General features: G+C 41.3%; 2 protein-coding genes across 3 annotated transcripts in view; one reads left to right on the top strand and one right to left on the bottom strand.

Annotated features, from left to right (window-relative positions):
- Positions 1–15,755: 15,755 nt before the first annotated feature.
- LOC124620108 (hemicentin-1-like) lies at positions 15,756–141,121 on the top strand. The gene is made up of 6 exons (XM_047146777.1): positions 15,756–15,927; positions 29,427–29,551; positions 53,515–53,676; positions 85,427–85,561; positions 137,937–138,156; positions 141,096–141,121. The coding sequence occupies exons 1-6, from the start codon at positions 15,756–15,758 to the stop codon at positions 141,119–141,121; spliced, it is 840 nt and encodes a 279-aa protein (XP_047002733.1).
- Positions 141,122–222,430: 81,309 nt separating this feature from the next.
- The window catches only part of LOC124619554 (mitogen-activated protein kinase 15-like), a 192,257-nt gene continuing 126,329 nt past the window's right edge, over positions 222,431–288,358 (bottom strand). For both annotated transcript variants that reach the window (XM_047146032.1, XM_047146033.1), the window contains 5 exons: positions 274,810–275,002; positions 271,000–271,140; positions 268,144–268,325; positions 236,680–236,786; positions 222,431–223,506 (listed from right to left, as the gene is read on the bottom strand). In XM_047146032.1, the coding sequence (XP_047001988.1) occupies positions 223,378–223,506; positions 236,680–236,786; positions 268,144–268,325; positions 271,000–271,140; positions 274,810–275,002 (752 nt within the window). In that variant the 3' untranslated portion in view covers positions 222,431–223,377. The remainder of the gene's footprint in view (positions 223,507–236,679; positions 236,787–268,143; positions 268,326–270,999; positions 271,141–274,809; positions 275,003–288,358) is intronic.

Below are 288,358 nucleotides of genomic sequence, written 5' to 3' on the forward strand. Positions count from 1 at the left end.
GGTTGCAGAACACCACAACTGTTTTCGTAAATTACACTGTAGGAAATGCTGCAACCAGCCACAAGTTTTCTTGAAACGATTTTGTTATACCATTAGTAGTTTCGGGCCTGAGCCTGACTTCTTGCAAGTTTTACGTTTGTGAGTAGCGGCTCTTATAATTTGACACAATAGAAACTGTTAATTGACAGAGAGAAATTTTTTCATTGGCCATTACCAGCATCTTCCAAACATAAATTATTAAATGTATAACTATAAAAATTATTTGCACTATGTAGGAATATCTTTGAAGTAACTCCAGAAGTGTAACATATCCATACACACGTTCCTTGGCACGTGATATCGTCAGTTGATGTGCCTGCCATCCTGTTCTTAGTTCAGTTCATGAGTCAGTAAGGACTGTAAGAGAAAACCAAACCTCTCGGATATAATAAGTGAAGGAGGGCTTTTCAGGAAGTTAGTACAATGTATAGAGCATACAGAAGTGTAACAATATAATCACAAAAACTTTGTTAAATATTTTGATGCAGTTGTAAAATGAAAAATCTTTGTAAACTATGTATCACGAAGTTTGTTATATTTTAGGACACAAATGAAAACTTGCGAGAATTCGAGGATACCATGTGATGGTGGTTTCAGGCCTGAAACTAGTATTTCTATAATAAATTCATTTCACGAAAACTTGTGCCTGGCTGCAGTGTTTCCTACAGTGTAATTAAATAACTTTCTTGAAATTGACTGGTCTGCTCAGACTCCCGACTTGAACCCAATGGTACTGCTTTGGGATAACTAAGAATGTAGATCTCTCCAGAAAGCAGCCTCAAACAACACTACCTTCTCTGGGTTCGGTCGGCCTTTGAGGGAGGATGGTCTGCCATTCCTCCCCAGACATTCGGACACCTCATGCGAAGTGTTTCCAGCAGAGTTAGTGGCCTTCATAAAGGCAAAGGGTGGACACACCCAATATTAATTTCCACTAATAGGTGCCCAGATACTTTTGTTGAGATAGTGTGGTGTTGCTAGTTCCCCATTGGACGCCTCAGATGGCGGATAGAGGAACGCTCCCTGGGCATAGTGGGTACCGAGGAAATAATATACCAGCGTGGACCAAAAGGTAGCATGCCCAGGAGTGGAGAAGGCAATGCCTCCACAATGGGCATCCAGACATTATACCCTGGTCCTCGAGTTGGGCAGAGGGTAATATCCTCACTCAGACAAAAAATCCACTAAGGTAGCAAAAGTCATGGGGCAGCAGGATGTATATGTACAGATGGCGACAGTAAAGCGTACACAAGATAAAAAAGGGCAGTACATTGGCAGAGTTGTGGTTTGTACTCGGGTGATTCATGTGACAAGGTTATGGCTGCACGACAGGAATTAATAGACTCTCATTGTAGAGTAACAGTTGGAGCTAGATGCATGGGACATTTAATTTCGGAAATCGTTAGGAAATTCAATATTCCGAGTTCCAGAGTGTCAGGAGTGAGCAGATAATACCAAATTTCAGACATTACACCCACCACGGACAACTCAATGGCTGACGACCTTCATTTAACGACCGAGAGCAGCGGCGTTTTCATAGAGTTGTCGGTGCTGACAGACAAGCAACACTGCCTGAAATAATCGTGGGATGTACGACGAACGTATCCGTTAGGACAGTGCGGCGAAATTTAGCGCTAATGGGCTAAGACAGTAGACTGCCGTCACGAGTGCCTTTGCTAACAGAACGACATCGCCTACAGCGCCTCTACTGGGGTTGTGATAGTGTCGTTTGGGCCATAGACGACTGGAAAAACGTAATCTGGTCAGATGAGTCTCATTTTCATTTGGTAAGAGCTGATGATAGGGTTCGAGTGTGGCGTAGACGCCAAGAAAGTGGATCCAAGTTATCAACAAGACACGGTGCAAGCTGGTGGTGGCTCCATAATGATGTAGGCCATGTTTACATGGAATGACTAGGTTCTCTGGCCGAACTGAACTAATCATTGACTAGAAGTGGTTATGTTCGGTCACTTGGAGACCATGTGCAGCCATTCATGGACTTCATTTTTATGGATGGCAATGCGCCACGTCGGTGGGCCACAGTTGTTCGCGATTGTTTTGAAAAACATTCTAAACATTTCAAGCAAATGATTTGGCATCCAGATTTCCCGACATGAATCCAATCGGATATTTTTGGGACATAATCGAGAGGTAAGTTCGTGCAGAAAATCCTGCATCAGCAACACTTTCGCCACTATGGACGGCTGTAGAGGCAGCGCGTCTCAGTATTTCCGCAAGGGACTTCCATCGTCTTGCTGAGTCCATGCTACGTAGAGTTGCTGCAATACGCCGAGCAAGACACATTATCAGGAGGTATCCCTTGACTTTTTTCACCTCAGTGTACATTGGTCATGATTCTCTACAAAAGCCTCGAAATCAAGACTATCTCGGCGGACACGGCGACTGATAGTTTGCTTCTGTTTTGGAACTTTGAATGTCAGGAGCCTACAAAGATCAGGAAGTGCGCTGAATATGAGAGACAAGGTAGACAAATACAAGCCAAAAATTGTAGATGTGCAGGAGGCTTGGTGGAAGCGTAAAGGATTTACCGAGATAAGCAATGGGTATATCCAGTATAGAGGCTGTAGCGAGAGTAAAGACAGACCAGTTCTTCTGTAAAGACAGAACCTACAATCGCTTCCTGCAATAGTGACGTATCGATATTACTGCTCACACTCCCGAGGGTGAAGAGGAATTCATGACGCAGTAATTTTATACTGAATTGGTTTATGTGTATAACTAACTGCCAAACTACAATGTTAAAATAATATTGGTTTATTTGAACGCCGAACTGTGTCAAGAAGACATCTATAAACCGATGTTGTTGCTGCAAGTCTGCATGAAGAGAGCAATAAAAATGACGTCCTATTTAATTTCGCTGTTTACAACATCTGAATCATGAGTACATGGTTTCAATATAAAAACGCACATAAAGGGCCATGGGTGGCACCGGGCGGGCAAACCGTAGATAGCCCGTGTATGTATCCAGAAGAGGTATGAAAACAGTATAAAAGATACACGAACTATAGAGGATCAGACTGTGACACTGAGCACTTCCTGGCGATAAATTAGATGAATATTAAATTTAGGTGTGTAGAATAGCTAAAACAACTACATAGTGTGATATAAATAAATTAAAAGAGACGGAAACCTAAGTAAATGTGAGGAAAATGTGTAATACTAAGACATCAACTAAGACTGGTCTCAAATTAAGGAAATATTGAACAGGGTAGTATCCTAAAGTCTAAGCAAACTAAACAGGTCTGATAAGATGCTGTTCACTAAAGTATGTCAGCAAAACTGAAGATAGGTCACCTAGGAAGAGGTGGTTAGAGATTATGGTGGATCAGGAGGTAAAAGACAGGTATATGAGAATAAGGAAGGAAACTGCAAAAATACTGAGGCAAGAGAAATAGAAATATGACTATTACAAGACGCTAGTACAAGAAGCCGAAGAGGACGGTGTCCATGATAGGATAAGACAAATATACCAAAAAGGAAAGAACAAAGAATCATTTACTAAAGACACACAGGGGAAGATCGCGAAAAATGACAATGAAGTGGAATGGCAATGGTCAGAGTACTTCGCAATATTACTAAACTGTGATGACTACATTGAGTTTTCCATATGAGGTACCAGATTCCGCATACAGCAAAGTAGAGACCCCCAATAAAGAAGAAATACGACAAACGATCACAAACTTGAAGAATAATAGGGCTTTCACTTAAGATCAAATTTCAGGATAGCTAATAAGGACTGGTGGATCGGCACTGGTCAAAATAATTACAGAACTCTTATAGAATTTTTGGGAATCTGAAAGATCGCCAGGCGACTGGAAAGTGACCATAATATCCCTTGTAATAAAATAGAATGGCAATGATAATTATATAGAGATTCCACTCCTTCATGTAAGCCACATAATTTTATCTCAGTGTCTGCTCAGGTGAATGATCCCAATTGCAGAAGGAATTATAAGCGACCATCAGTGGGATTTCATAAGCAGTAAATCAACTACAGATCAGCTTTTTACACTCAGACAGGCAACCGAAAAAGGTGGGGAACATAACGTTGACTTCAAAAACGCTTATAACAGCACACATAGGGGCATAGCCATAAACATCTCGGTAGAATTTCAGTTTCCCTAAAAGTTAATGCGTCTTGTACTGATTAGATTAGAGGAAACATATTGCAGAGTAAAGAATAGTGTAGTAATGTCAGAGAATTCTGAAGTCAGAGCTGGTCTTACTTGTTAGACAGGGAGGCATTATCTCCAATACATTTTAATTTAATTATCAAAAACATAGACAGAGAACACCCAAAATTAAAGGAAGCTGGAAAAAGACTGCGTAATGACATAATAAATCGGCTTGTATAGGCAGAGAATGTTGTCCTAATACGTGGTAGGAGAGAGGGCTTGCAGTGAGTAATAAGTTCTTACAGAAATATTGCAAGGAAATCCGAGCTACAAATTAAAGAGGAGAAAACTGAGTATATGGTCGTAAACAAGGCACCTAATGATGGCACCCCAATGACAGCTGATGAAGTCACTTTTAAAAGAATATACATATTTAAAGATTTGGAAGCATTTATAGCGAACAGAACACAATGAAAATTAAGGCAAGGGTTGCAGCGCAAATGGAGCATTTTTTGGGTTACAGGGCGTGCTGTTATGTAGAGTAGTTTAGAAATGTTTTAAAATCAGATTATACCATAGTGTAATTCTCTCGATAGTATGTGGTCTTGAAACATTTACATTAAGGGAAACAGGTGAACAAAAACTGCTAGTCTTCGAGAAAAAGTATTAAGGGAAAATTTGGCCCTAAGGCGTACACACAACCACAGAAATGGAATACAATAAGAAACCAGGAACTAACAGACCTATACTCTCAAGCTAATATTGACCGAAGGATGAAGGAAGGAAGTCTGGTGCGCGCAGGGCGCCTAATGAAGATGGAAAAGGAAAAACTACCGCCAGGAGCATTGTCAGGATACGTAGAAGGGGCCGAGGAAGGTCACGGGCAAGATGGAAGGATGATGTCAACAGGGACACAAAAGCAACGGGTCTGAGAAAAGGAGAAAGGACCACGAATGCCAGCAACAGGAATGATTGGTGAAGGATTGTAGAGAACGCATTTGGTCTCAGAGGCCAAAGCGACAATTAAGCATAAGTAAAAGAAGTGTATGAGTGAGGTCGGATAATAATGTAGAATGCAGCAGTCACGCTGAAATGAAAGCGCAACTAACAAGCGTCAGGGATGGAGAGCTACACAAACGAAACTTGGTACTGATGACCGAAATGACACCAAACGATTAAAAAATCACATCATTAGCCTGTTTGTTGATAGCAGAGCTTCAGGGAGACTTCTGATTTTCCCGCTGTTGCTACAGTAGTTTTGTTCAGCAATAGTATCGTATAGCCATGATTCACCATCCCTCAACATCTGCCAAAAATTCCCTTTGAACGTCTTGAAGTGCCTCAACGGTCCCACATAGCGTTCTATTGCGTGTCGCTTCCCTAAAGTTCTGTTAAACAGAGTTATCTATTTTCTCGTGAACCTAGTGTTTGCTCTAATATTATGATTTGTTGGAAAGTTCAAATTTATCGTTTAAGTATGTCGCACGTGTTTACAAATGCTGAGTATGCCAGTATGGTACTTGTGTACACGTTTTGTAATGGAGGCTTTTCTGTTGTTTGTAGATAATATGGTAGAGGATTTGCTAAACGCCGAGTACCAGATTCGAGAGAGTTTACTACTATATTGACCAAACTGCGTGAGGATAGTGCAGAGCAAGCACTGGTATGTCACCTGAAGTGCAAATGAACGGAGTGTAGATGAAACGGAAGACATTATTCAGTTGATAAAAAGCACTCCCTCAACAACTAAACACAGAATTTCTACACACATCGGTGTTTCACTTACAAGCAGTCGTCAGGTGATACTTCATGTAAACCTAACATTTGTCGGAAAATGTATCGGCATAAATGATGACATGTTTTGGCCACCAGTGTTCCTAGAACTAAGCTTTTCATTTTTATGCTTGTGAGGATGACTGAGCCCGGAAGTCCAAAATACAAGTACACACAAGATACTAACTGCTCGAACTGCGAATAGTGCTGCTTCCATCAAAGGACGCCCAGACGATCTCAGAAGAGTTGCACGTGGCGTTCAGTTCGAAAGTCCATTGAGGTCTGAGCGGAATTGATAAAAATCAGCATTGAACTCAATCGTTTACCTCTGCTTATCTCCTTTTGTGAGATCTGTATGTGTTACGTGCTAACAGCTGTGTCTGAGTAAACAGTAAAAATTGTACGAGCATTATTTGAGATCTTTTATTCAAATTAATCTGTATAGCAGCCCCAAAAATATTTATAATTTGGCCTGGAACAATCTGTATATCATAACATGCACAAAAAATGCTTTAATCGTCACAATACAAGTAGATTGCAAACCCACTGAGCGAGAGCAAAGGGAAGAGAATAGCTTCAATTCAATAAGTTGAATATTTTTCACATTTTACCAGAGAATAATAAACTCAGTAACCCAGCGTAGCGCTAAAATATATTTTATATGAACGGTTGTGAGTGCAATGAGAGTACACAAAGTGAAGCAAGTAAGACAGATCACCCCAAACACATCTCGAACGAATAAAAGTGTCGAGGTGTACAGCAGACGATGTGGTGAATTTTCTTACGTACAGTACACATTTAATTTTTAACGTTTGTAGCAACCAAATTATGATACCCACAAATTAATAAAAGTATGTACGAGGGCAGTTCAATAAGTAATGCAACACATTTTTTTTCTCTGCCAATTTTGGTTGAAAAAACCGGAAATTTCTTGTGGAATATTCCCGCTTCGTCTCGTATAGTTTCATTGACTTCCGACAGGTGGCAGCGCTGTACGGAGCTGTTAAAATGGCGTCTGTAACGGATGTGCATTGCAAACAATGGGCAGTGATCGAGTTTCTTTTGGCGGAAAACCAGGGCATCTCAGATATTCATAGGCGCTTGCAGAATGTCTACGGTGATCTGGCAGTGGACAAAAGCATGGTGAGTCGTTGGGCAAAGCGTGTGTCATCATCGCCGCAAGGTCAAGCAAGACTGTCTGATCTCCCGTGTGCGGGCCAGCCGTGCACAACTGTGACTCCTGCAATGGCGGAGCGTGCGAACACACTCGTTCGAGATGATCGACGGATCACCATCAAACAACTCAGTGCTCAACTTGACATCTCTGTTGGTAGTGCTGTCACAATTGTTCACCAGTTGGGATATTCAAAGGTTTGTTCCCGCTGGGTCCCTCGTTGTCTAACCGAACACCTTAAAGAGCAAAGGAGAACCATCTGTGCGGAATTGCTTGCACGTCATGTGGCTGAGGGTGACAATTTCTTGTCAAAGATTGTTACAGGCGATGAAACATGGGTTCATCACTTCGAACCTGAAACAAAACGGCAATCAATGGAGTGGCGCCACACCCACTCTCCTACCAAGAAAAAGTTTAAAGCCATACCCTCAGCCGGTAAAGTCATGGTTACAGTCTACTGGGACGCTGAAGGGGTTATTCTGTTCGATGTCCTTCCCCATGGTCAAACGATCAACTCTGAAGTGTATTGTTCTACTCTTCAGAAATCGACGAAACGAGTTCAGCGTGTTCGTAGGCACAAAAATCTGAACGAACTTCTCCTTCTTCATGACAACGCAAGACCTCACACAAGTCTTCGCACCCGAGAGGAGCTCACAAAACTTCAGTGGACTGTTCTTCCTCATGCACCCTACAGCCCCGATCTCGCACCGTCGGATTTCCATATGTTTGGCCCAATGAAGGACGCAATCCGTGGGAGGCACTACGCGGATGATGAAGAAGTTATTGATGCAGTACGACGTTGGCTCCGACATCGACCAGTGGAATGGTACCGTGCAGGCATACAGGCCCTCATTTCAAGGTGGCGTAAGGCCGTAGCATTGAATGGAGATTACATTGAAAAATAGTGTTGTGTAGCTAAAAGATTGGGGAATAACCTGGTGTATTTCAGTGCTGAATAAAACAATCCCTGTTTCAGAAAAAAAATGTGTTGCATTACTTATTGAACTGCCCTCGTACTTCCCTGTGTGGCAATGGAAAAAGCCCTCGAAGACGTCAAAAACATAAAGTGTGGAACTTGATCATATATGCGCTAAATACGTAGATAAACGTCCCCATAAACCCTTGTCTTCGGAAGACGATATTTCACAAATGTCTGGCCCTCTATACTGTGGCGTCCCGTTTATTTAATTACTTAATTTTCTCAAATAAATTCGGGGCTCAGACGGACCGTGTTTGGTAACCTACATAAAGCAAAACATACGCCGGCAAGGCAGTTCAATAACCTATTTGTATATAATCTGTCTGCTTTCATCCTGACTCGTATCTCTTAACTGTTTTATAAATTGACTTTAAAACACTGCTACAGTCCGCTCTATTTAACCAACGAAAGACAGAAGAGTCGGCAGGACAAAAGCAGGACTGATGACAATGATTAACTTCTTCATCTTGGGTTGCCACCAACTAACTCGAATATACACTTCAGAATCGGCGAAGAAATCTCCGCGGAGAGATTCAGCTGCCTCTACCGATGACGTTTCATGCAATCCGCAATACGTCTGTGTTAGGAACGGTATCCAGACAGGCGACAGTCACATAATGGATATAAGTTCCATCTCAGAGCTTTGGGGGACTGTTAGCAAACGCAGTCATTGGTAAAAACACAAGTGAGGACTGCCCATCAAGGCCCCTCGCGCTGGAGGTTCGAGTCCTCCCTCGGGCATGGTTGTGTCTGTTGTTTTAGCATAAGTTAGATTAAGTTAGTTTAAGAAGTGTGTAAGTCTAGGGAACGATGACCTCAGCAGTTTGGTCCCTTAGGAATTCACACACATTTGAACATTGAACTGACCATCAGCTACAAAATATTTTTGTACCAAGATATACCTTGCTTCTCCCATACTTATCCAAGTGTCTCCCATCTTTCTTTGTGTTATTATTGTCTAATTAGCGGCGTAGTCATACAATCTTTGGATGTCTCTGTAGATTTATCCCGTTTATAGTATTTAGTCTATCATAAATAATTCATAAACGTTGCCTTATACAGTATGTTTTTCCATTGGAAACAACGAAATTAACGGGGGATATCAAAATGAGAAGTGCAGAAGTAGCAACTTTCCCGTATATAATCCAATGAAAATATTAATATACAGGGTGATTCACCTGCCCCTACCGACGTCATTTTATGCAACCCCTCCTGACAAAACAATGTTGTTGGGCAGTTCACTCTGGAGATGTGAAACACATTGTCAAAATGTCGCAGAATAACTGGTAAAGTATACGAAGGCATCATAGAGTTGTACAAATTTCGCCTGTAGACCCACTTAAGCACATTAACGCAGCGAGTCGTGTATTAAGTCTTTACACTGTTATATACCAGAATGTTTACGAAAGATTAAATACTATAAAATATGTAAACAGAGACATCCAAAGTATACGAGAGCGCAGTCGGAACTCGACTGCCGGTTTGTGTGTGTGTGTGTGTGTGTGTGTGTGTGTGTGTGTGGTAGGCTATGGTACAGCACTGTTGGATAGCAGTCTTACTGAGCTTACTGAGCAAGCCCCGGGTCCCTCTGCTGCGGCAGCAGCGTTCGCAAATTTTAGGAGCACCGCTTAGCGGCTGTCGCCGAGGTCAGTGCGTTCTGGCGAGCTTTCAAGCTCATCAGGCTGGTATACTAGAATGACCAATACTCACTTCTATTTTTTATAGTATGATTTCGTTTGTTAACAGTTGCTCAAATCTCTAAGAGTGAACCTATATCGATTACATGGTTGATGGCTATCTGGATACCATTCCTGATTCAAAGATATCGCCGAGTTGCACAGAACAACATCGGTAGGGGCAGCTGAGTCAACCTGTATATATAAAAGTAAATGACCAGACTGATGCACTGACTCATCATAGCCGAGTCCAAACTGCTAAGACAAAAAACTCGAGGATGGTGATGAGCTTATACTGTAGGCATCATTCAGAACAAACCTTTTAGAAATTCTACGTCTAAGGGAGTGAAATAGAGGATGGATTTCTTTTTTTTTTTTAATATGTCGCTATTAAGGCAGATTTTTCCCTTGGAACTGCAAAATCTGGTATTTCGTTTCTCAATCAGATATTAAAAAAATACTTGTTCAGCATTTTTGTAAATTCAACGTCTAAGTGGGTGAAATAGAGGACGAAAATTTTTATGAAATATTTCGTTACGTTAAAACGTTTTTGAAGCTAAATGTATGAAAATTGGTATTTGGCTTCTCGGTTATAAATAAAGAAACATCTGTCCAGAATGAAATTTTCACTCTGCAGCGGAGTGTGCGCTGATATGAAACTTCCTGGCTGAATAAAAGTGTGTGCCGGACCGAGACTCGAATTCGGGAATATTGCCTTTCGGGGAAAAGTGCTCTACCATCTGAGCTACCTTAGGACGAGTCAGGCCGCGTCCTCCCAGCTTTACTTCTGCAGTACCTCGTCTCCTACCTGCCAAACTTCACAGAAGCTCTCCTAGCTAACCTTGCAAAGCTGGCTCTACTGGAAGAAAGGATATTGCGGAGACATTGGTAGAGCACTTGCCCGCGAAAGGTCCCGAGGTCAAGTCTCCGTCCGGCACACAGTTTTAATCTGCCAGACAGTTTCAAAGAAATATGTGTTTGGGGTTGAAATTTTCTTCGGAAATATCACCACAAAAACTCTACGCGGTTCAAATGGCTCTGAGCACTATGGGACTCAACTGCTGAGGTCATTAGTCCCCTAGAACTTAGAACTAGTTAAACCTAACTAACCTAAGGACATCACAAACATCCATGCCCGAGGCAGGATTCGAACCTGCGACCGTAGCGGTCTTGCGGTTCCAGACTGCAGCGCCTTTAACCGCACGGCCACTTCGGCCGGCAAACTCTACGCGGGTTTAACAAATTCCTCCCACTCCAGCTACCAAAATCGGTTTTCTGTGAGAAGTACATTCAGAAAATATCGTGCTTCTAAGCCCCTAATTAGCGTGAAAAGTTTCGAAGGTGTTGCATTTCGCCGGCAGTTGTGGCCGTGCGGTTCTAGGCGCTTCAGTCCGCGACTGCTACGGTCGCAGGTTCGAATCCTACCTCGCGCATGGATGTGTGTGATGTCCTGAGGTTAGTTAGGTTTAAGTAGTTCTACGTTCTAGGGGACTGATGACCTCAGATGTTAAGTCCCATAGTGCTCAGAGCCATTTGAACTGTTTGTTGCATTTTGTACTAGATCGAAGAAAGTTATTTAACGGTCACCACAACAAATCATCTTTGTCACAATTGCAAAGAAAAATAAACTGATCGTAAATACATTAATTGTTTTGTAGTCCTAAGATATATTTATTTTTTTGTTGTAATTAATTGTTGTCATTACTAATGACAAATAGATACCACGGTTACATGCGATTGCAAGTAAGGAATATCCGTTTGAGGTGAAGGAATACATTACCGGGTGTAAGACTGGCGCAAATAGCTATAGAACCACTAAATCGATTTATCTCTTTGTTTTTTTAAACTAGCTGTAGTGAAATTAAACCAAACCAATTGAAACACTTTAATTATGCAATGACTAGCATCCATATAAAAGGTCACTCACTCTTTTATTAAATTTTAGTTTTCTGTCTGGCAGCTTAGTTTGCGCAGACTGGAAACACTGCTATTTGCACTGTATTTACATTTACACATGAGTAATGGGCGAACAACATACAAATTCAGGTAATGAAAAACAAAAAATCCGTGCTGACTACACAGTCTACACAACCGAAGTGGCGGGCGCTATGCTAGTTGTGTATAAAACTTCAAAAACAACAGTAATTAAAGTTCTTTCCTCGAGTGAAACATATTCAAATTGGTCAAAAAAAATCACTTTCTGTTTAAAATAATTTGTAGAGACTTCCTTTTCGCAGGTCGTAAAACTATAAATAAATACATCGGAATACTAGTAAAGCTGAGATAATATTTAACTACATGTAAATGAAATATGCAATTTCCGCCCAACGTTAATTTTTAATGACACCGACGTAAATCCGATTGTAATTCAACGTAACAGTAATAACAGAATAGCTGTCATACATCAAAGAACAATGATAACATAATTATGTATTCGCTGTTAGAAACAATAGATCTCAAGTAGTGCAACGAACGGAATTCCAGAGAACAATACACGAGTGCTACTCCGAGGAGAGAGGGCTATTGACACATCTGCAACTGGTTGCCAGGCACTCGGTACAGCTCGGTCTTCGGAGGCGTCACGTATTCTCCCGTTAATCACCAATTGTACTAAAAAGAAACAGAAGAAAGTTATTAAAATGCGTAGTAAATATATTTGGTCGGGTGCTGCGGAAGAAGTATCACCAATGAGTTTGTGACACTGCAGTGGTCTACCAAATGTAAGAACACAGGTATGGCTCGTGTGTCTTCCTATACGCTTGAAGACAATCAGCCTGTACTCTGCTGTTGCAGCCATCAGACAACTGGCCCGCAAAGCTACCCAGACTTTCACTATTAGTATGAGATCCAAAAAGTGGATGACGGGTCCGTATACGGGTAATGTTGCCAAACTGTTAGAACAGTGGTTCGGTTGGATACTGAAACTGTTTTGGAAACTTGTGGTAAGATCTTATGGGACCAAACTGCTCGGGTCATCAGTCCGTAAGCTTACACACTACTTAAACTAACTTAAACTTACGCTAAGGACAACACACACACCCATGCCCGAGGGAGGACTCGAACCTCCAACGGGGGTAGCCGCGCGAACCGTGACAAGGCGCCTCAGATCGCACGCCTACACCGCTTGTGGTAAGATCTCTGAGACTACGGTTGAACTTTAAGGTTACTCTTGTGATGCAACAAGGGGCGTTCAATAGGTAATGCAACACATTTTTTTCTCGGCTAGTTTCAGTTAAAAAATGCATAATTCGATGTGGGACGTCGTGTATGGTAATACTTCTGCTTCAGCTCCTACAGTTTCATGAAGTTTCGATAGATGGCGGCGACATACACAGCCTTCAAAATGGCGTCTCTAACGGATATGCTTTCCAACTACAGAACTGTCATCCAATTTCTCTTAGCGTGAAAGCAGAGCATCGCAGAAATTCGTAGACGCTTGCAGAATGTCTACGGAGACCTGGCTGTGAACAAAAGCATGGTAAGTCGTTGCGCGAGAGTCCTTTCATCATTGCAACAAGGTCGTGCAAACCTTTTAACACTATTCCCTAATAACTGAACCTTTAGTTCTGTCACGGGAAAAGCTACGTATAACACTAACGTGCCGTAACATGCTAATGTTGCCCTCTGAGAGAATTTCAAAGTTCGACCTGCGTGTAGCTAATGGAAAAGGGTATCGGACTATAATTTCGAATTTTATGAAGTTGACTGTAAAACCAAACGGGCCTTAATCTTGGGAGATAACAGAAGTGGCAAAATTATAAGTGAATGAAAAAATAAGAATGAATGGTCGCCAGCCTAATTAGGCGCATTGATTTGGAAATATATATTTGATAAAATTGGATATTAGTTATTGAACTTACTTTTGATGAGGTTTCCCTTTTAATAGCAAACAGGAAACAAACTGACACAGTGTACTCTGTGCTGTGTGTAGCAGCAGTTACCAATAACGCACACACCAGTCAATTATGGGGAGCAAAATTGCACCTAGCTCGTACTAGTGACAACCATAATCATTAGCGTTACTTAATCAAAATACTGAAACATCGCTGCATGAAGTGCATAACTAATTATGGACATGAGGGGCTTCTCTTTTGACTGACATGAAGAACAAAGATAAAGATTAATAACATCTTCAATACACTTTTTAAGCTCCTCTGCATATGGCAGTTTTCCTTAGCAACAGTAATAGTTCATTTTTTTTCTTAATAGGAGAACAATATGACGGGGACCCATAAACTGGTATAGTTTCACTAGCCAAGGTTGTTTGATTATTGCAAAAGTGAAAACTATGTCTAAAAGTAGCTATCTCTAAAGTAAAAACTATCTCAAAAATTACTTTGCAAGGTAATAAAATGCAACACTGGGTTTAATTAACTTCAAAAGGAACCATTCATGATGGGTACCAAAACTACACTATCTTTGAAAATGTGCATAACTTTTCATCTAATAGTATTACCGCAAATCGGTTCATTAAAGATTTATATGTACTTGTACTTTAACCACCTGTGAAGCAGGTATTCTTGGCAATAATACTGTATTTACACAATCTTGCACTGTAATCCTACAAAACTATATTTTATAATAAACTAAGGATACTTTAGCAATAGCCTATCCAACTTTACTTTATGGTTTTAGCTTTTAAATAATTAAGGTTTTCACTCTCCTGTTGATTGATCTTTAAATTTTTGTACTTAAACTTCCTACTTTTACCATCGCACTTGGAGTAGTCCATAAACAAAGCAATCAAATTTTATTCTTACTTTTACTTTTGCTACTCCTTTTACTTCAAACAAGAAATCACTTTCAAACACGTGAATGCCAGAATTGTTCATTTAAATCAGGATACTTGGGTTTAGTAGCACTTAGTTGAGGAACCTGCGTAGGTTCGTGGTTAGGTTTGAAGTTACAGTTTCGAACACGAATTGACGTTTTATGTGATTATTATTGAAACAACACACAAAATAACTGGTGCATGCCAATACACATTACGTAACTGAATGTATGAAGTCTATGAAGCAGTGGCGAAGATTAGTGGCAGGCGAAATGGCGTCTAACTGTACCCACGGCTCTTGATGTGCGAATGCTCTATAAATTCTCTTCTTGGCGTCGGATTTTCAACATATTAGAGCCATTCCATTATTCCGTGAATACCCAATAATAGTCAGATCCACTGCCGAGGTAAATCCCTTCTAATACAGCTTCCAATGCCTGTCTTAGCACCGTCGAGGTGTACCGTGCTAGGGCTAGTCACACACTACGTGCCGTTCACACAAAGGAGCCGCTCAGCTCGACCGCCAACCCAACCTTTTACATCGCGCCACGCCACTTCCGTTGCGGAAGGACTTCCCTAAAGCGTTTACATGTTAAAAATACACGTGTCCTAAGCATGAACCAGCTTTAAACAAACATACTTCTTTCATAAATGTCTTCATATTATAACAACTTAAAATTACAACATATTCTTTTGCTTTTTTCGTGTATACGTTACAAAACTCCAATTTTCTTGCCATAGAGTAAGTAGTTCAAACAACACAGAATACACACTTCATAAATTGCAGATGCACAATTACTCAAAATAATCTTACTCTTGATCGATATAAGTGTTACAAGCTAGCCAAGACTGCCAGGTCGCGGAGTCACTGTTTGCACAGGCAGTTGCATCACAAGCCACTAGCCGACCACCGCTCTGCTCTGCCAGCATTGTAGGGCGACAATAAACCGAAGGCAGTGGATGCCTCAGCCTCGCTGCCGCTTCCCGTGTTGAGCCACAGCATAGAGCCCTAATAAAGCAATTTGGAATTTCCGGCTGTTTCATTGGTGCTGCACGGCATCGCCCTGTACCTCAAATCCACCAGCTATTACTGTGTGTAGCTCTGATGTTCTGTCATTGCTGCTGTATTTCTTGAAATCAAAAATTGTAGATACTACGGTTTTTGGTGACAAGGTTGCTTCATTTCTGCTTGTAGCCTGTCAGCACAATGGAGTTGTGGTTGGTTCAGTTGTTACAACAGCAACAGCATCTAGACTTGCTTTGTCAGTTGGTTACAGTTTCACAGGATGCCATGGTTCTTCTGCAACTACCCTTGACTCATCCATCTGCACCCCTAGCTTTTCCACCGTTCGAAGAGGCGGAGGAGGACTGGAACACATGTGAGCAGCATTTGCAGAAGTAGTTCGCATCGTTTCAGATAGAGGACCCGACTTTCCAAAAATCGTTCATCCTGTTGGTCAAAACCAAAACGTTTCATTTGCTTTGGAAACTTGCATTATGAGCGGACGCAGCAGTGTTGTGAGATGCTCAATCGTTATTATCTTAAGTAAACCCTCGTAGTGGCTTCCAGTATGGAGTTTCATCAGCAGCGAAAGAAATCAGGTCAGTCCTATCAAACGTGACAGCTGACCTTCGATGTCTAGTCAGAAGTTCAGATTTATTTGTGCTCATTGCTGACTTTCTGATAAGCATCGTTGTTATCCATTCTGCTTCAGACCAAGAGGTGTGTCCGGAGACGTTGCATTTAGAAGACCCAACAGTCGCGGACGTCCTGGCTACTGCTCAGGCATTCGAAGTGTTGCACACTGCAACTGAACAGTTTGACAATATAATGGAAATAAATCTGCAATGCGTTTTGTTCCACAACAAAGGCATCGTTCACTCATACTCTCATCGTTCTTATCTTGTTTGCACCGTTTCCCGTCGAACTGTAGCTCTTGCCGACGTAGTTTCCCCTCATGTCGTGATAGCTTCTGAGGAAACAACCATAGTTGCTGTCCACACCAGTGACAGCTGTTTGTCGTAGCTACCAGCACTGCCGACCCTCAGACGCAGATGTGGACTTTCTGGAGATCCATAGCGTCAAGCTGGCGCACGGCCAGGAACTCAGTGTTCCCAGCAAGACCTACATCACGCTGCAAATTCAGTGATAATCGTATTGTTTCCTGGTCGATACTGGCTCCTGCGTGTCCCTTGTGAATCTTGAAACATAGCATCACTTAGGTCGCTCATCTCTTTCCTGCACCAGTCGGCATTTGGTAGGTTAAGATTCCAAAATAACGCCGAAACCGCCGCCGCTACAAAATACCGTGAATGACCTGATTAGTAAACAATGCAGTATTTACAAAAGAAATTTACTAAAAGCAAGCGGTTTAGTAGAATCACCTGAATCATTTCTAGCAATATATGTAATTTTGAAATTAATAAAAAGTTTGCCACAGCTTCCAGGAGAGGGCAAGTCCCCCCAATCGCCTCTCCTGACGGACGCTTATGAAAGGAAGTAAGATTACGCAGGATAGGCGTAGCAAGCAAAGTATCAGTACACTGGCACATCTTCCTTCAACAAAAGAACTCTACTGGTATCAAGTGTTGGTTCATGTGGTGGTGAGTCAGAAGTGTATGGCTGGTGCACAGAAGTGCGTGGAAAGGAAACGTGATTCATCACAAATCCGGAAAGCAGGATGGAAGCATTTTAAATTCGGTTTTATCGAAAAATCATAAGTTTTGTGGACATATGGACTACTAAATGAAGAAGTGCCCATTGTAAACAGAATAGGCGATAAAGTAAAACCAGGAAAGAACCCCATCCATGACGGCACTGGTTAGAGTGATATGTGTTATAGCATCATGGAGTGGCTGACTTGGCACTATATGGTACAGCAGAGATGAAAAACAGTAGGTTCAGACGCAGACTAGAAAATACAGAACAGACTACGCAGGTTACTGACAGTAGTAGTTAGCTACAGATAAGAATATTGGCACAGTATATCGAGCACACTGTACAAGCGGTGGAGTGACTAATAGTTAAAAAAAAATGGAAGTTTCGAAACCTGCTCCAGAATGGTGCCATTTGCTTTCTGAAGGAGGAGAAAATGAAAACGGCTCTCTTGCTGCGGAGAAACGCGTTATCCGATACTCAACGAGCGGAAGTGTCTGTTTCAGTGACACCGAGTCTCCACGGGCCCAATTAAGTCACCCATTAATATTCACCGTTAATTCTCAGTATCCTTTTTCCGCACTTATCACACAGTGAAACTGTTTTGGGAATCAAGTATTCCCTAAACTGAAAGAAGAATGTGGTTCATAGAACTTGCGTGTAACATGTTAACGTTTATCTCGCGACCCCCGTCTCTATCCCAATTAGATACTACTAGCTACCACGTTGGCTATGTGGTTTATGTATAAGTGCACGTATCTGGAAGGCACATCGGAAATGAGTCTGTGTAGAGTACAAGGCGTGAGTCTGTGACTCCGAAACAACTTACTACACTAATGTGTTTCCACCATGCGCTTCTGTGCTCGGATCTCCCTCACGATTTTGTGGTACCCACTGTTGATTGAACACTGTCACGTTCTCTTATGAAGGGGAGTTTTCCCGCGCTTGTGCTGGAAAAGTTATAGGAAGAACCAAGAAACAACAGCGCAAGACATAAAAACTACTTGCTGAGTATCCAGCATTGCTTGGGTATTTATTTATTCCCATCTTCTATTAGTTCATCTGCTCCTTTCCCTTTCTCTGTCCATCTGCTCCTTCCCACTTTGTCAATCCCTCCCCCAAGTAAATTTACCCCTCCCCTTTTCTCTGTCCATCCCCCACACCCACATCTATGTCCATCACCTCCTCCCATCTCCCTCCCACCTCTGCCTGTCATCTCCTCCTCTTCTTCACTCTTCACGTTGACACCCTCACACGAATAGAGAATTTGTAGTCCTTTCCCCCACAATATTTCTTTCCAGGTAGTAAGTAGAACGTGTAACAAATTTGGTTGAAATCGATCCAAGGGTTTAGGTGGAGTTATTTACCTGTGGCATTGCTCGCTTATGCACATCTCACAATTATTTCAAATATATGTAACATGAAATTAAAATCTTCTGGATTCTTAGGCCACGTCACATTTCTTCTAAACGATCGACGTTTCGACCCTTCTGTTCGGATCTCCTTCAGGATCTTGTAGTATCCACTGTTGACTGAACACTGTCAAAGAAGTGTCCAGCTTGTGCTGGAAAAGTGAGATTATTGGGAAACATTTTTGTGGCTACTATTGGTATGCCATCGTCATTGAATAATAAGTGAGGTATTCCCACGCCATTTCCGTAGAAGGGGTTATTGACCAAATCTCTTGTGGTTGCTATTGGGGAACCATCATGAGCCGTTAGAAACGCAGTAGTGCTAGAGAAGAGTTATTGATTAAAATTGCTCCTGCTGATATTGGTGAGTCATCATTGGCTAGAAGCGAAATTCGCAGAGAAAGATAAGGGTAATATTTCTCCAAAATATTATTGTCCGTAGAGGTGGCTTCCAGGGCGTTGTTTGTATTGCTCACCCGCCGCGGCCGCGTATTCAGTTCTTTGATAGCTAGAAGCCACGATGCAGGAAACATAGCAGTCTTCTCTACCGAAGTTACCCGCATTCTTCAAAATTTCAATCACTTCTCGGACTTTTCTTCTATAAATTTTGGCTTCCTTAGCCAGCACATGTACGTTATTGAAATCAGTCTCAACACCACAGTTCTCCTGATTTTTCACTACCCGATTTCACACTTTTTTTTAGCCGCCAGTACCGGATACCAAGGACCAGTTACAACGGTTATGCACCAGCGTTCCCCAGAAAAGATACAATGGACTTCATGTCACCCTTCCCATCCGAATCAGTGCAGGCCACAGGTGGAACAACGTTATACTAATAAGTGGACTCATACTCGATTTTATAATCGCTGAAATAACATCACGTGTCCTCTCAACCCCTTGTAACACAACAGCCTATTGTAAAAGGAAGAGACACTTTATTCAATCACAAACACGCGACCAGGGACGCACAGACGGCGGCAAAGATCTGATCATATTCATGTTGACAACTGAAATCAGCTTCACAGGAGCACGTGGAGGGTCAGTTTCACACTATGCTCCACAGATGGGGTTGTCTCTGGACTTCCACAAGCCGTTACGGTGACCGGGGAAACCCTTCCGTTGGGCACCACAAAGGCGGTTCGTTTCTCATGGCCGCTTTTCGGGTCCAGTGCAGAATTAAAGCTCAGTTCAAAATTAATAAACATTGGACCATGTGTCTGGCAGAAGAACCAGTGGGCTGATTTTAAGAGGAGAAGATGGACGATTTCGAATGTGAAGACGCGCCTTCAATATCCGCATTAGTTTATAAGTTATTGTAAGCTAAAGTTTATAAGCAATTCTTGAACCATGAAAGAGAAAATCTCGGCAACGCATTATGCGATTGCAACAAAAGAGGTATCTACGGATATATTTCGTAGAACTGTATCGGTCTGTGATAGCATCTTTATGATAGCATCTTTACTGAAATTATTCACATATTTAAATGAGAGGCCGAAAAGTGGATTTCGCACAATTAAAAGAGCTTTTCTCACTAAATAAACAGAAATATAAAAGTAGCGGCAGTACTGTAACTTTAGCTATAAAGGAAATTCTTTGACGTATAATTTAAATTGTCTGTTAATATTTAGACTTGTGAATCCGAAAACGGAGGAAAACCAAAGAAACTATTGTTCACAAATAAACTATGGCGATAAAAGAAAGCCGATAACAGCCCAATATTTCTCGGAAAATTGCCGTGTAATTTAATACATCATAAGTGTATTAAAGGTTAAAGTTAAAAATTTCAGCAATTTTAGTGATACCTGATCGAGGTTTCCTGGGTGAACAGCGGCAATCTGGAGGGGAGCCTACGCTCGGGCTCCGTTGGAGGCGGTCAGGCTGTGTAAGGAGAAAGTTTTATCTGACGAGCGGTGAAATAGCCACTAGTTCGCGTGTGTGAATTATTCAGAGTTCCTACTTCCAGAAACAGATATTTTTCGGCATCTCATGAACTGGTTACTTTTCGGGTGGCGTGTGGTACAAGCCGCACTTATAAGCCTTCAGTGTGTAGCCGTTGTGGAATTTATAGTTCGATATACTATGGAACTTAAACGGCTTACTAAATATTATTCGCGCAATTAATAGTAATTTATTCAACGGCTTCCAAGATCTTAAGAAACTCGGTCATGCTCTGAAATTAATTTATTGTCAACTGTGATTTTCGATGTTTCTGTATTCTTATTGGAAATGAACTCGAATTTGTGAAACTTTGAAAAATACGTGAGTGTGTACGTGATTTTTGCATAGTAAATCCTCCATAAATTTGCGAGTATATTAAATACTTCCGTGAAAGCCACGCGCGGTACCCGGGCGGTCGAGGGCACCTTGTCACGGTTCGCGCGGCTCCCCCCGTTAGAGGTTCGGTCCTCCCTCGGGCATTGGTCCACAAATTTCCAAATTTACTTCTGTGGAACATTGGGTACATTGTGAGTTGGAGCCCCATAGACGAAACGTAGCCAAATTTGTAAGTCAAACTATATTTATGTGAGCCGAGTGAAGTGTTTGTGTTGTGTAATGTGAGGGTAAATCTTTTCGTCCAGTAACACGTTGGGGCTCAGAGCTGATAAAGAACTCGTTAACAGTTTAGAACATTGACTTTCGGCGAGCTGAGAGAGGGATTGTATTTTGTTTCGTAATCCACAACACATGCTCATTCCCATACAACCCAAAATGTCGCACACTGAAGTATCCTTTCGTTTTCGCCTCGTCTTTGGGTGCTTTGCTTTTTTGTCATGCGGTGTATATAGACACACAGGGTGTTTTAAAGGAAGCGTCATGTTCCTACAGGAAGGGCGCTGATCAAAACTAGAAGCGTAGTATCTATAATAATATGTCGGAAACCAATACCTGTTATGATACGGGCAAATTGTCCTCCCTTCCGTCTTGTTACGTAGAAGTAGACACTGTAAGCAGTGCTGTATGTTGTTACCATGCATCCTAACATATCCTTCAGCCATTCTACGCAGTGAATCGCTCACTCTTTCAAATGCACCTGGCTCTATTGTGATTGCGTCCCATTCGTTGGAGCCGGCCGAAGTGGCCGTGCGGTTAAAGGCGCTGCAGTCTGGAACCGCATGACCGCTACGGTCGCAGGTTCGAATCCTGCCTCGGGCATGGATGTTTGTGATGTCCTTAGGTTAGTTAGGTTTAACTAGTTCTAAGTTCTAGGGGACTAATGACCTCAGCAGTTGAGTCCCATAGTGCTCAGCGCCATTTGAACCCATTCGTTGGTTACACGCTCCTGTACCGTCTGCACGTTGTCGGTAGGCTGGGCGTTCCCTTTAAATGTCCTCATAGCTACAAACCCAACGGCTTCAGATCCAGTGAACGATGAGGCCGTACTACCGGACCTCCTCGACCAATCCATGGCACATGGACCCGTAAAAAATGGAGTGGTACTCAGTTGTGCATAAACTACAATCGTTGTTTACAAATCTTTAACATCATGCAGCGCGTCAGCAACAATCGTTGTCTTTCTGTAAAAGTGACTCAACAGTAGCGTTGATAATTCGTTGCGGAGATATCAGTGATACACAGCACCTCGTTAATATCAATTTCGTTCATTGCATTAGATGCTTTGGGGAAGCCTGCAACTGTGTCACTCGTGGTTTAAATAATGAAAACTGCACCAGTTACTTATTATTTGCTGCTTAGCACAACGCGTTTCGAGAATTTATTCTCATTTTCAAGTGCATTTGTGCATTTCTTTACATGAATATGTTTGGTGAAGTTTGCAAGTGAGCTTTTCTTCCCCTCTTGCGTCTTTACGTAGTTAGACTGCAATCGGAAAATGAATTTTTGAGTTTTTTTTATTCAGAATATAACACACACGTAAATCGTCAACTGTTTGTTTACAAAATATGCTGCAAAGGTATTATGACACTGTGGTTCAAAAAATGGTTCAAATGGCTCTGAGCACTATGGGACTTAACTTCTGAGGTCATCAGTCCCCGAGAACTTAGAACTACTTAGAACTACTTAAACCTAACTAACCTAAGGACATCACACACAGCCATGCCCGAGGCAGGATTCGAACCTGCGACCGTAGCGGTCGCACGGTTCCAGACTGTAGCGCCTAGAACCGCTCGGCCAGCGCGGCCGGCAACACTGTGGCTTCACCAAGAGTTTGTACACAGAGTTGTTGCAATGTTTTGGATGATATATGTTGTAAATAATAATATGTATTTTTTCACCTTGATTACTAAATTATCGATTACATTTTTTTTCTTTTCCCTTTTTTTTCTAATGAGGAAATGTATATTTTTATGAAAATTGTCGCATTATGTGTATTTATGAGGCACGTACATTTTATCATTAGAACAAAAAATGCAATCAACAAGTTAGTAGTCAGTAGTGGTAAAAAATATATTTTATTATTTACATCCTCATACATATAATGTAATCCAAAATCCTGTAACAACTCTTACTGTGTACAAACTCTTTGTGAGGCCATAGTGTCGTAATATCTTTGCCGCGTGTTTTGGAAACAGTGTAAGTGATGATTTGCGTGTGTGTGATATTCTGCATAATGGAGGAGGCACAATACCTGTAGGTAAACAAACATAAATACCATTTCTAACATTAGCATTTTTAAAAAAATCAAAAATTCATTTTGTCCGATTTTCCGATAGCAATCTAACTTAGTATGCAAGATGGGCAGAAAATCACACTTCCATCCAAACATCACCAAACATTCTCTTGTAAACAAGTGCACAAATTCACTTTAAAGTGAGAGTAAATTCTCGAAACGCGTCGTGCTAAGCAGCAAAAGATAAGTAGCTGGTGCAGTTTTCATTGTTGAAACCATGTTAATTGTTTGGTAAAGTGTATGGCCCTATGAATCTGTCACAATTCCTAGCCCATACATTGATCCTTAAGCCTCACCTCCACGATTTCTCGAGGATGTGCATCTGCTCACTTATGTATGTTGTGGTAACTTACTATGCCGTCTCTCGTGAATCATGCGTATAGCATAAAATACTACACATTACTCGTCACTAGTAAAAGTATCATATCTCAACCGGTATTGGTTTCCGATCACATAATAGTAGTAATGGGAATAGCAGTATTGGTAGTAACAGCAGCAATAGTTTTATCCATACACAGGTCTTTTTTCACTAAGATATTGAACATGTCTTGGTATTACATTTTAAGAACAACAACAAAACCTTCTGGGTTGTTAGGCCGCATTATGTTCATTCTATACGATCGACATTTCGACCTGTCTACTTCTTCGTGGATGTCCACGGTCGACTGAACACTGTCGAAGATCAGTGTCACGTTATCTTATAAAAAGTCAGCAGAATTACATAAACACTAATTCATATATACAGGCATTTACATACAGGTCTATTTCGACAAGGATGGGAGAGTCGGCCGTGGTCTTATAGTAGGATTCCATCCAGACATTTTCTTGAAATTACTATCTGCATTTAATCTGACAAGGTCATTTTTTCTCTGCAAACTGAAATTCGCTGCATTTGTTCTCTTAGTGCCCAATGCCACTTAATTACATATTGACCGATTGTTAACTTCTCTGAGGGTTTATTCGTAAAGAGTTCTCTTGTTTTCGCACTGAAAATAATATTACTGTTATCAGCAAAAAGAGCTTTTCACCCGTCATTAACACTGTTGTAAAAGTCATTGATGTGTATAAGGAAAGGTATTGGTGAAAACTGGTTTCTCAGGATGGGGCAGGATAAGGTTACGGTTGTGGACAGGGCCATAATCAGTTACTCTCGCCGGCCTCCGTGGCCGAGCGGTTCTAGGCGCTTCAGTCTGTAACCGCGCGACCGCTACGGTTGCAGGTTTGAATCCTGCCTCAGGCGTGGATGTGTTTGATGTCATTAGGTTAGTTAGGTTTAAGTAGTTCTAAGCTCTAGGGGACTGTTGACCTCAGATGTTAAGTCCCATAGTGCTCGGAGCGATAAAAAAAATATAGTTACTCTCGGTTGCACAACAAATACGTAAACTTTATTTAAGGAAATTAAAATTTGAAAATAATCTCTTAAAAAAAAGCACAGTTGACTGTATGACGGCTGAAGGCCTTATCGCAGGAAAAAAAATTCCACATTTTTAGGGCCGAAGGCCACCAACAATAACCTCAAATAACAAACGGCTGAAGGCCTGAATTAGAAGTGAGAAGAACAATTCCAAATAGCACCTTTAAAATAAATACCTTGCTTTCAAAACAAGTTTGCTTTAAAAAAGACTTATTGTAACACGGCTGAAGGCCTTATCACGAAAGACGTGAAATTATTGCTTGGCTGAAGGCCACAGCAACAATAATTAGAAAATTACAAATATCTTTGAAACGAACATCACAATCTAAGGAATCAGGACAAGCTGTTCTCAGCAAGTGGTCCAACGGTCGGCCTGGGAAGGTAACTCAAACATAAGGTAAGGTTAGACAGGCAGCCAAGATTTGTACTCACATAACAGGATGGCAACTCAAACTAGGGGCAGCTTAAGCGCCGACCTACCGACTAACCAATCGGCCTAACATCCGATCACCGGTACAACGATGGAATATACTCAGGCAAGGGCGGACAGACAGACAGCACTACATCTTCAGAAAACACCCAAGGCCGAATGAAACACTAGAACCAAGGTAGCCCTCCCAAAAAATATGCAAAGTACAATACAAGAGGCTATCGAACTACACGCCATGTCGGACAGCGTCAATACGACGAGGAAAGGTACACTGCTGGAAAAGTACGCTAACCTCTGTGGCAGGTAACTGGCGCGTTAGCGGCCACAAGGCAGAAAATACCGCTGGTTGCACTTCACTAATAAGAATAATACTAAAATCAATGATGAATAACAAATAGAGAAAGACGGCTGCAATATTTCACCGCCTCGATACACTTCACTCGTTGCCACCAGGCTCAGCGGCCCTGGGAGCAACAACCTGCCGACCAAAGGCGAGATCTCAGAATAGGCGGGGTTGCATTAGCAGTTAACTCTTCACTCAACTTAATCGTCCAGAGTTCGGTGTGCAACGAAGTCGTCGCTCCCGCAGCTACCCCTCCTCGATCCGGCAGCGGCAGCGCGCCGCCAGCGGGCCCGGCTTGCCCTCGCGCTGCACGGACCTGCTCGCTGCTTCGCCCCGACTGAACTGATGTCCGTTCGCAACTCCTCACCAAATCCAGTACGCAGACAGCATTAAAATAACTGCTCATTCAAAGCCACAAGATACACACGGATCCGGGAAAACAATTCTACTGACAACTCACAATACTGAAACCAGTCACTGTGAAACAACACGGACGAATTATAAGTCGGCACAACCACAGAGAAACCAGAAGCCGTCGGAAGACCAAATGCACGTCGTCGCTACGACTACCGACCAAACGGCCAACCAACGGTCATCCCCACTCATGTCAGGCAGGAGAAAGATCACAGTATAAATCGTCGACTGACAACTTATTGCCATGAGGGCACTTCGACGGACACACACACACACACACACACACACACACACACACACACACACACACGTGAAAGTTGCGAATATCACGGTCCATTCAGCTAAAACTCGCTGAATCCGGTCCTTGTAGTGGTCGTACACTCTCGTGACCACATTCTTCCGTCGGACAGTGCATGTGTGTCGCCAGCGGTCGAGCGAGTACTGGCTGTCCGGTCCTCACTGCTGCTCCGTCCCAACTCAGCTCACTCGACACACGACGACTCGGAAATACTAGAGGTCGCTCCAAAGATGGTACCACAGTACGCGCTATCGATAAGCGCTGCTGCTGCCACTCACGGACAGACAAGGCGACCAAACGTAGTGGCGCCAGTGAACGCACTAAGAAAACGAGACGCCACTATCGCTATAACAAGATGCCAAGCTATGAACGGCATCAACGCGAGCCGCACACGGCTCAATTGGTCCAAATATACTATCCTGAGAAACTCCTACATTAATGTATTTTGCTTCTGATAAGTGCTTTACTAAAAGTTTAGATTTATTTGAGATACATGTCATCTCTGCTGTTTGTATCTTGTCTGCTAAGTATGAGCGGTATCAGCCATTAGCTGTGCCTTCTATGCCAAGAACATCTTGCTTATTTAGAATAATCTTATACCCAGCAGTACCGAAGGCTTCAAAAGGTCTAAAAATATGTCTGCGACACAATCTTTGTCAAGAGCATCAAGTGCCACTTTTGAGAATTCTAATATGGCAGATGCTTTACCTCAGCTGCTTTAGAAACCAAAATGCTACTCATTTAAAAGGTTGTATTTATTCAAGTAATTCGATAATTTGTCTATTATAATTGAGTCTATTATTTCTGAAAATGGTGAAAACAAGGAAATAGGCCAGTAGTTTTCTCTGTCGTTTGCTTTACCTTCCTTTAGCAGAAGTACGGAACTTCCCTGATGTGAATGATTTATTTATAATGTTTGTTAAGGAAGATTGTATACTCTGTGTGCATTGTTTCAGCACACATGGGTACTTCATCTAAGCATAATGACTTCTTGTTTTTTAGGTATTGGACAGCTTTGCTGGCTTCACCGTCTGTGGTTGGTAGTAACGTCATTGTGCTCAGTGCATAACAGAAATTTTGACCGATACTACCTCCTATAGGAATATATATTCAAATAGTGTCCGTCTTATATCTAGCGCTAGCGCTAGTGATGTATATCTACTGTTGGTCACAATCACACAAGAAAGCTAAAGCCTCTACAACTCGCTTGCTGAAAACCGCCTGAAGAATTACATGTCTGCTTTGAGGGGCATGGCTGAGTTTTTGAAGGTGTTATATGTACTATATCTGGAGTGAATCATCCTCCGTGATCAATAAATTTTCTCTTCTGTTATGGAAAACTGAAAGAGTTGGTAAATGCGTTTCCCTTGCACGGGCGTGATGGGCTCAGTGGTTTTGGCTTTTGTGAGCAAGTGCGTGACTTAGAAAGCGTGCAACATATCCTCGTGTGGAACGCCGACTGATACCTGGTTTTGTGAGCTCTAAAACAGCCCCACGAAATAATATTAAAATTAGGCCAGTCAGGCTCCAGAGCAGATTGTAAGCACATCAAACGGTTAATTCTTGTCCACATCCATAGTCGGCCCAGACCAAAACTCATGTAGCCTGATTAAGGGAAGAGTGGCCCATTGTATCCAGACTGTGGAGTAGTCCTATCCCCTGCAAACCCGACGCCGGTGGTAGCGCCCAGAATAGTGACCAGCACTAGATGTGAGGCGCGCCCAGGAAGTGGTATATCACTAACAAGAGAAACTCCCGATCGCACCTACCTCAGATTTACTTGTAAGGTGGCCCAGTAGATAGCCCGTGAAAAACTGAGCACAGTTCAAGCATACAGACAGGAAAAAAGTGGACTGAACTGTCAAAACAAAGGAAAATAGAAACAGAAAAGCTAACAAGTGTAACAATGGGCGCGTCTGCATAGCGGTAGCGCTGTGGTGAGGTAGTTATGGCGATGGACCGTCAAGCAGACGACCTGTGTTCGAATCCCCCTTCTGCCATTAATTTAATATAATTTTTTTCACCGCATTATGAACTGTCCATCCAGTCACTGAAATGTTTGTACTTTTTCTGTAGTCTTGACAGTTGTCATACTATACATTGTTCATAGAACATGCGTTATGTGGAAAGAATACGTTACCGTTGCAAGTAAACGTGATGAATAGTGCGAGCAGGCGAGATACAGCAAACAAATCAAGAAAATGGTTCAAATGGCTCTGAGCTCTGTGGGGCTTAACATCTGAGGCCATCAGTCCCCTAGACTTAGAACTACTTGAACCTAACTAACCTAAGGACATCACGCACATCCATGCCCGAGGCAGGATTCGAATCTGCGACCGTAGCAGCAGCGCGGTTCCGGACTGAATCGCCTAGAACCGCTCGGCCACAGCGGTCGGCAACAAATTCAAACATTAAAAACATATGTTTTGATAGAGCACAGAAAAACTTTGTGACTTTTGAATTGTTGCGTTCGTATGTTGCAGCTTATGTGACAGACTACTATGTTTTCATCATTTCCTTGGGATTGATCGTATTCACATTCATTCGAACACCTCAATCGGGGATGGAGGCATATCTCACTCACTTACCAGGAGCACAAATTAGACGTTTCGGTAAAAGATTGCTTTCATACGACATACGCTTTGTCACTAATGCCATGTATGACACACCAGACATGTTTTCCAGTGGAGGATTCGGCTGGACGTATCGCCTTGTCATGAAACATTTGGGTCCCCATTCGAAAGACATCCTTTCGGCTACTAATAGAGTAGCTGTGCAGAATCAACTTTAATTGCAATCAGCTTTCTTACACCCCTCTGTTGCAAACGGACGTTACACCATGACACACAGAAATTTGAATACAGTGAACAGCGAAAAAAAAGAAGAACAACAACAACAACAATTTGGCACAAGTGGGGTTTGAACACGACTTGTCTGCAAGGTACTCCAACACCGTGACCACTCACTTAATCACCACGCCCTTGCTATTTCCAGCTGTCCTACACTGCACTTCTTGTCCTTTGACCGTTGACTGTTTCTATTTTGCTTTGTTTATAGTCCAGTACACCTTCTTTCTGTTTTCATACTTTAACTGTGTCAGTTTTTGACGGGCTGTCCACTGGGTGCTCTTACCACTAAATCTGATGGGATTGTGATGGATGGGGTGTTTCCCTGGTAAGACTGGCACTTTAATTTTCGTTTTTCTTATTTTTATGTAATAGTATTATTGCTATAAATTCGAGAGCATGAGCTGAACTCGCTGTTGGACGTCACTGTTCGCACAGACAGCGTGGAGAGCGGCTGGGGCCTGGAGCCATCGTTCGACGTGAGCGCCATGACGGAGGTCCGCGTCCCGCTGGGGGGCACAGCGCTGCTGCCCTGCAGGGTGCGACACCTGGCTGGCCGCCCGGTGAGTACTCGAGAGCGCCCGCCGAGCTAACGACCACCTCGCCAGAGGGCTAGCTATGTGTGTGTGTACCAAACTTGGTACATGTAAGTTTCACTAGCTAGGAAACAATATCGTTGGTGTAAGACATTCCAGAGCTGGATTTCAGTAAAGCATTTGGCACTATGCCCATTGCAGACTGTTCACTAATGGACAAGAATACGAAATACACTCCTGGAAATTGAAATAAGAACACCGTGAATTCATTGTCCCAGGAAGGGGAAACTTTATTGACACATTCCTGGGGTCAGATACATCACATGATCACACTGACAGAACCACAGGCACATAGACACAGGCAACAGAGCATGCACAATGTCGGCACTAGTACAGTGTATATCCACCTTTCGCAGCAATGCAGGCTGCTATTCTCCCATGAAGACGATCGTAGAGATGCTGGATGTAGTCCTGTGGAACGGCTTGCCATGCCATTTCCACCTGGCGCCTCAGTTGGACCAGCGTTCGTGCTGGACGTGCAGACCGCGTGAGACGACGCTTCATCCAGTCCCAAACATGCTCAATGGGGGACAGATCCGGAGATCTTGCTGGCCAGGGTAGTTGACTTACACCTTCTAGAGCACGTTGGGTGGCACGGGATACATGCGGACGTGCATTGTCCTGTTGGAACAGCAAGTTCCCTTGCCGGTCTAGGAATGGTAGAACGATGGGTTCGATGACGGTTTGGATGTACCGTGCACTATTCAGTGTCCCCTCGACGATCACCAGTGGTGTACGGCCAGTGTAGGAGATCGCTCCCCACACCATGATGCCGGGTGTTGGCCCTGTGTGCCTCGGTCGTATGCAGTCCTGATTGTGGCGCTCACCTGCACGGCGCCAAACACGAATACGACCATCATTGGCACCAAGGGAGAAGCGACTCTCATCGCTGAAGACGACACGTCTCCATTCGTCCCTCCATTCACGCCTGTCGCGACACCACTGGAGGCAGGCTGCACGATGTTGGGGCGTGAGCGGAAGACGGCCTAACGGTGTGCGGGACCGTAGCCCAGCTTCATGGAGACGGTTGCGAATGGTCCTCGCCGATACCCCAGGAGCAACAGTGTCCCTAATTTGCTGGGAAGTGGCGGTGCGGTCCCCTACGGCACTGCGTAGGATCCTACGGTCTTGGCGTGCATCCGTGCGTCGCTGCGGTCCGGTCCCAGGTCGACGGGCACGTGCACCTTCCGCCGACCACTGGCGACAACATCGATGTACTGTGGAGACCTCACGCCCCACGTGTTGAGCAATTCGGCGGTACGTCCACCCGGCCTCCCGCATGCCCACTATACGCCCTCGCTCAAAGTCCGTCAACTGCACATACGGTTCACGTCCACGCTGTCGCGGCATGCTACCAGTGTTAAAGACTGCGATGGAGCTCCGTATGCCACGGCAACCTGGCTGACACTGACGGCGGCGGTGCACAAATGCTGCGCAGCTAGCGCCATTCGACGGCCAACACCGCGGTTCCTGGTGTGTCCGCTGTGCCGTGCGTGTGATCATTGCTTGTACAGCCCTCTCGCAGTGTCCGGAGCAAGTATGGTGGGTCTGACACATCGGTGTCAATGTGTTCTTTTTTCCATTTCCAGGAGTGTATTAAGAACAATAAGGGACCCAAGACTGAACCCTGTGGGACACCATTCTTGATACCTCCCCAGTTAGAGGACTCTGCTGGTTTTTGTAGACTATCTGTACTGTTAATTTCAACTTACTGCATTCTTCCATTTAAGTATGAATTAAACCACTTGTGCACTGTCCCACTCATACCACAATGCTTAAGCTTATCTGGAACCATTTCATGATTCACACAATCAAAAGCCTTTGAGAGATCACAAAATATCCCAATGGGTGATGTTCGGTTATTCATTGCATTGAAAATTTGATCTGTAAAAGCATATATAGCACTTTCTGCTGAAAAGCCTTTCTGAAAACCAAATTGACATTTTGTTACTACTTCATTTTTACAAATATGTGATGCTACTCTTGAATACATTACTTTTTCAAGAATTTTGGATAAAGCTGTCAGAAGTGAGATTGGCCGGTAATTGTTAGCATCAGATCTGTCCCCTTTTTTAAGTTATCGTTTAACAATAGCATATTGCTGTCTATCTGGAAAAATTCCCTGTTTCAGTTAGCTACTACATATGTGACTGAGAATCCTACTTATTTGTTGGGAGCAAGCTTCTGGTACTGTGTTGGAAATGCCATCAATTCCATGTGAGCTTTTACTTTTGAGTGAATTTTCCTAATTTCACTAGGAGAAGTGGGTTGAATTTCAATTTTATCAAATTGCATAGGTACTGCCTCTTCTGTATACTGCCTTGCATTTTCTAAGGAATAGCTACAACCTATTTTCTCTACAGCACTAAAAAATTATTATTAAAAATGTTTTCTACTTCTGACTTCTTGTTAACAAAGTTTTCATTGTGTTTGATAGAAATATAGTCTTCCTGTGCTCTCAATTGCCCTGTTTCCCTTTGCTCAATATTCCAAATTGTTTTAATTTTATTATCAGAAGTGCCAATCTCAGATGTAATGCACATACTTCTGGACTTTTTAATAACTTTTCTTAATAGAGTGAAGTAGTTTTTATGATATATCATTGTTTCAGGATCATTACTCCTCCTATCTATAAGATACATTTCTCTTTCTGTTTACAAGATATTTTTATCCCTTTAGTAAGCCATTGCTTTTTACATGGTTTCTTACAATTATATTTCACTGTTTTGTTAGGGAAACTTTTCAGATATACTCACAAAGGTATCATGAAATAGGTTAAATTTTAAATTAGTATCAAGTTCCCTGTACACCTCATCCCAGTCTAACTGTTGCAAGCTTTCCCTAAAATATTGAAGTGTTAAATCGTTAATGGAACGCACTATTTCGGAGGACTGTTCTGCATTACTGTATCCAGCTATATCATATACTGTAACTACCCGTGCATGATGATCAGACATGCCATTCTTAACAGGAATAGTTTTTATTTGATTAAATTTATCTTGGTCTATGAAAATGTTATCTATCAGTGTGCTGCTTTCCTGTACCACTCGAGTAGGAAAATCAATAACTGATGTCAAATTGAAAGAACCAGGTGATACTTCAAGGTCAAGCTTTCTATCTGACTCTTTCAGAAAATCTATGTTGAAATCCCCACAAACAATAATTTGCTTTCCTTTGTCTGACAGATGGCACAACAAAGATCCAAGTTTTTCAAAAATAGTTGAAAGTTTCCCAGTGGGGACCTACACATGGCTACAGTTATAAGCCTTTATTTAGTTTAAGCTCACATGCACATGCTTCTGTGTGTTGCTCTGCACAAAATTTTTTAGTTTCCAAATTTTTCACACTATGACTGATTTTAACATATATGGCAACTCCTCCTCTCTCCATAGTGTCTCTACTTACATGTGTTGGAAGCTTATATCCACCTACATTTACCATTTCCACACCTGTGACTATATGATGATCAGACAGGCATAGTACATCTACTCCATCCTCAGTTTCTAAATCTTCTATGCGAACAAGAAGCTCATCTACTTTGTTTTTTAATCTCCTGATATTCTGGGGCAATATGTTAACATTGTTTTTACTGTGCTTTTATGTGAATCTTGTGACATATTAACATTATTTTTCACTGCACTGTTATGAGAATCTTGTGGTATTTTCACATCTCTAGTACCTGCCTGTCTGAACATTTCATTAAGCTCAATTTCAATCAATGTAGGATGGTTGGATACTGATCTTAGCCTAAAAAAGTACTCCCATGGTACCCCCCACCTTAAAGATTTTGCTATTGTCCCAGCCAGTTTACCCTTCCCTTTCCTATTGAGACGCAGGTCATGTCTTGTGAAGTCCCACCTACCAATACCATCAACAGGAACCAAACCTATGCTTGACAAAGTAGCTGCCCAAAGCAGCTGATCTAGCTCCATATTGACCCTCCTGACAGAGCTGTTCAATTGGGGCCGGTCATACTGCATGAAAGCAAGAACCAAGCCAACATTTGTATGGTTCGTTGCAGATGCTATTTTTACCAGGTCACACTCAATATTCTAGCCCTGTTAAAGTTCTTTAGTTTTGGGAACACGAAAACTCTGAAGAATTTGATGGCTGTGACATTATTACCGTATTACTGTGTGAGCAAATGAATTACCATGATGCAATGATTGTGTTGTCGCAACAAAGGACAATTTTCTTTTGATTGCTTCAGATAAACTGGGCTGAATTTGTAAATTAGGTACCTCAGCACTCGAAGAACGCAGTGAGCATAACCTTCAGATCTGACCACACTTTTCGACCATTTATCGGTCTTGGCGATCCAAAACGCGTCCACTGAGACACGTGAGCCTTAATTTCAGTGTTATATCCTTAAACCCATGTTTTATCACCTGTTATAGAAATTTTCACAAACTCCGCATCGTTGGTAACTTCATCTAGCGACTCAGAGCAAATTATATTCAACAGTTTTGGAAAGACTTTTGCCGTCACATTTTTCATTCCCAAACATATGAAAAAATTTAATGACATGAACTAGCCGATACGCCAACATCATCAGTGATTTCACTGACTGTTATTCAGCGATCGGTCATAACCATATTCTTCAATTTTCTGCGATTTCATCAGTTGATGATGTGCTGGGATGTCCAGGGCTCTTCTCACGTACGTCTACACAGCCTCCTTCGAAACAAGCATATCATTCGTAAACCTGTCTTTTACTCATAGCTGACTCATTAAAAGCAATATTTAACAATCATTCCGTTCTTACAGCAAAATACAATACAAGGCGCGATCAAAAAGTTTCCTTTCCAAGGCCGTACAGTCCAGAATCGGTATGCCAATCGGGCAGAGTAGTGATGACGGAGCCGGCCGCTGTGATCGAGCGGTTCTAGGCGCTTCAGTCTGGAACTGCGCGACCGCTATGGTCGCAGGTTCGGATCCTGCCTCGGACATGGGTGTGTGTGATGTCCTTAGGTAAGTTAGGTTTAAGTAGTTTTAAGTTCTAGGGCCCCCCATGAACCATGGCCCTTGTCGTTGGTGGGGAGGCTTGCGTGCCTCTGCGATACAGATGGCCGTACAGTAGGTGCAACCACAACGGAGGGGTATCTGTTGAGAGGCCAGACAAACATGTGGTTCCTGAAGAGGGGCAGCAGCCTTTTCAGTAGTTGCAGGGGCAACAGTCTGGATGATTGACTGATCTGGCCTTGTAACATTAACCAAAACGGCCTTGCTGTGATGGTACTGCGAACGGCTGAAAGCAAGGGGAAACTACAGCCGTAATTTTTCCCGAGGACATGCAGCTTTACTGCATGATTAAATTATGATGGCGTCCTCTTGGGTAAAATATTCCGGAGGTAAAATAGTCCCCCATTCGGATCTCTGGGCGGGGACTACTCAAGAGGACGTTGTTATCAGGAGAAAGATAACTGGCGCTCTACGGATCGGAGCATGGAATGTCGGATCCCTTAATCGGGCAGGTAGGTTAGAAAATTTAAAAAGGGAAATGGATAAGTTAAAGTTAGATATAGTGGGAATTAGTGAAGTTCGGTGGCAGGAGGAACAAGAGTTTTGGTCAGGTGATTACAGGGTTATAAATACAAAATCAAATAGGGGTAATGCAGGAGTAGGTTTAATAATGAATAAAAAAATAGGAGTGCGGGTTAGCTACTACAAACAGCATAGTGAACGCATTATTGTGGCCAAGATAGACACAAAGCCCATGCCTACTACAGTAGTACAAGTTTATATGCCAACTAGCTCTGCAGATGATGAAGAAATAGATGAAATCTATGACGAGATAAAAGAAATTATTCAGGTGGTGAAGGGAGACGAAAATTTAATAGTCATGGGTGACTGGAATTCGTCAGTAGGAAAAGGGAGAGAAGGAAACATAGTAGGTGAATACGGATTGGGGGGAAGAAATGAAAGAGGAAGCCGCCTTGTAGAATTTTGCACAGAGCATAACTTAATCATAGCTAACACTTGGTTCAAGAATCATAAAAGAAGGTTGTATACCTGGAAGAATCCTGGCGATACTAAAAGGTATCAGATAGATTATATAATGGTAAGACAGAGATTTAGGAACCAGGTTTTAAACTGTAAGACATTTCCAGGGGCAGATGTGGATTCTGACCACAATCTATTGGGTATGAACTGCAGATCGAAACTGAAGAAACTGCAAAAAGGTGGGAATCTAAGGAGATGGGACCTGGATAAACTGAAATAACCAGAGGTTGTACAGAGTTTCAGGGAGAGCATAAGGGAACAATTGACAGGAATGGGGGAAAGAAATACAGTAGAAGAAGAATGGGTAGCTTTGAGGGATGAAGTAGTAAAGACAACAGAGGATCAAATAGGTAAAAAGACGAGGGCTAGTAGAAATCCTTGGGTAACAGAAGAAATATTGAATTTAATTGATGAAAGGAGAAAATATAAAAATGCAGTAAATGAAGCAGGCAAAAAGGAATACAAACGTCTCAAAAATGAGATCGACAGGAAGTGCAAAATGGCTAAGCAGGGGTGGCTGGAGGACAAATGTAAGGATGTAGAGGCTTGTCTCACTAGGGGCAAGATAGATACTGCCTACAGGAAAATTAAAGACACCTTTGGAGAGAAGAGAACCACTTGTATGAATATCAAGAGCTCAGATGGCAACCCAGTTCTAAGCAAAGAAGGGAAGGCAGAAAGGTGGAAGGAGTATATAGAGGGTTTATATAAGGGCGATGTACTTGAGGACAATATTATGGAAATGGAAGAGGATGTAGATGAAGATGAAATGGGAGATATGATACTGTGTGAAGAGTTTGACAGAGCACTGAAAGACCTGAGTCGAAACAAGGCCCCGGGAGTAGACAACATCCCATTAGAGCTACTGATGGCCTTGGGAGAGCCAGTCATGACAAAACTCTACCATCTGGTGAGCAAGATGTATGAGACAGGCGAAATACCCTCAGACTTCAAGAAGAATATAATAATTCCAATCCCAAAGAAAGCAGGTGTTGACAGATGTGAAAATTACCGAACTATCAGTTTAATAAGTCACAGCTGCAAAATACTAACGCGAATTCTTTACAGACAAATGGAAAAACTGGTAGAAGCGGACCTCGGGGAAGATCAGTTTGGATTCCGTAGAAATGTTGGAACACATGAGGCAATACTAACCTTACGACTTATCTTGGAAGAAAAATTAAGAAAAGGCAAACCTACGTTTCTAGCATTTGTAGACTTAGAGAAAGCTTTTGACAATGTTGACTGGAATACTCTCTTTCAAATTCTGAAGGTGGCAGGTATAAAATATAGGGAGCGAAAGGCTATTTACAATTTGTACAGAAATCAGATGGCAGTTATAAGAGTCGAGGGGCATGAAAGGGAAGCAGTGGTTGGGAAGGGAGTGAGACAGGGTTGTAGCCTCTCCACGATGTTATTCAATCTGTATATTGAGCAAGCAGTAAAGGAAACAAAAGAAAAATTCGGAGTAGGTATTAAAATTCATGGAGAAGAAGTAAAAACTTTGAGGTTCGCCGATGACATTGTAATTCTGTCAGAGACAGCAAAGGACTTGGAAGAGCAGTTGAACGGAATAGACAGTGTCTTGAAAGGAGGATATAAGATGAACATCAACAAAAGCAAAACGAGGATAATGGAATGTAGTCAAATTAAATCGGGTGATGCTGAGGGAATTAGATTAGGAAATGAGACACTTAAAGTAGTAAAGGAGTTTTGCTATTTAGGGAGTAAAATAACTGATGATGGTCGAAGTAGAGAGGATATAAAATGTAGACCGGCAATGGCAAGGAAAGCGTTTCTGAAGAAGAGAAATTTGTTAACATCGAGTATAGATTTAAGTGTCAGGAAGTCGTTTCTGAAAGTATTTGTATGGAGTGTAGCCATGTATGGAAGTGAAACATGGACGACAACTAGTTTGGACAAGAAGAGAATAGAAGCTTTCGAAATGTGGTGCTACAGAAGAATGCTGAAGATAAGGTGGGTAGATCACTTAACTAATGAGGAGGTATTGAATAGGATTGGGGAGAAGAGAAGTTTGTGGCACAACTTGACTAGAAGAAGGGATCGGTTGGTAGGATAAGTTCTGAGGCATCAAGGGATCACAAATTTAGCATTGGAGGACAGCATGGAGGGTAAAAATCGTAGAGGGAGACCAAGAGATGAATACACTAAGCAGATTCAGAAGGATGTAGGTTGCAGTAGGTACTGGGAGATGAAGAAGCTTGCACAGGATAGAGTAGCATGGAGAGCTGCATCAAACCAGTCTCAGGACTGAAGACCACAACAACAACAACAAGTTCTAGGGGACTGATGACCGCAGATGTTAGAGCCCATAGTGGTCAGAAACATTTGAACCAGTGACGACGGACCAGGTTGAAGATAACCGTTTGATAAAACACTGTGTCCTGCTGCGCAAAGAAATTCGTTATTGCTTGCTGCATATCCTCTTCCGACAGGTATCGTCGACCCTTCAAGGCCCTTTTTAAGGGACCGAAGGCGTGGTAATCGCTTGAGGAGAAATCAGGACAAAGCAGAAACTCGAGTGTCTCCCACTTGAGTTGGCGTAACCTCTGCTTTACGACATTTGCGATATGGTGACATTTGTTGTTATGAAGCAGCAGCTCCTATTGTCACACCAGCTTTCGTTATCTGCAACATTACACTCAAGCAACGTATTGCCTTCAACACTGATAACGCATCAGGTGCTTCAGGCAAATAGCCACGAATGAGGTTGGCCTCCCAGATTGACCGCCGTCTTGTGTCGACTCGCGACCAGCACGTCACTTGGCGCATCGTTCCACGATGATAGTTTTCGACAGACATGCTGCCCCATAAGAAATGTTCATTCTCCGATGAATGTCTGCCAATGTTCGTCATTCGTCAGAGAAGAAAAGAATAACAGCACGTTGGTCCTACCTGCCGATACTTATTTACCAGGATGGGAGTCGTGCAACACTGCATATACGTCGCAGCAACGCCCTCAAACGGAAGCTTTTTGATCGTTATTCTACGAATTCTCTGGTCCATTTTTATACAAAGTAAATAATTGTCTTTACTGTAAAAATATATGTAATATTTTTGAGATCTGATAGCAGATTAGATATCGGATATGGCTAATACTACACAGATACTTTTCGGTGCACGGGAGAAAATGGTGACGAGATTAGGATAAAATATGAACTGGCAAATGCTAGGTGACACTACTAAAACAGGGGTTGTGTAAATTTTCTTTCCATTAGTTTCCAGTATTTGAGCATTAATGAAAAATGAGAGTGTATATTATAATCTGGGTACCGGAAAGCTTACTGAACAAGATAAAACTTGATCATTTAGTGACTGCGTACAACGGTGTTCATAATAAGTAACTAGACAATGGCAGAAATAGAAGATAAATATTTAAGAAAAAGTAAAAAAATCTCTTCCGCACACTGCGAATGATTTAGTAGGAGACATGATTAGCCCTAGACGTCCTACCTGTTTAGCAGCGACGTGGAGCGCTCTTTTTGAGGTTGCTCAAAAACTACAGGCCGCCGATCCCATTCCGAAGAAGAAACTTCTGTGAGAAAGTGATTAGACGTCCATAGGTAATCAATTGCCTATATTCGCTGAAATATCGTTTATTGGGTCGTCCGTGAAGAGACAGTTAAAGCTAGAAGAACTGTCTGTAGCGAAAACTGACACGTGTTATTAACAAACAAAGAGTAGTAAGGTGAGTTTAGCCGGCCGGTGTAGCCAAGCGGTTCTAGGCGCTTAAGTCTGGAACCGCGCGACCGCTACGGTCGCAGGTTCGAATCCTGCCTCGGGCATGGTTGTGCGTGAAGTCCTTAGGCTAATTAGGTTTAAGTAGTTCTAAGTTCTAGGGGACTGGACCTCAGACGCTAAGTCCCATAGCGCTCAGAGCCATTTGAACCATTTTTGAAAGTGAGTTTATATATCACCATATGACGATCAGCAAGACAGTTGCTGGATGGATGATTTTTAGGAAAATTCAGAAGGTGGATACATTTAAATACATCGTAGAAGTGGTAGAAACATATCTGACGGAATAGGGAAGCTGTGGGAATACGAATAAACTAGATTAATTTAGCATACGAACTCACTACGAATACCTAAAATTAGAAGACTCATTCGATCAATGCGAAATTAAAACGTTACCTGACTGAAATTCTCCCTTAAGCAGCGGAAAGGTTAGAATTCTTGGAACAAGGGATTCTTAGGAGGATACTTTGACCTGGAAGAACAGGAGATCGTCAATAAAGAACAGGAACGAACCAAGAATCGTATGCAACGATAGAGTATTTCGGGCATAATCACGAAACGGGCTATGCTACACTGGTTTGAAAAGCTTGATAGTGAACTCACGTTGATGTCTTGACCACCAAATTCGTCTGATATGAATATGATGGAACACATCTGGGCCGTTTATAAGGCACCGCCTTCACACCGCATCCTCAAACCACCGGCACGTAATTTATGTAAATTGCGAGACCTGTATGTAGACAATACGAAAGGCCACGGTGGTATGGTAATGCAGGAATTACCTGTGATTAATTTCTGCACCGAAATGACTCCTGACGCAGAAACAGCCTTACGATACACCACTGTAATCTGTGCACAAGACACTATCTAAACCGGTATTAATAACGTCTGTCCCTAGTAGTGTACTCTAATAAAGTCCGGAACCGGGGCAAATATAAAGGATGGGGCCCCTCCACGTCCACACAGACGTGGTGACCAAACCAAAAGTTCTACTGTCACCTCCGTATAAGCCGGCCGAGCGGTTCTAGGCGCTTCAGTCTGGAACTGCGCGACCGCTACGGTCGCAGGTTCGAATCCTGCCTCGTGCTCAGAGCCATTTGAACCTCCGTATAACATGTTAGGTTTTGAGTCAGGAGTCACAGGATGCGGGCTGTGATGTTATCCATGCGTTTGGGTAAGATTACTCATTTACTTGGTCCATCAGGAGATAGAAAGTGGACGAAAGCGATCGAAGGGTAGCGGTTGTAAGGGCAGATAAAAAAAATGCCAAGGCAAGCGTCAAGGGAAAACAACCTCTGTGACAGTGGAACGGGTAGTAAGGGCAGTAGCGGCTTGCTAGCTGCTACAGTGCATGAAAGGTGTGGTTATGTTAGTGCGAGGTATCGTGCATCGTTACCTCTGTCGTTGCGGAAGCTCGTTGTAGGGCTTGCTGCAGTTGCTGCGTCCCTGTAACAGTTCAAGTTCGTCATGCATTAGAGGGCAATCGGTCATAGATCAGCTCACAGTGTAGGGGGTGTGTGTGGCTGGTTTGCGTGCTGTGTACAATACGGTTGCCCTGCGGTTGCCTGTTTTTCGACAGGTCGAGCATATGGGGTTACCAGTAGTAGCTGTGTTGCAGGGGCTCGCCAGTACTGTCGTGTTAGCATGCTATGGACCATAGATGTAGTGTACTCCGGAACCCAACCAAAGACTTGTCGAATCCATGCCGTGCAGGCTCGTTGCAGTATTGCGTTCCAAAAGGGGACCAACATGCTGTTGAGTAGGAGGTCTACATGTTTTGGGTCATCTGTGTACATACTCCCCAAGCCACTACACATTCCATCATTGAGCCTAATTCGTATATCACTATCAATTTTCTTTTTATTCCATTCTTTTATTGAGCGAAGGAAATATGACTGTCTAAATGCCTCTGTAAGCGCCCTGGTCTCTCATCTATGTCTCACGATGCCTACGCAAGATTTACATTTGTGACAGCATGGTGGTCGCAAGATCACCTTACAGCACAGGTTCTGTAAGGTTTCGTGCCAACCATGTCGTCTTTCAAGGATTCCCACTTACGTTCCCATAGTATTTGTGTTACAGTCCGAATTTTCACCTTGCACCGTCGTGTGAACTGATTAGAAACATCCTGGAACCTTAAAACTGTGTGCAGGAACAGGACTAGAACTTCGGACCTTTGCCTTTCGGAGGCAAGCGCTCTACCGACTGAGACCGAGACTCGAAGCTGAGACTTTTTTTTCGTGTTAGTGCTGTACCGACTGAGCTTATTTGGTAGAGTACTTGATCGCTAAAGTCAGATGACCCAGGTTCGAACCCCAGTCCGGTACACAGTTTTAATCTGTCAGGAAGTTACAGTTTTGTTACATTTTCGTGTGGGCTATATGGACGTGTTACGATCCTACAAGCACGTCTTTCATCATGTCTCTGTATCTTACATTCGGCTTCCCTAATACTGATTCTAGGCGATCGTTCTATTTCAAATTGCTTCTTTGTTCTGTATTGCCCCGATGTGATGTACTAAAGATGGTCACCACCCACCAGTAGTGTGATCAGACTCTCGCCATATACAGAACCTCACCGATGGAACAAGCGTTCTTAGGCCTAAAAGAAATTTCTTTGATTTAGTCCTGGTCTTCATAACTTTCAACGAGAAGTGCTGTCAGGATAAGAAGGAACGGGAGTTGTCGTGGTGGATCTAAAATCAGCATACTATATGAGATGCAGGAATGACCTACTGTACCAACAAATAGAAAAAAACTCATACAACCAGATTTATAAACAGATGAAAAACATTTTACCTCTAAGAAAAATTAGATTAACGCTTAACAGCATGACTAGCAGATGCATAGCGCTCAACAATGGACTCCCGCAGCGTTCTGTAGTGGCACTCTTATTATTTAACTTGTACACTGCGGATGTTCCAGATAGGACGTCCCGTAATTTTATACAGACAGGAGATATGGCAGTAACTTATCAAACTAAATCTTTCGAAAATATGGGTGGAAATATGCACATGTACAGAAGGCGCGTACAAGGTATAAAGGGGCAGCGCATTGGCACAGCTGGCTTTTGTACACGGATGATTCAGGTGAAAACGTTTCCGACGTGATTATGGCCGCACGATGGGAATTATCAGACTTTGAACGCGGAATGATAGTTGGTGCTGGACGCTTGGGACATGCTATTTTGGAAATCGTTAGGCAGTTCAGTATTCCAAGATCCATAGTGTGAAGAGTTTGCGTAGAACACCAAATTTGAGGCATTACTTGGCACCATGGACAACGCAGCGGCGTTTGCGTAGAGTTGTCATTGCTAACAGACAAGCAACACTGCGTGTAATGAACGCAGAAATCAATGTAGGACGTACGACGAAGGTATCCATTAGTACAGTTCAGCAATATTTCGTGTTAATGGACCTATGGCAGCAGGCGACCGACGTGAGTGGATTTGCTAATAACACGACATCGCCTGCAGAGCATCTCGGGATGGTTAGTTGGTTAGTTTGGAGAGAAAGGGACACAACTACAGGGTCATCAGTTCCTCTTTCCCATTAAACAGGTCGCGCAGTAAAACCAGTCCCCAGAAGAGTCTGGTAAGTAAAAACGGCGGAAAACGAACTGGAAAACACACTGAAAGAGAAAATGAAAGTAGCAATGCAAAAGGAGTGAACGTGCACAAAAAGGGGAAAAAAGCGGCAGATGAACGGAGCTCGATAGTCGCAAGAAGAAAAAAGTATGAGCCAGCCGCTCTGCAACACATTAAAATCACACACCAAAACACAAGGCTAGAGGAATACTAAGGCGAGCAAACAACAAAGAAAGGGTGAGGAAGAGCTAAAATAGAGGGAGGGTGAGGGCCTGGGAGAGAAGGCCAGAGGCCAACTCTTAGATTGTCTGATAAAAACTACCCTCACGAATAAAACGTAAAACTGTATCAGCTGTTGAGGCATTCTCTCCCAGCAGCGTTGGCAGTGCGGCGAGAAAGTCCGACACAGAGCGGCAAAAATTGTGCAGTCCAACAAGATGTGGACGACAGTCAAGTGGGAACCACAACGACACTTAGGTGGGTCCTCACGACGGAGGAGGTGACCATAAGTTAGCCAAGTATTGCCAATGCAGAGCCAACAAAGGACAACGAAGTCCCTGCGAGTGGTTTGCGTGGCTGACTGCCAAACGTTCATTGTGTCTTTGATAACACGTAGTTTATTTTGTGTACTGAGAATGTGCCATTCAGTGTCTCAGATCCCGAAGACAAACCGGCGTAAGAACAATCAGAGATCAGTCTCTAGCGGGCCGATCTCCAGAGGTGGTTTACCGGTAGCCTGATCGGCCAACCTGTCACCAAGTTCATTTCCTGGAATCCCAACATGTCCTGGCGTCCAAATGAAGGACACTGAATGTCCACTGTTTCTGAGGGCATAGAGAGACTATTAGATAGTCATTACCAAACGATGGCGAGGGAAACACCGATCGAGAGCTTGTAGGTAGCTTAAGGAGTCACTACAGATGATGGACTCACCTGCACAGGAGCGGATATGCTCAAGAGCGCAGGAGATGGCTACCAATTCTGCAGTGAAACCACTGGTGACATCCAGCAAGGAGCACTGTACAGTTCGTCCAGCATAAGGGTAAGCAAAGCCAATGTGGCCATTGACCATCAAGCCATCAGTGTAGATTATTTCTTGGGAACACTGCAGCCATCCAGCAAGGAACACTGTTCAGTGCGTCCAGCGTAAGCGTAAGTGAAGCCAACGTGACCGTCGACCATCAAGCCATCGGTGTAGACTATTTCTGAGATTGGGAACGTGCCGAGAATAAAGAAAAATTGCCAGCAGAGGGCCTCAGGTGGAACTAACTATTTTGGGCCATGTGATAGGTCCAGACCAAGCTGTGGCCGAAGCATGGACCATGAAGCAATCGTAAAATGCGTTTTAGACAGGTACGTGCCGAGTAAAACTGTGAGGGACGGGAAAAACCCACCGTGGTACAACAACAAAGTTAGGAAACTACTGCGAAAGCAAAGAGAGCTCCACTCCAAGTTTAAACGCAGCCAAAACCTCTCAGACAAACTGAAGCTAAACGATGTCAAAGTTAGCGTAAGGAGGGCTATGCGTGAAGCGTTCATTGAATTCGAAAGTAAAATTCTATGTACCGACTTGACAGAAAATCCTAGGAAGTTCTGGTCCTACGTTAAATCAGTAAGTGGCTCGAAACAGCATATCCAGACACTACGGGATGATGATGGCATTGAAACAGAGGATGACACGCGTAAAGCTGAAATACTAAACACCTTTTTCCAAAGCTGTTTCACAGAGGAAGACCGCACTGCAGTTCCTTCTCTAAATCCTCGCACAAACGAAAAAATGGCTGACATCGAAATAAGTGTCCAAGGAATAGAAAAGCAACTGGAATCACTCAATAGAGGAAAATCCACTGGACCTGACGGGATACCAATTCGATTCTACACAGAGTACGCGAAAGAACTTGCCCCCCTTCTAACAGCCGTGTACCGCAAGTCTCTAGAGGAACGGAGGGTTCCAAATGATTGGAAAAGAGCACAGATAGTCCCAGTCTTCAAGAAGGGTCGTCGAGCAGATGCGCAAAACTATAGACCTATATCTCTTACGTCGATCTCTTGTAGAATTTTAGAACATGTTTTTTGCTCGCGTATCATGTCATTTCTGGAAACCCAGAATCTACTATGTAGGAATCAACATGGATTCCGGAAACAGCGATCGTGTGAGACCCAACTCGCCTTATTTGTTCATGAGACCCAGAAAATATTAGATACAGGCTCCCAGGTAGATGCTATTTTTCTTGACTTCCGGAAGGCGTTCGATACAGTTCCGCACTGTCGCCTGATAAACAAAGTAAGAGCCTACGGAATATCAGACCAGCTGTGTGGCTGGATTGAAGAGTTTTTAGCAAACAGAACACAGCATGTTGTTATCAATGGAGAGACGTCTACAGACGTTAAAGTAACCTCTGGCGTGCCACAGGGGAGTGTTATGGGACCATTGCTTTTCACAATATATATAAATGACTTAGTAGATAGTGTCGGAAGTTCCATGCGGCTTTTCGCGGATGATGCTGTAGTATACAGAGAAGTTGCTGCATTAGAAAATTGTAGCGAAATACAGGAAGATCTGCAGCGGATAGGCACTTGGTGCAGGGAGTGGCAACTGACCCTTAACATAGACAAATGTAATGTATTGCGAATACATAGAAAGAAGGATCCTTTATTGTATGATTATATGATAGCGAAACAAACACTGGTAGCAGTTACTTCTGTAAAATATCTGGGAGTATGCGTACGGAACGATTTGAAGTGGAATGATCATATAAAACTAATTGTTGGTAAGGCGGGTACCAGGTTGAGATTCATTGGGAGAGTGCTTAGAAAATGTAGTCCATCAACAAAGGAGGTGGCTTACAAAACACTCGTTCGACCTATACTTGAGTATTGCTCATCAGTGTGGGATCCGTACCAGGTCGGGTTGACGGAGGAGATAGAGAAGATCCAAAGAAGAGCGGCGCGTTTCGTCACTGGGTTATTTGGTTACCGTGATAGCGTTACGGAGATGTTTAATAAACTCAAGTGGCAGACTCTGCAAGAGAGGCGTTCTGCATCGCGGTGTAGCTTGCTCGCCAGGTTTCGAGAGGGTGCGTTTCTGGATGAGGTATCGAATATATTGCTTCCCCCTACTTATACTTCCCGAGGAGATCACGAATGTAAAATTAGAGAGATTAGAGCGCGCACGGAGGCTTTCAGACAGTCGTTCTTCCCGCGAACCATACGCGACTGGAACAGGAAAGGGAGGTAATGACAGTGGCACGTAAAGTGCCCTCCGCCACACACCGTTGGGTGGCTTGCGGAGTATCAATGTAGATGTAGATGTAGAAGGTGTATGTGAGTGGACCTGCAGGAAAGATAGTAGAGGGAAAGTGCCTAGTGCAATAAGAAGTGACCGGACATGGTCTCAAATTGGAATACCCAATCTGGGCTGCCATTGTGAGAGATGGATCGCTGTGTTAGGGAAAAGGAGATGGTAATTGGGATGGTGAGGTGAACTAAGAATGTGCGCAGCATAATTTGCAAGCAGCTGTTGTCGCCTGATTCTCAATGGAGGAATGCCACTGTTCACTGGGCACATTTGGAAAGCTCCTGTCACAAGCCAGCTACAACGCTGAGGACGATACTAAACCATACACCAGGCTCCCATAATCAATGTGGGACTGCACAAGGGCTTTTTACAGCTGTAACAGTGTAGGGGGATCAACAACCATGTCAGTGTGGCTCAGGCATCGAATGATATTAAGATGCCACCAGCACTTTTCCTTAAGTTGACGAAGATGAGGAAGTCAAGTGGGCATTGAAGATAAGTTCCAAAAAGCAGTAAATCTCTACTACAGTAAGTAGTTAGTCATTGAGGTAAGGTTTCAGATGTGTGTGGACAGTGTGACAACGACAGAAGTGCATGACACAAGTCTTGGCAGCTGAGAATTGAAAGCCATGAGTGAGGGCCCAGGACTGCACCTGTGGTATGGCTCCTTGCAGTCGATGTTCAGCCACACCAATAGAAGAGGAACAGAAGGAAATACAAAAATCCTCACCATATAAGAAGGAAGAGACTAAGGACCCCACTGCTGCTGTGAGACCATTAATAGCAATTAAAAATAGTGGTACATTCAGTACAGAGCCCTGCAGAACCCCATTCTTCTGGCTGTGGGATGAACTGTGTGAAGCACCAACTCAAACTCTGAAAGTGCAGAGTGACAAAAAGTTGCATATAAAAATCGGGAGCAGGCCACAGAGACCCCACTCACGCAGAGTAGCGGGAACCTGGTGTCAACAAATGGTATCGTAGGCTATTGTCAGGTCCAAGATGATGCAATATGATGTTGATGCCGGGAAAAGGCTGTTCGGATGGCAGTACTGGAGCGCCCTTGGCGAAAACCACCCTGGGATGAAGCCAGAACACTCTGAGACTCAAGGAGCCAACATAGCCGCCGATTCGTCATATGTTCGAGCAGCTTGCACAGAACGTTGGTGAGACAGATGATACGATAGCTATCCACATCTAGCGGATTCTTACCAGGATTTAGCACTGGAGCGATGATACTTTGCCACCATTTCGATGGGAATTAGCCATCTCTCCACATGCAGTTGAATTCAGCAAGGAGGAGGCGCTAGTAATCCGCTGACATATGTATAATCATCAGGGAATGGAGGCAGTCTGGTCCAGGGACGTGTCAGGAAATCGACAAGGACACTGAGAAATTCTCACTCACTGAAGGGAGCATTATACGGCACAGGGTGGCCCATCCACTGTTTTAGAAGACAAAAGGCAGCGTAGTAATTCTCAGATGCAGAGGTACAAGAATAATGCTCAGCAAGACACTCTGCATTACGTCGGGATCGACAGACATAGCTGCAGGTATACTGTACCTGCAGGGTCTTGATACCTGTAAAGGCATCTGAACTTGGTGCAAACCTTGGAAGGAGAGGTTTGCGTTCCAGTGATCGAGACATATCATTCCTAACATTCATACTTCAATTGTTTAATGAAATGGCGGACCTGGGCTCAGAGCTGTTTCAAGGAAATGATGTGCTCCAGGGACAGGTGGCACTTATGACATTGGAAGGCCCGTCTATGGTCTCTAGTGGTCGCAGCGATTTCCAGCGACCACCAGGGCACTGACTTTCGCTGGGGACAACCTGAGGAACAAGTGATTGCTGATTCACCTGCGGCAACAATGGTAGTAGTGATGGTGTGGGTCACCTCATCGATGCTGCCAAGCAACAGAGATTCAGCAGTGGTGGCGGAGGTGAAAGCATCCTGTCAGTCTTCGTAAGAGGCCATCTGGCCAGGCACCCAGAGGAGTGATGCTGGGTAAGGAACAGGAAAAGCGGAAAGTGGTCACTACCATACAAGTCGTCATGAGCTCTATAGTGGATAGATGGGAAAAGACCAGGACTGCAAACCGAGAGATCAGTGACCGAGTATGTGCCCTGTGCTACACTGAAATGGATGGGGGCACATGCATTTAGGAGGCAAAGGTCTAGTTGAGTTAGTGTATCCTCAACACCTTTACCACAGCAAGTGACCTAGGTTCTACCCTGCAAAGGGCTATAGGCGTTAAAATCACCCAAGAACAGAAAAGGTGGGAGAATTTGGGAAAATAGTGCAGCCAAGACATGGTGCAGCAGTTCACCATCTGAAGGAAGGTAGATGTTGCAGGTGGTAATTTCCTGCATTGTCCTCATCCTGACAGCCACAGCTTTGAAAAGTGTTTGAAGGGATACAGTTTCGGTACAGACAGGGGTAAGGACATAGATACAGACTACAACTAACAGTCACTACAGTTTTTGTAGCACCCCCAATATCATGAAGGGTGGGGTTTCCTGAAAGACAACGCAAAAGCCCGGTGTAACACTTAAAAGTCGTTGTAACTCAGCCAGCTGGGAGAAAAAACCGCCACAGTTCCACTGAAGGATAATGATGTCAGTTGTCTGGGAAGGCATGAAGGGACCAAAGATGCAGGATATGCCTCAGGGTCACCTGCCATCATTGGTTGAGTGCTGGTATCCTGGACCATAGCGTCTGAGGCATTGGCAAGATCTAGATACTCTGGGGAAACTACAATCTCTACCTCGTCCTCCGATGCACAACTATTAGGGAGTGGTGGTGTAGGGGCCATCAGAGGCTCATGGTTCTTAACCGATTTCTTCTTCATCAGTTTGCCTTTTCGTTGCTCTTTAGGGGCTTGCAGGTAGTGCTTCCCTGAAGTAGCGTCAGGGACAGAGAAAAAGTGTGAAGCCCTTTGACCAGCAGCAAGTGGCTCCTTCAGCCACTGGCTAGTGCCCACTTTGCAGAGATCTGGGAAGGGAGAGTCCAATGGACCCCATCCATGTGAGAGGAGCCCGACGAGGTATTTGCTTCTCCAGCTTGGTTGTGGGAACCTATGTCCCCAGCGTTTGATAGGGTATTGTTCCCAAAGTAGGTGCTTTGGGACTAATGGAAGAAGAGGTGCCCCAACCACCATAGGTGCAGAAGTATTCGGGTGGCCCTGAGGGCCTACTATATGATGCAGGGACTTGGGGTCTACCATAGCCAGTGAGGGTGATGGCGATGCAGATGCAGCATATGAAGACGTCAAGTGAATTAAGTGCAGCTGTTCATACTTCTGTTTAGCCTCTTGGTAAGTCAGCCAGTACCGTGTAGTTTGGCGAGCAGGGGGAATGATGATCTCTGCTGTTGACAGAGGTGGGAGGAGGGGCACATGGAGTACTTGGATGCAGTTGGCGTCTGCAATCTCTACATGTGGCACTGGAAGTGCACCAGGAAGACATGTGCCTGAACTTCCAGCACTTAAAGCATCGCATAGGGGAAGGGATGTATGGTTTGACACACAATGGTAAACCATCATCTTGACCTTTTCAGGTAACGAATCACCCTCAGAGGCCAAGATTACGGCACCAGTCGTAACCCTATTGTCTTTAGGCCCCCTCTAGATGCACTGGATGAAGTGAATTCCCCATCATTCTAAATTGACATGTAGCTCTTCGTCGAAGTTCGGCAGAAGATCGCGATGGGAAACAATTCCCTGGACCATGGTTCAAATGGCTCTGAGCACTATGGGACGTAACTGCTGAGGTCATGAGTCCCCTAGAACTTAGAACTACTTAAACCTAACGAACCTAAGGACATCACACAAATCCATGCCCGAGGCAGGATTCGAACCTGCGACCATAGTGGTCACGCGGTTCCAGATTGTAGCGCCTAGAATTGCTCGGCAACCCCGACCGGCCCTGGACCATGTTGAGGCTGTTATGATGACTGTTTGAAATGGGAATATCACCGAGCTTGTCTCAGGCGAGTAATGCCCACAACTGGGCTGTGGATGCCATCTGAAGCAGGAGTGACTCATTGTGCATTTTTGGTAGCACTGTCACTTCCCCAAACCTATACTCTAGGTATTTAATAAAATATAGTGGCTTCATATCCAGAAAGGAGTCCCCATCAGTTCTGGTAGACAATAAATAATGAGGCGAATATGGCGCTCTTCTTTCCATACCCTACATTTCTCCCATGGGGTACCTAGAGAGGGGAACAACATGGGGTCATAAGTCGCAGCATTGTACTCTACCTTCCCTTTCTTAGAGGTACTCTACCTTCCCTTTCTTAGAGACTGCTGTAGCCATTTGATTCCCAGCAAAAGATGAATGTGTGTTTCATTGCAGGTTATCTGCCCTGATGCCACTCACTCCAATCAGGGGCCCTCCCTACATGCGCCACCCAGTCATAGCAAAGGCTACCTGCCACAATGATTCTTTCCAGGACTTCTGATGCCGCAAGATGATGGGAAACTACTCCTTGGAATACATGTGGAAGATGCAGCTGAGGCATTAGTAATATGATACCTGTTTAGGCAGGGGACTACAACCAAGAGGGCCCATGACGACCCCTTCACTATGGACAGGCTCCCTGCTGCGTATAGGGTTCAAAGAAATCCAATATTGTCATGGGGGCAAAAGAGGACAGTGGACATCAGAAGAAGATGACGTACCCCAGAAGGCGTCCTCGCCCATATAGCTGAACTGCGGATGAAGCGACAGAGCCATAACAATAAGAGGTGTAGAAGATCTAATCACACTACTGACAAAATGTGCACCACTTGATGCATCCTTCCCTAAATGATCCACAGTTCGGACAAATTTGGGAAGACATAGGTCAAACCCAGAAAGGTGACAATAACTTATTAAGCCAAAAGATTGAGAACTGCTTTTAGTCGCCTCTTACGACAGGCAGGAATAGCATGGGCCTATTCTGGAGAAGAATGGGGGGTGGGGCGTCTCCTCGTCTTGTGACAATATCAGTTTGACCCAAGACGACTGTAAAATCGTGGCCTAGTCAGATGAGTGCCGATTTCAGTTGGTAAGAGCTGATGGTACAGTTCGAGCGTGATGCTGACCCCACGAAACCATGACCCAAGGTGTCAGCAAGGCACTGGCGAGCTGGTGGTGGCCCTGTAATGGTGTAGGCTGTGCTTACGTGGATCATTAACAGGAAATTGTTATGTTAGGCTACTCGGAGACCATTTGCAGCCGTTCATGGACTTCATGGTGCCAAACAACGATGGAGTTTTTACGGAAGAAACTGTTCCATGTCATCGGGCCTCAAAACACACCATTGGTTTGAATTTTACCACCCAGATCGTCCGACATGAATCCCATCGAACATTTAAGGGACATAATCGGGAGGTCAGTTGGTGCACAAAATCCTACACTGGCAATATTTTCTCAATTATGGGCGGCTATAAAGGCAGCAGGGCTCAGGATTTCTACAGGGACTTCCATCGAATTGCTGAGGCCATGCCACATCGAGCTGTTGCAGGACACCATCAAAAAGGGATCCGACACGATAGTAGGAGATGTCCCATGACGTTTCGAAAGTTTCCTTTAATAATTTATTTACGTTTGATTTGTTACTTCACACCGGCTTGGTTGGTTGGTTGGTTGTAACTTTGCTATTGTTTGAGTGACTTTGTGCATTTCCAACTGCGGGAATACAATATGAATTTGGCCCTGTTTTATAATCTTTCTAATAAAATGTTCAAACTGATTAAATCCTGAACTTTACTATTAATCCCTTTAATTAAACAAAGTGGTTCCTATGCTTCAATGATTTGTGTAATAATGCTGTTCATGAAATGGTTCCTGTGCGTTGATAATTTTCGTAGCAAACTGATCCTGAAAGGAAAATATCTTACCTCGTAATGAAATTGCTTAAAAACGCGGTGCTTGCTGCTCTCTCCGCGCCAGTTGCAAGTTTCTAACTACAGTTGCTGAGTGCTTAGTGCAATGCTCCAGACAACAAGTAAAATATTTCATATCAATCATTGAGTGAGCCACACTTTACATAAAACTGAATTGGATCGACGACGTGGACAATGCGCTTAGGTGAAACATTACGTTAACAAACTGTTTCTGAATTATCTCATTTATTATTACCTGTACGAAATTTGTTACAACACTCATTGACATTGACAAAGGGCAACATTGATATCAAATTCTGACTGACACAAACGTTAGACAAATCATTAATAGACATGAAAAATACCTTACAGTGAAAATAACTCAATTTTTAATGAAAAATTTAAGCGTCTTTGATATGGATGAATCATTCAACAATGATACTCGCGACTGCAGAGTCAATAAATAAAAATATTACTCCCATTCCTCTTCAGACTCTTTTCATTCTAAATCACTAATCAGATCCTGCTCCTCTGTTACACAATATTCAAGTACAATTGGTTTTACTTAAACACAGATGCACACTTTACGTCTACATTGCCACGGGTCCCCTGCTCGGTGTCTTTCTCACTACTCCATTCTAACGATTGAACTTCCGCGCTCCTCGCTGCCATGCAGCGGTCACAAAAACATGCTCATCTTTCAATCCACATGTGGCATATAGCAAACCAGTGCTTAACAGTATTGGTTAAAACAGCCTCGGTTGCAATTTTAGTTTTTTATTATTCAACTACGCGTTTCGCCTTATTTAGGCATCTTCAGGTTATCTTAATTTGGTATTTCTTAGAAGGATCATTTAGTAAGTGTAGCCAAAGGCTGCCCTTTGGCTACACTGACTAAAGGATCCTTCTAAGAAATACCAAATTAAGATAACCTGAAGATGCCTAAATAAGGCGAAACGCATAGTTGAAAAATAAAAACTAAAATTTCAACCAAGACTGTTTTTAACCAATACGTGCTCATCTTCTAGTGACACAGCTACTCTGAGCAAAGGCTCTGCGCGAATAATAAGCGATTCAAAATTGTCGCTTAGCGTCTGAGACATCCATAATCAGTACAAATTCCAGAAATGCAAATAACAAACTCCCAATAGACCTGTTTTAGTTTCTCATTGCAGTGTAAGTTTTGCACATCAGCATATTTTTCATAAACGCTTCAAGTTAAATAAACAAAAAATTTGCAATATAGTAGTTTTATGAAGAGGGAGGGGGGGGGGGGGGGGGTCAGGCGCACCTTCGATAGTTCTCCAGGGGCTCAAGGTCACCTCAGTACGATTCTGTTGTGGAGTAGTGCTCATTGTGTACGCGGTGGTGCGTCCTCCTGAGACAAGCTGTGTGTGTTTCACGCTGCAGGTGGCGTGGGTGCGGCGACGCGACTGGCACATCCTGACGTGGGGCGCCGCCAGCTTCACCAGCGACGGCCGCTTCCGCGTGCTCAGCTCGCACTCCGGCCGCGACTGGAGCCTGCGCATCCGGCACGTCCAGCGGCACGACAACGGTACCTACGAGTGTCAGGTGAGCCGAGGACCCTCCCCCACCCACACAGCTCGAGGCGCTCACGAGCAGGGCTGCTGCACGTAGTACGTATTTGTTACTGAGAAGCGAGTATTCCACGAGACTGTAGTTACTGTTTCGTTACTGCCTGAAATGTTTCATTCTCATGTGTTTTCTCCCCCACTCGATCCGTTTCGGCAATCGTTCTCTCCCATTTGTTAATCACAGCCGACTGAGCAACGGAAGCGTTTCAGTACTCGCCTGTCCTCTTTCCCGCAGTTCGTGCCTCTGCGATAGTTCTCGTGTTCCTTCACTTTCTTATTCTCTCAAGCGAGGTGCGTGAGTAGTGGATCACTGCCAGTTCTGGGGCGAGAAGTGCTCCCTTGTGCTGTTCCGACTCGCTCCTGACGTCAACTACGAGCTTTCTACGACGAAATTCTTAAATGGATAAGAACTTTTTATTCCTTATACAGTTGTGAGCATAGTCGCCACACCTTAGGTACACGAACATAGTCTAACCAGGAACAAAACAAACCCACATTAATCTTCATGCATTTAGTTCTTCTTCTTTTATGTCCAGTTTTTCAATATCAAAACCTTTTTTGCTAGGAAGAACTACAACCAGGAATATTTTGGACAGTATGCTGAATTCTGTGAGAGAAAACAATTTGCAATTTCGTGAAACAAGTAAAGTCTCAGTAAATCGATGTTCAAATAGTCCGTTAATCTGTGGTTGGCATTTATTTTTCCATGTACATTTATAATGATAATTTCTTCTGATAAGCCTTTTCAGAGTACGGAAGAATTTAAACAACATTCTTTTCAGAGCACAGAGACACTTACAGAACTGCCTTCTTTAACTTTCAGGCTACAAGCTCAGTTAATATAGGTTAATAATCAATGTTTAAACCAAATATAAAGTGCAGTCAGAGATAATGTGCCCACCAAGAATTGTAAGCATTGGTACACAAATTCCATTTCAGTATTTGTCACAGAGATTAAACTGACTCAATAAACCTATAGCATTCAAACTTAGTTTCGGTAACCCTTATCGAAGTTAAATGTTAACAGTTCAAGTTCTCTCCGCCCATAATTCTCGCAAACTGAATTGGAAACTTTTCGTCGTTGTTCTGCGTATAGCAAATGACTATAAATTGAGTCAGACAGTACCTAACATTCCATTAGAAGTCAAACATGCGATGTAACAGTGATGTGCCAATTAATCATCCAAGTTCATTCCATATTCACTCTCAGGGGTATTGCTGCCACTTCATAAAACATCTTATCATTCATTTACAACTTTCCTACACTTCGTCTGAGCTCTAATAAATTCCATTACAGTTGGATAATAAATCGTCCTTTGGCTGTATGTTCTGATATATTATGTAGCTCCAAACTAAATTATCATTTACGCTTGAGGTATTTCCATACTCCTTCGTACTGTATCTTGAATAACAAGAATCACCATTACACACGTATCTGACAGAATACAAATGTAGATGCTCATAGCTTGATATCAAATACAACAGTGAGTACAAATTCATCATCACATTTATTAGCAAACCATTTCAATAATCACTGTCTTCCACGTCAGCTGCCACCCACTGGCTATTGGTTGAACTCCTGCAGAATCCAATATACCCACTGCTCCATCGCCAGCACAACATTACAACACCATGTATGGACTCAATCGTAGAATGTGAAACAAATAATAACAAAAGTTGGATTTTAAATAAAACAGTTTATTTAATATTTACAATGTAAAATTATGAGATATATTTATACTTGCCTGGCATCACTCATCGGATTATATCAATTGTGTTAACAATTATCATAAACACTATGTCAGCATCACCACTTTCTTATCAGAATCAGACTTTCTTATGGTCAGGGCCATGACATCATCATTTCATTGCCCTGTGAAGGCTACGCCCACCCCGCACGCTCCACCCCCATGCTGTGACATCCCTGCTTATGGAATCTTCACGCTGTCAACCAATCGCATGCTAGATCAGCTTCCCAGCAGCTTTCACATCTTTGTATTGTAGAGAAGCTGTGAACTGGTGAAGCATGTGATTGTGAGTCACGGGAATAATTTAATATGCACGATATTTGTAAAATTCATGACGCTGATGGGACTGCCATCATTTGTTCGCTCTCCATACATACGTTTAGGTCTCATGCGTTCAAATGATGCGACGCTAACATTGAGCAAAGAAGAATTTAGTAAGTCTGTTTCTTGTAACATCTATAAAAGGTTTTCTGCATCATGCCTGTACGAAAAGGGAGTTGCAATGCTTTCATGCTTTCAGTTACCTACATAACTTTGGCTACTTTTCAAGGTCCCAACTATCTATCTAAAAAGATGCATGTACATCAATGTGAATAAGGGGCTTTGTAGGACTTTTGATAAGACAGTTAATGTGTGATCTTATATATATATATATATATATATATATATATATATATATATATATATATATATATATGGTGTCTCATTTATCTTGACCACCCTAAATAACTATTTGTCCAGATGCAAATTACAAAATGCTTCAAGCAAATGTTCTTTAGCCGTCAGGGGGACATCAATCAGCATGATTGCCTTCGTTGTAGCTTTGTTTTTTACAAATATATGAATAGTGGTATGGCTTTTTTAAATGGCATCCTGTATTTTTCATTCGGTAATTCATTTCCTCTCCTAAAGACCTATTCAAGAAAGTATCACAGTGTACCATTCACTGAAGCACAACGTTATTAATTACATAACACAACACTGACTGAGTTCAGGATCACAAACTCTTCCACTTGCTGCAGTTGTCAGAAAACAAATGAAAAATAAGTAAAAACATAACACAAAATGGACTTTGATTCTCTTGTACCATTGCCCAGGAGTAGAGTATTCAAATGTGCTCGAAGTGGTAATCCTGGACACCGAGACATTGGTGCACTCGTTAAATGAAATAATTACTTACTGCTTCTAGTGTTGCCTGCTGAAGAGAATTACAAGCAAGCACGATGCCTTCGTGCATGTCCTCTGGAGTAATTGGAGTTTCGCAATAGACAACGTCTTTAATACATCAACGAAAAAATCCAGAGGATTTAAATCAGGAGACCTGGCAGGCCAAGTAACTGTTCCTCCTCGACCAATCCATCTGGCAGGATACCTTCGGTTCGGAAAACGACGTGCACGCAAGGCATTATGTGCTGGACAACCATCGTGTTGATAGCACATAAGCATTCTGGTTCTTAGTGGCACTTCATCTAGAAGAGGGGGAAGAATTCTTCTGAGGAAGTTGGCATACGCTGTGCCGTTTAGACTACCATTGATGAAATAAGGGCCAATATTTGTATTTGTAGTACTAAGCATCCCACACCAGACGTTAACTCTCCATTGACGCTGATATTCCACCTGTCTAAGCCATCGTGGGTTGTCGCTGGATCAGTAATGCTTGTTCCTTGTATTTACCTATCCTTTGTTTAAGAAGGAACATTCATCGGTAAATAGAACATTGGACAAGAAGTTCGCGTCGGGGGGATTTGCTCCTGTGCCCACTGACAGAGCTGTACACGATTCTGGTAAACATTCCCATGCAATTCGTGATGTAGGTGTACATTGGAAGGATGGAACCGCTGACGTGTAAGAATACGATGTGCACTGATTTTAGGAATACCAATCTCGTGTTCAAGCTGTCGTGTGCTCACATGTGGATTCATAGCAACGAAAGTGAGAACAGTAACTTCGGCAGCATCGTCTGTGCAAGTCCTTCGACGATTACGTTGGCGTAATCGTCGCAGCAAGATGAGAAAACATTCGTCGGGAAATTGGGTTCTTGTCAGGATATCGCTCTCTGTACAGTTTCGCTGCCCGAGTAGCATTTCGCCTACCTTCAACAACAAAAACAACAACAACAACAATACAATCTCTTTGTCACCAAACATGTTTGACTCTGTACTGGATCCAAGATAGCAGAAGTTACCCACGACTTGCAGAGTAGTTCCATTTAATGTCATATTCGGCTGAGTATTAGCACCCTGAACTATAATTACGGTCTTTCTGCTATTTACACTCATCGGAAGTAGGTGGCATACATGACTAAATCTTGATACTAGCTCTTACAGCTCTCCTACAGAGTTCGCAACAACTGCAGCGTCATCAGCGTATAGGAGTTCACTAGCGATTATCTCATAGCGCTTTGTCTTACTCTTCAAAAGACTGACGTTGAAAAGCCTTCCATCTTTCCTAGTATGCAGGTGTACACCAACATTTCAATTCTCAAAAGCCACATGGAGTGGAGCGAGAAGAAAATGCCGAAATGTGTAGGTGTCAACACATAGCCTTCTCTTACGCCAAAGTTCACACTGAACGTTGGAGACGTACTCCCATCGAAGATTACAGATCCATGCACAGTCCCATGAAAAGGTCGTATTAAGGACAACAAAGTTGGTGGGCATCCTATTTTTTCCAGTATGCTGTAGAGTCCCTCCCTACTGACGCTGTCGGAGGCATTGTTGAGATCGATAAAAGCCACATATAATGGCACTCTTTGTTCGCGGCACTTTTCTTATAGTTGCCGCAAGGAGAATACAATGTCATTGTAGATCGACAGCTCGAAATCTGTCTGTGACTCGCCGTAGATCCGAGCACTCAAAAGTTTCCAGTCTTTTCAGGATTATCCTCGTATACACCTTTCCAGCAATGCTCAGGAGAGGTACTCCTCTATACTTCTTACAATCACCTCTGTCACCTTTCCCCTTATAGACTGTTACTGTATTTGCATCTCGCAGCCGGCCGGTGCGGTCGAGCGGTTCTGGGCGTTTCAATCTGGAACCGCGCGACCGCTACGGTCGCAGGTTCGAATCCTGCCTCGGGCATGGATTTGTGTGACGTCCTTAGGTTAGTTAGGTTTAAGTAGTTCTAAGTTCTAGGGGACTGATGACCTCAGATGTTCAGTCCCACAGTGCTAAGAGCCATTTGAACCATTTGCATCTCGCGTGTCTTGAGGTATCAGGCCTTCATTGGGAAGCAGGGTAGGACTCAAAGCGACTGGTCTGCTGAATGTGAAAGTGAGTTGCGCCCAAGTATCGACAAGGAACGTAATGTTCAAATACAGTTTGTGAATAATCCTAAAGAACAACGAACAATATCCGATAACAAGGCCTCAAATCAGATCTGCAACGATTTTCGCGCTATTTGAATGAATTTTGTTATTTCATGGACAGGATCTCAAAAAAAAAAAATTTTTTTTGTCATGCCTTTTCATAGATGGTCAATATGCCCCCCTTGAGATGCACGGCTTATGTTAATGCGGTATTCAAATTGTTCCCACACTGCAGCGAGTATGTCTTGAGTTACAGCTGCTTTATGCGATGTCTCAGTTCACACATTGTTGTTGGTAACGGAGGCACATAAACAGAGTCTTTTATAAACCTCCACAAGAAATAATCACACACAGTAAGGTACGGTGGCCTTGGAGGCCAGTAATGTAAGGCTGAATCATTTGGTCCAGTGCGACCAATCCATCGTTGAGTAATCATTTTATTTCAAAATTCCCGCACTTCCAAATGCCAGTGTGGCGGCGTCCCATCCTTTTGGTAAATGAAGTCGTTCGAGTCAGTCTCCAACTGTGAAAAAAGAAAATTCTCAAGCATATCGAGATATGTGGCTCCTGTAACAGTGTTCTCGGCAAAGAAAAATGGACCATACACCTTTTCCCACGAAACTGCACAAAACATTCAATTTCGGAGAGTCCCTCTCGTGTTGTACAACTTCATGTGGTTGGTCCGTACCCCGTATTCTCTCTTATGAGGGTTCACCCTCCCATTCAAATAGAATGTTGCCTCGTCACCAAACACTAAGCCTGGAAGAAAATTGTCATCCTCCATCTTACCAAGAACGAAATTACAGAACTCCACGCATTGTTGTTTGTCACTTCAGAGATGAGGTTGCAGTAGCTGAATTTTGTATGGTTTCATGTGCACACGTCACGCAACACGCGTCAGACGGACATCAGGGGCATGTTGAGATGTCGTGCTGCACGGCGCGCGGATTTCTGCGTTCTTCTCGTGAAACTATGGCTGATGCGTTCGACGTCTGTCTCTAACACTCAACACTCAGGAACGGCTCGGCGATTTGCCTTTACACAAACAACCAGTTTCTCGGACTTGCTGATGCCACCGCCCAATGCTCTGTGCTGTAAGAGAATCCACACCATGTCTAGTACGAAAGTCACGCTGAACGGTTATTACTGACCCGCACAACGCAAAACGTAGAACACAAAACGCTTTCTGTCGTCCCGAATTTTACTAGAACCGAAGTGGGCGCCCACTGCTGTTATCTAGCGGGAACCATGCAACAGTCAAGAGTTTGCTCTATCCAACAGTACGTTGTTCACGCAACTATATCAGATAACATTATAGTTATGATTTTTTTTTAAATCAGATGTTTATTTTTGATACACTCTATGTTTTATAGGAAACAAAGTTGTTATTTTTTAAAAATTGTAGCTTTTCCTACTTCACTATGGAGTGCGTCAATGCATCTTTCCAAGAGGACACTGTCTTCGCGTCAGCCGCGTGTAAATATTCCACACGTATAATAAGACAGTTCTTTTTTACTTTCTTAAAATATTGTTTGAGTCCTCCACGAAAGGGCAGCCTGGGAGGGAATAAAACCGCTCATCAGCCGAAGGTGTTATATATTTAATACTAATCTCAAAATACACAAAAACAGATCAAAGCAAATTACGTTTTTTAAATACTGTTTGGTGAGAAATTTTTATGATTTTTTAAAACACTTTAAACGATTTTTATATCACATCTAAAATATAATCACTGGTGATAATAAATCTGCTATACTATCATGATGATGCTGTGGGAATTCCATTGTTAAACGCAGCGAATAGAACAGATTTGCGGAAAGACTCTACGAAGGGAAGGGATGACGTACAAGAAGAAGCAATGGGAGGCGACGTGGAACACACAGCGGATCTTGTATTAGAGCGTAATAGCGCTTTGGGTCACTTCTGATCAAATAAGGCCGTACTGATGGATCATACGGACGACCCTATTCAAGTTGGAATGTGGAATCTTTGGTACTAGAAACATACCACCATAATTTCGGAAAAATATCGTACACGTAATCCCGAACTGAGCAACGGCAGGTAAGTGCTAGAACTAACGCAGAATCAGCTTAGCCTCCTATGCTTCCAAGTGACTGACAAAAATAATATAAAGAAGAATGGAAAACAGAATTTAGGATGTGTTAGATGACTATCATTTTGGCTTTCGAAAAGGTAAAGGCACAAGGAAGACAGTTCTGACGTTGCGATTGCTAGTGGAAACAAGACTTAAGAAAAATAAAGACATATTCTTTGGATCTGTCGACCTGGAAAAAGCGTTCGGCAATTTAAATAGTGCAAGGTGTTCGGAATTCTGAGAAAAATTGCGCATGTGCACTGATGCAAACTCCAAGGGTGTGGTACTTCGCCGAGTCACCATGCATATATGCTTTCTCAGGCAAGACGAGACACGTGCAATCTCCAGACATGTTTTGCTGAGTCGATAAAAATGCGTGTGAGCTTTCTCAAGTGGTGACTAGACTATCGTTTCGTAACTGCCACTAAGCGACCCATGTGTGTTTTGTACAGTTAAAGAACTAATACTTACATACAAGGTGTTTCAAAAAGAGTGACCTGATAATTACGAAACATGGGATGTGCCAGCAAGGAATGTGTGTTGTTTAAATGGCGCTGGCCTAGAGTTTCAGAAAATCCACGGAAGTCTACTCGCCGTATAACCACGCAAGTGGCAGTGCCTCATACGACTGTCTGTCGACTGTTAAGGCGTCGTTTCGTCTATAAACCATACAGACTACAATTAGTGCAACTTTACAGGTTGATAACAAAAGCAAACAGGTTGATTTCAGCAATGTTCTGCTAGAGCACATGGAAGAGATACATTTTTACCACTGTTAATTTTCAATGATGATCAACCGACATAGCGCGCGCATAATGGATTCCAGGACCTTCATGACAGTATTGAACACGAAAGAGACACCTGAACTGAACGTTTATAGTGCCCTTCCTCGCGAAAAAGTGGACGGCCCCTTCTTTTTTCAGGAAATCAGAGTGACGTTGCAGACTTGGCTTTGTCCACAATTTCAGGAGGACCCCCACGGCTTCATTTTCCCACAAGATGGAGCCCCACCACACTGGCACAATAACGTACGTCAGTTTCTTAATGACACTCTGACTCAACGCTGGGTAGAGTGCACGGGACCCTGAGAGACTGCCCAGCATTCTTGGCCTCCAAGATTGCCAGACATGCCTTCTGGGATTTTTTCCTGTGGGGATACGTGAGGGAAGTGTGTTATCTCCCCTTTACCTCGTGACATAGAAGAAGTGAAGAACAGAATAACAGCCGCCATAACTTCCATAAAAGCAGATACATTGTGTAAAGTTAATGAATAACTTATCCGTCGTCTACATGTTGTTCGTGCTGTTGCTGATCGACACGTAAAGCATTTGTAATAGAATAGCTAAAACTTTAAAGTTTTGTATTTTGCAATTCATCTCAAGTTTATACTATGTTTTTATCAATAAATTTGGAGTTTTGAGATCAGGTCATTTTTTGAAACGCTTCGTATTTCAGTGAATAATCCAGAGAATTTTACATGTTATTTTGTTTTAGTACAAAGATCTAATGTTAGCTCGTTATCAAAAGTTTAACTTTCGATTGTCTTTGACAGAAGCAAAACCAAACAGCCACAATGTTAAGGATTTTCGAAGTTATACTCGAGTGAAACGAAAATATGTGGTATAAGTGATATGCCACGTTAAAGACCTCTCCAAAACACCTTAATTTTAGTGGTCTTTGTTGTGCTAAAGTGTCAGCAGATGTGACGCTGGTAGATAACCGTGCTATACATCTTGATATTATTTAGAAAGAGTCTGTAAACTTTTTTAGGGAGCCTTGGCACCATACTTCCAATAAGTAAGTGGTGCAGCCTTCCTAGAAAGTTCGTTTCAGTACCACCAGTGGAAGCGTCAAGTTCATCGTAGCCTGTAAGTTACACCAGTAGTGTCAATATCTCTACATGTTGTTAATACATAATACAGAGATGTATAGAAGTGATAACACTATGACACGTAATTTGAGTGTCTACAGAATTCTGACTATCTGACGCTGCCAGGTATGACCGCAGCTTTCGTATTGTTTGGTACGTTATGCTGTACCATTTAGTTTTAATTTTGTCCGAAGAAGGTGTCCCTTGACACCAAAACCTACGTTACAAACTAATTGTGTTCGCGACTGAGGGCTGTGTTTTTCAAAATTTTGTATCATCACCTTCCCTGCTTAACGTATTATATTAGCCACATATATTATCAGAAGAAAGAAAACTGGCGTTTTACGGGTCGGAGTATGGAATGTATAGATTAAAGTTAGATATAGTGGGAATTAGTGAAGTTCGGTGGCAGGAGAAAAAAGCCTTTGGTCAGGCGAATACAGGATTATAAATACAAAATCAAATAGGGGTAATGCAGGAGTAGGTTTAATAATGAATAAAAAAATTGAAGGGCGGGTAAGCTACTACAAACAGCATAGTGAACGCATTATTGTGGCCAAGAGAGACACGAATCCCACGCGTGCTACAGTAGTACAAGTTTATATGCCAACTAGCTCTGTAGATAACGAAGAAATTGATGAAATGTATGGTGAGATAAAAGAAGTTATTCAGGAAGTGAAGGGAGACGAAAATTTAATAGTCATTGGTGACTGGAATTCGATAGTAGGAAAAGGGAGAGAAGGAAACGTAGTTGGTGAATTAAAGAGGAAGCCGCCTGGTAGAATTTTGCACGGAACATAACTTAATCATAGCTGACACTTGGTTCAAGAATCATAACAGAAGGTTGTATACATGGAAGAGACCTAGAGATACTCGAAGATTTCCGATAGATTATATAACAGTAAGACAGAGATTTAGGAACCAGGTTTTAAATTGTAAGACATTTCCAGAGGCAGATGTGGACTCTAACCACAATCTATTGGTCATAAACTGTAGATTAAAACTGAAGAAAATGCAAAAATGCTGGAATTTAGGAGATGGGGCCTGGATAAATTGAAAGAACCAGAGGTTGCAGAGAGTTTCAGGGAGAGCATTGGGGAACGATTGACAAGAATGGGGGAAAGAAATACAGTAGAAGACGAATGGGTAGCTTTGAGGGATGAAGTAGTGAAGGCAGCCGAGGATCAAGTAGGTAAAAAGACGAGAGCTAGTAGAAATCCTTAGGTAACAGAAGAGATATTGAATTTAATTCATGCAAGGAGAAAATATAAAAATGCAGAAAATGAAGCAGGAAAAAAGGAATACAAACGTCTCAAAAATGAGATCGGCGGAAAGTGCAAAATTGCTAAGTAGGGATGGCTAGAGGACAAATGTGAGGATGTAGAGGCGTATATCACTAGGGATAAGATAGATACTGCCTACAGGAAAATTGAAGAGACCTTTGGAGAAAAGAGAACCACTTGCATGAATATCAAGAGCTCAGATGGAAACTCAGTTCTAAGCAAGGAAGGGCAAGCAGAAAGGTGGAAGGAGCAAATAGAGGGTCTATACAAGGGTGATGTTCTTGAGGACAATATTATGCAAATGGAAGAGGAGATAGATGAAGATGAAATTGGAGATATGATACTGCGTGAAGAGTTTGACTGGGCACTGAAAGACCTAAGTCGAAACAAGCCCCCGGGAGTAGACAACATTCCATTAGAACTACTGATAGCCTTGGGAGAACCAGCCCTGACAAAACTCTAACATCTGGTGAGCAAGAAGTATGAGACAGGCGAAATACCCTCAGACTTCAAGAAGAATATAATAATTCCAATCCCAAAGAAAGCAGGTGTTGACAGATGTGAAAATTGCCGAACAATCAATTTAATAAGCCACAGCTGCAAAATACTAACACGAATTCTTTACAGACCAATGGAAAAACTAGTAGAAGCCGACCTTGGGGAACATCAGTTGTGATTCCGTAGAAATATTGGAGCACGTGAGGCAATACTGACCCTACGACTTATCTTAGAAGCTAGATTAAGGAAAGGCAAACTACGTTTCTAGCATTTGTAGACTTAGAGAAAGCTTTTGACAATGTTGACTGGAGTACTCTCTTTCAAATTCTGAAGGTGGCAGGGGTAAAATACAGGGAGCGAAAGGCTATTTACAATTTGTACAGAAACCATATAGCAGTTATAAGAGTCGAGGGACATGAAAGGGAAGCAGTGGTTGGGAAGGGAATAAGACAGGGTTGTAGCCTCTCCCCGATGTTGTTCAATCTGTATATTGAGCAAACAGTAAAGGAAACAAAAGAAAAATTCGGAGTAGGTGTTAAAATTCATGGAGAAGAAATAAAAACTTTGAGGTTCGCCGATGACATTGTAATTCTGTCAGAGACAGCAAAGGACTTGGAAGAGCAGTTGAATGGAATGGACAGTGTCTTGAAAGGAGGATATAAGATGAACATCAACAAAAGCAAAACAAGGATAGTGGAATGTAGTCTAATTAAGTCGGGTGATGCTGAGGGAATTAGATTAGGAAAGGAGGCACTTAAAGTAGTAAAGGAGTTTTGCTATTTGGGGAGCAAAATAACTGATGATGGTCGAAGTAGAGAGGATATAAAATGCAGACTGGCAATGGCAAGGAAAGCGTTTCTGAAGAAGAGAAATTTGTAAATATCGAGTATAGATTTAGGTGTCAGGAAGTTGTTTCTGAAAGTATTTGTATGGAGTGTAGCCATGTATGGAAGTAAAACGTGGACGATAAATAGTTTAGACAAGAAGAGAATAGAAGCTTTCGAAATGTGGTGCTACAGAAGAATGCTGAAGATTAGATGGGTAGAGCACATAACTAATGAGGAGGTACTGAATAGAATTGGGGAGAAGAGAAATTTGTATCACAACTTAACTAGAAGAAGGGATCGGTTAGTAGGACATATTCTGAGGCATCAAGGGATCGCCAATTTAGTATTGGAGGACAGCGTGGAGAGTAAAAATCGTAGAGGGAGACCAAGAGATGAATACACTAAACACATTCAGAAGGATTTAGGTTGCAGTTGGCTCTGGGAGATGAAGAAGCTTGCACAGGATAGAGTAGCATGGAGAGCTGCATCAAACCAGTCTCTGGACTGAAGACCACAACAACAACATGTTCAGTTCTGTTGTAAAACAATAATTCAGACAATTTAGACACGGAAATATTTTATGTGGAGGTCCATTGTGCCTTGCACCAAACTGGGTATAAAGACTGATGGTAGGCACATTTCTTTACCCAACTTGTGTTTTGTACAGTTGTAGAACAATAATACAGAAAATTAAGATGTGGAAATTTAATTTGAAGGTCCATTGTTCCTTGCACTTTTCTCATTGCCAAGTGCAGTTTAAGCTGCAAGTTAGATCAGTAGTGCCAATAGCTTTACGTATCTGGCAAATAATACAGGCAATTTAGATGTGAAAATATGTAAGTTAAGGGCCCATTATGCTTTGCACCACGCGGGATACAAATATCGATCTTTACTCGTTGCAAAGGGGGAGGGATTGGCTGTGTCACAATAATGGTTGTTAAAATTGTAGGCTGCAATTAGCTGTTTCACTTTAATGGCTGGTAAAATGCTGGCAATTGCAGCGGAAGATTCCCAGCATAAGAAGTCAGCCGACGGGATTGTCAAATGTGGTGGAGGAGTGAAGAGTTTTCAGGGCAACCTCTTGCTTTTGGGATGCAGCGGGAATGGAAAACACTGTATTAAGGACACCCAGCGTGTATCCAGAGGACATGTGGCCTGTAACTGAAAAAATACCGTGGTTATACCTCCACTGGCAAAAGCTTCTGTGTTAGTGCCCTAATGGGGTCTCTAGGAGGGGACTACAAGGAGGTGGTAACCGTGAGAAAGAGACTGAATAACCAACGAAAGGTTAGCATTCTGTGAGTTGGAGTGTGCAATGTCAGAACTTTTAACTTAGTAGGGAATCCAGAAAATCTGAAAAGTGAAACGCAAAGACTCAGTCTAAATATAGTGGGGGTCAGTGAAGGTTAATGGAATAAAGATAAGGTTTTATGATCAGACGCACATATAGTAATATCAACAACGGCAGAAAACAGTGTGAAGGGAGTAGTTTCCGTTATAAATACGAAGGCACGTCAGTGAGTTACTGCAACTCGTAGGGTTTCTAGCATCAGAACCAAGAGCAAACCAGTATCAACATCGATAATTCAGGTACACATGTCGATGTCTCGAACACAAGATGAGAAGGTAGAGAAAATGTATGACCATACTGAACGGGTAATTCAGTGTGTAAAAGGAGTTGATAATCTAATAATCATGGAGGACTGGAATGTAATAGTAGGGGAAGAAGCGGTATGGGAGAATATGGCCTCGGTAGTAGGAATGAAAAAGGATAAAGATTGAGTTCTGCAATAAATTTCAGCTATAAATAGCGAATACACTGTTCAAAAGTCACAAGAGGAGAAGATATACTTGTACAAAGCCTGGGGATACGACAAGAGTCCTGCTGGGTACATCATGGTCGGACAGAGATTCTGAAATCAGATATTATATGGTAAGTCGTATCCCGGAGCAGATACTGACTTGGATGACAATTTAGTAATGATGAAGAGTAGGCTGAAGTTTCAGACTAGTACGGAAGAACCAATGTGGAAAGAAGTGGAACACTGACGTACTGAGGCATGAAGAGATGCGTTTGTAGTTCTCTGAGGCAATAGCTACAACGATAATGAGTACCGAAGTAGGCACTTCAGTTGAGCAAGAATGGGTGTCTCTAAAAACGATAATCATAGAAGTTGAACAGACAAACAAAGGCACCAGGAAGGTAACTACAAAGAGACATTGTGTAACAGAAGAAATACTTTTAATGATCGAGGATTGGTGGGAGTACAAAACTGCTCAGGAAAACCCAAGATCATAAAAATACATAACTTCGTAATGAAATAAGTAGGAAGTGCAAGGAAGCCAAGGAAAAATGGGAACAGGAAAAATGTGAAGAAATAGAAAAAGGAACAGTCGTTGCAAGGACTGATTCAGCGTTTAGAAAAGTCAAAACAGCTTTCGGTGGAAGTGACATTAAGAGTGCAATGGGAATTCCAAACAAGGAAGAAGGGATGGATAAAATTCCCTCGGATTTTCTGAAATCGCTTGAGGAACCGGCAAGCAAGCGACTATTCAAGTTGGTCTTTAGCGTCTATGAGTCTGGAGACATAACATCAGATTTTCGGAAAAATATAATCCATACAATTCAGAAGATAGCAATGGTAGATAAGTGCGACAACTATCGCAAATCAGTTTAAAGTCTCATGCATCCAAGTTGCTGACAAGAATAATATACAGAAGAAGGGAAAAGAAAAGGAGGATCTATTATATGACGATCAGTTTGGTTTATGAAAGGTTAAGGGCACCAGAGAGGCACCTCTGACGTTGTGATTGATAATAGAAGGAAGACCTAAGAAAAATCAAGACACTTTCATAGGGTTTGTGGACCTGGAAAAAGTTTTCGGTAGTGTAGAATGGTGCAAGATGCACTAAAATTTGAAACGAATAGGAACAAGCTATAGGGAAAAACGTATAATCTACAGTATGTATAAGAATCGAGAGGGAACGATAAGAAAGGGAAACAGAGAATGACGTATAAATAATAAAGTATTCAATGAACTGTGGATGAAGCCCGACCAACAGGCATTACTTGCATTGATCAAAAATGAGAGTGCATTGAGAATGGCTAGTTTCTAGCTGAAATCTAGATCTGCCAATAAAATTTAAAAATGGCGACTGATAGCTGAAATCTATTATTTACAAGTCAATATAACAGTCACTAAGTGCAACAGCTTTCTGAATGGAAGGTAATCTGATAAAGAATGAAGTACTTGGATTAAAAAGTGTGTAAAACAGGGATGCACGCTTTCGTCTCTAATATTCGATCTATGCGGGTACTCAGAAAGAGTCTGAGAAGCTTGTAAAGGTGCCACAGAGGAAGCTGTGCTGAGAAATAATTCTTAAGAAAAAAGTTCGATGCGTTGGCCGTTTCGAGTTATTTAGCATTTAAATTAGCCAATCAGATCGTCGTGCATGCAAATTCAAGCAGTCTGCCAGAGACTGTGCCGCCAAACTTGCTCTTCGTTTGTTTTCGTCAAACCGAACAAACGTAACTTTTTCTCACATAGCTCAAATTCATCACTTCCGAAAAAATCACATTTTAGCTCGTAATGAGCATTTGAACAAATGGTAACTCATAGACCCACAGATGTCTATGTATTGCCGCATTTCAGCGCGTGCAAGTGCTTGAATCAACACGTGCAATGACCTGATTGGCTCAGTTCAGTGATAAATAGTTCGGAAACAGTGCAACATATCGAATTATTTCTCAGCACTACCATCCCTGCAACATCCTCACAAGCTTTTCGTACTGTCTCTGACCACCCTTTATATTTAAATAGTAATGACGGAAATAAAAGAAAGGTTGAAGAGTGAGATTGAAACTCAGGGCGAAAGGATATCAATGGTAAAATTCGGTGGTGGTGAAGATGAAGATGAATTGAGCACAGAATGTGGACTGAGAGTAAACCGAAAAATGACGAAAGTAATGAGGAGTAGCAGAAATGAAATTTAGCCATAATCTTAATATCACAATTGAAAACAAAATAACACAAGGCAGTCGAAGCAAGGGCATAAAAAGGAGATTATCACAGGCAAAGAAAGCATTTATGGCCAATAGAAGTCTGTTGGTATCAAACATCGGCCTTAATCTGAGGAAGGAATTTCTGGAAACATTTTTTTATTGCACAGTATTGAATAGCAATTAATCACAAACTGTGGGAAAACCGTAAGAGACAGGAACCGAAGCGTCTGAGATATGGCACTACAGAACGACATTGAAAATTAAGTGGTCTCAAAAGATAAGGAATGAGGAGGTTGTCCGCAGAATCGGCATAGAAAAGAACTTGTGCAAAATGCTGACAAGAAGAAAGGAAGGATGATAGGATACATTTCGTATCAACAAGAAGTAAATAACATTTGTTGACTCCTAAGATGATGCTAAGACAATTTGAACCAACAACAACCGAAATATTGTATTGAAATTTACGTAAACGATATGAATGAACCATGTGAAACGTAAAATTGATATCTGACACTATCGCATACTAATTCAAGAACTTTTTTCCAATAATGTTATACGACTTTAGCTCCGCATTCGCGTGACAGAACCGATATATTGCAGCAGCCTCGCCTGCTTCTGTATATCGCTTATCGATGGGAACGACCCTTGGGAAGTAATATTCTCCAAGTTCGTAACATCTATGTCAATTTAGCTACGCCACTCGACGAGAGTAATCGAAGACACGCTGTTATTGAATTCCTGACAAAAGCCCTAGCGCTTTGAAGAAGCTATAGAACTCTTACGGCTGTATATGACGGTAGTATTACAGTGTAAGAAATAAGCTGTCAAGTCGGGCGTATGTGGAGTTAGGTCAAGGTCAGGTCTGGAAACTTCACCGTGCATGCAATTCCTAAACAATTTACCGGCTGTTTCAACACAGCAGTTACAAACTCTCAGGAGAGAAAGAGTACAGGTAGACGATGGAAACGTCACAAACGCTTCCCTTGCGTGGTAGTGACACAGGACACAAAACACACGAAAGGAAGCACACTATCAGGTTGAAACAACATGTTTATAGTGGTTAGCACACCTAAAATGCTGGGACGGCTTTGGCTGGAGTACCCTGTGTATGTGTGAGTGTTGGCTGCTCTGTCGGACATGTCTTACAGAACAGACACCAAAATTCAAATGGCTCTGAGCACTATGGGACTTAACATCTATGGTCATCAGTCCCCTAGAACTTAGAACTACTTAAACCTAACTAACCTAAGGACAGCACACAACACCCAGGAACAGACACCAGTCGTGATGAGACGGTTGGTGAACACAGGAGGTACCTAGAGAACAGGGAGAGAAAGGAAGGGATGGGCGAAAATTCGTGACTTCCATCAAAGCATTGTGGCAATGCAATGGCGTAAGTTGACAGTTCGACAAAGTGAACACCATATGTACGTGGGGCGTTTGAAAAGTCCGTGCAAAAATAAAAGCTACTTACGTGTTTTGGGTAAACCTTTTTTATTTTTCGACACAGTCTCCTTTTAGACTTATCAGCTATTAATTGCTGCAATCACCTCCTCGTTTGAATAAAATCTTTGTCCCGACAGCCATTTCTTCAAATTGGGAAACAAATAGTAGTCCGAGGGAGCAAAGTCTGGAGAATAGGGGGGATGTGAAACGAGTTGGAACCCTATTTCCAATAACTGTGCGACCACAACTGCTGAGGTGTGTGATGGTGCATTGTCGTGATGGAAAAGGACTTTTTTTGCGGTCCAATCGCCGGCGTTTTTCTTGCAGCTCGGTTTTCAGACGGGCTAATAACGATGCATAATATGCACCTGTAATAATTTTACCCTTTTCCAGATAGTCGATGAGGATTGCCTCTTGCGAATTCCAAACGACAGTCGCCATGACCTTTCCGGCCGAAGGAATGGTCTTCGCTTTTTTTGGTGCAGATTCTTCCTTGGTAACACATTGTTTAGACTGTTGTTTGGTCTCAGGAGTATAGTTATGCATCCATGTTTCATCCACAGAGACGAAACGACGCTTAAAGTCCTGCGGATTCTTCCTGAATAGCTGCAAACCATCCTTGGAACACTTCACACGATTCCATTTTTGGTCAAGCGCGAGCAATCGCGGAACCTATCTTGCGGGTAGCTTTCTCATGTCAAAATGATTATGAAAAATATTTTGTACCCGGTTATTCGAAATGCCCACAGCACTAGCAATCTCATGCACCTTAATTCTTCTGTCATCCATTACCATTTCATCGATTTCATCAATGATTCCTCGAGTCGTAACATCCACAGGGCGTCCAGAACGTTCACCATCACTTGTATCCATACGGCCACTCCGAAAATCTTGAAACCACTTATAAATTGTTCTAATCGAAGGTGCAGAATCACCGTAATGTTTATCAAGCTCCTCTTTAGTCTCCTGAGGCGTTTTGTCTTTCATAAAGTAATATTTGATCACCACACGAAATTCTTTTTCGTCCATTTTTTGACAATCACTCGACTTTCTTGATTCACATGAATGTCAAACACAAATAAATAGACCAATATGGCTGAAACTTGGTGTGCGTTCTTTCCAAAGATGTTACTAATTAAACATGGCCTCGATACGCACGGGTGATGCCATCTCTCGGACTTTACACGGACTTTTCAAACGCCCCTCATGTGTGTGTGTGTGTGTGTGTGTGTGTGTGTGTGTGTGTGTGTGTACTCTGTATGAGCACAACAGCTCCTTGACGTGTGTTTCAGTACAGGTGCATTAATTTCGTCAGAACTCCTACGGGAAACAATAATTTGCGGGTTAATGGATAGGAACGCTGCAATTCAGCGTGCGGTAAGTTGGAAATCTGAGTCGGTCAGGGATTGTGACCAGATGGCCGTCGCGGCTAAGGTGAGTCCTGGTCCGGCACAAATTTTCAACTTTCGCATTGCATTACCACAATGCCCTGTGTGAATGGAAGTCAAGAATTCCTCCCTTGCCAGCCGGGGTGGCCGAGCGGTTCTAGGCGCTACAGTCTGGAACCGCGCGACGGCTACGGTCGCAGGTTCGAATCCTGCGTCGGGCATGGATGTGTGTGATGTTCTTAGGTTAGTTAGGTTTAAGTAGTTCGAAGTCCTAGGGGACTGATGACCTCAGAAGTTAAGTCCCATAGTGCTCAGAACCATTTGAACCATTTGAATTTATCCCTTCCCTTTCTTTCGATTTGAACCATTTGAATTCATCCCTTCCCTTTCTTTCGACATTCTCTATTTCATATAAAAACTACGCACATCGCAACGTCAGGTCATGCAGCATGTGCGCTGTCTTTGCGGTCGCCCTCCGCGCTCGCTATGAAGCTTTATTTCGCCTGCCGCCAGACGACAGAGTAGGTGGGATATGCCGACAGAGTAGGAGTGGCATTGCACGTACCTTCTTTGCACGCTTGCACAAGACGTTCTCCGAAAGCGTATCCTTCTGCGAGAATACACAACAAAGTGAGCGAACAGTAGCAACGGTAACCAATGAGGAAAGAGACTGTGGAGGGGCTGGTACAGGACAGTGGGTGCCAGCACGCGAGCTATCGCTAGTCATGTCGGGAATTTCCACGGCAGCCTCTGGCCAGCACATGGAGTTACTCGACGAAGATGATTTTCCTCCACGAGTGGCCTTCGCACGGTGGTGTTCACAGATGCGCACAACAGATCCCCGTTTCCCAGCCACTATTTTGTTCACCAGTGAGGCGACCTTCACATAACACCCCTGTGTGCTCGGAGGAGAACCCACACACAACAAGAATCCGTGCAACCCAGAGACGGTTTTCAGTTCTGGGCCGGCATTATCGGGCACCAACTCGAGCCATACTTGTTGCCTCTACGTTTGACAGGTGGAACCTATCTGTCTTTCTTCAGTAAGTATTGCTAGAGCTACTGGACAACGCACACCTACCACTACAATGAATTCTGACATATGGTTTCACCATGAAGGGCCCCCTCACATTACAGCAGTGATGTGCGTCGCCACCTGGATGCATCGTATCGTTAACACTGGATCGGCTGTGGTGGTCCGATGGATTGGCCAATAAGATCGCCAGACCACACTTGGCGCAGGATTAGCCGAACGGTCTTAGGCGCTGCAGTCATGGACTGTGCAGATGGTCCCATCGGAGGTTCGAGTCCTCCCTTGGGCATGGGTGTGTGTGTTTGTACTTAAGATAATTTAGGTTAAGTAGTGTGTAAGCTTAGGGACTGATGACCTTAGCAGTTAAGTCCCATAAGATTTCACACACATTTGAACATTTTGAACCACACTTGCCTTGTCTACTTCCTCTGTGGATAAGTCAAGACACTGGGGTACGAAACACACGTTAAGAGTGCTGAGGAACTCGTTGTACCCATCATGGCAGATGCTGGAGAAGTCTGGGACGTGCCAAGTATCTTCCAGAATATCAGAACTCCCATGCGCAGTCCAGGGTCGTAACCTCGAACACCTTCCTTTACGATGTTTGTTGTCTGTTTTTGTTCTTATTTCTTGTTTTCTGCTGTACTAGGTGCAACAAACAGGTGTTCTCACTCTGTTCGTGTTCTTCCTTTCTCGTACTTTGCCTCGTCACTGCCGCGCCAGGAAAGCGTTCCGACTATGCATTGCCATGTGATTTTCCATCATCTAGATGTGCTCTCTCCTGAAAGTTTGTAACCGCCGTACTGAAGCAACCTGTATTTTTACTAACTCACCACGACAGCCGTTTAAACATACAGAATCTGCATACAGAACACAACATACAGTTAATGCAAACTTTATCAGTATTGTCGTGCTTAGAACTGTGATGTTATACAAACCGTTCAGCCAGTTTTGTAATTTTGCCTAACCTCTTTCCTTTATTTTTAAACTCTGAACTAGACCATGGTATATTTCAGTCAGATAAACGTGTCTCTTTCAAAGTCACTTAATACATTTTTCTGCCTTAGCTACGCACCTTGCCTCAGTCAATTTATTATTTTACTCATGTCTTAAAATTAGCTTGTTATCTACAATTTTTTTTTATACTCATCACACTTAGACTGAGCCTATAGACAGTGTATACTATTGTCTCTATATTGACAGTAATGACGTATGTTTCCAAAATTAATTTTTGAACCATTGCAAAAATGAGAGTCCTTGAGAAACAGCTGAAGCGACTAAAACTAGAAGACATCACGGCTGATTTAATCTGTCAGATTGCATACAGAATCTTCAGCTGAGCTAACCTCTCTCTTAACAATAGTAAACTGTAGATCTGCTGTTGTTGTGGTCTTCAGTGCAGAGATTGGTTTGATGCAGCTCTCCATGCTACTCTATCCTGTGCAAGCTTCTTCATCTCCCAGTACTTAGTGCTACCTACATCCTTCTGAATCTGCTTAGTGTATTCATCTCTTGGTCTTCCTCTTCGATTTTTACCCTCCACGCTGTCCTCCAGTACTAAATTGGTGATCCCTTGATGCCTTAGAACATGTCCTACCAACCGATCCCTCCTTCTAGTCGTGCCACAAACTCCTCTTCTCCCCAATTCTATTCAATAGCTCCTCATTAGTTATGTGATCTACCCATCTAATCTTCAGCATTCTTCTGTAGCACCACATTTCGAAAGCTTCTATTCTCTTCTTGTCCATACTATTTATCGTCCACGTTTTACTTCCATACATGGCTACACTCCATACAAATACTTTCAGAAACGACTTCCTGACGCTTAAATCTATACTCGATGTTAACAAATTTCTCTTCTTCAGAAACGCTTTCCTTGCCATTGCCAGTCTATATTTTATATCCTCTCTACTTCGACCATCATCAGTTATTTTCCTCCCCAAATAGAAAACCTCCTTTACTATTTTAAGTGCCTCATTTCTTAATCTAATTCCCTCAGCATCGCCCGACTAAGAACAATGTTAGCAAGAAGAAAGCACAGGTCACAAACAACCAAAAGAAGAGTAACGGAAGTGAACCACAAAACTACTGTCAATACCATTTATGTCTGTCTGTTGTAGAATGATGATACATATTCTCAACTCACACGTAATGAGATATCTGGAGCAGACCATGCTCCCCGATGTAGTATTTCTTGATTTCCCAAAAGCATTTGACTCAGTATCACGGCAACTCTTACTAACGAAAGTACGGTAATATGAATTACATAACGAAACATAACTAGTTTGAGGATTTTTTGGCAGGAAGGACGCACTGTTGTCTTGGATGGAGAGTCAAGGTCAGATGAAGTAACTTCAGAAATGCTTTAAGGAAGTATTTTTGGGACCACAGATGTTCACGCTGTATGTGAATGACCTGGTAGACGCTGTTAATAATAGCTTCAGACTTCTTGCGGATGATATTGGTGCTCTAAAGAGAGGTATTATTTTGAAAGAAACTGTTCGTATGTTCAGTGAGAACATAATAAGATATCTGAGTAGTGCAATGTTGGCAACTCGCTATGAGTGTTGAGAGATGTAGAACTGTGCTCACTACGCAACTGCAGATTGTCCTATGACGACAATATCGGTGAGTCGCAGCTAGTTTCATCAACTCGTACAAATTCCTGGGTACAACAATATGTAGAGATACTGCAGCGACTCTCGCAAGCATTATTAAATACTTCTAGCTGCCCTACTCTCCTCACGCTCAAGACTAACACGGTTGTTAGTTTTAATGCGTTAATCTCTGTATCCTGTGATGCTGGCGCCCCCAGGAATAATCGGCGCGCAAAGAAGTGGGATAAAAAAAATTAATAAAGTGGCTCTGAGCACTATGGGACTTAACTTCTGAGGTCATTAGTCCCCTAGAACTTAGAACTACTTAAACCTAACTAACCTAAGAACATCACACACATCCATACTCGAGGCAGGATTCGAACCTGCGACCGTAGCGGTCGCACGGTTCCCGACTGCAGCGCCTAGAACCGCTTGGCCACTCCGGCCGGCCGGGATACAAAAGTACTAAGGAATGAAGAGGTACGCTTGATGTTCTCCGAGACTATGGATAATACAGCATGGAACAGCTCAGTAGGTAGTTCAGTTGAAGCGATATGTACATCTCTAAAAAGGGCACTCACAGAAGTTGGAAAGAAAAACTTAGGTATCAAGAAGTAAAAAACCATGTACAACACAAGAAATACTTCAGGGAAATTGAGGAATACAGTAATACAAGTCACTTATGAATAAAACATATAGGAAGTGCAGGGAAGCTAAGACGAAATGGCTGCATGAAAAATGTGAAAAAACTGAAAAAGAAATGACTGTCGGAAGGACTGACTCAGCATACAGGGACGTCAAAACAATCTTCGATGACATAAAAAAAGGGTTACAGGAGTTACACTGTTAAATCCAGAGGAGAGAGCGGATAGGTGGAACGATTACATTAAAGGCCTCTGTGAGAGTGACACTTGTCTGATCACGTGATAGAAGAAAAAACACGATGGAGCAGAGATAGGAGAGGTCGAATAAGGCAGAAGGGGCAGATCACATTCCATCAGAATTCTTGGGAGAAGGGAAAGCAAAACAACTAATCACGTTGGTGTATAGAATGTATGAGACTGATGATATACCACCTGACTTTCGGAAAAACATCCTCCAGACAATTTCGAAGATTGCAAGAGCCGACAAGTGCTAGAATCACCGCACAATCAGCTTAACACTTCATGCATCCAAGTTGCTGACGAGAGTAATATACAGAAGAACGGAAAAGCAAACTAAGGACGTGTTAGATGACCATCAGTTTGGCTTTAGGAAAGGTAAAGGCATCAGAGAGGCAGTTCTGACGTTGCAGTTGATAATGGAAACAAGACTAAAGAAAAATCAGGACACTTTCATACAATTTGTCGGCCTGTAAAAAGCGTTCGACAGTGTCAAATGGTGCAAGACGTTATAAAGTCGGAGAAAAACGGGAGAAAGCTACAGGGAAAGATGGGTAATATACAATATGTACAAGAGCCAAGAGGGAACAATAAGAATCAAGGCCAAGAAGGAAGTGGTTGGATTAAAAAGGGTCTAAGATAGTGATGTAGTCTTTCGCTCCTTCAATCTATGCATCGAAGAAGCAATGGTGGAAATAAAAGAAAGGTTCAAAAGTGGAGTTAAAATTCGAGGTGAAAGGATATCAACGATAAGATTCACTGATGAAATTGCTATCCTCAAAGAAAATGAAGAAGAATTACAGGATCTGCTGAATGGAATGAACAGTCTAATGAGTACAGAATATGGTTTGATAGTACATCGAAAAAAGACGGAAGTAATAAGAAGTAGAAGAAATGAGAACAGCGAGAAATTTAACATCAGGAATGGTGATCGCGAAGTAGATGAATTTAGGAAATTGTGCTACCTAGGAGCAAAAAACCCATGACAGACTGAGCAAAGAGGACATAAAAGGCAGTCTAGCACTGGCAAGAAGGGTATTCCTGACCAAGACAGGTCTACTTGTATTAAACATAGGCGATTATTCCAGGAAGAAATTTCTGATAATGTGCGTTTGGAGCACAGCAATGTATGGTAGTGAAACACGGACTGTGAGAAAAAGGTGGACTGGTATGGTAAGGAATGAGAAGGCTCTCCGGAAAATCGACGACGATAAGCAATATATATGGGAAATATTGATGTGTAGAAGGGACAGGATGACAGGACATCTATTAAGCCACCACGGAATAATTTCCGTGGTGTTACTGGAAGCTGTAGTTGGTAAAAAAATTAAGAGGAAAACTGAGACTGGAATACATCCAGCAAATAATTGAGGTTTTAGGTTGCAAGTGCTACTGTGAGCTAAAGAGGTTGGCAGTGGAGAGGATTTCGTGGCGCACCACATGAAAATAGTTCAAATGGCTCTGAGCACTATGGGACTTAGCTTCTAAGGTCAGCAGTCCCCTAGAACTTAGAACTACTTAAACCTAACTAACCTAAGGACATCACACACATCCATGCCCGAGGTAGGATTCGAACCTGCGACCGTAGCAGCGGCGCGGTTCCAGACTGTAGCGCCTAGAACCGCTCGGCCACCCAGGCCGGCTGGACCACATCAAACTAATCAGAAGACTGATGACTAACAAAAAAAACTATGCACAACGAAGTAGAGTTTCGAACTGACTATATTTATTTTGGTCTTTATCTTGTATATATATCATAGTAAAGTTATGTTTGATTCTTAAGACTTCCTACTTCATTCACTACGTTTGAGTGCAAAACTCTTTTGAGCAGTTTAAAAAAATACCATTCTGTTCTTCAGTCACAAATGTCCGTCTTGATCATATATTCTAAACAATACACAATGACTGGTTTCGGCTTACTGTTATCATAGATACGCTACAAAATGAAAAAAAAACTCTTAAGTAAAGAGAGCAGACGACCCGATGTGGTCGGGAGAGTTCCGATTTTTGGAGTCCAGTCCGCACGTCACTACAACTTCTTAAACAGAAGCAAACATCTGCTGAATCAGATTTACTCATCACAGAAGTATGGGGCCATGAACTGCCATTTGTTGTTACGTGAGCAAGTGTTGTGTCCTGTTTGCTAACTCTGCGCTGATAGAAAGCACCGAAGCTGAAATCGTTATAGGTACAGAAAGCTGGCTTAAGCCAGAGATAAATTCTGCCGAAATTTTTACAAAGGTACAGACGGTGTTTAGAAAGGATAGATTGCATGCAACCGGTGGTGGAGTGTTCGTCGCTGTTAGTAGTAGTTTATCCTGTAGTGAAGTAGAAGTGGATAGTTCCTGTGAATTATTATGGGTGGAGGTTACACTAAACAACCGAACTAGGTTAATAATTGGCTCCTTTTACAGACCTCCCGACTCTGCAGCATTAGTGGCAGAACAACTGAGAGAAAATTTGGAATACATTTCACATAAATTTTCTCAGCATGTTATAGTCTTAGGTGGAGATTTCAATTTACCAGATATAGACTGGGACACTCAGATGTTTAGGACGGGTGGTAGGGACAGAGCATCGAGTGACATTATACTGAGTGCACTATCCGAAAATTACCTCGAGCAATTAAACAGAGAACCGACTCGTGGGACCGAGCGGGGTGGCGCAGTGGTTAGACACTGGACTCGCATTCGGGAGGACGACGGTTCAATCCCGCGTCCGGCCATCCTGATTTAGGTTTTCCGTGATTTCCCTAAATCACTCCAGGCAAATGCCGGGATGGTTCCTCTGAAAGGGCACGGCCGACTTCCTTCCCAATCCTTCCCTAATCCGATGAGACCGATGACCACGCTGTCTGGTCTCCTTCCCCAAACCAACCAACCAACCGACTCGTGGATATAACATCTTGGACCTACTGATAACAAACAGACCCGAACTTTTCGACTCTGTATGTACAGAACAGGGAATCAGTGATCATAAGGCCGTTGCAGCATCCCTGAATATGGAAGTTAATAGGAATATAAAAAAAGGGAGGAAGGTTTATCTGTTTAGCAAGAGTAATAGAAGGCGGATTTCAGACTACCTAACAGATCAAAACGAAAATTTCTGTTCCGACACTGACAATGTTGAGTGTTTATGGAAAAAGTTCAAGGCAATCGTAAAATGCGTTTTAGACAGGTACGTGCCGAGTAAAACTGTGAGGGACGGGAAAAACCCACCGTGGTACAACAACAAAGTTAGGAAACTACTGCGAAAGCAAAGAGAGCTCCACTCCAAGTTTAAACGCAGCCAAAACCTCTCAGACAAACAGAAGCTAAACGATGTCAAAGTTAGCGTAAGGAGGGCTATGCGTGAAGCGTTCATTGAATTCGAAAGTGAAATTCTATGTACCGACTTGACAGAAAATCCTAGGAAGTTCTGGTCTTACGTTAAATCAGTAAGTGGCTCGAAACAGCATATCCAGACACTACGGGATGATGATGGCATTGAAACAGAGGATGACACACGTAAAGCTGAAATACTAAACACCTTTTTCCAAAGCTGTTTCACAGAGGAAGACCGCACTGCAGTTCCTTCTCTAAATCCTCGCACAAACGAAAAAATGGCTGACATCGAAATAAGTGTCCAAGGAATAGAAAAGCAACTGGAATCACTCAATAGAGGAAAGTCTGCTGGACCTGACGGGATACCAATTCGATTCTACACAGAGTACGCGAAAGAACTTGCCCCCCTTGTAACAGCCGTGTACCGCAAGTCTCTAGAGGAACGGAGGGTTCCAAATGATTGGAAAAGAGCACAGATAGTCCCAGTCTTCAAGAAGGGTCGTCGAGCAGATGCGCAAAACTATAGACCTATATCTCTTACGTCGATCTCTTGTAGAATTTTAGAACATGTTTTTTGCTCGCGTATCATGTCATTTCTGGAAACCCAGAATCTACTATGTAGGAATCAACATGGATTCCGGAAACAGCGATCGTGTGAGACCCAACTCGTCTTATTTGTTCATGAGACCCAGAAAATATTAGATACAGGCTCCCAGGTAGATGCTATTTTTCTTGACTTCCGGAAGGCGTTCGATACAGTTCCGCACTGTCGCCTGATAAACAAAGTAAGAGCCTACGGAATATCAGACCAGCTGTGTGGCTGGATTGAAGAGTTTTTAGCAAACAGAACACAGCATGTTGTTATCAATGGAGAGACATCTACAGACGTTAAAGTAACCTCTGGCGTGCCACAGGGGAGTGTTATGGGACCATTGCTTTTCACAATACATATAAATGACTTAGTAGATAGTGTCGGAAGTTCCATGCGGCTTTTCGCGGATGATGCTGTAGTATACAGAGAAGTTGCAGCATTAGAAAATTGTAGCGAAATGCAGGAAGATCTGCAGCGGATAGGCACTTGGTGCAGGGAGTGGCAACTGACCCTTAACATAGACAAATGTAATGTATTGCGAATACATAGAAAGAAGGATCCTTTATTGTATGATTATATGATAGCGGAACAAACACTGGTAGCAGTTACTTCTGTAAAATATCTGGGAGTATGCGTGCGGAACGATTTGAAGTGGAATGATCACATAAAATTAATTGTTGGTAAGGCGGGTACCAGGTTGAGATTCATTGGGAGAGTGCTTAGAAAATGTAGTCCATCAACAAAGGAGGTGGCTTACAAAACACTCGTTCGACGTATACTTGAGTATTGCTCATCAGTGTGGGATCCGTACCAGATCGGTCTGACGGAGGAGATAGAGAAGATCCAAAGAAGAGCGGCGCGTTTCGTCACAGGGTTATTTGGTAACCGTGATAGCGTTACGGAGATGTTTAATAAACTCAAGTGGCAGACTCTGCAAGAGAGGCGCTCTGCATCGCGGTGTAGCTTGCTCGCCAGGTTTCGAGAGGGTGCGTTTCTGGATGAGGTATCGAATATATTGCTTCCCCCTACTTATACCTCTCGAGGAGATCACGAATGTAAAATTAGAGAGATTAGAGCGCGCACGGAGGCCTTCAGACAGTCGTTCTTCCCGCGAACCATACGCGACTGGAACAGGAAAGGGAGGTAATGACAGTGGCACGTAAAGTGCCCTCCACCACACACCGTTGGGTGGCTTGCGGAGTATCAATGTAGATGTAGATGTAGATTATACAGTTATGATGAATGTGCCTATGTTTTAAATTATGTTTGTTGCATTATCATTTGATGCCTACTTTTCATTTCGTTGTAAACTTTAACAAATGTGCAATGATTACAGAGCATTGTTGCACTCCGGGCAGTGAGCAGTTACAAAATTGTCCCAGTTTCGACTCACAAAAATATGGGCACCTAGTGTGATGAAAGTAAGTTAAATTGCCTGAGGGCTTAATACAGAGAAAATTTATGAATATATAAAAAAGATAACATGACTGACAGCCGTATGTACCATTAAAATATTCTGATGTAGATATCAACATCAAACAATTTGTACTCTTAGGCAATAGTAAGTGCTGGTGTCGACATGGGAACGTGCTATACTCACACAAACATAGCTGAAGCGAGTAGAAGGCACTAGTGCTGAGGAACACGTGTGGATAGCATCGTAAATTTAGTAGCTTAAAATAAAATACGCACAATCATTAATTAAGATAATTTCACAAGGGAACATGTCTGTCAAACGACAGCGCGCGACCGTGTACACTCGCTACAGGCAGGCACAGCGGTATCAAGTGTGCACCTCGCTGCTTCCGCAAACACCACCACAGAACAAACACAGTCCGCAGAGGGCCGCGAGGAGCGCCAACTGGGCTGTTCTCTGAGTGCGTTATCGAAATCGAGGTTACTAATTTAATCACATTCTCTTATTAACAATCTTTCATATATTCTCCTGTTCTATTTACTCTGTCATGCTAACAGGTTTTTCCTCTTAAGAGACTCTTATTTACATTTTACACGTTGTATTCGGACTTTAAGTGTGTGTTTTATATCTACATGTTGTGTTTCATTTTAGGACCTGCTGTTAGACACACGTATTGCTGCTTCACGTCGTTTTACATAATGATTATGCATATTCCATTTTGGCCTGTTGATTTTATAACGCTAATCACTCACATACCTCATTAACAGTGCCTTCAGCTGGCTATAGCTATGTTTTTTTATATGTATATTTAATTGTAAGGCACCCCCAGCCCAGCACTTGTTATGCATTTAGTTGGCTCTGGCTCTGAGCACTATGGGACTTAACTTCTGAGGTCATCAGTCCCCTAGAACGTAGAACAACTTAAACCTACCTAACCTAAGGACATCACACACATCCATGCCCGAGGCAGGATTCGAACCTGCGACCGTAGCGGTCGCGCAGTTCCAGACTGTAGCGCCTAGAACCGCTCGCCCAGCCCGACCGGCCTATGCATTTAGTGTGTACAGACTGTTTCACGTTGATATTTGTATTAGAATATTTTTAATGCTGTAAGTGGGATTATCTTCTCTATGTATTCAGGGATTTTCAGTATATTTATCCCTCAGCTAGTTGAACTTATTTTTCTCACATTAGTGATTTTTTCTACTTTGTAACAGATCTGATGATAGTAGTAAGGCGAAATCGAATGTTTTGAATTGTATTGTTCAAATGGCTCTGAGCACTATGGGACTTAACATCGGAGGTCATCAGTCCCCTAGACTTAGAACTACTTAAACATACCTAACCTAATGACATCACACACATCCATGCCCAAGGCAGAATACGAACCTGCGACCGTTGCAGCAGCGCGATTCCATACTGAAGCGTCCAGAAGCGCTCGGCCACAGCGGCCGGCAATTATATAGTAGGAGAGACTTGAACCTGGAGGATAGATTCCTAGGAACACACAAAACGAAAAAACTTAGTAACCTACGACTATAAAACATCAATACCCCAACCAGCAAACTTATACGCATACCTGGGTGTAATACGTTGTACGAATATTAAATGGCCGGAGTGGCCGAGCAGTTCTAGGCGCTTCAGTCAGGACTCGCGCGACCGCTACGGTCGCAGGTTCGAATCCTGCCTCGGGCATGGATGTGTGTGGTGTCCTTAAGTAGTTCTAAGTTCTAGGGGACTGATGACCTCATAAGTTAAGTCCCATAGTGCTCAGATCCATCTGAACCATTTGAATATTAAATGGAATAATCACATAGGCTCAGTCGTGGGTAGAGCAGGTGGTAGGCTTCGGTTTACTGGTAAAACTAGGGAAATGCAATCAATCTACAAAGGAAACTGCCTTACAAATATCGACCTATTCTAGAATATTGTTCAAGTATGACGGACCAGCACCAAATACAATGATAATGAACGTACACAGAGAAGGTCAGCACGAGTGCTCACAGGTCTGTGTCACCATTGGGAGTGTGTCACAGAGGTGCTGAAGACACTGAATTGGCACTCTCGAAGATAGACTTAAACTATCCCGAGAAAGCCTACCTACAAAGTTTCAAGATCAGGCTTTAAATGATAATTCTGGGAATATGCAACCCTCCAACCCCGTCCCCCGCCCCTCTCACGTATCGCTCACACAAGGGTCCAGTGATCTTGAGCAGGTTAAATTAATTACTGCATGCACAGAGGAATTTAAACAATCATTCTTCCCGCGCTCCATACGTGAATGGAACGGGAAAAACCCCTAATAACGAGGACAATGGGACGTACCCTCTGCTATGCACCTCACAGCGGTTTGCAGATTATAGATGTAGTTGTAGATGTTCCCTAATCGGTGTTTCAATCTAGTGACTGATCTTAGAATCACTTGAAGGAATGCGCACTACACACCACCACTAGCAGTTTTCCGGTATTTTCTACTGTTTTTGTTGTTGCCTGACATGAGGTTGTGTTTTGTGCAGCGTTTGGAACCATTACGAGTTAAGTGCTGAATAATATATTAAAGCTATTAGCAGGATATTATTAATTCTTCAGTTCCAGAGTTTTATGGTGAGTAAAATTCTGTATTCTCCTGTTTTTAAAACTTGTCATGTAACATGTCGGCGATTAAGCCATACTTGGTCGGTTGTGCATCATTTTGTACCTACAGATGCAACACGTAATATTTGCAGATGAACTGATTTTTTTAATGATTTAGCAGTTTTCTCTGTCATGAAAACGACAATTTGTGCTAATTGCCAGTAGCTCGTAAGTCAAAATGTTTTTAATTTTTAACCGAGTTTCGACACTACTTCTTCATAATTTAATTTCACTTGGTGGCTATTGGTATGTAGCAGAGTAATAACGTAAGATATAGATTATTAAATGCACTACTGACAAGATCTTCTCGGCGGCAACTCTTTTAAATTTGAGTAGTATATTTGTTCCTAGGTACACGACCATGTTGTACCTTGAAATAATTTTTCAAATTTCGAAAAAACTTAATTTCCTGGAGTAATTTTTGTAATTTTAGAAAAAGACTGAAGGATGCACAAAATGACTGCTATAATTTAAATATGGAATAATAAAGCATTTTACATTTCTGTTACAAGGTTGCCTAGAGGTGTAACTATTAGAAATATTGCAAGGAACAACTCTCTCCCCAATATGTGATCATGATTAAAGTGTCAAACATATGTCTTCAGTTGACTTATTGTTCTGTATGGATCGTTTTGTCGCTACGTGAAGAACATTAGTGACACAACAGCTGATTATTCGATAAACGTAAACAATCGTCCTACACAATAATCACAGGTAAATAAACTGTTCAGCTCCCCTTTTTGCGAATAGACAATATTTGGAATCTAACTATGACCTCTTTACAGGTGCCGACAGGCAGCGGCACAAAGTCTCACTTGTTCAACCTCCACGTGGTGGTACCGAGAGCTGTCATCCTTGGCCGACGCGAGTACCATGTTGGCGAGGGCAGCACCGTCTCGCTGGTCTGCATCATCGATAACGTGAGTACCACTCATATACTTTCCGCACCAAGTCGGAACGTACACTCTTTGACATAAAACTCGACCGGTGGCCGGCCGCTTCAGAGGCTAAGTCCGCGCCGATCGCGACATGGGACAATAAAACTGGCCAACTCACTAATTCTCTAAGTCCGGTTATCTGCACAATCTGGCAACACTGCAGACTGCGGCACTTCCTGGAGGAAAACTTGTCCCATGATAGAGAAACACTAGGCCGATTACGCCTGTGGTCTAGCGGTCAGTCGGCTCTCAGCCGTGGCAGCGTGCGGACGGCCCCGCGCGCCGGCCAGTGCTCCGCTGCAGGCGTTGTTTACATCCGCGTCGTAGCTTTCAGGCTTGCGTCCGTCCACCGTGAACAACATGTCGAGCGCTTACCGCCGTGCGACCCTTAAAGTTTCCTTCCCAGCTGAACATGCGCGACCTCGTGCACATGAAGTTGAAACGTTCATACGTGAAGAAGTTCGTTTAGATCCTAACCACGTTATCGGAATCCATTTTTCGATCACGAGTAGTGTCGTTCATATTAAAATGACAAACACCGAGGTGTGTGAAGATGTTATTCGCCGCCATGCCAATGGACTTAAGTTCAAATACTCTGATGGTCACGTCGGCGCCGTAACACTTGAACTCGCAGAGTACGGTCAACGCACGATTAGGGTGTTTGAACTACCTTTTGAAGTGCCGAAGGACGAAGTTGTCTCTGCGTTACAACCATACGGTAACGTCATCGGCTACGTAGAGGAAAAATGGCAAACCTTCACGACCTACCATGTCCTTAATGGTGTGCGTCAGGTCAAAATTGAACTGAAAAAACATATTCCATCATACCTGACCATTGGCGGGGTGCGAGCCATTGTCATGTACGACGGCCAACCCCGAACATGTGCGGGTTGTGGACAAGAAGGCCACGTCAGATCCGCCTGCATGCGACGCCGCCTGATCCAGACGCCGGTCGGCGAGGAAGCGTCCCCAGCGGTGATGACTCAGATCCCTGTCACATACGCCAAGGTTGCCCAGGAAGGTAGCACGTCTACACAGAGTCTTCCTGCTCCGCTGACGTCGTCTGATCAGGTAGATGCAACCGCTCCTGAGATTCCTTCTGAGGTGCCCCAGACGCCAGATCCTAACCTGCCGAATCATCGCAGCACTGTGACTGAAAATGCTACTGAGATGGACGTTGATCCGGGAGTGGTACCTACTTCTGCTTTCCTTCAGACTGGTCCGGAGTCAGACGAAAGCCACCCGCAATCGGACTCTGAACGACTTGTTCGAAAACAAGGGTCGACACGAAAGAGGAAGAAACGTAGCCGTACACCCCCTGATGAATCCATTCTACCGATTGATACCGGGGATGCAGACCCGAAGATGGACGACAAACCGATCTTTGATGACCGAAAGGCTGATGCGAAAGACCCGCCACAGGCGACCACTGGCAACGAACACCCCTCCTTACTGACGCCGTCGCCCCCACAGGTCGACGTTGAAGAGCGTCTATCCGATGAGACGAAAACTACGTCTCCTCTCCACGTGGATTACGTGCACAGCCGATACCCTACCGCAGCATCAGTCTCCTGGGCGGACGACGTGGAGATCGAAGGGACTGGGGCAGATGCTGCTGATGATGGGGCACCCCCATCGGTTGCGCCCGCGCCCGCAAACTCTCCACAATAGCAGCCTCTTCAGCGGACCGGCAAGATCGACGACCTCTCGCTCCTGAAGAAGAAGTCCCGCCTGTGCCTGTGGGACTCCAACACCAGCATTATCGTGTCGCAACGATTAACCTCGCGACCATTCGTGCGCCCCACAAACTAGCGCTGCTCCGCGATATGATTTATGATGCGGACATAGATATTGCGCTTTTTCAGGAAGTGCATGTCGCCGATTTTTCACCACCACATGGCTTCATGGTGCATCTTTCTCCCGCTTCGGACACCGGTAGTGGTGTTGCCATCATCTTACGCGAAGGTCTTCCTGCCGAAGATGTCCTATACCTCCCCAGCGGCAGAGGTATGGCCCTTACTCTCTTTGGTGTACGCATCATCAATATTTATGCGCCGTCGGGCTCCAGCTACCGTCGTGAACGCAATGCCTTCTTCGCGAATGAAGTCACACCCCTTTTTATGGGACCACACGATGACTGGATCATGGGTGGAGACTTCAACTGCACCCAGCGACCTCAGGACCAATTGCCGCGTCACTCACCATGCGCAGCTCTGGAAACAGTCGTCACGCGGCTACAATTTGTCGATACGTGGAGACATGTTCACGGTGATCTTTTGGGCTTTACGTACCACACTGCGCACTCCTCTAGCCGACTGGATCGCATCTACATCTCGCGATCCCTAATTCAACACACTCGACAGGCTGAAATCTGGCCTGTTGCTTTCTCAGACCATGAGGCTTACTTCTGTGATGTTGTTCTCACAAGACAGGCAGTATGGCACGGACGTGGTTTATGGAAACTGAACACGGCACTTCTTAATTCACCTGACTGTCGACTTCTAATAGAAGACACTTGGATCACATGTAATAGACGCCGACCCACGTATCCGTCTACCATATCCTGGTGGATCCAGTGTGCAAAACCTGCTCTTCGAAAAACTTTAATCCGGTATGGCAAAGATGTTGTCGCCTAGAGGAAGAGCACTATGGACTTTTACTACAGGATCCTACGAGAATGCTCCACGATGCCAGCCTCCCCTGAGCGCCATACAAGGATGAACCAAGCTAAGGCCCAAATCTCCAATCTCATGCGACGGCATTTGGAAGGGGCGATAGTACGATCTCGTACTGCTGATCGCATGCCTCATGAACATCCGTCGATGTACCATATCATCAAAGAACGACAAAATCGACGCCGAAAATTGATTCACGTCCTAACGGATCAAGAAGGGCGTCACTACGTAACCCAACCTGCCATAGGGAATGTGCTTCACGCCCACTACCGGCAGCTCTACGCCGCAGTTCCACATTCCCCAGAGTTGATCGAGGAAGTCTCACAGCTCAACTTCGGTGGTATCCCAGGAGATGCGGCGATTGACTTGATGTCGGAGGTGACTGATGAGGAAGTCCGCGATGCGATCCGGGCAGGAACCATCAATCGCTCGCCGGGCCCCGACGGTCTTCCCCTCGAATTTTATCGCACCTTCCGTGATTTGTTACAGTCCACCTTCACCTCCATCTGTCGGGAACTGATGTCTCCGGAAGTACCTGTGCCGGACGCTTTCATGGAAGGAATTATTATTCCTGTACATAAACCGCACGGTGGCAACAATATCAGTGATTATCGGCCCCTCACCCTCCTTAACAGTGATATGAAAATCTGCACTCGCCTTTTGGCAGCACGACTTAAAAACGTTGCCCGCTATGTTGTGTCGCCAGACCAAGCATCTTTGGGAGGCGACAACAATATTCGCACGGCTTTATAACGCTACAGGGATATGATCGCCGTTACCCAGGCACAACGCCTCTCTGGGGCACTTGCGTCTTTGGACTTCAGTCAAGCTTTTGATAGGGTTGACCATTCGTTCCTTACGGCCGTTCTCCACCATATGGGTTTCCCGGTCGCCGTTATCACGGTAGTGATGCGCCTTCTGCGGGGTGCCTCATCCAGGATTCTGTACAATGGCAGACTCACTCCACCGATAATAATAGGTCGATCCGTACGTCAAGGTTGCCCTCTATCAGCAATTTTGTACGCCTTTTCCTTGGAATCCTTGCTATGTGGACTAAGACAACGTTTGGTAGGGTTGTCCATAGATCGCTACCGATTCTGTTGCACGGCCTATGCTGACGATGTCGTCATCTGTTTACGTAATGCCGACGAAGTTCGAGCTGTTTTGACGTGGGTAGCGACTTATGGTGAGGCGTCGGGTAGCTCTTTAAACGTACGTAAGTCACAAGTTATGTTCATTGGCACGGGACTTCCCGTAGAGTGCGTTACACCTCTCACCACCGTTGATACCATTCGTTGTTTGGGAATAGATTTTTCATCTGATCTCCGGCGTTCAGCCACCATCAACTGCCGACGCCTCTTTTTAATGATCAGAGCGGGTCTTATGGACCATCGCCTTCGATCCCTAGATATTCTCCAACGAGCTCGATATGTCAATACATTTATCGCATCCCGAGTTCCCCATGTAGCGCAAGTTCTACCTTTCCCGCTTACTGTGGCACGTCGCATGTTGGCAGCGATGGCATCTTTCGTCAGCTCTGGGATGTTGTTCAAAATTAGCTATGCGACCCTTACTCTTCCCCGTGAACGAGGTGGGATAGGTCTGTTTCACGTGCCGGATAGAGCTCGCGCCCTATTTGTCAGCTCCCAGATGGCGGTATGGACACGTTGCCCAACGAGCCTCACTGGTCTCCTCCTGTCGGCATACTCGCCGGTCTCACTGTCAGCCCCAGTGATCATCTCGGATGTTCCGGCCCAGTTCCATTATATGCGGTACTTCTTTCTGGAACTCAGTTATCTACGCCTCACCTTACCAAGACAGCTTTTGCTCAAGACAAAGGCAGTATACAATGTCCTCCAATTAGGTCGTCCACCTAACCCGATTGAACAAAAGTTCCCCCAGGTTGACTGGCGTCATGTATGGCGCGCGGTGTTCGCCTGTTACCTTGACACGAATGTTCAATCTGTCTGGTACATAACTGTCAATGGTAAGCAAATCAACCAATTTCGCCTTCATCGTATCCACCTCGCCCAATCACCTCTATGCTCCACGTGTGGAGTGCCAGACAATGATGAACATCGGTTTGTTTGCGGACCGGCGGCGGAGGTTTGGCACTTGGTTCGACGTATTGTGGCTTTTCTAACGCGGGACATTCCGGATCGGATTACTCCCCTTTCATTATTATTTCCGGAACGTGACTATTTTCCTCGGACTAAGACCAATGCAGTGAATTGGATTCGCGGACATGCCATTCACTACTTATTTGGACAAACTGTAGACTCTGCACTCGATTTTTGGACATACCTCAATGACCGTCATTATGTCGTTGTCCGTCACCCAAAATACAGACAATTTTTCTCGAACTTCCTTGGGAGTGCTTTCCACGAGCCGCCTCGCAGCTGGAATGTGTTAAGCCAAGAGAGAAGAAGGTTTCCTGTTTGAACCAATGAACATTTCTGAACAATTGAACGTAACACATCCATTTCGAGAAGACGTGACTCAACATATTACCAGCGGGGCGCAGAAGGCCTCTGATCAATTACACAAAAAAAATAAAAATAAAGATAAAAAATAAATAAATAAATATAAAACAAAAAAAAATTATAATAAAATTCAGAAAAAGGAAGATTATGTTTTGTTTTTCAGGATAGCCCTAACCTTGATTTCCCATATTTCCCCTGGTATATAAGCAGCTCTCTGGGGTAGGTTTAGCCAGGAGCCAACGCCTGAAGTGGCCTAGATTTTTTTTTTTTTTTTTTTTTTTGTTATAGGATGAAAAGTGGCGGTGGCACTTGTTTTTTTTTAGTTCCATTAAAAAAAAAAAAAAAAAAAAAAAAAAGCGGTAGCGTGCGTTGTTTCTGTTCGTAATGTCAGTGGATCGAGACCAGCTGGCATAAAATATTTTTATAGCCTCTTCTGTCTGAATGCTGAAGACGTGAATGTAATGGTAGCGCAGATTCAATCTATTTCGCTTTCTGACACACCGATATCAAAATTTTATCCAGTAACGATTTCGCGCCAGATTTCCTGCAGACTGTCCTCCTCTGGACTCCGTATGCGGCAAAGCTCCGGGATCCATTTGCTGGCTACCGGCAGCGGCCGTGGCAACAGCAGCGGCGCTGCACTCCCCCGTTCTTTATCGAAAGCGCCTGCTCCCGCTCATCGCATTTGATGATTTAAAACGCTTTATTATTAAATGTTGCTCCACAGAAAATTTCTACGATTTCCATTCACACTCAAAAGCAACGGAGACAGACGCCCTGATTAGTAGGCGGGTATTATATTACATTAATCGGCAAGAGCTGAGTATGGCCTGAAATTAATTTTATAGACTGGGACGAAATTAAACCACGTCGCTACATTCGATGAATTTATAAATGCTTCATACCTCATTTCTTTTCCTTTCAAACTCAATTATTTGTGCAACTTTTGGTCAATGTTCGGATGTTTTAGTCAAGCCGAGGTGAGCGTCTGTGGTGTAAAGTGTATTACGGTTCTTGTTTCATTCCTTATGGTAACTCTATGCGATAAACTGTGTGAATACCTTGCAATGCATGCTCTGTAGCAGTGCAGGAACACTGCACATTTGGAGTTCCATGTATGGGTTCATGAAGTATTTAATGTTGATCGGAAGTGATAGTTAAGGTCATCAGATTTAGACCAGAAAAATTTGTCGTTTTGGAGGTTTCAGAGAACAGAAAGGAATTGCTAACACCGGTGTTAGAAAACGTCTACAGTTAAATGCTACTGCAAAAATTTAGAAGAGGGGAACTATATTAATCAACATGTGCACTTCATAAACAACCTTCTGACATGTTAGATCTATATGACGAACGAAACTCAAATTTATATCGTTGACAGTCGCTTTGAATCTTTTCAGGATCTATTTTACAGTGAAGCACCTTGGCATTTGTAAAGCAGACATCCATGATATTAACTTAATTTACTAAGTCGAATCGGACGAAGATTGATGTTTAAAGGCATTCTTCAGATTTCGTACAAACAATTTTTACTAGCCGTTTGCAACTCCATTAATTAAAATGGAAAATAAAAGGTTGTAGTCAGCGGCTTCCACCGACATTGGAAGTGCTATGTCATACAGTACGACCACCGCAACGCACAAGGGAACCCCTTTTTTTTAATTTTGCTTTTTTTCTTTTACTTTTTTTGACGATTACCCCTTTTTTCTCTCTTATTTTAAAGCCCCTTAGGAAAATGGCAATTAAAAAAGAAACTAAGTGCCACCGCCACTTTTCATCCTATAACTAAAAAAAATATCTAGTCCAAATGGCTCTGAGCACTATGGGACTCAACTGCTGTGGTCATAAGTCCCCTATCTAGTCCACTTCAGGCGTTGGCTCCTGACTAAACCTACCCCCAGAGCTGCCTATATACCAGGGGAAATATGGGAATTCAAGGTTAGGGCTATCATTACAAACAAAACAAAATCTTCCTTTTTCTGAATTTTATTTTTATTTTGATTTTTGTTTTGTTTATCTTTGTTGTGTAATTGATCAGACTCCTTCTGCGCCCCGCTGGTAATATGTTGAGTCACGTCTTCTCGAAATTGGTGTGTTCCGTTCAGTAGTTCAGAAATGTTCATTGGTTCAAACTGGAAACCTTTTTCACTCTTGGCTTAACACATTCCAGCTGCGAGGCGGGTCGTGGAAAGCACTCCCAAGGAAGTTCCAGAAAAATTGTCTGTATTTTGGGTGGCGGACAACGACATAATGACGGTCGTTGAGGTATGTCCAAAAATCGAGTACAGTCTACAGTTTGTCCAACTAGGTAGTGAATGGCATGTCCGCGAATCCAATTCACAGCATTGGTCTTTGTCCGAGGAAAATAGTCACGTCCCGGAACTAATAATGAAAGGGGAGTATTCCGATTCAGAATGTCCCGCGTTAGAAAAGCTACAATATGACGAATAACCTCTGAGCTAACGACACGCTGGCGACCACAGACGGACTATAGTCACTGCGATGTTGCCTGAGCCTCAAAACGCAACCTTAAAACACACAAACAGGTGTTACTTATGTGAAGAACGCCGTTCTTGGAGTCCAGAAATTAATTATACTTTCTAAGTGTCTCATCTTACAGTGGATTCTATCGTACGAGTCTTCGATGTGGAAAACGAATGTCAAGTGAATTTAGCGAGGTAACGCCGGCCTACACCCGGAAGTAAATGCACTATCAGAGTGTTGACAAATACTTGCTACGACGCTGCCATTTCTCGGTTCTCTTACGAGGCAGCTCTTCAGCGAAATGCTTGCCGTGATTCTCCGATACGGTCCTTCAGAGTGGAGACGCGCGCGCACGTTTGGTTTTTATGCGGCGTTCTCCCCTGATGGTTTCTGACGTCGCCTTGTGGGCTATGTCTACATTTGCGACATTCAATTATCATTAATCCAGAATGATACAAGTTTCAGCTTCCGGCGTGGAAAAAGGCTGTTGACGCCGACATTATATCATTTCAACGTAGGGAAAGCAAAACGGGTCATTCAATGTTTCTCATTCAACATAAAGCATGTGAGATAATTTTCCGTAACGTTCATAATCATCTACAAATACAAACGAAGTAAAAATACATCTGAAGCTTATTCGAATTGAATATAATGTAAGATACCAAACGCTTTGCACCTCGATGTCGAATTTGTCCACGTGCAATCTTTTGCAGCATACAAAAAGAATGTCACGATTACCACGAGAATGAAGAAATATGTTGGTACGGATGGAAGGAAGGAGAGACGCAGTCAACAAATATTCGATTCCTCATGGCATTCATTTCATTTGAGACGTAAGAAGAGTTAAAGCGGGATATTACTTTCGTTAACACGAAAGATATGCCGCACATATTGATAACGAGGAAGTCTGCGTCTTCATACGTTTCCTCCTTGAAATCTGTATGCTATCTTATATACTAAGTAGCCTGATCATTGTTTCAGTAATGTTACCCTCTTGTTTGACCCCGTAACGATCAACAGATTCCAAATGCATGTCTCTGCATGAAAGTAGCTGTTCGAACCCTTCCTGGGTTGCTTTTTGTGTTTTATTGCTTGGAAATCCTGAAGCAGACCACTGTGCCTTCTCCCCTTGTGGGTTAGGTCTCAAAACTAAACCGCTTTTTATCCAATGGCATAATTTATTCAGACAGCATCAGCACAAGACTGTCAAACAAAGCCTTCCATTTACAGTTGCAACACTCTAACCAGCACTGACCGAAGTGTAATCCACGGTCATGGTCCGAAATTAGCAGCTGTCTGCTACTGTGGCAAAGTCCGTACTACACTTTCGATTCCCCAGCACCATTTTATCTGGTAACACTGTGTAGTTGCAGAGTTGTGCTAGCATGTCTGTCCTCACACTGTCAACTTTATGTATCTCACTTCTCCTGTAGCGTTGATCACAAGGAGCAGAAGTAAATGAGTGTATTCTGCATGACGTAACAATCAGTATTCCCTTCTTTCATAGCCACTCTTCATGTGCATCGATACCAAATAGGAATGTGAAAACTCTTGCTAGTGAGAGAATGACAATAACAATCGTAACAAGAACAATCAAATAATGAATAATGTTTATTCCAACGTAGAACGAGAATGGCTATATCTATATCCATATCTATTGATCTTTGAGTTGGCACAATGCAAATATATTCTTAGCATTTAGTTACTGAATTTAGCTCGGGATGTTTGCAGAGAAAAGGAAAAGTCGGTACTTCTCGCTAGTGTAATGTAATGTGAACCAGCAACTACCCTTTCCTTAGAACACGACTCAAGCAGGTCCCCAAGTAGATACCAAGGCACTGCTGCATTCTGTTCCCTGACATTGCTCTGATGACGGTTAATGCAGATAGTTCCGATTATGAAATACAAAACGTATTGCAGGTTAGTTCCTAGGATAGTAACATTAAATTTGCGTTGTAGACGGCACACGAACGTGACGACTAGCCATATTACTCATCAATATAAAAAGACAATATTATGGGAATTTAGCAGGATTACTCAACATGAATTCTGAAATTGGTTGACTGACCGCACAGGTGCTAAACGTCGTCAAGAGCATACGATGTCCTAATCGCATTAGGAATATGAAGATCGTCTTCGACAGCTCGCAACTTTCACATTGCTATCTCCACCCTACTCCAGACAGACTACATATTGAAAAATACAAGCGAGTTCTCTTGCATCGTAAGCTTATTGTAACTAATCTAAAAATTATTGGACAGGAACATTGTCCTATTCAAAAAAAGCTGTCCAGCAGGTCCTCTAATCGCTCCTTGGTACAGTCGTTTGACTATTGAAAATGGTTCCAACAAGTCACCACTAGAAAACACTGCTCTGTACCGCAATAACTCAAGATGCAAAGTAATACCACGATACTACAAATATCAGGGAACACCTTATCACAGATAAGACTGTCCTTAAGGCTTGTAATCTCACATTTATTACAATAAATGACATACCTGAAATGTTACCACTCTCATTATTACGTCAGATTGGTAATGCACGTAGTAAGTTCGTCGTATTCATGATTTCCTCTTCAAAGTAACATACCGTACTTATTATTTAACACAAAATTACATTAAAAATTTAAGTTATTCACGAGCAGCTAGTTGAGAATATGTATGAACTTCAAATGACACGACGAACCGTCTTGTTCCGCATATGGATTCAAACCCAGCTCATGCAGACTAAGCAAAGATTTCGTTACTGACGGAAACTAACAGTCATTCCTGATTAAGCATACAGAGAGTGATATACCTCGATTTTAGTCAGTATCAGTTAGCAAATATCAACTTTAAATTCCATAACGCAAACATGTTTAACAGACGCGAATTCCTACCCATCATCTATTGTCCCTGTTAACGAACTACGAGAGATGTTAAATATTGCTTCTTCACAAGTAACTTACTTGAAATGCCGTGAGGTAAAGCTTTGTGTTGGACACGGATTCGAACCCAGAACCTAATCGGATTGCTATCGAAGCACAGTCAAATGTGACATATCGGATTTTCGCGGCAGTAGCTAGATGTTTTAACTGAAATGACGAGACGAAACATTAATTTTTTCCTTCCCAGGACTCCTACCCGGCACCTATCGCTGTTATATTCTAGAGAAAACGAACGTTAAATATGGGTTTGTTGCGCCAGCAGTAATATGTGAGCATGTTTGAACTAGAAATAATATGACGAAGAGTTCAGCGCTCACTGGGAATAGAGCCCCACACATATCGTTGTTGACTACACACAAAGAGACGTCAGCTACCGAATTTTTCTCCACCAGCTGCTCAGAATAACATCTTGAACTTACAGTCATCTCGCAAATAGTTCTGTGTCTCACTGGGGGTTAAAAACGTCAGATATCGTTAGTGTTGACAACGAATGAAAATACATTAAAAATCAAAATTCTTATCCACCAGCATATAGGTGTTCTCATGCTAGAGCTTGATAATACATAATTAAATCTTTAGTGCCGGGCCAGGATTCGATCCCATTCACGCGCAATATGTGGAGATGTTGAGGAATCTGCAGTTTTGAACAAACAACAAATTGTAGCCGAGCTGTAGTGTCACGAAGGGATCAAATTCCGCGTTAAGGGCGGTCTGAGTTGCATTCCCAGTTCAGAACCAATCTTATCGACATACAGAAGCTCAGATAAAAGATGGAATAAGTGTCCTGTGACCATACATAGCGTTTGTTTCGTCACTTGAAATAAATAACTAGTATCAGAAAGGTTACTGGTGATAGAGTTTCTACATGTCACCACTCCAGACTTTATTGTGGTTCAACCTACCGTCTACTTGGTAGAGAAGGAAAATCATCTTTAATGTGAATTTTCAGACCACACTGCCATTACATCTTCTTCACTTGGTGTAGCCAGGAGAGAATGGACTCTGTCTCTCCCTATCTAAAATTATTGACAGAAGTGGGAATCCAACCCAGACCATAGGTATAACAACCTACCATCCGTCCAACAGACCACGAAATCCTCTTCTCTCATTTTTCTATCGTAACGCCGTTGCGCCACACTGGATGAGAATTCTGACACACAGGCGTCCTGTAGTAATTTGCACCATGTTCAGTAAATTCATTTACTTGGTTGACCGAATCACCATGAACTAGCTGCCTCGGCTACCCAGTGCATACATTCCACTCTATATTTTGTAATCACCGAAATAAAATCACGTAACTGCCACCTACACAGAACTGCCAACAGTGTAGGATGCAGAAGTTTAAATAGGAAGTGTTCCTTTCCACTTGAGCTATTCTATTGCGCTATCTGTTTGTAGAAAACGTCGTTCAGTAAAAAAAAAAGGAAAAGCTGTAACTGTTTGTCTCTCAGAAGTCAAGACCTGGCCATATGCATAATCTCACAGTGCTGTGGAATCAAAAAGTTCTGGAGGAATGGTTGTCGAGCTCTGGAGCTGTTGTAGCTACGTGTCAGCTAGTAGCGTAGATAAGATGTCGCGAGTTCGAATACATTCAGTGCTACATTTTTTAAAACGCAATTCTGCTGTCTGCTGAAGTTGTCAATCTAATGGAACATACTTCCCTTCACTTCTCAACCCAAAGTAGTCGCATGTGGAAAAAGGGCTAACTACTGTGACATTTTGTTCTGTTCAGGTTTAATAGACAGCAGGCAGCAGATGCATCTCGAAGATGTATAGGGAGAGCGCATCGTGCCATAATATGTCAGAAAAGTATTTTCTACATTAGCTGTCGTGTGGTAGTGAGATTTTATTCTTCTTTAAACTTTGTTCGACAGCTTTAACTCAGAACAAGTTTTCTACATGCATGTAATCAATAAACTGCACGTGCATTGTCATACTGTCATAGATAACATCAGAGAATTCGCATATATCGTTGATGATTAATTTCTCTCTCATGTTTACTATTGTTTTAACAACACTAAAGGGAACCTTACGAAAATTGTGCACTGTATTATAAGAAATGAAATAAAACTAACCACGATAACCTTACGACGAAAGTATGTTTTAATAAAACCGAGTATCTGTACACAAATGTGCCTCTATCGACACGAATTAGTAAAATACTACTCACTTAGATTTTGATTGGGTCTGTGTTTCTACGCAAGAGGTATGCAAATGTGGCATTTCATAAATATAGTTACATATTCCTAGAAACCCAAAATTCGCTTGTCAGCAGCGGAAAGAGGCGTTGCCTGTTGTGCAGCATTGTAAGTTTTTCAACATTGCACTATGAGCCGAAAGTATTTTCTTGCGATTTCCTTATTGATGTTTGATCAGACTCCTTGTAGCTCTTTCACAGAAGGGATAAAAACGTTGCAGTCAGTGAGACTGGAACTGCAAACCATAACAGACGCTTCTCCACAGGTCAGCACGTTACCACAGAGCTGGCGAAGAGGTATGGGTCTGAGCGTCCTCTTACGACGGCAATAGTGCCTAGAACTCGTAAACCGCTATTTAAAGGTCGAGATTAGTTGCGATTTCCACCTGCAACGACTTTCCTGGACTGAAAACCGTAAATTTACAATCTTTTGTTACCCTTCAAGTGATAATAACTCAGATTATTCAATGGAAATGACAGGTAAAATCAAGTGAACTTTGAGGCTTAATTCCGTGCACACCAGGAAGTAACTCTTCGATCACAGAGTTGCCAAACATACGTTCCCTTGTTGCCAAATCTCAGTTACAGTACCAGCAGGAAGAAGACGAACCGATGTGATCCTACAGCGGGCTGGGAAGTGACCATAGCTGGTGTCTCCAAGTCGCGGCTGCTACGGCCTGGAATACGTAATGCGTCTGACTCGCTTACTGTAACTAGGTTTAGGGACTGGAGCGTAGTTACTAATAATACTCAGAACTGACTGCAAACCAAGCATCATAAATCAATAACTCTCATTGTTGTTTTTATACTTCTTTAGTAATTGTACTCAAAACTAAGGAACTCATTCACAGGCGTTTTCGTGCCCTGCCGATAGTCGAGCACAACAAACAAATAAAAATAAAAAAGAATGTTTATATATATATATATATATATATATATATATATATATATATGTGTATGTGTGTGTGTGTGTGTGTGTGTGTGTGTGTGTGTGTGTGAGAGAGAGAGAGAGAGATAGAGATAAAAAAGAATGAGAGTGTAAAAAATTGTTGTAAAGAAATTGAATCATGGTATTTAAAGAAATCTTTCATTGTAATGACACGTTCCACATCATTACGAAATGTCGTATTCATGATCTATGGAACAAGAAGTAATGTAATCTAATCTAATCACATCATATTGATGACTAGCCATAAAGAGTCGTGAATTACCGAAATTTTTGCCAATACCAGTAACCAAATCTAAACTTGAAAATAAAAGACGACAAGTTTTGTAATAAACCGTGACTCCTATCAAGACCCTTTCGTCCCTGTTATCTAACCACGAAAGATGTCTGATATACCTCCATTCTGAAGTAACAAAGTGTGCATGCATTTAAAGATGAAGTGCATGATGTGAAGTTCTGTGACGGAGATACAAACCCAACACGTAATCGGATTGTTAACTAAGAAAAATCAAATGTTACGTATCGGTTTTTCTTACGAGCCGCTAGGTGTCTGAATCTAAAATAAGGATACAAACTTTTGTGCCTGAGAGACAATCGAACTACACACCTACCGTGCATCCACGAACGTAGCTTAAGTATCAGTTTTTTATTCACGAACAGTAAGATGTGTACGTGTTTGACCAGAAATAACGACACCTGTTGCGATTGTTGGCAACACATGAACAGACATTAAAAATGCGCGTTAATTTTCACTAGCAGGTGAGTGTGCACTTGATAGAGCTGGAAATTAAATTATGAATATTTTTGTACTGGATCAGGATTCGGACCCACACATTTACCTTTGGAGGAGACCTAGAGAAGACTGCAGTCTTGGGAAAAGGAACGAAATGATTGAACTATACTGTTCCGAGACATTCAGATCCGCGAAAGAGGAGATACGAATGCGAATCACAGTCCAGCACCAAATTTTTCAACGTCTCTAGTTCAATCAAGTACAAGTAAACCAAGAGCCCTGTCCCTTTAAATGGCTATCGGTTCATCAAATAAAATAAAATTTGCTAATGCAAGTAAGCTTACTGGCGACTGTATTTCTGCTTACAATGACTTCCGCTATGTCATTTCCCAACGTAAACTGGCTCTGCCCGGTTGGTAATGAAGGAACGTGATGCTTAATGCGGATTCTGGATTATAACGTCTTTCTCTTGAGGTTACCAGAGATAAAATAAATCTGTTTGTGCCTCTTAAAAGCAAATGCCTGAACCCACGCATTGCACCTGTGATAGTTCGTTCCACCAGACTATTGTGGCCACATTTCCCAGCCCCTGGAGTGTGCTGTAACGGATGATGTGCTTAGCTTACAAAATTAATCACGGTGGAAAAAATGCGAGTCTATTAAATGGTTAAGTAGAAGCAAGCTTCTGACACAGAGATTATGCTATTCTCATGTCAGCAGGATGTAAAGACTCTTCTAGGCATCATAGGCTGGATGTGAAGCCCTTTTTGATTTTTCACAAATTCAGCAAATTTTCCACCGTGATTAATTTTGTAAGCTAAGCACATCATCCGTTACAGCACACTCCAGGGGCTGGGAAATGTGGCCACAATGGTCTGGTGGAACGAACTATCACAGGTGCAATGCGTGGGTTCAGGCATTTGCTTTTAAGAGGCACAAACAGATTTATTTTATCTCTGGTAACCTCAAGAGAAAGACGTTATAATCCAGAATCCGCATTAAGCATCACGTTCCTTCATTACCAACCGGGCAGAGCCAGTTTACGTTGGGAAATGACATAGCGGAAGTCATTGTAAGCAGAAATACAGTCGCCAGTAAGCTTACTTGCATTAGCAAATTTTATTTTATTTGATGAACCGATAGCCATTTAAAGGGACAGGGCTCTTGGTTTACTTGTACTTGATTGAACTAGAGACGTTGAAAAATTTGGTGCTGGACTGTGATTCGCATTCGTATCTCCTCTTTCGCGGATCTGAATGTCTCGGAACAGTATAGTTCAATCATTTCGTTCCTTTTCCCAAGACTGCAGTCTTCTCTAGGTCTCCTCCAAAGGTAAATGTGTGGGTCCGAATCCTGATCCAGTACAAAAATATTCATAATTTAATTTCCAGCTCTATCAAGTGCACACTCACCTGCTAGTGAAAATTAACGCGCATTTTTAATGTCTGTTCATGTGTTGCCAACAATCGCAACAGGTGTCGTTATTTCTGGTCAAACACGTACACATCTTACTGTTCGTGAATAAAAAACTGATACTTAAGCTACGTTCGTGGATGCACGGTAGGTGTGTAGTTCGATTGTCTCTCAGGCACAAAAGTTTGTATCCTTATTTTAGATTCAGACACCTAGCGGCTCGTAAGAAAAACCGATACGTAACATTTGATTTTTCTTAGTTAACAATCCGATTACGTGTTGGGTTTGTATCTCCGTCACAGAACTTCACATCATGCACTTCATCTTTAAATGCATGCACACTTTGTTACTTCAGAATGGAGGTATATCAGACATCTTTCGTGGTTAGATAACAGGGACGAAAGGGTCTTGATAGGAGTCACGGTTTATTACAAAACTTGTCGTCTTTTATTTTCAAGTTTAGATTTGGTTACTGGTATTGGCAAAAATTTCGGTAATTCACGACTCTTTATGGCTAGTCATCAATATGATGTGATTAGATTAGATTACATTACTTCTTGTTCCATAGATCATGAATACGACATTTCGTAATGATGTGGAACGTGTCATTACAATGAAAGATTTCTTTAAATACCATGATTCAATTTCTTTACAACAATTTTTTACACTCTCATTCTTTTTTATCTCTATCTCTCTCTCTCTCTCTCACACACACACACACACACACACACACACACACACACACATACACATATATATATATATATATATATATATATATATATATATATAAACATTCTTTTTTATTTTTATTTGTTTGTTGTGCTCGACTATCGGCAGGGCACGAAAACGCCTGTGAATGAGTTCCTTAGTTTTGAGTACAATTACTAAAGAAGTATAAAAACAACAATGAGAGTTATTGATTTATGATGCTTGGTTTGCAGTCAGTTCTGAGTATTATTAGTAACTACGCTCCAGTCCCTAAACCTAGTTACAGTAAGCGAGTCAGACGCATTACGTATTCCAGGCCGTAGCAGCCGCGACTTGGAGACACCAGCTATGGTCACTTCCCAGCCCGCTGTAGGATCACATCGGTTCGTCTTCTTCCTGCTGGTACTGTAACTGAGATTTGGCAACAAGGGAACGTATGTTTGGCAACTCTGTGATCGAAGAGTTACTTCCTGGTGTGCACGGAATTAAGCCTCAAAGTTCACTTGATTTTACCTGTCATTTCCATTGAATAATCTGAGTTATTATCACTTGAAGGGTAACAAAAGATTGTAAATTTACGGTTTTCAGTCCAGGAAAGTCGTTGCAGGTGGAAATCGCAACTAATCTCGACCTTTAAATAGCGGTTTACGAGTTCTAGGCACTATTGCCGTCGTAAGAGGACGCTCAGACCCATACCTCTTCGCCAGCTCTGTGGTAACGTGCTGACCTGTGGAGAAGCGTCTGTTATGGTTTGCAGTTCCAGTCTCACTGACTGCAACGTTTTTATCCCTTCTGTGAAAGAGCTACAAGGAGTCTGATCAAACATCAATAAGGAAATCGCAAGAAAATACTTTCGGCTCATAGTGCAATGTTGAAAAACTTACAATGCTGCACAACAGGCAACGCCTCTTTCCGCTGCTGACAAGCGAATTTTGGGTTTCTAGGAATATGTAACTATATTTATGAAATGCCACATTTGCATACCTCTTGCGTAGAAACACAGACCCAATCAAAATCTAAGTGAGTAGTATTTTACTAATTCGTGTCGATAGAGGCACATTTGTGTACAGATACTCGGTTTTATTAAAACATACTTTCGTCGTAAGGTTATCGTGGTTAGTTTTATTTCATTTCTTATAATACAGTGCACAATTTTCGTAAGGTTCCCTTTAGTGTTGTTAAAACAATAGTAAACATGAGAGAGAAATTAATCATCAACGATATATGCGAATTCTCTGATGTTATCTATGACAGTATGACAATGCACGTGCAGTTTATTGATTACATGCATGTAGAAAACTTGTTCTGAGTTAAAGCTGTCGAACAAAGTTTAAAGAAGAATAAAATCTCACTACCACACGACAGCTAATGTAGAAAATACTTTTCTGACATATTATGGCACGATGCGCTCTCCCTATACATCTTCGAGATGCATCTGCTGCCTGCTGTCTATTAAACCTGAACAGAACAAAATGTCACAGTAGTTAGCCCTTTTTCCACATGCGACTACTTTGGGTTGAGAAGTGAAGGGAAGTATGTTCCATTAGATTGACAACTTCAGCAGACAGCAGAATTGCGTTTTAAAAAATGTAGCACTGAATGTATTCGAACTCGCGACATCTTATCTACGCTACTAGCTGACACGTAGCTACAACAGCTCCAGAGCTCGACAACCATTCCTCCAGAACTTTTTGATTCCACAGCACTGTGAGATTATGCATATGGCCAGGTCTTGACTTCTGAGAGACAAACAGTTACAGCTTTTCCTTTTTTTTTTACTGAACGACGTTTTCTACAAACAGATAGCGCAATAGAATAGCTCAAGTGGAAAGGAACACTTCCTATTTAAACTTCTGCATCCTACACTGTTGGCAGTTCTGTGTAGGTGGCAGTTACGTGATTTTATTTCGGTGATTACAAAATATAGAGTGGAATGTATGCACTGGGTAGCCGAGGCAGCTAGTTCATGGTGATTCGGTCAACCAAGTAAATGAATTTACTGAACATGGTGCAAATTACTACAGGACGCCTGTGTGTCAGAATTCTCATCCAGTGTGGCGCAACGGCGTTACGATAGAAAAATGAGAGAAGAGGATTTCGTGGTCTGTTGGACGGATGGTAGGTTGTTATACCTATGGTCTGGGTTGGATTCCCACTTCTGTCAATAATTTTAGATAGGGAGAGACAGAGTCCATTCTCTCCTGGCTACACCAAGTGAAGAAGATGTAATGGCAGTGTGGTCTGAAAATTCACATTAAAGATGATTTTCCTTCTCTACCAAGTAGACGGTAGGTTGAACCACAATAAAGTCTGGAGTGGTGACATGTAGAAACTCTATCACCAGTAACCTTTCTGATACTAGTTATTTATTTCAAGTGACGAAACAAACGCTATGTATGGTCACAGGACACTTATTCCATCTTTTATCTGAGCTTCTGTATGTCGATAAGATTGGTTCTGAACTGGGAATGCAACTCAGACCGCCCTTAACGCGGAATTTGATCCCTTCGTGACACTACAGCTCGGCTACAATTTGTTGTTTGTTCAAAACTGCAGATTCCTCAACATCTCCACATATTGCGCGTGAATGGGATCGAATCCTGGCCCGGCACTAAAGATTTAATTATGTATTATCAAGCTCTAGCATGAGAACACCTATATGCTGGTGGATAAGAATTTTGATTTTTAATGTATTTTCATTCGTTGTCAACACTAACGATATCTGACGTTTTTAACCCCCAGTGAGACACAGAACTATTTGCGAGATGACTGTAAGTTCAAGATGTTATTCTGAGCAGCTGGTGGAGAAAAATTCGGTAGCTGACGTCTCTTTGTGTGTAGTCAACAACGATATGTGTGGGGCTCTATTCCCAGTGAGCGCTGAACTCTTCGTCATATTATTTCTAGTTCAAACATGCTCACATATTACTGCTGGCGCAACAAACCCATATTTAACGTTCGTTTTCTCTAGAATATAACAGCGATAGGTGCCGGGTAGGAGTCCTGGGAAGGAAAAAATTAATGTTTCGTCTCGTCATTTCAGTTAAAACATCTAGCTACTGCCGCGAAAATCCGATATGTCACATTTGACTGTGCTTCGATAGCAATCCGATTAGGTTCTGGGTTCGAATCCGTGTCCAACACAAAGCTTTACCTCACGGCATTTCAAGTAAGTTACTTGTGAAGAAGCAATATTTAACATCTCTCGTAGTTCGTTAACAGGGACAATAGATGATGGGTAGGAATTCGCGTCTGTTAAACATGTTTGCGTTATGGAATTTAAAGTTGATATTTGCTAACTGATACTGACTAAAATCGAGGTATATCACTCTCTGTATGCTTAATCAGGAATGACTGTTAGTTTCCGTCAGTAACGAAATCTTTGCTTAGTCTGCATGAGCTGGGTTTGAATCCATATGCGGAACAAGACGGTTCGTCGTGTCATTTGAAGTTCATACATATTCTCAACTAGCTGCTCGTGAATAACTTAAATTTTTAATGTAATTTTGTGTTAAATAATAAGTACGGTATGTTACTTTGAAGAGGAAATCATGAATACGACGAACTTACTACGTGCATTACCAATCTGACGTAATAATGAGAGTGGTAACATTTCAGGTATGTCATTTATTGTAATAAATGTGAGATTACAAGCCTTAAGGACAGTCTTATCTGTGATAAGGTGTTCCCTGATATTTGTAGTATCGTGGTATTACTTTGCATCTTGAGTTATTGCGGTACAGAGCAGTGTTTTCTAGTGGTGACTTGTTGGAACCATTTTCAATAGTCAAACGACTGTACCAAGGAGCGATTAGAGGACCTGCTGGACAGCTTTTTTTGAATAGGACAATGTTCCTGTCCAATAATTTTTAGATTAGTTACAATAAGCTTACGATGCAAGAGAACTCGCTTGTATTTTTCAATATGTAGTCTGTCTGGAGTAGGGTGGAGATAGCAATGTGAAAGTTGCGAGCTGTCGAAGACGATCTTCATATTCCTAATGCGATTAGGACATCGTATGCTCTTGACGACGTTTAGCACCTGTGCGGTCAGTCAACCAATTTCAGAATTCATGTTGAGTAATCCTGCTAAATTCCCATAATATTGTCTTTTTATATTGATGAGTAATATGGCTAGTCGTCACGTTCGTGTGCCGTCTACAACGCAAATTTAATGTTACTATCCTAGGAACTAACCTGCAATACGTTTTGTAACCCCCTGCGGGTTCGGGGGTTAGAATAGGCCCGCGGTATTCCTGCCTGTCGTAAGAGGCGACTAAAAGGAGTCTCCAACGTTTCGGCCTTATGTGATGGTCCCCTCGGGTTTGACCCCCATCTTTCAAAATTTATCCGAAAGAGCGAGCCAATTGGGGAAGGGCGCCTTACATGGTGCACTGTTTCCGTCGTGCAATTAGACCTTTAGCCGGATTTCTCGTCGTTGCAATGGTTGTCCCGCTCGTTTTCGATCTCTTGGGCGATTACCACGCTGCACTCTGCAGTGTTTCTTTTAACTGCGACGACGACCTTGGCCATTTTTGCACCTAAGATCCAGCACGGTAGCCAGTCCGTTGTGGTGGGGCCGCCATGTACCCTCTTGGTTGTAGCCCCCTGACAACACAGGGATCGCTCTACTGATGCCTGCGCCGTTAACTCCCCACGTATGCCAAGGAGTAGATGCCCATCTCCCTGGGGCATCAGGACTCCCGGCAATGGCCATCCTGCCAGGTGGCTATTGCTGCGGCTGGGTGGCGCCCGTGGGGAGGGCCCTTGGTCGGAGTAGGTGGCATCAGGGCGGATGACCCGCAATGAAGCGTGGTACATCATCTCTCGCTGGCGGCCAGCCGCCAGCAGTCTCTAAGCGTTCTCGGGCTCAATTTAATGCTGAAAAGTACAATCCGAAAACGTTCCCCTCTCTGGCCACGCCGTGGAGGAACGTAAATCTCAGGATGGCAGTAGCACTTATTCGCCCTGATTCTTAGTTTGTACGAGAGCTGATGGGGAGTCTTTTCTCTCAACAAAGCCTCAGTTCTTCGTCGAGCATTTAGAGGACAAGTTTGGGGAGGTGGAGGGCTTGTCAAAAATGCGCTCTGGATCGGTCCTGATCCAAACGGCATCCTCTGCCCAGTCACGACGGTTACTTGCTTGTGACAAGTTGGGGGATGTTGCTGTTACGATCACACCGCATAAGAGTTTAAATATGGTCCAGGGAGTTATTTACCATAAGGACCTTCTTTTGCAGTCTGATGACGAGCTGCGCGCCAACTTAGAGCGCAGAGGTGTACATTTCGTCAGGCGCGTTCATCGGGGTCCGAAGGAAAATCAGATAGCTACCGGTGCCTTCATCTTGGCCTTCGAGGGTGATACGTTACCGGAAAAGGTCAAGGTGATGGTCTACCGATGTGACGTCAGGCCCTATATTCCTCCCCCGATGCGGTGCTTCAAGTGCTGGAAGTTTGGCCATATGTCTTCCCGCTGCACTTCCAGCCTCACATGTCGAGATTGCGGACGCCCGTCTCATCCCGATACTCCATGTGCCCCGCCTCCCATCTGTGTCAACTGCGGGGAGCACCATTCACCTTGCTCGCCAGACTGCAGAATCTTCCAGAAAGAACGCAAAATCATGGAATATAAGACCCTGGACCGACTGACTTATACTGAGGGCCAAGCGGAAATACGACCGATTACATCCCGTGCGAATGACGTCATCCTACGCCGCCGCTACAACACCTGTGCTCGCCCCATCAGTTTCACGACTTCCAGCCAGCTCGATAACCAGTAAGACTCCTCCTGCCCCCTTGCCAGTGGGGGGCTCTACCCACCGGGTTGCTCCTGCGCCACCTACCTCAGGGGCAACACCATCCCCCCCATCAGGGACGTCCGTCCCTGCTTCTAAGCCGGAGAAGTGTCCAACTTCTTCGGCTTCTCACGCTCGCAAGGGGGTCCCTCTGGTCCCTCCCTTCCCAGGTTTCCACCAGTGGGAAGGCTGACGACCGCCAGTGGCGGTAAGTGCCCGCAATCAGCTGGTCGACGGGCTTCACGATCCTCCTCAGTCCCGGAGACTGAATCGGTTGAAGCACTCCCAGCCAGTTAAACCCAAGGAGCAGCGTGAGAAATCAAAGAAGAAGATCTCTAAGTCCAAGGAACTCGCGGTGGCACCCCACCGCCACCTTACAGCTCTGCGTCTGAGGACGAGGTGGAGATCCTGGCGTCCGCTGAGGACCTAGAACTCGCCGGTCCCTCAGACGCCATGGATAACACTAGCACGGGTGCTCAATCGGAGGCAGCAGGTGACCCAGCGGCGTAATCTGCCTTCCCCGTCCCGTCACGCCTTTCTCAGCCATGGACGATACCATCCTCCAGTGGAACTGCAGCGGTTTCTTCCACCATCTCGCTGAGCTCCGCCAACTTATCAGCCTTCACCCTTTCTTCTGCATTGCTCTCCAGGAAACTTGGTTTCCAGCGATGCGAACCCCCGCCCTCCGTGGCTATCGGGGTTATTACAAGAACCGAGCAGCTTATGAAAGGGTGTCTGGTGGCGTCTGCATATATGTCCTTCACACTCTGCACAGCGAGTCTGTCCCTCTCCAGACGCCTTTAGAGGCTGTCGCTGTACGCGTGTGGACGCCACAGGCTGTTACCGTCTGCAGTCTTTACATTCCACCGGATGGTGATGTCTCGCAGCATGTCCTGGCTGCACTGGTCGCCCAATTGCCGCCACCTTTCTTGCTATTGGGCGACTTCAACGCTCATAACCCTCTGTGGGGTGGGTCAGTGGCAACAGGTCGAGGCGCCATCGTTGAGCATTTATTGTCGCAGCTCGATCTCTCGCTGTTAAATGATGGTGCCTTCACACACTTCAGTGTGGCGCATGGCACCTACTCCGCCATTGACCTTTCAATCTGTAGCCATAGCCTCTTACCGTCTGCCCAATGGAGTGTGCATGACGACCTGTGTGGTAGTGACCATTTTCCGATCTTTTTGTCACTACCACAGCGCCACTCTTCTGGGCGCCCTAGCCGATGGGCTATGAATAAGGCTGACTGGGACTTGTTCTCCTCCACTGCCGCTTTTGAGCCTCTCTCTACCGATGACATTGATGCGGTGGTTCAATCGGTCACCACCGGCATCGTTACTGCCGCCGAATCTGCCATTCCCCATTCCTGTGGGTCCCCTCGGCGGAAGGCTGTGCCTTGGTGGTCGCCTGAGATCGCTGAAGCGATTAAAGATCGCCGGCGGGCGCTCCAGCGTCACAAGCGACACCCCTCCCTCGACCACCTTATCGCCTTCAAACGGCTGCGTGCGCGGGCCCGCCTCCTTATCCGCCAAGGCAAGAAGGAGTGCTGGGAGCGGTATGTGTCCACCATTGGCCTCCATGTCACTCCCTCGCAGGTCTGGGCCAAGATTCGACGCGTCTACGGCTATCGGCCACCTGCCAGCGTCCCTGCGCTCTCACTGAATGGAGCAGTTTGTACTGACTCCGACGTCATTGCCAATCGCTTAGCAGAGCATTTTGCTATGAGTTCCGCTTCTGCGAATTACCCCCAGGCCTTCCGCTCCATTAAAGAGCGGCTGGAACGTCGGAGCCTTTCGTTTCGCACCAACCACCCAGAATCCTACAATGCTCCATTTAGTGAGTGGGAATTTCGCAGTGCCCTCGCTGCTTGCCCTGATACCGCTCCTGGGCCAGATGGCATCCACTGTCAGATGCTGAAACACCTTTCAGTGGACTGCCAGCGGCGCCTTCTCGATCTTTACAACCGTCTTTGGGTCGAGGGGGAGTTTCCGTCGCAATGGCGGGAAGGCATTGTCATCCCCGTTTTGAAACCTGGAAAGAACCCTCTGGAGGTGGACAGCTACCGTCCCATTAGCCTCACCAACGTTCTTTGCAAGTTGCTTGAACGGATGGTGAGCCGGCGCTTGCATTGGGTACTGGAGTCTCGGGGCCTTCTGGCTCCATCTCAGGGTGGGTTCCGTAAAGGCCGCTCCGCCGCCGACAATCTGGTGAGCCTGGAGTCGGCCATCCGTACTGCCTTTTCCCGCCGTCAGCACCTGGTCGCTGTCTTTTTCGACATGCGGAAGGCGTACGATACGACGTGGCGTCATCACATTCTTTCTACGCTCCATGGATGGGGTCTTCGGGGTCCTCTGCCGATTTTTATCCGCAATTTTCTGTCGTGTCGTACCTTCCGCGTGCAAGTCGCGGCCTCGTATAGTTCCTCCCACGTCCAGGAGAACGGTGTGCCACAGGGCTCTGTTTTAAGTGTCTGTCTGTTTTTAATAGCCATTAACGGGCTTGCTGCGGCCGTGGGACATTCTGTCTCCGCTTCCCTGTATACTGACGACTTCTGCCTTTATTACAGCTCTACTGGCATTGCAGCTGTTGAACGTCAGCTACAGGGCGCTATCCGTAAGGCGCAGTCTTGGGCTGTAGCGCATGGGTTTCAGTTTTCGGCAGCCAAGACCTGCGTTATGCATTTCTGCCGGCGCCGAACAGTCCATCCTGAGCCGCGGCTTTATCTTGCCGACGAACTCCTTGCTGTGGTGGAGACCACAGGTTTTTGGGGGTGGTTTTCGATGCCCGGTTGACTTGGCTGCCTCATATCCGGCAGCTCAAACAGACGTGTTGGCGGCATCTAAACGCTCTGAGATGCTTGAGCAACACCCGCTGGGGCGCCGACCGCTCTACACTGTTGCGGCTCTACCAGGCGTTAATCCAGTCCCGTCTGGATTATGGGAGCCTGGCTTATGGCTCAGCATCCCCATCTGCGTTACGGGTGCTGGACCCGATTCTCCACAGCGGGATACGCCTTGCCACTGGTGCTTTCCGCACCAGCCCTGTGGACAGCGTACTAGTGGAGGCAGGTGTACCTCCACTGCGGTTCCGACGCCAACGTTTGCTGGCCGCTTATGCTGCCCATGTTCTAAGCTCGCCCGGGCATCCAAACTATCGCCTCCTGTTCCCGCGGTCGGTCGTCCGTATGCCAGAACGTCGGCCCCGGTCTGGTTGTACAATAGCGGTCCGCGTCAAAGAGCTTCTCTCTGGGCTCCAGGGTTTCACTGTTCCACCTCCTTTCCGGGCTACTTTGCATACACCCCCATGGTGTGTTCGTCGCCCTAGCCTTCGGCTCGACTTGGCACAGGGCCCTAAGGACTCAGTCCCTCCAGAGGCCTTCCGCCGCCGCTTTTATTCCATCCTGGCCACGTATCAGGGCTCTGGTGTTGTTTACACTGACGGTTCGATGGTTGCTGGTCGTGTCGGATATGCGCTCACTCTAGGGGACCATTCCGAACAACGTTCCTTGCCGGATGGCTGCAGCGTTTACACTGCTGAACTGGTCGCCATCTTTCGTGCCCTAGAGTATATCCGCCCCTGCTCAGGTGAGTCCTTCGTTATCTATAGCGATTCCCTGAGCGGTTTACGAGCTCTCGACCAGTGTTTCCCTCGTTCACGTCTGGTGATGGCTATCCACGAGTCTCTGCATACTCTCGCCTGTTGCGGCCGCTCTGTGGTCTTTGTGTGGACCCCCGGTCATGTCGGTATCCCGGGTAACGAACATGTTGACCGCCTGGCGAAAGAGGCCACCAGTAAGCCATCTCTGGACGTTGGCCTCCCAGAGACTGATTTGCGGGCAGTCTTCCGCCGCAAAATCTTGGCGCTATGGGACGATGAATGGCGGGAACTGACAATGCGCAATAAACTCCGTGCTGTCAAGGAGACGACGGCTGTGTGGCGGTCATCCCTGCGAGCCACTCGCAGGGACTCAGTAGTTCTTTGCCGGCTCCGCATTGGCCACTCCCGGCTGACACACAGTTATCTACTGCGCCGGGAGGACCCTCCTCTATGTCGCTGTGGGGCAGCTTTGACAGTGGCCCACATTTTGCTGGCCTGCCCCCTTTTAGCTGTGGTCAGGCAGACATTTGCGCTGCCTGCTACGCTCCCTGCCCTTTTAACAGACGACTCCACTATGGCTGACTCAGTTTTACGTTTTATTCGGGCAGGGGGATTTTATCATTTACTCTGAGTGTTTCTGTTTTCTTTTAATGATTTGTGTTGATTCTGGCCTTTGGCCTATGGTTTTACACTGATTTTTTAATGTGTTTCTCAGTGGTTGGCCTTTCCTTTTTTATGTCTATGGTCGGCCAACCACCGTCACACTCTGTGTGGTTTTAGTTTGTTTTGTCTTGTCTTTGCCTCAGTATCTCTTGTTCTGTCTCGTCTGTGATCTCTTCTGTTCCTTGTTTTTATTCTCTGTGGGTGTTCTTTGTCTTTGGAAAAAGGGACCGATGACCATAGCAGTCTGGTCCCTTTAATCCCCCCAAACCAACCAACCAACTACGTTTTGTATTTCATAATCGGAACTATCTGCATTAACCGTCATCAGAGCAATGTCAGGGAACAGAATGCAGCAGTGCCTTGGTATCTACTTGGGGACCTGCTTGAGTCGTGTTCTAAGGAAAGGGTAGTTGCTGGTTCACATTACATTACACTAGCGAGAAGTACCGACTTTTCCTTTTCTCTGCAAACATCCCGAGCTAAATTCAGTAACTAAATGCTAAGAATATATTTGCATTGTGCCAACTCAAAGATCAATAGATATGGATATAGATATAGCCATTCTCGTTCTACGTTGGAATAAACATTATTCATTATTTGATTGTTCTTGTTACGATTGTTATTGTCATTCTCTCACTAGCAAGAGTTTTCACATTCCTATTTGGTATCGATGCACATGAAGAGTGGCTATGAAAGAAGGGAATACTGATTGTTACGTCATGCAGAATACACTCATTTACTTCTGCTCCTTGTGATCAACGCTACAGGAGAAGTGAGATACATAAAGTTGACAGTGTGAGGACAGACATGCTAGCACAACTCTGCAACTACACAGTGTTACCAGATAAAATGGTGCTGCGGAATCGAAAGTGTAGTACGGACTTTGCCACAGTAGCAGACAGCTGCTAATTTCGGACCATGACCGTGGATTACACTTCGGTCAGTGCTGGTTAGAGTGTTGCAACTGTAAATGGAAGGCTTTGTTTGACAGTCTTGTGCTGATGCTGTCTGAATAAATTATGCCATTGGATAAAAAGCGGTTTAGTTTTGAGACCTAACCCACAAGGGGAGAAGGCACAGTGGTCTGCTTCAGGATTTCCAAGCAATAAAACACAAAAAGCAACCCAGGAAGGGTTCGAACAGCTACTTTCATGCAGAGACATGCATTTGGAATCTGTTGATCGTTACGGGGTCAAACAAGAGGGTAACATTACTGAAACAATGATCAGGCTACTTAGTATATAAGAGAGCATACAGATTTCAAGGAGGAAACGTATGAAGACGCAGACTTCCTCGTTATCAATATGTGCGGCATATCTTTCGTGTTAACGAAAGTAATATCCCGCTTTAACTCTTCTTACGTCTCAAATGAAATGAATGCCATGAGGAATCGAATATTTGTTGACTGCGTCTCTCCTTCCTTCCATCCGTACCAACATATTTCTTCATTCTCGTGGTAATCGTGACATTCTTTTTGTATGCTGCAAAAGATTGCACGTGGACAAATTCGACATCGAGGTGCAAAGCGTTTGGTATCTTACATTATATTCAATTCGAATAAGCTTCAGATGTATTTTTACTTCGTTTGTATTTGTAGATGATTATGAACGTTACGGAAAATTATCTCACATGCTTTATGTTGAATGAGAAACATTGAATGACCCGTTTTGCTTTCCCTACGTTGAAATGATATAATGTCGGCGTCAACAGCCTTTTTCCACGCCGGAAGCTGAAACTTGTATCATTCTGGATTAATGATAATTGAATGTCGCAAATGTAGACATAGCCCACAAGGCGACGTCAGAAACCATCAGGGGAGAACGCCGCATAAAAACCAAACGTGCGCGCGCGTCTCCACTCTGAAGGACCGTATCGGAGAATCACGGCAAGCATTTCGCTGAAGAGCTGCCTCGTAAGAGAACCGAGAAATGGCAGCGTCGTAGCAAGTATTTGTCAACACTCTGATAGTGCATTTACTTCCGGGTGTAGGCCGGCGTTACCTCGCTAAATTCACTTGACATTCGTTTTCCACATCGAAGACTCGTACGATAGAATCCACTGTAAGATGAGACACTTAGAAAGTATAATTAATTTCTGGACTCCAAGAACGGCGTTCTTCACATAAGTAACACCTGTTTGTGTGTTTTAAGGTTGCGTTTTGAGGCTCAGGCAACATCGCAGTGACTATAGTCCGTCTGTGGTCGCCAGCGTGTCGTTAGCTCAGAGGTTATTCGTCATATTGTAGCTTTTCTAACGCGGGACATTCTGAATCGGAATACTCCCCTTTCATTATTAGTTCCGGGACGTGACTATTTTCCTCGGACAAAGACCAATGCTGTGAATTGGATTCGCGGACATGCCATTCACTACCTAGTTGGACAAACTGTAGACTGTACTCGATTTTTGGACATACCTCAACGACCGTCATTATGTCGTTGTCCGCCACCCAAAATACAGACAATTTTTCTGGAACTTCCTTGGGAGTGCTTTCCACGACCCGCCTCGCAGCTGGAATGTGTTAAGCCAAGAGTGAAAAAGGTTTCCAGTTTGAACCAATGAACATTTCTGAACTACTGAACGGAACACACCAATTTCGAGAAGACGTGACTCAACATATTACCAGCGGGGCGCAGAAGGAGTCTGATCAATTACACAACAAAGATAAACAAAACAAAAATCAAAATAAAAATAAAATTCAGAAAAAGGAAGATTTTGTTTTGTTTGTAATGATAGCCCTAACCTTGAATTCCCATATTTCCCCTGGTATATAGGCAGCTCTGGGGGTAGGTTTAGTCAGGAGCCAACGCCTGAAGTGGACTAGATATTTTTTTTTAGTTATAGGATGAAAAGTGGCGGTGGCACTTAGTTTCTTTTTTAATTGCCATTTTCCTAAGGGGCTTTAAAATAAGAGAGAAAAAAGGGGTAATCGTCAAAAAAAGTAAAAGAAAAAAAGCAAAATTAAAAAAAAGGGGTTCCCTTGTGCGTTGCGGTGGTCGTACTGTATGACATAGCAGTTCCAATGTCGGTGGAAGCCGCTGACTACAACCTTTTATTTTCCATTTTAATTAATGGAGTTGCAAACGGCTAGTAAAAATTGTTTATACGAAATCTGAAGAATGCCTTTAAACATCAATCTTCGTCCGATTCGACTTAGTAAATTAAGTTAATATCATGGATGTCTGCTTTACAAATGCCAAGGTGCTTCACTGTAAAATAGATCCTGAAAAGATTCAAAGCGACTGTCAACGATATAAATTTGAGTTTTGTTCGTCATATAGGTCTAACATGTCAGAAGGTTGTTTATGAAGTGCACATGTTGATTAATATAGTTCCCCTCTTCTAAATTTTTGCAATAGCATGTAACTGTAGACGTTTTCTAACACCGGTGTTAGCAATTCCTTTCCGTTCTCTGAAACCTCCAAAACGACAAATTTTTCTGGTCTAATTCTGATGACCTTAACTATCACTTCCGATCAACATTAAATACTTCATGAACCCATACATGGAACTCCAAATGTGCAGTGTTCCTGCACTGCTACAGAGCATGCATTGCAAGGTATTCACACAGTTTATCGCATAGAGTTACCATAAGGAATGAAACAAGAACCGTAATACACTTTACACCACAGACGCTCACCTCGGCTTGACTAAAACATCCGAACATTGACCAAAAGTTGCACAAATAATTGAGTTTGAAAGGAAAAGAAACGAGGTATGAAGCATTTATAAATTCATCGAATGTAGCGACGTGGTTTAATTTCGTCCCAGTCTATAAAATTAATTTCAGGCCATACTCAGCTCTTGCCGATTAATGTAATATAATACCCGCCTACTAATCAGGGCGTCTGTCTCCGTTGCTTTTGAGCGTGAATGGAAATCGTAGAAATTTTCTGTGGAGCAACATTTAATAATAAAGCGTTTTAAATCATCAAAAGCGATGAGCGGGAGCAGGCGCTTTCGATAAAGAACGGGGGAGTGCAGCGCCGCTGCTGTTGCCACGGCCGCTGCCGGTAGCCAGCAAATGGATCCCGGAGCTTTGCCGCATACGGAGTCCAGAGGAGGACAGTCTGCAGGAAATCTGCCGCGAAATCGTTACTGGATAAAATTTTGATATCGGTGTGTCAGAAAGCGAAATAGATTGAATCTGCGCTACCATTACATTCACGTCTTCAGCATTCAGACAGAAGAGGCTATAAAAATATTTTATGCCAGCTGGTCTCGATCCACTGACATTACGAACAGAAACAACGCACGCTACCGCTAGACCACAGGCGTAATCGGCCTAGTGTTTCTCTATCATGGGACAAGTTTTCCTCCAGGAAGTGCCGCAGTCTGCAGTGTTGCCAGATTGTGCAGATAACCGGACTTAGAGAATTAGCGAGTTGGCCAGTTTTTTTGTCCCACGTCGCGATCGGCGCGGATTTAGCCTCTGAAGCGGCCGGCCACCGGTCGAGTTTTATGTCAAAGAGTGTACATAATGAAAATTTTTTGTCAAATTAAAACGTATCAGGTCACATGCTGCCTTGGAGAAAAGTTTAAAAAACGACACCGCTGACTTAAAACAGTATCTTCGAGGAATAATGGCCGTGCGGTTAAAGGCGCTGCAGTCTGGAACCGCAAGACTGCTACGGTCGCAGGTTCGAATCCTGCCTCGGGCATGGATGTTTGTGATGTCCTTAGGTTAGTTAGGTTTAACTAGTTCTAAGTTCTAGGGGACTAATGACCTCAGCAGTTGAGTCCCATAGTGCTCAGAGCCATTTTTTGAGGAATAATGCACACTAGCTGAATAAAGTTAAAGTTCACAGTGACGAGTAAAAGCAGACTCTTGCTGCATTATGTATTAGCCACGCAGAAAATAACAACAGTTCATTGTTCCCTTAGGTAGCGGAGAGCGTTGAATCTGGAGGATAGTGTGCCTAGGAACATAAGACTTTTTTTTTGCACTTCGGTCTAGTGACTGACTCGAGAATCATATGAAAGGATGCCCACTAGAGGCCGCATAAGCAGTTGCTACCATATTCTTAAGTTTTTGTTGGTAGGCACGAGGTTGCTTTTTGTGCAGCATTTGTAACTATTTCAAATTTTACGCATTTAAGTGTTGTCAATGCATTAAAGACATTTGGAATATATAGTTAATACTTTAGATACAGAATTTTATGGTGGGTAAAATGCTATATATTTTTCGAACTATTTATATAACGTGTGGTCAGTCAAGGCATACTTCGGCGGCCGTGTGCCACCCTGTACCTTGAACAGGAGAAAGTCTTTAACCATGAAACATGTCATACTTGCAAATGAACTGGATCTCTTTAACGTCATAACAGTTTTATCTGTCTTGAAAATGGAATTGTTAGTTTCCAATAGCTTCTATTTCAAACGTGTTCAACTTATAATTGCTGTTTGATTTGATTACAGTTACTGATTGCTGGCGTGTACCAGAGTAATAATGTAACAGACAGTTCGTTAAATACAGTATTGACAAAGCTTTTCTCGGCTGCAGCATAATAAATCTCAATCAAATATTTGTTCATAGGTACGTGACCATGTTGTATCTTGGAACACTTTTTCACATTTGAAGGAACTTTCTTTCTCTGGAGTAATTTTTGTGGTTTCGAAAAGACCGTAGCACATAAAATGTGAACGCCATAATTTAAAAATAGAATAAGAAGATAAACTTCTATTACAGGTCTGGCTAGAGGCGATAGTCGCGTACCAAGGTACAATATTCGGCCCTGCTTTAGTTGTTGTGAAAACTGCAAACAGATTAGGCAAATGACAATACACAAATGTTGAGAATTTGTTTTAAGACTTCCGACGCATTTTTCGTCTTTTCATGAAAGGCACTTTAGTGAATTTTTTGTGAATGATTATTGTTATTATTATTATCATTAGTTTTTACTTCTAGGTTCGAAGAAAATTTTTTTATATGAAAAAACTTTTCTTACACTTACTACTCTGTCACATCAGAATCTGAGCTTCGTCTCAGCTGTACATACGTTAGAGGGTGCACTTCCACCACTCCTAGAAAAATCGCCACTTAAGCATCGCGGTAATGCACCTTGTAACCCATGATGGAGTGAGAGGAAGTGGAGATTTAGGCGGGATGGATGTGTAAGTGTGAGCCACACTTTACTCATGCAAAAAAATGTTTTCGAGTCTGTGAATAAAATTTAGAACTTTGTTCAACGAGAAAAAAAAAACACTGAAGATGCCTTTGATAAGATGGATGAAATGCGTCTGTAAAGTAAATAAATATTACATTGAAGCGAGAAAAGGTGTTTACAATAATAAAACGAATATTTATGTGCTTGCTGCGGAAAGTGGCCAGACCATCAACAAAAATCGTGACAAATGATTATCATAACAGAACTGTGCATGATCTTTGACTTCAGCCATTCGATATGGTGCGAAGTCTACTTGAAATCACAGCCCCTAAGCTTCGATACGTCAAAGATGGCCCGGACGAACAAAGTGTCCCAGTGGTAAGACAATGGACTCGTATTCTGGGGAGGGGATTCAAATCCCTGTCAGACCCTCTAGATATAAATCGCTCAAGGCAAGTTCCAACATAGTTCGTCCGAAAAGGACAGGGCCAATTTCCTTCCCTATCCTTCCACTCATCCGAGCTTGTACTCGTCTCTAATGATTTTAATCCCTAATCTTCCCTGCTTCTTTCTTTCAGATACAGCTTGGGTATACTGCTAGAGAGTCTTCCTCGTGATAATTACTAGCCCAAAATTTGGAACGTATACCAGTTGAACGACACACTACGTCAGATCTTCTGGGAAGTTTCATGTAGTTAACAAGTTGTATTTTGTTCCGCATCTGTTTCCACCAGAGAAAATGAATATGCCATTGTCCATGTACCCAGAAGACTACACCAAAGTCAACCAGTTCACTTCCTGCATGAGAGATACTTTCACCATCCCGTATGAACCCAACTTCGATAACATCGTAGATCCCTATGGCTATGGAAGTAAAAATATCGATACCCCTCCTCTCGCACCAAACTTCCAATACTTACACAGTACTCCATTAACAGAACTAAGCGCACCAATAACAGCTGAAGACGTAACACAAACACTCGCTATACGAAACACTGTTCCCAATCACAATACAATTACCTCAAGTAATGTCCATCACTGAACTCTTGCCTTTCGTTACAACACCATCTCCTACACGGATTATTATCCAGAGCAGCAGAATATATTCAGAATCTTTCTTCTCTTTTTTCTTTGGCAGCACGATCCTTGATGAGCCTTGACCTCCTCAACAATGTCCCACCTTGCTTTCCTGTTCTCCGCCTTTCTCTTTCATCCTCGGATTTCCATCTTGGCTCTTGGTCGGCCCTTCCTTCTGGCGGAATACGGTCTGCCTTCCACTATACGTTTGGGCATCCTGTCATGTCATCCTCACCATATGTCCTTGCCAGTGTATTCTTAGAGATTTAATAAATTTCACTATCTTTTCCTTGTATAAGCTCTTGTATTTCATGATTGTACTTCAGTAGCCAACCCTCTGTCTCGGACCCATAAATTGTTTGCACGATTTTTCTTATCAGATGCCCTTAGGTTGTTCATATCTGCTTCCGTCATCGTTCACATTTCTGACTCATACGTAACAACTGATCCCACAAGGGAACAGTATACTTATAACCATGTATTTGGTCTTGTTTTCGTTTACTGTAACTCCAATTCTTGCTTCCTCTGCTTCCATTATTTCTTGCATTTCTTTAAGGGTGTTTACATCTCTTGCTATCATGGTAATATCATCTGCATATGCACATATCTTACTGGATATCGTCATTATTGTTTCTCTCTTGTCTATTATTTTTGTATCAGACTATTTATTGCTAAGTTGATCCCGACTGCAGAGAGACCATCATCCCGTTTTACTCCATTTGTAAAGTTAAAGCTCTTGGTCATTTTGTTGTTCGTTTTCCTTTTGTCTTTGTGTCCTTAATTATTAGCTACCCTCCTTAGCTTGTCACAGATGCCCAATTCCTTTAGTGCTTTATACAATGCTGGCCTGTTAGCACTATCAAAAGTTTGTTTAAAATCAACAAACGCTAATAAGAAACAACCGATCATAAGTGCCTCTATTTGGCCAGAAACCACACTGGTATTCTCCAAGGATATTTTCAGTTCACTTTATTCTTTCGCTCAGAACCCTAGAAAGTATATTGTACGACGTTTCCAATAAAGTTAGTCTCTATAGTTTTCACGAGCTAACTTTGCTCCTTTCTTATACATAGGGCACATATAATTCCAGTGTCCAGAATCCTATTCTTCCTAAAGCCTGATAAACCACCCTCACAGACTTCTTCCTACCGACCTAACACCGTCACAGCAGTTTTCAACGAAATTCCTTAAACCATTCCCACCATTCGTCTGCACCTTGCAACACATATACCTGTCCTGAACAATCAGTGTGGCTGTCATCCCAACTATTCCACCTACGACTAAGCTTGATTCTTGTCCGTGTCCATATCACAACTATATACAATGACTAACATTCTCTGCCGGCTGGAGTGGCCAAGCGGTTCTAGGTGCTACAGTCTGGAACCACGCGACCACTGCGGTAGCGGGTTCGAATCCAGCCTCGGGCATGGATGTGTGTGATGTCCTTAGGTTAGTTAGGTTTAAGTAGTTCTAAGTTCTAGAGGTCTGATGACCTCAGCAGTTGAGTCCTATAGTGCTCAGAGCCATTTTGAACTAACATTCTCTCACACCTAGGTAAGGTGCAAGGCGACAACTATCCCTGCGGAAGGCTGGAGCACAGTGCAACATATTGAGGTGCAATGCGGACTGAATCCCGATGCGACGTACTGAGGTACTGAGACTGAGATACTGAGCGATTGAGACAGCTCGATCGGCGGCGGCAGCCTATATGCACGCTGACCAGGGGGTGTTATCGGTGCGTAGCCTGGGGGTGTGTCTTGGTCTTCTCTTTTCATAGGCGCGCCTAGTTCAGCGCCTGCTATACAATGTTTCCAATGCCAACTGGTGTGCTGACGAAGGCACACGCCAGCACATCCCCCCCCCTTCCCTGTAGTGTAATGGAGATGCGAACAACAACAGGGGGGAGTGGGGCGGGACGTGGGGGGGGGGGGGGGGGAGATGCAGGAAGCTGGACATAGAGATGAGCCGGGGAGCCTTACTTGTGGAGGACGGCGTACTCCCAGCCGTACCCCGCCATCTGGCTTGCGAGAGCAGAGTAATCTCCTCGTGAAAACACTGCTCAGTATACACGTCCAGTCCTGAGGGCGTCTCCTGGGGCGATGACGGCGATGGCGATGGCGGGTCCAGGTCCATCAGGTCGGAGAGCGGCGATGGTGGAGGCGAGGGCCCGACGTCCATTGGTTCATCCCAGTGTGCCGTGGCGGCACCAGCGGGCAGCTCTTCATGGGATCTGTGAGGATCCATTCCACATCTGGAATGACTCTACCCAGTATGCACTCTGGGTGCACATTGGTTTTCTTTCCGTTCTTGGGAGCCATGTCCCTAAGGGGCTCCACAACGCGCCTAACGCTGGAGCTCTCAACTATCGATACTCCCACCTTCTGTGATTGTCAGGATCTTGCGGGCTGAGAGGTTCGAAGTCTGGCAAGCTGCCGTCTGGCATGCGAAGCAGTGGCGTGAGATTTTGCCCCTACATTGCGTTAGAATGTCCTCGATCTCGCTCCGGAAGAATAAGATGTCCCGTGGCGACCCATCGAGACGTATCGATCTATCGGAAAATGTGTAGTCGGCTGACCATGGCCCTACCAGACAGGCAGGCCGTTGGTACCCGGAAGTGCCTGCAGTGAAGATCAGGAACAGAGGCACCGGATGGCCCTCTCACCCAGCAGTGACGATGTTGTTAATGCGACAAGCACCGCTAGATGTACTGGTGTTGGAATACCCTTAGTCTCCCCATCAGCGACGTGACTGGCGCCCAATGTCAAGTCCCACGAGTGACAGGGATGATGTCAATGCGGAAACATCAAGCAATGTGTTCACGAGACGTGCTGAAAATATCTAACTCAAGAATGTCAAGTGCTTCGGTACGAACACCGTTTATCCTAATGACCAACTGAATTCAGAGATGGAGAACTGCGGTATTCATGGAGACGACCGGCAGGTAATGACGTGACGTTCTGTTCGTTATGATGGAATATCGCCTGCTTCTTTACAAGTTACAGCAGAGTTACAGAGGATTAAGGCAATGAGTTTCAGTATCTTAAATTGGGCATATTTTTGTGTCACATATCTGATGTTTTTAGTCCAACTCTGTAAACATCGATTTAAATGAGATTTCTATCCATTTTAGTTATGAACCTAGAAACACAAAGTTTTAGCGATGAATGTAGCATGCCGTACATAATTGGTTGTGTTCAGATAGATGTTCTGGTGGCGGAATGTTCATTTAACCTGTTCTTCTCTTCCACTTTACTACACAAAAGTACAGTTCGGATCAGTATAACCCGAAATTAAAATACCGCAAACTTCTATTAACACACATTTTTCGTACAGTTATCGATTTGCTTATATACCAATATGTTGTTGAAACTTTTGTAATAATAATAATAATAATACTTAGAACTTTATTTACGAAAATTTCTCATTTTAATGCTGGGTAAATTTGAAACAGACAATTTTCTGTGAGTCATCCTTCTTAGAAAGTGCTACGTTATTTTTCTTTTCATACTTTCTTGTTGCTTTACTGACTGCAGTTCGAACACAAGTAATCACATAAATATCGATAAAATCAGAAATATAAAACAACCGTTTTCAAAAGAGGCAATCATTTGTCAAAGAACTAACACTTATTTTCTAATTTTTATTACGCAATTTGGACACACGTAGGTGACATGTGTTTTGCAAACATGTTTATTACATTTTCCACACAACATATTGGTTTCATTGCCGTTGTTTTCTGGATCCAGCTTACACCATGCACCTTCACCAGGTTACCTTGTTGTCACCGAATGTATATCACCTGTCCGAAATTCAGGGTCTTGGATGCAGCTGATCACTCTCAGACAATCTTCTGTTCTTCAAAATGCTTCCTTGATGCAATGTGTTCTACTGTCACTGACTACCCAAGTTCCTCCAAGAACATTCTGCAGCCGGCCGTTGTGGCCGAGCGGTTCTAGGCGCTACAGTCTGTAACCACTTTGTTGCTAAGGTCGCAGGTTCAAATACTGCCTCGGGCATGGATGTGTGTGCTGTCCTTAGATTTGTTAGGTTTAAGTAGTTCTAAGTGTAGGGGACTGATGACCTCAGATGTTAAGGCCCATAGCGCTCAGAGCCATTTGAACCATTTGAACATTCTTCCCCTCAGTATTAGACATCTCTACAATTTCATTTTGAAGTACTACAGAAAATACTACTTCAGACGAACTTTTTATGTCACTTATTCTGCTGGTTGTGTACCTGGCATTTTATGGGATACTCTTCTGATATTCAAAGCTAATAAGCTTCCATGTTGTGCTGATAGGTATAACTGGAGTTCTGTACTTCCATTTTTATAAGGCGCAGTCAAATGAAACGAGACAGATGGAAAAAAATAAGTAAAGAATTTATTATTTCAAAAGCAATCTCCATAACTCTTAATAAATTCAACCAGCTATGAGAGAAGACAAGTCATCACTTTCACGGAAAAATGTTTGCCGTTGTCTACAGAACCATGAGTGTACTGAGCAGTGCACCTCTTCGTCTGAAGCAAATCGATGGCCAAGAACGTCTTTCTTCAGGACTCCAAAAATGTGGAAACCACATCTACATCTGCATCTACACACATACACTGCAAGCCACGGAGGATATCCTGTACCTCTACTTGTCATTACCACTCGCAAATAAAGAAAGGGAAAAACGACTGTCTGTATTCCTCCGTATGAGCCCTAATTTCTCCTATTTTATATTTGTGATGCTTAGGTGAAATATGTGTTGGTGGCAGCAGAATTATTCTGCAGGCAGCTTCAAATGCCAGGTCTCTAAATTTCCTCAATAGTGTGCCTCAAAAATAACTTAGCCTTCCCTCCGAGGATTCTCACTTGAGTATCCAAAGCATCTCTGCAACACTTGCGTGTTGTTCGAATGTACTGGTAACAAATCTAGCAGTTCGCCTCTCAACTGCTTCGATATCTTCCAAACCGTCGAGCCGTACTCCACCACTATCTTCACATGCTCGTTCTATTTCATATTGCTTTGCAAAGTTACGCCTAGATATTTAAACGAGGTGACTGCGACAAACAAGACACTGCTAATGCCGTATCCGAACATTATGGGTTTGTTTTTCCCACTCATCGGCATCAACTTACATTTTTCTACTTTTACTGTCGGCTGCCATTCATCAAACCAACTATAATTTATGTCTAAGTCATCTTGTACAATCCTACAGTCACCCATCTTCCCGTACACCGCAGCTTCATCAGCAAACAACTGCAGGCTGCTGTCCGCCAGTTCATTTATGCGTAAAGAAAGTAATAGCGGTCCTATCACACTTCCTGGGGCACTCCTGACGATACCCTTGTCAATGAACACACCCCGTCGAGAATAACATACAGTGTTCTAATACTTAAGAAGTTTTGCCCGCCGGGCTAGTCGTGCGGTCTAACGCGCTGCTTCCCGAGCGGGAAGGCGTGCCGGTCCCCGGCACGAATCCGCCCGGCGGATTAGTGTCGAGGTCTGGTGTGCCGGCCAGTCTGTGGATGGTTTTTAAGGCGATTTCCTATCTGCCTTCGCGAATGCGGGCTGATTCCCCTTATTCCACCTCACTTGCATTATGTCGGCAATTGCTGCGCAAACACTGGCTCCAAGTACACCTACACCATAATTACTCTACCATGCAGACATTTGGGGTTACACTCGTCTGCTGTGAGACGCTCCGGGGAGAGTGGACAGCTGTAGCCTGTTGTGGGCTTGTGAACCAGTGAGGGTTATGGCGGGGACGAAGCCCCTCCATGGTTTCTAGATCCCCGGTTCCATACAATACAATAAGAAGTCTTCAAGCCATTCACGTGTTTGAGAACAAATTCCATATTCTCGTACCTTTATTAACAATCTACAATGAAGCACTCTGTCAAATGCTTTCAGAAAATCTGGCAATATGAAATCAACCTGTTGCTCCTCATCTTTATTCGCAGTATATCTACATCAACATCCATACTCTGCAAATCGCCGTGAGCTGCATGACAGAGAGTACGTCCCACTGATCCAGTTATTAGGGTTTCTTCCCGTTCCATACACGTACAGAGCACGGAAAAAATGATTGTCTGAATGCCTCTGTGCATGCAGTAATTTTTCTTATCTTATCCTCACGATCCCTCTGTGGGCAATAAGTAGGGGTTCGTAATACACACATAAAAAAAGTTTTGTATCACATCGGTTCCGAGAGTTCCGGAACCTGTACAGAAAATTGGAACAGATATCAACATAAACATATTTTACGCCATTTTTATTGCTCATGAAAACCATACATTGTACCACCATACAGAGGTGGTGGTCCAGATTGCTGTACACACTGGTACCTCTAATACCCAGTAACACGTGCTCTTGCACTGATGCATTACTATATTCATCGTGGCATACTATGCACAACTTCTTCAATGTACTGTTGGACCAGATCGTCCCACTCCTCAACAGGGATTGGGCGCAGATCCCTCAGAGTGTTTGGTGGGTCACATGTCCATATACAACCCTTTTCAATCTGTCCCAGGCGTGTTCGGTGGGGTTCTTGTCTGGAGAACACGCTGGTCACTCTAGTCGAGCGATGACATTATCCTGAAGGAAGTCATTCACAAGATGAGCACGATGGGGGCGCGAATTGTCGTCCATGAAGGCGAATGCCTCGCCAATATGCTCCCGATATGGTTGTAATATCGGTCAGAGGATAGCATTCACGTATCGTACAGCCGTTACGGTGCCTGCCTTGACCACAAGCGGCGTGCGTTGGCCCCACATAATGCCACCCCAAAACAGCAGGAAACCTCCACCTTGCTGCGCTCACCAGACAGTGTGTCTAAGGGGTTCATTCTTACCGAGTTACCTACAAACACGTCTCCGACGATTGCTTGGTTGAAGGCATATGCGACACTCATCGGTGAAGAGAACGTGATGCCAGACCTCAGCGGTCCATTCGGTATGTTCTTGGGCCCATCTGTACCGCACTGCATGGTGTCGTGGTTGCAAAGATGGACCTCACCATGAACGTCGGGAATGAAGCTGCGCCTATTGCGCACAGTTTGAATAGTGACACGACGTCCTGTGGCTTCACAAAAAGCATTATTCGACATGGTGGTGTTGCTGTCAGGGTTCCTCCGAGCCACAGTCCGTCGATAGCAGGCATCCACTGCAGTAGTAGCCCTTGGGGGGCCTGAGTGAGGCATGTGATCGACAGTTCCTGTCTCTCTGTATCTCCTCCATGTCCGAACAACATCGCTTTGGTTCTCTCCGAGACGCCTGGACATTCCCTTTGTTGAGAGCCCTTCGTGGCAGAAAATAACAATGCGGACGCGATCGAACCGCGGTATTGACCGTCTAGGCATGGTTGAACTATAGACAACATGAGCCGTGTACCTCCTTCCTGGTGGAATGACTGGAACTGATCGGCTGTCGGACCTCCTCCGTCTAATAGGGGGTGCTCATGCATGGTTGTTCACATCTTTGGGCGGTTTTAGTGACATCTCTGAACAGTGAAAGGGACTGTGTCTGTGATAAAATATCCAGTCATCGTCTATCTTCAGGAATTCTGGGAACCGAGGTGATGCAAAACTTTTTTTGATGTGCGTATGTTCCTAGAGTCTATACTCGGTAGGCTCAAGTCGCTTCCAACTAGTATTGCATGATCTGGGTATTTACATGCTACTAACCGCACACTTTTTTGAATGAATCTAGAACTGTCATAGAGGAATCGGGCGGGCAGTAAAAACATTTTCATCAATTAAGACAGCATTAAAAGAAAGGTCACCTAAAATAATTTCAGATGTTTTCAGTAGTCCGATCAGTGAAATTTACTTCATGTTTCTATAGTCAAACTTTGCTGTTTGAAAAAAATATAAAAAGCGTGGAGAAGAGTAAAGGTTCAACAATTTAAATAAGAAATATATTAATCGACACTCAATGACGCATGAGTAAAATGAGATTGCCCCTTTTATTGGCAGGCAAATCAATATTAATTTGAACAAATTAAAAAATGAGAACCCTAACCATGAAATAATTAGTTTGATTTTGTAATTTGAGGATGTGACAATGGCTTTCAGAACCATAGCACTTGATTATGTAGAGAAACGGGCTATTTCTTTTAATAAATATCAGGTACCTGATTGAATGACGCTATAGCGTCTAATCTGTCTTTCCAATGTCCATTTTATGACTCGCTAAATATCTCAGAGATCTCCACTTCAGTTTTTAGCTAGCTCTCTTTTCTGAGGATAATGTAGGCGCGAGCACTTTCCTAGGGGACAGTAAATTCGGGAACTCGGTTACAAATAAGTCGGTAATTCACTCACCAAATTTGGCCAGTCTCCGACTTCCCTTTCTGCATACCGACTGCGAGTGTTGTAAGAATATCTCAAACGACCGCCTTAGGATGCGAGAAGAGGTCGCAATTTACACCATTGTTCGCAGAGCTGATCAGGGTTCTTTGGTTTGGAGCTGAGAGGAGGGTCTCAACCAAGAGTTTTGTCGACTCTGCGACGCTATTGGCTGCAGATTTCTAGACTTTCTTTATTTTGCGGAATTTGTAGGACTCCCTTAATTCCGAACCCGATAGTGCAGGTCTAGAAATCTGCAGCCAAGACTGCCGCAGAGTCGACGAAGTCTTTGGTTGAGACCCTTCACTCAGCTCCAAACCAAACGATCCTGATCAACTCTGCGAACAATGCTGCACATTGCGACCTCTACTTGCACCCTGTGTGGAAGGCCAGCGGCATTCACCCACTACCTCCGCCAGCCACCGGTATGGTTCAAATGGCTCTGAGCACTATGGGACTTAACATATGAGGTCATCAGCCCCCTAGGACTTAGAATTACTTAAACCTAACTAACCTAATGACATCACACAGATTCATGCCCGAGGCAGGATTCGAATCTACGACCGCAGCGGTCATGCGGTTCCAGACTGTAGCGACTAGAACCGCTCGGCCACCCCGTCCGACCCACCGGTATGAACTGATGAGGGTGGCAAACCCGTGTGACAGGCATTGTTGGTGCCGACGTAAGCCACAACTTGTAGAAGATTGCCCTGCATACTCGACAGTTGCAGGCAATACCGCCTCAACATCTCGGATGAGGCCCCACAGCAGACGTACTGAGTGGTGGACATTTTTCTTTCTTGCCCTGAACGCTGGAGCTCCATAATGCGCCTGACGTTGAAACTCCAGATAACTAGCAAACCCGTGTATACGAGTGCTTCTTGGACCCTTCTGAAGGAGCGGCCAACCGTTCACTCACAGGGTGAATAGGCGAGGCCAGATAGCCAGCCTCTACATTGGCCCTCCGCCTAGAGGGATGCGATTGCATTAGCACCCACCACTCACCTTGCTGTGAGGGCAAATCAGTCGCGTCAGGAACACTAGGAGATGTCTTGACAGCAGAGCCCGCGAGCGAAACAAGTGACACTTGGGCTATCCTATGCAATGCGCCAGATTCTCCGCCACCGCTACACACCAAGGAAGCAGCCTGAAGATGATTGACCGTAGCCAAAAGTACAGTCAGCTGTTTGCGAACTGCGGCCAGCTCCTCCTCCGTCTGCACACAGTACGCACACATCCTACCCATCCTAGCAAGAGTAAGTGAAGGAGTAAACTATAAAGACAGATAGAAACCTAGGTATGTAACTCGCTGCCCTCCTGATGTGTCTGCAATGGACGCTGATACCTTAGTGAGCTACGTAGGTGGCGATTCAGAAGGAATGAAAACTGTGCTACGGACTGCCTGAATTTACACATACAAAACGCGAGATTAAACTTCTTAAACAGAAAAAAACATGAAATTTAAGAAATATGCAACGAGGAAAACGCAGGGAAAGATAAACACGTAACTTGCCGCTCTGGGAGTGTGTATCAGCCGAGAACTTGAGGCTGACTCAGGGGGAGATCGAGACTAGATGGGCATAATGGCTTCCCAGCGAAACTTTTGCAGCGTAGTTGAATCAACCTTGGCAGCGTGACGTGTGTGAACGTTATACTGCAACAGAAAGTATGAGGTTGCCGCAAAAGATTCGCAGGGAATCCCTTTAACATCCTCCATACAGTCCCCCTCTCCCTATATGCTATTTCCATATTTTCGGATTTCTGAAGGAGGACATTCGTGACTAACGAATTGCATTGGAAGAGGTGCACGCCTGGGCGTAGTTATTTATCTGTAGGCGACCGCAAACATTTTTTTCTTCAAGGCAATTACCATTTCGTCTCACAGTTGCATAAATTTATTAACAGTTATGGCAATTACTTTTGGTATAATAAACAGTTTACTTATTTTTTCCGAATGCTTGGTTTCATTTGACTGCCCATTATAGAAACAAACCACTGTTCGCTATTTTGTACAGGCTGTGGACTGACGTCACTGTCATCAGAACACTTCCTTTCAGAGGCATTACTTCCGTGATCTTCAGACTAGGAAACTGTTCCTTCATCTGTTGAGGAATTTACCATCCCTTCCAGCTCAACAATAGTCAATGATCTGATTGGCACAGTGTCGCAGTTCACACTGAGCAGAAACACTACAGATTCAAATAATTGAGAAGTGCTAGACAATTTCTTGGAAAAAAAACAAGAAACAAGTACATTGTTGTAAATATCGAGGTTTTGTTGATTGTTGAGATTAAGCTGCAACGATAAAAAACATTATTACCAAAAGCCATAAAGTATAACAAAAAAACTAAAATATATTTGACGTTAGAGTAATATTTGTGTCTGTTCATAATGACCCGAACGTTGCATATGTAACTCTTACGGTCTTTACCAAACTACTTAAAATACTTTTATAGACGTACTGATTATGCATTTTCAAATATTCACCAACTGTCACACAGTTACCTGGGTGTTTAATTAATTAGGAACGAAATTTATAACCATTTCAGGCCATATGGACACGAACAGAACAGCAAGGTTAAGTGAGTTGTTCAAACGACTGCCCATTTGCCTGAATGCGCAATTTAATGTGCCCTCAAAACGACATGTGGACGAGACGTTAATCAGCTCGTGTCTTCTCTATGCGCTGTTTGCAGTCGTGTTCGGTTAGATTGCTGAATGCACCGCTAACACTACCATACACAACGGAGATTGGAATGCACAGACTAACAAGGTTCGTCAGCCACGGATACTGACATGGAATAAACATGGTGTACACATCCAACGAGTACACTGGAATGTTGCTGGTGATTGGCGAATGTCGACATGTCAACGAAACAGCCACGTAGCTACAGACCCTTCGGTGGTTTAAAAGGGCTAGTAACACTGTTTTAAAATAATTAGTTGGTTTTAAACCGTTTAATAATCGGTTTAAATCGTACAATTGGACGGACTGAGAACGTGTAGCACCATAAGGAAAAATTATTTCTGGAGTTAATATTCGATATTTCAAGCTCAAAATTTAGATCTACTATTATTGTGTAATGTAATTATTTCAAATCCAGAAATGTTATTTAATAGGTTTTTTCCTTTATTCCAGGCAACATTTTTACACTTGTACTAAAAGACGTAATTGCTGCAAACAAAAGAAAATAGCACTTCCTCAGATCTTGAACAGAAAGATCGCTTGATATGTCAAATAAATTCACCAAGATATTGACTTAGTTTACAACGTACAGCTGGATGTTTCATCGAGTCCTCATCTGATGAAAGGAAGGTACTTTTTTTTGGTGGGTGGGGATCTTGTGTATCTGTTCGATACGAATTGTATCTGAGATTCCATTACACTGAGACCAGTTTTCTATTTGCATTGTAGTCAGTTTCTTTCGGAGTCTTGTGTGAATCCAACTAAGATCGCCGGCCGCTGTGGTTCAAATGGCTCTGAGCACTATGGGACTTAACATCTGAGGTCATCAGTCCTCTAGAACTTAGAACAACTTAAACCTAACTAACCTAAGGACATCACACACATCCATGCGCGGCCGGCCGCTGTGACCAAGAGGTACTAGGCGCTCCAGTCTGGAACCGCGCGACTGCTATGGCCGCAGGTTCGAATCCTGCCTCGGGCATGGATGTATGTGATGTCCTTAGGTTAGTTAGGTTTAAGTAGTTCTAAGTTGTAGGGGACTGATGACCTCAGACATTAAGTCCCATAGTGGTCAGAGCCATTTGAACCAACTAAGATCAGGTCACTTGCATTCTGCCACAGCTGACGTTTCTGTTACAGTTGAAAATCTGGATGCTAAAGTACACAAAGGTTGCTTAGCGTGCAGTCCTCGCTCTCATCTCGATAGAGACAGGCGATCATCAGTAGCCCCGAGACAACCTTTCAAAAAGAAAGCAACACTAGCTCGAAATCCCACTAGATTTGCTGCAATAGTTTTCGAATCAAGCTGAAGAAAATTGCAGTGTGCTGGTACACAGTCAGTTGCTTGATTTTCCTTATTTGAAGTAAGAAGTCGTCCTCTTTACACTGGGGATCATGAGGGCTTGTTACTGCGTGTATCATTCTGCAGGTAAACTCTTTCCTACGTTTCACGGCAGGTTTTATAACTGATGAGTCTTTTGCAGAAAACACAACATCAAAAAGTAATTATGTAAGGTAATGACATTTCGGGAATACATTTGTTAGGGAACATATTTAAGTGATTAATATTGCAAGATCACAGATTAATGTAAGCGAGAGATAGGGAACTGATGACCATAGATGTTAAGTCCCATAGTGCTCAGAGCCATTTGAACCATTTTGTAAGCGAGAGATAAGCCACTGCAAATCGGAAATGTTGGTACATTAATAACCGGTGTAACAGCCAAAATGTTGAACGCAAGCATGCAACCGTGCATGCATTGTGTTGTACAGGTACCGGAAGTGGGTTCATCGAATGGAGTTTCATGACTGTTGCATTTGGTCGGTCAATACAGGGACGGTTAATGCTGATTGTGAATGACGCTAGAGTTGTCGTCAGATGATGTCCCCTGTCGTAGATAGGAGACGGTCTGGTGATCGAGCAGGCCAAAGCCACATATCGACTCTCTGTAGAGCATGTTGGGTTACACAGCGGCAAGTGGACAAGTGTTTTGCTTTTGGGAAACACACCCTGGAATGGTGTTCATGAATGGCAGCACAACAGGTCGAATCATCAGACTGACGTACAGATTTGCAGTCTGGGTGCATGGGATAACCGCGAGAGTGCTCCTGCTATCTTACAAATTCGCGCCCCAGATCACAACTCGAGGTGTAGGTCCAGTGTGCCTAACACGCACACAGGTTGGTTGCAGGCTCTCAAGTGGCCTCCTTCTAACCAACTCACGGCCATCACTGGCACCGAGGCAGAACCAGCTTTCATCAAACCTTACATCAGACCTCCATACGCTCTCCAGTGAGCTCCCACTTCAGACCACTGAAGTCGAAGATGGCGATAGTTTGGGGTCAGCGGAATGCATGCTGCAGGGCGCAGGGCTCGGAACAGTCCTTGCAGTAAACTATTTGAAACAGTACATTGTGTCACTGTGGTGCCAACTGCCGCTCAGATTGTTGCTGCAGATATAGTACGATGCGGCAGAGCCGCACGCCAAACACGATGGTCTTTCCTCTCGCTTGCGCCTCGTGGCCGTCAGGTGTCAAGTCTTCTTGCAACCGTATATTCTCATGACCACCGCTGCCAGCAATCATGTACAGCGCCTACATTCCTGCCATGTCTTTCTGCAATATCGCAGAAGGAACATCCAGCTTCCTGTAGCTGTATTACACGACCCCGTTCAAAGAGGAACATCCAGCTTCCTGTAGCCGTATTACACGACCTCGTTCAAACTTAGTGAGGTGTTGATAATGGCGTCTTTATCGCCTAAAAGGCATTCTCGACTAGCATCAGCTCAACATGTCCAGTCTCGAAGGTAACCGTTACAGCTTATTTAAAGTAAACCCGATTTGCATTCTCATAGTAGCTCTACTAGCGCCACTCTTATGCGATTGGCGTGAAATCGGAATAGACATCATCTTTCAAATGTAGAAAAACGCCTGCCTATTTTCGTTTCTGTGTCGCAGCTCCTCCTTGGTGTTGCGATTTTGTTTCTGTCAGTGTATTTTACCCTCCTTCAGCACTGCATATATGTTAGCTGAAGTTAACAATAAAAAGGTCATGTGGTCCGACAAAACATTATTGTCTGCTTCAGCATCGTGCGTAGGTTTTAGTAACCAAAAAGCATCTTTCACTTTCAGCCGTGTCTCCGTGCTCGTGTTGAACTGCACATTGCTAAGAAGTCCGCCTCCGTAGCGCAGCGGTAGCGTTATCGCATACCACGCAAGGGGGCCCTGGTTCGATTCCGGCTTGAGGACTGGGTGTTCTGTGTCCTTCATCATCATTGACACGCAAGTCGTCGAAGTGGCATCAACTTAAAAGACGTGCAATACGGCGGCAGAACTCCGAAAGGGATATTCCGACCAGTAAATGCCATACGATGATTTCATTTCATTGCGGCAAAAAAATGTTTTCTGTATTGTCTTCCAGTTCTTTACCAAGGTATCAAAACGTATTGCAACAGCGTGCTAGATGAAACTTTGAGGTGACAGATGATGTAACGTATTTCTTTTCTCTTAGCCTCCAGTACTGCACTGGAAACACTGCTATACTTCCAAGATTTAAGGGTTTAGCCCAATCAAACGGTATGCATAACTATCTGCTACGTACAATAGTGCAGCTTAATTATTTTGACGTGCACTATTTCTCAGACATTTTTAAGACACTGCCTAACAAAAGAATGAAGCCCTCAGAAGAGGTGGAGAAACCTAAATGATATTTCACGGCTTGGAAGGGTATCTGATGTTATTTTAGTGATAAAAAAATCGAGTCAAATTTGCAAAGAACTTGATAGGTATGAGCCCTCTTATCACTATGAAGTTCCAGCCCCTCCGGTGTAACCGCATGCACTGATTCGGATGGGAAGAGTGTCATAGGCCTTTGTATTCTCTCCTGATGGAAGCTGGACCACAGTTGTTGTAACTCCTCCTTTCTTATCCTGGATATTGGTACTGATCAGAGTTGAAGTGCGAGCTTGCCCCACATACATTTTATCGGGGGCAGTTATGGAGATATTGCTAGCCATTGGAGTACCTCAACATCACACAAACAGTTCATAGAGACATGTGCCATGTGTATGTCACCACATGAGAGGTAACACATGAGGACGCAAGATGTTTGTGTTGTGCCATTACAGATCCCTCAGTCACTACCAGCAATGACCTGAAGTCATACCCGATGGATTCCCGCACCGTGACGTCAGGAGTAATACCATTGTGACACTCCAAAACGTTGCAAAAATGCGACCTCTCCGCAGGTCGCTGCCATATTCACCAACGATGTTCATGCTAGGCAGCGTAGAACTGCAGTTCATCATTGAACAGAACACGACACTACTCATCAGCAGTTCATGCTTCCTGTCATGGCACCACTCCAAATGCAACAGTTCGTGTTGTGGTGTTAACTCCAGCCTACACATGGGATTGTAATTCCCTAGTCTGACTGCTACTAGTCTCTGCAATGACACAGAGTGTTGCAGGGAGTCTATTACTCATTCTCGGGTGGCATATGCAGATGGGAAGGGTCTACAATTGCTTGATGAATAATATGGCTGTCCTCCCTTGTGGTGGTCATGCATGGTTGACAGGAACCTTGACAACGAGTATCCCCGACCTCATATTCCCATGCAGTCAGCATTGGGCTTCTGTCACATCCAAATGCCACACAAATCAGGATGCTGCATAAAGTGATCTGCCAGTTCTAACAACCCTACCATAACAAAGGTCAAAAATTAATTATGATTGTAGTGTTGCTCACGCTGCTAAATATTGCATTTTCGGGCAACAACAAAGTTATATTAAGTGGCAGGTGTCATTAGAGCACAGTTAATTAAGTCATTTCTTGAAATAATGGATAAACTAGGCACTCATCTTTCCGTGTTTCCCACACTGGTCTCGTTGTGAAGTCATGGCTCAATCGTAGAAAATCTAGGTAGTGATGATTCCAAGCTCGGATGCAAAGAGGCCTAGGTGTTATTCTGCGATATTCAAAAGTTTTATAGATGTGTTCCATAAACCATTCTTGAAGATTAAACTTTTTGCACGTTAGGACAATGGTGATGTAAAAAAGTAATCAGCACTCCGAATTTAAGTTACTCTTCTTTTTTATTACTTTTGTTGCAATATCATGTAACTCGTTCCAAAACCGCACTTCACAATATACAACATACTTGAAAATATCTTCCTCGCTGTTAAAGTTCACGTTTCATAAACTGACTACAATTTGCGTCTTTTTAACATGACGACCAAAGCTTGACTCTCTAATAACCGCTTGCACGCCCAAAAATCAGAGTTAGAAGTATGTCAATGATCATAGTGACAAAAGAAAGAATACACATGAGAATAATATCATTGCAATACATACATATCGGTGTATCGAAGTACCTCTACGTTAATTAAACCAAATCTGAATGTTGTCATAGAAATATGTTAACTATTTTACAGAAAAACAGTAGAATATTGCTGGTATCCAGAGGTTGAGGTGAGGTGCCGTAATGGTTAAGTAATTAATGTACCATTACACATTCAAGTGGAGACTCCTTTCACACCGTTTTAGGTGCTGGTAACGCTCTCTCCCACAACAATGCGGTATCTCCATGGCCTTAACCATGATCACTCAGCGTCTGACACTGTTCAGGCCCCTTATAACCCTACTAGGCGTGGTAACGAGAGTAAACATGAACAGCACTAAACGGTTCTGGTGTCTGTTCTACCTGCCACAGTCAACTCTAATCATTTACATATACATCAGTGGTATGTTTGTGTACAAAGTCAATTTGATATCCGATCATGCCTTCACATTTTTGTCAGACAGTATGTGTCTTACATCTACATCTGCATTTATTCTCCGCAAGCCACCCAACGGTGTGTGGCGGAGGGCACTTTACGTGCCACTGTCATTACCTCCCTTTCCTGTTCCAGTCGCGTATGGTTCGCGGGAAGAACGACTGCCGGAAAGCCTCTGTGCGCGCTCGAATCTCTCTAATTTTACGTTCGTGATCTCCTCGGGAGGTATAAGTAGGGGGAAGCAATATATTCGATACCTCATCCAGAAACGCACCCTCTCGAAACCTGGACAGCAAGCTACACCGCGATGCAGAGCGCCTCTCTTGCAGAGTCTGCCACTAGAGTTTGCTAAACATCTCCGTAACGCTATCACGGTTACCAAATAACCCTGTGACGAAACGCGCCGCTCTTCTTTGGATCTTCTCTGTCTCCTCCGTCAAACCGATCTGGTACGGATCCCACACTGATGAGCAATACTCAAGTATAGGTCGAATGAGTGTTTTGTAAGCCACCTCCTTTGTTGACGGACTACATTTTCTAAGGACTCTCCCAATGAATCTCAACCTGGCACCCGCCTTACCAACAATTAATTTTATATGGTCATTCCACTTCAAATCGTTCTGTACACATACTCCCAGATACTTTACAGAGGTAACTGCTACCAGTGTTTGTTCCGCTATCATATAACCATACAATAAAGTATCCTTCTTCCTATGTATTCGCAATACATTACATTTGTCTATGTTAAGGGTCAGTTGCCAACCCCTGCAGTAAGTGCCTATCCGCTGCAGATCTTCACGCATTTCGCTGCAATTTTCTAATGCTGCAACTTCTCTGTATACTACAGCATCATCCGCGAAAAGCTGCATGGAACTTTGGACACTATCTACTAGGTCATTTATATATATTGTGAAAAGCAATGGGCCGCGTGGTATTAGCCAAGCGGTCTAAGGCACTGTAGTCATGGACTGTGCGGCTGGTCCCGGCAGAGGTTCGAGCCCTCCCTCGGGCATGGGTGTGTGTGTTTGTCTTTAGGATAATTTAGGTTAAGTAGTGTGTAAGCTTAGGGACTGATGACCTTAGCAGTTAAGTCCCATAAGATTTCACACACATATGAACATTTTTTTGAAAAGCAGTGGTTGCATAACACTCCCCTGTAGCACGCCAGAGATTACTTTAAAGTCTGTAGACGTCTCTCCATTGAGAACAGCATGCTGTGTTCTGTTTGCTAAAAACTCTTCAATCCAGCCACACAGCTGGTCTGATATTCCGAAGGCTCTTGCTCTAGACTCTAGAATCTGAAGGACGTCGCTTGACCGATACCGGTTATCCATAAATAAATAATTACAGTCTTTTTTGTTGTTTCGAGTGGTTTTTTAAACTCATTGAATAAATGCCACACTGTTAGCAGAAAATTAAAAAGTGTCTTGTGTACATTTCACGCATAGTCAGTCACATTGGTTGATGCCCTTTGCATGCAGTAATACCTGTCTCTGCTCTGCTTCAAAAAATGGTTCAAATGGCTCTGAGCACTATGGGACTTAACTTCTGAGGTCATCAGTCCCCTACAACTTAGAACTACTTAAACATAAATAACCTAAGGACATCACACAGATCTATGCCCGAGGCAGGATTCGAACCTGCGACCGTAGCGGTCGCGCGGTTCCAGACTGTAGTGCCTAGAACCGCTCGGCCACTCCGGCCGGCTGCTCTGCTTCAATCTATTAAGTGAACAGCTGTCGTGCTGCTTGCTTTGCTCAGGGTCCTCTGGTAGCGCAGTTTACCTTCTGGAAGCATAACGATCGCACGGTGGTAGCAGACGACGCCGCATCCAAGGGAATGTCTGTGGCGACGGACGCCGACGGCGCCAGACCGCACTCGCGGCTGCTGATTTCCAGGGCGGACGTCACGCACGCCGGCAGCTACACCTGTGGTGCACCAGGCGCAGATCCAGATACCGTGCACCTCTTCATCTCGCAAGGTAACCGCCGGCGGTCGCGACCTTCACTGCTGTGACAGTAGAGCTGCGCCCTACCAAAACTACGGTTCACTGGTTTTGGTACGACGCATACACTACTGGCCATTAAAATTGCTACACCACGAAGATGACGTGCTACAGACGCGAAATTTAACCGACAGGAAGAAGATGCTGTGATATGCAAATGATAAGCTTCTCAGAGCATTCACACAAGGTTGGTGCTGGTGGCGACACCTACAACGTGCTGACATGAGGAAAGTTTCCAACCGATTTCTCATACACAAACAGCACTTGACCGGCGTTACCTGGTAAAACGTTGTTGTGATACCTCGTGTAAGGGGCAGAAATGCGTACCATCACGTTTCCGACTTTGATAAAGATCGGATTGTAGCCTATCGCGATTGCGGTTTGTCGTATCGCGACAGTGCTGCTCCCGTTGGTCGAGATCCAATGACTGTTATCAGAATATGGAATCGGTGGGTTCAGGAGGGTAATACGAAATGCCGTGCTGGATCCCAACGGCCTCGTATCACCAGCAGTCGAGATGACAGGCATCTTATCCGCATGGCTGTAACGGATCGTGCAATCACGTCTCCATCCCTGAGTCAACAGATGGGGACGTTTGCAAGACATCAACCAGTTCGACGACGTTTGCAGCAGCGTGGACTATCAGCTCGAAGACCATGGCTGCGGTTACCCTTGACGCTGCATCATAGACAGGAGCGCCTGTGATGGTGTACTCAACGACAAACCTGGGTGCACGAATGGCAAAACGTCATTTTTTCGGATTAATCTAGGTTCTGTTTGCAGCATCATGATGGTCGCATCCGTGTTTGGCGACATCGCGGTGAACGCACATTGGAAGCGTGTATTCGTCATCGCCGTACTGGTGTATCACCCGGCGTAATGGTATGGGGTGCCATTGGTTACATGTCTCGGTCACCTCTTGTTCGCATTGACGGCACTTTGAAAAGTGGACATTTCAGATGTGTTACGACCCGCGGCTCTACCTTCATTCGATCCCTGCGAAACCCTACATTTCAGCAGGGTAATGCACGACCGCATGTTGCAGGTCCTGTACGGGCCTTTCTGGATACAGAAAATGTTCGACTGCTGCCCTGGCCAGCACTTTCTCCACATCTCTCACCAATTGAAAACGTCTGGTCAAAGGTGGCCGAGCAACTGGCTCGTCACAATACGCCAGTCACTACTCTTGATGAACTGTGGTATCGTGTTGAAGCTGCATGGACAGCTGTACCTGTACACGCCATCCAAGGTCTGTTTGACTCAATGCCCAGGCGTATTAAGGCCGTTATTACGGCCAGAGGTGGTTGTTCTGGGTACTGATTTCTCAGGAGCTATGCACCCAAATTGCGTGAAAATGTAATCACATGTCAGTTTTAGTATAATATATTTCTCCAATGAATACCCGTTTATCGTCTGCATTTCTTCTTGGTGTAGCAATTTTAATGGTCAGTAGTGAAATGACATAGCAAATGTTACGATTACTGGTAGTACTGGTAGCACTGATACGAAAAGAAATATAAATGAATGTGTAAGACAGGAAATGAGAGCCGACGACTTCTCGTTTTTTTGTTTTTTTTTGTGCTTGTTTTGCACATAATTAGAACCTTACATCACTCAGTGTTAGTCCATTGTGTATCTTATAACGTTACAGAATATAAATTGCATTTTATAAATAATAAAAATTAGTTGATCGCGTAACATCTGGGCCTTTATGTAACCAAAGCAGTTACTTTTCATGCAAATACATTTTACATACACAAACAAAAAAACGTATATAATTATTTTCATTATTTTGTACTCAGTAGAACGTTCTTCATCATGATCCATAGCAAGAGTTTCCTGTTATTATTGATAAATCCGATACCTGTTTATTAATGACAGAACCATGTTTTATATAAGCTCGACGAAGTATTGAAGCAATATTTGATACTTTTTTTTGAGGAATTTGCTTTTTCTAGCGCTGTATGGTAACCCTATATTATTTTTACTTTATTTTCACTACACCATCCCTCTGTTTCACGTTACGAATCAACAATTTTTTGATAAAACCCGAACTAAACATTGACAGTTTCAAATTTGCTGTAAATACTGTTTATTTTCAAGCAGCAGACAAGAGGCTTCATAGATTACTCAGCCCTTTGTATATCCTCATTCAGTTTCTAGACGGTTCACCAATTCTGGTTTCTAGAGGAATCTAGTAAGACACTGACTTCATGTGTAAACAAAGCGATCAATGCCAGCTAAAGCCCAGTAGGTATGCAACACACCTAGCGCACAGGTAACACGGGAACAATATTAAAAGGTCATGGCTCATAGGAAAGCTACTGTAGTTTACGCTTATTTGCGATAGTCTACAGTAGCCTACCGTAGTTTTACAACTGTGTGTGACAGCCGTTACAGCCTTACAGATGGGGTGACACTAATGCCCCAAGCAGTGAGAAAGACGATTCTCTCGAAGCTGTAACCGACACTGGATCATTTTCTTCGGTGTTCAGCTGAGGTGACAGTTTAAATGGTACAGTTTTGAAGTTTTACACAGGTATTTATAATTATTTGCGTGGTTATAACTAAGTGAGCAGAGATTCATATAGTACACAAGCATCAAACAAAATTACTTCCTTAAATGGGTACACATTACAAGTCATATACTAGAGATATTACTTTGGTCCTTTGGAGTAGTAGCGCAATGCACATATCTCACAAGATACGAAGAACTGGAAAGATATAAAATAAAAAAAAACGGTTTTGTGGAACTTCCAATTTTGAATGCTGGAAAGTAAGGCAAAGCTGTCATCATAAATGCCACTGATATCTACAAGTAAATAATTATCATAATAAGTCTTTATAAAATAATGTGATGTGACTGTAGGCCCTATACATCAGCCCAGAAAGTTTCAGCCTCTCATTCCTTTCAGTTCCTGAGAAGGAGCCTAAGTACTGAAAATTTGAAATATGACAAAATACTTGTCCTTTTCGTCATCTTCTTCCATTCTTCTGTAGGTCCTCTTCACCTGTTGGAAATTTTCTCCAGTTCAGATAATGAAACTTCTGCCTTCTTAACCATGTGATAGTCGATTTGCTAGAGGATATGAATTGTAAAATTTCCAGGGCAGGTACTTCAATCCTAACTTTGTTGCCTTCATTAAAGTTGTTGTTCCGCAAAATGATGGAGAAAAATTAGGATATCTCACTCACCACTGCAAGTAGCCAGAGACGAAGGTCAAGTCGGACAGCTCAGCACAGTTTCGCCAAAAACATCTGCAGTTACTGTTAGCGGGGTTCCAAGGTGGTTACCAAGCTCAGAAACTGATGACGAAGTAGTACTGACGTGGCAGAAAGCAGGAGCTGCACCAAGCGAGTGATTGCTAATTCACATGGACTGATGTAGCTACTTGATCAAAACTGATGTGGTAGCAAAGTAAGGATGAACCAATACCTTTTTATTCAAAGGTATTACAGTCTGCCAGCCACCACTATTGAGGTGGGACTTACATAAGTCCACGAATTTGCTTATATACATTCTGCTATTACCTATGGCCTCATCTTCTGGGGTCATAGTAAGAAAAATCTCAAAACCATCTTCACTCTACAAAAACGAGCTGTTAGAATAATTACCAACAGTTCAAGGCTAACCCCTTCAAAGCAATTATTTAAACAGCTGAATATTCTACCCCTACCATGCCTCTATATACAGAAAAGCATAATTAATGTAAAACGAAATATTAACAATTTCCAATCCAACTCGGATCTACATACTTACAACACAAGAAAGTGCAATGACATTCATATAAAAAGAGTTAACAAGGCTTTGGCGCAGAAACAAACAAACATACAAGGAAGCAGATTGTATAACAAACTACCGGTAAAGATAAAAGAAATAAAAAAATTGTCTTCATTTAAAGAAGCAGTAATCATATTTTTAATGACCAACTGCTATTATAGTGTAAAAGAATACCTGGAATAGCTTCATACTAAACAATTATAGTGATGTACTCTGTGCCAATAGTAATTTTTATCTGACTGTTGCTATGATCTAAATAAATAATATGTACAAAAGTGCTAGAATTGTATGTGTTATATCTAAATGTCAACTGTGTATTCCATGTAAAAAGTCTTTCTCATACATCAATGTAAATAATCAAAGTTGTACATGCTATTTCAATGTGGTCTGATGTTATGTAGTCCACTATGCACATCTGTATTTTGTATAGTATTGTTCACCCTATATATATATATATATATATATATATATATATATATATATATATATATATATATATACTATGTATTTTTTGACGAAATCCATGCAATGTAAATTGTCTCTGGATGAATAAACTACTACTACTACTACTACTACTACTACTATATGGCTGAAGCAGTCATGGTCTTTGTACTCTCACACTACTAGCTGTGGGACTTCTACTGCTGCCTAGTCCAATGCTGTGGACTTCTCCATGCAGCAGGCCACATGGGGGACTTATTTCAACTGCTGCTGGCCTTCAGCATGGAGGTTTCAGGTTCCCACCCAGGGATTTGCAACCGCCTATCTGCCATTTTACGTGCAGGCAAACTTCTTGCAGCCTGCTTCTGCAAACTTCAGCAGACCCTGCTAGTTTGAACTGCCCTACTATGGGGTCACAGCATGATTTGGAACACTTCCGCATGCATTGTACAAGGATGTTTGGCTGCTGTGGGACAGAACAGCTAGAGGGGGTGTTTGTCTCACTGGGTCAGCTACCTTGTGGTGTCGCTGGCACTGACGCCATGACTCGCTCACCTGCTGCCTGCCATATCCATTTGTTGCATACTGCATCTCGAGGATGCCAAGGTGCTGGGTTTGCTGATTGGCTAACATCCATGGTGTCATAGTGCAACTCAATTCGACCACGAAATTCGATAGCAGCTGGACGCCATATTGGTTTCGTCCTATATGGTCCAGTAAGATTTATATGACCACAGTGCATGTTTGAAGTCAACATGCAATAACCACTCACCGACGGCAAGTGGCAGCACTACAGAAAGCGTGTTGGGGCCACGTGAAAAATAGTGCAGTTGTGATCGTAATAAGGAAACAGAGCGATCTATTGACATCCAAAAGAGCATAATCATTGGCCTTCAGGCCAAGGGTGTAATCGTTTTCCGAAACAGCTAACTCTGTAAGCTGTTCATGTGCCACAATGGTTAAAGTATACCGTCATGGCACAATGGAGCTATCCAAAATTGGTGCTGAGGCAAGAGTGTGTCTGAACGGTTCTAGGCGCTTCAGTCTGGAACCGCACGACCGCTACGGTCGCATGTTTGAATCCTGTCTCGGGCATGGATGTGTGTGATGTCCTTAGGTTATTTAGGTTTAAGTAGTTCTAAGTTCTAGGGGACTGATGGCCTCAGATGTTAAGTCCCATAGTGCTCAGAGCCAATTGAACCAATTGAGGCAAGAGTGGTGTACCATGGGCTACATATGGTTGTGGAGATGTGTACAGGAGAATGGAAGTACAACTGTTGAGCAACTGATTGCCCAGATTAGCCTCAACGACTTTCCAGCGAATGTAGCTGCATATGGGCATCGACAGCAGGAACCTGGTTCATGCACCTTTGCAGCCTGCTGTTCATTGGCGAAGAAGAGTGAAATTTGCACGCCTTACCACAACTGCATGTCCATTGATTACCGACTGGTGGCCTTTTCAGATGCATTAAGTTTCATGCTCCATCAGACAGATAGCCATTTGCATGTACAGCATGGGTTGTGGAATGTCTGAAAACAAAAACCCTGCAACAATTGTCAGAAGGATGCAGGCTGGAGGCAGGAGTGTTATTATCTGGGGAATGTTTTTGTGGTATTCCCTGGTAAACACAAGGCTGATCCACATTGGGAACCAAGTCCACCCTACATGTAGTTTATTTTTCCACAGCATGAAGGTATCTGCCAACAGGACAATGCAACATATTACACAGTGCAGTGTACATGCATTGTTCAAAGAGCACCAGATGAGTTTTCCCATATACCCCTGGCCACAAAACTCCCTGAATTCCTACCCAATTGAGAATCTGTGATACAATCTTTATATTGGGCTTTGCTCACCATGGATCCTCAACCAAGAAACCTAGCAAAGCTGGCCGTGGCACTTGGCTCCACATCCCTGTCAGTAGCTCCAAGATGCTTGTGGCAAAGCAAGCTGGGATATTTTTACTTCTCCTTAGAATTCATTTTTTCACTGTTAACTAGTTACCATTAACGTATGTGAGTACAATCTGCATTTTCATAAAAGAGAAAGGTTGACCCTTAGTTTTAAAGAATACAACACCAGATCTAATTTTGTGCTTACTTTTGTGGATGCAATTGATTTTCTAATTTATTTCGACTGTTCCTAGTTAATACTATTGTTATAGGGTGAAATCAGGAATTGTTTCGTAACTTAAATTCTATTGTTGACTTACAAACGAATATAAATACTGTACTAATTATAAACATTTGGAAGACAAAATACTAGTAATCTCAAACTATCTATTTGGCTCTATTGGAAATCATGTTAGCAAAGCCAATCCATGATCAATTCCAAAGCAATTAACAGTATTGTCAAAAGTATTGTTTGCATAATGATATATGTTAATTTCATAATTTAAACAAATAATTGTTCTAACTCGTGTAGAAGGAGACGCTTTTAAAAAGAACAAATTTTTCGATGCATTCAGTTAATTTAACGAGTTAAGTTTTAATTGTAATTTCTTTAAATTAAACCTTGAAAAATGTGTAGTTTCAGCACCTATTATTGTGAGGATATATAAGGGCCTGATTTTTGGTCCTGAGGTAGTCAGTCCACAGCTGAGTTTCAGACAAGGAACCTGTGCTGGTTAGAACAACAACAATGCATCAACAAAACAGTGAAATAAGTGTAACACAATTAGGCCATGTGTTAAAACAATGACAGTGTCTGTTCCATAAGTGCCTGATTATTCCGAAGGAACTGTGGACTGTGTGGTTATGTTTTATACTGCTCGTAGATATTTAATAATAAACTATTGAAGCAATATGTGGAGGTTTGCCTGCAAACTATTAATGAGGCTTATGGGAACTTAAAACAATAGTGAACTGGCCATATAACTGTATGTTATTGGGGGCTTGTGAACAATGAAAGTCAAGTACCAGTACTATGAAACATAAATGTGCCCGTGTTGGCTACATAATTTGTAGTAGTCTGTGTTGTACTTCCACACCTCATTTTTCAGCCAGTGTAGCCATGCAGTAAGTCAACACCAAGGACTATCAATGAAGAAATAAAGAAGGCAAACCATCTCAAGCTCACTGATGCTCTTCCTGCATATCACATGTCGACCAGCACTGTAAAAGATGGTTATTCAGGCTTTTGACAGGAGGCCACATTAATGTGACTAGACAGTGTATTTCATTGTACATGATTAGATTATATGTACTTTCCATTCCATTGGGTCTACTGTGATGAGATCCTCCGGTATGTAGAACATGTCAGAAAACCAATAATACAACAAATATGTAGAATGAAAAATAAATATGCTAATGTACCTTTAGCAGGCCACAAGTGAAATGGTCCTCAAGGATGTGGAATATGTCAAAAAATCTTAAACACATATATATTTAAAAAGTAACAAATAACCTGTCACCAAGCATACTAATATACAGTAGATTGAGGTGCATCTGATCTTTCTTAGGCTATTCTACCATGCATCTTCAAATAGAAAAAAATTATGGCTCTCTGTTATACTGATTGCATTACAGCACTGAATTTGTACAGACATTGTTTGAGTTATAAAGAGTGTGTTATGACAGTATGCCACATCAAGGCAATGATGCATTGGTGATTTACCACAAACAAGTATGTTCTGCAATACTCAATGTTGCTTGATGTTATTTAACAGTATTCCCCTTCATTCCATGAGTGCCTTTGATTTTGTAACTTCAATCTGATTGAGATACGAATGATGAAATTTCTGCAAGTGAAAGCCAAGACACAGATATAATCCAGTTTGTATGAAAGTGATGTTTTTGCAGAAATATAGCTTTTGCCCCCAGCAACATATATACATACCCTAACAAGAGTTGTAAAACTATCATACACTAACACAAGTAAGCATGGACTATGGTAGTTCTCCTAGCAGTCTTGGTCAGCTATTATTATAACTGCATAGGTATGTTGCATACCTGTTAGACATTATCTCATTTCATTCCCTTTGCCTGCATGTGCAATCAGTGTCTTCCTGGATTCCTCTGGAAACTGGAAGTGGTGAACCATCTAGAAACTGTGTGAAGATATGTAAAGGGCCATATAGCCTATGGAATATTTTTTCCTGTATAGTTATTCTCCTGTCTGTTACTTAACAATACACTTTATTTACAGCAAAATTGAAACTCAATCTTTAATTCAAGTTTTATTCGAAAATCATAGCTTTGTAACACGAAAAAAGGGATGTTATCGTCAAAATAAAAATAAAAATATAAGTTTTTCTAGATTCTTCTGGAAACCGGAAGTGGTGAACCATCTATAAACTGTGTGAAGATATGTAAAGGGCCATATAGCCTATGGAACATTTTTTCTTGCATAGTTATCCTCCTTAATTTACAGCAAAATTAAAACTCAATGTATAATTCAAGTTTTCTTCAAAAATTGCAGCTTTTTAACGTGAAACAAAGGGATGTTATTGGCAAGTACAGGAATGCAATAAATGAAGCAAAGAAACTGCATAACATAGTAAACATTGAAAAATCTAACAATAAATGCAAGAAGGCCTGGAGTGTAATAAACTCCATTGCACACACTAAACACAAAGAGGAAATTGCCATTACCCCAGAAGAATTTAATAAATATTGCATTCAGTCCATTGAAGAAATTAGTAGTTCAATAATCAAAGCACCTGAAAATGCACTTAGTATTATGGACAGCTGCTTTGAAAAGCTTCCCCCAAGCACCTTCACTTTCACAGAAGTGAGCCCAAATAATATCCTAAAAATAGTGAAAAATTTCAAACCTCCAGTTAGTGTTGATTACTATGATATGTCATGTAATTTGTTGAAAGATGTTATTGATTGTGTGATTTATCCTTTAACCTTTTGTGTTAACAAATGCCTAGTTGAAAGTAAGTTCCCTGACATACTAAAAATTTCTAGAGTTGTGCCCATATACAAAAAAGGGGAAAAGCACTGTCCCGCTAGCTACAGACCTATATCCATGACCCCAGTTTTTTCAAAAATTTTAGAAACGATTATGTATGAGCAAGTTAGTGCCTACTTGGGTAAACTAAATATAATTAGTGATAAACAGTTTGGATTTAGGAAAGGTAAATCCACAACAGATGCAATGGACTCCCTCGTAAAATTAGCCCTAGATGTGTTCGAGGCTAGGGACTATGCCCAGGTTACATTTTGTGACCTGAGCAGAGCCTTTGACTGTGTAGAGCATGACACTGTGCTGAATAAGCTAGTTTACTATGGTTTTGATGACAGCAGTATAAATATGTTCAGGTCTTTTCTAGAGAACGGTCAACAAGTTGTGTGCATTGGTAGGGAGAAATCAAATTTGGTTAATGTTAGGTACGGAGTGCCTCAAGGGTCGGTGCTTGGACCTTTACTGTTTATACTAATGATTAATGACCTGCCCTTATTCATAAAATCTCATACAATATTGTATGCTGATGACACAACTTTTCTGCATAAACGCTCTGATCTAGGTACACTAAAAACACTGACCGAAAATACCCTTGCTCAGTCCTCATTATGGTTCAAAGCTAATGGCTTCTTGCTAAATGAAAACAAAACTCAGACACTTTACTTTAGCCTCAGAGAGATTCCTAACCACCAGGAATTAGAACTGTTAAATTTTTGCCGGCCGAAGTGGCCGTGCGGTTAAAGGCGCTGCAGTCTGGAACCACAAGACCGCTACGGTCGCAGGTTCGAATCCTGCCTCGGGCATGGATGTTTGTGATGTCCTTAGGTTAGTTAGGTTTAACTAGTTCTAAGTTCTAGGGGACTAATGACCTCAGCAGTTGAGTCCCATAGTGCTCAGAGCCATTTGAACCATTTTTTGTTAAATTTTTAGGTGTTACTATTGACAATAAATTGACGTGGGAACCACACATTAAAAATATATTGGCTAGGCTTTCAAGAGTTATTTATCTAATTAGAAATTTAAAAAGACATGTTCCCAATGACTATGTGAGATCAGCATATTTCGCCTTCTTCCAAAGCATCATCTCTTATGGAATTTTACTGTGGGGTAGTAGCTGTCATGTAAATGACATTTTACTTTTACAGAAGAAAGTAATAAGAATAATAATGGATTCTGATAAAACAGAACATTGTAAACCTCTGTTTATTAAATTGCAGTGTCTTACAGTACTAAACATTTTCATCTACAATGTTTTAATGTACATTAGAAACAATGTGTCTAATTTTGTGTTGAGAAGTGATATTCATAGCCATAACACTAGAAACAGAACATCTGTAGATGTACCATATCATAGATTATCAAAATCGCATAACTCTTACCTAGTTGTTGGACTAAGGATGTTTAATAGACTAAGTGCTGACTTTAAAGAACTGCCTGTAAATATCTTTAAAGCTAAATTATACAAGCTACTAGTGAACAATCCGTTTTACTCCATTGATGAATTCTTTGAAGATGAAAATACTGTATTCTAACGTGTACCTATTTTATGTAAACCAATTCACTTCAATATAGTAGTTTATGTAGAAACATATGCTCTTGACTTTGTCTATTGCTGTAATCAGCTGAACGACAATAAAATTATTATTATTATTATTATTATTATTATTATTATTATTATTATTATTATTAAAATTTAAAAAAATACAAGTTTATTGCACAGCACTAGAAAATGTAAGTTTCTTAAAATTTTTAAAAAATGCAAAAAAGTATCAAACAACACTTCAGTAATTAATTGAGCTTACATAACACATGATTCTGTTATTCATAACCAACTTTTGCACTTATAATAACAGTAAGTTCTTGCCTTTTATGATGACGAAGAACATTCTGTGGAATACAGTATAATAACAACAGTTACACAAAGTTTTTATGTTGTGAATAAAATTGTACTTTCATAAAAAAAAGTGATTTGGTTACATAAAATCGCAGAAGATACACACTCAACTAATTTTTGTTATTTATAAAATGCAATATACATTTTGTACGGATATATACTACAAAATGGACTAACACTGATGATGTGCAGTTATAATTATGTGCAAAACAAACAAACAAATAAACAAAGAGAAATTGTCAGAGCCCAATGACTATCTCACACATTCATTTATGAGTCAATGTTGCCGATACTATAAGTAATTCTACCATTTAATATGTAATTTATTTACTATGCCAAAATTAACAAATTGTAGTTTTGTTACAGCACAACTGTAGCCCTAACAATAATGTTTGATTTTTAATTCTTTTTCTATGTAACTTGTGGTGCCTGCTGACTCATCTCTTATGGGGTGCCTAAAGGATGCTGCTTTCTTGAATAGCTAAACAACAATTCAAGCAAATCACATTAATGGTTTTCATTACAATAAAGTAGATTGACAATACTTAACTTTGGATTGCAAGCAAATGGCGACATGCAAATAATCAATGTCCTTCATATACAATGTGCATGTAAGCAATTGACATGAATCACAAGTCATGGGTCATCTAGTCATCTCTTCTAGTCCAGGTCTACTATTATGCATCTTCTACTGTCTAGCCAAGGCTGGCAGGAGCGGCACTTATGTTCTCTTCAGAGAGAGGCTGCTCCTGTCGTGATGCAGTCCTAGTCAGCATTCTATTGGATGATGTTGTCTCACAGCCCTTTTCTGCAGTTACATTCTTGATCTTTGGCTGGTGCTTGTCATTATGCCAGAGCATAACTGAGGAAATATTTATTGCATTTATTGTGTCCCAAGTGTTAGTTAGCTATCAAGAGACATGAATGATTTGATATAAATGTAAACACAGGCAAAACTCACGAATAAAATGATTTACCATAACTGACAATGTATTTGTAATATTTTTCATATTGCTCCATGTTTTCACTTCAGTGCCATCCTTTTGAGCTTAACAAAAATGTACAGAATCTTCTTTTAAGTACCAACTTGACCTTGGATACATCGCTTAGTTTCTGTTGCTGTCTATTGTTGTTATCATGGGCACTTTCCTTGTCATGTAATAATTTATCGTAGAACTACTAAGCAGGTATGTTGAGTGCACTTGGGGCTGTTTTTGTTAACATTCTTCTCAATCAACCATAAAAAAGCGAAAAGTATATATAAAAAATTTGAAAAATTTAAATTAAAAACTCAATGTCATGAAATTCATTATCATTATTTATAAGTTTAGTCATTTCCTTATATCTCAGTTTCAAATGTTTATCTTCAAAAAATTGAAAATCACAACCACTAATTAATTCCAAGTATCTGTTTGGCAAAACAATTTTAAATTTACTATAAAGCTCCATGTAAATTTTTCCATCATATCTAGTTTTCGAATATTCACAGCCAGCAATGCAATATAAATTATTTACTTCTCACTCACTTCAATTTTTAAACAAATTAGAACTGTTTGTGTTATTGAGATTCTTGAGTAGAGCCTCCATTTGCATAGATTAAAAATTTATTAAGGCTAAAAATTATTAATAATCTAAAAAAACAAATGTGGCTAATGTGTGGGATGAGTTTAAATTTGAGCAAAATATTTTTACTGAGAGAAATACTAAAGCAAAAGAGAAACAAGTGAAATGTAATACTTATAAATATTACTTTAAGCCATCTTTAAATACAGGACATTTGGGAAGAATAAAATATAATGCTTATAGAGAAGAAGAGACATATAAGGAAACATACAAAAAATGGAAATGTCGTGTGGCTAGGGCCTCCCGTCGGGTAGACCGTTTGCCTGGTGCAGGTCTTTCAATTTGACGCCACTTCGGCGACCTGCGTGTCGATGGGGATGAAATGATGATGATTAGGACAACACAACACCCAGTCCCTGAGCGGAGAAAAATCTCCGACCCAGCCGGGAATTGAACCCGGGACCTTAGGATTGACAGCCTGTCACGCTGACCACTCAGCCTACGGGGCGGACAGGAAACATACAGATATGTGGGAAGAAGCAGAAAAGTCAAATTCTATCTTTTTCATAATTGTGAAAAAAATCATGAACTATCTATTTCACGATTGTTATTTAGCAATAAATAGCTTACCAAAAATATTTAAAAAGTTATATTAAAGTTTATATATTATGTTTAAAAGTTTCTCACTCAACAATCAAAAAATCTAAATCTACAGATTTAGGGCACAGTGAATAAAATAAAAAGCAACTAATAAAGTTATTCTATTGTTATAATGAAACTTCTAATACAGATTTTATTTTACATTAGAAAATACAGAAAACTTCTTCATTGTTGCAGTTTTCACACTGTATCTTATTTTCTCCATTATTGTGGTTTGTACCACTGTGTAGTACACAGATTTTTCTCTATACCATGGACCATGGACCATGGATCTTGCCGTTGATGGGGAGGCTTGCGTGCCTCAGCGATACAGATAGCCGTACCGTAGGTACAACCACAACGGAGGGGTATCTGTTGAGAGGCCAGACAAACGTATGGTTCCTGAAGAGGGGCAGCAGCCTTTTCAGTAGTTGCAAGGGCAACAGTCTGGATGATTGACTGATCTGGCCTTGTAACACTAACCAAAACGGCCTTGTTGTTGTGGTACTGCGAACGGCTGAAAGCAAGGGGAAACTACAGCTGTCATTTTTCCCGAGGACATGCAGCTTTACTGCATGATTAAATGATGATGGTGTCCTCTTGGGTAAAACATTCCGGAGGTAAAATAGTCCCCCATTCAGATCTCCGGGCGGGGACTACTCAAGAGGATGTCGTTATCAGTCTTCCGAGAAAGAAAACTGGCGTTCTACGGATCAGAGCGTGGAATGTCAGATCCCTTAATCGGGCAGGTAGGTTAGAAATTTAAAAAAGGAAATGGATAGATTAAAGTTAGATATAGTGGGAATTAGTGAAGTTTGGTGGCAGCAGGAACAAGACTTCTGGTCAGGTGACTATAGGGTTATAAACACAAAATCAAGTAGGGGTAATGCAGGAGTAGGTTTAATAATGAATAGGAAAATAGGAAAGGGGGAAAGCTACTACAAACAGCATAGTGAACGCATTATTGTGGCCAAGATAGATACGAAGCCCACACCTACTACAGTCGTACAACTTTATATGCCAACTAGCTCTGCAGATGACGAAGAAATGTATGATGAAATAAAAGAAATTATTCAGATAGTGAAGGGAGATGAAAATTTAATAGTCATGGGTGACTGGAATTCGAGTGTAGGAAAAGGGAGAGAAGGAAACGTAGTAGGTGGATATGGATTGGGGCTACGAAATGAAAGAGGAAGCCGCCTGGTAGAATTTTGCACAGAGCACAACTTAATCGCAGCTAACACTTGGTTTAAGAATCATGAAAGAAGGTTGTATACATGGAAGAGTCCTGGAGATACTAAAAGGTATCAGATAGATTATATAATGGTAAGACAGAGATTTAGGAACCAGGTTTTAAATTGTAAGACATTTACAGAGTAAGATGTGGACACTGACCACAATCTATTGGTTATGACATGTAGATTAAAACTGCAAAAAGGTGGGAATTTAAGGAGATGGGACCTGAATAAACTGACAGAACCAGAGGATGTACAGAGTTTCAGGGAGAGCATAAGGGAACAATTGACAGGAATGGGGGAAAGAAATAAAGTAGAAGAAGAATGGGTAGCTTTGGGGGATGAAGTAGTGAAGGCAGCAGAGGATCAAGTAGGTAAAAAGACGAGGTCTAGTAGAAATCCTTGGGTAACAGAAGAAATATTGAATTTAATTGATGAAAGGAGAAAATATAAAAATTCAATAAATGAAGCAGGCAAAAAGGAATACAAACGTCTCAAAAATGAGATCGACAGGAAGTGCAAAATATCTAAGCAGGGATGGCTAGAGGACAAATGTAAGGATGTAGAGGCTTATCTCACTAGGGGTAAGATAGATACTGCCTACAGGAAAATTAAAGAGACCTTTGGAGACAAGAGAACCACTTGTATGAACATCAAGAGCTCAGATGGAAACCCAGTTCTAAGCAAAGAAGGGAAAGCAGAAAGGTGGAAGGAGTATATAGAGGATCTATACAAGGGCAATGTACTTGAGGACAATATTATGGAAATGAAAGAGGATGTAGCTGAAGATGAAATGAGAGATACGATACTGCGTAGGGTTTGACAGAGCACTGAAAGACCTGAGTCGAAACAAGGCCCCCGGAGTAGACAACATTCCACTGGAACTACTGATGGCCTTGGGAGAGTCAGTCCTGACAAAACTCTACCATGTGGTGAGCAAGATGTATGAAACAGGCGAAATACCCTCAGACTTCAAGAAGAATATAATAATTCCAATCCCAAAGAAAGCGGGTGTTGACAGATGCGAAAATTACCGAACAATCAGTTTAATAAGCCACAGCTGCAAAATACTAACACGAATTCTTTACAGACCAATGGAAAAACTAGTAGAAGCCGACAATGGGGAAGATCAGTTTGGATTTCGTAGAAATACTGGAACACGTGAGGCAATACTGACCTTACGACTTATCATAGAAGAAAGGTTAAGGAAAGGCAAACCTACGTTTCTAGCATTTGTAGACTTAGAGAAAGCTTTTGACAATGTTGACTGGAATACTCTCGTTCAAATTCTAAAGGTGGCAGGGGTAAAATACAGGGAGCGAAAGGCTATTTACAATTTGTGCAGAAACCAGATAGCAGTTATAAGAGTCGAGGGGCATGAAAGGGAAGCAGTGGTTGGGAAGGGAGTAAGACAGGGTTGTAGCCTCTCCCCGATGTTATTCAATCTGTATATTGAGCAAGCAGTAAAGGAAACAAAAGAAAAATTCGGAGTAGGTATTAAAATCCATGGAGAAGAAATAAAAACTTTGAGGTTCGCCGATGACATTGCAATTCTGTCAGAGACAGCAAAGGACTTGGAAGAGCAGTTGAATGAAATGGACAGTGTCTTGAGAGGAGTATTTAAGATGAACATCAACAAAAGCAAAACGAGGATAATGGAATGTGGTAGAATTAAGTCGGGTGATGCTGAGGGAATTAGATTAGGAAATGAGACACTTAAAGTAGTTAAAGAGTTTTGCTATTTGGGGAGCAAAATAACTGATGATGGTCAAAGTAGAGAGGATATAAAATGTAGACTGGCAATGGCAAGGAAAGCGTTTCTGAAGAAGAGAAATTTGTTAACATCGAGTATAGATTTAAGTGTCAGGAAGTCGTTTCTGAAAGTATTTGTATGGAATGTAGCCATGTATGGAAGTGAAACATGGACAATAAATAGCTTGGACAAGAAGAGAATAGAAGCTTTCGAAATGTGGTGCTACAGAAGAATGCTGAAGATTAGATGGGTAGATCACATAACTAATGAGGAAGTATTGAATAGGATTGGGGAGAAGAGAAGTTTGTGGCACAACTTGACCAGAAGAAGGGATCGGTTGGTAGGACATGTTCTGAGACATCAAGGGATCACCAATTTAGTATTGGAGGGCAGTGCAGAGGGTAAAAATCTTAGAGGGAGGCCAAGAGATGAATACACTAAGCAGATTCAGAAGCATGTAGGTTGCAGTGGGTACTGGGAGATGAAGAACCTTGCACAGGATAGAGTAGCATGGAGAGCTGCATCAAACCAGTCTCAGGACTGAAGACCACAACAACAACAACAACATTTTACAACTGTGCTTGTTCTTGTGTTTATATGGTTTCTTACATTACAGAAACATACTGATCCTAATAAAGCTGTCAAACTGTTAATTACATCAAAATCGTTGTGATTTTTATACAGATACATCAGGACCACAGAAAATAGCTAAACTGAGATTTTTAGCACATGCAACACTGATCTGGATATCAAGTAGTTGCTCAATATCATTAACATCAGCTACAATAAATTCTTTATATCCATTATATTCTCCTTACTTTTGCATAACATGTTGGTTAACTCTCTTTGTAATTTCTGTTTATCACCTATTCTAATTTTCTTAATTTTCTGCCTAACATATTATTTGTCTGGTATGTTAATACCACAATTATTACTCTTTGATAGCATGGATTATCATTATTATTAGTTCTTGTGGTACCCCTTTTAGTCTTTTATCATCAGCTAAATTTATTATTTTCTTATGTTTACTGCATATAAGAATTGCTAACATTTGAGTATTAAATGAAGTATCTGCTACTCGGGTGATAATGTGTCTCTGATTTCATCGCACAAAACTTGCACAGATACTTGAGTTTATTTCATGCTTTATGCCCTGTAGAAATTGGATACAATGTTTTAGGATTTGTGGATATCATACACAACTTCTCTCCTTTTCTATGATTAGTTCCCTTTTTAGTTACTTCTAGCATAGAAATAAGTGCTTTAGTTATATAATCTGTTTTCTTACTAATGGTATTATGTTCACTAATATCAGCATTGTTAAAGACAAAGTCAACAGACTAGGCTTGAAATTTTCATTACATTTAGATCTTGCTTCTTTGATTTCAAATAAATCCTTTTTAGATGGTTTATCCTACTTTTCTTGCCCAAAGAGTTTATTACACAGTGGTCGAGCTTGTTCAAAGACTTCATTGTCAAATTTGTAAAAATAAATTGTATTATGTACACGTTGTGGCACCGCGGTTTTAAACAGCAAGAAATATTTTATAGAATTTAATCAAAATACGAAAAAAGATTAAAAAATTATTTTATATTAAATGGAGTTGATTACAGACCTTGTAAACAATAAACTTAAATATAATGATAAACAAGTTTTAATGATTATTGGTAAAGAGAATTACCTTGGTTTGAAGCTAAGGATGTTGCTGAAATTTTAAAGTACCCAAAAACTGATAATGCAGTAACATTAAAAGATAAAGAAAATCAGTAGTGACAATAACAACTAAGAGATAAAGAATGTCTCCAACTAAAAAATTTAATTTCTAATATAGCAGAGATGAAGAAAGAAAGGATTATTCCCATTGTCACAACGAAGCAATTTGCCAATATAAATTGTTCTAAAGTTGGTAGTGTGCTGTCTAAAAGTCATCTTTCAGGAAGGTTATTTGTTTATAATAGTGGAAGACCTAAAGAAGATATAATTGTGAATGTACAGATTATGAACTAGTAAAACACATGATTAATATTTATTTTACTGCACACAGAGTAGATAAAATTAAAGAAATGTGCAGTATTCCCTTCAACAGTCTATCTTTTTGTTGAGAAATTATGTGACCAATCCATTAATGTTGTTGGTAAAATAATGGACAAGAGAAACAATATTTATGATGAAATTTTGACTGATCTTGCTGTAGAATGTGCCTAAAAATATTTTATCTAATATAATTTTATTCAATACATATGTAGTCGATTAAAGACATCACCAACAACAAGTTTAAATACAGTAGTAAGCATGTACAGGGTGTTTCAAAAATGACCGGTATATTTGAAACGGCAATAAAAACTAAACGAGCAGCGATAGAAATACACCGTTTGTTGCAATATGCTTGGGACAACAGTACATTTTCAGGCAGACAAACTTTCGAAATTACAGTAGTTACAATTTTCAACAACAGATGGGGCTGCAAGTGATGTGAAAGATATAGAAGACAACGCAGACTGTGGGTGCGCCATTCTGTACGTCGTCTTTCTGCTGTAAGCGTGTGCTGTTCACAACGTGTAAGTGTCCTGTAGACAACATGGTTTATTCCTTAGAACAGAGGATTTTTCTGGTGTTGGAATTCCACCGCCTAGAACACAGTGTTGTTGCAACAAGACGAAGTTTTCAACGGAGGTTTAATGTAACCAAAGGACCGAAAAGCGATACCATAAAGGATCTGTTTGAAAAATTTCAATGGACTGGGAACGTGACGGATGAACATGCTGGAAAGGTAGGGTGACCACGTACGGCAACCACAGAGGGCAATGCGCAGCTAGTGCAGCAGGTGATCCAACAGCGGCGTCGGGTTTCCATTCGCCGTGTTGCAGCTGTGGTCCAAATGACGCCAACGTCCACATATCGTCTCATGCGCCAGAGTTTACACCTCTATCCATACAAAATTCAAAGGCGACAACCCCTCAGCGCGTCTACCATTGCTGCACGAGAGACATTCGCTAACGATATAGTGCACAGGATTGATGGCGGCGATATGCATGTGGGCAGCATTTGGTTTACTGACGAAGCTTATTTTTACCTGGACGGCTTTGTCAATAAACAGAACTGGCGCATATGGGGAACCGAAAAGCCCCATGTTGCAGTCCCATCGTCCCTGCATCTTCAAAAAGTACTGGTCTGGGCCGCCATTTCTTCCAAAGGAATCATTGGCCCATTTTTCAGATCCGCAACGATTACTGCATCACGCTATCTGGACATTCTTCGTGAATTTGTGGCAGTACAAACTGCCTTAGACGACACTGCGAACACCTCGTGGTTTATGCAAGATGGTGCCCGGCCACATCGCACGGCCGACGTCTTTAATTTCCTGAATGAATATTTCGATGATCGTGTGATCAGAAACATACAGGAGGCGGCGTGGATTGGCCTCCCTATTTGCCAGACATGAACCCCTGTGACTTCTTTCTGTGGGGACACTTGAAAGACCAGGTGTACCGCCAGAATCCAGAAACAATTGAACAGCTGAAGCAGTACATCTCATCTGCATGTGAAGCCATTCCGCCAGACACGTTGTCAAAGGTTTCGGGTAATTTCATTCAGAGACTACGCCATATTATTGCTACGCATGGTGGATATGTGGAAAATATCGAACTATAGAGTTTCCCAGACCGCAGCGCCATCTGTTGTTGAAAATTGTAACTACTGTAATTTCGAAAGTTTGTCTGCCTGAAAATGTACTGTTGTCCCAAGCATATTGCAACAAACGGTGTATTTCTATCGCTGCTCGTTTAGTTTTTATTGCCGTTTCAAATATACCGGTCATTTTTGAAACACCCTGTATATTTGATTATTGGTGAAAATAATAATCCTTGGTTTAAAGCTAAAGATGTAGCTGAAATATTACAATATAAAATTATGAATGAAGCAATCTTATAACATTTTAGAGAAGAACATAGGAAAAATTATAAAGATTTGAAGAGCAGTAAACCGCTAACCTTATATACAGATACCAATTTTATCAATGAACCAGGACTCTATTCATTAATTACTAATCAAAAGCATCAGCCACATTTTTACCTGTATTATCTTTAACTAGAATAGCCAAAATAACAATAACAGTTAATAAGCATCACATCCTTCATTTATCTTTGATATTCCTTTCAAGTTCCCAATATCCATTTGTACTCGATCAGCTTACCATAAAGCATCTATAACAGATGGAATTACACCTTTTCTATTAAAATTTTTTCTCATTGGTTTACGTAATTCATTAATAATTTCTTCATGAATATTCAGACAATCACCTACAAAATTTTTGTAACAGATTTACCCTTCAAACCGCTGTCTACCTTTGTTTGTTGTTACTCTGTGAGGATTGTGTGTTTCAGTAAATTTTCTGCACTTCAAGCAGCATATATGGTTATCTGTTTGTATAGATAAAAATTTTAATAAATGTTAAATTATTTTAACAAATATAACTAATTTTACATCTACTGGTACAGTTGTAACTCTATTTTTTAATCTTACAGTTAGAAAATTTGATTTTTGTACTATTATTTTTTTGATTACTATAATTTACTTCGTGTAGCTTATCATATTCACTTACTGTAACATAAAAATCATCAAATTTCAAACCTTTGATTATATTCTTACCAACAACTATAATACTTTTAAGTCTGAAATCATATTCTAAAGTGTGCATTTTTTGTTAGTTTCCAGGTAGAAAAATAAATTATATTATTTGTCTATCACATGCTATATTTTGTAGTCTATTACACCCATCTGAAACAAATGTAACAATTGTATTCATGCTTTTCATCTGTTCATTGTGATGTGTTATACTGCTGTAATTACCTTGACGCATCTGCATAATTTTTCGTTAAAATTCTTGTAGTGGCATAATTACTGAATTGCGTTAAAATACTTGCACACTCAGTTTTGCAAATAACATTGGCTAATTCATTTTCTAAGTATTTCTTTGTAACTACACCATAATCATATATTGGATCTCTTAAAGATAATGCTCTTCTAACTTTAAAATCAATATAACTTTCAGTTGCCTTAAAATGCTATGAATTTCTGTATGAAACTGTTTAGTTAAACTTTCTATTTTTGAATCTATTTCATTTATTTCCCTCCATTTCATGCTGCCTTTAGACTGCACTTTACTTCCATAAATGTCCAATTACTAGATGAAGAATTTCGTTAAACTTACAATTACCTGACAGTAACTTTAGCACAAATATACACAAATGATTGCATGTTATTTCATTAAAATTTTGTATCCTGTCAGTAGTAGTATAGTTCATTTCTTCCTAACTAGTTAACCTGTTGTTTTGGTATAGTACCAGCAAATGAATCAAACACAGATTATTTATCATTATTCTTATAACAGAGTATCTAGTGAATACCAACATGATCAGATGAACCCAAATTAACTATTCCACATTTAGTATCTTTTGGTTTATTAGGTAATTCATCAGTCACGAATACACCAGAAAAGGTTTAACAAGTTATCTTATATCAAAACTACTTAATGTATTAGGATACAATTCGAGTATTTTTTTGGAAATTTTTTGATCCAGTTCCTTTCTTTTAAATAGCTACATTATGTCTTTTTTGTTCTTCTAAATCTGCATCACCTTTTTTCCTATCCATTACTGCTATTGTAATACTAGCTGCTCCACCTGCTAGTGAACCAATAATATCTAAATATGCTAATTCAGCCAATAATAATAGAAGAAAGTCAGCTTCATATTTTATTGATCCTGAACTATCTTTTTTTGTTATATATTCAATAATCTTTTTTATAACAGGTATACCTAATGTTATGACCTATTACCACCATTTTTTTCCCTGTTTCTTTTTGTGGATCAGTTAAAAATTACTAGCACTATGTAACTGACCATTATTGAGTTTAATTTTAGTTTCTTTTGGTTTAGGTTTGCAACTAGGTAGCAAAGTATGATCAATGCTGGAGTTATTCAGTTATCTAGATAAAATTTTTTATAATGATTCATATTTTTTGAAGATGGAAAAATTAAACTGAGTTATAAGGGAATGAAGAAACTTAAAAATAATGATTACGAATTTCATGATATTAAAAATTTAATTTAATTTCTTTAAATTTTTTTGTGTATATTTTTCAGCTTTTTTTAATTTGTGTGCACTTGAGAAGAATGTTAATGAAATGAACCCCCCCCCCCCCCCTCAAACTGCAGTATACATATCCACTCAGTAGTCATAGAGTTTATGATTTGCATAATCTTACACTTCACAAAGTTTTCCAACAAACAAATAATTTTATTTAATTCAAATTCTAATCACTATATCTTTAAAAGTCATCTACATTCCAGCTTCCAATGGTTCTGGCTCTGATGCAGCAACTGTTTGCAGGACTGGTTTCTTCTTTACTGGGAAACAGTTTGAGTCCTTTTAATGTTTCATTATCACATCTTTGTAACAGTTTTATCATCAAGGACATAGTGGTGGCTTCTTTGGTATGTAACAGAATATAGATATTGTATTCCATACTAGTTTTCTATTTTCTGCATTAACAAACTGGTTTGGATTGAAGTGTAATGAACAAAATTTCATGTTATTGTAGTTTCTCTAAATGTTTATTGGCCACTAGAGAATTATAACTAATTAGACCTTAGGAAACCTAGTGAATATTAGACTAGCTTTTACAGCGTCATTTTGTAAGGGTATAAACTACAAAATGGACTAACACTTATGACATGCAGTTCTAGTTACATGCAAGACAATCATTTAATAGAAACAATGGAAGTTCTGGGCCGCTGGTGGTAGGATTATTGGTGTTGTTCTTAGGAGAGCTCAGCTTATATTCTACAATTGTTTTCCTTGGATGAGTGAGCTTGAAAAACTAATATTATCTCTCTTATCTGTTCTTTAAAAGAACACTACCAGACACAGCAGAAAATAACTTTCAGTGAATGATCCAGTAGTAAGATTAAACACTGTGCAAAGAAATGGAGACTACATTGAAAAGAGAAAAAAAATCTGTTGATTAAGATGATATACATGATTACATAAACTATAAAAATTAGCATCCATAACAATGGAGTACTCAAGTTTTTCAGTACGATACTTATATGAGCTCTTTCAATGCCAGTAAGTTCTCATTATCCATGTGTTGAGAAATGTCGGTGCAACAAGGCACATTAATTTCATAGTTCTGGCAGTGTTAAATCCTATTACACAGATTGTTGTCAATACACTTGAATACATCACTTGTGTAATTCACAGTTCTTTGTGTCCATACAAAGATACTTTCACCAATTAATATTTTTCCTGTTATTTTCATTTCACTGTTCTCTATTAATTAAATTTAAATGTCATTGTATTTATCAGGGGAAATTTTACTTATGTAATTTATGCACATGCCTTACAGGCTGCTGAAAACCTGGGTCAATGAAAAGATTATTCGAGTTTGTGTTTAGAGTCTATGAGACTGGAGACATACCTTTTGAGTTATGGAAGAATATTATCCATAAAATACCAAGAATAGCATGGTTAGATAGATGCTTGAATTGCTGTACAATCAGCTTGGCCATTAGTGCATTCAGTTTGCTGACCAATTAATATACAGAAGAACAGAAAAGAAAGTTGAAGATAAATTCGATGAAGATCAACTTTTGCTTTAGGAAAGGAGAATACCATCACAGAGGCTGGTCTGGCATTGTAGTTAATAATGGGAGCATGATATAACAAAAATCAAGACATTTTCATATGATTTGTTCAACTTAAGAAAAGCGCTGGACAGTGTAATATGCAGCAATATATTCAAAACTACCAGAAAAAAAACTAAGTATGCACTACAGAAAGAGATAGATTGTAGGCATAAGAAACAAGGATTGGAGACCAAGAATGAAGGTTCAAATTAGGAAGGTTATAACACATAGACGTAGTCTTTGACTGCTCAGCCTACACAATAAAGAAGCAATGAAGAAAATAAAAGGAAGATTCAAGACTGGGATTACATTTCATAAAGGAAGGATATCAGCAATGAGATTTGCTTACAATATTGTTAGTATTATGTGCCAGTTTTCTTCAAAAATTGTCCTCTAACCCATTTAATAATTCAATATGCAGTTTTGGCTAGCAAATCAATTCAAATAACTAATGCTGCATGAAGGCTGCATGCAATAATAACAGATATCAATGATTGTGAATCTGATTAGCTCTCTCTCTCTTTACCTTTTGGTACAGTGACAGATTAATGAAATGTGTTACAGCCTGGGGCATTTAACCAACCGCTAGAAGGTGAGAGTCATGAGGAGAGCCGTGCAGATCAAAGAAGTGTTTCTACTGAAAGCCAACTCTTGGCCAGGTACATGTTGAGAAGTGTGCACTGCCAGCTAAAAACAGCAGGGTGACAGGTGAAGATGTCCCAGCTTGTTATAGATGTCCATTCTGCTTGAAGCACAAATAATGTCTTTTTGCAAAGATAAGATCTGAAGGAATTGAGAAAACACAATGTTGCTACTGTGGGACCCAGTTGCTAGACCCGAAGGAAGCCAACTGGAAGTTTTGTTCAAAATTTAGCAAGGAGAGATCTGTGACTCGGCATAGCAGTTACTTAGGTATTAGGGGTGAGAAGTCACACATGTGTATGTGCATGCTTTCTCTATGGCCACAACTAAAAATCTCTCACATAGTAAGACTTTCTGCCATCTACCCCATTCCAAGAGAGAAATGTACTTCATTTGTTAACCATAGTAGAATGTGTAAGAGTAGACAATTTGTTATCATGTTTATTAAATTATCATTCACTGGAACTCACAAGGTCTGTTGCAGTTGGCATGTGAGATTCCAGTGCTAGAAGAATCAGCTAAATTTTGTAGAGAAAAGTAAAAGGACTCTTGCTTTAGGGGCATCATAGTGAACTATTCTCTTTAGAATGTCATAGAGAAGATTCCTCTGCAGGGCATGAGGCAGTACACTTTTCTTCAGGATGTCATAGAGAAGCTTCTCTGCAGTACTTGAGGCAGTACACTTCGTCTTAGATGCCTTCAACTTAGAGCAGAACTCAGATACTGAGACAAAATTTAGGATTCTTAGCCATTACCGCAGCCATCCTCTGCACAAGTGAGTGACTAGAGCTGTAAGCAAGGGCCAAATTTGCCCAAGAGTGTGAAGTCACTTATCTTGCATCAAGGTTATGTTTTGCTGATCTAATTTTCACAGCCAGCTAGTTGCACCCACAATGCACTTAAGCAAGAGTACTGATGTTTGTTTGTCTTCTTTAGATCATTAACTTATTCAGCAATCATTGGTCATATTCACAAACACATTGCATTCTTGATTCAGTCAATGAAACATTTTTGATGTCTTTTAGCAACAAATCAGATTGTTATAGTGACCCTTAGTTTCTTTTCATATCTTTTTGGATCCTGTTATCAATGTGTCTACACAAGATGCTTCCTTGGGTCACCTCTGGTAATTTGATTAGAATGCTGTTTCTGTTGTGCAGCTTTATTTTCTTTTATTTCCCATGACCTTATGGGGAGCTGTCTGTCATTTTAGGTCACAGGGGTAGGTCACTGTAGCATCCCAGGTGTATACTAAATGCTTAACCAACACCTCACACTACTCTCAGGAGAAGTGAAGAACAGCTGTGGGACCTGTTGAAAGAAATGAACAGTCTAATGAGCACACACTACGGATCCAGAGTTAAACTGAAGAAAGGGGAATGTGATGAGGTGTAACAGAAATGAGATAGCTGATAAACTTAATTTCAAAGCTGGAACCATGAAGTAGATGTAGAGAGAAATAAATATCTGAGAATGTTCTGCTACAGAACAGAATTGTATTGAAGTGAATCATGGACTGTGAATAAACCAGAAATGAAGAGCATCAAAGTCTTTAACATTCAGTGTTATGGAAAGATACTGCAAATTAAGTGAAATGACAAGAAATCAGGAAGTTATCCACAGGGATGCAAAGAAAGAAATATGTAGTAAGCACTAACTAGAAGAAAGGATAGGACGATAGGACATGTGCGACACACATGGGAATATCTTACATGGCACTATATAAAACTGTCGACAATTGACTACAGATCACCCTGCTGCTGCTTGTCATAGGCTTCAGATGTCTATGAAAACCATAATACACTTACATGTTCTAATTTTATTATCCCCTTAAGGACAGAGAATAAAGTGAAACAGAAACATCTAAAATCACCACATGTAGCATTGTCACTGTGCAATGTGGAGATCTTAGCACAAGTGTAATATCGACATTTTTATATCTGTTCTCAACAAATCACCATATGGTGTATGGCAGAGTGTAAGAAGTGTATTATTTCTAACCTCACCCTACCTCAATATTTGTTAATTCTGATTTAAGATCAAAGCACGTGTTCTAAAAGAATGGCAGTGGGGTTTGTGATATAAAGTTAGAGCTCTCCAAGAAACGAAAACATGAAGATTTTGAACAATAATGTGATGGTTTACCTACTGTGGTTTTTCCAACTGCAGTGCTACAACTAGCAAAACAGGTAGTTTTGTGGGAAGAAGAGACATAAGAAAAATTCTCACACTGTCCAAGAAGATAAAAGAGATTTTGCATCCATTTAAGGACAGTCTGTCTCCCAGAGTCCCTGGATGTTATAAGATCCCTTGTGAGTGTAGAACCAACTATGTCAGTTAGTCTATCGGTATCATTACTGACAGAAATGCAGAACACTGAAAGCAAATCTAAAGTTGAGGACTTGAGAAATTAGTATTTGCTGAGCCATACTTGCAAAGAAACACAGAATAATGTCTGAAGGAACTGCAATCTCGTCCCATATTTCTGCATACTGGGATTGTGTCATTAAAGAAGCAGTATAAATTAGAATGTGTGAGAATAACTTTAACTAGGAAAACAGTTAAAAACCTTATTGGTGCATGGAAGCAAGTTCTCAATGCTGAGAAGACACAGGGAAATGTACAGAATTGTACATGTTCCTATGATAGTGATGGCATCACCAGTACATATGTTGATGTAATATCTGTCAGCATGACACAATGATGATGTGCACCAGCCAATTACAAGCTATAAATGATCACAACAACAGTAGACACAACAGTTCTTCCCCACAAAGGCATAGGAGGATTTTATCGAAACCTTGAGATTTTAGCCAAATCTGAGGCTGGAAGTAAACTGAGAATGTTTCGATACTTGATTGAAATATGAGAGATAATCAGAAAAGATAATAAGTCTTTAATCAAGCTAAGTGGTAAGTTATCTTCATTGTTCCACAAAACTTTAGACAGTATACCTGAAACATTTCACACTAACTTCCTGATGGAAATGAATGAAAATGTGGGAGCATGCTGGCAGAGGTTTCCCAGTCATCCCTATAAAGCTGGACTGTTGTGCAAAGCAGGACTTGCCCCACAACATGAGGCAATTGAAGGAACAGTGAAAGACAGTGTGAGTCAATCAGAGTGTCAAGTTTCTCAAGAAGACAATCATACATTTATATTGACATACTCTCCTTCCTCTCACCCATGTTGTAGCACTGGATTTTGTGACACACTCTGGCTTGTAAGTAACACATTTTCTCTAGCATAATTGTCAATGTTTGAACATTGCCTTTTGTTCAACCTTAATTCTTCTAATTAATTTTATCTGGTGCACCATCATATCCCATGCATTAGTTTTCTGAAACATTATCTTTAATGCAAAGACCATGATGTCTCCTCTGACAGTTTGCTCAGACAGGAGGCCATGGCAGGTGGATGCCCTGCCAATCAGCAGCTGAGCATGATAAAATGCTCTTGTTGAAGCTCATGAGATATCTGGTCCGTCAGTTTTGAACGAATTGAAAGGGACCAATTCAGTAAACAGGAATGATTGTTTGAAAATAAGGCAACATATATGATTTTTTCACATTATTGTTTTAATTTTATGTGCTAAGTTTTAACAACATTTGAAAACAATTTTAACATTAAAGTTCTTGTAATGCTGATGACTGAAACAGATAAAGTATTTCAGAACTCTGAGCTGATAAGTTTGAGTCAGTGGGTGATAACAGCACATTGTATTTCACAGCAGTGGCCAGACTGTATGCAGCAGGCATGGAATAATCATGGTGACTCTCCTTCTGCTCTCTCTTAAAGTCCCCGCTGCCATCATTTTATTATATTATGTATCCATGCTGAAATTGCTGTCTACTCAAGGCTCCTGGTTCACACCTACAGCTATATGGTCCAGTGACTGACATTACTGGCTCATAATCAGAACAGCCTAGGTGATGAGTTTGCAGTGGACACATTTTTTATGATGTCAGTTGTCTCCATTTTTGTAGTAAGCTTGTGATTTTCTAGAATCTTTTTGATATCTTCTAGTAACGAAAGCAGAAACATTCATCTGGATCAGATTGTTGGTTCCATGGCCGGCGCTGTGAGCAGCTAAATTGCCGCCGCCCCCCCCCCCCCCTCCCCATTTCTCTCTCTCTCTCTCTCTCTCTCTCTCTCTCTCTCTCTCTCCTCTCTCTTCTCTCTCTCTCTCTCTCTCTCTGTTTTACATAGTGTTTGTGGAATTTTATTTAAACAAATCTGTAGGAAGTGTCAGCAATCAATCGCAATTTTTGTTTTTACTTTTCAGATCTACCTAGGTTTTGGCCACTGAGTGGCCAGTCTCAAAGCTTTTCATATGTGGTTACATCTAGTGTGCAAGTAGTATTATCAAACAAAAATGCCGGTCAGAGTTTAATTGTTGTTCATGTAGGTGGAGACAAGGTGGAGACAGGTGTTTCATGGCTCAAAAACCAAAACGTCCGACTATCAGTCAGAAACAAATAGCAAAATTTTCAAAAATACGTTGAAACCCAACTTATACCAGGCTTATTAGCAATGTATTTATCCCTTGTAATTACTCGCAGCATATTTACCCATTCTAGTCATTGTAGGTGTTAGACATGAGGACATGTTTGACTGTAGTAATGTTCAACCATTTTTTTCCATAATGCGGGAAGAATAAAACACTCGGAAAATGCCATTGAATGGCTTAGCAAAATTGCTTCAGGCTTAACATGTAACCGCAGTATCGAATATTGTGCTCGAAATTCCCAATTAGATTTCATCTTCTGCAAAATTAGTTGTGAATAAACGCACAGCGCATAACAGGCTGGCAGCACTCCACTCATAAGAATACTGGTGTGTACACCAGACTACTTCTCCCTCTCTGTTCCTTGGGGGCACTACTGCACGAAAACGGATGATGATAATGATTGATTTTATTTCAAATACCTGAGAAAATGTAAATAAAGTAAAATGTGTTGGTGTTTGAAACATATAAATACCTCTCTCCCTCCCTCCCCCCCCCCCCCCCTCTCTCTCTCTCCTCTCTCTCTCCTCTCTCTCTCTCCTCTCTCTCTCTCTCTCTCTCTCTCTCTCTCTGTGTGTGTGTGTGTGTGTGTGTGTGTGTGTGTGTGTGTGTGTGTGTGTGGGTGTCAAAAACATCAAATGTAATTTATGCGAATTCATATATGCCTTTCCATCATAATAGCTCAGATAGTGAAAATGTAATAACATTGAAAGTAAAAATATTGCAAGAAAAAGTAAAAAAATTATAATACACTTTATATCACCAGTATTTTTTGTCTGACTTTTTTTCTTCCCATTCCCTTTTTAATATTCTTGTATTGTCTGAGATAGGTGGAACTTGACGTAACATTAGCTGACATGCATTGTGTGTCTAATGAGCTGGCTAATTGTGTTTTCAGACACCTCTTCCACTGAGATCTTAGGAGCTATCTCTTTCTCTCACACTAGCATCCAAGGTATTTCTCTCCACAAGTGGCTGCACTGTTGCATAAAACATGTTTGTCAAGTGTTCATGTGCACACATTTCCAATGCAGAAACTTTCCCAGTCACTACAACAGGAAAGATATCACAGACATTCCAACTTATTTCTGTCACTCAACATCATAAGCTGATTTAAATCATATATTTCTTTTTTGTGTGAGCAGTATTGCAATCAGCAAGCAACCTTATGCAAGATTCTAAGCAGTGTGAAATGCCAGTTTCCCATAACTGCCTCACTATCCTCCCATCTTAAAATACAACTTACAGAATCAGCATGAACTTTTATAAGAGATTGTGTGTAGCCAGGAGATTATATTTCATTTAAGGACAAAATGGTGTATTTGTATTTTTCTCTTTCCCTGTATTTAATCTAATAGATTTGTAACATAATTAATGTTAATTCGATGTACAAACAATAAACATTGTATAGATCAAATCAAATTTGTATCACATGCACAGAAAAGTATATACAGGGTGGTCCATTGATAGTGACTGAATATCGAAATAAGCATCAAACGAAAAAACTACAAAGAACGAAACTTGTCTAGCTTGAAGGGGGAAACCAGATGGCGCTGTGGTTGGCCTGCTAGATGGCACTGCCATGGGTCAAATGGATATCAACTGCATTTTTTAAAATAGGAACCCCCATTTTTTATTACATATTCATGTAGTATGTAAAGAAATATTAGTGTTTCAGTTGGACCACTTTTTTCGCTTTGTGATAGATGGCACTGTAATAGTCGCAAATGTATTAGTACATGGTATCTCGTAAAATTCCACCAGTGTGGATCGTATTTGCTTCATGATACATTACCCATGTTAAAATGGACTGTTTACCAATTGTGGAAAAGGTCAATATCGTGTTGATGTATGGCTATTGTGAACAAAATGCCCAATGGGCATGTGTTATGTATGCTGTTCGGTATTCTGGATAACATCATCCAAGTGTCCGGACCATTCGCCAGATAGTTACATTATTTAAGGAAACAGAAAGTGTTCAGCCACATGTGAAACATCAACCACGACCTGCAACAAATGATGATCCCCAAGTAGCTGTTTTAGCTGCTATCACGGCTAATCGCTCATCAGTAGCAAACAAATTGTGTGAGAATCGGTAATCTCAAAAATGTCGGTGTTGAGAATGCTACATCAACATCGATTGCACCCGTACCGTATTTCTGTGCACCAGAAATTGCATGGTGACGACTTTGAATGTCGTGTACAGTTCTGCCACTGGGCAGAAGAGAAATTATGGGATGATGACAGATTTTTTGCACGCATTCTATTTAGTGACAAAGTGTCATTCACCAACAGCGGTAACGTAAACCAGCATAATATGCACTATTGGGCACGGAAAATCCACGATGGCTGCAACAAGTAGAACATCAGCGACCTAGGCAGGTTAATGTATGGTGCAGCATTATGGGAGGAAGGATAAGTGGCACCAATTTTCTCAATGGCAATCTAAATGGTGCAATGTATGCTGGTTTCCTCCGTAATGTTCTACTGATGTTACTACAAGATGTTTCACTGCATGACAGAATGGCAATTTACTTCCCACATGACGGATGTCTGGCACATAGCTCATGTGCAGTTGAAGCAGTATTGAATAGCATATTTCGTGACAGGTGGATTGGTTATCAAAGCACCATACCATGGTCCACACGTTCACCGGATCTGACGTCCCCGGATTTCTTTCTGTGGGGAAAGTTGAAGGATATTTGCTATCGTGATCCACTGACAATGCCTGCCAACATGCATCAGTGCATTGTCAAGGCACGTGCAAACATTATGGAAGGCAAACTACTGGCTGTTGAGAGGAATGTTGTTACATGTATTGCCAAATGCATTGAGGTTGACGGACATCGTTTTGAGCATTTATTGCGTTAATGTGGTATTTACAGGTAATCACGCTGTAACAGCATGCGTGCTCAGAAATGATAAGCTCACAAAGGTACATGTACCACATTGGAACAACCGAAATAAAATGTTCAAACATACCTATGTTCTGTATTTTAATTTAAAAAAAAACCACCTGTTACCAACTGTTCGTCTAAATTTGTGAGCCATATATTTGTGACTATTACAGTGCCATCTACCACAAAGCGAAAAAAGTGATCCAACTAAAACATTCATATTTCTTTACATAATACATGAATATGAAATAAAAAATGGGGGTTCCTATTTAAAAAACACAGTTGATATCCATTTGACCTATGGCAGAGCCATCTAGCAGGCCAACCATAGGGCCGTCTGGTTTCCCTCTTCAAGCTAGACAAGTTTCGTTCTTTGTAGTTTTTTCGTTTGACACTTATTTTGCGAGATATTTGGCCCGGTTATGATCAATGGACCACCTTGTATATGTCTAATAACTAGCGTTAACAAATTGTAGTCATATACATCAATGTTATAGGCCTATAAAATATTAAATTATAATTTTCTTACATTGTCTACATGAAATGGATGTATATTTCTATATGGTTTGAGAGGTTTTTTCCTCTCTTTCAAGTGCATTTTTCATGGCTTATGCACGTTTGATTTCATTTGTACACAATATTACATTGTGATTTTTATTACTCTGTAATGCACATATGATCGTTTATACTATACAGGGTGATTCAAAAAGAATACCACAACTTTAGGAATTTAAAACTCTGCAACGACAAAAGGCAGAGCTAAGCACTATCTGTCAGCAAATTAAGGGAGCTATAAAGTTTCATTTAGTTGTACATTTGTTCGCTTGAGGCGCTGTTGACTAGGCGTCAGCGTCAGTTGATGCTAAGATGGCGACCGCTCAGCAGAAAGCTTTTTGTGTTATTGAGTACAGCAGAAGTGAATCGATGACAGTTGTTCAGCGTGCATTTCAAACGAAGTATGGTGTTAAACCTCCTGATAGGTGGTGTATTAAACGTTGGTATAAACAGTTTACAGAGAATGGGTGTTTGTGCAAAGGGAAAAGTTCTGGACGGCCGAGAACGAGTGATGAAAATGTAGCACGCATCCAGCAAGCATTTGTTCGCAGCCCAGGAAAATCGACTCGCAGAGCTAGCAGAGAGCTGCAAATTCCACAATCAACTGTATGGAGAGTCCTACGAAAAAGGTTAGTTATGAAACCTTATCGTCTGAAATTGGTTCAAGCACTGTCTGCAGCTGATAAGATTAAAAGAATCGATTTCTGTGATTTTATCCTTGCTCAAATGGAAACAGATGAATCTTTCATTTCAAAGGTTGTGTGTAGTGATGAAGCAACTTTCCACACTAACGGGAAAGTCAACCGTCACAATGTCTGTATATGGGGCACTGAGAATTTGCGGGAAACAACTCAGTATGAACGTGACTCACCTAAGGTGAACGTTTTCTGTGCCATTTCAGCCAATAAAGTTTTTGGTCCCTTTTTCTTCGAAGGTGCTACTGTAACTGGACTACAGTATCTGGAGATGTTAGAGAATTGGCTGTTCCCTCAGCTCGAACAAGAAGCACAACAATTCATATTTCAGCAGGATGGAGCGCCACCACATTGGCACTTATCTGTCCGTAACTACCTGAACGTCAACTACCCGAGGCGATGGATCGGCCGCCAGGCAGCCCGTGACAGAGCACTTCATCACTGGCCTCCAAGAAGCCCTGATCTTACCCCCTGCAATTTTTTCTTATGGGGGTATGTTAAGGATATGGTGTTTCGGCCACCTCTCCCAGCCACCATTGATGATTTGAAACGATAAATAACAGCAGCTATCCAAACTTTTACGCCTGATATGCTACAGAGAGTGTGGAACAAGTTGGAGTATCGGGTTGATATTGCTCGTGTGTCTGGAGGGGGCCATATTGAACATCTCTGAACTTGTTTTTGAGTGAAAAAAAACCTTTTTGAATATTCTTTGTAATGATGTATAACAGAAGGTTATATTATGTTTCTTTCATTAAATACACATTTTTAAATTTGTGGTATTCTTTTTGAATCACCCTGCATAATCAGTTTTGTATCAAGAATTTTTCGAGGGTCTTTTTGAAAATCATCTTGCTGGTCATCTTTCTCAAGTCTGAAGAGTTTTCCTAGGGCTTTTGGTCCTGCATAAGATGGCTGTGATTTAAATTTCATGACACTGTGTCTAGCCTCATGGAAGAAGTTCCTTGTGTCGTGGTTGTTTTGTGTCTCATTATTCTGAATATCAGAAACATATTTGAATTTTGTCCAACTTTGGAGTTCATACAGGTATGCTTAATAGTGTTACTATCTTAAGTGCTTTAAATGTTGGCGTTTAGGATTCTCTCCATTCAAGGCTGACTGTCATTTGTATTGCTCTTTTCTGCATTTTGAATACTCTGTTAGTATTTGTTTTGGCAGAGCTTCCCCACAAAACTGTCATAACTTAATGTAGAATGAATCAGTGATAGTATGTTGTTTTCACAATATTTGTGTCATTTATGTAGCTTAGTTTGTGCGGGATGTATAGGTTTGAGCTGAGCAGTGCACATATATGTTCTGTGTTCTTATACCAATATATGATGATTATTCCAAGGAATTTTGTTTATATAACCTATGTGGAGTTATGCGTTCATCAGTGCAAATGTTGATATCTTCATTATGTTGATATTTTAGTCTGAAATCCAAACAAAGTGTTTTAGCAATGCTAGGATGCAAATTTATTTATTTCTGCAAACTTTTGGAAAGCATGATTCACTTCCAAGTTGGCTGTTATTTCCAGATTTTCTGTGTCATTATCCTTGAATAGAAGAGTTATATCATTTGGGTAAGTAACTACATTGCCATAATTAACAGTATTGGAATTGGCAAGTAGAAAACCTTGCATGTTATATGAAAAATTCTAACTGTGTGAGAGGAAGAAATGCTGGTTGATAAGGCCAACTGAAGCAAGAGGAAAATGCTCATACCTGACAGCTAAAGCACGAGAGAGAGCTATTAGTCAGACACTGCAGCAAGGGGCAAGGGTGGATCAATATCTCAGTAATCTTGGATGGAAAACAAGATAAATAAATTGGCACTGCTTGAAGGATTCAGTCTAAAATATACTTCTTTGACAGAAGAATGAAGAAAAATGCTGAGGTAGTCAACTATTAACAGAAACCTCAGGGCATCACTTGGTATTGTGCCTGTTACAAAACCATCCATACAAATCAGGAAAGAACAAAATGTAAAGCTATAGGCAGGGAGGAGCAAACAAACAAAACTCTAGAAAAGATAAATAAAATACATGCAGTCATAACAACAAATCTAAAAGCATTCTGGTCCTACTCATGCAAAGCAAGGGAAAGAATCATTGGGTCTTTCAGCAGTACACAAAATACAAGAAGTGTCACAGCTAGAAAGCAATTTGGCAAGACAGGAGCACACATAATTTGCAAACAAACCTCTGACTGCACCCGTGGATGGCACAATGGGAAAGTAATCAAAGCAAATAGATTGAATGCTTCAAAAACTTGGATTACAAATTGAATAAAAGTATCTTGCAAAACAAAAAGAAGACTGTACTTAATGTCAAGGGAAAACAATGACTACAGAGGGAAACAACATTACAGATTACATTGTAAAATTCTAAACAAAGTAATCAGAAACTCAAAATGTATTTATTTTCATGAAAAAATAAATGCCTCTAATAACAAGATAAAAACTATATGGAACATAGTAAAAAGTGAAACAGGAAAAACTAATCAGGCAGATGAGGAAATTATGTTAAATGTAAATAATGAGTTGATCAGAGATACCTCCAAAATTGCAGACACTTTCAACAACTTTTTCCTTTCTGTAGCAGACAACTTAGGTATGCATAGTTCCTCAGAAGACAGTTTAAAATATTAAAAAAATGCATTTCCACAGAAGTTTGACAAAATTCAACTATATCCTACCTCACCAAAAGAGATTTAGAATATTATTAGCTCTTCTAAAAACAAATGTTCCAGTGGATTTGATGAAATCAGCAATACCATAAATAAATGTTGCTCCTCAGAACTTTGTAACATACTGAGTTACTTATGTAATGAATCCCTCGACAGTGGTACTTTTCCAGATAGGCTTAAATATGCTATTGTCAAACCATTACACAAAAAAGGAGAAAACTTCTGTCCCGTTTCATTATTGGCAATATTTTCAAAAGTGTTTGAAAGGGTTATGTACAATAGACTTTATAAACACTTAGTAGAGAAAAATATTTTCATTCATAATCAGTTTGGATTTTGGAAAGGATTGTCAACTGATCAAGCTGTATTCACTTTTACAGATGATATATTAGAATCAATAAATCAAAAGTTATTACCACTTGGAATATTCTGTGATCTGGCTAAAGCTTTTGATTGTGTTAAGCATGATATCCTTATAAAAAAGTTAAAATATAATGGGATAACAGGAGTAGCAGGCTCAGGTTCTCATCCTATCTTTTTAATAGAAAACAGTGTGTGGCTGTATTTGGCTTACAGCATAACAATAGTCATTCAAAATATGAAACCATCAGACAAGGGGTGCCCTAGGGCTCTATTTTAGGTCCCTTGTTGTCCCTATTATATTTATTTATTTATTTTATCCATCTTTCAGCATTAACATACAATCGATGTCGTCAGATGAATTACAGCTATTTGTACATTATGTTTTACGTAACAAAATATTACATAGCTTATAACTGCCTTTACACCCATATCTATACATAACAGTAAGCCTTAATTTAACAACATTAACATGCAATCGGTGTTGTCAGAAGAATTATAGCTATTTGTACATTATGTTTCATATAACAAAATATTACTTGGTAAAAAAATATAGCAGTGTTGTACCTTATTAGCTTATAGCTGCCTCTACACCCATATCTATACATAAGAGTGAGCCCTAATTTATCAATAAATTAGGTCATCTTTACAACTATTCTGAAATTCTTCTATACTATAGAAAGTATTTTCCTTCGCCTGTGCTTTTGTTTTAGTGTTGAAAATATCCAGTGAAACCAACTGAGTCTGTAAGGGTAAAGTGTTGAATAATTTTATGCCCATGTATTCATAGCTAGAATTGGTTTTCTTAAACCTGGTTGTGGCAAAATCAATCATATTTGTTTGTTGAGTATTGTGTTGATGAACAGATTTCATTATAGTGTAGTGGTAAGTTTTCTTTTATATTTAATAGGCAACAATAAATGTAGAGAGATGGGACTGTGAGAATTTTTAAGTCTTTAAAATAAGGTCTACATGAGGTTTTGTTGTCAATGATTCCATAAAGACCTCTAACTGCTTTTTTCTGCAAAGTGAAAATTTTTTTGGATCCTGGGGAGTCACCCCATAAAAGAATGCCACATTGTAGATGGCAGTGAAAGAAGGCATAGTATGAATGAAGTAGTAAATCTTGTGTTACACATGTGTGTAGCTTGGCTAGTAGATAGATAACTCGTGATAACTTTCGACATACATAATCTGTATCTGTGTCCCACATTAATTTCGTGTCAACGTGTATTCCAAGTAGTTTAACAGATGATAATGCAATGTTAGACTGAAGATTATCTTGTCAGTCTTTTCATGGTTCATAGTTAACTCATTAGCTTTAAACCAGATATTAGATAATTTGAGACATTCTTCACTTTCCTCCTTCAGCTTGTGTATATCCTTTCTGGAATTAGCTAATGTTGTGTCATCAGCATAGAGGATAGATGTGCAGGGTAAGTTACTTGGAAAGTCATTTAGAAATAATATAAATAGTAGAGGGTCAAGCACTGAGCCCTGAGGAACACCTTGTTTTATACTTGGAGCGTATGACTTTTGGCCATCATGCTTTACAATTTGTTTTCTGTTGCTGAGGTATGATTCAATTACTGAGAGTTCCTAGTGTTTGATTCCATAGCAACACTGTTTATCTAATAATAATTTGTGGTAAACTGGGTCAAAAGCCTTCCTCAAGTCAACTTGAATGGCTCAGCAGATAATTCTGAGTCGAATGAGTTTAGTACAAAAGAGATAAGGTTTTCAACTGCTCTGACTGTTGATAAGTTTGACCTAAATCCATACTGAGAATCATTTAATATATTATTATCTGATAGGTGTATTCATATTTGCTTCTGTATGCAATATTATATTATTTTTGAGAGAATAGGCACAAGTAAAATTGGTCTGTAATTATTGATACAGGACTTGTCACCCTTTTTTGTAAAATGGTATGACAACTGTCTTTTTGAGACATTCTGAAAAGTGTCCACTAGAGAGCATCCAGTTTATCAGTCTGCAAAGAGGATATGATATGAGATCTACAATTTTTTTAATTACAAAGTTTGACAGGCCATAAACATCTTCAGTTCCAGAGTATCCTATTTTAGATGTTGTTTTAATTACATCAACAGTGGACAGCATGTATGGAAGATTTCAGAAATGATTTTGAGGAATGTGCTGAAGGCTTCATCAACATTTCTGGAGGAATGTAAAACAGTATTCCAATCTAGACTAAGTTCTTCTCTATACTTGCTAATATTTCTGTCTGTAAATAGTCTCACACACTGAGTTTCTTCCTGGTCTTGCTTTGGTTTTTCAGTAATTAGTTTCACCCATACACCTCTATGGTGCAACAGGTAATCGACATTAAATAAGCCTAGCTCAAAATCACATTTGTATACATTTGTTATTAGATTGTCAAGACAGGAGAAATGCCTTGTGGGATTCTTTCATTAGCACAAAAGAGATTATAGGACCTTAACATATTTACTAAACAAACATTTCTGGCTGTCATTTTCATAATGTCTATGTTTAGATCCCCAAAAACTAATATTTTGTATTTAGTATACTTTTGTATACTGATCAGAAGTTTTTCTAAACATTCTATAAATTGTTCTGCGTTACTATCAGGAGTGTGATATAAAGAAACAGTTATGAGCTGTATACTAGGTATAATCAAAGCAGCTGCTTCAAAAACACCTTTAATGCATAAGTCACTAACTTCAAGAACAGAAAACTTTAAGTCTAGATCATTGCTAACATACATGGATGAGCCCCCACAAGATTCACTGTGTCTGCAGTAATATGTAGCTAATTAGAAACCTGATGGTACATGCAGTTTTATATCTACTTCCTTTAACAAATGTTTGTTTGTATGTAAAATCATTCTTTTCTTAGTTTTTAATGATGTACCAAGCTCATCATCTTTGTTTTTCAGAGACTTGACATTTAAGTGCCGAAGTAAGATATAGTTTCTGTCACAGGAGGGGAGGAGTACAGTATTCTGGGGCAATGGAGAACATTTAAATGTTTTTTTCAGCCCTGGAATTTATGTTAGGTGACAGTTGGACTTCCTTTGGATAATCCATAAAAAATCTTCATTTCTCTTTGGTAATTTTTTGGGTCTGCTTGAAACACGGTTGGAAGTTTGTTTCACTTCACTGTCAACAAGTTTTCTAAGAACATGTTTTCCCAAATCATTTGGTACCACCTTATCATGAGACAAAGATGATACTTTACTTACCATGACTGGTCTATTCTTTTCTGCTACCCCTGAAGATGATGGAGGAGGAGCTGGTTCTGTTTCTGCTGGTGGATAAGTTGGTTTAGCTGTTGCTGGTGGAGGAGTTGTTTCTGCTATTACTGGTAAAGGAGTTGGTTCTGCTACTGCTGGTGTGGGAGATGGTGCTGCTGCAGTAGTGAAGAATGCAGTATCGCTAGGAAGAGGGGTAAACAGGGAGAGGAGGGGAAACAGTGCACTGTTACTGGAGGTGTGAAGGAGAAAACAGAAGTACTGCAGGTGGTGAGAGAGAGAGAAGTGGGGAAGTGAAGCCTGGAAATGTACAGAGGTGTGGGAGAGAAGAGGGGGAAAAACAAAAAAGAGGAGGTGGCAGGTGAGGGCAATGGGCTACAAGTAGGTGCACATGTGCCTGCTAAAATGACCTTGGAGAAAAAATTTAGTTTTAAACACACAGCTTGTGGTGCGTACCGATGGTACGGCATTAAGTACTTGTAAAAACAGGGTAAGACAGTGCTCTCTGACAATAGGTAAAGGACCATAACAATCAGCACAGAGCAACACCAGATTTGTATATAAAAAGCTCTTAACTTTCGTATGAGAAAAGACTGAACCTAGGAAGCACAGTGGCCAAGGTTTAAGAAGGCTTAGTTCAGATCATTAGTACAGTACTTGCATTAAATTGAAATCCCAATAACATAAATGGGCTGATAGAGTGTGCCTCTGTTGTAAGATTTTTAAACTGTCTCAGCACCCTTCCACATTGACTTTCAGCAAACACAAAATTCAGAAGACACTAAACATCCATTTGGGAATTTATCATCTGCATAAAATCCGCAGTGGAAACGCATCAAAGTGGCTAAATTTTGATATGAAGTGATTCAGTGTGTGTAAAAAAAAAAATAGCAACTTTGATTCTTCATGAAATTATGCTAGTTGGGGTGAACAGACAGTAGCAGAGTGCACAAATACACAGCGCATGAAAATTTTACAGTGAGAGGCTGAAAGGAAACAGTCAGTTCAGCAGAAATAAGAATTAAAAATGCACAACTATTTTCAACCCTTATGAGTGTTGCGTTGAAGGAAAAGGACAGAAATAAGTGCATCTAAAGAAGATAAACTTAGCTCACCTACAAAGCAGTGCAACATTAGTTACAAGGAATAAACTGCAAATTCCAGGTATAAGGGTTCATTAAAAAATAAAAAGTTAACAGAATAGACACCACAAAGAGAGGCTGCACATTCTTGACTTGGCAAAAAGATGAAATACTCAACAAAGCAGAATTGTAAGACAGAGTAATGTAGAAAAAATTAGGTAGCAAGTTAAACTTAATGCATTCTTTAAAAAGAAACCCCAAAATGGCCAAAGGAAATCCTTGTAACTTGGACTTAATTATAGCTGACAAGATGAAGAGGGGAAAGAGGAGTGGTAGCACGTCCATGCATGAGTGGCTTATCATAAAGCAACAGCTGTGCCATGTCACATGTGTGCACCATGTGGTGTCTGCTTAAAGCAAGTATTTGCAGATGACAGGCTGCAATGTAAAATGACTCGAAAAGCACATTGTGCCTGAATTGAAAACTCTTGGTGTAGTAAAATAAAATATGTTTAACCTTCCCATTCTGATCTCTGTGGACTGCATCACAAAATATACCATTCAATGTCACTCAGTCATCTTCACATTCTTGGGAAAGTTATCATCATTACTCATATTGCCTTCAGTGTCATTACTTTCTCTCCTGGATATTGTAATAAATCATTACTCAACCACATGTCACTGTCCTCTGAGGGATAACAACAGAGAGTAACCCCAAAATAACTAATTTTACTAGTCATCTGACATAAGACAGTGTACTCTAATACAAAGGGTGGACTTGCAAAGTGTGAGAGAAACGTAGTGGTGTTTTTGTTGTGTGTTACAAAAATGGAATATCAGAATTTAGAGCAACATTATGCCATCAAGTGTCATATTAAACTTGAGGAATCTTTGAGTGTGACCTTTGAAAAGCTGAAACAGCCATATGGGGAACATTCATTATCTATAGCACAAGTTTTTTGCTGGCACAAATCGTTTTTTGGAGGCAAAGAATACATTGAAGATGAACCTCAATTTCAAAAACTGATCCAAATTTTGAGTGGAGTTTTGCACATATGAAGGTTTGTACCAAAATGGTGCTTAAAAATGTCACAAACAAACAGGAGGACAATCAAAGAAACATGTGCATTGATCTTCTTGAGAGGATTGCCAATGACCATGAATGTCAGTTTTGTGATCACATGTGATGAATCTTGGATTTCTGAGGACAATCGTGATCCCATGTGAGGAATGGTACACTAAGACATCTCCTCAACCAAATAAAAGCTTGAATGAGCAGATCAAAGCTCAAAACAATGCTGATTTGCTTTTATAACAATAGGTGTATCATCCATAAGGAATTTGTTCCACATGGATAAACTGTCGCCCCAAGTGTTTTAAAAAGATATACTTGAAAAGCCCACGAAAAGGGTGAATTTAATGAGACCAGATATTGTAGACAAGTGAATGTTGCATCATAACAATGCTTCATGTCACACGGCCACTTCCATCAGGGATTTTTTGACCTCAAATGCATTCCTGTTGTTCCACAGCTGCCCTATTCACTTGACCTGAGTTCTTGTGACATTTTTCCTTGTCCTAAACTTGAAAGATGTCTTAAAAGGACATCATTTTGGAACTCTGGAGAACATTCAACAAATGTAACTGCCTTTTAAAGGCCTACCAGTGAAGCCTTTCAGCACTGCTATGAAAACTGGGAACAACGACTCCGCTGCTGAATAGCTACTGAAGGAAACACATTTGAAGAGAACAATATTGTTCTTTGAAAAAATAAAAACTTTTCGTAGATAAAAACTCAGACTTATTTCTTTTCTTGCACACCTCATAATCTCTTCTCATTACACATCATACATCACATATAAACTGCATCACTTTCACATTCACATTACAAATCAGTATTTACCCCATGCCAGATCACTTCATTGTACAGGGAGCTACTACCATTTACAGATAGAAGATAAAAAGGACAAGGGTAATCAAGATGTACACAATACGCCAATAGGGGCAAAGAGGAAAATAATTAGAACTGTGAGGAAGAGAAAATTTAATTGTTTTGTTTTACAATTGAGTCAGTGAAGTAATATTCTGGTGGTTTTGGTGGCAGCAGATGCTAATCACTTTTATGACTATATAGACATCTGCAAGCCCACAGCTGCCTAATCACTTTAGCAGTCTGATAATTTACGCTGTATGCTGATAGGGAGAAAGAGGAAAGTAATTAGAATTGAGGAGGGAAGAGAGAGTTTAATTGTCTCATTTTACAGTTGAGATGGTGGAGTAATATTCTAGCAGTTTTGGTGGTAGCAGATGCTGTTCACTTTTTATGACTGCACACACCCTTCAGCAATCTGATAAACACAAACACAATTCCAAATCTCTATAGTTTTGTGGCTTTTGTTTCGAAACCTAAATGCAAATGTCATATCTGTGTGTCATCTTGCAATAAAAACACACTCCCATCCAGGTTCAAAGAATATAGTGCACCTTGCAGATGCAGTTTGAAGCCACAGGAGGTACAGCGCCCTTAAGCTGCTCACAGCTGTCAAGCAAGGAATGCGAACCTACTTTCATCATGGGGTACAGAAATGATACTTACAGGAAAGATGACTGAAAGTAGGATGGATCGTGGCACGTAAGCAAAATGGAAGAAAATGTCATGAATGGCTGATAGACTATGTTGGTGCCAACCACATTTTATTAGCTGTAAATCACTGGAGATTAACTGAAAACTCTTGCCTGGTGCCATCTTAGCACATAACATTCAAAACTACACTCCTGGAAATGGAAAAAAGAACACATTGACACCGGTGTGTCAGACCCACCATACTTGCTCCGGACACTGCGAGAGGGCTGTACAAGCAATGATCACACGCATGGCACAGCGGACACACCAGGAACCGCGGTGTTGGCCGTCGAATGGCGCTAGCTGCGCAGCATTTGTGCACCGCCGCCGTCAGTGTCAGCCAGTTTGCTGTGGCATACGGAGCTCCATCGCAGTCTTTAACACTGGTAGCATGCCGCGACAGCGTGGACGTGAACCGTATGTGCAGTTGACGGACTTTGAGCGAGGGCGTATAGTGGGCATGCGGGAGGCCGGGTGGACGTACTGCCGAATTGCTCAACACGTGGGGCGTGAGGTCTCCACAGTACATCGATGTTGTCGCCAGTGGCCGGCGGAAGGTGCACGTGCCCGTCGACCTGGGACCGGACCGCAGCGACGCACGGATGCACGCCAAGACCGTAGGATCCTACGCAGTGCCGTAGGGGACCGCACCGCCACTTCTCAGCAAATTAGGGACACTGTTGCTCCTGGGGTATCGGCGAGGACCATTCGCAACCGTCTCCATGAAGCTGGGCTACGGTCCCGCACACCATTAGGCCGTCTTCCGCTCACGCCCCAACATCGTGCAGCCCGCCTCCAGTGGTGTCGCGACAGGCGTGAATGGAGGGACGAATGGAGATGTGTCGTCTTCAGCGATGAGAGTCGCTTCTGCCTTGGTGCCAATGATGGTCGTATGCGTGTTTGGCGCCGTGCAGGTGAGCGCCACAATCAGGACTGCATACGGCCGAGGCACACAGGGCCAACACCCAGCATCATGGTGTGGGGAGCGATCTCCTACACTGGCCGTACACCACTGGTGATCATCGAGGGGCACTGAATAGTGCACGGTACATCCAAACCGTCATCGAACCCATCGTTCTACCATTCCTAGACCGGCAAGGGAACTTGCTGTTCCAACAGGACAATGCACGTCCGCATGTATCCCGTGCCACCCAACGTGCTCTAGAAGGTGTAAGTCAACTACCCTGCCCAGCAAGATCTCCGGATCTGTCCCCCATTGAGCATGTTTGGGACTGGATGAAGCGTCGTCTCACGCGGTCTGCACGTCCAGCACGAACGCTGGTCCAACTAAGGCGCCAGGTGGAAATGGCATGGCAAGCCGTTCCACAGGACTACATCCAGCATCTCTACGATCGTCTCCATGGGAGAATAGCAGCCTGCATTGCTGCGAAAGGTGGATATACACTGTACTAGTGCCGACATTGTGCATGCTCTGTTGCCTGTGGCTATGTACCTGTGGTTCTGTCAGTGTGATCATGTGATGTATCTGACTCCAGGAATGTGTCAATAAAGTTTCCCCTTCCTGGGACAATGAATTCACGGTGTTCTTATTTCAATTTCCAGGAGTGTATATTCCCAAAAACTTCTCATCACTTAACAACTAAGGATGAAAAGCGGATATCAAAGATCAACTTAAAAGTAATATACTTCAACAACAATTAAGTTTAAAATCAGGATATGAAACCCACTGCAACATACATTTTCAACAGAAATAGGTGTCAAAGTTACACAGACACTAAACACCCAACAAACATACATCTGAAGTACCTATCTAAAAACAATTATGCATTCAATATATTTCACTGTAACTATGCTCACAAAAATTTAAAATTCAAATCATCCTACTTAGTAAAGACACCTCCAAACAAAAGACAATAACTAGCTAACATGCAAAATTTAACTCCACACAATTTACTTCTAAGTATTGAGAGGGGGAGACCCATACAAGCAACAACACTAATGGGGCACAAAACCACAATATAGTACTACAGTATTCAGGAAAAATCTATCTCTAAACATATTTGAGTCTTTCGTGACCTATGCAGTGACATTTCACCAAAATAGTTCTGAACTCATGACATAAAATATTAAAGACAATAAAGTTTCAAAATAATGTCATATGAGACAAAATCTAATCTCTATAAGTGTGCAACAACATACCAACATGATGCCCATTTGGCAGTGGGATTGGCAGCGAGAATGGTTCGCTACACAGCTGCAGAGATAGACACCGCAACATCCAGGACAGGGTAGGACAAACCTTCACAGATGCAATAAGTGTGTGTATGTGTGGGGCGGGGGGGAAGGGGGGGGCGATCTGCCTGACATTGACAGTAGCACTCTCACAGAGGTGGCAGCAGGAGGCTGCCTGGTGGATGGGTGGTGTGGCAACAGGTAAGCTGTGCAGCTAGATGACAGCAACAGCATAGTCTGCTATACAGATATCTCAGCCAGCAGGCTCTGTTTCTACACAGCGTGGCCCTGGTTGCACTCTCAGGCAGGCCAATGGGCAGGCAGCATGTAGACAATGCAGGTGGGAGGTGGGAGGCACCTTCAGGTAGTGGCAGTGGAAGGTGCAGTGCAGACTGCCTCGCAGTGGGCATACGTCTCTCCTGGCTGCAGGTGGTGCAGTGGACTTTGTCTCAAATGCCATTGGAATGTGTTGATGCAGTATTGAATGACAGCCTTCACCTAGCCTCAGCTCACAGCAAAATGATGAGTACTTCCAACCAGCCAAGCAACAATGAGCATTAGTTGAATGTACATGGCCACCCTATTAACAAAAAGGTGGGAACAGATCCCACTTCTGGCACAAAACTTGTACACACTGGAAAGCTGTCAAGACTTGGGAATGGACATTCAAGTTAATATTAAATGAGGAAAGGAAATTGGGTAAAATAAGGAGCACACAATTCAGTTTACGAATACACAGGATGCATGTAGGGAAGGAAGTTCCCAGGTATAGGCCAGGTTAGGAGATTGAACAAAACTAAAGAAATAAAAAATGGAAGAGGTTGTGGATCATATTAAGTTCTGCTGATGGCTGGTTATAGAGTGTAGAGTCAGGAGCTGTATGTCCCAAGACAGATGTTTGCTGTAGCTGAGGTCTGGATCACAAGATAATGACTGGACTGTGTTCCAACATCCAGAACTCTCCAACAACCAGACAGGGGGCCCCCTCCTGCACTCCCTGTTCATTAAACTGATTATATGAATTCACCAGCATATTCAATAGAGGGCTGAAGGCATCTTCTGTAAGTGGCTTTAACTGGACAGAACTGCCTGAGTTCTGAAAAGCAGGCAGCTTAGGTCACGTAGGCATGGCAAAAGTTACACTTGGAGGAAACTTGTAAAGATTTGGTTGCTGCCTTTAAAATAAAAATTTTTTAGACTAAATCCCTAAATATTCATTGGCTGGTTGGCACACTATACAATATTCATGTAAATTCAGCATCAGATGAAGAACATATAATTCATCTGCAATAGCTTTTTGAACAGCTAGAGACATACTACCTTTACATTAATGTGGGAAAATGCATTTTTGGAGAGGAAGAGAAATCATTTTTGTGTTATTGTGTTATACATCAAGGAATTTCACCTTAGAAGAAAAAGTTAAAATAATCAAAGACTCTCCTAATTCTAAAACGATAGCAGATCTATGCAGTCTTTTAGGATTGGTGAATCTTTATACATGCTTGTTACCACATGCTCCAGAAACTGAACAACCTGTGTTTAATTTATGCAAGCATACCAAAAGGGAGAAGGATAGTCCTCCTGTCACATGGACTGACAAAGCAGACAAATTAGTCAAGAAGTTAAAAGGAAAACTAGATAACACAGACTCCTCAACAGATCTTCCCATAATTTTGATATCTGATTCTTCAGACTGTGCAATATGTGCTTTTTTACACCAACAGATAGAAAGGAACAGCTGAGCAAGTTGTGTTTTTATCCAGTTATCTCACTGACACACAATGTAACTACAGTACCTGCAATTGTGAGTTATTGGCAGTATTTCAGCAGACAAACACTTTCATCATCTTTTAGAAGGCAGAGAATTTACAATGTGTAAGTATAGTGCCTATGATTGAGAATAATTGGCAGCATATTTGGCAGTCAAACACTTTCATTATCTTCTGGAAAGCAGAGAATTCACAATATTCACAAACCATAAGCCATTAACATTTGCCTTTAAATGGCACCCAGAATAAGCAAGACCCATGGAAACTGCATCATCTGGAATTTCTGTCAGCTTACCATAGATATTTAATACCTTCTAGGAGGTAAGAATTTTCCTTCTCATACATGTGACAGAGTTGTGGACATCATGTTGCCAGATAGCATTTCATAAATAAAAGCAGTGACCCAGAACTGGCCAAAGCGAAGAATTCAGACTCCTGTCCCTTACCATTTGTAACAATATTGTTACCTGATGGATCACAGCCACTTTGTGATAATTATACAGGTAATCTCAGGCCATACGTTCCTCCAGCCTACTAACAGGTCTTCAACACACTATATAACTTGGCTCAGCCTGGCATCAAAGGCACAGTGAACTTGATTCGACAGTGCTTCATTTGACTTTGAAACAAAATGTAAATAAAGCTATGGGAAAAACCTTGTGTTCACTGTCTATGAGTAAAAATTTCAAAACATACAAGCAGTGCTTACAGAACTTTCAGTGAAGCTGACAGTCACTTTTTGCATATCACTGTTGATCTAACAAGACAATTTCCTATCTAGCAAGGCTTCACCTACCTCTTGCCAATGACTGACAGATTTACACATTGGCAGAAGCAGCTCCACTGAAGGACATGTCTGCAGAAAGTATTTCCAGCATCCTTCTACCATCATGGACTGCATGTTTTGGAGTCCCAAACATCAACACCACCTATAGAGGATGACAGTTTGATCATCACTCACCTCAAAAAAACCTTAGGTATAGACCATACCAAACCAGCAATTACCATCTGACATCAATTGGCAAAACTGAATCATGGAATCATACATCAAGACAGCATTAAGAGCCTGACTTTCAGATGACTGGGTTGACAACTTACAATATTAATGGGACTCTACATTTATGTGATGCTAGAATATAACACCACTGCTGCAGAAATTTCCTATCTACAATGGACCATGTCTGGTAAATTCATACACTGAAAAACATTTTGCTTTTTCACATGCAGTCCACAGATTACAATAGAACCTGTTTAGTTTCTCAGTTTCAAAATTAAGAGGTGTCATGCAGTTGTTCATATTGGTGTTATCTACAGAGAATACAAGTATTCTATTGAATAACTTAATGCTCTCATTTAGCCATGGCTTGTTGTGACTGTCAGGTACTGTATTTAGTATTACATTTGTCACTAACTGGAGAAAGAACTGTGATTGCACCATTTATAATACTAATTTATATTGACCTGGCCTTGATAACATTTGTTGCTGCCACAGATATTACTTGGACTAAAATCGTTAGCCAGCTTCGTTAAGTTATTTATCACTTCAGACAATGCTGCACCTGGTTTTGTGCTATTTGTCACAGTATACATTTCTTCAAGTTCAGGGTTAATCAAGTTATACAAATACCTTCAGTGACTGTCAGATGTTACAAGAATCAAGGTTATCCATTACATTTTTTAATTTCCATGCATACCACAAATGTGAAGAAAATTGTTGTCCGTATAGTATACACACCAGATGTAGGAAAAAAGAGGAGGAGAAGTAGTAGAATTAGGAAGAGGAGCCATTTAACTTGGGACAAGTGAGCCACCTTTGAACTTATTCACCCCTGCTGAGATTTATAAATGGCAAGTGAGCTCTTATGCATTTCCCACTCTGGAGAGATGGGAATAGTTTCATTTACATAGTGCAAGTGGCTCATTTGAATTTTTCACCCAAAAATAATTTTTGATTTCCTAATAGAAAGTGGGTAGCATGTTTTCATTTGCAGCATCAGTGACTACTCAGCCTCATTTGCATAGCCAGAACCAGTGATCAGTGATTATTTTTGATGTTTTATGACTTTTTCTTAGTTTCAGTAATTGCTGTAAAACCTATTCTTTGATCAAGTAATACATTTGAATTTTCTTGTGCTTCATAAGTGATGTATCCAGAATTCCATATCATTAATTTAATTTTACAGTAAACCCATTTGCATTTGCACTTTATTCTTGCTTCAGTTGTCATCATTATCTGTTCTGATGATTTTTTTTTCTGCGGTACCACTCATTAGATAAACTTCAACTTCTTTTTCAGGAAGATGTCTGGATACTTTTTTATCACTTACTTTGGATTTAGATCATAGCTACTATATTCATAATTGTAGAAGCATTTTTGAGTTGTGGATGACTTAAAATAAATGTTGTATTTCATCAATGCGACTGCTGCTATTTGTTACAGCTGACAAACCAGCAGCTGTGCAGCATCAGACTGCTTCAGTGTCACGATGCTGGAGTCAACGGGTGACACTCATGCTACTGAGCACCACTGTCATTGCAACTGGAACCTACAGTTGATGTGCCACAAATCAGCAGTTACAACAGTGATGACTAGGATGACCATCTATGGCTCTTCTCTTTATGGCTGAATCATTCATAACTCTTACTGGTTCACAATTGTATTGAAATTATCAGCAAACAATGCAAACACATGTTTACTGGATTGGAGAAGAAAATCACATTTTCTGTGCCATACAACTTAAGCTAAGATGAAAACACAGACCTATGAAGAGTTTTCAAAGTGGCTGCAATTGTCCTGAACATTACAGGCATGTTGCTGTATATTCTAAGAAAACTCTTCATGGTGTGAGTAATTGTGTAGTGGGTCTCTGTGAAGAAACATGTCGGAAAATTGTCAACTTCTGCAATTTTGTTAATACCCTTCTGAAAATGGGATAAATATGTGTCATCAAAAATGAGCAGTGAGTGGTGTAGGGATGGGTGCTGAGGGAGAATGAGGGGGCCAGATGAAGGGTGCAAAAGGATAAGGAGAGATGTTGAATGAAAGGAGAGGCACACAAGGGACAGGCAAAAGTGCTAAAGAGAGAGGAAGAGGGTGAGACAAATGAAAAGAGATAACGAGGCAAGAGGAGAAGAGTGGCACAAGCAGAAAGGGAGAGGTGTGGAAAAATCAGAGACAAGTACAGAAGAGAGAGGGAGAGGTTCAGAGGATGTAGGAAAGACACAGAGCATGGATGAGAGGTAAACAGACAGGATGGGAGTTGTAGAAGCAGAAGGATAACTGCAGAGGGGCACAAAAGTAGAAAGAAGAAGTACAGAAGAGAGAGGGAGAGGTGCCAAGGAAGTTAAAAGGTGAGACACAAAGGAGAAGGGAAAGTGCAGAGGCAGAAAGAGGTGTACAGACCAGAGAAGTGAAAAAGAGTTGATGATAGATTGAGAGCTATGTATATTTGTTTTTGCCATAAAAGGTGAGCCCCTGTAGATTCCCAAATCCACAACTGCCATGGAAATATTTATGTTTACCTCGACTTTTTTGACTTGCATTGCAGGTCCAAGGTTTCATATGTCTAAAGTGATTTTAAATATTTGAATAACAAACAAAAGCTTTGTGACTATGAAATTGTAATCATGTCATAAGTCTTAACAAAGGAGAAACACTATCTGAATTCCTTAAAGGTTATACAAGCAGTCACAACTGTGACTTCAAAAGGGTCACTCAGTTTTACTCAGTTTTTGTGACTCATTTGTCATAAAGAAAAGTTGAATGTCAAGAATCAACCAATAAATGAAGCACTACTGCAAAATTTTAGTTGCGAGAAATTTATTTCTAATTACATAAGAATGCAGTCAGTTTTTGTGACTCAGTTGCAAGTAAAAGTGGGATGTGAAGAATCAACCAATAAATACTAACTGAAAAATTTTGGTTATGAAAAGTTTATTTCTAATTATTACAAAACATTAAACCACAGAACTTCCTGCAGTGAATGAATATAAATTACTAGCTTGATTAACAATCATGGACACCTCCAATTCAACATGCTAAATATTAATATAACAACAAATAGTTCATTGCTCTAAAACTTTTTATCTTTTCCAACAAACTTTGTAAATTTAATGATAAGATTGCAATTTATAAACTAAAATTTACAACTGGTTTACTTCTCATTTGTGTGTAGGAACATTTCAAAAGGATAGGGTAATGGCGAGAGCTGCTTTAAACCAATTTTTAAACTGAAAACCTCAACAACAACAACAACAATAACATGTTTTTTATGCTAAAAATTAATACAAATTTGAAATTTTAGTGGCAGCTCTTGTTCTAGTTAACACATATCTCAAGTACTATGACAAGCTCTTTAGCTCTTCTCCTTTTCTTTTATCGAAAGCAAAATTGAAAGAAGGGATTTTTGTTGGACATGACATTAAAAAAAATGATGTGTCATTCCAATGTCAAATCAAAAATGACGTTGAGGGAGAGGGAGGCTTGGGAATCATTGAATTTGGGTTTTACTAATTTCTTAGTCAACAAAGAGGAACCATATTATATTTCTGGTGTAGCCAACATGCTGGGAAAGTTCAAGAATTTAGGCTGTTTGATATGCTCCTAGATACACTTTTTGAACACTCATTTCCATTTCTTCCTTGATGACTTGGGAGATGTCAGTGAGGAACAAGTTGAGACCCTTGATCAAAACATCCAAGTGATGGCAAGACAGTACAAGAGAAGCTGAAATACCAGCATGATGAGAGACCAAGGTGATCACTTCACAGGTAATTCATCACAGAAAAAGCTATATTAGATGCTTTAAAGAGAAGAGATTTATTATATTCTGTAGTCTGTATAAGCTAAAATTTCAAGATTAACTGTTAATTTGTTCACTACTGAAAATATTATAAGAGCTGTTTTGGGAGTGAACTTGGTTGATAAAAGATTCTTTTTTTAAAAAAATAGAGGTATTTGTTGGTACCAAACTCCCACCACAGCTGGTTCTATGTCTTCTCAAAATCTGCCAAAATTGTGGAAATTATAGGCATGTAGCTTAAGAATAATAACAAATTAGTCTTACAGTTATGAAAGTCACTGAAAGAATAATGAGTCTTAAGGACTCAAATGTATCTTCATTTGTCTTACAAGAAAAAAGTTGGCTGAAATTCTATTGTATGTACAAAAGTTATTCTCTGTGAAGTGAACAGACATAAAATAAATTTTTTACATTCCCCCTTTGAATGGCTACAACAAAGGTTAATCATCTTGGAGTATCCATTCAAGATGCTATTAATACTGTAGTTTCTCATGACATAGGAAAAAATACAAAGTACTTACATTATGTTAAAGTCATTGGATTATATTTCCTGTTATTCAGAAAATACTCAATAATTATTACGAATCAAAATTCAGTTCTTTGTGGGAATATCCAATACAGTGTCTTTCTGTTTGTCATTCAGTTTGTTAAATAAGCTGGTTACCTTACATTCATTTAGTGATTCATGAATAAAGTTTCTTTCTACAACAAAATATGAAAGAATATATGCACTTGTGCTTGGCAATCTAAACTGTTCATCACACACTTTGTTAGTTACAAACATTTTCACAACTGGTTTGTATTGTTAGCTCTTTCAACTGTTAGAGGCATGCAATGATGGTAACAAGCGGATATCCTTTGCTTGTGGTACACTGAGTAATCTTCTATTTGTGTGGTGAAGTACATCTGGACTGGACAGCTTTTGCAGAGAGTGATAACAATAGGAGAAAGCACTAAAGGAATGGCACAGCAGACACTATTCAGCTGTATTAAGGTCTACCTCAGTAGCCAGTCTCTGGATTAAAGGTCATCGGCCAGAACAGTGCACAGGAACCATGAATATACAATAAAGAAGACACATCAAGTTGCAGATCGGCACAATTAAAACACTCTCACTTAAAGCTTTCAGCCACAGACCTTTGGCAGTAAAAGAGAGGTACATACACACCATTCACACACATACACAAGCAAGCACACCTCACACAGATATGTCTGCCAACTCCAGCATCTCGGGCCATACAGCAACATCATGTGGGATGCAAGCAGCAATCTGGAGGGGGCACAGAAGGGGAAGGGATAATAGTGTATGGATGGCGAGAGACACGAACGCTGTCTGGTGGAATGTCTAGGGACTACACTGCCAAAATGTGCAGCATCAGGAGACTGTGGAGCCGGGAAGTGGGGAAAAAAAGGAGCAAAAAAGGAGAGGAGCAGGGAAAGACAGGTGGATGCATTGGCAGAGGGCTGCAGATAAATAGGGTGGGAGATGAGAATGAGGAGGAGATGACAGGATGGAGGGGGTGAAAACTGTTGAGTGGAGGGTGTGGGGATAGTTTGTTACAACTGTTGGGTGGAGGGTGTGGGGATAGTTTGTTACTGTAGGTTGAGGCCAGGATAATTATGGGAGTGGAGAATGTGTTGTAAGGTCAACTCCCATCTGTGCAGATCAAAAAAGCTGGTGGTGGAAGGAAGGATCCAGATGGCTCATGAAGCGAAGCAGCCACTGAAATCAAGTGTGTTATGTGCAACTGCATGTTGTGCCATAGGGTGGTCTAATTTTCTCTTGGCCACAGTTTCACAGTGCCCGTTTATCTCGGTAGACAGCTGGTTGGTATTCATACCAATATAAAAAGCTGTGCAATGATTGCAGCAGAGCTGGTAAATGACATGGCTGGTTTCACAGTTGGCCTGGCCCCAGATGGGATAGGATAAACCTGTGACAGGACTGGAATAGGAAGTGCTGTGTGGGTGGATTGGGCAGGTTTTGCACCTGGGTCTTCCGCAGAGGTATGATCCTTGTGGCAAGGGGTTGGGATTGGGAGTGGTGTAGGGATGGACTAGTGTATTGTAAAAGGAGGGTGGCCAATGGAACATCACTTTAGGAGGAATGGGAAGTATCTCAGGTAGGACATCCCTAATTTCATGGCACGATGGATGATGAATGGGTCACTCCTTTGTGGCTGTTTCTTGGGGGTGATGGGAGGATTTTGGGGTCTCGGGGGAAATGGCATAAGAGATCTCTTTGCACCTGTCTGTGGGTGGCTGTCATGTGGGTGCCCTTGGCTGTGCCATGGATTTGTTTGTAAGTAGTTGTGGGTTACGATAAAGTTAGGAAGGTGTATGAGGAATGAGGTAGTGGGTCTGGAGTATGAAGGACATTGAGAAAGGTAGCGGTAAGACCATGGCCATGAGGGATATTGGTGTAATGGGAGGAGGCATCAAGAGGACGAGTAGGGATCCAGGAGGTGAAGGGGTGGGTATGGTGGACAATTGGTGAAGGAAGTGGTTAATGTCTTTGATGTGAGAGGCTAGATTGTGGGCAATTGGTTGGAGATGTTGGTCAATAAGGACTGAAATTCTTTCAGTGGGGGCACAATAACCAGCCACAATGGGGTGTCCAGGATTATTAGGTTTGTGGATTTTGGGGAGAGTGGAGAAGGTGAGTGTGTGAGGTGCCATAGGGGTTGAGTAAGGAAATGGATTCAGGGAAGATTTTCTGGGATGGGCCTAAGGCTTTGAGAAAGTATTGGATTTTGTGTTGGGCTTCTGGGACAGAATCACTCTGGCAGAGTTTATACGTGAAGGAGTCAGATAATTGGCGGAGGCCTTCTGCCAGGTAGTCACTGCAGTTCATAACAACAGTGGTACAACCTTTGTCTGAACATAGTATGATTAAGTCAGGATTTGTTTTGAGTTTGAGTATGGCTGCTCTTTCTTCTACTGGAAGGTTGGTGTTCTGAGGAATGGAACTGGGATGGTGAGGCAAGATGGAGGTAAAGAATTCCTGGAAGGTGACCAGTAGGTGGTTAAGTGGGAGGGGGACAAGGATCATGTTTGGATGGTGGTATGAACTGGATGAGGCAGGCTTCAGTGTTGGAATTAGGGTGGTTTGTTTGGAGGGATTGGCAGCAAAGAAGTACTTCCACTGTAGCAACCGGGAAATGGGAATAAGTCTTTGACAAATCCAGCATAGTTAAATTAGGGTGTAGGGCTGACGATGAGGCCTTTGGATAGGACTGAAACTTCTGTGGAGCTGAGGGTCTTGGTGGAAAGGTTAACAACAGTGTTATGGGAATTTTTTGGCTCTGTATTTGGTGGAGAGTTAGTAGGGAGTTTTGGGGGTGTGGCAAGTTGAAAAAGTCAGCTAGGCAGGGTTATCTGCTATGACGGGTGGACAAGGAGGAACACTGTGGGTATGATAGGGGTTGGATGGTGGTGCCCCAAGGTAGCAATAGAAATCAGCAGGTTGGATAATATATGGAGGTGTTCTCTGGAATGCACCTCCAGGTGCTGGAGAGCATGGGTTTCAATATCAGAGATGGAGTAGGGATTCCTGAGTATTTGTACCTTGCAGAAGGTTCAGAAGTGATTCTGGGATGCCTGTGTCATGTAGATGTATTTTTGCAGTACCAGGTTTGTGAGGGCCAGGGACTGGTGGAATCTTAAAAGGTGTAGGTCATTGTGAAAGGAGGGGTGGGATTCAGAGAAAGGAATCTTTACAGTTGGGCTGTTTGGGGGGATCCCATGGTTTAGGCACTATTTAAGAAACAGGATGTGGTACTGGGCTTTCGTCAGAAAAAGGGATACTTTTGTGAGCTGGTGCATAAAGTTGGATCAAGGGCTGATTGTGGTAGGAATGCTGTAAAGGAAATGGGACTGACAGAGAAAAGCTGAAAGTAGATGGTGATAGTTCAAAAAATGGCTAAAATGGCTCTAAGCACTATGGGACTTAACATCTGAGGTCATCAGTCTCCTAGACTTAGAACTACTTAAACCTAACTAACCTAAGGACATCACACACAGCCATGCCCGAGGCAGGATTCAAACCTGCGACCATAGCAGCAGCGTGGTTCTGGACTGAAGTGCCTAGAACCGCTTGGCCACAGTGCCCGGCAACATGACTGTTGTGAGAGGTGCTGGATAAGCGAAAAGCTGTACACAAAATTCGTAAAGACACGCAAAACATGCACAGATATGCAAAAATGCGCACATACATGCAAAAATATGCACAAATGCATAAAAGTACACTAAAATATGCGAAACTGCATGAAGCCACTTATAAATACATTAAAAACATACAGAAACGTGGGTGTAAAGGAACGATGAAATATGGGAGTGTGTGTGTGTTGCAATAAGCGAAGAGTGAAAGAGGGTGGATGGATTAGGTTGAGAATCAAAAGTTCGAGGGCACAAGCAGGTGTAGAAAACAAAACACTAAAGTACATCAGGATGAGGTATGAAATGAGGTCAATAGAAATAAAAGTAATTATAACTATCAGAGGAAATAATCTGGGTATTAGATACTGCATCAACAATCCATGCAGTAATGAAATCTGTGTTGTGCACAGACGATTGTTGATACAATGCGGCTTGGAAGTAGATGCAGTCTTGGAAGATGGTGAATAAATACAGGAAAGAAGAGAAAGAATGGGCACTGAGAAGAGTAATGCTATAGAGAAGAGTAACAAAGGAAAAACATCACAGGGCTGTACGATAGGAGAAAGCCGTTCTTCAAAAACCAAACAATGGAATCTCCAGGTAGGAATATCAACAATGTAGGAAAAGACAGACTGCTACTTACCATAAAGAAGACACGTCAAGTTTGATAATTAAAAGACATTCACATCAAGCTTTCGGCCACAGCCTTTGACACTACACAACCATTCACACATACACACACACACACACACACACACACACACACACACATAAGCAAGCACATATCACTTTTTTTTATGTATCTTTATGCGTATTCTCGCTTATCCAGCTCCTCTCACAACTATCACCATTTCCTTTCACTTTTCCTGTGTCATTCCCGTTTCCCTTACACCATTCCTGACACAATCAACCCTTGATTCATCTTTCTGCATCAATTCAAAAAAGTATCCCTTCCTCTGGCGAAAACACAGTACCCCATCCTGTTTCACAAATGCTGCCTAAACCAAAGAATCCCCCAAACAGCCTAACTGTACGGATTCCGTCCTCTGAATCCTACATCTCCTTTCACAATGACCTACACCTTTTCAGAGCCCACCAATCCCTGGCCCTCACCTGGTACTGCAAAAACACATCTACATGACACAAGCATCACAGAATCACCTCTGATCCTTACAGAAAATACTACTACTCAGCAATCCCTACTCCATCTCTGAAGTTGAATTCCTTTCCCTCCAGCATCTGGAGTAGCATTTTGGACACCTCCATGTTATCCAACCCACTGATTCCTATTGCTATTTGAGGCATCCCTATAATACCCACAGTGTTCCTCTTCACCCACTCCTCTTAGCAGCTAAACCCTGCCTAGCTGACCTTTTCAACATGCCACACTGCCAAAACTCCCTACAAATTCTCCACCAAATCCAGAGCCAAAACATTACCATAACACTGTTGTTAACCTTTCCACCAAGACCCTCAGCTCTACAAAAGTTTCAATCCTATCGAAAGGCCTCACCTTCAGCCCTACACCCTAATTTAACCATGTTGGATTTGTCAAAAACTTATTCTCGTTCTCCCAATGCCTGCAATGAAAGTACTTCTTTGCCGCCAATCCCTCCAAACAAACCACATTCCAAAACTGAAACCTGCCTCTTCCATTTCATACCACCATCCAATCATGATCCTTGTCCCCTTCCCACTTAACCGCCTACTGGTCACCTTCCAGGAATTCCTTACCTCCATCTTGCCTCACCATCCTACCCAAGATCCCTTTGTCAGAACACCAACCTTGCAGTAGAATAAAGAACAGCCATACGCAAACTCAAAACAAATCCTGGATTAATCATGCTATGTGCAGACAAAGGTTGTACCACTGTTGTTATGAACTGCAATGACTACCTGGCAGAAGGCCTCCACCAATTATCTGACTCCTTCACATATAAACACTGCCAGAGTGATCCCATTCCAGAAGCCCAACACAAACTCCAATCCCTTCTCAAAGCCTTAGGTCCTTTCCACAAAATCTTCCCTAAATCCATTTCCCTCCTCAACCCTATGACACCTTGCACAACCACCTTCTATATATTCCCCAAAATCCACAAATCTAAGAATCCTGGACATCCCATTGTGGCTGGTTATTGTGCCCCACCATAAGAATTTCAGACTCATTGACCAACATCTCCAACCAATTGCCCATAATCTAGCCTCTCACATCAAAGACACCAACCAATTCCTTCACTGACTCTCCACCATTCCCACCCCTTTACCTACTGGATCACTACTCATCACTGTTGACACCACCTTCCTATATGCCAAGATCCTTCATAGCCATGGTCTTACCACCACCTTCCCCAATGTCCTTCAGACTCCAAACCCACTACCTCATTCCTCATACACCTTCCTAACTTTATCCTAACCCACAACTACTTCTCATTTGAAGGGGAGGTATATAAACAAATCACTGGCACAGCCATGGGTACCCACATGTCACCTTGCTATTCCAACCTTTTCATGGGCCATCTAGAGACCTTTGTAGCCTCCCAACACACTAAACCTCCAATCTCGTTCAGGTTCATTGATGTTATCTTCATGATTTGGAAACATGGCTAAACATCCTCTCTTTATTCCTTCACAACCTCAACACCTTTTCTCCCATCTGCTTCATGTGGTCCTCCTCAACCCAGCATGCCACCTTCCTAGGTGTTGACCTCCTACTCTCTGATGGCTTCGTCTGCCCCTCCATATACATCAAACACACTAAGCACAAACAGTTCCTGCATTCTGACAACTGTCATCCCTTTCACACCAAAAATTCCCTCTCATATAGCTTGCCCATCTGGGGACAGCTTATCTGCAGTGACTAAAGCTAACCTGTTCAGTAATGCTGATGGTCTCACCAAGGCCTTCACAGACAGCCACTAGTCCCCAGACCTAGTCTGCAAACAGATCTACTGTACCATTTCCCATTGCACCCCCAATCCTCCCACCATCCCCAAGAACCAGTCACAAAGGAGTGTCCTATTCAACAACCAGTACCACCCTGGACTGGAACAACTGAACCACATCCTTCCCCAGATCTTTTGAGTACCTGTCATCATGCCCTGAAATGAGGGACTTCCTGCCTGAGATACTTCCCACCCCTCCTAAAGTGATGTTCCATCGCCCAATCAACCTTTACAACATACTAGTCCATCCCTACGACACCCCCAATCCCAACACCTTGCAACAAGGATCATATCCCTGTGGAAGACCCAGGTGCAAAAGCCTGCCCAACCCACCCACACAGTTCATCCTATTCCAGTACTGTCACAGATTTATCATACCCCATCTGGGGCCAGACAACTGTGGAACCAGTCATGTCATTTATCAGCTCTGCTGCAGTCATTGCCCAGTTTTTTATATTGGTATGACTATCAAACACCTGTCTACCAGGATGAACAGCCACTACTGAACTGTGGCCAAGACCAAAGTAGACCACCCTGTGGCACAAAATACAGCTGCACATAACACACTTGATTTCAATGGCTGCTTCACTTCCTGAGCCATCTGGATCCTTCCCTCCACCACCAGCTTTTTTTAACTGTGCAGATGGGAGTTATCCTTGCAACACATTCTCCACTATCATAATTAGCTAGCCTCAACCTACAGTAACAAACTATCCCCACATCCTACACCCAACAGTTCCACCCCCTCCATCCTATCATCTCCTCCCCATTCTCATCTCCCATGCTGTTTATTTGCAGCCCTTTGTCAATGGTCCCCGCTCCTCTCCTTTTTTGCTCCTTTTTTCCCCACCTTCCTGCCCATGTTAGCAGCATAGCCCCTGCACACTCCACCAGACAGCATTTGTCTCTCTCCCCACTCATACACTACTATCTCTTCCCCTTCTCTGGTCCCTCCAGATTGCTGCTTGCATCCCACATGATGTTGCATTCCAGCCTGAGCTGCTGGAGTCAGTAGTCGTGTGTGCATGAGGTGTGTGTGTGTGTGTGTGTGTGTGTGTGTGTGTGTGTGTGTGTGTGTGTGTTACTGATGAAGGCTGTGGCCGAAAGCTTTATGTTAGTGTCTTTTAATTGTGCCTGTCTGCAGCTTAACATATCTTCTTTACAGTAAGTAGCAATCCAGTTTTTCCTACACTGTTGATATTTCTACCTGGAATTTCCATTGTTTGATTGGAACTATGAATCTCAAGTCCACTCATCAATTTGACATGCTTGAAACAGGCATGCTACACAATTACTACCACATAAGGCATGATCTGAGCAACTTACAGCAAAGAACAGATAACTTTTACACAAACAGAAGTGAAAATACATTTACATGTACATTTATTATATACATGATGGATCCATATTTAAGTGTATGACATTCATAAATTTATTACAATCTGAGCTTGATTTTCTGTTTTCATTTCATTCTGTCCCATGGGTTACAAAGTATCTCATTCATGTTACATTTGAATTTTATTAAGAAATTAGTTTGCACAATTTGAGTGTCCTTGCTACATTTCTTAAACAGTTCAATTCAAAATTTGAATCAATAATGAAAGTGCACTAAGTAAAAGCTCCAACAATCAGATCTGATGTCACAGCTGGGGTAGTTAGCTCACTCCACTTGCCAGAACATAGCTGTCTGAGCGGTGACAGCAGTGCAGAATCCTGTAGAGAGTGTTCGTGACTTGATTGAAATGTTCCACATCACTTTTACATGACACCAGGAGTAAATCACACATTGCTGAGCACATTATGAGGTAAGTGTAGTGCAGCCACAATCCACATTCTCAACACCACAATTCTTCATCCATAATGTCATCTCTGAATATTGTACTACTGGACCCATATTGTAGAATTTCATACAACATGTGTCCATTACACCTCCTTCACTTATCACATTCACTATCATAATAACTCTTTGAAACTGCATTCTAATACAATACAGTTTACCAGTAAACTTTTCATAGTTCATTGTCTAGTATATTCTCCCACATGGGTCCAGAGATTTTGTATTCTAAGATTTCTAGACTAACACATTTACAAATTTATTAGATACATATCTTCCAACAAGATTGTTTTCTTTCCCCTGATTTTTATATTTACAATCATTCATTAAAAGTCTTACAGCAAACCTGGCCAAATCCTACTTTAGAAAAGTGTCATGTTTGCTAAGGACAGGACAACACGGTCTATTCCAGGTTAAACCTCAATCTCTGTATAGACTGGACGTAGGACAAATATGAAAAATGACAGAAATGTAGTGAAAAAAATGCTCAGAGCTGAGCAGAAGTTGTACACTGCCAAGAAATCAAAGAACAGTACTCATTCCAAGTCTGCTTAATCTCTTATCCTAATATGTATAAAGCTTTGACATGTGTGGTGCTGATAATGTTAGGAACATATACCAATAGTTTTAAGTAGTGATCATACATGTAACTATTCTACTCTTACCTCTGCTGTTTATAAGTTTACATACAAATCAGTAAATATTTTCATAAGATTGGCATCTTTATGTCCGGTAAAATGTTTCTCCACTAGTATGAAATTAGCATACTTGGGTTATGTTTGACTAAATAAATAAATGTTGCTTGAGGCCTCTTTTAGCCCTAATATATATATAATATATATATATAATATAATAGTGTCCTCCCTTCTGGGGAAAAATTCCTGTTAATATCATAACTGAACTGTTTACAAACTACCTTCATAGTCATACTCACATACATTTTCACAAGAAAAAGACTTGTTACTTATGAAAATATTTCTTTATATCTTAATGGGAATATAACCCCTTGAAATTGTACTTTTAGGATAAGCTATAAGATAGTTCCCTGGCTGTGGCATTTGTGCAATCCTGTATGGTCCAGTACACAGGGTGTCTCAAACATTTTGGTTCAGACTGAAACAGGTGATAAGTGATTGACAACCGATTATATTGAGACAGGGAACCAATGGTCAGAAATGCATATTTATTGTGTTATGGACATATGCAGTGTACATTGTATAACAACAACATAGCTCATGGTAGTTGATAATAGCAATAACCGCCAGTCTCAATGCATGCGTTACAATGGCGCACGCAGTTCTGCTGCGCTGTCACGAAGATCCCAAATGTCCGTTGTACACTAGAACAGGCAGTATGTGGCAAACAGTGTACACCCCTGATCACCAAACAGACAAACTGTACACAACTTAGTTCATGGTGCATGTGTCATGTTATGACCACATGCTTCACACCAGTGCATTAACCAGTGCCACACGCACACCACTATCCCTGGTGTCAGTTGTCCATTGCTTCAGACAGCTTGTTAAGTGTCCATGGTGAGGTGTGTTACGGTGTACTGTGTGTGATGCATAGTCAAAGGTGGAAGTCATGAGAATTGTCAGACATGCATTTAATGTGCAGTGTGACAGGATGTAGTGAGGTAACACAAATGTACAGAGAATGCCTACCAAACAGATGTTGTCCTAACTGGTAGAAGTTTATCTCCATAGATTCCAACTTACAAGAGACAGGGTTATTCAGACTGCAGAGAACAAGCCAAGGTTCCCACCAAACACATATCTGATCACCAGACTTTGAGCAGATGGCGTTGGAAGACTCATGTGGCTGACCACTCAGCATCTATCAACTTGTCTTTGAAATGCACACTTCAAAGAATACAGTGTGAAAAGTACTGGTGGAACAGGTATTACAACCTTATCGTAAGGAATGTATGCAAGCACTGGAGCCAACAGATTTTGAGCCCCGCATTCGCTTCTGTATGCCAAACTTTGTACAGTCTGTATTGTTCGCAGATGAGGCCTCAATCATCCATGATGATACTTTCAAAATCTATGTCTGGAGTGAGGGCAATCCCCACACTACCCACACTGGTGGCTAGCGGCAACAATTCTCTGATAACGTATAGGGAGGCATTGACCAAGAACAATTAATAAGATCTTACTTGCTACCCCCCCCCCCCCCCCCCATTTGATTGGCCTTCATTACTTGGTGCTCTTACAAGATGTGTTGCCACAGTTCTTGGAGACTGTGTCCCTTATTGTCTGTGAAAGGCTGTGGTTTCAACAGAATGGTGCACTAGTGCATTTTGATGTTAATGTGCACAAGCACTTGAACAACATGTACCCTCATTGCTGGGTTGGAAGGGAAGGTCCTGTACCATTGCTAGTATCATCACCAGATCCTACATGTCTGGACTTATTCCTCTGGGGTTACACCAAGACACTGGTGTATGAAATTCCTGTAAAAGGAAGGAAGATCTGCTTGCTCAGGTCCAACCTATCTGTCTCCTAGCACAACAGATACCAGTGATCTTCAAAAGAATGTGGTAGAACTTCATGCATTGTTGTCATGCATGCTTTGAGGCTGGCAGTTATCACTTTGAACAAACTATGAGCTACATTGGATATGTCTGTAACACAATAAATACATATTTCCAAACATTGGTTCCTTATCTCAATATAATTGGTTGTGGACTCACTATCACCTGTTTCCGTTTGATCCAAAGGTTTGAAACAACTTGTACAGAAGTTGCCACTTGCAATTCCTCTTCTGCAGTAGTAATGATTTGGGGTGTGTTCTAAAAAAAATAGTGTCCCACGTGATAAGTCTGTAATTGACATAATTTCCTGTCATAATGTAACTTATATGAGCATCCTGTTGTGTGATTGCAATTAAGTGTTTCCTTTCCTTTTCTTCCCAGGAACATTCTTCTCTGCATAGTCTGGGCAGTAGATTTATCCATTCACACTTTTCCCTGGATTTTCTAAACAGATCAGCTGTGAACTGTGTGTTATACAAAGGAAAATTGTTTACTATATGTTCAAAGAGTTCCAAATATTCGACCCATTTTGTGTGGTGATTGTGTACATATGTATGAATGAACTATGTATGAATGAACCTATTGAACTGTCTAAAGACACATTCACAAGGAATTCCTTCTGGGTGAAAGAATGAGATTAGTTTCTGTTTAATACAATTCTCTCATGTCTCTCATTCTTGAGGTGTGACAAGTAAAGTTAGATGTGTTGTCAGACGGAAGTGCAGCAGGTTTGACAACTGCACAATGGGACAATTGGAGCTGCTGCTGTTGACTTAATATACTTAGTGAACATGTTGTAAGAGGCAATAACATATTTGACTCCAACGCTAGCTCAGGGGAGAGTGCCAGTAATGTCCACGCAGACTATCGGAAGTGGTTGTGTTGGTATAATAGGATGCAACTTACACCCAAACCTCTAGATGTTAGACATGCAGATCTGTACCAAACATTGTATGATGATAGAGTATCAACCAAAACTCCGATTTGGTTCACAGTACATGATGTCGTCCAGCAGAACGAGTATAATTCAAATGGTTCAAATGGCTCTGAGCACTATGGGACTGAACTTCTGAGGTCATCAGTCCCCTAGAACTTAGAACTACTTAAACCTAACTAACCTAAGGACATCACACACACCCATGCCCGAGGCAGGATTCGAACCCGCGACCGTAGCGGTCGCGCAGTTCCAGACTGTAGCGCCTAGAACCACTCAGCCACCCCAGCCGGCCGAGTATAATTGTTAGTTAAAAGTAACACCATAACTACCAGAGCACAGGAAAAGTGTATCTATGAACAACTGATACAGCTTCCACAGTTGATTTGGTAGAGTGATAGGACACCAAGGTCCCGGGTTCAAATCCCAATTTTTTTTACTGTATTACACGTGAATGTACTATATGGGGCAACATGTTTATGACATGTAAAATGGCTGTTCAGAGTGCACAGCAATGTCCTCTTGGCAGTCTTTACTGTTTTGTTTATTTGAAAGCAGTAAATCTATAGCATACATTTGTAGTTTCACAGAATATACAATCAGAACAGAAAAATAAACAATTGCATCATACATGTGGAAGTAATAGTAGTAGTAGTAATAATAATAGCAATAATAATAATAATAATAATAATAATAACAACAACAATAATACACACAATAAAACTAATAGTAGAAAAAATAAAAAATAAACAATTGCATCATACATGTGGAAGTAATAGTAGTAGTAGTAGTAGTAGTAGTAATAATAATAATAATAATAATAATAAATAACAATAATAATACACATAACAAAACTAATAGTAGTAACAATAAACAAAATAGTAAGATTAGAGCAAAGGTTTCACAATAATGTTCGCATATGAAGAAATGTGTGAAGAAAATTACTTTCATGCACCAAGCATGTTTGATGAGTCCAACATTTGTGCATCCACCCTGTAGGTTGCAGAATGAAAGCTTGTATCTGAAACAGAACTTTGTCAAAGTTTCAAATGGTCTGGGTTCATCAACGAGTTTAGCCATTATCCACCCATGATGATGAGAATTATGGAAATGTGGAGAACACAATTGATTGTGCGTGAGGGACTGCAGCTTAAGAAGATTATTCCATTGTTGCAGACTAATCTCTTCTGAAGAATCTCGAGCAACATCAGATATTTTATGAATCACATGCTTGTACTTTCTGAAGAAATTACATTCAAGAGGTTGACAAATGGAGATTGTTTTTGCTAGAATTATGTGAATTGTGTTTTTGTCTTCTGGTAAGTTATTCTGTATGTGCAGGTAATGAAGAATGTTAGCATCTTTGTAAGACCCATAAGAATATAGTATTAGCAGAAGTTTCTCTGCATTCATTTATTTTACTACTGCTTGTTGTAAAAATGTTCTGAACTGTTCTTTGGTCACTTTGCCAGAGGAGTGAGAATGGATGATTAACTTGATGCTGGGAACACGGAGTTACATGTCCAAGAAATCAGAGAACAAGACTCTTGAAGGACAACAAACAGCTTTGGAACAAGTTCTCCATCTGTGAAAACAATGAAATGACTATGTAAATATGGGTTGTCACATGAACAGACTATACAACCCCTAAATATCTTTAGAACCTCTAGTTGCAAGAGTGTGGACCCAGATATCTCCTTGTTGAATCCATTTTCGCCAGCATTGTAGATATTGCATGTGTGTAAGCCATCGTGAGTGCACGAGTGGCTTATTGCCAGTCTTCTACAATTTTCTGGATGTTGTTTCTGTTGTGGTACATTTTCACTATAACAAAAATTTGACTTTGGTTCCTTTCAAAGGGCACGGCCGACTTCCTTCCCCATCCTTCCCTAATCTGATGAGACCGATGACCTCGCTGTCTGGTCTCCTTCCCCCAACAAACCAACCAACCAATCTATTTTTCATTGCACACATTTTGTGATGTGCAATGTTTGGGTTGGTTTTGACTACTTTTTGACGCTAAGCCTTTCAGCATTTCAATTTCCTCATTTTCTGAGTAAAACATTGCTCTTTTCTCCATCTGTGGTATTTCATCATTTCCATCTTCTTGAAGACCTTTCTGCCAATGATGTCAAAGATGTTGACGTTCTTGTCAAACTGTTGCATAACAATTGGTGTTTACGTACAATAACAGAAATAACTGAAGATGAGAGAAAGTGTGCAGCGTTCGTACTGGACATAACTGATCAATGGAATGCATCAAACATCACAGAAGAAGAAACATTAGATATCAATGGACGCACACCAGGTGGAGTGGAATCATTCATTTGTGATTAATCACAGTGATGTTGGAAGCATTTTTGACTCTGATTTGAATTTATGGACATGACAGATGTTATAGAGAGGAAACACTTTGTAACCACTAATTTCTCTGATAAAACACTTCACACTACTATACATGATGGAGGTAGGCTATTTGGGATGAGATGAGAAACACTTTTTCTTTTCCATTGCACTTTTTCACTTTTGCTTCACACTTTCTTCTAGTGGTGAGTGTGGTGGGATGGCTGATGGTAACAGGCTGCGGAGGACTCTGCCGATTGCTGCCTGCAGTGGAATCTGGAGGAGGTTCTTGAAGTTGTTGCAGTAGCACCTGTGCTGCTGGGCCCTCTTGTTCTCCTCCCAGAAGCCCATCAGGAAGGCCAGATGGTCAGTCTGCTTCCTCAGTACAATTGCTTGTGACATCATGGTGAGGATCCAGACAGCTGCCAGCTTTTCGAGTCGTGGAAATGGGTTGGTCTTTGGGGAAGTGATTGCTTCCACTGTGATACTTCCCAGTGCTGTTCTGTTGATGTGAGCCAACATTTGCTGGCATACTGCCCATATTTTGGCAGCATTTCAACAGGTGAAACGGTGCTCGAGGGTCTGTCAAGGCACATGCATCACACTTGTCAATAGCAACGAGTTTTATCTCCACCAGTTTTTGGGTGGTTGGTGCCATTCTGTTAATCATTTTGTACCATGTCTCCTTGGCAACTTTTAGCAACACGTTTTGGGAGATGTTTTTCCATATTTGGTTCCAATTCTACAGTGGTAATTTATTCTCCATTTTGTTTTTTGCCGCCTTTCCCCGAGGGCCCAGTACATTCTCTTGGCTGTTCTGTGGCCAGCGTTAATCACAGTGTTCAGTGCAAAGCTTTTGTTCATGTAGTGAAACCTGACATGTCACATTCTGAAAGGGATGTGCCTCATGTCAACGAGCACTACTTCTGATGCAGGCTTCTACCATACACTCAGAGTGGCTGTAAAGCTGTCAGGGTTTTCATCCTGGATGGCAAGTGTTCATTTCAGTAGATGTGCCGCGCATTTGGTCTTTACCGGTACATTCACTAGACCTAGTCCCCCTTCTTCCATTGGCAGTGAGCACATTTCTTGCCCCACTTTGAATATGTTTCAATGCCACAGAAGGTGCACTCATGATTGCTCATGCAATTCCAGTTGGGATGCTTAGGATATGCAACAGGTACCATGCTTTTGACAGGGTCATCATGTTTATCAGCTCTATTTTCTGATGGACCATCAGTTTCCAGTTCTTATGTTGTCTGGAAGACCTCTTATGGTGTATAGCACATCTCTCCAGTTGTATGTGGCCATTTTGAGTGGATAAGACTGTCTAAATATTCTGAGAACTTAATGGCTCTCTGCTGTTCTATACCATTGCCTGTCTGGTTTCAGTCATTGGTTTCTGATCGGCATTAGCACTGTTTTACTTTTGTTGGTTTTGGCGCCTGACACTTTTTGGAATGTTTTCATGATAGTTTCTATTTGCCAAATGTCTTCCTGATCTTCAATAAAGATCCCTAGGTCATCAGTGTATGCTGTACATGCTACTGCCTTGTCTCCTATGGAGAATCCTCTGATGTTGTTTTAAGTGTTTCCGCAGCAGTGGTTCCAGTGCAACAGTAAAGAGAGCCATTGACAATGGGTAGCCTTGCCTCATGGATCTGTCCAGTTTTATCAGTTTTATTCTCCAACTATTAATTGTTATTGTCGATCTCACTGTACTTAGTATTTTCTGCATGACTGTGATGAATTTTTGCCCAATACCGAGTCTGTGTAGTGTTCCTATGAGATAGCTGTGGTCAATCCTGTCAAAAGCATTATGGAAGTCCACCTAGATTATGGTACCTGTGCTTCTGGTGGTTACTTCCTGTGCTATTATGTCCCTGTAGGTGCATGTGGCATGAAATACATTTCTCCCTGTTACCGCATGTGTTTGCCAAGGACTGATGACTTTTCTCATCACTGACTTCAAGTTATTTGCGATGCATTTCACTATTATTTTATAGTTGGCATTGAGGAGCATAATCGGATGAAACTCCTCAATGCAGAGAGCGACTTTCTTCTTAGGGATTAGGATTATTGTCCCTTCAGTAAGCCCCGGTGGAATTTCTGCTCCTTTGAATATCTCATTCGCCATGAGCTGCATACCTAGTACATGCCAGTATGTAGGTAGAACTCAATTGGGAGGCTTTCAGCATCCCATGCTCTTCCTCTGGTGCTAGTCTTCATCATTTCTTTGTTGTTGTCCTCATCAACATTATCTGTCAGCACTGCTAGGTCTGTGTCTCTCATTATGCTCCTCGTTTGGTGCAGAATTTCAGCAGCTGCTGCATTGTCTGTCTCTACTCTTTGGAAAAAGCCTTTGATATGTTTTGTAATTTCTTTTTTTTAATAAGAATCTTCCCCTCCTTGCCCTGCAGGTCCCTTATGCACTTGCCAGTGACTTTCTCCCTTTCCCTGTTGAGGTAGTGCATGGTGAGTGGCCCTTCTTCCACCTTGCCATATGTTTTGCTGCTGGCAAGGACACCTCTCATTTGTTTTTTTTTTTTTTTTTTTTTTTTTTGCAGGAGTTTGGCCTTGAACCTCTGTACTCACAGCAGGTATAGCTGGTCATCTGCTGGCGTGTCAAGTGTGTCTTTCAAGCACTGCTGACAGAACTCGGCTGTAGTTCATCTCCAGAAAGATTTCCCCGTACTGTATCTTATCAATACGCTGTGTGTTGTCAGCTTCGCTCGCGCCACTCACCAATCTGTTGTGCTGTGTGCTTTGCACCAGATACTCTTGCCAAATTTCTACAATTTGCTTGCGCAGTTCTGCATTTGCAGTGTTCTGTATTTCGTTTCCATGTGCCTCTTGTACCCACGATCTTTTCTTTCTGGAGATGCAAGCTGCATTCGTAGCTGAAATGGTCCAAAAATTTTTAACAGGACAGACTTCAACATGCGCTACATTTCCTGCTGCTGTTATCCTCATGTATATTTAATCCAGTCAGCTTTTACCATTTTTGTAACAATAGTGGTGGATGGAGAAGTCACCACAAATCTTCTGTCTTAAGTCGTCTGATTAGATCTTGTAACTCCAGGCATATGTTTGGTACTAGTGTTCGATCATCAACTGCAGCCACAGTTAAAATCTCCTCCAATGATGACATTTTTTTGTTGTGTATCAGCAGTTCAGCTATTTCTTCATTATAGAAAGTGCTCCTTGCTCACTTGTTTTCGGTAGCAGATGGGGCGTATATGTTGATAAATGGTGTCGCTTCTATATTTAGCACTATTTCTTGACTGCTTGACGAAATTTTAGTTCTGCCAAAGTTTATCCCATTTTGTGCCCTTACTGCTGTATCTCATTGTGATTCTGGATCTATGTTTGTGATTGTCGCATATCCTGGTATTGGGTTTATTTGGTCATAACCCTTCTTGCAATAGTGCTAAATCCATTCTTCTTTGGTGTAAAAACTCCATGAGGGTCTAAATTTTTAGTGGTGTGCTCATTTCGTTTATATTCACCATCCCTGCTCATTTGTTTTACCAATCAGTACTGCAGTCTGTGTCCATGTGGACATTTTTCTCACTGTTTTCCCTTTTGGCCTGTGAGAAATTGGAGCTGTGTCTTTTCTTGTTACTCTCCACCATTCTGTTTATCATTTTCACCATCTGTATCTGTTTGTCGTCCGTGTTTTGTTGCTTTTTCAGTTTTTCACCACTTCTCCTGTTAGAGGACTTTGTAGTGATGTTGTCATTCTGGTTCAGTTTTAACACCTTTTTCAGGTGTTTGGTCCTCTCGTTTATCCATTTCTCATGCATCTTCTCCATGGGTGGGACAGAACTTCTGGCCATGAGCATTGTCATGTCAGTTTATATGTTTTCTGTGGTCTATTCCTCCTCCAGTTCCTCCTTCACCTGTTGTTGTGGTGTGCGCGCGGTCTTTGGCTGACCTTGCCGCTCCACTTTGTCCGAGCTGCCATCAAACAGTCTGCGTTTCCTGCTGGCTGTGCCATTACATGGACTGGATCAACCTTGGCTGAGGGAGAGGGAGAGGGCCACGAGGCTGCAGCTGTTGTCTCCACCCCATCTAGGCAGCTGTTTCTGGTGTTCTTCTGTAGCTGTGATACATCCGCATCCATAATAGGAGGAAATTCAGTGGCGAGATTCTGTGCTCTCCCAAAGTACATATCTTGTCTGGGCAGCCATACTGATCTTTTTCGTAGGCATTCGTTTCTCATGTGACCTGTAGTATGGCAGATGGAGCAATTCTGCGGCTGTCTGGTACACGAGACGAAACCCCTGTTTATTGATCTATCTCTGTGTTTAAATTTCCATGTTCCCCCATTTATATTTATCAGTCTGTCAATTTCTGTGAGATTTCATATTCTTATAAAGAGAGCATAGAGAATGAGGTCCAGCTGAATTCCACAAATGTCCTCTATCGGTACTTTTACATCACCAATAACCCAGTTGTGGATGATAAAAGTAGTCAGCTTTTCCAGAGTTTATAAAATAAATAAAATAAATTTAAAAAAATGTTATTTTAAATCTGTTAATTATTCTATCTGTATGATGGTGATTGTGATTGCAATTGTATTTGCTTATCTGGATCTTGGACGTTTAATTATTCGGTATCAGACGCTTGACAATGGCTTTTTCGTAAAGGCAATGTTACTCGTAGTTGACCGTGAAATAAAACTGAATAATCGGACTTCGTAATTAAATCGTTTCCAAAGACTGCTGCGGTAGGTGCGGACTCATAATCTAAATCTCAATATTACAATAATTTGCCAGCCATGCCAATACGTCGTACAGAGGTGATTGTCTACTAAACATAAAAAAGTTACACAGTTAGTTAAATCAGATATATTCAATGAATAAGCCTACAGTTCATAATCCTACTTACTTTTATAAATATAAATTCTTTACAGAATCGAGTGCCTAGTGTGGTTGCAACTCGCAGTATTCTTCTATAACATGAAATATGGCGGTGTGCCAGACAATAAAAAAATACGTGCTTCTCGCACCACTTCAACCAGAGCTCTCCCTTTCTTAATCAAACATAAGAGTAACGTAATTGTGCTTTTGTTTTATCAGCGACACAGCGCTGCAGTTGTGTGCCATAGGCTTTATTTATTTGTCACTGATTATTTATTTAATTAATATTTCGCGTTTCCGAGGAAACTCACGCTCGGCATGCAAATGTGCCTTTATATTGCCCCCTGAATTGCGAGGCGAAAGGACACACCTGCAGGCGAGCAATTCACCTAAAGGCACAAGAAAATCTAAGTTATCTACAACTATTTACATGACTTACATTACACATTATACACATTATATACAAAATTTGAATGACGCGGGTGCGCCGTAAAAGTTCTTATGTTGGCAGATAGAGTGCGCGCATGCGCAGAAGCGTCTGTGTAACTGCAGCACTGCCGTTATATCGTACAGTTAGATCACGCGGCACAGTATTGCAGATCATATTGTTCGTGTGCGCGCGTTTTTCAGTCGTTGCACAAAGAAAATATTCAACCAAGATTACATATGAAGACTACATTCTATGACAGGTAACTTAGTTTTAAATTTACAATATTTGTTATAACACAATACAACTTAGATTGTTGAATGTGTTTAGTTACATAGTATTGTTTTGAAATACTTCAAAGAAAAATGTCCGTATTTTTCAGGTGCGTTGACCTATACACATCGTGTCGTTATTACAGTTCATATTCATCCGCTGCACAATAATTTTTTACAGGTTAGTATCGTCGTGGTAAAGTTTTTTGATCACAGTAACATCGTTGTATAACAACGTGATTAATACATAAGCGTGTCCATTTCTCATTTCCATTATAGTCGTAGTGATGCAGTTCGTTGTGACTAAAAGCATTGCTTATTACAGATCAGACGTGACCCGTCGAGTAATTGGTCCACGTGCAGTTCGTTTTTTACATTCCGTGGAAGCTTGGTTGCAGAACCTCGGACGGCACATAGCTGGCGTCGATCCTTGGACAGTCCAGGTAAGAGTGTCCGTCACATTTCGAGAACATTTCATTCCCTGAAGTTCCAACCAAAATTCTTCCACCCGTCATGTTGTTTTCTGGACAGGCACTTTGTGTCCATTTAATCCAGTTAACATCTTGAAGTTGGGTACTGTAGTAATATCACTAGACGATGCACGAATTATGCACTTCACATTTTCAGTTTTTTGCTGAATATAGCTCACCTAAATATTCGTAGTTATTAATCAAGGAAATCGTTCATCGCGTTCACATAGATACGCTGCATAATGAATGGCATTAACAGTTTCTTTCCCATAGGTTTCCGCGTAGTTGCAGAGTTAGTAATGTTCGTTAATGTCCGTGAACAGTGGTTCACTATGCAATGTCTTTTTGGCACTCGTTTTGTTCAAATTTTTACATAGTAACAGTTACACTATACATCAGTTAAAAAATAAGTAATTATACATACACACGTCACATATTTTCTTAGCATAAACATAATATAGTTGCACATAAACATGTTTACATCATCATTACATCGCTATAGGTTATTACATTGTGTCACATTTGATTACATGAATTGCAGATATTTACATCCTCTTTAGCGGTTTTGCTGGGATATTATCGAAGTTTTTTGTGATGTCATCTGAAATTAAGATAGGTTAGACACAACATTCATTACATCAGTAGGCAAGACCAGGCGTTTTCACCACTCAATAAATATTCAAAATAGTAAGAGAGAGAAAATGTTCGATTCCTCGCGTTTTGTGAGTGTGTAGTGTGTCTGTGTGGCCTTGACTACTGATGGATGCTTTTCGTGTTGAGAGATGTGCGTCTAATCTATTTCTCAAAGTAAAAGATCGCTTCACAGATGACGTCTGTCAGTTCGTCAGGTGTCACACCAAGTCAGTGGTACCTTCAGTAACAAATGTTCCGTGAAAAATTAATATGTCATCCACTGCTACGTAATCATAAATTTTACTTTAATATTCCGTCTTTCAGGTGGAGGCGCGCGCTGAAAGAAGAGTTCTTCTGTCTTCAACTGCGTCACTGGAACCGCTGAAATGAAAATTTCTATACTACTTATAATCTATGTTGTAATTTGTTTTAGTTCTTGCCACACAGCAGGTCGTTGAGATAACGGTATGTTATATGTCTTATGGTAGAAGATCTTGTGAGGCTTAACTTCAATCTTGTACACATACGTGTTGATAACACCTAATCGCTTGGTAAAAACTTGTAAATATTTGGATAACACTTCCTGTAGTTTTATACGTTCATGTACACTGAGAGCTGTAGCTTCACTTATCTTATGATCAAGTCCATTAGCTCTGTGTCAGATGAGTGTGTTTGCATGTCTTGAATGTCATTGTGAAGTACTAACTGAACCTTGTACCCTGTACAGTGTTTGTCATGCTTTAGAGTTCTCCTGTCCAAATCAATAATAATTACACTGCCTTTATCATTTAAAATACATTTACCTTTGGAGAAGTCTATAATGCAGTCCTTCTCGCTCATAATATCTATTCCTAATATGCAATTTGTCACAAGGTTTTGTACAACCAGGAATGGCCATTGTACGGTTCCATTACCTATTTTAACGTTTACAAAACTTGCTTCGTAACCCTACATGACTTATTACCTAGTGCAGTAGTTATTTTACAGTTTTGGGCAGGAAACTCAGGCACAGGTTCCAATTCACACATCTTTTTATAGAAATTAAAAGACAAAACGCTCACAGCTGCACCTGTATCTAGGATAATAGCAGTTGGAATCCCACCTACTACACCAGTAGTAGATGCTAAAACAATTTCATTTGTGTTTAAACGACATTGTGTACTGTCTTGTAAAAGTTCATCTGATATATTGTTATTGTGGTTGTATCTTATAAATAAAACAGGTAGTTTTTGTTTAGAATTACTCGGCATATCGTTATTCTGTTGTTCAAGTGTGATGTCAAATAACTGATTAACATTGAAGTCGCCCCCCAAGAATTCTTCAGCCACGACCTGGGGCAAAGTAGTGACTGTTTCTAGTTTGTTGGATTATCATTTGTACTAGGTACTGACACAGATTGAGGTTGTGCATCAGGTGTCATTTCTATTATATTCACATTCGGATATTGCCTATTATGATCTCCAAACTTTTGCGGTTGTTGTTGCTGTTGCGCATTATAACTTACCTGTCGGTCGTAAGGTATGCTCCAATTTTGACCTGGTGGCTGCTGTGGTAAAGCAGAGTTTGAATGAAAGTACTGATCGTTACGAGTCCAACCTTGATGCTGTCTTGGCTCGTAGTTATTATTATTTCTAATTCTGTTTGTGTTTTTGTTATTACCTTTGTATCCGTTGTTACCGTTGTAGTTATTACCGCGGTGCCTTTTGTATGGATTGCCGCATGAAATGTTATTACTGTTGTAACTATTGTTTGCATTGGAATACGCGTGTTGATTTTGATTTCCGTACTGAGACGGCATGTGAGTTTGCTGTTTTTGTTGTACCGCGTATCCAACTGTGGGTGCGCCAGAATTGTGTTGGCAAGCCTGCATGTTTTGCATACCACTAGTGTAAACATTGTGGCTGCTGTTTTGCCGCGCGAAGCGCTGATCTTCAAGTAACATGTCAACCGAATCTAAAGCTGTTAAAAAATAATCTGAATCGTCATCCGGGATATGTAGGAGTTTTTCCTTAATGTTGAAAGGCAATTTGGCCTTCAACGCACGGAGTATATCTCGCGTTGCGACTGGTTCGTCTAAAAAGTGTCCCATGTTCAAGTATTTTTCAAAATATCTGCGTAAGTTACCATTTTTACTGTTAAAAGTTTCAGGTTCTAAAATTTGTCTTCTGAGTCGCTCCTGAACGGATTGCGACCAGAATTTGTTCAGAAAAGCACGCTCAAACTCACTGTACGTGGTACATACGTCAGCTTGACTGTATGCCCAGACAGCTGCATCGCCTTGGATGTAACCGACAATATATGAAATCTTTTTCCGGTCGCTCCAAGTGCGTGGAAATGCGTTACTAAAAGATTTAAGAAAAATCACCGGATGAATGGTTCGTTTTTCTGGGATAAAAATCTGAAATTGCCTGTGTTTCATTAAGCTTTCATCTTCCTTCGCATTGTGATATGGATTTATTCCACTGTAATTACTGGTATGTTCAGCTGGCGAGTAATTACGATAATGTTGCTGTGGTTTACCATGATAATAGCTTGTGTTTGTGTTTCCACATCGTGGTATGTGTTGTAGTCGTGGTGTGTTTTGTTCTTGTGTATTTGTCGTGTGCGGAATGTGTGTATCATACTCGAATGTATATTGGTTTCTGAACTGTACATTTTGACTGATATTTTCGTTACATTCAGACTGTAGTTGATCGGTGAATTGTCTCATGGGTGCAGTGACGGATTGTACTGCGTCACTGATCAGCTGATTGTTATTAGTAATGTATTGCGCTACGGAGTCGTGCACAATTGTTGGTAAATTTTCACGTAAGCATCTATCAAAATGTTTATCTTTGTTCTCAACCCAATCATGAAATTCTTTATTAATATTTTGAAAATGAGCTGTGGCATCAGATTGTAAGATGTCAGTCAGGTGTTGTTCAACATTGTCAAATTTATTCTGTACGTCAGTAATTCGTTTTTCAAGATTGTCATGTACTGAAGGATATGTTTGAATTCGTTCAGTAGGAACTTCACACGTGACATTAAGGTTTTTTACTTGTGTCTGTAAAAGTGCTACGTCAGTTGTAGTCTTTTCTTGTCTCGTATTGAGCTGGGAAAATTTAGTACTGAGTTCGGTCATCTGTTTGGTCAGTGTGGCGTCTATAAGTTCCACACGTTTACACAAAGTGTCATTACCTATCTTGATTGCTATGAGATCAGATTTGATTTCGTCATTTTGTGTTTTTAACTGTTCATTTTGTGTCTCTAATTGTGCCTTTAAGGTTGCCATGTTTTCGGCGTTCTGTTTCCTTATGGTTGCCATATTTTCTGCGTTTTGTTTCATTAGCATTTGTAACATGTCGGCAATGTTTACCGTTTGCAAGGTCTCTGCCCCCGCCGCGTCATTAGACGTGACGTCATGCATTAACATGGGCTCTGATTGAGATTTTGAAATTTTTGTAGTGGACGGCCTATTGTCAAAATTTTCGTCAACACTTGCGTCAATGTTTGATGAATCATCACTACCGGTTGCTGTCGTAAAGTCATTTTCTAACACTTGTCTCACGTCCGAGTCGGATTGCGTCTGAATAGTACGTCCTTGCTGTTCCATTTTTGCGTATTGTTTTCTAGTTATTACCATGCCACACGTGATATATGTTTCAAGAAAATTTTTGACACTGATTTTAAAATAAAATGTAGTTGAGCATGAATCGCTCGTAGCAACAATGGCTGTCTGTTAATTTAAAAATATAAACTGAATTTGAGATTATTGGTAGTGGCTGCTGGCCATGTTACATGATATCGTACAGAAGTCGGCCATATTGTACACTCGTGTATTGGTATTGTTGCATACGTTATTGTTTAGGGAAAAGTACTGAGAATGAAATTTATCACTGAAACTGTTATGCAGAAAAGAAACACTACAGAATTTACTGAAAAGCTAATACACTGAATTATACGTCTGGTCAAGCCTGCTAATGCAAAGATGCTGCGTCTTACCTTATTTTGCTGGAAGTTTCATTGCGTCTTCCCGCAAAATTTCAGAATTGGAAAATATCTTCAGATTTTGTTATCTCTCATACATTGACGTCCAGGTCCAGAAAGTTGATTTTTTACATGAAACAAAGAGAACAATGTAACAAATGACAAAATAACAAGTCCGACACGCAGTCGCCAATATAAAATAAATAAAATAAATTTAAAAAAATGTTATTTTAAATCTGTTAATTATTCTATCTGTATGATGGTGATTGTGATTGCAATTGTATTTGCTTATCTGGATCTTGGACGTTTAATTATTCGGTATCAGACGCTTGACAATGGCTTTTTCGTAAAGGCAATGTTACTCGTAGTTGACCGTGAAATAAAACTGAATAATCGGACTTCGTAATTAAATCGTTTCCAAAGACTGCTGCGGTAGGTGCGGACTCATAATCTAAATCTCAATATTACAATAATTTGCCAGCCATGCCAATACGTCGTACAGAGGTGATTGTCTACTAAACATAAAAAAGTTACACAGTTAGTTAAATCAGATATATTCAATGAATAAGCCTACAGTTCATAATCCTACTTACTTTTATAAATATAAATTCTTTACAGAATCGAGTGCCTAGTGTGGTTGCAACTCGCAGTATTCTTCTATAACATGAAATATGGCGGTGTGCCAGACAATAAAAAAATACGTGCTTCTCGCACCACTTCAACCAGAGCTCTCCCTTTCTTAATCAAACATAAGAGTAACGTAATTGTGCTTTTGTTTTATCAGCGACACAGCGCTGCAGTTGTGTGCCATAGGCTTTATTTATTTGTCACTGATTATTTATTTAATTAATATTTCGCGTTTCCGAGGAAACTCACGCTCGGCATGCAAATGTGCCTTTGAAACCCCTGTTTATTGATCTATCTCTGTGTTTAAATTTCCATGTTCCCCCATTTATATTTATCAGTCTGTCAATTTCTGTGAGATTTCATATTCTTATAAAGAGAGCATAGACAATGAGGTCCAGCTGAATTCCACAAATGTCCTCTATCGGCACTTTTACATCACCAATAACCCAGTTGTGGATGATAAAAGTAGTCAGCTTTTCCAGAGTTCTGTCCAATGTGCTCCGAGTCGCGACGAGATCTATTTACGAAATTTCAGTCACCAACTTTCTCTTCTGAATGCGAAAATATTTTGTTGAGCCCAACCTACATAGGTAGGAATGATCATCAAAATAAAATAACAGAAATCAGAGCTCGAACAGAAAGGTTTAGGAGTTCGTTTTTCCCACGCGCTGTTCAGGAGTGGAATGGAAGAGAGATAGTATGATTGTGGTTCGATGAACCCTCTGCCAAGCACTTAAATGTGAATTGCAGAGTAATCATGTAGAAGATCTACATGTAGATGTAGATCTTCACAGCTGAGCGTTTGCATGATTTTTGGATTATTTAAACATCCAAGATAAAGGGGCCCTTTGTATGTCAACTGAATGCACTACCAACACAACCACAGTAGCCATAAGCACCAATTATTTATAGATATGCTTATCCTGTGCTCTGATAGTTCTGGCGTTACTTTTAATTAATGTTTACACCCATTCTGCCGGACAACAGCACATAGTATGAACTAAATAGGAGTTTTGGTTGATACTCTGTCAACTACAACGTTTGGTACCAAACTGGTTGCCTGACATCCTGAAGGTATGAGTGTCAATGTGATGTGATTTATTAGTGGGTTTGGATTTCTGACATATGAGACAGTTTTTAGCAGTTGCTAAGTTTGCTTCCTCATATTCAGAAAATAACAGTACAAGTTAATTTTCTGTATACTTTTGAAGGCTCTCTAATGCCTCCCAATCATTAGGCATATGCCAGATTAATGTGTCTTCACAAGCTCTGGGAATGCTAACACACGAAGCATCAGAATTCGGAATTTTCCTACAGAAGAGAACATCACTATCACTATCTATTAGAGGAAATATTTTTTGGAACATGTTTTTAAGTGTTTATGTTTTACTTCATTATTGAAACTGTTCACAGTTGTTCCCTCTAACTGCTCCATAAGAATCCATGCATTTATTCTGCCAAAATCCAGCATACCATAGAACACTTTCACTGGGCATATCTGTGAAACAACTTTCACTGAACATTTTCTAGAGAAACTTTTGGTGTTTCTGGAAGACATATTGATTTTATAGAATTGGGAGGAGTGGGGAAAATACAGCACAGTTTCTTAGAAATGAAAACTCAAAACTGCTGAAAAACTATGTTCATTAATCAGCACTCATACAAGTGCTAACACTTTATGAATGGTACCTATGACCTATCTGCCCTCATACCAACCTGAGAGTCAAGTTTGTATGAGACTTATACATATTATTTTGTTGCCTGCTAGGTAATGTCCAATTATATGTTAATACTTTCTATACTGACATTTAAGTATTTTCTGATACTGGCTTGTAACAGAAGAAAAAGCATTGTAAAGCTTCCAGAGCCTAGAGCCATCTTGTATTTTCCTTTGTAAGAAAATAGCAAGCAAATGACACAATAGTTTTGAAATTTCCTGATTAATAAATGGCTCTGAGGACGCTTACTACCAGTCATTATACATCATAATGATTAATACCAAATGAAGAAGGGTGTTTTCTTTTTTTTTTTTTTTTTAAACGGGAAGTGCAGCTGCACTTCCCCTGCCCTTTGCTGGGTACATAACTGGACATTATAAGAATAGAATATCTAATGTGTAGTTTCTTAAAGCATTGGCAGTGTCTAAAGTTGTTAATCTTCCAGAATGTAGCAGCTGCTGTTCAGGAATTGAGATCACATGTATCAAATGCTGCCAAAACTATCGCATGCAACATCCGTCTGACATTTTACTCAATAATACAAACTCCCAGAGCAGCATCTAACACATATGCAGCCATTGCTGCAGTGGGACTCACCTGAAAATAGCACATTGTGCCAATCGCTCAATGGCTTCCAGTACCTGTTGCAATCTGTGGCATTTTTAGTTTTGGGACAATGAAGACTGACACAGTGACTGGCATACCACCAATCCACCCTACAGCGTCCATGGCATGCCTTTCAGGTCAGCATATTGTGAAACACTTGTTTTAGCCATATCTCCAATAAACTGCATTCACGTAACATTTTCTAGACATGTGGTTCAGTACATCTTCTTTAAATTTCATTTCATAATAAAATTCTACAACTTCTGGAAAACATATTAATTTTATGGAATGGGGAGGGAAGAAAAGAGGAACTGGCTGGGTCAGGATGGAAAACTGGAGCAGTTCACTCTGACCCAATGTTGAGAGGTCCCACTGCAGTAAGGAGAGGAGAGAAACAGATTAAATGGGTAGCATCAGTGGGAGAAAGATGCCAAAGATATTACATTGATATTGATGCCTACTGTGCTAGCTTTACAGCAAAGATGGCAGGACAGAGTGAGAAGTAAAGATGTATCAAGAAGAAGAGAAAGTAGAAGTAGAATGAAAAGTGGAATTAACAACAAGGATGAAAACAAAAAGGGAGATGGGGAAAAAATCAGAGAGAAAGAGGGACAAGATAAGACAACAGAGAAATGTGTTTAAGAATAATGCATCAAAAGGAACATTCATGCAAGAAAAGAAGATTAACGCCTGTAGCGCAAGTCTATGACAGGCTACTGGTCTGACTGTAGGTACAGTGCAGCCTTTCCTCGCCACAGCACTATAGTTGAATCAGTGTTAAGTTGATCCCTGACAGGCTGCAGTGAGCTGGGTGCGGCAGCTTCATGGTCCTACTTCAACTAATAATCTCAATAATGTAATGCAGTTTTGTAAATGTCACTATGGCAACACCTCAGTGTTGTTGCAGCTCCATAGATGGTTACCATTTTCATCTGCAGCCATTAGCACTTCACAGCTGAAAGCAGGCAATAGCACTATGAGCTGTCAAGGATCTTCTTACACCATCTTGAATATTGGAGGGAATGGTGAGGATCCCATCACCCCACCCACCTTTTACCTTCAGGAAAGAATCCTGGTACTCATTTCATAGCAGGCTGAATGGACCTGGAGCTGTCGTTGAGAGAATGGAATGAGGAAAAATCCTCAGTTCTATCTGAGACTGAACTCAGGATCTCCAGGCCCAAAGTAAAGCGCTCTACTTGCTAGACAGTTAACCACCTTCCAGAATTATTCTTTTGCTCTATCTGTGTGTTATCTGCAAGTATTCTCAGTCATCTTTTTCATCATTTGGCTTTCTTTCATCCCTTCCTCCTTAACATTTCCTAACTTACCCCCTTGAGTATGTCATCTTTTCTTTTATATGTGTCTGTTGGTAGTACTAAATATTTTGCCTCCTGATGGTAAGTGTAGGGCAGCAATACTGCACCATAATTTTATAACAGTAAGGTACGATGGTTACAAAATCAACCCAATGATAACACTTGCATTTATGGCATATTATTTTATGGAGGATGTTCCCAGCACAGTTTGGTATCACTTGAGAGATACAACAGAAGTGGATATGGGCAGGCTACTCATGGCTTGCTAGAAACCTACCACACTATACAATGTGTTCTGAAATTATTCATTCAAATTAATACTGGAGGCAGAGAATACTGAAAAAATATATTTAGTTATGGAACATATGATCCCTGAAGAGAATTTCTGATTTATGCAGAAGGTAGTTTGGCATGCTAATTACAACAAAGGCATTCACAGGAACTGCTCAAAGGTGCTACCATTGGCCTGGATGCGTGCAGTATTGTCGAAACATTTACTGTTATGTCTGTCTGAAGATTCCTGCCATGCCCACAATGGTACCAGCAGTGATGTCAATTCTAGCAATCAGGTCTGCTTCTGTTTCTACAATGCTTCCACACACCAGCTGCTTCATATGCCCAAGAGGAAGAAATATGGGCACATGAGGTCAGGTGACCAGGGTGACCTGCATGGGCAGGGCCATCTCAGCCAGTTCATCGATTTCTGAAGGTTGCTCTCAGATGATTCCTCACAGCAATGCTGAAATGGGCTGGCACCCAATGGTGCTGGAAGTACATCCTTTATTTAGCATTCAGAAGTACATCCTCCAGCAGTTATTGCAACACATTTTCCACAAAGATATGATATCTTGAGGCAAGTTGGAAGAATGTATGGTCCAATCAACCAGTCAACCCCTCATCAAGAATGCCTGCCCACAAATCCCTGTTGATGTCCACAAGGTCGAGTACCTCATGGCTTCACATGTGCCCAAATATGTGAAGTGTGGATACTGAAACAGCCTTGACAAGTAAACAAAGCCTCATCAGTGTACAGGACCTCAGCCAGAAATAAGTTTTGTAGGGCAGTCTGTTGCGAAAACCATTGTACGAACTGCATGCATTGGGGAAAATGTTCAAATGCTTGTGTTGCCATTTGCTGAAAATGGAAAAGATGGAACTGTTGATCACGTAAGGCATTCCACCCAAGGCTACTTCTGATGTCAAGGATGTGTGCAGTATATTGTGCACTTGTAGATGGAGTGCCTACAGCATGTCACAGAATATTGTCTTCCATTCCAGGAGTTTGCATTGCTTGATTCCGATCTGTATCATGCATACTTGCACAGAAAGTGCCTGTTTCATATAGCAGGTGATGGAGATGTCAGAATGTTTGGTGATGTGGATCCTATCATTTGGGAAATTGCTGTTGATATTCTCTCACTGCAGCTCGTACACTTCATTTCACAGACCTGTATACCAAATGCATGTCAGCTTCAGCATACGTAAACTGGTCCATATTCACTGTTGTTGTCACAAGGCAGTAATGATTGTGACTGAATCGGTGTGTTTACAATGAAGTCATCATTGTTGTCACAAGCTGGTGATTATTGGGAATGAATTGGTTTGTTTCCAAGCAGACCTCAGGGCCAACCATTCATATACAGAACAGTTTCAAATGTCAGTACACATTGCCAGTCAGTGAGACCAACACAACAGCTTACATCAGCACTGCTAACAAAATGTTCTCTAACATTACAAGTTGATTTCTGAGATTATATGTTCCTTGCTGAAGTATATTTGTTTTGATGTTCTCTACCTCCTGTATTAATCTGAACAAATAGTTTCAGAACACTCTGTAAAGTTACAGAATTTCACAACACTGGCTTGAAAGCTATTCACAACAGGAAACTGCAATTAGTCCTAAAGTTACATTGTTGATACTGAAATCTAACAGCAAACTCCTAAACACCTATGTTACCTTTAATAGTTAGTTTCTGTATTTTACACCAAAGTTCTGGAAGAAATATGAGGAAGCCCTGGAAGTGAACACATGTGCCAAATCTGTACCTCTAAACTGAAGCTACCTCAAGTTTAACAATGGTCTCATGGTACACTGCTGCTGAGGCTAAGAGCTTTAGAGATAGGCTCAAATTGTGCTGTTTGCAAAACGGTTCCCACTTGCATGAGGAGAACAACAAACTGTCTATTAGTTGCTACAGTTTGCTTGTACATTCAGTGCAATATGTTTTACTCTTCTGTGAGTGTGTAACATTATTTTTTTTATGCTGTTATCACAATTAGAATTTATTAATGCTTTTAACAGCAGTTGAAAGTATTTTGTTAATTAATATTTTTTCCATCCACTCTTCTGATATTAATAATGAAAGAAAGCTGTGTAATTTATAGTTCTTTGCTTTACTTCTCACGTGAAAAGTGTGTCAAGAATGTTTCACACAGAATATGTGAAAATTAAAAACAATGTTGACCAGAAACTTTTGCAAAATGTATCCCAAGTTACTTTTTTTGGGTCATGTATGGCATAAACCTTGTTTCAGTTTATTTTTTATTTATATATCATACATGTATACAGTAATATATCAAAACAATTTCATTTTAAAACTTGTAAATTATTATACAAACTATTATTAAAGATATGCTAAACATTCAATTTATTTCAGACTCGTAGAACTTCTTCAGTCAAAAGTGAGACCACTTGAGGTATTATGATATGCATAATACTGTAAGGAAACAAATGTATTGCTCACTGTTGTCCATTGCACTGCAACATTTCTTTTAAAAGAAATATACAGGACATGTATTCTGGTGTATAAAATTTACTGTGAAAGAAAGTTTGTTATTGATGTAAAAACATTGCAGCTTCATCAGGAAGCAACAATATTTCCATATAATGTTCCCAAGAACTGAACTGAATGAGTGTGATGAGAACAGTGGTAAAAATCCATATTATCAGATGTACTCCACTGATCATCAGTTTGTACTTCTTTATGATTGGACAAAGATACATAGGGAATGTGAAACATGAGCTACATACAATTCTCATCATTTACAAATTATGAAAAAGATAGAAATGATCAAATGTGACATCAAAAGAGAATTCAGAAAAAATACAATAAAATGATATATATCAAAATCTCTTAATGCAATAATGAAAACGCTACTCACTCCAAACTGTAAATGCTATAAAATAAATTAGTTTCTAAAATATAGGAAGCTTGTACTAATTTTTCTAGGAATTTATATGTCAAAGTCAACAAGAAACAGTTTTGGGAGAAATTAAAAATATTCTTCGGACAGTTCATCATTAGACATATGACTTCCTAATTTCACAGTTATTTGTCAGAATATCTGAAAAGCTACAGTAGAAACAGCATTTCAGTACTTTTTCACTGTAAAATTTCCTTCAAAAAGACCACTGATTTTAACAAATAGAACTAAATAATTACAAATTGCAAAGCCACACATTATAGCAAAGCTTGCTGTCAAAATGACACACACAGATGCTGCTACAACTAAGAACACATCATCTGAGTTACTTCTCTGGTGACCATACCGCTGAAGTGAAATGACTTCTGGTACAGTGTTACAGTTTAATGCTCATGTTGTATTGTCTTCTGTTGCACATTGTGCTGGACCTTTCTCTGAAGGGAAACATGTATCTTTGAGCTTGAGATGGGTACCAAGCCCACAGTCTGGATGCAGCGATTGTTTGAGGTTCCCTAGAGAAAATATCGTAGTTACAATTTGATCTATAATATATACAAACAAATGTAAGATGTATTGTTTGAGATAACTATTTCACCAACAAAATTTAAGAAAGACATTCCAACTCTTAGCACTGACATAAGAAGTAAAGGAATAATGAAACAGAATGCACTTCATACAATCAAAAGCACACAAACACCAACAAAGGCAATGCTGTAGATACAGTGCCACCATCTACAATATGCACAATCTGCATTTCAATAACATGTGCAATCACAATGTGACAGTTTGAGAGACTAAAATGAGCCATCATGGTTTCCAATAGGATCAAGTAATTGGGGCAGCCAATACCCACATAAGTCAATGCGGGAGATTTCAATCTTCACAGGTGTGCCCATCTAACCTATCTCAATGCTACAGTAAAATAAAAATGTAAATTGATATAGTCCGTAAAACCAGCAGGAGTCCACTGACATTTTCACCATGAATTTAAATAGAGTTTCAGGTTTTCTTCCTTGTACAGTCACAATCAAAAGTATCATTTGGTCACAACTAGCTTCAATCAAACTGTGGATAGACCTCCTCTCCAGCCAGATTCATTAATAAATGTGAACATCTCATTACTTCTAACAATGAAATGGGTGCTGTCTTTGTGTATTAAAATACCTCACAGCCCTTCCAATTAGCAAGTTAAAAGACAACTAAAAAGAATTTCAATTAATAACTAAAAAGAATTTTATTCCCTAATGAGTTCATTCTCTTTATGAAAAGTACTTTGTAAGTACGACAAGTTTTAGGTAATTCATAAGTGATCTAATGATTAAAAATATTTATAGCACCATCATTCATTTACTAACAAATGTAAAATGCCTTAAAATGTGAAATTTATTGTTATACACAAATCTATAGCTTTTAATTTGCAAACTAACATACAAGGTGTGACTATAATAAAATGATGGGACAATTGCTGTAAAACACTTCCTTTCAAAAACATACATAAATAATTATTGTCACCATCAATATACACACCTTTTCTATCCCTACAACGATCCATGTGAATTTCTCACTGATGGAAACAGTGCTGGAAGTCTTCCCCTGTGAGCTCTTTGATGATATGTGCCAGTTTTTCTTTCACTGCTTCAACGGACTGAAATCTTGTTCCTTTCCTTTTAATGCTGATTTGACTTGGAGAATTTAAAAAAAAAATGAAAAATCACATGGTGCTACATCAGGTGAATGAGGTGGGTGGTCTAACACTGGGATGCTGTACACATCTTAACAGACAATACAGTATGAGTCAGTCCACTGTCTTGCAGCAGAACACATGATTTGTTCTTCCAGAATTTGAATTACTTTTTTCCTTATTTTCTCACAAAGCTGAACAAGAACCTCAAGGTAGTAATGTTGATTAATAGTTTGACTTCAGGAACTGAGTGAAAATACACAATTCCATGAATATCAATAAAAGCAATCATCATCGCTTTGAATCTTGATTTGATCATTTGAACTTTCTCTGCTCTTGTGAAGTTGGGCTCTTCCATTGCATAGATTGGTGCTTATTTTCTAGATCATAAGAACAAAACCAAGATTTGTCACATGTTATCACCCTTTCTAAGAAATTAGGATCATTTTCAATGGTATTCAAAGTGTCAGTACAAACGTTTTCACAAGCTGCTTTTTGTTTGATTGTGAAAATTTTTGGTACCAGTTTTGCACACACTTTTCTCACTTAAATTAGTTACATAAAATTTGCCTTATGCATTCTTTGTCATTGCCTACAGTTTCAGCCATCAATTAGATACTTAAATATGGCCGGACAAAATCAACTTATATACTTTTTTAAATATTTTCTCCCATTTTTGATATTGAAGGGCATCCTCGACACAAGTCATCTTCAATATATTTTTGGACACATTGGAAATGCCTGAACTGCTCAGAAACTCACATACATGAAAAACAGTTTTTGCCATACATTTCTTCCAGTACAAGATAGGTTTCAGTAGCAGTTTTTCCCAGTTTTATGTGAAACTTCAAAACAATTTGTTGCTCTATTATTACACTCATCATTTTTCCAGCAAAACAAAATAACATCTCTTACACAAATGAGGGCCATGGCCACACTGATTTGTCTACCGCATCAGAGATGCCAAATTAGACTGAGAAGGTTTCATACTTCACAGCTATTTGTTCTTTATCTTTGGTGCGTGTGTACTTACTCTGTGAGAGCATCAGTGCCGTTATTTTATAGCCACATCTCGTATTCAGAAGAATAATCTGTATGATGTCCTGAAACTGCATTATTTCTAGAGATTGTATTTGACAATGGCTCTGAGCACTATGGGACTTAACTTCTGAGGTCATCAGCCCCTAGAACTTAGAACTACTTAAACCTAACTAACCTAAGAACATCACACACATCCATGCCTGAGGCAGGATTCGAACCTGTGACCATAGCGGTCGCGGGGTTCCAGACTGTAGCACCTAGAACCGTTCGGCCACTCTGGCTGGCATATTTCATAATTAGTAAATATTATTATTGTTATTATTATTATTATTATTATTATTATTATTATTATCATTGTTTTTATGAGAGACAGAATTGCTGGCCAGTACTTACATTTAGAACATGAATAACGCATAAAAGTAGATACCTTATACTCACTTTTGGAACTATTAGTTCTACATTTCGGGAGACAGACATGAAGGATGAAGTATCAGAGTCTAAATGGAAAATATAGTACACTCGTAAGAAAAATAAGTGTATTTTTTACCTAAAAACTACAATCACTTGATTTGCTCCTTGCCCTCACTGTGTTTGGTGATGGTTCAGTATAGGGTTTCAAGTTTCAGTATGCATTCTAAAGCATTACACAAGATAAATGGCAGATGTAATCATCTCAGCTCTGAATATTTAGAATTGTAATACTAAAAATAATAATTTTATTCTTTACTAGCTAATGCTTGGCATGCATTGCAATGCCTCTTTAAGCTATTTTGTAATTTATTGGGAATAGATATACATAAACGAAGCAGGCACTTATATATGTAGAAAATAAATAAAACAATGATTCCTTCATCATTGCATTATATGTGACTAAGTTGATTCAAGTGCTTTGGGGCATACAATATTTTTGGTCTTTCCAACTTGTACAAAAACAAATAAATATTTTGGTTCTCCCACTTGTGGCCATACAACATATAACTGACCATGTAAAAATCATCGATTTTCCAGATTAAATCCACACATTTGAAGTGATTGTCCTTGTGCTTTGTTGATGGGCACTGAGAATGCTAGGCAAATAGGAACTGTAGTCTTTTGAAATGGAATGGCATGTTGATGGGAATCATAGGAATACGTAGAATCAGCACATCTTCTCTATCTGACTTTCCATTCACAAGTGGCACGCCAAGAATGTTGACATTAAGCCTCATTCCACTGAATGGTGGGTTAATTTTGCACAAAAAGAATTATTAGTGTCCCAATCTGAGTGACAATGTATGTGGTGAGACATCAGAAAAATTCAAAAACTCAATTGGACAGTTTAAAATATAATCCACATTCACATCACTGTCAGTCAATTAATAGGAGACAGACTCTTCTGAAATTTGTTCATGGGTGGTATAGCTGACTGCATTGACGATTTTTGTAATTTGTGGCAATTTTTTGGAAAACTTCCTCAATTAACTGTTGAATTGAGAAAAAAATTACACAAAAGTTTAATGGAAATGAAATATATTTTGCGACAGCATTATCTAGAACTTTTCTATTACCAATGTCCAACAGCTGTTTTGAAAATATGACTGGCACATTCTGCTTAGACGTATCCACATAATGGTCTTACATGTGAGTTTATGGACATCCCTGTCACCAAAGATGTGATGCCTTAAAGCAAGCATTGAATCCAACAGCTAGTGTTGATTGTGGTATGAGTGATAGAGGAGTCTGTTGGAAGCCACCTGCTAATAAAATGACAGCTCCACCAAACAGCAGTGTATTTCCTCATAAATCTCACAGAGTTTGATTACACACTTCAACCAATTTCTTATGGGCCATAGTGCAGTCATCCAAGACAATTAATACACAAATGTTGAATACTTTCACAATGCCAGATTGTTTATAAATATTAAATTTTGAGCCTCCCCAAAACGTATACTCAAAAGCAGCTTGAACACCAAATGCAATGTCCAACCACCATCCAATAATGTAGCTGCAATACCTGATGACACACGAGACAATTCCATTTTGAGAGTGTATTTTAGCTAACAGCAAACTGATGAGGATATAATAGTCCTTACCCTGTGCTAGCCGGTAAAAATAATGGATAGATCAGCATATCAGGTCAATGACCTTCCTATTGTTATTGGTTTAAAGTTAATATATATTGCGATGTGGTGCGTTTCGCCTGCGTGAGCAAAATATTTGTTTCTTGGCTTAGCATTGCTCCATGGAAAGCGAAGAAAAGTAATAAAATCGGAATGTAACTGGGACTTTGTTACGAGACAGGATAATGAGAGGACATGTAGGAAGTGTGTGCAATGAAACAGTCATTGTTTGCCACCATATTGTATAATTTGTGTTGTTCTGAAATTCACAAGCATTATGTAATGTTAATGTGGAGTTTAGTAATGGTCATAATACAGTCTGTTGAATTTCAAAGGTAATTGCACATATTTAATTTTGATCAAAGGTTTCTGTAATGAACTATTATGTACTACAAGCTTGTACAGGACTTTGAACATTCGGTGGACGATGTTCGCTGTAGAACCTGCTTCAATAACACCGTCAAAAGCATAGAGAAAGTTTTCTGTGCTAAAAAGAACTCATTTCACTCACAGACAATCATCGAATGACCAAATGTGAATGGCAGTGTTCCAATTCGAGAAGATCCTATAGAAGTTTTCTTTCTCTTACATTTCAAGAATTTTACAGGCAACCATCAGAGTTGGCAGCTGCTTCTCCACCATGCGAGTAGCTTGTCTATGTGTACAAAATTATGTACGCTGTGGGAGAAGTCGACGCCGTTTGGGTTATAGTCCTTCACAGAGATACAAACAGACACTACACACACTAGTTTAATAACAATGAGTTTAATATTACCAAATTCAAAAACATTAATTTCTTCTTTTGAGCAGTAATATTATAAAAATGGCTAAAACGTGACAGGACCTACAAGGAGTGAAACATAGACACTGTCAACTATTTCAGGCCAAACACAAATTAATACATGATGATTCAGTTGCATGTATTTAGTGTATATTTTGTGATTTGTTGTGATAAATGCATATTTTATGTTTTTATGAACTTCATTCAGTTGTACTCCGCAGTAAAGGCAAGCACAAGAATGACATGATAACTCATTGCACACATTAGTCTGGTCTTTGTATGTAATGACTAGGTTAGGAATATTTGTAGCTTTAGTCATTATATGTTTTATTACATGCAGAGTGATATGTGTTTTTTTATGTATTCACAAATGTGGAGAGATATTCTGGGGTACAGAATCTGATGTGTATTTTAGTGGGGTAAAGCTAAATTGCACCAAGAGTAAAGTAATTAAAAGAATAGTGAACAAGTGATCTCTTATAGTTAATACCAGATCACAGATTAAAATGCAAAGGGAACAGGAAGCAAATGTGCAACCCAGTGGTAATGAACAAAACCTAGGGCAAACGGTAGATGCTGACCAAGGAGAATCCCAAGATCCTATGGTTGAGCTCTTAAATCAAATCAAACTTTTGATGAATACCGTAACTAGTTTAGCTGCCGAACAGAATCACATGTCTGCTATTCAAATGACTATGTCTGCTATGCAAGTGAATATTTCAACAACAGTTGAAAATTTAGCTTCAGAATAGTCTCGCATATCTGCTCCCCAAGTGAATATTTCAACAACAGTTGAAAATTTAGCTCTGAAACAGTCTTGCATATCTGCTATGCAAGTGAATATTTCAACAACAGTTGAGAATTTAGCTTCAGAACAGTCCAACATGTCTGCTACTCAGACGAAACTGTTTGCTGAACTAGCGAATATGTCAGCTGCGCAGGTGGATATTTCTGCAAATGTAGGAACCATAGCTGTGGAACAGGCAAATATAGTGGCTAAAGTAACAAATCTGACCACCACTGTGAGAAATTTAGTTACAGAACAGGCAGAGTTAGCCGAGAAAGTAAAGGGTATAACCAATAAACGAATGGAACAAAAGTTCCAAGAAAAAACCCAGCAGTTTAAGCAACAATTAGATGACTGGGCAGTGGATAAGGAACAGCAGGAGATATTGTCTGTTAATAAAGGAATCAAGGAAGCAGTAGAGAATATAGTGAGTGAAGGCCTACCATTATATCGCCAAATAGATCAAGCGTTGAAGGAAGTCTGCAAGCAGATAGGAACCAAGTTCCAAAGATAAAAAGGAGAAGTTACACAGAATTTGCAAACGTGCACTCAAAGGATTGAAGAACTGCAGGAGGCGGCTACAGAGGAAAGAAAGGAAGCCAGCCCAGAGTGGACATCTAAAGGTAGAAATCAGGGCTCAATATATAATTATGGAGCTGATAAGCAGTACCCAGATACAAGCCCAAATGAACATATGTATGGAAGTAAGTCACCTATGAATGATTATACCAGATCTATCATGGAAGAGAAAATGTTAAACCGTAGGCAATTCCAAATATTTTTTGTAGAAAAGAAGACTTTAAATCCTGTCATATTTATCAGGTGATCAAGAGGCAGTCAGGAGAGATTGAAGAAGGAAGTACATAACCCGGAACCCTTCTCTTACTGAAATGCAAAGTTAAGGAGATACTCAAAAAAATATTTGAATAAAGCAAGATATTGAGATCAACCAATAGATCACCAAAGTGTGATAGTGATCATCAAAGCTCAGCTTCTGATGGAGATCAGGGAAAAACTGCTGCATGTTTCAAAAGATAATGAGGAATAATTCATGTCTGCAGTGGATTCAATCAATTTGCTACAAACAAAGAGGATGAAATAATTACAATAAATCCTGTCAAATGGAAAATAGGCAGAGAGCTTATAACTATAATAACAGAAGAATGAATGGAAGACAAATGGATAATTTTAATTGAACCAACACGAATAATACCCTTTTTCAGACATGTCCGAAAGAACAGATACCATTGGTAATCTTGCAGCTCTCGAAGAATGAAATTACGATGAAATCCAGACCATCAGATCCTTTACAGGCACTGATAAATATCAATGAGGGCAGTTGAAAATGTGTGCCCTGACCGGGACTCAAACCCAGGATCTCCTGCTTACATGGCAGATGCTCTATCCGACTGACCCATTGAGGACACAGAGGCCAGTACGACTGCAGGGACTTATCTCTGGCATGCTCCCCATGAGACCCACATTTCCAACTTCCTGTCCACACTCTACATTTGTAGTGCCCCTTCTCACTATTCTCATTACTCGCGGCAGTCAATCTACCGATTCCCGTAAGGGTTTGAGCAATGTGAGTGCACCCGTACTGAAGAAGATCAATGGCTGGTAAGCTCAGTTGGATAGAGCGTCAGCCATGAAGAAAGCAGTAGATCCTGGGTTCAAGTCCCAGTGAAGGCACACATTTTCAACTGCCACCATTGATATTTATCAATGCCTGTAAGCAGCTAATGGTCTGTATTTCATTGTAATTTCATTCTTCGAGAGCTGCAAGGTGTGTCCAAAAGAACAGATACCGTCTTCATATAAATAAGGCTTACTGGCCAATGATCCTCTTCAGTGCAGATGCACTCACATTGCTCAAACTCTTATGGGAATTGGTAGGCTGACTGCCATGAGTATAGTGTGTGGACAGTAAGTTGGAAATGTGGATCTTACGAGGAGCATGCCAGAAATAAATCCCTGCAGTCACACTATCCTCTGTGTCCTTGATGGTTCAGTCAGGCAGAATGTCTGCCATGTAAGCAAGAGATCCTGGGTTCGAGTCCCAGTCGGGGCAAACATTTTCAACTGTCCCCATTGATATTTATCAACGCCTGTAAGTAGCTAATGGTCTGGATTTCATTGTAATTTCAATATGAATAAAGGTCACAACAATGGAAGAAACTGTATGGAACAGCAGAAGAAATTATGAGCAGGACAGAAACAGACAGAGGCGATTTGAAAGTAAGTAAAATCCTGTATATAATGATGTAGAAATCAAGGACAAAGTAATCAAATCAGAGTAATCTTGGATACCAGAACTTCGATAAATGTGATCTCCAACAATTTATTTAAATGGCTATCCCATATGACAGAGTTATCGACATTGCCGATACGAAACTGTAAGATCATTGGAGCCTTAGGTACCCGCTTGCAACCACTCCGGATACATACTTTGCTAGATGGAAGAATAGGAAACACAGCGATAAGATGTGTGCTCCTAGTAATTCAAAGGTGAGCACTAAGATGAACAACACTGGGATGCCGACTGTGAGTTTGTAAACTCAAAATGTGCCACAGTGTCTCACTGTTGCTGATGTATCGACGAGATTGAAATTGTATAATTTCACCTATGCATACATCCACATTATTAACTCTGAGTACTGCCACATCGCTACCTTGTCCATATATTTGCATATGTTCTTTACTGGTTTTATCGAACTGCAATATTCCACATTTATATGTGCTTTAAATGTTTTTGATAACAAAGGTGAATATGGTAAAATCAATATGTTGTCAGCTTCGGTATTGGCATTTCTCATTTTGATTGGAGCTGTGCAATCTCCATCACAGCATCAGTTTTGAAGATAGCCAGTATCACCAGTGTCAGTTTCGTGAATCAGTTCTTTCATATACTTTTTCATGCATGTGTAATGATTGCTGGTTCATAGCACCACATGTTTGGTGACAATATCGAACAACAATCAATCCCCTTCATAATCTGGTATTTCTCCAATAATTACATCATCAATTTGAGCTGAATGTATTTTTGTTTGCAACAGGCAGATCTTTCTTTTGCCACTCCACGGCATAGATCCAGCATTGAATTTCACAATAAATGTGATGCTTCACAATTAAATCCATCAATTTAGTGAGTTTTGGTTTGAAAAGGTGAGCAGTAAAATCATGTCAATCATCTTGTCCCAGGCTGGATGCATGTGAATGTGATGGATAAGCTGGGACATCCACATGAACACACTTATATGATGGCATCTTGTGCACATTCGTACATGTGTCATTGACTGCCAGTGAATGTCAACGGAAATATCACCATTTGTCCAATGTCACTCATGTTTCCAACATTCGAATCATGCCTTATAAATGAGTGTATTCCTCAGAATGCAAAGATTTTTGATTTAATCAAAAGAAGAGGAGACATTCAGATTCAGTTGAAAGCATACATGTCCATCATGTATTGATGAAACAACTGACAGCATTGCAGTATATGATTAGTTTCATTTTGATGTATCATTCTGCAATATGAATGAAAATTCAATACTGATACTTTTTTATTAAGTTTATCAGCTGTAAGAAGGACTAAGAGGGAAGAAGCAATTAGAAAAATGTGAATCAGATGAAAGAATAGCGTTTTGGTTTTATATGTTGAAACATGTGCAAGTAATGATGAATGTACTTATCTGTAGTTGGGTTAGTTTGCATAATAATAAAGTGGTATACGTCCTCTCCCTCACAAAAAATTATGGGCTACTGTGACACATCATAAAATTGATGTGTTTCAGTGACATGTACAGTTGTGCTATTATATTGCTGTACAATTACATCATATGCATCACATTGTTCTCCATTCATAACAATAGTTAATTCATTGATGGTAGGTGTGTTGTAGTGTTTAGCATGCTGTGTAATTAGTGTTTCATCAGTTCTTATATGGGTTGTATAATTATCTGCTGGCATATGTTCAACTGCCGTTTTGAACAATTTTGTCAGGGACTGAGTCAGTGCAAAAGAATTTGCAAAGTAGATAATATATTATGTTTGGTGTCTGGAATCGTGCCACACTGCTGATGAACTTGCATATCATTATTGCACAAGAAGTAAATTTTTAGAAATTTATGTTCAACACTGGGAGCAAGACGACTTGATCCTTTGTGATAACATATTTACACTTGAATGTTCAAAGTTGTCATATATTGGTCTTTGAATAATTTGTTGGCTCCAAACAGTATCATTGGAGTGCCAAATTGGATTTGCAAATCTGTTACATAAAATGTCTGGAATCAGTAGGGTTGTGTGAAAGCATTGACGGAAGAGGATCAGGTGGCATACGCAAAGTCAGAATTTTACTTTTGCAATTTCTGCAGCACATTCAAGGAGCTTCAGGGTATAAGTTTCATGCACCACAATATCCATGTGGCTGACGTCTAAACTTGGATGGAAGCTGTCGATCGAGATTGTTTAGCACAGAAATGTTCTGCGTCCACCTTAACTGTTTGTTGCTGTTCTGATTCCAACGCACATTGTCAAGTAGCTCATAAGTGATCAGCTACATTTATAGCTGTGCATTTCACTTCTGATTCAAAGCAAGCAATCAACCAGCTTGTAAATGATCAGATAAATTTCTTGCTATGAATTGGTCTTCCAGTTCTGATGCAGTTGAATAAGTAATCTGTAAATAATCTGATTCATTCTTTCTTCGTAATCCACCCTTCCTTGAGAAGCATGTGATTGGTTTCTCTTTCGTGCTTGGTTGGTAGACCTACCAACTGATGCTCATTTACGAGGCATAATTATTTTCCTGGTACAAAGTTTCAGTTAGCGGAAAAAAAAAAAAAAAAAATGCAGACACATAAATCAGCGATTAATTTTTGAGACCATATGTTCTGAACAAACAGATAAAGATAAGGATTAAATTATCTCAGGATTATCACTACACCTTAAACCATTACATTTGTTTAACATGTGCTGGAAGCAAAAAGATGTCCCACGAAACCGGAAGAAGAAAAAGTAATGTCATTATATAAGAGACGGGAAAAAGATATATGTGAAAACTACAGAGTGATAAGCTCACTTGACACAGTATATAAGCTTTATGCAAGAATTTTAAACACAGATCTGAAAACAATAGTAGAATGTTTAGTGGAAGAACAGATTAGATTTACAAAGGGACGATCAACAACTAATGCACTTTTTGTTGTACGATAGTTATTAAAAAGCAGAATAAGTTTAAACAAAGAGACACATTTTCCTTCATCAAAAGCGAGCGCGCGCGCGTGCGTGTGTGTGTGTGTGTGTGTGTGTGTGTGTGTGTGTGTGTGTGTGTGTGTGTGTGTGTGTGTCACCTATTTTTGATGAAGGTTCTACTGTCCGAAAGCTTTATCTGTGACAGTCCTTTTGTTGTGCCTAACTGCGACTCAGCATCTCCACTACATGGCGAGTAGCAACTTTCCTTTTCATAATATTGTTACACTAATTTTTTCAAGAGAAAATAAATTACACAAAAGAATTTATGAACTAAATAAAATATGTATGGAGTATCATATGAAAATATCTTACAGTAAATCTAAGTCAATGGCACAGCGTGGGAAAAATATTTGGTGGGAACTAAGATAGTAGTTAATGGAAAGAAACTGATCAAGTAAAATATTTTAACTACACATGAACATGAAGCAGATATGTAGATTAAACTGAATAGATTTGGAAGTATCTATGGAACAATTAATATAGCTTTAAACCACAAAACACAGAAAGAAACACGACTTAAGTTTTATAAAACAGTCACACTGCCAGCCCTATTATATGAAAGTAAATTGCAAAGTATTGAATAGGAAGCAAGAAAAACAAATACAAGGAATAGAAATGAGATTTCTTAGAGTGGTGAAGGGATGTAAAAGAATAGATAAAATACAAAAGAAGATATTCAAAAGGAGTTGAAAATTTGGAGTGTGAAAGAAAAACTGGATGTAAACAGAAATGGAATAAATGTCTACAAAGAATGGATTCAAAGAGAACACTCCCAGGTAAAGAGCTCTAAACCAAAAGTGAAACGAGATCCTTGCAGGCCGAGAAAAAGAATGGAACCATTACAGACCACAAATGGCCTAACATGTAAAGTGCAGATGAGGAGGATTAACTTATTCACACAATCTCAAAAGCAATACGTTTTCAGAACATTGTACAACATCATTTGTTTAAAGTTTGCAGTAATGGAAATAATATGACAAAATCAGGCAGGAAACTATTCTAGCTATAACACACGCCCGCGCATGCGCACGCCCACACACACACACACACACACACACACACACACACACACACACACACACACAATGGAGGTAAACATATTGTGTGTGTGTGTGTGTGTGTGTGTGTGTGTGTGTGTGTGTGTTTGTTTACTCCAGTCAGAAGAAGAGTGAAAGTTTGAAAGGTAGTGACAGTTTCTTATTTTTAAGGTGCATTTGTACAACACTTGCCATTTATCTGCAGCTGAATCTACATCTACATAGACATTGTTTATTCTTTTGAATTTGTAAGATAATTATTTAATTTAGAGCTATAAATATAGTTAAGTACGCAGAATAAACAAGGGCGTTGTCATTATGAACATCAGGAGCATCTGAATGGTATGCTCTAAACTGTCAGAATGGTACTGCATGGAATTTGGTACTTCCTGTTACAAAAAAAGATTCAGAATGAAACAGATAACAAAAACAAAGCCAGCAATCATGCCAACAGGCTGCACACCCTTAATAAGTGCTGGTCTTGTTAAGCCAATATGAGCTGTGAGCAAGGCTTTTAGTTCAAGAATGAAACCAGATACAGAAGACTCCCGAACATAATATGAGGGTCCACAATGCAGGAGTTACAAGGCACTTGTTGAAAAGCCACTGTAATGTCTTGTAATTTTTGGGGAGACATCTCTCTCCAAAATTAAATTACAGTTAAATAAATAAACAAAAAAGTCTATCTAGAAGGCAACAGAAGAGTTATAACCAGACAAAAGCTGCTGGAAACATTAGCTTCAGAATAGGAAGCTCATTCATCCTGCAAAGAGAGCATAGAGTATCACTCATCAAGCAATAACTGGAGGACAGGATGAGATGGAAATTATGATATGAAAGATACATGTAATTACTCAAGTACCAGTAAACTTTGTACTAATGGTTGTCAAACCAAAGGAGTCTTAACTACACATTTTTTTTTTATTTTCAACATATTTTCTCAAACATTTATTTGTTTACAAATAAACATTAAGGATATGGAAATTCAAAATGGCATACTCACCATTCTAGTGTCCTCTGGGACGTGCGCAGGGGCTACAGGTCTTACAGGTGTTTTTTGTAGGAGGCCATTTAATTCTGAGCTGCGTCTTCTCTGGTGAATTTCTGTATCTATGAATGAGAGGCAAGAGATTGAAATAGGAATCAATATGAACTTTATATAAGTGGAGCATAATTGTAGGCTTTTTGCTAATATTTTTTTCTGTTCATTTTAATTGACTCAACTGTGGATTTTTGGTGAAACATTATATTTTGTCAATTAAATAGAACACTTTTTCCCATTTCCCAAAACTTCATTACTTTTGTACAACACAGGTTTTGGGTTGTACTCTCATTTTCCAGCACACAGCTGATGCCAAAGATGGCAACCAAGTAAAGATAAATATCTGTCAACTTCTTAATCCATCATTTCTTGGCTTAAACTATAAAAGTTAGCTCTGTTAACTATTTCTGACACAGGTATATTTGTATTGTACAGCCTTATGACATTCATTCAGATAGCATTTACTCTGACTTAGAGATACATTGGAATGGAACTATGTGCAAAAGAATGGGTATTTGTGTGATAACTTATTTATGAATGAAGGCACCAAGTTTCTCCTCCATAGTAGAAGTTACAACGTTATCTAAAAGGAATGAAAAATTGAAATAAGTCTGCTCATTCAGTAGCACATACAGGTGTGACATCGACAAGTATGAACGACATATCTCCGCCATCGCAAGTTCTTTGACTAACGGCCCACGCCATCTTGCTTATCAGTTCGCTGTATGATTTACAGTAATGTGGACGTTTGTATGAAATATATCGAGTGTTACAGTATTAAGTGTGTTTTTCCTCGGGCTACAACCCAACTGAATTACCACACACATATCTGTTTCTTTAATTTCTGGTGTTTATAATACATGTTTGTCATTCTCATTTAAAAAAAAAAAAAAAAAAAAAAAAAAAAAAAAAAAAAAAAAAAAAAAAAAGAATCTGGTGTCTTTAACCTCTAGTTTCTATGGTGTACTATAAGCCGCTTACAGATTGACCACCCATCTGTCCTATGTACGAGGACTGAAACTCCTGGAAGATGAATTGAAGAAACATCTACTTGATGTCTGTGGAGTTTAAAAAAATACAGGGAAGCCCTTTGCCTTTAAAATGTTATTTAGCCTATCAGAAATTTTACCTATAAAACACACACAGCACCTTTCTTTTTTTGAGAATGTTATCAACAATGTTGGCTTTAAAGTCATTGTTTGTGCAGCCAGTTGCTACCCTCTTATTACTAAATGACTCACAGTCACATAAACTGAAGTGCACTGGAAGCAATGTGCCACAAATGTGACAAGTTGGTGTGACCTCTAGTAGAATATGGTCGCAAGAGAAGGCCAGTGTCTTATTCAAAATCATGTTAAGATGGTTTTATTGTTTCTAACTAACTGGAAGGAGTTATCCTAAGGGTTTTGTGTGACCTATTCAAGGCAGATGGTTACGCATCACTTCAAGAAGGGATGAAAGAAAATTATGGTTTGAAGTCATAACACCAACAAGCTTAAATTGGAGAAAGATGGAGAAGGATATCAACTATGCACTTTCAGTGGAAGCATCCCAGCATTTTCCTTAAGTTATTCAGGTGAATCATATCCACACACACACACACACTGCTAGCACTCTGACTGCCTCTAAGGACCAGCTGCACAGGAACACTACCCTCATCACACAATATCAGCTCAGACTGGAATGGAACCACATCTTTCACCAGGGCTTCATTCATTTATCATTGTGGCTGGAAATGAGGAACATCTACATCTGTACTCCACAAGCCACCTTGTGTTGTGTGGCAGAATGTACTTCATGCATCAGCCATTTCCCCACTTTGCTGTTCCAATCTTGAATAGTTTGTTAGATGAACAACTGCTGCCAATCCTCTGAGTGGGCTCTAATCTCTCTAATTTTATCTTCGTGGTCTTTTCCCAAGATGTAAGAAGAAGAAAGCAATATATTTGTTCTCTCTTTTAGGAACATATGCCTTTGGAACTCTAAAATAAACCACACTGTGATGTGTAATGCCTTTCTTGCAGTATCTGATGCTGAAGTTGGTTGATCACCTCTGTTACAGTTTTGTACTTATTAAATGAAGCTGTAAGGAATGCTTCACTCCTCTTTGGATCTTCCATATTTCTTCCATCAGTCCTATCTGGTACAGATTCAACACTGATGAGCAGTTTTCAAGTATTAGTCACAGTACACAATTACTGGTTGGACGAGTGTTTTACAAGCAACTTCCTTTGTTGATGGACTACATTTCCTGAGCATTTTTCCAATGAATCTCAGTCTAGCATCTGCCTAACTCACAATTAATTTTATGTGGTGTTTCCATTTCAAACACTCTGTATGCATACTTCTAGGTATTTCATGGAAGAGATTGCTTCCATTGATTGTTCTGCAATTGTGTAATAATACAAGAAGGCATCTTTCTGTCTATGTATTCACAATACATTACATTTGTTTATGTTGAGGATTAATTTCCACCCCCTGCAACAATTGTCACTCTGGTGTAGCTCTTCCTGCATTCCTGGCACATTAGATCATCAAAACTCCTAGCTGGTTGGAGTGCTCTGCCCATAATGCACCAAATTTTCTCAATTTGGCCAGCATGAAAACAAGCAATAAAAACTCTCACCAAGTGCATGTGGGTAAGATCTTGCTGAAACGTATGTCCATGATAGCTTGCTGTGAAAGGCAACAAAATGGAGCATAGAATATCATTGACATACCACTATTGTATAAGGGTGCCACAGATGACAACCAAAGGGGTTCTGCTATGAAATGAAATAGCACACCAGACCATCACTCCTGGCTGTCAGGTGGTATGGCAGGTGACAGTCAGGTTGGCATACCACCAATTCTCCAGGGCATCTCCAGACATGTTTTCACTGGTCACTGAGCCTCAGAATCTCACTGACTGCACTAGAATTGTCTTTCGTGATAAGTGCCACATTGAACTGACCAGCAAAAGTGTGTCTGGAGATGCCCTGGGTGGCAGTGGGATACCAACCTGACTGTCAACCGTAATGCCAGACAAGCACGAGTGATGGTCTGGGGTGCCATTTCTTTCCATAGCAGGACCACTTTGATTGACATCTGCTGCGCAGTACAGTATAACAAAATGGTATGTTGACGACATTCTACACCCTCTTTCATTGCCATTCATGGCAAGCCATCCTAGGCTTACATTTCAGCAATATGAGAGTTTCAACTGCTTGTCTTCATGCTTGTCAAACCCTATCTTGGCCAGCAAGTCACCAAATCTCTCCTCAATTGAAAACATTTGAAGCATTATGGGCAAGGCCCTCCAACCACGTTAGAATATTGGTGATCTAACGTGCCAATTGGACAGAATTTCACATGATATCCCTGGAGAATATCCAGCAACTCTCTCAATCAATACTAAGCCAAATAACTGCTTGCATAAGGGCCAGAGGTGGACCAATGCATTACTGACTTGTTCAATTTGTAAAGCTCTTTGTCTTGAATAAATCATCCATTTTTTCCTGAAATTGTAATCATTTGTTTGTCTGTACATGTACATCACATCTAGTGATTTCCATCCCATTTGGATAATTCCTCCATGGTGAATTATTTTTTTTCTTTGAGTGTATATTGTGAAAAGAAATGGTCCTGTAAAACACTCCTCTGACACACGTACAGTTCCTTTTATATCTGACAACTCATCACCATACAGAATGATGTGCTGTGTTTTGTATGCTAGAAACTCTTAAATGAAATTGCACAGTTGGTCTGATATTTTCTGTGGTTATATTTTGTTCACTAGGCAGCAGTACAGAACTGAATTGAATACCTTTCAGGAGTCAAGGAAAGCAGCATCTACCTGGTTACCTGCATTTACTGCTTCCTGGGTCTTGTGGATGAACAGAGCAAGCTGGGTTTCAGACATCATTATTTTCTGAACACATGCTGGTTCCTAAAGAGGAGATTTTCAGACTCCAGAAATGTCATATTACACGAGCATAAACCAAAATTCTACAACTGACTGAAATTGGAGATATACTTTTGTGCATCTGTACGATGACCCTTCTTGAAACAGGGATGAACTGTGCTTCTTCCCAATTATCAGGAATACTTCATTCCTCCAAAGACTTATGGTACACTGCTGCTAGAAATGGGGCAATTTCTTTCACATATTCTATGTAGAATCATACTGACATCCCATCAGGTTCCCTCTATTGAGTAAATTCAGTTGCTTTTACATCTAATGGTCACTTATTTCAATATCAGCCAGCTTGTTGCTCATGCAAAGATTTAAAAGAGGCACTACAGTTTGATCTTCCTCTGTGAAACAGTTTTGGAAGATGATGTTTAGTACTTCAGCTTTTTCTGTGTTTTCCTCTGTTTCACTGCCATTATGGTCACAGTGTGTCTGGACAGGGCTTTTATCAGTTCACTGGTTTAACATAAGACCAAAACTCCTTAGGATTTTCTGTCAAGTTGGTAGTGAGAACTTTAATTTCAAATTCCTTGAACGCTTTGTGCATGGCTCTCTTTATGCTAATTTTGACTTAGTTTAACTTTTGTTTGTCTGTGAGGCTTTGCCTATGTTTAAATTTACAGAGAAACTCTCTTTTCTTTCATAGCAGTTTTCTAAGGCAGCTGTCAAACTGCACTGGATCTTTTCCATCCCTCACAACTTTACTTGACACATACCTGTCTAAAGCATATTGTATAACTTTGTCCATTGACACTCAACACTGTTAGAGCTGGAGATGAAATTTTCATGTTGACCACTCAGATAATCTGAAATCTGTTTCTTGCTGCTCCTGCTTTGCAGACAGATCTTCCTGCCTTTCTTTGTAGTTCTATTTACAGCTGGAATCAATGATGCTGCAATGGCCTTTTGATCACTGATTCCCTGTTCTACACTAACTGAGTAGAAAAGTTTGCATCTGTTTGTCACTAGCAGGTCTAAGAAGTTACCTTCATGTGTCAGTTCACTGACTAACTGCTCAAGGTAATTTTTGGGAAAGCAATAAGACCTATTTCACATGATTCTCTGTCCCCTAAAATCTCCACCTAAAACTATAATATGACCAGGAAACGTATATGAAATATTTTCCAAGTTTTCCCTCAACTGTTGTGTCACTATTGCTACAGAGGCACACAGTCTATAACGGCATCCAATAACCATGTTTGTACTAAGCTCAGTATATATTATTGTTTTCTTTATGGTTATAAAATTTCCTCCACCACCAGAATTCAACATACCTTGTGATATATCTTCCAATCAGAATTCAAAATTTCAGTGCTGTTGCTTTCTGGTTTCAGTCAGCTTTTTTTCAGTAGTACTATGTGGGCACTGTTACCATTTATAAGCGAGATTAGTTCCAGGTCCTTGCCATAGGTGCTCCTGCAGTTAGCTAATACTATGTCAACTTTTCTTTCTGTGATCTGCTGTGATGAATGCTATTTTGTCTGGATTCAGAAGGCATCTTACTGGGCCTGTGGAGGGATCTCTCTATCCTAAAAACCCACATGTGCATGCCAGATGTACTCTGTTCCCCTACCCACAATACTTCCCACTCCTTCCAAAGTGGTATTCAGCTGCCCATCCAATCTATGCAATACTCTATACCATTCTTACACCATGCCTATTCCTAGCCCCTTGCCATATGGATCATGAAAAAATAAAAACATTGACTCACAAGAAATTGAGACCCCCCCCCCCCCAAAAAAAAAAAAAAACACTTCTGGCAGGAACAGTACCACTTTAAAATCATTGGACAACAAATTCAATGATTACTCTCTCACAGTGGCAGCAAATATTGCATCCACTACTAGGCAACCAAATACAAATGTGTTACATTTAACTGTGCACACACTACATGTATCACTAATAGACATGACTTTCAAAAACATAGCCCCTAAGGAGATTACAAAATTTATTAGGTAACTAAAAAGTTGTAATTCTGCTGACTAAGATGGTGTTTCCAATAGAACATTAAAATATTGTGCTGACTTGATGCGACTGTTCTTAAGCTATGTTTGCAATCAATGATTCAGGGCATATTTTCCAACAGACTTAAATATGCTGTAGAATACACATCTATAAAAACTGATACAAGCAAACTGTCTCCTTTCCCTTTTTTTTTTTTTTTTTTTTTTTTTTTTTTTTTTTTTTTTTTTTTTCCCCTTCAGAAAGTGGCCTATAATAGAATACTGACTCATTTAACTGAGCAGACTTTGTTTACTGCCTCCCAGTTTGGGTTTCATAAAGGATTCCCCACGAGAAACCAATAAAAGACCTCACCAATGAAAGCTAGCAGAGTTAACCCAGAAAATTTATCTAGTATATTCTCCGATCTTACCAGGGTGTTTGATTGTGTGGATCATAACTACTTGGCTAAGTTAATAGGCATTAATGACATTTCTATTGCATGAATGGAATCTTGCCTTCTTAACAGAAAGCAGAGGACCTTATTAACTGTCTGTTTCTCAAGAAAGAAACTAATCTCAGAATGAGGAAACAAAGTATGTGGAAGTGTCATCAGGATCAGTAATAGCCCCACTCTTGTTTCTAACCACCTTAATCATCTTCAGGTGACTCAAAAACTGTTAAGTTTGCTGCCGACATAAGCATACTAACCTTAGCAATCACAGCTAAGATGTTAGCAGAAGTACCTGCAAGTGGCTCACAGCTAACTTTTAAGCCTTAATTTCAAACAAACAATAAGAGTGGGAGTATTCAGTGGGAGTATTCCCACCAAGCTAAAGTCACAGCCTCTTGTATACATGTATTCAGATGGTACAAGGTAGCTGTAACATATGTGTGTGTGTGTGTGTGAGGGGGGGGGGGGGGGAGTGGGGGGGGAGGTTGAAGGGGGCATGGGTGTACGAGGAGTACTCTAGCTTGAAAAAGTATTCATCTGAAATCTAGCCAAATTTTCATTATTTTTTTGTGTGCCTATTGACAACTCAACTTCTTCTATTCAGTAACATTTTACCTTTACTCCTAAATTATTTGCATTCTATTAGCATAAAATGTGTACATAAATTGTCATACACTAAATGAAACACATTGTGTAGAGTTCCTTTGAACTTCACTGGAGAACAAGTTGAAATGGAGTCAACACTCAGATAAACTAACCAAGAAGTCCAGTGCCAAGATGTTATACTATGAGAAACATCCTTCACTGTGCTGACCTAAAGGCAGTAGTAACAATATTGTGTAAAGAAGATTTTTAAGGATCACTGAATTCATACACTCACTTCTCCAATGAATTTTCTCTATAAATGTTTATTATGTTGCACACAAGTTTCAGCTGAATAGTGATTAACATAGTCACAATGTAAGACACAAAAATACTTTGCACATAGACTATCCCTCCCTGACTACAGTTCAAGCAGCAGTTATTTTTGCTGTTGGGAAGATTTTCAAAGAGACCTCCCATCTAACATAAAGCAAGTAATCCGGAATCCCTGTGAATTCAAAAGAAAATTAAGAACATGCCTCATAAGAAGTATTTCTACAAATTATCTGAATATTTAGATTCAGTGACTAAAAAGTTCATTTAACTATAAAGCAAAAGGCAGTGTTTGTTATAATGCTGTATGACAAGTATTAATGTACTGTAAATAGGACTCATTATTTACACAACAAGAAAATATTTTCTTGGAGAAATTCAATTGTAATCAAGGAAATATTAAGCTTTTAATGGCAGATACACAGCATCTATATAGCAAAATTGAAAGGCAGAAGCTTTTTTGAAGTAGCAGCTTTCTTTCTAATATAATCTATTACATTTAGATAGCACAGATGTAAATAGCACTAACAGTACAGTGATAGTTTATTGTTAGTTAGCTATTTACCCCTGGCTTCACCTATATTTACTTATGTCAAATATATTTCACAAATCTCCTCTTCCTCCTCTCTCTCTGTCAGTCTCCTCATCTCCCTTTCTTTGTCCATCCCCTCCTCCCAACTCTCTCTGTCTGTCCACCTCCTTCTCTGCCTGTCTCCTCCTCCCCTCTTTCTATACATACCCTCCCCATCTCTCACTGTCTATTTTCTCCCCCCACCTTCCCACCTAACTCTGTACATCTCCTCCTCCCTCCTCTCTCTGTCAATCTCTTGCTCCTCCCTCTCTCTGCCTCCTAATACCCTCTTCCTCTTAAGCCTGCTTTCACACAAACTCTACCTCTTGCACCTGCATCCACAAACCCTCTTCTTTTCTACCTGCCAATGACCCTCACCATCTTCCACATCTCCCCCTATTTCTGTCCATCTCTTCCAACCCCCTTTCTTTGAGCAACTCCTACTCCTCCTCCTTCTGCTCCTCCTCTCTATCAATCTCCTCTTCCCACTTCTCTCTGTCTGTCTCAACCTTACCCTCTCACTGTCTGTCTGTCTCATCCTCCCTTTTAGTATCCCCACCAGCAGACATTAAAATGGAGGCAGTGCAGCTGACTTGGGTATCACAGTGGGGCAGTAACACAGTGTTGCCAAGGGGTGCAGGGCCAAGGGGTTGGGGTGGGGGGTTTGCATGTGGCCTGCCAGCAGCAATAAGTCTGGCCAGACAGTTCTATTGCTGATTTCAATGCCCATGGTCCAAGCCTTAGCCTCTGTTCCATGCGCTCCATTGTCCATCACTCTGCTGATTGCTTGTTATGTTACCCTTCATGCTCATTCTCTATACAGTGTTCAGACTCTCTGCTCCTCTGCAGATTAACTCGCACATAGTGATTCACTCCCTACCTGAGGTTCAGTTCCCCAGCTTGTAGTTGACCCACTGTTGGCAAGCATCAGTACATTTGTGCCAACACTGATAATTTGAAGGCATTGTCACCCTCATGCTGATAGTAAATCCCCCACTTCTATCTGTCCATCTCATCCCCCCCATCTCTATATGTTCATCTCCCACTCCTCCTCTACCTCTGTCAACCTCATACTCCCCTCTCTATGTATGCCCAATTCCCTCTCCTATCTCTGTTCATCTCATTCTCCCCCTTTCACTATCCATCTGTTCATCTGTCCTCTCTCGGCTCAGCCAAGCCCATCTGCACATATACCTACTGGAACACATTCTGATACTATCCATGCTACAGGCCAGTCATACAGGGGAGTGTAGTTGTCATCTAAAACCAACCTCCATTCAAACCATTATCTGCATCTTACATGGGTACTATGCAAATCACATTTAAGTGCCTGGCAGATGGTTCATCAAACCACCTTCACAATTCTCTATTATTCCAGTCTCGTATAGCACGCAGAAAGAACGAACACCTACATCTTTCTGTAAGAGCTCTGATTTCCCTTATTTTATCGTGGTGATCGTTTCTCTCTATGTAGTTCCAAATATTTCCACATTCTGAGGAGAAAGTTGGTGATTGGAATTTCGTGAGAAGATTCTGTCGCAACAAAAAATGCCCAAATCCTGTATCATTTCTGTGACACTATCTCCCACATTTCACGATAATACAAAACATGCTGCCCTTCTTTGAACTTTTTCGATGTACTCCATCAGTCCTATCTGGTAAGGATCCCGCACCGCATACCAGTATTTTAAAAGAGGACGGACAAGTGCAGTGTAGGCAGTCTCCTTAGTAGATCTGTAACATTTTCTAAGTGTCCTGCCAATAAAACGCAGTCTTTTGTTAGCCTTCCCCACAACATTTTCTATATGTTCCTTCCAATTTAAGTTGTTCATAATTGAAATACCTAGGTATTTAGTTGAATTTACGGCTTTTAGACTAGGCTGATTTATTGTGTAACCAAAGTTTAATGAATTCCTTTTGGCACTCATGTGGATGACCTCACACTTTTCGTTATTTAGGGTAAACTGCCAATTTTTGCACCATTCAGATATCTTTTCTAAATCATTTTGCAATTTGTTTTGATCTTTTGATGACTTTATTAGTCAATAAACGAAAGCATCATCTCCAAACAACCTACAACGGCTGCTCAGATTGTCTCCCAAATCGTTTATATAGATAAGGAACAGCAAAGGGCCTATAACACTACCAGGGGGAATGCCAGATATCACTTCTAATTTACTCAATTACTTTCCATCAATTACTACAAACTGTGACCTCCCTGACAGGAAATCACAAATCCAGTCACATAACAGAGACGATGTTCCATAAGCACGCAATTTCACTACAAGTTGCTTGTGTGGTACAGTGCCAAAAGCCTTCCGTAAATCCAGAAATACAGAATCAATCTGAAATCCCTTGTCGCCGGCCGCGGTGGCCAAGCGGTCCTAGGTGCTACAGTGTGGAACCGTGCGATCGCTATGGTCGCAGGTTTGAATCCTGCCTCGGGCATGGATTTGTGTGATGTCCTTAGGTTAATTAGGTTTAAGTAGTTCTAGGTTCTAGGGGACTGATGACCTCAGAAGTTAAGCCCCATAGTGCTCAGAGCCATTTGAACCAATTGAAATCCCTTGTCAACAGCACTCAATACTTCATGTGAATAAAGAGCTAGCTGTGTTTAACAGGAACAATGATTTCTAAACCAATGTCAATAGACAGTTTTCTTTGAGGTAATTCATAATGTTTGAACACAATATATGTTCCAAAATCCTGCTGCATATCGACGTTAACAATATGGGCCTGTAATTTAGTGGATTACTCTTACCACCTATCTTGAATATTGGTGTGAACTGTGCAACTTTCCAATCTTTGGGTACAGATCTTCCGTCGAACGAACAGTTGTATATGATTGTTAAGTATCGACCTAATGCATCAGCATACTCCGAAAGGAACCTAACTGGTATACAGTCTGGGCCAGAAGACTTGCTTTTATTAAGTGATTTAAGTTGCTTCACTACACTGAGGATATTTACTTCCATGTTACTCATGTTGACAGCTGTTCTTGATTTGAATTCTGGAATACTTACTTTGTCTTCTTTTGTGAAGGCATTTCGGAAGGCTGTGTTTAGTAACTCTGCTTTGGGAGCACTGTCTTCGATAGTATCTCTATTGCTATCACACATAGAAGGCATTGATTGTTTCTTGCCACTAACATACTTCACATACGTCCAGAATCTCTTTGGATTTTCTGCCAGGTTTAGAGACAGAATCTCTTTGGATTTTCTGCCAGGTTTAGAGACAAAGTTTCAATGTGGAAACTGTTATAAGCATCTCACATTGAAGTCTGCACCGAATTTCGAGCTTCTGTAAAAGATCGCCAATCTTGGGGATTTTGCATCTATGTAAATTTGGCACGTTTCTTTCATTGTTTCTGCAACAGCGTTTTAACCCGTTTTGTGTAACAAGGAGGATCAGTTCTGTCGTTTGTTAATTTATTTGGTACAAATCACTCAATTACTGCCTGAAACGCCCAGCTTCACCCGCAGGAGAGGACAGGTACTTTAAATTGTGGAAAGGGGCCAAAATAAGGGGCTGTCAGTTACACTCGAACACACAACTTTATTATTTGATCAAACATTACAAGAGCCCAAACAAATTTTTTTTTTTTTTAATCACACAGCTTTAATCTTTGGGACTTAACTACCGGCTGAAAGCCACTTTAATTTAAAAATGGCTGAAGGCCAATAACTTAAAACACAAGTGTAATGAAAAATTTAAAAGGAAAGCCTTACCTTACAACAGTTCTTTATTTAGGCTGAAGGCCCAAAGAATCAGACACTTTAAGAGCAAACAAGTTAAATTCAAATTGGCTGAAGGCCTAACACTTAAAGTTCAACAACATTAAAACCTTTAAAATGCCAAAGGTCTTACGTGAAACAGTTCTTTAAATTAGGCTGAAGGCCTAAAGAATCTCACACCTTAAGGGCAGAACAAGCTTAATTTAAAAAAAAAAAAAAAAAAAAAATCGGCTGGAAGCCATGCCAGCACAAACAACACGAACAAATAATAAAAAAAAAAGGCAGTACTCCCAAGGGCGCTCAGATGTTCGAGGGTCAGCCTGGAATTCAAACACTAATGCTCACTTAGGTGAGACAGGCAGTCGGGCCAACCATTCACAATCCGATAACAACCGACTGACTGACCGTCAACAGACCCACCGACGAGATATCTTCCACATCACCCAACCAGGGCACAGCAGGGACTTCAACGGAACAACGTAGAAGATATTGGCTCTCACAACCAATCCTACATGAAGATATCAAACTACACACCATGCTGGACAGCAACAACACGATGAGGACACTACACTACCTGAAATTTACGTCAATGGCCAGGGCAGGTAACCGGAATGTTTACGGTCACATGGCAAAAGATTCCGCTGGTGCATTTCAATTCAAATAACCAAATACAGTGAAACTCCACCGGAGGGTGGCTAGAAATTTCCAACTTGAAAACCACGTTGTTGCTCGTAGGAATATTCCAACAGCCGACAACGAACTCCGAATGACATTATGTGAGCAGTCTTGACTTGCTGGTAGATTAAATAAAACTCAACTTTTGTGACCAGGGTCAGTGAGCCATGGACTTCTTAGCAATGGGAACAGCCCCACACACTCCGACACTGCGTAGAGACCAGCAGCAGCCCCAGCTAAACTACGTCTCATGGAGAATTCCTCACTGCTCCACACCAACCGACTGACTGGTTGCACACCACCCAGCCGGAAATTATATGCCCCAAGTCAAAAATAGTCGAAGGTGCGAATATCAATACACACTGCTGCTGCCACCCGTGGAAGGAGAGGATAATAAGATAATCACGATAACTGCGGGAGACTAAACACAGAATCGCAATGAAGGTTTAATCCAGCGCATAGCATGAGCCAGCCACAGCTCAACCTCCCACTCTCAAACTTAACAAAGGAAGGGGGTAATTCAACCCCTGAGCTAGCAGAATTTAACTTGGCTAAGGTGAACCCGATACTGCTTACCTGAACTGTTCTCCTTGACCAACAGATTTACCAGGCCTAAAATATGCATGATAGTGCAAGGACCCAGAAAACAAGGAGTAAATTTAGTAAGATTCCCACCACGCACCTGCCTCCCCAGGAAATTGCAGACATAAACGTGATCCCTGTCCTTATAGGTTTCTCGATTGTAATGCTCAGCTTGTTTATTATGGTCTCTGAGTATATTGCACCTGGCCTGGTTTCAGTTTTCCTTGATAACACGAGGTCTAATATTGGTTGGAATAAGATTTTGAATTCCCCACAAGTTTGAAAGAGGGGAATTAACCGGATAGGAAAAGATCAAGAAGGCGGGCATAGCTCACACGGCTTCATGACTGGCGGTATTAAAGACAAAACTAAGCCAGGGAAGACTGGAGTCCCATTTACTAGGGGTTTTCTGATGATAAATAATGAATGCGGACTTAAGATTTCGGTTAACTCGCTCCGCGAAAGACCCCTGGGGATAATACGGGGTGGTCGTCATATGCTTGACACCATTCTGAAAATAGAAGGCCTTGAAAGGAGCCGAAAGAAAAGCATTATCGCTAATAAGTTGCTTGGGTGGGCCAAAAACACTGAAGACATTAGTTAAATGATAAATAGTGGTGGCAGTGGTAATGTTACAAGTTGGGAGGAGCCTCGTAAATCTGGAGAACGCATTGAGAACAACTAGTACGTATCGATGACCCTTCTTAGTATAAGGTAAAGGTCCTAAATAATCAATATAGAGCTTGTGCATAGGACACGACTCTCTTTCAGAACCCAACAAACCCTGTTGAAGAACGTTCTTGGGTTTGGCTACATTACACATGTGGCACTGGGATATCATCTCTCTCACATCCCGGTCCATAGAGGGCCAAGTTAAATGCTCCTTGATTTTTCGGAGAGTCTTATAAGTACCAAAATGGCCACCGACCAATTAATCATGAAAATAACAAAAAACCGTGCGCACCAAAGTTACAGGCAAACAGATCTTGCACTGCTTAGCCTCGCCCACCCTCTTACAGAGAATACCACTCTTAACAACATACTCATCTGACAGCTCTCCTGCCAACACACGTTGCTTAATGGGGGCCCAAACAGGGTCCTGATCCTGATGCTGACCCACATCTTCAAACAAGAAGGGAATTTCACCCAACACCATACAATTAAGACCACCTCCTACCTGCTGGTTTTTCTCATTAGGTGTAGTTTTGTTGAACATCCTGCTGAGGACATCCGCAAGGATATTTTCAGAGCCCTTCACATGTTTAACTTCAAACTGAAATGCTGAAATGCGCACTGCCCACCTGTCAAAATGGCCAGTTTTATGTGACCTAGCCAACACCCAGCTCAAAGCCTGATTGTCGGTTTCTAATTGGAAAATCCGATGTTCAAGGTAGAAGCGGTACTTCTCTAATGCAAACAAAATGGCCAAAGCCTCACACTCGTAGATGGAATACTTGAGTTCGGCATCAGTTAACCGCCGAGACGCGTAGGCTAATGGCTGTCTCTGCCCTCGAACTCCTGGAGGAGAACAGCTGAAACCCCGGCATTAGGAGCATCAGTTTGAACAATAAACCTTTTATTAAAATCAGGTACCGCAAGGACCAGAGGATTGTCTATCACTGCCTTAATATCCTCAGAGGCAGCCTCCTGGGCAGGTCCCCATTCAAAACAGGTGCCATTCCGGCGTTACTGATTTAAGGGTGCTGCCAACTGAGTGAAATTTGGAATGAAACGCCTGAAATAATTTGCCATGCCTATGAATTTAGCAATCCCCCACTTATCAGTAGGTGGAGGCAAAGCATGTAAGGCTTTAGTCCGCTCTTGGTCGATGTGAATACTCTGACCCGACACTATATGACCTAAGAAAGATACCTGCTGCTTGGCTAGCATGATCTTACTAGGCTTAACAATCAGCCTGGCACCCTGTAATCTCAAAAGAGCTTGCTGAATATGCTCCAAATGATCCTCAAATGAATGACTATAGGTAACAAAGTCGTCCAAATAATTAGACACGCAGACTAACTTCAAGTCGCCAAGGATATTATCCAACAAACGAGTAAGCACAGCCGCTCCAGTTGCTAGGCCAAAATGGACTCTGTTGAAATCAAACAAGTTCTAATCAATACAAGATGCAGTAACATGTTTGCACTTTCAGCCAATGGAATCTGATCATAGGCCTGATTAAAATCAAGAACCACAAACCAATTAGCGCCAGCAAACCAAGTAAAAGAATTATGCAGATCAGGTAGGGGTACCGATTCAAGGACAACCTTAGCGTTTAAACGGCGGTGGTCAACCAAAGGTCTGAAATCCCATCCCTGATCTTTAGGTACAAGAAATGTTGGGGAGGCATAAGCAGATGTAGAAGGCCTAATTACTCCTTGTTGTAGCATCTGAGATATCTTAGCCATTTAAGTATCTTCACCTTAGGGGGTGAGAAGCGGTATGGGGACTAACTAACTGTAATATTGTCGTACAGATGGATATGATAATCAAGAACGTTAGTAACACCCAGGTTATCACTAAGGAGCTGCGGAAAACTGTGCAACAAATCACGTAACTGAGAGGCTTGATGGGGCAAGAGATGGGCCAGATCAAACTCGTTAGCTATGGCCTGAACACCCAATGCCCCAACAGTTCAATACACAACAGGTTTAGTGCACTCGCAAAGGCCAAACTTCTCTCAACGAGTGAATTTAAAGAAAAGGGTGTGTCCAGAATAATCCAAGACCAAGCCGGTTTTGTTGACAAAGTCACACCCCAAAATTAGATTAACGGGCAGTTCCTTAATCAAGGCTACAGACACAGGCCAGGAAAAATTGCCGACCAATATACTCCCTCGGACCCAAACGTACAGAGGCAACACTTGGCCATTGGCCACCCAACATCTCTGCACCACCAAAGGGACTGACTGAAGTTTCGTGTGATGCCCAAATTCCAAAAACCACTCTAAGCTCAATAACGGAGAGGAACTACCAGAATCCAAAAGAGCACAATCCAGCTCGCCACCTACCCGAGAACAAACGTAAGGCAAGGGGGGCGATGATGGAGTGACCACTGGAGTACACCAATGTCTGAAAGCCCGAACCCGCCTTCGCGGCCCAACCTGGCATCATCTATCGGCTCTGGCTGCATGAGGCTGAACACAAGAGCGCACCAAATGAGCCATACTGCCGCACCTGAAACAACTCCGGGGTTCCCTTTTGATAACTTCAGCAGATGTAGATACTCCGGCATCAGCGCCAACGTCCTGCCCCTTAACTTCGTGACGTACACAGTTCTCAAGTGGTAATGCAGATGCTGCAATGACCGTGTCACGGAGCTCTTCCCAAGTTGAAGGCTGATTACAGAAGACAAAATGTGCTTATCTGCCACACGCATTCCACTAAGAACAATAGAGACCAATTCTTTTTCAGGTAAATCGATCAGCAAGGCCAAAGAGGCTGTCTGAACTTTATCGACATATTGATGTAACTACTCCTCACCTCGCTGCACTTCCCAAATGTAACAACACTCAAGCTGTTTATGAATCCCGGTGGTCAACCTTTGCCTAATTATAAGTTCTCTTAATTGCCGCAAGGGAAACCCTTCCCCCATGGGTCACGAGAGGAGGTTCTCCAGCTCGCCTCTTGCTAATGGGTACATCAACAACAAAATTACTTGGTGCAGAACTCGAAAAGCGGCCAGGTGTTGTTCTAAGTGAACCAATAACCACAATAATTCCTCTACCTGACCAAGTCACTCCACAACCAATTCAGTAATACCTCGAAAGAAATAGGCCAGAGGATTAGGCAACTTAGCAAACAAAGCATCTAACTTGACAGAGGCTGTCACAGTACCACCCCTGTGCTGGCTCTCACTCTCTCCCTCACAGCGCAAGTCTCTATCATCAACCTTCCTCCCATCCAACTCCAAACACATAAGCTTAAACAGTAATGCGCTCACCAAAGTTCCCAACTCAACAGTTAATTTTTGTGATGATCTTTCAAACCTAACGTACTCAAATCTGCCATCTAATTAGTTAAATGCATTAACTGTGCCTGCACCCTATCCAGCAGACTGTCACTAGGTTGAATACCCTCCAAAAGACAAATAGTGTCCTCAAGGCCTCTAACAGCCTCAAACAAGAACTCAATTGCCACTCCTGTCTCACCCACCACCGCCGGTGTCACATCAACCAGCTGACAAACGGCAGCGCATAAATGGGTTACCAATTCTGGAACACTGCCCTCAATTGGTTGGCGCCTTATTGCCAACTCGTAAACAAGGTGGTCTTTTCTGAGCAGGCTGATTCCCAGACACTCACTGTCTGACTGCCATTACGGTAAGCACGTGAAACAAGTAACAGCCGAAACAATATGGTGCCACAAAACACAAACAAACAAACAAACTAGAATGGCAAGCATAAGTGCAAACCATGCTCTGCTACAAGTGAAATGCCCAGCTTCACCCGCAGGAGATGACAGGTAGTTTAAATTATGGAAAGGGGGCCAAAATAAGAGGCTGTCAGTTACATTCAACATACAACTTTATTATTTGATTACACATTACAAGAGACCAATCCCCCCCCACCCACACACACACACACACACACACACACACACACACTCACACACAGCTTTAATCTTTGGGACTTAATTACCAGCTGAATGCCACTTTCATTTAAAAATGCAAGCTCAATTAGAAATTTAAAAGGCAAGCCTTATCTTACAACAGTTCCTTAGTTAGGCTGAAGGCCCAAAGGATCAGACACTTTAAGAGCAAACAAGCTAAATTCAAATCGGCTGAAGGCCAAACAGTTAAAACTCCAAAACATTAATTTAAATAAAAAAAATACCAAAGGCCTTATGTGAAACAGTTCTTTAATTTAGGCTGAAGGCCTTAAGAGCAAAACAACTCAAACTCAAAATCGGCTGAAGTCCCAACACTTAAAACAACGTAGAAGATATTGGCACCCACAACCGATCATACATGAAGATGTCAAACCACACATCATGCTGGATAGCAACAAACGATGAGGACACTACACCACCTGAAATTTACGTCGATGGCCAGGGCAGGTAACCGGAACATTTACGGCCACAAGGCAGAAGATTCCGCTGGTGCACTTCAATTCAAATAACCAAATACAGTGAAACTCCACCGGATGGTGGCTAGGATTTTCCAATTTGAAAACCACATTGTTGCTCGCGGGAATATCCCAATGGCCGACAAAGAACTCCAAACAACACAATGTGAGCAGTATTGACTTGCTAGTAGATTAAATCAAACTCAACTTTCGTGTCCAGGGTCAGTGAGCCATGGACCTCGTAGCAATGGGAACAGTTCCACACACTCTAACACTGCGTAGAGACCGGCAGCAGCCCCGGACAAACTACGTCCCGCAGAGAGTTCCTTGCTGCTCCATGCCAAATGATCGACTGGTCGCACACTGTCCAGCTGGAAACTATATGCGCCAGGTCAAAGATAGTCCAAGGTGCGAATATCGATACACACCACAGCTGCCACCCACGGAAGGAGAGGATAACAGCATAATCACGATAACTGCGGGAGACTAAACACAGAATCACAATGGAGGTTTAATCCAACGCATAGCATGAGCCAGCCACGGCTCACTGCCAATACTATTTCTTTGAATTCAAGCCACATCTGCTCTACACTTATATTATTAATTTGGAATGAGTGGAGATTGTCTCTCAGGAAGGCGCCAAGTGAATTTTTATCCGCTTTTTTGAATAGGTATATTTTTCGCTTATTTTTGGAGTATTTGGGGATTACAATATTCAGTCTCACTACGACAACCCCGTATCGGTTTTGATCCTCGTTATTAACTCAGGATTATTTGTTGCTAAGACGTCAAGCGTGTTTTCGCAACTGTTCATTATTTGTGCGGGCTCATGAACTAACTGCTCAAAATAATTTTCAGAGAATCTGTTTAGCGCAATTTCGGATGATGTTTTATGTGTACCTCAGGAATTAAACATATATTTTTGCAAACATATCGAGGGTAAATAAAGTCACCACCAACTATTATTGTATGAGTCGGGTACATGTTTGAAATCAAGCTCAAATTTTCTTTGAACCTTTCAGCAACTGTATCATCTGAATGGGGAGGTCGGTAAAAGGATCCAATTATTATTATTTTATTCAGGTTGCCAAGAATGATATCTACTCATGCTAACTCACAGGGAGTATCTACTTCAATTTTGCGACAAGTTAAACTACTTCTAACAGCAACAAACGCGCCACCGCTAACCATGTTTAGCCTATCCTTTCGAGACACCATTAGGTTCTTCGCAAAAATTTCAGCTGAGCTTATATCCGGCTTTAGCCAGCTGTCAGTGCCTATAATTATTTGAGCATCAGTGCTTTCTATTAGCACTTGGAGCTCTGGTACTTTCCCAACACAGCTACGGCAATTTACAACTGTTATACCAATGATTCCGTATCTACGATCTTCCTGTGTTCAGCCTGCATCCTTTGTGACTGAAGCCATTCTTGTGTTTTCCTGACACCCTCTAACCTAAAAAACTGCCCAGTCGACGCCACATAGCCCCTGCTATACGTGTAGCCATCTCCTGCATATAGTGGACAACTGACCTATTCAGCGGAACCCGAAACCAAACCACCCTTTGGTGCAAGTTGAGGAATCTGCAGCCTACATAGTCACAGAACCATCTGAGCCTCTGATTCAGACGCTCCACTCCGCTTTGTACCAGAGGTCCGCAATTGGTCCTGTCGACTATGCTGCAAATGGTCAGCTGTGCTTTCATCTTGCAAGCAAGACTGGCAGGCTTTACCACTTCTGTTAACCACTTGAAACCAGAGAGAATCTCTTCTGATCCAAAGTGACACACATTATTTGTACCGATATGAGCAACCACCTGCAGTTGGCTGCACCCTGTGCTCTTCATTGAATCCGGGAGGACCCTTTCCACATCTGGAATGACTCCACCTGGTATGCACACGGCGTGCACATTAGTGTTCTTTCCTCTCTTGTCAGCCAAGTCGCTAAGGGGCCCCATAACATGCCTAATGTTGGAGCTCGCTACTACCAATAATCCCACTGTTATAACGCCAAGTTTAACACATATATTTCAGAACAACACAACACATATAAGTCACTGAGCAAGTTGACAGAAAAGACATGTGAACAAGGTAACATTCGAATGAACACTGAGTCCCAGTCTAGCGGCCGCTGCTCGGCTGGCCGCTTAGGTGGCGCAGCTGCTGCATGGCTGGCCGACAGCGCCGCACATAGAGGACACGTGTAATTGCGCGGCGGTGCTTTGAATGATCGGCGAGTCACAACACTTTTCCCCCCTTTGAAATTGTTGCACTGGTCTTGATGAAGGTGTCTTGGAGATGGCTAACGTCCATGGGCGTTGTTTGACTCGGCGTAAAGTCTCGAGGAGGAGGCTTCCCGTACGGACGGAAGTGTCCCCGATGATAACGGGTCGAGATGACAGGAGACGTAGGGGTCGAATCTGCTGGGGCCCCATGCACCAATCTGCCCATTGCGGCAAGTCCAGTTATATGACAGGAGACATGGGCGATGTGTCGGTGTCCGTTGGAGGAGGAGGCGAGTAGATTTGCTCTGACAGAGGATGGTCATCCGGTTCCTGCATGGGCATGTCTCCTGGTGGCGTCCATTCTTGTGCTGGCATCGCGATGGCGGTGAGAGGGCTGCGTTGTGAGTATTGAGAGATACCAAGATCCTGAGCGTCAGGTAGAGCCAAAGGTAGTGTAGCGGCATTCGGAACAGGCGTTTCTGGCACACGAGGCTGAAGCTGCTCCGAATGACGCACCGCAACACCCGTGTCCATCTGGATTTCATACAGGCATCTGCCACGGTGTCTTAAGATGCGGCCTGGGCTCCATTTTGGCCGCCTGCCGTATCCCCGTACCCAGACGAGGTCATCGGCGGTGAACCGGCCAAGTGAAGGCACCCGCGGCCTTGAGGTGGAAGGCCGCAGAAGATGAAGTAGCGTGCGGGGCTGTCTGCCATGTAAGAGCTCAGCCGGGCTGTGGTCGCCCATGGGGGTGAAACGGTAAGATGCCAGAAACTGGAGAAGCGCATCATCAGCAGCAGAAGAAGTCAGAAGTTTCCGCATCTGAGCCTTAAATGTGCGGACCAGTCGTTCAGCCTCACCGTTGGATTGTGGATGAAACGGCGGGGCTGTGACATGCATAACGCCGTAACGAGCACAAAAATCTGCAAATTCGGAAGAGGCAAATTGCGGACCATTATCAGTAACAAGAGTAGAGGGGAGGCCTTCCAAAGAAAAAATGCGGGCGAGAGCACTGGTGGTTGCCGCGGTGGTAGGCGACGTGCAACGGACAATGAAAGGAAAGTTAGAGTAGGCGTCAATTACGAGGAGCCAATAAGTAACTGAAAAGGGTCCCGCAAAATCAGCATGAATGCGCTCACAGGGTTTCTCAGGCGAAGGCCACGATGACAAAGATGACTTCGGGGCAGCGGCCTGTGACGCACAAGGGCCGCAGGCAGTGACCATGTGTGCTATTTCAGAGTCGATGCCAGGCCAGTACACATGACGGCGCGCCAGTGCCCTTGGTGAAGGAGGAGCAAGACCGAAGCACGCAAAGACGCAGGTACCACAACACGTGGCGAGGAGGATAACACCATCCCTAGCCGTGAGGCGGTAGCGCAAAGCGTAGTAGTTCCGCAACGGATCAGAAGTCTTAGCGGACGGGCGATCTGGGCAACCGTTCTGAATACAGCATAAAACCTGGGAGAGGGTAGGGTCAGAACCCGTGGCAGCCGCCAGTGGGTCCCTGGTGATGGGGAACCCGTCCACAACCCGCTGCTCGGCAACTTTCAGGTGGAAACACAAAAGTTCGTCCCTATCGAATGCCTGATCAGGACCCATGGGAAGGCGAGACAGAGCATCAGTATTTGCATGTTGAGCCGTTGGCTGGAAATGAATCTCATAATTGAAACGAGACAAGTAAAGAGCCCAATGCTGGAGGCGGTGTGCAGCCTTGTCGAGAAGTGACGTTGATGGATGAAACAAGAAAACAAGTGGTTTGTGATCCGTAACAAGATGAAATTTTGAGCCATAGAGAAAAACACCAAACTTATGAAGAGCATAAATAATGGCCAAAGCTTCTTTCTCAATTTGAGAATACTTTTGTTGGGCACCTGTGAGCGTTTTGGAGGCATAAGCAATGGGTTGTTCCGAACCATCAGAAATGTGGTGCGCAAGGACTGCACCGACCCCGTACTGATAGGCGTCTGTGGCAAGAACAAGATGTTGGCCAGGTCAATAAGTAGCCAGGCACGGGGCCTGTTTCAGCATAGTCTTCAATTTCTGGAAAGCCGAATCGCATGGGGCGGACCAGTGAAAAGGCACGTTTTTATGCAACAGGCGATGCAACGGCTGAGCCACCGAAGCCACAGACGGTAAAAACTTGTGATAGTATGCTATTTTCTGCAAGAAGGCCTGCAGTTCCTTAACAGATGTAGGGTGAGGAAGGGCATCGATCGCAGCGACAGTTTGCTGAAGCGGACGAATACCATCCCGAGAGAGTTGAAACCCCAAGTACGTGATAGATGCCTGAAAAAATTGTGATTTCTGAAGATTAAACTTACGACCGGCAGTCTGTAAGACATGAAAAAGTGTGCGGAGATTTTGAAGATGTTCTTCAGTGGTGAAGCCAGTGACAACAATGTCGTCCATGTAATTGATACACCCAGGCACAGGGAGCTGAAAGAGAGCAGGGGCGCTAGCAACCCTGAATGGCAAGCGTTAGTATTGATAGAGGCCGAAAGGCGTGTTAAGGACCAGAAACTGCTGGGAAGCAGCATCGAGAGGAAGTTGATGATAAGCTTCTGACAGGTCAATTTTAGAAAAATACTGGCCTCCAGCAAGTTTAGTGAACAGTTCTTCAGGATGGGGCATAGGGTAAGTGTCGATGAGGCATTGAGCATTTACAGTGGCTTTGAAATCGCCACAGAGACGAATATCACCATTTGGCTTAGCAACAACAACGACAGGAGAGGACCACTCACTGGAAGTGACAGGAAGCAAGACCCCTGAAGTAGTGAGACGATCCAACTCCCGTTTTACCCAATCACGAAGGGCCACAGGAATGGGCCGAGCCCGAAAAAACTTAGGCCGAGCAGTGGGTTTGAGCGTGATATGACCTTCAAAGTCGTTTGCACGGCCTAACCCAGGAGAAAAAATGGACGAATATGTCGTCGACAAGGAATCCAGTTGAGCATAAGGAATAGCATCAGAGACAATATTGACAGAGTCATCTATGGAGAACCCAAAAACGCGAAAGGCATCGAAACCAAAAAGATTTTCTGCGTTGCTCTGGTCAACCACAAATATGGGAACAGTGTGAAAGACGGATTTGTAAGATACCTCAGCCTCAGCATTAAACTGTCCCAAGAGAGAAATCTTCTGTTTATTGTACGTCCGTAATTGCCGAGTGACAGGTGACAGGAGTGGAGAACCCAACTCAAGATACGTCTGAGAATTAATTAAAGTGGCAGCAGAATCAGCATCCACTTGCATGCGAACATCTCGACCAAGGATTTGGACAGTGAGGAATAACTTCCCTGAAAGGGAAGAAGTGCAATTGACAGACAACACAGAATGAGAATCAGCGTCATGTTCATGAACATCATGTATGCGGTCGGATTTGCAGACAGAAGACACATGACCTTTCTTTTTGCAATTGTGACACACAGCCCAACGTTGGGGACAATCCTCGTGTGAATGTTTCATAAAACACCACGGACATGAAGGAAGTTGCCGGGGGTTTTGCTAGAATTTCTTAGCGGGTTGTTTACGGCTAGGCCGAGGCTGCGGGTGGGAGCGCACTGCGGCCACGTCGGCCGGCGGGGACGCGTCGCACGCGTCATCAACAGCGCACAGAGGTTTTATTTCCCGACATCACCCCACGCCTCTATTTACGCCCCAGCAGCGCGAGAAATTTCAAAAGACTGCACAATGGAGAGAACTTCATCGAGAGTAGGATGCGCCAACTGAAGGGCACGTTGCCGAACTTCTTTGTTGGGCGCCGACTGGATAATAGCATCCCGTACCATGGAATCGGCATAGGATTCTTTGTGAACGTCAGTAACAAATTGACACTTTCGACTGAGGCTGTGAAGTTCAGCAGCCCAAGCGCGATAGGATTGATTCGGTTGTTTTTGACAACGATAAAAGGCAACACAAGAGGCTACCACATGCGTTTGCTTTTGAAAATAGACAGACAGAAGTGAGCACATTTCAGCAAAGGACAAAGACGCAGGATCCTTCAAAGGAGCCAATTGCGACAACAACCGATACATCTGAAGTGAAATCCAGGAAAGGAACAGAGACTTACATGGTTGTTCGTCCATGACATGAAATGCCAAGAAGTGCTGTCAAAGACGTTTTTCATAATCAGACCAGTCTTCTGCCGTCTCATCGTAAGGAGGAAAAGGAGGTATAACCAACGACGAGAAACGCCCCGCATTTGACGCCGTGATGAAATCGCGAATCGCCGCTGTTAGAAGCGTTTGCTGTTCAAGGAGATTTTGCAATAGTTGCTCGACAGTAGCCATGGAACCCTGTGGGTCAACGGTGAAAAGGAAAAATCCACTACCTCGTCGCCAATTGTTATAACGTCAAGTTTAACACATATATTTCAGAATGACACAACACATATAAGTCACTGAGCAAGACATGTGAACAAGGTAACATTCGAATGAACACTGAGTCCCAGTCTAGCGGCCGTTGCCCAGCTGGCCGCTTAGGTGGCGCAACCGCTGCACGGCTGGCCGACAGCGCCGCACGTAGAGGACGCGCGTAATTGCGCGGCGGCGCTTTGAATGATTGGCGAGTCATAACACCCACCCTCTGTGATTACCCATATCTTGCAGGCTGAGTGGTTTCCTCTGAAACAGGACAGGTGACAGCATCTGGCTCAGTGACAGTGTCAGCCACAGACAGCACCTGGAACCTGTTTGTCACACAAACCAGGGAGGCCTTACGTGCGGCAACCTGGGAAGTCTTTTGCCGCCTGCTTTGCCCCAGTGCGATCTCCCACTTGATCACAGGTGAGGGGTCAACCTCAATGTGAGCAGTAACTGAGCTGGCCACTGATGACGACCCATCAGAGGACTCGGATGATCTGGACGTCCGTTGGATCCCCACAGCCGGCCCACAACAGTGGTGCCCATCCACTGCAGCCTCAAGCTGTGTAACCGAAGCCATCACAGCCTGAAGCTGAGAGCGAAGTGTCACCAACTCAGCTCACATCCGCACACAACAATCACAGTCCCTGTCCATACTAAAGACCATGGAAAACTAAACTATGCAGATAAACTGACTATTGGCACTTGCTGCACAACTCTACTGTAGACCCTGTCGAAAATGCAGGAACTGTGTCTAATAATACACAGATATTGAAAAACCTAACTACCGAAGCACTCAGGTGAAACTAAATAATTCACCCCTGATTAGTAACTTGTAATATGTCACAAATTATGTCAATATGATAGCTAGTTGTGTCTTACTCCCATTGTACTTTATTACAGATAAATTTGGTTGAAACTGTCCACCAGTTTAGGAGGAGATGTGGACACACAGACGCGCCACACTCACATGTGTGTTCAACACATTATATTGGAAAAATATCTCTCCTCCTCTCTCTCTTAGTCAGTCTCCTCCTCCATCTGTCTCTCTCCCCGTCTCCTCCACCCCATGTCTCTCTGGCAATTTCCTCCTCCCCTCTCTGTCCATCTCCTTGTCTTCCCCTCTCTGCTCTCTGTCCATCTATTCCCCCCACCCCCCATCCTCTTTCTGCCCACCTCCTCTTCCCACTATCTTCCTGCCCATCTCCTCTTCCACACATCTCTCTGTCAATCTCCTGCTGCCACCTTTCTCCTTGGCCATCTCCTCCTCCCTACATTTTTCTTCACAGCTCCTATACATTGAGTGCAAACAGGTGCAAGTCAATCAGTGCCTCCTGTATGTGGTGAACAGCAATCTATTGTAATTTACATTGTTGTTATTTCTGCTCTGTTTTTTCCATTGTAACAGAATACATTACATTTTGCATTAATACCAAACGTGCTACGTAAATTTTTCCAGTCTTTATCTTGCAAATACATCTTGAATTCTTAAATTCCTTTTTCATTTAACATCCCTGTCGATTTCCAATTCTTTTTATTTATGTCGTGTAGCATAAAATGAAAGAATCTGTTGATAGTTGTAACCTGAGGGGTCATTAACTGTAAGAATAACACTATTAGTTTGCATTCTTCATGTGGCAATAAAATTTTGTCAGTAGCATTGCTTCTGACTCCTATAACTCTTGTTGGAAATTAGGGCTGTTAAATTGTGTAAATGACAAGAAACAAAAGAAAAGCTCTAGTCAGATATCAAGTAAAAATCTCCACATGACATTACCTCATTCTGTATGTAAGTTAGGAGGTTTAATAATACATTCAGCTAATTCATGAATAGCTCAAATTTACCTTATGGAGCCCTATGTACTGTGACTATTACTATTAACTTTCCATGAAATTTTACTGTGCAGCCCAAACTTCAAAATGCTCATAACTGCAAAATCTAAGCATGCGTGTGTGTGTGTGTGTGTGTGTGTGTGTGTGTGTGTATTCTTAGGGTAAATGACAACTCATTATTTTTCCATACCTCATCTGCAGTAACTGGTTGTAGAATTATATCCATCCACCTTCAGTAACTGAGGTAAATCCCAGCTGTGAAAGCCAACACTGTATGAATTTTCTATCCAAACTTGGAATTCTCTATCGGCTGTCAAATAATGTTCAGAAACAAATATTACATGTAAGTCATTTCATCTGAACAAATCAGAAGTTCATTGGTTTTATTTTTTAATCCTCTAACATTTTTGTGCAGTAGACTTATTTTAACCTTGTTTCTGATCTTTGCATGTTTCAGGCTCAAAATTTTCAGTTATGACACTTCTTTCAATACTAGTAGACTAAAATCTGAGTTACTATGAGGATATTCTTGAAAGTGGTAGTGTTCTCCCTTATAGATTCTGGTAGTGAACCAAACAATTTCCCTTCACACTTTCTACTGAAATGTAGGCCTTGAAATATGCAAAAGTACGATCTTGATAAAAATTCAAGATGTTGCAGAGACTGGCATCTTTCTTTAAATGTTCAGAGATGTAAAACTGCACTGTTCAAAAAACAGACAAAGAAACATGATATTGTATGACTACAATGAGTCACAGGTGAAATTAGTCTAGACATAAAAATACATGGGAGTCACAATTTGTGGGAATGTGAAATGGAATAATAGGTAAAGAAGGTCAAAGACCTCAGTTCATTGGTAGGGTACAGGGAATACACAGTCAGTACACAAAGGAGGTGGCTTATAAAACAATCATGTGATCCAGCCTTGAATATAAGTATGTGGGATCCATACTATATACGACTGACAAAAGATTTGAATGTATATGAGGAAAGACAGCATGAATGATCACTGGTTTGTCTGATCCCCGGTAGAGTGACATAGAAACACTGAAAAACATGAACTGGCAGACACTAACACGGAAGTCAACTATCCCACAAAAGCATTTTTACAAAGTCTCAAGAACCAGTATTAAATGAGGAAACTAGGAATATACCACAGCTCCCTACTGAAATGTGTCAGATTGGAATCTACTGGGTTGGCAAGTCTGGTACAAGTCAGCATCTCTGGGACACAGAGGAGTCTGGGTAGATAGAAGAGTGACCATGTGTTGCCAGTGTCTAGAGAAACAGTGCAGAGTAAGGGCCACAACTACACACATGGTTGTACATCATAATATACTACTACATACTGTCTGTATTATGAGAACTGTTTTGAGTTTTACTAAAAATTAGCAAAGAAAGTGCTTTTTGTATGTATGTTGTAGCAAATAAGAATAAACTGATGTTAAGTTTCAAATGTCATAAATCATTCAGACATTTCATGTGATGTGTGACTACAGGATACTAGCGATGGATGTAAGTAAAATAAAAAGTGTAGAGTGCATGCAGTACAATATGGCCAGTAGAGGTGCAGTCGGCTGGGCAAGCATGATGTGAGCAGTAATGGTGGAGGTTGTGGGTGGGGAAATGTTGAGCATTAAGAGATATTCTTTGTCCATTTTCTACATTGACATGTGCACAACCTGCAATCCTTCTCAAACAATTTTGCAGAAACTGTTTGGTACAAAAATTTCTTTTTTGCATTACTTATAACTTTATGTGTCAACATCATGATAAATTGCTCAACATTTTGTTAATGGTCATAGTTACTGTGATATTTTATATTTAAGTAGCACATTGCCCAATATTTGGAAAGTTTGCAATGAAAAACAGGGTTCACTATGATTTTGTGTTTGGTGCATATTACATCATATGTTGCAGCATATGAAATTTAGCTAAAATATTGAATTTTTTCTTAGACTTGGGAGGATGTCTCTACCTGAAACTGGTCTTGAGAAAATCGATTTTAAGAAGTTCACTCATTTGCAAGCCAGAATGTAACGAGACGTTGGTCCTTTTGAAACTGGTACCTTTACTCCTTCATTTGATCTATTTCTCCAATCATTGGGTGTAGTATGCAAACTGTGAATATATGTTTCATCAACATATATATGATAGATCTATCCTCTAAATTGTACATTTTTACTTTATTTACATAGTCAATATGTTTACTGTATACTTCTAAACATCCCGTTCACACCTTCTTGTTATCTGTTGTTTTGGGCCACTTGGTAAATATTAGACATGTTAATTAAAAAAAAGTGTAAGTAATTTACTGACATTCAAAAACAGAAACTGATGTACCAGAAGCCTAACTTGTGACATAGTACTGTAATTAAAAAATACTTTCCCTAAAAGACATATTTTCTATGATTATGGGAAAACATGACTCGATGTGGAAATTGTGTATCAGTCACCGCACAACTTATTCGTCAAAATCATCTAAATGTAAGACTTTTTTCTCTTTCTTCCACTTTTTTTCTGAAGTAGAGAAACTCTCAGAGCTATCAGCAAGTACATTTTTCGCCCTCTTTCTTTACTCTACTTATTATCCATAGTGAAACACCAGTAGCAGTCTGAACTCATTTTATGATACTTTTTAATGGGATTTTAATCCCTCATTTCCCTCTCCCAACATAAATTTAATTATACTGTAAACTATTCATTGTTTCTAGCTATGCAGAACTCTCCCAGTGCCTACAGTGCCTGGAGACCACAATGCCATGTTGCATGTAGCAGAACAACCACTAGACAGCACGGACAACAGACAGCAGTTGATTGAAGTGGACTCCCCTTCTGAACAAACAAATGAACTCACCCAGTCCTTCAGATGAAAATTCGTCATTGCACATTGGCCATGGTATCATAGGCAGTCTCTACTAGCAAGTATCAAACCAATAATTCAAGCAATGCTAAATGGCAGGTGAGCAGTTAAATATCAACACTGACACTTATTGCAGTAACTGATATTACAAAGAAATGCAGTAATTGTAGGTATCAAGGAGTTTAACACAGGGTGGCACATGAAAAACTGGTCCAGAGTACAGATTACCTCCCAGTTATGTATGAATTGTTGCCCACCTCAAGCAGCTACAACAACAAACAGATAAACATGTAATAATTGGATAATAAGGAAATAATAAATAAGCTAATACAAAGGTCTGTATTTACTGAACTGATCTTACATTAGGTGTTGAAAACGATCTCTTTCAATGCACTTTTACATGCACCCTAATATGTTAACATACACCTTGTGAAAGTCTTCTGTATAAATTCTCAAAATTTCATTACGAGTATGGTCCTTCAAATTTTGTAATGTCATTATGTTATTTGTGTGCACTTTTCCTTTAGAATGCTCCACAGATAAAACTCCCAAGTGGTTAGGTCCAGCAAATGTGGTGGCTACAATCCTTTGCCGACAGTCCTTTCTTCTACAAATCTTTGATGAGATATTTACTTCACATGTCTAGCTGCAATGACTTTCATACCGATAATACAAAACATAGTCAGAACAGCTTTGAAACAATAGATGACAACTGGTAGATAACAATGATCAGTCTAGTACTCAGTACTCTAGTACTTTTAGTGCCACCCTGTAGTAACACGACTGTGATATCTGGGTACTGAATTTCTGATTCTATAAATATAAATAATATCAGAATATATGGTCCCCATGAGAGATAGCTGAAATGTTTCAAAATCCTTTAAAAAAGAAACCGAAAGACAATTGGAACACTACTTTCATAAAAAGCAATGTTAACACATGAAAATTTAAGTTGAGGAAACAAAAAGCTTTCAATCAGAAGCTAGCAATCACGTACCAATTTAGTGCTTGCTGTTGATACTTGACTTTTAATGAGCAGTGAATTACACAGAATTATATCACACATTCCTGAATATAGTCATAATTTGTCAATCATTTCAATTGACAGTGATTTAGCTTTCTGGGCTGTGAGTATACTAAACAGTTCAAACAAAAATAAAAGCTTGCAATGAATGGAAATACTAGTAGTATTACTCTTACACTATATATATGTGTGTGATGCTGTTGCCAAAAGTTTCTTCATTAAAACAATATTCCTCCAAATCAAGCTCCATAGAACCACATGTGTATTAAAATATCTCTTACCATTACTAATAACAGCACCCAGTGTAATTTTTACTTTACTTTGTGGTTCCTGTAATTCCCTTTCACCCCCATATCTGCCCACCTGCTCCTCACCCCACTTTCTGTCGATCTCCTCCTCACCACCTCTCTGCCAATTTTCTCCTCTAAACTCGCTAGCCCATCTCTTCTGCCCTCCCGTCACTGTCCATCTCCTTATCTCCCCCCCCCCCCCTTTTCAGCCCATCTCCTCTTCCATCTCCTCTTTCTGCCCATTTCCATCTCCCCCCCCTCTCTCTATCTGCCCAATTCTGCTCTCCTCCCCCCCCCCCCTGCCAACTGTCCATCTCGTCCTCTCCCCTATACCTCTGTCCATATGCTCAACCCCCCTCTCTGCCCATCTACTCCTCCTCAACAGTCTGTCCATCACATCCTGCTCCTACTCTCTTCCTACTCCCTATCCATCCCCTCCTGTATCCATTTCAACCATCCCCCAGTCATGTCCTTGCACATCTGTAGCCACTGGAAAACAGATTTAGCAAAAAATACCAATACTAGTACAACATAATATGCTTGTCACACAGGGCAGTCTACACATCTGTGGTTGGAAACTGTTTCTTGCTCCTGATGTGTAGGCTGCCCCACAAAGCAAGTCAATAAGGTAGGCTGATACTATTCACACACAATACATTCATCAAACAGGCCAGCCTTCACAACAGGAGCTGAAAAAAAATGTGTTTCTCCATATATCCACTCCACTGGAGGTAGGAGGTTATAAACCTCACAAATGTGATACTTGAGAAATTTGCTGTTTGAGTGCCAAGTTTGGCAGAAATTGTCCCAGAGTTTTGGGAGGTGATCCCAGACATATATTCACATGTATATACATACATACTACATACATACATACATACAGGCATAAATACATGCTTACAGTCTACTATTGTACATACATAATAAAAAAGACTCACTTCTCTGTAAATGGTCAACAGCTCTGGGGATTTTATGTGATGTTGCTGGCAAAGCTGTTGCTGATATAGTGCCAACTGCACTGTTATGCCCATTATATCGGAAGCCCAGTGTCCCACCATAATTAGTCACCAGAGGCCGCTGCAGAATGCCAGGAGCAGAATAGCACTGACATAATAATGGCCTGAAACAGTTACAACCAAACCAGCCTAAAGTTCTGAAAGAGTGCTTAATCACAGGCACAGTTATGTTTGCATTTGATATGGCAGCGTAAACTGAACAGCAGATGGCATCTTACCTCGAATAAAAAGATCAAAGTCCTCGTGATGTGACTTCCTTATTTTAGTGATTTTGAAGTTGTAATGAGATACTCATACAGTACTCAAGTAATTGTTTTTGGTTTCTAAATTCATGTTGTGATACAATGACATTAAAGAAAATCTTTGAATAAGGCTTTCCAGTCTGTTGTGTGACTGCTGGTTGGTGGTACCCTTTCTAATTTTTTGTTTATTGTCAATATTTCAGCAATCATGGCCAAGAAAACCATCACAGCATTGATAACAGTGGAGATATTCTTTTTCTTCCAGTTTAAGGTTCTCTTTGTATTACACCAACTAACAACAGATCACTAATTGGTTCTGTAGTTAATTTTTTTCCCCCACAGGATTAGGATTCAACATTCCATCCTTCACTCAGAACGAGGTGAAGAAAGCAGTGGAGACTGCATCCTGATAAGATTCCATCACAAAGTTTCTGGCCACTTATTACTCAGCTGTGGTATAGCTGAGATATTACACAGGAATCACCATTGTACGTACCGAACTTGCTTCACCCACCACCACCACCACCACCACCACCACCACCACCAGTGACCTTATGGTACTCGCCACTTTTCCACTCAATTACCCATGACTGCCCACCCTCACAAGCACATACTAACATACTAGGAACAGTCTTGGGACAAGGTGTCAACATATGTTTTAGTCAAGGCTGAAAGCAGATGGCTGGCCAGTTACTGTACCAAGTTTTAGACATAATTGCCAACAATCAGCATTCCACTGACATCTGCTGTACATCCGTCACAACTAATGTCCATACAGCAAACCTCCGAAATAGTAGTTGAACATCTGGAAAACAACAGGAGCTGGGTATAAGTGGAACCATTACTGACCACTACATCACTTCTGGCAACAACATCAGTGGGACCTTACCAGCACTGAAGTTCTACCACTACAAAACACAAATCAAACATACCCAGCACTTACATGTGTTCTCCAGCTCCCAGCATGCAGTAGTCACTGGTGGAGATCCCAATGGTGACCTGAATCCCTCCCTCTAAAACTCTAATACTGTCCAGGGTACTTCCACCCCAATGAGCCTATTAAAGGCAAGGAAGGATTTAAAATCATTGCCAGGCATCAAAATGGATACAAAGGCTGATGTGGTTGGGAAGGTACCACAAGTGTATAGTACACAACCACAACTTCAGAGTGACCAGAATCAGATCCACTGGTCATCAATCTATGTTATAATACTGCTACACTCCAGGCACTGCCAACACTTAGTGTTAAATATACTATGGATAAATGTTTTCTCACTTGTTCCACTATGCCTATGGCTATAGATTTGGCTCTTTTTTATCAGAGTTTAAAGTTGACAATATTATGAAAAGGATAGATTGCTATTCACCATATAGGAGAGATGTTGAGTCGCAGACAGGCACAACAAGAAGACTACTAAGCATGTAACCTTTAGTAGTCTTTTTGTTGTGCCTGTCTGAGACTTGACATCTTTGCTATTGGCCATTATTCTATTCTGGATCTTTCATTGTTACAGTTTAAAGTTGGGTTGACACAACATGCTACAGTTGTATCTGGATCAGAATAACAAAGTAATTGACAGCTAGTTGTTTACAGCACAGATAAAATAGCAACAATCAGCAATCACAGAATGAGCTTGGTCATGCCTGCTATTCTGTTCACCATTGTCATTTCACTCTGTTGCCACAAGTGTCAGTTGCCACAGTCAGGTGCAGATGACATTGTGATTTGGAACATAACAATTGATTTGTTTACATTGTTTATCTGTATGGTGTATTTGTTTTACACAGCAGAATGTCCCAAACTAGTTGTGAAGGTATGAAAAAAGGTAAGAGAGACTAATATCAACCTGGTAAGCAAACCCTACACTGCACATTAACAGGTAGCATGTGATGTATCCAGAACAGAAATATCCAGCTGCTGCAACCAAATTGTGTGTGCAGATGATTCTGAACTGGCAACATTGCCCTTATTATGCTCTAGCATCAATCACCTTCTTACTTTGATGTAGGTATTAGGGACACAAATTATCTTTGTGCTCCTTAAGACGGGACAGCGCTTTGTATACAACATACTAAAAACCACTACTGTAGGCTATTGTTGCTGCTGCTGCAGTAGTCTTCAGTCCAAAGACTGCTTTGATGCAACTCTTCATTCTAGTCTATCCTATGCAAGTTTCTTCATATCTGGATATCAGTGCTTAAAAAGTGTATATTGCCACCAATATGTGGGCCTGGCATTCAAACAGACACTAAATTACTGCCAGTCAGTTTATTCTGTAATTACTAAAGTGTGTTGTCCTGCTTCTAAAATTTAATACCTTCTCTACCCATTCTACCACAGCCATGTCTCCTGTCATTACAATTCAAGTATTTACTGGTATGTTGATTTTAAAGTTCTGATGCACAGTTACAAACAGAGATGGAATCTATTAAACCACTCTGGAATGTAATTCACACAATCAGGGATCTGATTTACAGCAAAACATAAATAACACATAAAGTGTTACGTTACACTTGAGTAGCACAGTAAACCTACCTGGGCCTATCGTGATGTTTCCTTCTATCCATTAATTCATACAATTTGCGTCTGTAGTCATCCACAGAAAGTTTCACATCATCACGGAGAGGTAGTAGAACATTACGTTTCAGTTTCGGTTCTCGATCTTTGTCATGAAACCTAGCAAACCAAAAATTATTTTACTCTCATACTTAAAAAAAAAGATGTTTTTGGCTTATTTAATAATCCTCAAATGTTTGAGCAGCAGTTATATGTTTCAAATACATATAAAGTAAGTTTTCACAAAAAGTTAAAAAAGCCTATTTTGAATCAACTGTGATATCCACTACCACAACCAAAAGAATAGATGTAACTGCATCCTAAAGAAACTTCCTCATATATAATGCAGCAAAACTAATTTTTCAAAAATTGAGGAATCAGAATACAAGCTATGATGTGCTAGAAAATTAGGCATGGCATTTTAATGAAATCATCCAACCATTTGCACTTAAATAACTTGGAGAAATTGCACGAAACATAAAGCTGGATTATCTCACAGATTTTAATAGCATTCTGAATGCGAGTCCAGTTTCCTAGCCACTGTGCCACTTTACATGGTAAGAAGGAGACAGAAAATGTGAGTTGTACTAGTGCTAGAGCAAAGGGAAAGCAACATCAAATATTCATTTGAGAGTTACAGAACACACAAGAATGGATGTGGAAGGAGCTGTGGCCTAAAAACTGAGATGGAAATTCTTTAGTGTTAAGAATGAATTGTTGGTAATGAATAAGTAAAAGCAAATACAAAATCAAAAGAAATTATATGATGTAAATAAAAATGGAAGACATATAAAGGCAAAAAATGGGATAAAACCAATGATACATAAACAGCTTTCATAAGGAAAGAAAGTCACAGTGGTATAAACTTTTCTTGGATTTCAAATAACAATGACCAGCAGTTAATGTGGAAAGAAAATCATTTAAACATATTTTTATGAAATTTTTAAATCTCTATACATGGTGCTATGATTTTGTCTAATTCTGAGATCAACTCTAAAAGATTTTGTCAAATATGTGACTTTAGTTCACCAAATTGGACAAACTGTAACTGATTTTACTAAAAAATTAAGTTTATATTATTAAATGACAAATTATTTTGTCCGGTGTTTTTGACTGTTTCGTGAAAGTAATTTTTATGAAATATTTAAGTTTATATCACTGAAGTGAAAAAAAAAAACACAAGACGGATATACATGAAAAATTATGATTTTAATCGAAGAGGCAAGTATGTGGTTAAAGTGACAGAGTGGGACTAATCTCTTTATGGAAGATTTGGAGGATAGTGTGCTCTAGTCAATGAAATTAAAACCTATGTGCTTTTGACGATATGTCGGTAACACCTTTGTAACCTGTCCCTATGGCACTGAATCGCTGGATGCATTTTTATAATATCTAAATTCTCCTCAGTCAAATATCAAGTTTATGATGAAGACAGAGAAAAATGGTGAAGTACTGTTCCTGGACATGTTGAGAAAAGAGGATGGTATACTGTGACATGCTGAGTACCATAAACATACACAAGTGGACTTATACTTACAGACCATTAGCTGCCACCATCCTGCACAATGAAGTAGGACACTTAGGGCATTGGTCCATAGAGCATAAGCCTCATCAGATCCAGACAACTTATCCATTTGGCTACGCCACCTCAGTACCATATTCTTACAGAATGGATACTCCAAACAGGAGTTTCGCCATGCCTTACACCCAGCACAAGTTACACAAAGTGAGGAGTTGGAAGAAATCAATCGATCAATCAATCAAAGTGAAGAACAAATAGGAATGGTCATCTTGCCATACAATGGTGGCGTTTCTTTGAAAATCAGAAAACTACAGAAGAAATAGTTAAATGTTTCTTCTGTCTACCAATGAAACTCACAGCACTTTTAAGCTCAGTGAAAGACAATCTTGGTTTTAAAAGGCCTGGTTTCTATAAAATTCCCTACGGCTGCAGGACATTGTACATTGGACTGATTGTTGCACTGTGGAAGATGGATGCACCAAATATTGACAACAAACAAGTCTGGACCAACCAGAGAAATCTGCAATGACCAATCATTGTACTAGTATGGGGCACGATATGAACCACAAAAATATCTTGTCGATGTCTTCATACTGTAACAGTATTCTCAAAGAAGAGGTGGAAATTCACTGTTCAACAAATCTGCTGAACAAACACAGGATACCAGCTTAGGACAGCATGGTATCCAGTTCTGTCTATGTTAAAATCACAGTCCATGTTAAAATTACAGTGATCACAAGGGACATTTGGCAAGGATTGGCACATGCCAGTGCAGACATGTATATCAGCATGTGGCTCCCTAGGTTGGCTGACAGCATTCCATGCACAGTATGACTAACAGCCTTTAGGTGTGTGCCAAAGCTTTGGTTCATCATCCAGCTGGTAACATAGTTGTCTCCTACTAACAAGCACCAAACTTTAGCTATTGGTCACTAAATCTGGCATGTTTATGTCTGTGAGTTTTCTTCTTGGGTTAGCATAAATAGGAGGTTTCAGTCACAGTTCAGCAATGTGTTCACCACACCTAATGACGTCAGTACGTTTCCCTGATGAAATAGACTGAGGACAGAGCGAAGTGGCGCAGTGGTTAGCACACTGGACTCGCATTCGGGAGGACGATGGTTCAATCTCGCATCTGGCCATCCTGATTTAGGTTTCACTAAATCGCTCCAGGCAAATGCCGGGATGGTTCCTTTGAAAGGGCACGGCCGACTTCCTTCCCCATCCTTCCCTAATCCAATAAGACCAATGACCTCGCAGTTTGGTCTCTTCCCCCAAACAACCCAACCAACACCCCCCTCCCCCACTGCTGATGAAATATTGTGGGAATTTCACAACAATGTCCATCATCTCGTCTGAGTATCATTTATATGACAATATTAATGTTTTTCTGAAAAAATTATGAAGTCAAAGGACATGAAAAATGTTAAATCACACTTCTTTGATTCCCTTTTGCAACTGAGAAGATCATTGTCCGCCAGAGATGGTTCCTATATATCCTGGTGTCTGAGTGACTTACTGACTCTTCCTAATAATCTACCCTTCTTTCCTCTATGAGGAAGTATCTAACAGTTCCAAAAGCTTTTAAATAATTCTACTGGCATTACTTCACATCCTGAAGGTAAGTAATGAAAGTCATTCTGCCTGTTTTTAACTCTGTTTTATTATTACCAAAATCTGTCGTATATCATAGTGCTTGTGTGGTTCATAAAGAGAAATCTTAACACACAATATAGAATAATTTAGTTGCAATTGGGTGTGCAGTATAGTCACTGGACTACAACTATGCCATGTAACTACTTCACGACACCTGAAATCAAGCCTGTAACTCTTACGTCCAGCCGACAACTGTGCAGTATAGACAAGTACACTGATTGTAACCCACAGAATATGAATTTAATATGTTATATTTAACTCTTGAGAATGGCTACATACCCAAAACTACTTAGTAGTGAAAAATATAAAATAAAAGGATAGTTTAACCCTGCCAATGAAGTCAACTGGCAGTTTGATAACATTCAAGACACAATATTGAAGTGACAATAGGCATAGATTCACAGAAAACTTTTAATTTTATAAGAGAATTGCACGTTAATACTATTAAGTAAACAGTAATAATAGTGATCCTTGGAGCAATAAATCTTTAAAACAGTGGGATTTATATATAATGAAATGGCTATTCCAAAAATTTAATTAGTGGAACATCAACTGCTTCAAGCTATTATTAAATTACTATTGTGCATAAGTTACAAATGATTTGCAAGTACCTTAATACATAAGGATGTTCAAGGGCCTGCTCTGCAGTCAGTCTTTTATCTGGATTGAAAACTACCAGTCTGCAAACAAGATCTACAGCATCTGGGGATGAATTGCTCAACAATTCACGTAAGCTCTTATGTGGCCCTGGGGGTGGTTTCTGAAGAAGTGAACTGCCATAACCAGCAAAAATTGATTTCAAGTCTGCAACAAAAATATTAGCTCAGTTTTAGAAAAAAAGGTGCTCCTGAAGTATAAAATGGTTCAAATGGCTCTGAGCACTATGGGACTCAACTGCTGAGGTCATTAGTCCCCTAGAACTTAGAACTAGTTAAACCTAACTAACCTAAGGACATCACAAACATCCATGCCCGAGGCAGGATTCGAACCTGCGACCGTAGCGGTCCTGCGGTTCCAGACTGCAGCGCCTTTAACCGCACGGCCACTTCGGCCGGCCTGAAGTATAAGGTCACACTCTCTCAGCAGTATAGATGAAATTCATGAAAGACAAATCATACTGACAAACAATAATTTTTTACACAGATGACAACATATATACGAAGGACATGATGTGCAGTTATGTTGAAGCATGATATAAGTATAACAGTAATCCAAATTTACATCACACTTTGGTGAAAATGCAGAGAACTAAATTGCAGGCTGAAATTAAAATCATCATTACCTCATACTAAGAAGATATCAAGATATTGCTGCCCAGTAAGTTCCATTGACTTCCACCTAATAATGACAGACTCTATCATTAGGACATTGCATTTCATTTCATTATTTACTGTGTGATATGTATATATTTCTGATCTGCCACTTTGCTAAGTGTTTGGCACTGTTATACTTCCAAAATAGCTTGTGAAGTACCCACTGCTCCTCAGAACACTTTCCAATTGTTGTATTTCGCATCTGAAGTGTTGTGGCTCACATATTCATCTTCCTCACATTACAAGCATATTAATCATGCCTCGTAGATTAGGCAAAGGACAATGGTAGCTTCCAAAATTCTCAAATACACACATTTATTTACATTGAAAAACAATGATATTTGGGGTGATGTATTCAACTGAATCACAAACACTGATTTGTTACAAAAATAATTTATACGTCCAAAACACTTTTACCGGTAACTTATGAAAATATGGTTTTGGAAGCATTCAAAAATTCTCTAAATTAGCCTTTTCCTCATGTAACTGTACAATGAAATTAGAGAACAATTGTTTTGAATGAGGATAGGTCTACTGTTCTCAAAAATTTTAAAAGAGCATAATTAAGTTTAAGGCTATAATGGATAATAACAGAACAGGTTTATCATGGCACTCACAAATGTATTGTGGTATATTTTGAAATTTTGAACAAATGGGTATAGATGCAATCAATTAAAGAAGTGACACGAATAACAAAATATGCAAACCTAGAACTTCAAATCAGCACACAAATCTTGTATATGCACAAAGGAAAATCTCACAGTTGGCTTTTATATATAAATAAACATGTACATTGCATGGATTTTTTACTTAGCTGTTTCTGTGCACACTTCTACACTGGTGTGCTGAAGAACAACACTGCAGAATGAGTTCATCTTGGTCAAAATTGCTAAAATGTGCTGCACCAACAAAGTACAGCTTCTGCCTGTTGTAGCTAGTATATAGTTGGTGAATATTCAACATCACAAAAACTTGTTACGAAAATCATGACAAAATTGGCTTCAAAGGTAGCACTTCATCAGTGCAAAGGAATTTAAAAGAGGTTGCTTTCAAATATGTTCAAAACAGAGTTTTTAATTGAAAGAAGTGACACAGGTGCAGCACAAACCATATCCCCTATAAATACGCATGAGATAAAAGAAAGAGGTAATTTAACCTCAATGAAACGTAGGTGAACCAGAATCATTCCAGGAATACCCGCTGGAAAATGAGTGACAGTACTGGCAGTTTGAAAGTTCCCATAGCAAAAGGTTCTCGGATAATTATTCTGCATACTAACTCTTCTTCTAATTTTATTCCTCAGAGTAAACTTGTATTTAGGTGTAAGGAAAACAGCACGGCCTACCATTCAGACATGACACTTCCAGTTTCAAGGACTGGCTCACTGAACAATTCTTGCTTCAAAGTTGGTCATTGTAATGTACCATGCCAGTTATCATTTAGCTGTTACAGAGAGAACACCAATTGTGAACACTAGGAAAGCAAATATTGTGCTCTGGCTTAAAAATAAAAGTATTCTGAACAGTATAAACCAGACTTGTGTTGAATTCCTCCAGCTGATTAATATATACAAGTCATGAGACACACCATACAAACTTAACTTCCTTGCACGTGAATGTGCTCACACAGTTTTGAGTGCACTCACGTATCACTGTCAGTACAGCCCAATGGAATTAATTTGGTCACAGGTTAAAGACTATATTGTAGGGAAAAAATCATTCAAGATAGCAGACAGTGAATGGCTCATGCATTAATCAATAGACAACATCCCTCATTCAGCATGGGTACACTGTGTGTGGCATACTGAAAAGCTTCAAGAAAAAGACTTTGGTAGGGGGGTGAAAATGCATGTAAGCCTTGAACCTACCATCAAAAATTCACCATCAGACTATATTAACATGCAGACTTCGATTTCTTTAAAAAATGTGTTGGTCAACATATCACTTACATACAGAGTCTGTCAGGGTTTGTATCCTATGAAGTATGCAAACCATACAGAGAGGAGACAAAAGTCAAAGGACTCCTCCTAACATTGTGTCGGACCTCCTTTTGCCTGGTATAGTGCAGCAACTCAACTTGGCATAGACTCAACAGGTCGCTGGAAGCTTCTTGAGACACACTACCTCTATAGCTCTCAGTGATCGCAAAAGTGTTGTCGGAGCAGGATATTGGGCATGAATTACTCTCTCGATCACATCACATACACATTCAATGGGCTTCATGTTGCTGATCTGAGTGGGCAAATCGTTCACTTAAAGTGTCCAGAATGTTCTTCAAACCAATCGCAAACACTTGTGGACTGGTGACATGGTGCATTGTCGTTCATAAAAATTCCATAGTTGCTGCAAATGGTCTCCAAGTAGTCAAACATAACCATTTCCAGTTAATGATTGGTTCAATTGGACCAGAGAATCCATTCCATTCTGCGTGAACACAGCCCACACCATTATGTAACCACCACAAGCTTGCACAGTGTCTTGTTGACAACTTGGTTTGATGGCTTTGTGGGGTCTTTCAAATATGTTCAAAACAGAGTTTTTAATTGAAAGAAGTGACACAGGTGCAGCACAAACCATATCCCCTATAAATACGCATGAGATAAAAGAAAGAGGTAATTTAACCTCAATGAAACGTAGGTGAACCAGAATCATTCCAGGAATACCCGCTGGAAAATGAGTGACAGTACTGGCAGTTTGAAAGTTCCCATAGCAAAAGGTTCTCGGATAATTATTCTGCATACTAACTCTTCTTCTAATTTTATTCCTCAGAGTAAACTTGTATTTAGGTGTAAGGAAAACAGCACGGCCTACCATTCAGACATGACACTTCCAGTTTCAAGGACTGGCTCACTGAACAATTCTTGCTTCAAAGTTGGTCATTGTAATGTACCATGCCAGTTATCATTTAGCTGTTACAGAGAGAACACCAATTGTGAACACTAGGAAAGCAAATATTGTGCTCTGGCTTAAAAATAAAAGTATTCTGAACAGTATAAACCAGACTTGTGTTGAATTCCTCCAGCTGATTAATATATACAAGTCATGAGACACACCATACAAACTTAACTTCCTTGCACGTGAATGTGCTCACACAGTTTTGAGTGCACTCACGTATCACTGTCAGTACAGCCCAATGGAATTAATTTGGTCACAGGTTAAAGACTATATTGTAGGGAAAAAATCATTCAAGATAGCAGACAGTGAATGGCTCATGCATTAATCAATAGACAACATCCCTCATTCAGCATGGGTACACTGTGTGTGGCATACTGAAAAGCTTCAAGAAAAAGACTTTGGTAGGGGGGTGAAAATGCATGTAAGCCTTGAACCTACCATCAAAAATTCACCATCAGACTATATTAACATGCAGACTTCGATTTCTTTAAAAAATGTGTTGGTCAACATATCACTTACATACAGAGTCTGTCAGGGTTTGTATCCTATGAAGTATGCAAACCATACAGAGAGGAGACAAAAGTCAAAGGACTCCTCCTAACATTGTGTCGGACCTCCTTTTGCCTGGTATAGTGCAGCAACTCAACTTGGCATAGACTCAACAGGTCGCTGGAAGCTTCTTGAGACACACTACCTCTATAGCTCTCAGTGATCGCAAAAGTGTTGTCGGAGCAGGATATTGGGCATGAATTACTCTCTCGATCACATCACATACACATTCAATGGGCTTCATGTTGCTGATCTGAGTGGGCAAATCGTTCACTTAAAGTGTCCAGAATGTTCTTCAAACCAATCGCAAACACTTGTGGACTGGTGACATGGTGCATTGTCGTTCATAAAAATTCCATAGTTGCTGCAAATGGTCTCCAAGTAGTCAAACATAACCATTTCCAGTTAATGATTGGTTCAATTGGACCAGAGAATCCATTCCATTCTGCGTGAACACAGCCCACACCATTATGTAACCACCACAAGCTTGCACAGTGTCTTGTTGACAACTTGGTTTGATGGCTTTGTGGGGTCTGCAGCACAATCAGACTCTATTATCAGCTCTTAAACACTGAAATCAGGACTCATCCGACCAGGCTATGGTTTTTTTTATTCATTTAGAGTCCAACCGATATTGCCATAAGCCCAGGAGAGGCACTGTAGGTAATGTCATGCTGTTACCAAAGGCAATTGCGTCAGTCATCAGCTGCCTTAGTCCATTAATTCCAAATTTCGCCACACTGTCCTAACAGATATGATTGTCGTATATCCAACATTGATTTATGCAGTTATTACATATGGTGTTGCTTGCCTCTTAGCACTGACAACTCTACACAAATTCTGCTGCTCTTGGTTGTTAAGTGAAGACTATCAGCTGCTGCACTTTCCATCATGAGAGGTTCCTGGAATGTTGTATTCTCAAGACACTCTTGAAGCTGTGTATCTCAGAATAGGTGATTTCTGAAATGGAATATCCCATGCATCTAGCTCCAACTATCATTCTACATCCAAAGTCTGTTAATTCCCGTCGTGCAGTCATAATCACATCGGAGACTTTTCACATTAATCACCTGAGTGGAATTGACAGCTCTGCCAATGCACTGTCCTTTTATACCTTGTGTATGCAATACTACCACCATCTGTATATGTGCATAATGTTATTCCATGACTTTTGTCACCCGAGTGCAATGTTCAACTTATTGCCCAAGCAGATATCAATATTGATAATATTCTTCTCGGGTATGCAGCCGGATCATAACGTCTTCATGACACAATATTTCCACGGTCCAACTGGCCGCCATCTTCAGGTGAGAGCGCTGGTGCACAATCTTGCCGGAACTGACTTCCCAGCGCAAGCGGCAGCCCCTATATAGGCCACAGAAGACCCACAATGCGTGCGCGAGAAGGTGCCGTAGCTGCCCTCTAGCGCAGTAAACATGCCGCGCCGCCAGTGATGGAAAGAGGCAAAATCGAGATATCGCTATCAAAAATAAAAGAAAAAAATTTTTATTCCGACGATTGAAAGACAGACCGTTGTTTTTTAATGTCAGAAAACACCGGGTCCCAAGTCTTACTTAAAAGACAACCCTTGTCTCTATTAATAAGATTGTCAGATAAACGAATCTCTATGGATTCTTTTAAAACACTGTCCCAATAGCGAGATGCAGGGGCATCCATTTGTGTCACATCATATAGCATTCTGTGTCCCTCGGTGAGACAGTGTTCCGCCACTGCGGATTTCTCTGGTTGAAGCAGCCGTGTGTGCCGCTGATGCTCAACACATCGGTTCTGAATGGTCCGGATTGTCCGACCAATATAAGCCTTCCCACGGTGGCAAGGGATCTTGTACACACCGGGCTTCCTCAAACCCAAGTCATCCTTAACAGAGCCAAGAAGCGCTCTAATCTTGGCTGGCGGACGAAAAATACTTGTGATGTGATATCTTTTTAGAATTCTTCCTATCTTCAAGGAAATGCTCCCAGCAAAAGGCAGAAAAGCCACCGATTTGCAGGTATCTTCTGGTGGTTCAGGCGATGGTCCAAACTGGAAAGCACGACGGATCTGTTTATCTGTATAGCCATTTTGCTTGAACACAACAGTGGCTATACAGATAAACAGATCCGTCGTGCTTTCCAGTTTGGACCATCGCCTGAACCACCAGAAGATACCTGCAAATCGGTGGCTTTTCTGCCTTTTGCTGGGAGCATTTCCTCGAAGATAGGAAGAATTCTAAAAAGATATCACATCAAAAGTATTTTTCATCCGCCAGCCAAGATTAGAGCGCTTCTTGGCTCTGTTAAGGATGACTTGGGTTTGAGGAAGCCTGGTGTGTACAAGATCCCCTGCCACCGTGGGAAGGCTTATATTGGTCGGACAATCCGGACCATTCAGGACCGATGTGTTGAGCATCAGCGGCACACACGGCTGCTTCAACCTGAGAAATCCGCAGTGGCGGAGCACTGTCTCACCGAGGGACACAAAATGCTATATGATGTGACACAAATGGTTGCCCCTGCATCTCGCTATTGGGACTGTGTTTTAAAAGAATCCATAGAGATTCGTTTATCTGACAATCTTATTAATAGAGACATGGGTTGTCTTTTAAGTAAGACTTGGGACCCGGTGTTTTCTGACATTAAAAAACAACGGTCTGTCTTTCAATCGTCGGAATAAAAAATTTTTTATTTTATTTTTGATAACGATATCTCGATTTCGCCTCTTTCCACCACTGGCGGCGCGGCATGTTTACTGCGCTAGAGGGCAGCTACGGCACCTTCTCGCGCACGCGTTGTGGGTCTTCTGCAGCCTATATAGGGGCTGCCGCTTGCGCTGGGAAGTCAGTTCCGGCAAGATTGTGCACCAGCGCTCTCACCTGAAGATGGCGGCCAGTTGGACCGCGGAAATATTGTGTCATGAAGACGTTATGATCCGGCTGCATACCCGAGAAGAATATTATCAATTATTAGGCCGGGAAAGCCTTCGTAGGCAGATATCAATATTTTTCCAGCATGTTGTATGCTCTAATAACTCACATGGATGTGACCAGATAAATTCATCAAAAACTCTGTGGTATTTTGATTAAATAAACCCTGTTATTTTCTAGGCACGAATAAGAAAACACCTCAAAATGACAAGGAGGGTTATCAGTCAAGATATCAGTGGTTTTCAACGTTATCAGTTACCATTCCCTCCAGTTTTTCACAGAAGGTGCTTGTTCAGTGGATCATAAATGCGGTCTCTCACTGTAATGTCTAACAAGTTAGTTTATAGTTGTAATGTCCATTAACAGCAAAAAATGTAACAACATACTGACCATTTACACAAGCCTGCAATAGTCTTTGCTACCAGTAATTCTTTTGATGCACAGTGGTTTACACTTAACTACTGAAAAACACATTCACACACATGCATTATACACATCTTTAAAAATTCTATGGAGTAGAATCAGTTGTCTTGCAAATATAATTATTTCAGTTTTTGTTTGAAGTTAATTTTGTTGTCTATTACATTGCAAATCACAATAAATGTCAATTATTATAACCAATTTTGATGCCTCTGTCATTAGACAACTGTCATTGGGAAAAACTGTACTTGATGTCTTATAAATCTGTGCCAGCTGTTCTTACCTTTTGACATCACGTTAGCTATAGCTGTGGAGCAGTAGCCTCAATATTGTTAAGATGTGAAGCAGCTATTCCTGCCTTCCAACATCACATGACTATAGCTGTAGAGCAGTGGTTACAATGTTGTCACGATGCTAAAGTAAGATTTATTTCATGCAGACGATGGATCAAAACCAGTTTTAAATTTATTAGTTCTCCTTTGAATGTATCACAAAGTGTACCTGACTGTCATCCTCAGCAACACAGGTCGGCAACACAGAGTTCGTTTGCCTGCTCTCTGCCACCACACATGTGCAGACCACATCCTTTACATGCTTCCCTATCAGTATGCCTCTATGTGCAAAAGTACCTTCCTATGTGATGTGGGTTACAGTGGAGCATGAGTGGCCTATACTCTTAGTTGACAACTCACATTATGTGTACATATACTGAGTATGTATTTTTTCACTAACAGGGTCAGTTTGGCATTTACTTCAGTGGAAAGAAGGACTAGCCACTGATTTTGTACAATCAGGACAACGATAACTGGCCAATCAAATCTCCAATGGGTCTCCCACCACTTCACCACCTTCCAGGTACTTAATCCAGAGCAATAGAATGCTGGTTTTCTTGCTTGGAATGTAAGTATGCTTTAAATGAGGCCAAAAAACAAACAGCATTGAGTCATCAAAAAATAAATACAAAAAAGCATGGACTTTAATAAATTCAGTGGCCAAAAGCAAGCAGAAAGTTGAAGTAGAAATTTCAGCAGATGAATTTAATAACTACTGCTTAAAATCTGGTAACAAAATTAGGGAAAACATTGGGAGGCCGCAAGAAATTGTAGCTGATCTCATTAAATATCATAATGTGGACTACACCCTGAAAGATAAAATCCTTTTAACAGAGGTCACACCAGATGTTGTTTTAACTATTGTAAATAATTTTAGGCCCTCTGACAGTGAAGATATATGTGGTATTTCTTGTAATATGTTAAAAAAGATAATTGGGCCCATAGTATATCCTCTTACTAAATGTATAAACAGATGTCTAATTGAAGGAGTATTCCCAGACGTATTAAAATTATCCAGGGTAGTGCCCATTTACAAGAAAGGAGACAAAAATTGCCCATCTAGCTATCGCCCAATATCTCTGACACCTATTTTATCTAAAGTTTTGGAATCCAACATCAACTCCCAGTTGTGTCATTCTCTGACATGTAATTGCAATACAATTTGGCTTTAGAAAGGGCAAATCCACAGTCCATGCCATTGACTCCCTGATTAAAAAAGTGCTTAATGATTATGAAGGAAAAAATTTTACTCAGGCTACCTTTTGTGCTCTTGGCAAAGCCTTCAATTATGTGGGGCATATTTCACTCCTCAACAAACTAGTTTATTACGGAATCACAAACAGTGAAGTTGACAACATTTTCGAATCTTTTCTCAGCAACCACAAACAAATTGTTTGTATTGGTAAACAGAGATAACAGCTAGCTGAAGTTAAGTGTGGTGTGCCACAAGGCTCAGTATTAGGACCTCTGCTATTTATCCTAATGACAAATGATATACCGTTTTACATAAATACTCACTCCATTCTCTATGCAGATGATACCACTTTTTTCAATATCAGCTCAGACATGGATATGCTCCAAACTGTGGCAAATGACACAATATCACAAGCATCAGTCTGGTTTCGAGCTAATGGGATCCTACTTAATGAGAGTAAAACTCAAAAGATTGTATTTAGTTTAAGAGATCTCCCAGTAGCAGGCTTCATGGATAGTGTTAAGTTCTTAGGTATTGTTATAGATAGTAAATTGACTTGGAAGTCACATATTAAATAAATTAGTGCAAGGCTGTCTAGAGTGGGGTATTTGTTAAGGAATTTAAAAAAACCATGTACCTGCAGCCTATGTAAGATCGGCCTACTTTGCTTTTTTTCGAAGCATTATATCTTATGGGCTTTCAATATGGGGCAATAGCTCACACCTTCAGTACATTTTGGTACTTCAGAAGAAAGTAATTCGAATTATCACAAACAGTGATAAACAGGGCCACTGCAAACCACTGTTTATCAACTTAAAAATATTAACTTAATATAATGGAAGGAAACATTCCACGTGGGAAAAATTATATATAAAAACAAAGATGAGGTGACTTACCGAACAAAAGCGCTGGCAGGTCGATAGACACACAAACATACACACAAAATTCAACCTTTCGCAACAAACTGTTGCCTCATCAGGAAAGAGGGAAGGAGAGGGAAAGACGAAAGGATGTGGGTTTTAAGGGAGAGGGTAAGGAGTCATTCCAATCCCGGGAGCGGAAAGACTTACCTTAGGGGGAAAAAAGGACAGGTATACACTCGCACACACGCACATATCCATCCACACATACAGACACAAGCAGACATATTATAAACATATATATTTACACTGCCCGACTGCATATAAAGAGCAACTTATCAGAATACCAGTGTAGAAGAGAGGTACACTCTCATGGAACCAGAAATAGTAGCCATCTTGACATACCTTACTACAGATTATCCAAGTCACTGAACAGCTACGAATTGGTGGGTACGAAGATGTTTCATAAACTGTCACTAGAATGGGTAGAAGCTCCATTTGATTTATTTAAAGACAAATTATTCAGTTGGTTAACTGCAAATCCTTGCTACTCACTTCAGGAATTTTATGACTGTAAAATATCATAGTGGTACCCGTTTGGAGAGTACAGCATAATTTCTTTAACTGAGTAATTTATGATGCAATTTTTCTCTTATTATTTGATTTTAAATACTGCATTTTATGGAAAACCAATAGTGACATATTGATCTTCAACCCATGTATATATGCTGTATAACTTGTATATATGTAACTTGACTTGTCAATTGCTGTAATAGCTAAGCGACAATAAAATTTCACTCACTTCAGTTCAATTCAATTCAATTCTTGGACAAACTCTGAACAATTGTAGTTGCTTTATACGCTGTCATGTCTGGTAAAACCTATAACATTACCATCTGATCTCTTGTATACAATACTGGAAGATTATTACAGTCAGCAGTGCCATACGGTTTCAGAGAGCTCAATGTCAGAACAAGCACTCATCTACAATTATGTTTACACTACTTATACAAATATTACTTACATCGCTACCTTACAATGATTCAGTAGAAAGTGCACTTATTAAAGACATTCTGACTCGTCACACTCAAGATAAACATGCCCATCAAGAAGCAATGAATCTAACTACTCAAATACTTGGCCAACTGCTGTTCATCACATGAGCTCTTGAAGAGTCGTATTGAGCTCACTGTTTCCTGTAAAAATCTATGGATGAAACTCTGCTTAGGACCTTCTCATTTGACAGGATTCAAATCTGAGCATCAGTTTCAAGAGGTGCTTCCATTTTTTCCACCCAGCAATACAAATACAATATATCTCAATGTTCAGCAAACATCACTTTAGAATTCATGATTGAAGACACTGCTGATATCAGCAGTTTCTGATGATGATCCACAACTTTTATCCAAGTACTTATACAACTTCAATTTCCCTATTGAACAGGATGTTGTATCACGTATCAATACCACCCCACAGGTGTCATAGCTAAGGAGTTGCTAGTTCCCATTAGGCACCAATAGTGACCACGTGGGATCTGGCGGACCCAATGGTGCACACACAATGAGTTGCAGCTCCAGCAGCTCCATACAATGAGCACTCTCTGCTGCCGCAATATATGACAGCCAGCAGCAGCTGCTCAGCCCACTTGCACTTGGAGCCTCATTGCTATGACACCATCATTCATGTTTAGTACAGTGAGCCTCATCCTGGTTGAAACTGGTATAGCTGCACTGTGTTTCTAGCTGCATTATTTGTAATGAGACTTCATATGCTTGGAGAAATACAAGTTAAGTTATGCTTCTGTCTGTTGCATTAACTTGTTCACTAATCATTTCTGCTCCTGTCCAGCTTTCTCACGATGGCAGTTGCTACACCACTATGCAGTACACCACTCCTTACCTTTGTGTATGAAGTCACACACAACACAGGAAGAGGGGATGATACAAACCTTGAAAATTCAGATGCTCAAAGCAACAAGGGCACAGCCACAGAAATGAGATTAACAATGTTTCTCAATACTTACTGCATGGACTTTATTCACCACCACAACCAACTCTGTCCTCAACAATACTCATACCGACATATGCATGAGAGGTCTGGAAATGATAGGAAGAGAGGAGAGCAGAATCCAAGCCAGTAAAACGAAATCCTAAGAAGTATGTTAAGGAAAACAAGGAGAGACTGTGTGAGAAATGAGAGCAGAAAAGTTGAATGATAGAACTAAGACAGTAGGTTAAAATGGTTTGGACATGTACAGTAAAGAGAATGGTAGAGGGAAGAATACCAAAATGAATTATGGAGGCCAAGTCTGATAGCAAGACGAAGATTCAAGAGCAAGATGAATTGACCAGATTAAGACCACTTTAAGAAGGGGGAATCTGGACTGGAGAAAAACAGTTGTAGAACAAGAAGAATAGTGGAAGTGGAGAAGTACCATAAATGTCCCAATGCAGCCTGATGCTGGATAAATGAGAAACAAAAACAATGAAGAGTATGAAGTTTATTGAAGGAAATATGTTCGTCACAATACTTCACAGCCACCAGCTCCAAGCCCCACAACGCAGAAGCACCAGGAAGACCTAATGGATGCCTTCACAGGTTCACTAGTATCTCATGGGCACCTTAATCTGAGCACAGCAAGATAGCCATCACTCTAGCTGGGTTCCAGTAGTGACCTTCAGCCAGAAAGGTCACACTATGTGTATTATCACAACTAAAGTTGTGGACTTTATTCACCACCACACCCAACATTGTCCTCAACAAGTGTTTTCTCGGGTTGGATGACCTCAATGTGTTGTACAGTCAGCAACACATCACTATTGATGCCACCTCTCTATACACCAACATCCTTTATGCTCATGGCCTTGCTGCCATTGAACACTACCTCTCCCAATGTAATTCTTACTTCATATACGAGGGCAGTTCAATAAGTAATGCAACACTTTTTTTTCTAAAACAGGGGTTGTTTTATTCAGCATTGAAATACACCAGGTTATTCCCCAATCTTTTAGCTACACAACACTATTTTTCAACATAATCTCCATTCAATGCCACGGCCTTACGCCACCTTGAAATGAGGGCCTGTATGCCTGCACAGTACCATTCCACTGGTCGATGTCGGAGCCAACGTCGTACTGCATCAATAACTTCTTCATCATCCGCGTAGTGCCTCCCACGGATTGCGTCCTTCATTGGGCCAAACATATGGAAATCCGACGGTGCGAGATCGGGGCTGTAGGGTGCATGAGGAAGAACAGTCCACTGAAGTTTTGTGAGCTCCTCTCGGGTACGAAGACTTGTGTGAGGTCTTGCGTTGTCATGAAGAAGGAGAAGTTCGTTCAGATTTTTGTGTCTACGAACACGCTGAAGTCATTTCTTCAATTTCTGAAGAGTAGCACAATACACTTCAGAGTTGATCGTTTGACCATGGGGAAGGACATCGAACAGAATAACCCCTTCAGCGTCCCAGAAGACTGTAACCATGACTTTACCGGCTGAGGGTATGGCTTTAAACTTTTTCTTGGTAGGGGAGTGGGTGTGGCGCCACTCCATTGATTGCCGTTTTGTTTCAGGTTCGAAGTGATAAACCCATGTTTCATCGCCTGTAACAATCTTTGACAAGAAATTGTCACCCTCAGCCACATGACGAGCAAGCAATTCCGCACAGATGGTTC

This window comes from Schistocerca americana, chromosome 6 (assembly GCF_021461395.2).
Source record: "Schistocerca americana isolate TAMUIC-IGC-003095 chromosome 6, iqSchAmer2.1, whole genome shotgun sequence".
NCBI lineage: Eukaryota > Metazoa > Arthropoda > Insecta > Orthoptera > Acrididae > Schistocerca > Schistocerca americana.

Coding starts and splice junctions, on each gene's coding strand:
- LOC124620108 (XM_047146777.1), top strand. CDS start 15,756: ATGGAGTTGTGGTTGGTTCAGTTGTTACAACAGCAACAGCATCTAGAC. Junction 53,677..85,426: donor ACGGTACCTACGAGTGTCAG/GTGAGCCGAGGA, acceptor ACCTCTTTACAG/GTGCCGACAGGCAGCGGCAC. Junction 138,157..141,095: donor GCACCTCTTCATCTCGCAAG/GTAACCGCCGGC, acceptor CATTCCTTTCAG/TTCCTGAGAAGGAGCCTAAG.